We start from the raw sequence: 288,358 nt of genomic DNA, 5'->3' as shown, positions 1-288,358 counted from the left end.
GGCACGGATCAGAGGAGTACCCACATTCTCCCGAGGCTCCCAGGACCTATCCTCAGGACCATACCCTGCCCAGTCCACCAGGAAGAACTGTCGACCCCGTACGGTTTTCATGGCCACGATATCCCTTACCGCATAGATGTCGTCATCGGCAATGGGAGGAGGAGCCGAACTGGCAGCAGCGGAGAAGGGACCAAGGATAACCGGCTTGAGCAGGGAGACGTGGAAGGAGTTGGGTATCCTCATCGTGGCCGGGAGCTGCAGCTTGTAGGAGACCTCATTGATCTTGCTGAGGACTTTAAACGGCCCGATGTAGCGAGGTCCCAGCTTGTAGGATGATAGCTTCAATCGGACGTACTTGGAGGCAAGCCAGACGAGATCTCCTGGAGAGAAACACGGAGGGTCCAGATGCCTCTTGTCTGCGTGTCTCTTCATCCGCAGGGACGCACGTCCAAGGGACGCCTTGACAGAGTCCCAAATGGTTGCAAAGTCACGGGCTACAGCATCAGCAGCAGGGACATCCGAGGAAGAGGATACAGGCAATGGGACGGAAGGCTGAAGTCCGTAAACGACATGGAAGGGAGAGCTGGAGGAGGACTCACTGACGTGGTGGTTATGGGAGAATTCAGCCCAAGGAAGAAGCGTGGACCAGTCGTCATGATGGGCGTTGACGTAGTGACGTAAGAAGGAGGTCAAGATCTGATTGACTCGTTCCACTTGGCCGTTCGACTGAGGATGGTAGGCTGAAGAAAAGTCCAGAGTCACTCCCAGATGTTTGCAGAGAGCCCTCCAGAAGCGGGAGGTGAACTGAGTTCCTCTGTCGGACACAATGTGTGATGGAAAGCCATGCAAGCGGAAGATGTGTTGTATATAGGCGTCAGCGAGTTCCTGGGCAGAGGGCAGTCCAGCCATAGGGACGAAATGAGCCATTTTAGAGAACCGATCCACCACAACCCATATGACTGTGTGTCCGGAGGACAATGGCAAGTCCGTAATAAAGTCCATCGCAATGTGTTGCCACGGTACTGAGGGTATAGGCAGAGGCAGAAGACGGCCATATGGCAGATGTTTGGGCGTCTTGTTCCTGGCACAAGAGGAGCAGGCTGAGACAAAAGAAGCGACGTCCGTGCGAAGGGATGGCCACCAGTAATGACGTACAATCGTACTCCAAGTTCTCTTCTGACCAGCATGACCGGCTATTTTCGAGGCATGGCCCCAGTGTAACACTTTTTGCCTGTCAGTCTCAGAGACATAGGTCTTCCCGGGCGGTATCTGGGCCAGGGTGACAGGAGTCACCGGAATGATCTTACTAGGGCAGATGATGGGCTGGGATGTCTCCTCCTCCTGCTCCATGGGCATGAAAAAATGGTGGACCTGTGGAAGCCCAATTTGGGCGAAACAGTTGTCGTCCATTCTTGAGGAGCCAGCTCACAGTGTGTCTCCAGCCCTCCACTCTGCACGTGTTTGAATAAAGAAATCCTTCACAGCGGATTGAGTGCGGTCTCTTTCTACTCTCACGCTTCATCAATGGACTTTGTCTTATGACCAGCACCCCGTTTTTGGATTGTCGGACCCTCCAGGCTCTCCACCCGAGCACAGGCACAGGCGGTACCGCAAGCGATATTGCAGGTAATCTGCGGTGGTGCAGGACTTTGCTTCTCTCCTGCTCCATGGGCATGAAAGACCTGGACAAGGCATCTGCGCGTACATTCTTGTCCGTGGGTCGGAAATGGAGCTGGAAATCGAATCTGGCAAAGAACAAGGACCACCTGGCTTGCCGTGGGTTCAGTCGCTGGGCAGACCGCAGGTATTCCAGGTTCTTGTGGTCCGTGTAAATAATAACGGGGTACACTGCTCCTTCCAGAAGGTAGCGCCATTCCTCCAGAGCCAGTTTGACTGCCAATAGCTCTCGGTCACCGATGGTGTAGTTGCGTTCAGGCGCTGAGAAGCTCTTGGAGAAGAAACCACAAGTCACCATCTTCCCGGAGGAGGACTTCTGCATGAGCACTGCTCCGGCTCCCGAGGAGGAGGCATCCACCTCCAAGGTGAACTGTCGGTTTAACTCTGGACGGTGGAGGACAGGAGAGGAGGCAAATGCCCGCTTCAGAGAGCCAAACGCGGCGTCGGCCGCAGGTGACCAGTCCTTTGGATTAGCCCCCTTCTTGGTCAAGGCGGAGAGAGGAGCAGTCAGAGCAGAGAAGTGAGGGATGAACTGGCGGTAATAGTTGGCGAATCCTAGAAAGCGTTGGATTGCCTTTAGTCCAGAAGGAGGAGGCCAGTTGAGAATGGAAGAGACCTTCTTCGGATCCATCTGCAGTCCGGTATCGGAGATGACGTAACCCAGGAAGGGAAGAGAAGACTGCTCGAAGACACATTTCTCGTACTTGGCGTACAGACGATTCTCCCTCAGTCGTCGTAGTACCAGCTGCACGTTCTCTCTGTGGGTCTGGAGGTCCGGAGAAAAGACCAGGATGTCATCAAGATACACCACCACACAGACGTAAAGAAGGTCCCGGAACACGTCGTTCACCAATTCCTGAAAGACTGCTGGTGCGTTACACAGGCCGAAGGGCATCACACAGTATTCATAGTGCCCATCGCGAGTGTTGAATGCGGTCTTCCATTCGTCCCCAGAGCGGATGCGGACCAGGTTGTAGGCACCCCGAAGATCCAACTTGGTGAACACACGAGCTCCTCTAAGCCGATCAAACAATTCGGGGATGAGCGGCAGGGGGTACTTGTTTTTCACGGTGATTTGGTTTAATCCCCGGTAGTCTATGCATGGGCGTAGGTCGCCTTCTTTCTTCTTAACGAAGAAGAAGCCTGCTCCAGCAGGAGAGGAGGATCTCCGAATGAATCCCCTTGCCAGGCTCTCTGTGATGTAAGTAGACATGGCCCTTGTTTCGGCTGGAGACAGCGGATATATCCGTCCTCGAGGTAGTTCCCGGGAGCAGGTCGATGGCACAATCGTAAGGACGATGTGGCGGAAGTACCTCTGATTCCTTTTTGTCGAAGACATCCGCGAAGGACCAATAGGCCGAAGGCAGTCCCGGTAGGGACTCTGGAACCGGAGGTCGTCGGATGGGTTGTATGGTCTTCAGACAGTTCTCATGGCAAGAAGAGCCCCATCGGGTGATTTCACCAGTGCCCCAGCTGACTGATGGTTCATGTGTCCGTAACCAGGGAAGTCCCAGCAGAATTTGATGGGACATGTGTGGAAGGACGTAGAGAGCGATGTTCTCGGTGTGCAGGGCACCGATACGCAGTTCGACCGGCCTGGTGATCCAGGAGATGGTGTCAGAGAGGGGTCTCCCATCTACTGAGGCAATCACGAGGGGTTTGTCGAGTGGAGTAACAGGCACCTGGTACTTGTCCACCGTGGCCTGCTGGATGAAATTGCCTGCTGCCCCGGAATCGAGGTACGCCTCAGCCGTGAACCGCGTCTCTCCCGTTGTCACTTGAACTGTCCACATAACCGGGTCTGAGAGAGTCCCAGCACCTAGGGTGGCCTCTCCTACCAACCCTAGGCTTTGGAGTTTCCCGGCCTCTCTGGACAGGAGCGTAGCAGGTGTGTGCCCTCTCCGCAGTAGAAGCAGAGGCCCTTGGCGAGCCGCTCTGCTCGGCGTTGTTCAGACTGCCGCACACGGTCGATCTGCATGGGCTCGTGGACGGAGACACCAGATGCCGTTGACTGAAGTACGGCGGGCTTCTGCGGAGGAGAGGAATGCCGTACCGGACGTCTCTCATGGGACACCTCTTTGGATCGCTCCTGAAAGCGAATGTCCACTCGAGTCGCTAGGGTGATCAGGGCGTCCAGGGTGGACGGTACGTCACGACCAGCCAGCTCATCTTTAATTCGACCCGAGAGTCCTTCCCAGAAGGCGGCGGTTAGAGCCTGGTTGTTCCACCCGAGTTCCGAAGCCAAGGTGCGAAAACGGATGGCGTATTGACCCACCGTCAGAGTCCCCTGACGTAACCGGAGAAGAGATGAGGCAGACGCGGCGGCGCGTCCGGGCTCGTCAAAGGTGCCACGAAATGCCTACAGGAACTCCTGGATGTTCATGGTCACAGGATCCTCCTTTTCCCACAAGGGGTTCATCCACGCCAGTGCCTCACCCTCTAGATGGGACATGATGAACGCGACCTTGGCTTGGTCGGAGGCAAACAAATGCGGCAGCTGCGTGAAATGTAGGGAGCATTGGTTTATGAATCCCCTGCAGGTCTTGGGATCTCCGGCGTACCGGGGTGGTGAGGCCAAACGAAGTCTGGAAGCATCCGAAGAGGCTGCCATGGGAGCTGGAGCCGTGGATTGTCTAGTGGAAGCCCGAGATGCTGAAGATGTAACTGACGCTTGTAGCGTGTTCAGGCGGGCGTCCACAGAAGACATGAATTGTAGCATACGGGTCTGAGTCTCACGCTGGCGTGTGAGCTCCTCCTGCAAGGCTGCTAGTGCTTCAGCGGGATCCATGGCCTGTTCTTACTGTTAGGGCCAGGTGGACGGGCAGACCCAGGAGGTGGATCCACTGGGCCGAACTCCTTGATGATGGTAAGGGGTCCGGTAGCCGGAGCACTACGGGTAGCAGGACAGTCCGTGTACAAGAGTAGAATGGTGAAGTCCCTGGGACCACGGAGTCACTGATGGTAGTCCGGGTGACGGAGCTCAGGTTCGGAAGCCGAGATGTTGTCAGGCGGAGTCCGGAACCGATGGAGCGAGAGGACGGGTCACCACAGGGATCAGAGATGGAACGGACTGTCAGGATGGCAGATAGGCAGCGTTCGGGGTTCGGGATTCGGCAGGACCGGATGGCGAGGCAGGATCGGCTCTAGAAGAGAGAGAGGTGAGTATCTCACAGAAACACAAGGAGACCTGACTCCTAGCTTGGGAAACACGAAGAACAGGCCCCGCCCACTTGGACACTAAACCCCTTTATACCCTGTACCTGTGTGCTTCATTTCCTGTCAGTGGACGCTGGCCCTTTAAGAAAGGTTCAATGACCGCGCGCGCGCCCTAATGCGCATGCCCGGGTGCCAGAAGCCAGGGCAGGGAGTGGTGAGGAAGAAGCAGGAGAGCCGGGCTGGCGCTGTGTAGCCGACGGGCGCCGGGAGCGGGGACCGGGATGCCTGGGGACCGCGGGCAATGGAGGCTGGAGACCGGGGAGAGGAGCAGAGAAGCCGGGGAGCGTGGCAGGTGAGCCGGGGAGCAGGGCAGGGGACCCGGGGAGCGTGACACCTGGTCTACCATACCGATGATAGCTTTATATGATCCTGGTCCTTGTGCTTTGCTATCCAGTTGCTGGTGAACCTCTGTGTGCAATTTGGTGTGTTGTGGAAATACTCTTGTTGACTGATTATTTCCTCCCTTCCTTTAGTTTCCTTCTGATTAATTATTGTCTATACTTCTGTGAGTGATTGCTGTGAGTGTGAGTTTTGGGTTCCCCTAGCTTGAGGGCCAGTTTAGGCTCCCCTGTTCCTAGTGATCCAGTCACACCCCGTGACAATCAGGCAGAGAAACACTTGTGATGACTTGTGAAACTACTGCTTATAATAATCAGTAATTAGTAGTAGTTTAGCATTCGCACAGACTGATTGCTGTATTGCTTGTCAGTCTGTCCACTGATGGACTAATAGAGAAAAACTTTATACTAGTGCTAAGTGTGGCCTTAGCGTTAGACTCAGCAGTGCTGAAATTAGCACTAAACTACTACTGACTATTGTACTGATTAGGAATACTTATAGGCAGAGCAGATATTAGTGTTAGAAGAAAATGAGGATAAGTGGTGGGTGGCATTAGGACTAGAGATGAGCGAACCGGTTGTGGTTCGGCTCGAGTTCGGTTCGCTGAACGGAGGTCTCGTTCGAGTTCGGTTCGGCGAACCGGTTCGGCGAACCACTCGAACCGCATAGGAAACAATGGGAGGCAATCACAAACACATAAAAACACCTAGAAAACACCCTCAAAGGTGCCCAAAAGGTGACAAACAACTCACAACACAACACAAACACATGGGAAAGTGACAAGAACAAATTCTCATGCGAAAACAAAACAGCGTTACGAGGAAAAAGAGGAGGAGACACAGATATATGAGTATATGCAAGGGAACATCGATGCCATTACTGTGCAACTTGAGCCTTGCTCATTTTAGGCTTCCAATCTGGATAAATTGCCTGAGCTCGCCACGTACGCCTTGGGGATCTTGTCGTGTCCTGCAGCCAGCGTTCTCTCGGAACCTGTCTTCAGTGCTGCTGGGGGTCTGTTGACAGATAAGCACACGCGTCTGTCCACTGACAATGTGGACAGGGCTCTCAGAGGACTTTTCTTCCCCTGGGTCATCCAGGGGAGGCGAAAGGCACGCGTATTTTTGAGAGTGCTTCATGCAAAGCATCTTTTTCATTTTGAAAAGGGGGGTCAACTGATAACAGTCAAGTGGGGTGTGTGTGGCCCAATTAGTGGCAATGAGGGAGACTGTGGTTGGAGTCCCCTCGCTGTGTTTCTAAAAGAACCAAGATGAACAAGTCATGGCTCTCAGAGGACTTTTCTTCCCCTGGGTCAGCCAGGGGAGGCAAAAGGCACGCGTATTTTTGAGAGTGCTTCATGCAAAGCATCTTTTTCATTTTGAAAAGGGGGGTCAACTGATGACAGTCAAGTGGGGTGTGTGTGGCCCAATTAGTGGCAATGACGGAGACTGTGGTTGGAGTCCCCTCGCTGTGTTTCTAAAAGAACCAAGATGAACAAGTCATGGCTCTCAGAATACTTTTCTTCCCCTGGGTCAGCCAGGGGAGGCGAAAGGCACGCGTATTTTTGAGAGTGCTTTATGCAAAGCATCTTTTTCATTTTGAAAAGGGGGGTCAACTGATGACAGTCAAGTGGGGTGTGTGTGGCCCAAGTAGTGGCAACGAGGGAGACTGTGGTTGGAGTCCCCTCGCTTTTTTTTTACATGATTTTCAAAGTGCATGACATGCCTAAGAGGTTTAGTTTCAGCATCTCAAACTTGTTGGCTACAGAAAGGCTGCCTTTACACCCTTTTGTCACCGAGGATTTTCGAGACCTTATGTCCATTGCAGTGCCCCAAGAGCCGATGGCCATTTGCCACTCCTTCTCCAAGAAAGGGGTGCCCGCACTAACACAGCAGGTCGCACACAACATCACTGCTTCCTTGAGAAACTCTGTGTGTGACAGGGTGCATTTCACCACAGATACTTGGAACAGTAAGCATGGACAGGAGCATTACATGTCGCTGACTGTGCACTGGGTAACTATGGTGATAGATTGAGAAGTGTCTGCTGTACAAGTCTTTCCGTCCCCACGAGTTTTGTGTTTAAATCCTTCCTCTGTATGTACAAGTTCCTCCACTGCTTCTGCCTCATCAACCTCGTGTTGTTCCTGCACCTCAGCCCAAACCCTGTGTGGTCAGGCCACCCTTCCTTGTAACTGCGCCCAAGGCATCCCACACACCTCCTTACTATGCTGGCAGCAGAGCTCAAGGCCATCAGGCGGTCAAATGTTTACTTTGAAATGTAGATGAAATGTGAGACAGCGCTGAGGAGTTGTGGACGGTTAGCTCTGTAGAGTGAGACCGAGTTTCATCAATGGTTGTCCCCACTCAACCAGCAGCCAGGGAATGCCGGGTGCGACAATGATGCTAAACAGTCTGCGGCCATTCTTCAGGACAATGTGACACACGTGCCTTGTATGGCTCACGTGTTGAATCCGAATCTCCAGCAATTTTTAAAGCACTATCCTGGCCTACATGTCCTTCTGTCGAGGGCACGGTGTAACGCCTGCCTGGATCGACACACTCAGACGGGCTGTAAAGGATAGGCTAGCGGGAACCCACTCACCAAGCTGGACCCCCAGAACCCTGAAACCCTTTAACCCCTATACAGTGATTTTGAATGACACAGGGCCCAAGTTGATCAATACCTGTGGAAGGCTGCATTTCCAGACAATAGTAGTCTTGCAGGGTCAAAACATTAATTGAGGAAGAGGAACAGAATGGGAGGGACAGGACTTTAATCAGAAAACAAGCAGAGGTGAAATGCAAATCGGCCAACGAGGTACCTAATCAGCAAGCAGGAAAAATAGTCAGGTATAAGCACACAAATTCATAAAACTAAACTGGGGGTAACAGTAACCAGAGGTTCATAGCTATGTCTGGCAGTGGTCTTCAGACAGGAGGGGCCTAAAAAAGGGTGTTGTGTCTTCCCATTGGTTGTAGCTGAATGATGGTACTTCATCTGTGAGATACCCACCACCTGCATTCAGCCATTGGTTCTGCATATGTCAAGGTAACTCAGCCCAGTGGGTGAGCATAACCTGCGTCCACTTGCGCCGCTGGCGTCGACTCCTCTCCCATAATCAGCACTATGCACGAAAGGAACACGTTGTCACCTTGCGACAGGAGTACAAATTGACGTAGCGGACTACGGTGGTGACTTAACAGCCGTGTGCGGCAATGATGCAAACATGGCAGCGTGCCTTCGTCAGGCCAATGTGACACACGTGACTTGTATGGCTCACGTGTTTAATCTGATTCTCCAGCAATTTTTAAAACAACATCCCGGCCTACATGGCCTTGTACAGTGGGCACGCTCGCTATGTGCTCACTTCCATCGTTCGCACCCAGTAGCTCAACAACTTTCATTGCTCCTGAAGTCTTAAGGTCTGGCGGTTAAACGTCTGAAATGCGATGTTCCGACACGCAGGAATTTGAATCTGCACATGTTGCAGCGTGTGTGGCAGCACCGCAGAGCCCTGCTGAAATACGGTATGACATATACCCTGGGCTAACTTGATCCAGAGGTGGTTCAGATCACGCTGCTGGAGTGGTGTCAGATCAAGGACATATGCACCATTCTACACAGTTTACAAATGTCGACGCAGATGTTTAACAATGGCGATGACATTCTCAGCGTGACAATTTTGGTCATCTATATGATGGAGCACACTGTAAGCATTATTCGGAGTCAGGTGTTGGTCCAAGAGGAAGGGAGGAAGTACTGGAGGAGTCATATGCGGAAGGGATAACAAGATCTACAAAGTTCAGACGGTCAGTGGCACCTTGGCGGCAGTCATGGTACTGTGGGGGAGAGGGATTATCAAGGGCGCATAGTATCTGCAAAACAGTTGAGGAAGGAGCAGGAGCCCAGGAAGAAATGGAGGATGAAATGGCGATGGGCATGGAAGACTCAGCAGATTAGTGAGAGCTTGCTCACATTTCGGTTGTGCGAGGTTGTGGGGAGAGGGCAGAGGAAGGAGGCACGATTCTCACCTCTCCGACACCAACACACGAAGGACTTGGTCCTCCTTGATGCTCAAGACACATGAGTGCCTTCTTGCTGCACTACCTACAACATGACCCTCGGATTGTACGAATTCCAAGTCATGCTGACTACTGGGTTGCCACACTGTTAGATCCCCGGTACAACACAAAATTTTGCGAAATAACTAATGCCATAGAAAGGGACGCACGTATGCAGGAGTATCAGCAGAAGGTGTTACGCAATCTTACATTTGCTTTTCCACTAAACATCAGTGGTGCACAGAGTGAATCTCAATACTTTTTCATCGATAGGAGGAAATGGTCTTACTTGTCCACATCTGAGGGACCGAGGGCTGGCTGCTGTGCTGAGACGGCGTTGAGTACGGTGTCTCTGCAGAGTTGCATTTTTGGTCATATACAAACTGAGTTGAAAAAGGACAGATGCTGGTGGAAAGGGGAACAGGTGTGTTGGAAAGGGTAAAAAAGTTTGTGTCCGTGGGTTTGGTGGCTAAGCAACATTAACATTTGCTGAAGAAATATCATCTGGTATGGTGGGACTGGCAGATTTGGATAAGGTGGTATATACTATGTTACTGCTATATAAAAAATATTAAGAAGAAAAAAAAGAGAAAGGTAGATATCAAAATCGCCATTCGGTGACCACTGTGCTCACAGATGGAAAAGGAAAGGTTGGCAACTGGAAGGTTAGGTGGAGGATACAGAGCAGGTTGACTCTCAAACAAATAGTAGCCTGAACCAAGTTAGACGCCACTCGGATCTGGAGACTGGGAGCCCTCTTAGCGTGACAGGGTCCACACGACCACCCAGCCCCAGAACTCCCTGTTAACAACACAGGGGCCATTGGTTACGCTGCTCGTGTGCGTAGTGGACACACCTGTGGACAGCAGGCGCATCAGCAGCACCAGGCCTGTTTATGCCACTGGGCTGCACTAGCAGGACTGGTAGGACAAGAGCTGTTCTTAAACGTTCTGCGTTACCAACGGTGGTGGCGGCCTGCATCGATGACCTATCCCTGCCTACCTCTGGCCTAAAGCCGCAATGGGTTCATCACATGGAGGTGTGCTCTTTCGGAGCATAATAGAAGACTGGGCACCTTCTTGTTGACTCCCGCCCCTTTTATAACCTGGGTCCGCCCCAAACCAGGGTGGACCACAATGCACCTCCTGGAGACAAAAGAAGAGTGAAACGTCATGAGTGGCATAACTAGCGTCCTATTTTGAACCGCCACTTGAATGATGACCTCATGGCTGCCACAACCAAAACACCTCAACAGTCATCGTCTGACCAACAACATTGAGGTGGCAAGTCATAGGGGCGGCCCTCTGCAAGCCTGTTGGGAGTGGCCTGGCCAAATTGTCAGGACACCTGATGCCCTGTGGTCTATATGGGCCCCCCACATCAGGGGCAGGGCCAAAGAATTCATTACCCGACCTAGCCTCTGATGCAGTAAGTGCCTGAGCATTCTCAGTAGCATGAAATACAGTTTGTGAAAAAAAGACTATCCGCTTCAGTATGCTGTCTAGGCACAACACAGGACTTAGACCCGGCACGGAGTGCAAGTACCTGTGCAAAGAGGCTTTTCTCAGTCAGTGTGAAGTCCCACAGGTGTTGTGTTGGTGCATTACCTTCAGGGACTCCACGTGGAGGAAGAGTCTGGTCACACTTAGGTTGCTTCTTTATATGTATTTTTGTGACGCCACTCTCGGTATTGCAGTCAGTGGGGACCGCCACTACAGTGTAAGGGGACACCTGGGGCTGATGTTGGGTGCAGTTAGTTTTAGTGGCCTCCCGAGAGTGAGTCAAGTCCCCGGGCCCTGTGTAAGTGTGTTGAGCCGCAGGTCGCAGAATGACTAAGGCACAGTCCAAACGAGCATGCACTGTAGCCCAAAATTAAGACTTTGCCTCAGGAATGACACAGTCAGGCAGAGCATACTCAGTTGGCGAAACACTAGAGTTAGGCTGCGGCTGGGGTAAATTGGCACACAGAAAGGAGCAACCGCAGAAACACTTTGTTCAATTGTGAGGGGAGTCATTTTGGAGTTTGGTGAGGAGTACCGTAACGCCAGTGACCAGCACCCTGTGCCACAGACCAACATTCTTCCGGTGCTGTCTATACTGTTAACCATGATAGGAGCGTAAAGTCTGTATTTATGGCAACTGGACATCACAGTACCCGGGTACGGTAGGCTGTGCCCAGACAGTAATGCGTGCACGCAACACTTTGTTTTATTATGAAAACACATATCTGTTCTGGGTAGGACAACTATATAGACAATTACACTTGCTGCCTCTGCACTGTCAAATTGTCACGTACAGTTTAAATCATAGAGGGACAGTGACACATGTTTGCATTGAATGTTGCTTTTCAAGATTTACATGACTGTGTTGCAGAGCTGTGTGGTTTGCATTCACACTGTTATCATCTGCCTTATCTGTGAGGCTTCAGCTAACAAGGGTATTCAGGGTGGGTGATGTGTTTTGTCTATGTTTAGGTAGATAACTGGGAAGCTCTTGTGATGCGCCATTAGTAAGTTGTCTTCGCACACACACACACACACACACACACACACACACACACAATTACTGCTGCTACGCAGAGGGCTTAGCAAGCAGTAGGCAACTGAATAGATTGTTCTATTATTTCAATTTAATGCATGGTTCTTATTGTTTGTTTTGGGAAAGTGAAACAATCATTTATGAACCCAACTGCAAACAGTGCTTTTCATGTTGCGTGGTTTTGCTGCATACTGTGTATCCCACCAAATACAAGACTTAAAATGAAGCATAAGTCGCAAAGGGAATTTCACTGTGCTATAATGCGGACTAGCGGGGCTGTGCAACCACCGCCTGCCCCATCACGTGCATCTGCGTGCTCTTCATCCTCTGTGTCTCTGGGGACAGCAGTCACACATGCTTTTTCACACTGAACTTCCACCCCGTTACCCATAAGCGGGAGTGTGATTGGCAGGTCGTCACTTGTTTTTTAGGTGCAAACAGATGGTATTGTTGAGCTGTCAGACATCGAGAGAACCACCATTGGATGAAGGAAACATATCCACGCCTGCACCTTCGTGAAAGATTGGCTGAACTACCTGCAGTTAATTATTGCGTTCCACAAATGGAAAGGAGTGTAGAATGCACATGTGTTGCACCTTGCTTGGTAGCAAAGGAACAATAACTTAGTATTCCAGACAATTTTAGGATGGCAGAAAAAGTGTCAACTCTTTGGGCAAATTAAATAGCGTGGCAAAAGTGGGCAGGTGGGTACAGTGGCCGTGTTCTGTGTGTACCAGGACAGTAAAGGAAGCCTCACTTTCTATCCCTCCTAATGAGGAAATTCAGCAAGGAATTCCCTGAGTTTGCTATAAAAATAGCGTAGCAAAATGTGCATGAGGGTGTAATGCAGAGGTGCTAGAAATAGCTTGGCACCAGTGGGGCACAAATGGAGTACAACAGCCACTTTTTGGATGCCACTAAGTTGCAGCATTTTTTGCTATTATTATAGCTTATTAAAAACAGACCAGGAGGGTGTAATGCAGAGGTGCTAGAAATAGCTTGGCACCAGTGGGACACAAATGGACTACAACAGCCACTTTTTGGATGCCACTAACTGGCAGCATTTTTTGCTATTATTATAGCTTATTAAAAACAGAGCAGGAGGGTGTAATGCAGAGGTGCTAGAAATAGCTTGGCACCAGTGGGGCACAAATGGAGTACAACAGCCACTTTTTGGATGCCACTAACTGGCAGCATTTTTTGCTATTATTATAGCTTATTAAAAACAGAGCAGGAGGGTGTAATGCAGAGGTGCTAGAAATAGCTTGGCACCAGTGGGGCACAAATGGAGTACAACAGCCACTTTTTGGATGCCACTAAGTTGCAGCATTTTTTGCTATTATTATAGCTTATTAAAAACAGACCAGGAGGGTGTAATGCAGAGGTGCTAGAAATAGCTTAGCACCAGTGGGACACAAATGGACTACAACAGCCACTTTTTGGATGCCACTAACTGGCAGCATTTTTTGCTATTATTATAGCTTATTAAAAACAGCAGGAGGGTGTAATACAGAGGTGCTAGAAATAGCTGGGCACCAGTGGGGCACAAATGACGTACAACAGCCTCTTTTAGGATGCCACTAAGTTTCCTAGTGTTTACTAGTATAATGGCTTAGTAACAATGAGCTTGATTGTGCAATGCAGTGGTGCTGCAAATAGATTTGCACTTGTGGGACACTAAAGCTGGGTTCACACTAAGCGACAGCGACAACGACGTCGCTGTTACGTCACCATTTTCTGTGACGTAACAGCGACCTTGTAAGTCGCTGTTATGATCGCTGCTTAGCTGTCAAACACAGCGACGCAGCAGCGATCATAACGTCGCTGTGCTACATGTGCAGAGAGCAGGGAGCCGCGCTTAGCGCTGGCTCCTTGCTCTCCTAGGTACAGTACACATCGGGTTAATTAACCCGATGTGTACTGCAGCTACATGTCACAGTGCAGAGAGCAGGGAGCCGCGCACACTGCTTAGCGCTGGCTCCTTGCTCTCCTTGCTACAGTATACATCGGGTTAATTACCCGATGTGTACTGCAGCCACATGTGCACAGAGCAGGAGCCGGCACTGGCAGCAAGGGCGGAGGCTGGTAACGAAGGTAAATATCGGGTAACCAGGGAAAGGTCTTCCCTTGGTTACCCGATGTTTACGCTGGTTACAGCTTACCGCAGCTGCCAGACGCCGGCTCCTGCTCCCTGCTCGCTTCATTTCGTCGCTCTCTCGCTGTCACACACAGCGATGTGTGTGTTCCAGCGGGAGAGTGACGACCAAAAAATGAAGCTGGACATTCAGCAACGACCGGCGACCTCACAGCAGGGGCCAGGTCGTTGCTGGATGTCACACGCAGCGACAGCGACGGGACGTCGCTGCAACCTCACAGAAAATGGTGACGTAGCAGCGACATCGTTGTTGCTGTGTGTGACACCAGCTTAATGGAAGTCCAACAGCCACTTTTAGGATGCCACTAAGTTTCCTCAGTGTTTGCTAGTATAATGGCTTAGTAACAATGAGCTTGAGTGTGCAATGCAGAGGTGCTGCAAATAGATTTGCACTAGTGGGACACTAATGGAAGTCCAACAGCCACTTTTAGGATGCCACTAAGTTTCCTGAGTGTTTGCTAGTATAATGGCGTAGTAACAATGAGCTTGAGTGTGCAATGCAAAGGCGCTGCAAATAGATTTGCACTAGTGGGACACTAATGGAAGTCCAACAGCCACTTTTAGGATGCCACTAAGTTTCCTCAGTGTTTGCTAGTATAATGGCTTAGTAACAATGAGCTTGAGTGTGCAAAGGGCAGGAGGGTACAGTGGCCGGGTTGTGGGTCAGTGTAGAAGCCTCACTTTCTATCCCTCCTAATGGTGAAATGCAGCAAGGAACTCCCTGACCTTAGCTACACAGACGCTCTCATCTGTAGCTGTTAAAACCTCTTTCCACGGACCTGACTGTCACCTATGGCTTGAGCCTGTTGTTATTAGCCCTTACAAGGGCTGAAAGAAACTTCTATCCCTATTCTGTATAGCGTTGTGTGTAGAGCGTACACAGCAGTATCGGAGACAGGAGCTGCACCAGCGGTGACTGACACCCAGACGCAGAAGGTAGATAATGGCTTTCAGACGGGCAGATGCCCGTATTTATAATGCAGGGACATGTGACATGGACATCCTATCACACATGCCGTTGCTTCTCTGGCTAAAAGTCCACTTAGCTGTGTGTGTGTCTGGGATTGGCTGACATGCTGGCCTGCCCCACTACACGCGCGCTTAGGGAGGGAAGGAAGAACAGAAAAAAAATTCTAATAATAATATAATATATATAATATAATGCCATTATCCCAGCAGCAGTGATCTGAACGCGCTGTTCCCGCAGACTATATGCTGAAATTTCATAATAGTGTAAGTCACAGAGTGACTTACAGTATTACAGCGGAAAGCCAGCTAGTAATTAGCTTGTCTTTTTGCTGCTAGAACCGTTCTCGAATGTAATTAGAACTATCGAGCTTTAGCAAAAAGCTCGAGTTCTAGTTCGATCTAGAACAGCCCCCAAAATCACTCGAACCACGAACTGGAGAACCACGAACCACGAACCGCGCTCAACTCTAATTAGGACTCAGCGATTCCTACTGCAATGGATAAGCAGCAATGGGCACCCTTTATACAAAGTATTAGGCAGTCCTGAGTTCTAACTCCTGACTATTAATGAGAAGTAGTGAGCAGCATCAGGACTTTGCTCTGCTCTATAATAATTTAATTCTATTTGATAATACTAATTATTATATTATTATTTAATAATGTGCCAGATTCTATCTTGTGGCATATTTACGGTAATTAAATCCTTGATCTGAGCATCCCTGTCATAATATACTATAATAATCATAGTCTCCCCAGAAGTCTCCCCATAGTCTCCCTTCTTTCCTCTGGGATCATACACAAATGAGCAACTAAACACTTACATAGTATAATAATTACAAACCCTCCACCTCCCCTCATCACATATTCCCTTGCAACTATTCCTGCTATCCCCATGGAATTATTATTTCATACCCAATAACAATCAGTAACCCACCAAGATTTTAACTCACCCCATGCAATAATTATTTCACTGCCCCTGGGATTATCATTACAACCCGCCAAGTTTATAATAGCACATATAGAATTATACCAAAATCAAGCATACCTATGATTATCCTCTAACCCAAAAAATCCAGAGTGCTGCTGCTAGTGTGACATAACCAGATGCCCACTAACAGTAGTGTTCAACAACCATACTCTGATGGATCTGTCTTCTAACATGGCTCTTACATCTCAGGAAGCATGGCTCAAGGATAGGGCTGGGCGGACCCGAACTAAAAAATTCCAGATCCACACAGTTTCAATGTTTCCAGGGTGCCGGTCCTGGGCACAGGATTACGTGTGTTTGATCCTAATCCGGCACTTGAGAAAATAAAAAAAAAATAAGACTGAAGCAGCCCAGCTGTACGCTGCTCCCACGCAGCTGTGCGCTGCTCCTGTGGCCTCCCTGGGACGCTCATTTTTTATGCACGTCTTTCCCCGCCCACCAGCCCGCCTGGCGTCTGTTATTGGTGGCAGTCAGACACGTCCCCAGGCTGTGTGACGTGTCTCTCTGCATCCAGTCACCGATCATCGCGGCTCATTCATTCTGCACTCACAGCGGGTAACCATGCTGCTCTATGGCTGCTCGCTGTGATATTCAGATGTAGCAGAGCTGAATTGTTGTGGGACCTCGTGGGGATTACTTCAGACCTGCAGGGTGTGTTGGGGTTAATAAAGTGGTGAAAGATGGTGTGTTTTTGTATTTTATTTCAAATAAAGGATTTTTTCGGTGTTTGTATTTGTTTACTATCATTTACAGATTAATGATGTGGGTGTCATAGATGTCAGTGACATCATTAATCTAGGGTTTAGTAGCAGCTGTGCTCTGTATTACTCCGATTGCCACCACATAAGGGCATTTGGGAAGAGCCGGTAAAACACGAACCGCTCTTAGGCATACTTGAGAGGGACTGGCACAAGTCTCGCATCGCATCAACCAGCACGGCTGCACACTCTCCTGACAGGAGCCGGTCCGGCTGCATGTAGTTCTATGCAGGTGCTAATGTAACCTGCAACTGGTTAATAGAGGACCAAACCAAGGGCATATTCCTTTCTGTCTACCTACCGGCTCAGCCCACACCCCTGCCGATAGAGGGATGGAAAGACTGATTATTATTTTTTATGTTTAGGCTGTACTGTGCTAGTTCAAACTGACTCACAAAGTTTAGTGCACATTATACGATAAGTAGTGTTTAATTAAAACTAGTCTGACCACTTATGGTGTAAGAAATGTCTAAGGTAAGTAGAGGCAAATATACTACTTAATGATCAATAGATACAGGCCAGCTGGAAAACATGCCATTGACTGGATAGCATAAGAAAGCAACATAATGGATATTGTCCTTTGTATTTTTTCTTGGCCATTGGCTAAGGGCATTCATGGATACTGGCAGCTATTTAATAGGTTGTGAGGCCACTAGGATTACATCAGTTAATAAAAACAGATGTTTTTCGAACATCTACTTAAAGCTTCCCATAAGTGGTCCCTTTCCTCAATCCTTTTTCTCCAATAAACATGACATTTTACTCATCTGTCCAATTAAAACAAACAATATTTCATCACGATTACTTCCCTCGGACTTCTGACATGGTGATTATAGTTGTCAACCTTTCATCGGCGCTGATGGTGAAGCCCTTTTAACCTGCGAGTGTGAATTAATTGGGGATTAGTAATGTCTGGTTTACCCTTAAGCGTCCACAGACTTCATTTTAAATTTTTCTCTATGTATATTCATATTCTTCATACATCTGACTTGAGTGTTATGTTAAGAGTAGGTGTGGTCTTAACCCATTTCTTCATTTATCAAAACATTGTTAATTGGAGGCAGAGTATGAAATACGGCATTATCAGATTATCCGACACAAGACATTTCTCTGCTCCAGATGTGCTTTATCCCAAGCTTTGTTTTACATATTACCATTGTATGGGAAAACTGTGGTTGGGATAAGTTAATATTTACTAATTAATTTTGACACTGAGATAACAAAGCTATCTTTCTTCATCTTAGCATTACAAATTTCGTCAATTTGATTCTTAACATTATTTAGCTGAAGTGTCAATTGTGTTTGACTTTTCTGGGGCAAAACTAAATAAATGTAATTCTGGCTATAAATGCCTGAGGTTTAAGTCATCTGTTTTTAAGAAACATTTTAACTTCACTAGTTTAATATATCTAAGTGGACTTTACGTATCTGTAATATGTCAAGCCCTATGACATTCTTAAATGGGCTTCTGCTACGAGGCTTTCTCTATCAGTATTAATTATTAAAGTCAACGTATATGAGAAGCAACTATGAAGACTGATCACCAGGTTCCTGTGTACACTATATGTCTTTATATAATCATAACTTTCCTTTTTTCAAACAGCATCTTTGTTTCATGGTCTGTTTCATGATTAAATTGTAGTAATCCGATTTACATTCAAAAGAAACTTTCCAAATGATTTTGCGAACAAAAGAAATTTGTCTCAGGTAGATTCCTTTGATTCTTCTGGCAGATTCGCTTTGGTCCAAATACTATGGGTCCAAATTGAAGGAGCCCAAACTGTCCTGAAAAAAATGTTTAATATGCACTTTCCAGATCCCAATGCATAACAGAGAGGATAGATTAAAAATTAAAATACTCACCTATCTTAGGTTCTTACCTGTCCTTAACCTTCCGTGTCTTCAGTTCTGGCCTCACCATTTGATGCTGGGGACAGTATTTGGCCGCACATAGTCCTATGAGTGAGAGATGTACGTTGTTGATGTCAATGGCATTAAGGAAAGTTGAAGGCCTTAGACAAGGGAGTACCATACAACAGCATGTAAATGTTTTGGCACCACTGTTATTGTAAACAGTTAAGCAGGTTTAACATGAACATCTCTAAAATGCACAAAGCTAAAGATGACACATTTACGGCTATGTGCACACTAGAAAAGTGATTTTTCTCAAGAAAATTTCTTGAGAAACTTCTGGGAGTTGAAGATTACCGCACCTGCGGTAAAAAAACGCGGGAAAAACACATGCGTTTTTCCCGCGGTTTTGCCGCGGTTTTACCGCGGTTTTGCTGTGGTTTTTCCGTAGGTTGGTCCCTGCGGGTTTTTTATGCTGTAACTGCAATAAATAATATAGATAATAGATAGATAATCGATAGACAGATAATGGATAGAGGGAAAGATGGATAGATGAATAGATAGATAGATAGATAGAGGGATAGATGGATAGATGAATAGATAGATAGATAGATAGATAGATAGATAGATGAGAAAGACCTATATAATGTCCCACCTCCCTGCATTTTCTAAGCTGGCACCCTTTAGTGACTTTCCAGCTAGGGTAAAGCAGATGGCTGCAACCTGCAAACCACAGCTGGCAGCTTCACCTTGGCTGGTAATCCAAAACAGAGGGCACCCCACGCTGTTATTTAACATTAAATAAATAATTTAAAACAAAAAACGTGGGGTCCTCCCCAAATTGGATCACCAGCCAAGGTAAAGCGGACAGCTGTGGTCTGGTATTTTTAGACTAGGGAAGTCTACTGTTATTGGACACTCCCCAGCCTAAAAATAGCAGGCCGCAGCCACCCCAGAAGTGGCGCATACATTAGACGTGCCAATCCTGGCGCTTCGCCCCAACTCATCTCGTTGCCCTGGTGGCAAACGAGGTAATATATGGGGTTGATGCCAGATGTGTAATGTCACCTGGCATCAAGCCCTGGGGTTCGTGATGTCACGCGTCTATCAGATACCCGACATCACGGACCCAGTCTGTAAGAAATAAAAAATAGACAACAAAAAAAATTTTATTTGAAAAAACACTGCCCCAAACATTCCCTCTTTCACCAATTTATTGAAAAGAACAATCAATTCCACGTTCGGCGTAATTCAGTAAGGGGGGGGTTCTCACAGTGATCCATGCCATAGTCACTGTCCCATTCATTGAAGAACAGAATGTTCCCCATTGGCTGGGAGAGCAATGTAGTGACCTGAGCTAACATCAATAGCCCAGGTCACTGCAGTGGATGATGAGCGCTGCTGTCAGGAGGATAGATGAGATCATTACCTGCTGTGATCATCTCCTGTACTGCTGACGTCAGCGCTGTCACTGACTTCTATGCCCGCTGCGTTGTCAGCAGTATCGCGAGAGCCCGTGACGTCACCGCTAGTGACAGTCTCGGGCCACTCGTGAGACGGGCATAGACAGCAGTGACTGCGGTGGCGTCAGGAGGCAGGAGATCGTCACTGCAGGTAATGATCTCATCTCACCTCCTGACAGCAGCGCTCAGCATCCCCGCGGCTGCACGCACTGCTGTCTGTCAGTGTCTGCCTGCGCTGCAGCGTGACAAGCTGCTGATACTGTGGGCAGACACTGACACAAATCTGTGCTGGCAGCGGCGGGGCTGGAGCGGTGCACAGACTGCACGGGCACCTGGAGGGCACACAGAAGTGCTTCTGTGCGGCGTCCAGGGAGTGTGACGTGTGTGTTTACTCTGCTCCGCTTCCTCTTCTGTCATAATGACATTACTTCCTGCAAAACCGCAGGCAGCGATGAGCATTACCGCAGGTAAATCGCGGCTATACCGGGGGTATACCGCACATCATTTGCTACCTGCGGTATACCCCCGGTATTTCGCGATTACATTACAGTGAATGGAGTGAAATACCGGGGGTATTCCGCAGGTACCTGCGGAAAAAAAGTGACATGCACATTTTCTCAATAAATTTTCTCAAGAAAATCTTCAGAAAGAATTTTCTTGAGAAAAAAACGCAGTGTGCGCACAGCTATTTTTTTCCCATAGGTTTTGCTGGGAAATGTCTGCAGAAAGATTTCAAACATTTCTCAAGAAATTTCCACAGCAAAACCAAGGGTAAATCCGCGGGTAAAAATGGCTAATGCGCACAGGGCCTTAAGTTGCATTTTAGGGCCCCAAAAAAATATTTTAAATTTTTACATTTTAAAATTAGCAAACAAGACAAATGGGCCAATGCAAATGTTTGGGCACACTGCATGGTTAGTACCTATAGCACCCCCTGGTAAGTATCACAGCTGGTAAATGCTGTTTGTAGCCAGCTAAGAGTCTTTCAATTGTTGTTTGAGGGATTTTCATCCATTTTTCCTTGGTAAACTCTTCCAGTTATGTGAGATTCCAGGGTCATCTTGCATGCACTGCTTTTTCGAGGTCTAGTGTCATGGGGTGACAGGTGATAACATAAGACCGGGGCTCCCAAACTGGCCCTCAGGTTAGGGCGGCTCAAGCTGTCCCTGATCTCAGAGATACATCTGAAGGTGACAATGTCTGGGCCACCTTCCTACCCCTGCTCCTAACTAGGCCTTGACTAGTACTCCCTTCTTCCCTACCCCGGGTAAAAGAGGGTGGCGGGACAGGAACTTGTAAACACCAATAGTGATAGACAAACAGGGAAAACCAAAACTCTATGAAATGCACACTCACACAGAGTAGTCATACAACACGTGATAAGGAGGAAAACTAAAGCAGGGAGAAAAAAACTAGATGACAGGAGGTAATCCACAGCAAGCCAAGCAACATGCAGTAATTCACCAGAATGGAAAACAACAACATATGGCCCAGTGTGGAAGAAAGCTACCATCGGCATAGAAAGACAAATTCCTTCAGGATAAAACACCTTGCATGTGGACACACATGGGGAGAAGTCCCAACACGTGTTTCGTGTGACTTCCTCAGGGGACCTGAGGACCTGAGGAAGTCACACGAAACACGTGTTGGGACTTGTCCCCATGTGTGTACACATGCAAGGTGTTTTTTCCTGGTAAGCTCCCTCACTTTAAGTGTAGTGCTGTGGTGATACTCATGCTTTACTGTTTTGCAGCTTGCAGCCCTCTGACATTGTTCAGTGTATGTAGTAAGGTGCTTTGCTGCAAACGGCTTTCTTACCTGTATATGTAATTTTCTCACTCAGCACTTTATTAGGGAGCAAGTATATACGTTGTCTTGACATGTGGCCCCACATGGGGTGTTTTTCACCTTTTTGTGTCATTTTTCTGGTTATGATATACTTATCTGTACTTTTATATCCCATGTACTTTATGTTCCAATAAATTTCTATGTTCATCATAGAGCTTTTTTCTTGTTTATCTTTTGATCATGGGATGTATGGATATATTTAGGCAAATTTAAAGACTTCTGTCTTTTCTTATATATTTACACTAATTGAAGTTGTTGCCTGTGTACTTTCAATGAAATCCACTCTTGCTGCTCAAACTTTTTCTTATATGATTCAATAGGTAACCAGCGAGCTAGCAGAAATTAACTCCTGCTACTCCGATCACTAATGATCACACATCTGGTCGACGCTTGAGCCTGACAGAGCAACTTAGAAGCACCAGAGAAGTATAGTGAGCAGTGTCTGAGGTCTGGATAGCGTCTGTTACGGTTCCCGATTCTGGGGATCTGCCTGTCTCCTTATCCTTTGCTGTGGTCTGGCTATGCTATATCTTGGTCCCAGGTCTGTGTGGCGCTGGAGACTATGTTCTGATTCCATGCTACTGAGCATGTGCGAGCGCTGGAGACTAAAGGCCGCTTTACACGCTGCGATATCGGTACCGATATCACTAGCGTGGGTACTCGCCCCCATCTGTTGTGCGACACGGGCAAATCGCTGCCCGTGCCGCACAACATCGCCCAGACCTGTCACACATACTTACCTGTCCGGCGACGTCGCTGTGACCAGCGAACCGCCTCCTTTCTAAGGGGGCGGTTCATTCAGAGTCACAGCGACGTCACAGCGACGTCACAGCTGCGTCACTGAACCGCCGCCCAATAGAAGCGGAGGGGCGGAGATGAGCGGGACGTAACATCCCACCTCCTTCCTTCGCATTGCGGCCGGGAGGCAGGTAAAGTGAGGTTCCTCGTTCCTGCGGCGTCACACGTAGCGATGTGTGCTGCCGCAGGAACGAGGAACAACTTCGTAAACTGCTGCAGTAAAGAATTTTGAGAATGGACCTCCATGTCCCCGATGAGCAATTTTGCACGTTTTTGCGACGATGCAAAAACGCTCATAGGTGTTACACGCAACAGCATCGCTAATGCGGCCGGATGTGCTTCACCAATTCCATGACCCCAGGTCTGTGTGGCGCTGGAGACTATGTTCTGATTCCATGCTACTGAGCATGTGCGAGCGCTGGAGACTAAAGGCCGCTTTACACGCTGCGATATCGGTACCGATATCACTAGCGTGGGTACTCGCCCCCATCTGTTGTGCGACACGGGCAAATCGCTGCCCGTGCCGCACAACATCGCCCAGACCTGTCACACATACTTACCTGTCCGGCGACGTCGCTGTGACCAGCGAACCGCCTCCTTTCTAAGGGGGCGGTTCATTCAGAGTCACAGCGACGTCACAGCGACGTCACAGCTGCGTCACTGAACCGCCGCCCAATAGAAGCGGAGGGGCGGAGATGAGCGGGACGTAACATCCCACCTCCTTCCTTCGCATTGCGGCCGGGAGGCAGGTAAAGTGAGGTTCCTCGTTCCTGCGGCGTCACACGTAGCGATGTGTGCTGCCGCAGGAACGAGGAACAACTTCGTAAACTGCTGCAGTAAAGAATTTTGAGAATGGACCTCCATGTCCCCGATGAGCAATTTTGCACGTTTTTGCGACGATGCAAAAACGCTCATAGGTGTTACACGCAACAGCATCGCTAATGCGGCCGGATGTGCTTCACCAATTCCATGACCCCAACGAGTTCGCATTAGCGATGTTGCAGCGTGTAAAGCCCCCTTAAGTCCTATCTTGGAGCCACTGCACATGTGCGGGTGACATCATCGCTGACACGAGGTCACATGTCTCTGACACATTCTAAGCCGAATGGCCGCTGGTCATGTGCTTATGACGCTTTGCTCTGTGATAGGCCAGCGTGACGTCATTGCTGACGATTCTCGCAGCAGATTGGCTGGTGTCCTCCATCTTGGATGAGGCACAGAGTCTATATAAGACCCTGACGCACGCTGCTCGGCGCTCAGTTCTCTTGGTTCCTGCATAGGAGTAGGCACTCTGTGCATATCCCTTGCGGCACCTATTGTCTATCTAGGTGAACGTTATCGATAGGGTAACGCTCTTGTACCTTGCAGCTTATGCTGTGGTCCATATCCTCGCACCTTAGTGGAGCAGGCATAGGCAGGTGCTTGCTGCACATGGTCTGACTGGGCCTTGTGGTTCTACTCTGAGGTGAGCGCTATCGGTAGGGTAGCGCTCCTGTACCTTTCAGCCGTACTGTTGTCCATGTACTCGCACCTTAGTGGAGCGGACATAGGTAGGTCAGGTGGTCGCTGCCTTCTAGGGTAACGCTCCACTACGCTGCCCCCTGCAGCAGTCCGTATCCTCGCACACTAGGGGAGCGGTCATAGGCAGGAGTTTCAAGCTAGCAGCATTGCTGCTGTCCGTATCCTTTCACCACAAGTGGAGCGGACATAGGTAGGTGCCATATTGCCCACACTACACTTAAGGCCACTTTACACACAGAGATAAATCTTTGGCAGATCTGTGGTTGCAGTGAAATCATGTGTGACGCCCTGGGCAAGCCAGGGGTCACAGGTCATGACACCACCACACCCTACACCCCAGATAGGTACATCAAAGCTACACAAAAATCCTTGTTGCCTTCCTCCAGGGGCTGATGTCCACACCAGGGGGTGGGCCAGGCGGTTGGCTCTGCCCACCGAGGAGTTCACAGCCCTGGAGGCGGGAGAACCAGGCAGATGAGTTTGGAGTTCAAGGTGAGAGGAGCAAGTGAGAGTAGTGACAGAAAAAGTGACAGTTGAAAGCCTGAAGTTGGTCCGGGTGTGTGCCCCGGACTGAGACAGCAAGGTCAGCAGACGGCGGTGACTGTCTGCAGGAGAGGCTGCTTGGAGGTTGCCGAAAGGACCGTGGACGGGTGGTGGCCCGGCGGTACCGGAGCGGTATACGAAGAGCAGTCAGCACCATTGGCAGGGGCCTTTCGGATCCCGGCAAGGCTAGGAGTCACCGTGAATTTGCCAAATCCGTCAGTGAAGGGGACCTCTGGGTCTCCCAACAACCAAGTCCCGATTGAAGGCAACAGTCCAACCGTTAGAGAGAGACACCGCCACCGCCAAGGCACCAGTTTCTCAGGGCCAGCGCCTGCGGGCAAAGTAGGGCTCCTCCGGCCCATATCCAAGTCGGGGAGCGGGTTACCGGTGGGAACCCATCGCTACCATCATCATCCTAGGTGCAGGAAAAGGGACCGTCACCATCAACTACTGGGGAAAAGCAACTGCAGCCGTCCGTGGGAACCGTCTTTCCAGCCGTGTGTTTTACCGAGAACTGTGTCCCCGTCTCAGGCTGAGTGAGTACCACAGTGCCGTGAGGCACAGCGCTGCCCCCGCGTCCCTGCACCCCACCAGGCCCTGCACCGGCCCCGCCATCCCTCATCACCCACCTCATCACTGGGCCCCGGGACAACCACCCCCTACCCACGGAGGGGAGAACTAACAACTTTGCTGCTCCCTGTCACCGCTCCCGGGATCCCCATACAGAGCAGCGGTGGTGTCCATACAATCATCACAACCGTGGGTGGCGTCACGGACAATAAACTATCCCATAAACCAACCCCTTTTCACTCACGGGTGAGGAGCGCCGCTCGAGTCCCCGGGATCCGGCCCATCGCTCGAGCCACCGAGCAGCAGCAGGATGCAGCAGCCGCGGCAGCCGGACCCGAGCAGTGGGAGAGCGCGGCGTCCCCTCCTCCGCCCGCGACACATGGACATATTGTTCCATTTGTACACAGCCACAAACCTGGCACTGATCGTCCACAATTTCACTGCAACCACAGATCTACCACAGATCTACCACAGATCTACCACAGATCTACCACACATCTACCACACATCTACCACACATCTATCTCTGTGTGTAAAGTGGCCTTTAGTCTCTGTGACTGTTAACTGAGACAGGTGCTTTCACGCTCACAGATTGAGAGACTTCTATGCACTTTTATGTTGTATTCCTCACTCTTTTGCATTTCCACTACTATGTTATAATATTCCCCACATAGCTTTCTCATGAGCCAGATCAGACACCCCCATACTTTGCACTGACAAGGGGCAAGCACCCCGAAACACCGTGTCTGCAAATTGGGATTCTGATCTGGCTTATATATCCTGAGTCATATTGCAAAGGATTGTTGAAAATCCACTTGTGACTTTTAGGATCGCTACTTCCAATAGGTGGCGCTGTGCTAGAGTTTGTCTCCTTTACTGGAGAGACAATTTGAATATTTCTTAGAGGGGCGTGGCAGCTATAAGTCCCCTTACCTGGCAGCCAGACTGGCTTGCAAAGTCTCCTTAAGGAGAATAGTGTTCCCCCGTGGTCCCCACATAGCTTTCTCATGAGCCAGATCAGACACCCCCATACTTTGCACTGACGAGGGCCAAGCACCCCGAAACACCGTGTCTGCAAATTGGGATTCTGATCTGGCTTATATATCCTGAGTCATGTTGCAAAGGATTGTTGAAAATCCACTTGTGACTTTTAGGATCGCTACTTCCAATAGGTGGCGCTGTGCTAGAGTTTGTCTCCTTTACTGGAGAGACAATTTGAATATTTCTTAGAGGGGCGTGGCAGCTATAAGTCCCCTTACCTGGCAGCCAGACTGGCTTGCAAAGTCTCCTTAAGGAGAATAGTGTTCCCCCGTGGTCCCCACATAGCTTTCTCATGAGCCAGATCAGACACCCCCATACTTTGCACTGACGAGGGGCAAGCACCCCGAAACACCGTGTCTGCAAATTGGTATTCTGATCTGGCTTATATATCCTGAGTCATATTGCAAAGGATTGTTGAAAATCCACTTGTGACTTTTAGGATCGCTACTTCCAACAGGTGGCGCTGTGCTAGAGTTTGTCTCCTTTACTGGAGAGACAATTTGAATATTTCTTAGAGGGGCGTGGCAGCTATAAGTCCCCTTACCTGGCAGCCAGACTGGCTTGCAAAGTCTCCTTAAGGAGAATAGTGTTCCCCCGTGGTCCCCACATAGCTTTCTCATGAGCCAGATCAGACACCCCCATACTTTGCACTGACAAGGGGCAAGCACCCCGAAACACCGTGTCTGCAAATTGGGATTCTGATCTGGCTTATATATCCTGAGTCATGTTGCAAAGGATTGTTGAAAATCCAATTGTGACTTTTAGGATCGCTACTTCCAATAGGTGGCGCTGTGCTAGAGTTTGTCTCCTTTACTGGAGAGACAATTTGAATATTTCTTAGAGGGGCGTGGCAGCTATAAGTCCCCTTACCTGGCAGCCAGACTGGCTTGCAAAGTCTCCTTAAGGAGAATAGTGTTCCCCCGTGGTCCCCACATAGCTTTCTCATGAGCCAGATCAGACACCCCCATACTTTGCACTGACAAGGGGCAAGCACCCCGAAACACCGTGTCTGCAAATTGGGATTCTGATCTGGCTTATATATCCTGAGTCATGTTGCAAAGGATTGTTGAAAATCCACTTGTGACTTTTAGGATTGCTACTTCCAATAGGTGGCGCTGTGCTAGAGTTTGTCTCCTTTACTGGAGAGACAATTTGAATATTTCTTAGAGGGGCGTGGCAGCTATAAGTCCCCTTACCTGGCAGCCAGACTGGCTTGCAAAGTCTCCTTAAGGAGAATAGTGTTCCCCCGTGGTCCCCACATAGCTTTCTCATGAGCCAGATCAGACACCCCCATACTTTGCACTGACGAGGGCCAAGCACCCCGAAACACCGTGTCTGCAAATTGGGATTCTGATCTGGCTTATATATCCTGAGTCATGTTGCAAAGGATTGATGAAAATCCACTTGTGACTTTTAGGATCGCTACTTCCAATAGGTGGCGCTGTGCTAGAGTTTGTCTCCTTTACTGGAGAGACAATTTGAATATTTCTTAGAGGGGCGTGGCAGCTATAAGTCCCCTTACCTGGCAGCCAGACTGGCTTGCAAAGTCTCCTTAAGGAGAATAGTGTTCCCCCGTGGTCCCCACATAGCTTTCTCATGAGCCAGATCAGACACCCCCATACTTTGCACTGACAAGGGGCAAGCACCCCGAAACACCGTGTCTGCAAATTGGTATTCTGATCTGGCTTATATATCCTGAGTCATATTGCAAAGGATTGTTGAAAATCCACTTGTGACTTTTAGGATCGCTACTTCCAACAGGTGGCGCTGTGCTAGAGTTTGTCTCCTTTACTGGAGAGACAATTTGAATATTTCTTAGAGGGGCGTGGCAGCTATAAGTCCCCTTACCTGGCAGCCAGACTGGCTTGCAAAGTCTCCTTAAGGAGAATAGTGTTCCCCCGTGGTCCCCACATAGCTTTCTCATGAGCCAGCTCAGACACCCCCATACTTTGCACTGACGAGGGGCAAGCACCCCGAAACACCGTGTCTGCAGATTGGGATTCTGATCTGGCTTATATATCCTGAGTCATGTTGCAAGGGATTGTTGAAAATCCACTTGTGACTTTTAGGATCGCTACTTCCAATAGGTGGCGCTGTGCTAGAGTTTGTCTTCTTTACTGGAGAGACAATTTGAATATTTCTTAGAGGGGCGTGGCAGCTATAAGTCCCGTTACCTGGCAGCCAGACTGGCTTGCAAAGTCTCCTTAAGGAGAATAGTGTTCCCCCGTGGTCCCCACATAGCTTTCTCATGAGCCAGATCAGACACCCCCATACTTTGCACTGACGAGGGGCAAGCACCCCGAAACACCGTGTCTGCAAATTGGGATTCTGGTCTGGCTTATATATCCTGAGTCATGTTGCAAAGGATTGTTGAAAATCCACTTGTGACTTTTAGGATCGCTACTTCCAATAGGTGGCGCTGTGCTAGAGTTTGTCGCCTTTACTGGAGAGACAATTTGAATATGTTATAATAATAATAATAAGTTTTATTATAGACTATGTTATGCTAAGAGGTAGTCGCTGTGACTTAAACAGTATACGCCGCTATTGGCCTTGGTGACACTGTGACGTAACAGTGTCAGTACCGCTTTGGTGGTACAGGTTTCCCCTATCCTCTGCCCTACTCTGCAGCAGAGCTCTGCCATGTGAACCCTGACTGTTGGATAGCCTTCCATTCCCTTATTATCCGACAGCCGCCGTAACAGCGTCTGATGCAGCAATGACACTCAGCGACTTTAAAGTAACACATCGTGTGACATCTAGCCACAGATTTGCCATTATATTCAGATCAGGGGACTGTGAGTGCCATTGTAAAAACCTTTAGCTTGCGTCTTTTGAGGTAGTCTATTGTGGATTTTGATGTGTGTTTAGGATCATTATCCATTTGTAGAATCCATCCTCTTTTCAATTTCAGCTTTTTCACAGATGGTGTTATGTTTGCATTAAGAATTTGTTGACATTTCATTGAATCCATTGTTCTCTTTACTCGTGAAATATTCTCAATGCCATTGGCTGCAACACAACCCCAAAGCATGATTGATCCTACCCCCCCATCTTCATGGTTGATGAGATGTTCTTTTCCTTAAATTCTGTGCCTTTTTTTTCCCCACACGTACTACCTTTGATCATTATAACCAAAGAGTTCTATTTTGACCTCATTGGTCCATAAGATTTGTTTCCAAAATGTATCAGGCTTCTTTAGATGTTCTTTTGCATCCTTCTGATACTACATTTTAGGCCCCCTTCACATGTCAGTGATTCTGGTACGTATGTGCTTTTTTTTTGTACGTACCTGTCACGCTTCCCGGATCCTGGCGCTACCTGTGACTCACTGCTCCGGTCCCCGGTCCTCCTGCCCACGGCTGCCCCTCTCACTCCCCCTCCTGTGTGTCCTCCGTGCCTCCCGTCCACCGGTCTCCCATCCTGCGACCCAGGACTCTGTGCCTGGCTCCCCTTCATCTCCTTCACCTTAGTCTCTGCTTCCTGCACTGGTCTCCGGCACTCGGGCCTCGCACATGCGCATTAGGGCGCGGGCACGCTCACTCACCTCTTCTTAAAAGGCCAGCGTCCCGAGAAAAGGATATGGCTTATTACAGGTACAGGGTATATAAGACTTCCTTTTCCATGTGGGCGGTGCCTGTTCAACGTGTTTCTGTAGCTAGGTGGTCAGGTCCCTCTGTGCCTTGTACCCAGATTAACCCTGTCTCTTCTGCAGAGCCTGTCTGCTGTCCTGATTGTGTCCAGCTTGCCGATTTCCCAGGAAGAGTTCCGGTGACTGTATGCTGTCGATCCCGCCATCTTCCATCAGCCTGAACCCGTCACCGATCCTGGATTTCATCTGGATACTTCAGCCTGCACGTCCCGCTGGATCCAGACCCTGTCTGCTATTACTACTCGGCACCTGTACCCGGTTCAAGTCATCTATCCTGCCTACAGTTCCTGTTGGAATAATAGTCATCTCCCATGCTGACTTCTGAAGGACCCGTACTCCATACCACTAGTGTTCCGGCTACCGTGCATCTAGGCCCTCTTGTGGGGTGATTGGACAGTCCCTGTATAGGGGTTAGCTCCGGCTTACCTCTCTGGGGGAGTCCGGTGTACGGTCCCGTGGATCCACCTCCAGGACGTTACAGTTTGAACAGGCCATGGATTCCGCCGGAGCACAAGCGTCCCAGCTGGCCGGATTACAACAAGAACTGGTACGACAACGCGAGACCCAATCTTGCACGCTGGTCTATATGTCGTCAGTGGACACCCGTCTGAATAATCTCCAAGCAATAGCCACATCCCTGTCGGATCAGAACATGGCAGCAGCTTCCGTAGTGGCTTCCTCTTCAACCTCGAGACTCCGCCTAGCTTCTCCGCCTCGGTACGCCGGGGACCCCAAGACCTGTTGAGGTTTTCTAAATCAATGCTCGCTGCATTTCAAGTTGCTTCCACACCTCTTTGCTTCTGATCAAGCAAAGCTGCCCTTTCTGATGTCCCATGTGGAGGGTGAAGCATTGGCCTGGATAAATCCCTTGTGGGAGAAGGAAGATCCGGTATCTACCAACATCCGGGGATTCCTTGAGGTTTTCCGTAACACCTTTGATGAACCGGGACGCACCACCACAGCCGCCTCTTCACGCCAAGGAACCCTAACGGTTGGCCAGTACGCCATCCGGTTCCGTACGCTTGCCTCTGAGTTAGGATGGAACAATAAGGCATTAACAGCAGCCTTCTGGGAGGGTCTCTGCGGCCGCATCAAGGACGAGTTGGCCAGTCGTGATATTCCTCCTACCTTGGATGGTCTTGTCTCTCTAGCAACCCGGATTGATCTCCGTTTCCAGGAACGGTCCAAGGAAGTATCCCGGGAGAGGCGACCGACACGTCACAGTCACTGGCTCACTCACTCCTGCTGGGCCTACCCTGGTTACGACTACATGAACCTGTCGTCAGTTGGCGCTCTGGAGAGATTACTCGTTGGGGCCAGTCTTTTCACGAGAACTGTCTGCAGGCCCGTCCATCAGTCTCCAGCACCGGAATCCCTACCGGGACTGCCTTCCGCGTATTGGTCTTTTGTGGATGTTTTCGACAAGAAGGAGGCAGAGGTATTACTGCCATATCGACCTGCCGGGGACTACTCCTCCCCGTGGACGGATCTATCCCTTATCCCCTGCCGAGACTCAGGCCATGTCGGACTACATAGCGGATAACCTGGCAAGCGGGTTCATCAGGAGATCCTCGTCTCCTGCAGGAGCTGGGTTTTTCTTTGTCAAGAAGAAAGAAGGTGACTTACGTCCTTGCATCGACTATCGGGGCTTGAACCAGATCACAGTAAAAAATAAATATCCCCTTCCTCTCATCCCGAAGCTATTCGATCGGCTCAGGGGGGCCTGTATCTTCACCAAACTTCACCTTCGCGGAGCTTACAACCTGGTTCGTATTCGCCCGGGAGATGAATGGAAGACGGCATTCAACACCCGTGACGGGCACTACGAATACTGTGTGATGCCCTTCGGTCTCTGTAATGCCCCGGCTGTCTTCCAGGAACTGGTGAATGATGTTTTTAGAGATCTTCTCTATGTCTGTGTGGTCGTGTATCTGGACGATATCCTGGTCTATTCACCGGACTTGCCGACCCACAGGAAAAACGTACGACTCGTTCTGCATAGACTTAGGGAGAACTGTCTGTACGCCAAGTAGGAAAAATGTGTGTTTGAACGGTCGTCCCTTCCCTTTCTTGGCTATGTGATTACCGACACGGGCCTGCAGATGGATCCCGAGAAGGTGTCTTATATTCTCAAGTGGCCTCCTCCCTCTGGACTGAAAGCCATCCAATGCTTCCTAGGCTTCACCAATTATTATCGCCAGTTCATCCCCCACTTCTCTGCTCTGACGGCGCCTCTCTCCGCCTTGACCAAGAAGGGGGCCAATCCGAAAGACAGGTCACTTGAGGCCGACGCCGCTTTCTGTTCCTTGAAACGGGCGTTTGCCTCCTCTCCCGTTCTCCACAGAACAGAGTTGAACCGACAATTCCCCTTGGAGGTGGACGCCTCCTCCTCAGGAGCCGGGGCCGTGCTCATGCAGAAGTCGTCCACCGGGAAGTTGGTTACCTGCGGCTTCTTCTCCAAAATCTTCTCGGCACCGGAACGCAACTATACCGTTGGTGATCGGGAGCTCCTGGCTGTCAAGCTGGCTCTGGAGGAATGGCATTACCTGTTGTAGGGTGCGGTATACCCAGTTATCATCTACACTGACCATAAAAACCTGGAGTATCTGCGATCCGCTCGAAGACTTAATCCACGACAAGCCTGTTGGTCCCTGTTCCTTGCTCGGTTTGACTTCCAACTACATTTCCGGCCCGCAGACAAGAACGTGCGGGCTGATGCCTTGTCCCGGTCCTTTGTTCCGGTAGAGCAAGAGGAATAGATGAACCAGTCCATCATCTGTCCCAGTAAGGTCATCCCAGTGGCTCCCGTCACCCTGACACAGACACCCCCTGGGAAGGCCTTTGTCACGGAGACCGACAGACTAAAGGTCCTTCAATGGGGGCATTCTTCGAAAGTGGCCGGACATGCCGGTCAGAAGAAAATGTGGAGCTCTATTGTCCGTCACTATTGGTGGCTGTCTCTCCGTAAGAATGTCGTCACCTTTGTCTCCGCTTGTCCATCCTGTGCCCGGAACAAGATCCCAACTACCTGCCCTATGGCCGTCTCCTGCCTCTGCCAATTCCCTCCGTTCCATCGCAACACATTGCCATGGATTTTATCACGGACTTGCCTTTATCTTCTGGATATACGGTCATTTGGGTTGTGGTGGACCGGTTCTCGAAGATGGCTCATTTCATCCCCATGGTCGGCCTACCCTCTGCCCCGGAACTCGCTGATGCCTTCATTCAGCATATCTTCCGGCTGCACGGCTTTCCCTTGCATATAGGGCACTCTGTAAACATCTGGGAGTGTCTCTGGACTTTTACTCAGCCTACCATCCCGAGTATAATGGCCAAGTCGAACGTGTCAACCAGGTCCTGACCTTCTTCCTTCGACATCACGACGACTGGTCCACGCTACTCCCTTGGGCTGAGTTCTCCCATAATCATCACGTCAGTGAGTCCTCCTCCAGCTCTCCCTTCCATATTGTCTACGGTCTTCAACCTTCCGTCCCATTACCGGTATCCTCTACTTCTAATGTTCCCGCTGCAGATGCCCTGTCCAGAGACTTCTCTAATATATGGAGTACTGTTAAAACCTCCCTTGAACATGCTTTCGCCAAGATGAAGAAACATGCGGACAAAAGACGCCTTGATCCTCCTCGCTTCTCTCCTGGGTATTTGGTGTGGCTTTCCTCCAAATACGTCCGGTTGAAGATGACATCTTACAAGTTGGGTCCATGGTACATCAGTCCTTTCAAGGTCATCACCCGGATCAACGAGGTCTCCTACAAACTGCGGCTCCAAGCCACGATGCGGATCCTTAGCTCCTTCCACGTGTCCTTACTCAAGCCAGTCATTCTTGGTCCCTTCTCCTCTGATACCAGTACTATCCCCCCTCCCATCGCTGACGACAATCTGTGTGCGGTAAGAGACATAGTGGCCATGAAGAGAGTGCGGGGTAAGCAGTTCTTTCTTGTTGATTGGGAGGGATACGGTCCCGAAGACCAGTCCTGGGAATCCCGGGAGAACATTGCTGCTCCTCTGCTATCTGACTTCTTGTCCCGGTTGCAAGGATGGGGGCATGAGGGAGGGGTACTGTCACGCTTCCCGGATCCCGGCGCCACCTGTAACTCATCGCTCCAGTCACCGATCCTCCGGCTGCCCCTCTCACTCCCCCTCCTGTGCGTCCTCCGTGCCTCCCGTCCGCCGGTCTTGGCATCCGGCTGCGACCCAGGACTCTGTGCCTGACTCCCCTGCATCTCCTTCACCTTCCTCTCTGTTTCCTGCACTGGTCTCCGGTACTCGGGCCTCGCGCATGCGCATTAGGGCGCGGGCGCGCTCACTGACCTCTTCTTGCATCTAGGTCCTCTGGTGGGGGGATCGGACAGTCCCTGTATAGGGGTTAGCTCCGGGTTGCCTCTCTGGTGGAGTCCGGTGCACGGTCCCGTCGATCCACCTTCAAGATGTTACAGTAGCAGAATCACTGACATACGCAGACACATTATAATCAATGGGTCTGCTCACACATCAGTGATTTTTCACTGAACGTGTCTCCGTGCAGCGTACACGCGTGTCCGTGATTCTGCACAGAGTCCGTTTTTTTCTGGCATCACTGATGACCCACGGACCACACTATGGTGTGATCCGTGTGTGATCCGTGAAACACGTACCAGAAAAACTCTGACATATTAAATAATAAACATTTTCAACTAACCTTTCCAGCGATTCGCTGTGCAGCCTCCGCTCTCTGCAGCTCCTGAATATTCATGAAAGCAGGAACAGCTGACCCGGAAGTAGCTGCAAAGAGCGGTGGGCGGACGCTGCAGAGCCGAGGAGTTCAGCACCATGTACAGCAGGAGCGAAGGCAGGTGAATAATGTCCATTTGCAATCACGGATCACGGATTGCACATGGACAACTCACGTGTGCCGTGAATCACGGAACACGGAGGGACATGTGCATGTTTTACACGTCAGTGTTTTTCACTGACGTGTGAAGGGGGCCTTATGGTGAGGATGCAGGAGAAATTTTCTTCTGATGACTTCTCCATGAAGACCATATTTGTGCAGGTGTCTCTCAACAGTAGAACAGTGTAAGATAACTCGAGAGTCTAGGGAGCTGCTTAGAAGAACCCATGGCTATTGTTTTTGGCACAAGGTTAAAGGAGGCTAGGTTTTTATAAAGCTGTGAAATTTTCATTACGTGGCCTTTCCTAATGCTAAAAGTGAATAAGCCATATCTCTGTCAGGCAAATTATGGTCTGAAACCTTGGTCAAAATTATCTGAGCACGCAAATCTCCAAGGGTGTCCAAACATTTGCAATGGCCCATTTTTCTTTTTGTAATTTTTCAAATGTAAAAGATGACAATATTTTTTTTTGCCTAAAATACAAAGAAAATGTGTAATCTTTAACTTTATGCCTTTTAGAGAACATTTCATCTTCAATTTTCTTAACTGTTCACAATAACAGCACTTCTGACCAGGGGTGCCCAGCTTTTTCATGCCACTGTATATTATAATAGTTTAACTCCGTCTTAGTTTTCAAAATAAACCAAATAGTTGTTGCCTAATGATCATTTGGTATATTCATGCTAAAGAAATCCCAAAAATCTTAAGACTGAAAAGCCTCCAATTGCTCAGGAAATATGTCTATAACACTTGTGAGGTAGCGTGGTCGGCTGCGCAGCAGAAGACACAGGATCCAGGCACCAAGGGTCACAGCACACGGTTTAATATCCAAACAAAAGTCCACAACAGTACACATGTGCCTCTCCGGCAGAGAACTCAGGGAGTTGTGTTCACTCCCTCACACCCGGCACACCCGCCCTTGTTCCTGTTTCATTTTAACCCTTCCTTCAGCCTGTAGGGAAACAGCATTAACCCTGGAGTGGAGTTGCTTTCTATCATGGAGTGAGCACAACCGGGGCGAGACATACCGGCCGTCATAGACAACCCCGGTCACAGTCTCACATACCCCCCCCTCAGTTCAAGCGTGTGGGGTTGAACTCCCGCCATCAAACACGGGCCGCGGGACAAGGCATCGGCGTTGCCCTGCAACCTACCGGCCCGGTGTTCAACCGTAAACCGGAAGTTCTGCAGAGAAAGGAACCACCGGGTAACCCGGGCATTCCGTTCCTTGGCGGACCTCATCCAGACCAGCGGAGAGTGATCCGTCACCAAGCGAAACTGCCATCCCAGCAGGTAATAGCGTAGGGACTCCAAGGCCCACTTGATCGCCAGGCACTCCTTCTCCACTACGCTATAATTCCGCTCGGGAGGGGTGAGCTTCCTACTTAAGAAGGTGACGGGGTGTTCCTCCCCCTGAACTACCTGAGACAGCACTGCACCCAGGCCGACCTCCGAGGCGTCAGTCTGTACTATGAACTCCTTCCGGAAATCAGGGTTGACAAGAACGGGCTGTCCGCACAGGACCCCCTTCAAGGCCCGGAAGGAGTCCTCGGCCTGCGGAGTCCAGCGCACCATGACGGACTTCTTGCCTTTGAGAAGGTCCGTCAAGGGGGCTGATAGTGCCGCAAAATCTTTTACAAACCTCCTGTAATACCCCACGATACCCAGGAAGGCCCTAACCTGCTTCGTGGTCAGGGGTCTAGGCCACTTCTGGATCGCCTCAACTTTGTTAACTTGAGGCTAAATCACTCCTTGGCCTATTACGTAGCCCAAGTAGCGGGCTTCCGTGAGCCCCAATGCACATTTCTTGGGATTGGCTGTCAATCCGGCTGTTAGGAGCGCGTTCACCACCGCTTGTACCTGTTCCAAGTGGGTCTGCCACTCAGAGCTGTAAATAATGATGTCATCAAGGTACGCTGATGCATACGCCTGGTGGGGTTCCAGCACCAAGTCCATCAACCTCTGGAACGTGGCCGGAGCGCCATGTAACCCAAAAGGCAAGACAACATAGTGGAAGAGACCCTCCGGCGTAACAAAAGCGGTTTTCTCCTTGGTGGACTCCGTCAGTGGCACCTGCCAGTACCCCTTGGTCAGGTCGAGCGTGGTGAAATATCGCGCCTGTCCCAGCCTATCAATCAGCTCATCCACCCGGGGCATGGGGTAGAGATCGAACTTGGATATTTCGTTCAATCTCCTGAAGTCATTGCAGAACCTTAAGGAGCCATCGGGTTTTGGTATTAGGACAATGGGACTAGCCCATTCACTCCGGGATTTTTCGATGACCCCCAGGCGTAGCATTATCTTCACTTCCTCTGATATGGCTTGTCTTCGAGCCTCCGGCACCCGGTATGACTTCAGGCATACCTTCAGGTGAGGCTCGGTGACAATGTCATGTCGTATCAGACTGGTCCTACCAGGCAGCTCGGAGAAGACATCGGGGTTCTGCTGAACCAGCCGTCTGGCCTCTCGCCTCTGTTGCTTGGTGAGGGCTTCTCCAATCCTTACTTCCGGTTCATCCTCTCCGGAGGTCGTTGGAGCTGGATGTGAACGACCCGAAGAGGAGGGAGATGGGGAGAAAACAACCATCAGGCTTTCCCGTTCCTGCCAAGGTTTTAATAGGTTGATATGGTATATTTGTTCGGGTTTCCGCCTACCGGGCTGCAATACTTTATAGTTGACCACCCCGACTCTTTCCTTTATCTCGTAGGGGCCGTGCCACTGAGCCAGGAATTTACTCTCCGCCGTGGGGATTAAAACCAACACACGATCCCCGGGTTTAAAGGTCCGCACGGTGGCGTGTCTATTGTAGTGGCCGCTTTGCGCGGCCTGAGCCTCCTGTAAATGCTCCTTCACAATTGGCATGACCGCGCTTATGCGGTTCTGCATTCCTAAAATGTGTTCAATCACACTTTTATGGGCGGTGGGCTCTTGCTCCCATGTTTCCTTTGCCAGGTCCAACAATCCCCGGGGATGTCGCCCGTATAACAACTCAAAAGGCGAAAACCCCGTGGATGCCTGTGGCACCTCTCGTATGGCAAACATCAAATAGGGAAGCATCATATCCCAGTCTTTCCCGTCTTTGGAGATCACCCTTTTGAGCATGGTTTTCAGGGTTTTATTGAATCGTTCTACTAACCCATCCGTCTGAGGATGATACACAGACGTACGCAACTGCTTGATCTGGAGTAGCCGGCATAGCTCTTTGGTTACTTTAGACATGAATGGGGTCCCCTGATCCGTAAGGATCTCCTTGGGCAACCCCACCCAGCAGAACACAGCAAACAACTCCCGAGCTATGAGCTTCGCCGCAGTATGTCTGAGAGGTATCGCCTCTGGATACCGGGTGGCATAGTCAACGATCACTAGGATGTGTTGCTGCCCTCGAGCGGACTTTACGAGGGGCCCCAACAGATCCATCCCTATCCGTTCAAAAGGGACTTCTATAATGGGTAACGGCACCAACGGACTGCGAAAGTGGGTCAGGGGTGCGGTAAGCTGACACTCCGGGCAGGTTTCGCAGAACCGTTTTACCTCCCCAAAGACCCCGGGCCAATAGAACATTTGTAATATTCGCTCCTGCGTTTTCTTGACCCCTAGGTGGCCACTCAGCAGGTGTTTATGAGCCAAGTCGAGGACCCGCCGGCGATACGGCTGGGGCACCACCAACTGCTCTACCCCCACGCCCCGTATTTCGTCTACCCGGTAGAGTAAACCCTGCTTAAGAGCGAAATGGGGGTACCTTACCTGGGCACCGGGCAGCTGTGCCACCCCGTCAACTACTGTCACCCGACTCCGGGCATGTATTAATGAAGGGTCCTGGAGTTGGGCTGTCCCAAACGTATCCGGGGACGCCTCCAACTCCGGGATGGGCTCGACCGTCTCAGCCTCTCCTGCCAATACCTCTAGGGGCGACCTATCGGGTTCACATTCTGTCCCTATCATGGGGACCCCTACGGCAGGTGTCCCGGATTCAGGATTGTAGGGCTCAGGTCCCGGACTGACCAATATCTGAGGGGACTTAGGAGGCCCTTCCATAAAGTCCAAAAATAGGGCGGATCCCTTCCTAGGATCACGTCATAGGGAAGAGTGTTAATAAGTGCCACCTCATGTTGCACCTGACCGCAAGGTGCTGTGATGGTGACAATCCCCGTGGGATAGTCTCTACAAACAGGAGCTGTGGAAATTAAGCGCAATAGGGTCTTACCCTTATAGGTACAGGGCACGGGTAGGGGGAGCAATATTACTCACCATGTGTAGTTGTGACAGTCACAACTACTATATTCGCATGTAACAATGGATCCCGGCCGCGGCAACCCAAGCGGCTGATAACAGAGAGAGATTGTAGAAATCGGGTTTCTAAAGCCGCGCCAGTGATCACACCAGGACATCAGATTATGTGACTTTATTGCAGCATCGGTCTACGCGTTTCATGAGCTCTGCTCACTTCCTCAGGACCATATAAAAGACACCATCAAATCTGCAGATTCTGTGCTCATTGCAGACTGCAATGAGCACAGGATCTGCAGATTTGATGGTGTCTTTTATATGGTCCTGAGGAAGTGAGCAGAGCTCATGAAACGCGTAGACCGATGCTGCAATAAAGTCACATAATCTGATGTCCTGGTGTGATCACTGGCGCGGCTTTAGAAACCCGATTTCTACAATCTCTCTCTGTCGTGGGATAGTCTCGGCGGTCCCCATGTATGCAAACCACCCCCACGGTACGTCCTGTGGCCTTTACTTTAGCCCTCAAGGTTGATCGCACAAGGGTCACTAAGCTTCCGGAATCCAACAAGCCGGTAACCGGACATCCATTCACCTGTATTTGGCACAAGTGGGGCTCAGTCTCTGGGGAGACCAGGTCAGCGGTACACACCACCTGAGCATACATAGAACCCCGCCGGGTAACCCCACAATCCATGGGCTCCGTGGTGAGTGGACACTGGGCTTCCATATGTCCCACCCGCTGGCACCGCCAACATCTAGGAGGGAAGGAAACCCCCTTGACGAGTTGTCGTTTAGGGTATATAGCCTTCCGGACCTCAGGGACGGAGGGCGCGGCCTCAGACGGGACGGTAGCGGACTCCTGCCCCGGTGTCAGCGGTGGGTCCTTGGCCCTAGGCTTGGAGGGGCCGGACCGACGAGCGGTACGCAAAGTCTCAGTGTCCCGTATCAAGTCCTGCGTAGCCACATGCCGCTCCACCAGGCACACTAATTGGTCCAGGGTACTTGGGTCGCCCTGTCCTACCCACTGTTGAATGGTGACGGGTAAAGTGCGCACAAAACGATCAACTACTACCCTTTCCACCATTTGCGCCGGGCTCAGAGTGTCAGGCTGCAACCACTTCTTTACGAGATGCAACAAGTCATAGGCCTGGGAGCGTACGGGTTTGGCTTCCTTATAGAACCACTGATTTACCCGCTGAGCCCGTACATAGGTATTCACCCCCATCCAAGCAAGTATTTCGGCTTTCAGGGTCGCATATTCTAAGGCGTCCTCGGTACAGAGGTCCAGGTATGCTTTTTGGGACTCCCCCGTCAGATAGGGCGACAATACCTCAGCCCACTGGGGGTCGGCAGTTTTTCCCGCTCGGCCACCCGCTCAAACACCGCCAGGAACGCTTCCACATCATCCCCCGGGGTCATCTTTTGCAACGCTTGTCTCACCGCTTTCCGGACGCTGCCGTCGTCACCCGGTCCCGGGGTTGTTGCTGCCGGTCCGGCACGGATCGACTTGGCCAGGAGAACCATCTGTTCTTGGTGCCTTTGTTCCTGCAATTTCAAAGAGTGCTGCTGATGTTCCAACGACCGGAGCAGGTGTGCATTGATCTGTTGCTGCTGCTTTAGTATTTCCTCCATGGCGTCGCAGGGTTTGGGCTGTAGTACAGCCGCTTGAATCCAGGACATGTGCTACTGGGTCACCAGAAATGGAAGCTATACCTCACCGGGCTGGCATGCCCGCCGATTCTCCACCATATGTGAGGTAGCGTGGTCGGCTGCGCAGCAGAAGACACAGGATCCAGGCACCAAGGGTCACAGCACACGGTTTAATATCCAAACAAAAGTCCACAACAGTACACATGTGCCTCTCCGGCAGAGAACTCAGGGAGTTGTGTTCACTCCCTCACACCCGGCACACCCGCCCTTGTTCCTGTTTCCTTTTAACCCTTCCTTCAGCCTGTAGGGAAACAGCATTAACCCTGGAGTGGAGTTGCTTTCTATCATGGAGTGAGCACAACCGGGGCGAGACATACCGGCCGTCATAGACAACCCCGGTCACAGTCTCACACACTCTAAAGTCTCTTAGAAATATATTGCATCACTTCACAGCTTTTTTAGGATAGGGGAGTATTAAACCCTTTTAGGCTATGTGCCCACGGGAAATTAAAACTGCGGATTTATCTGTGGAAAATCTGCGGATTTTCTGGATTTTCCTGATAGATCCGCAGGTTCAGCATGTACAGACACTCCCCATGTTATCCTATGGGACATGGGGAGTGCTGTGTCCATGCTGCGGACACGTGCGGCTGCGGAACATGCTGTGGATGTCCTGCAGCCGCACGTAATTGCATGTCAATTACGGTATTTCTGCGGAATTACCTGTGGAAATTCTGGCCCACCACTATGGAGATAGAAGCTGGGACTTCCGCAGGCAAGTTGCACAAATGCCCGCAGGTTTACCGCAGCTATTTCACTGTAATACCGCAGCTAAAAATAGCTGCAGATTCCGGCAAGCAGCTGCGGGAAACCTGCGGATGTATCCGCAGGTACAAACTCCCGTGGTCACATAGCCTTAGTATTTAGAATGATAAAAAAAAAATCTACCAAAGGGAATTTGTTAGGTCTGATAATGGAATTAGTCTGTAGATCTAGAGTTAGTTTTCCAGTTAATAGAATTCTGAAGGTGCCCAGTCACTGTACTGAAAGTGTGGCCCCCAGAAGAAAATAAACTTCATATCTCCTAAGAGTCACCAACTTTCAGTCGGGCAGCGTGCTCAGAGCAATTACAGTCACCGCTGGCTTCACGTTCCCTTACTTCAGACAAATAAAATACATCTGGAGGACGCAAGAGTTGCTGCTTATCGATGGATGAACCTGAAGTGTAAAGTTTGGGGTCCATATCAGATACCTAGTGTCCATGCATGGACCCCGAAGATGGACTTCTCAGGGAAGTTCGTGTTACTGATCTGGTTCGGCCAACCGAATAATGATAGAAATGTAAAAAAAAGGAAAAAAAGAAAATAAGGATTAAAGCATGACCTTTACACTTACCGACTATCCCCGCAGCTGTAACACTACTTCCGGATAGACCCATTAACTTTCATTCATGTTCACTGCTTCCCCTCCAACCATCAGTCCTGGCTCCTGTTATTGGTTTCAGTCAGACTGTACCCCCACCCTGTGAGACAGCGTCTGTGATTGGTTGGAATCACACATGCTGTCTGCACCCCAATGGTACTGTAAAATTAAATAAATAAAAAAATTGGCATAGGGCACCCCATATTGTGATACCCAGCACAGAAAGCAGATGGCTACAGGCTGCAGCCCCCAGCTGTGTGCTTATCTTTGCTACATATCAAAATAAAAGGGACCACATGTGGCTTTTTTAAAAAAAAATTAAATAAATAATTTTAAAAAACTGCTTGCAGTCCCCTCCAATTTTGATACTAGCCACGATAAAGCCAACAACTAAGCGTTTGTATTCTTAGCCTGGGGAGGTCCATGTTTTTTGGACCCACAGGCTAAAAATATCAGCCTGAAGCTGCCCAAAATTGTCACATCCATTAGATGTGACTGTGCCACCCCTGTGTCAGCAGCTTGGCTGCTTGAATCCGGATCCACGGTGGCTCGAGGGGTCTCCGGACCCAGGGGTCGTGCGACCACTCAAATGAAGGGGGTATTTACAGGGGATTGTATTAGAGTTCGTGATGCCACCCTTGGTATGTGGTACTTTGGAGTACCACCGCTGCGGTTGGGAGTACCCGGGGGTGATGGAATGGGGCAGCCAAGTGTTAGAGCCCTCCACGCGTAGGGGGGAATGCCCCGCGACTCAGTGATGGGGTTCGGGGAGTGCCGTGGGGAGTGAAGGGGGTCACTTCTGTACTCACTCAGTCCATTAAGCTGACACCGACAACTGGATAAACCAAAGTTCTGGATACCGCTGCCGCTGATGGGAGCTAGTTCAGGTCCCATCCCCAATCATGCTGCCTGGGGATCCGTGACCTGCCTCCTAGAACTAAGTTTACTTCTCTGTTGGTCCCGGTAATATGGAACTTGCCGGGTCCCACTCCCCACTATGGCTAAGTGTGGGAGCTTGCTCTCAGGGTTGATGCTTGGGATTTCCTGGACCGTTTTAGTGGAAAGTCCTATCCCCTTCGTTGTGCTAGTACCCCGATTTTGGAGCGGGTGGAGAGCGGATCTTGAAGGCTCCGTTCTCATTGGATCAATTGTCAGGTTGCCTGAAGCTACACCCTGACCTAGGGTCCACGTACCCCGTCGTGCCCTGGTCCCAGCCCGGTGATGGTGCAAGGCCGCCGGCTGTCCTCCTTAACAGTTCCGTGCCCCTAGCCACGATCCCCTGCGACCGGGGGTCCAGCTCATCTAGGCTCAGACCACCGTCTGCTACCTAGACAGTTCCTAGGATCCCTGCTCCTGACCTCCTCTCTCCTTCATTTCCAACACACTTCTCTTCTACTCTTGACACTCCTGACCTCCCCTAACCAACCGCCCAAGTGGGCGACCCTATTCCACTCAGGCCGTCCACTGGTGTGTCTGGTGGGTGTGGTGCAGAGTGTACCTAGGATTTAATTAGCTGATGTAGGCAACACCATGTAGTTGGGGACGCGTAACCAAGAAGGTGGCAGATATTGCACGAGACGGCAGATTGTGCACTACCCTGTGATGAATTGATATTCCAGGGGCGTCACATGACCAATCCTGCACTTTACCCAGCTCATCCCAATTGCCCTGGTGCAATGGCCATCGAGGTAATATAAGGGGTTAATTACAGCTCACAGCTGCCACTAAGCCCTAGGTTACTAATCCTGTAAAGGAAAAGAAAGAAACACAAACACTGAAAAAATCCTTTATTTGAAATAAAATACAGGCTTATGTTCAGGTTCAAGCCAGGTCCCAAATCTGACTTTTATTGAAAGTCCACCAGACCCACTGCATCTGAACATCTGCGGGATCGCCCATCTCTTCTGCTTTTCTCTCACTTTCTCCAAATTTATGTGATACATCAGAAAGTGGGGAGAGTGAAGTGGCTGCTGAGTGGCTTTAGGGATCGCTTGACAAAATAATGTCATGCAAGCCCAGGAAGTGGCAGTCTGGAACGGCACCATCACTGGAGGTGAGTTAATGTTTTCTTATTTTTCAAGCAGTAAACATAGGATGGAGAAGGGGTTGCCCTAGTAGTGGAAAAACCTTTTAAGTCCCATGGTGTGCATACATCCGCCATCACTCACGGGAAAAATAAAGTTGATGTTCTGCCAAGTGCCGCACTTTCAGAACTGTAGCTGGCCAACTTCTTTTAGCGATTAACCTGCAGATTAACCCTCTCTCTGTAGTTTAATAGCATTATTAGACCTAACAGGCTCTCTTTAAGGTACTATATGACATTATATCACAGATCAATTGATTCGGTCACTCTGACTCTGCGGCATCATCATACTACCACTCCCTTTTTAAGGCATTTTGCAGTATTGTAGTGATTCAACTTTATATGATCTGTAATGATGAGCTGTGCATTCTGATCTCCTGTCCTTAGGCTGTAAAATCCTAAAATGGCAACTAGCTTCCTTGCCCTGATCATTTATAGTCCTTGTGATAGTCCCCCTGATGTGATAGGACAGCCACAAGCCATTATTCGTAATGCATGCGAGAATGCTTGATATCATGAGCCCACTTTCTTTTTGTATTTTAAAATTCTTTTTTGTTTTTTGTAATCCTTGCAAAGCAAATCACAAATTGTTCAGTAATTTTCGGGAGATTCAACTTGAAGTCGTTACACAGCTAATCGATATGCTCAGTTCTAATTCACATACATTAGTTGCATTTGGATCAGTTTTTTGAGCCTCAACTGATCGTAATTGATCTCATAACTGATTCACTCTTTTCAGTGGAAAAGTTTCCATCCAACATACCTGGTAAGCAGACAAAACATTGCATCAAACTTGGGAACTGGCCCCTGTTTCTGCCTTGACCCGTGTGGGTGCAACAATTGGTCAACAAGCTGAATAACAAACCTATTGAGGACAAGAGAGCTGTTTTTCCATCAGTTTCTGTCCATTGTTTTAGTAAAACGCTGCATTAAAAAATTCTGTGGTAGCTATGTGTGCAGGAGGCTAAATATAATTATTTGAAGAATTTTATGGAGCTTTTCAAGTTTGTTTCTAAAATGGCTTTAAAAAAACGGCAGTAAAAAATAGTTAAAAAATTAAAAATATTAGCATTTTTTAATTTTCAGGCTGCCTTCAAATCAATAGGAGGCGTATGTGCAGTACCCAAGCGCGGAAACTATCAGACAATGGGGAAGCCCTGAAACTGAGCTGGTCGGGTGTCGGACCTAAGGATAGGCCATCAATATTAAAGTTGTGGACAACCTTTTTAAGTGTCTTTCAATTAAACACTCGCTTTCCTCCTAAAAGTTTACCATTTATGTTTATGTCTTTTTATCAATCTGCTGAACATATTGGTGTAATGTGCATAAATTATGCATGTAAATGCCATCACATAAAAGGCTAGAGAAAGTGTTGGACTTTGTCAATTACAGACATCTCCTGCTGCTTCTCAATTTCATGTAATTGGACTTGTTTTTTCTAAATTGAGGCTAATAAAGATAAAAGACCATTGGTGAATGCTGCCTTCTTTTCTCCTGAATTTCAATAATTGATTTGTCTATGTTTACATAGAGCACTACAATAGCCAATACATTGCTGTTACACCACACAGGTGCTAGAGTTTCTTTAAGAAATAGTAAAAATAGTAGATAGAGTCCAGCACCAATTAGGATACCATCCAAAAATTATGAAAAAAATAGAAAATTCTTTATTGGACCTTCATGTTAAAAATATGAACACACAATTTAAAAATCCATAAATAACACGTGACGTGTTTCGGATCTAAAGATAAGATCCTTACTCAAAGGTGCAAGGATTTTATCTTTAGATCCGAAACGTGTCAAGTTTTATTTATGGACTTTTAAGTTGTGTGTTCATATTTTTAACATGAAGATCCAATAAAGAATTTTCTATTTTTTACATAATTTTTCGATGGTATCCTAATTGGTGCTGTAATCTATCTACTATTTTTGCTGTTGCTCTATCCTGGGAAACCCAATCCTGGTGTTATCCGTGCATCACAATTGAATCCATATCACAGGCATTACGGTATGCTGAAAACTTTTTTTTTCCTTTTTTCTATTTAAGAGATAGTACCAATCTTTCAAACCTACAAGAAACTGCGTCATTTTGTTTTGTCAACTCCTAAACCCTAAGTATGTTGTATATTAAACACATTATGTGCTCACATTGAATTTAAAAAATATTGTTTCTGATTGAAGAACTAAGCTTTTTTCCAAATTCTGGAGAGCATTTTGTAATAAGATTAATATTGAATTGTCCTTTTCATCTGCTTACCACCAAGAGACCTATGGTCAAACTATCTGTGCCAATCATATAACGACCGGAGAATAGGGATTATTTGTGTAGGATAAATTTATTAAATCAAACACATAAATATTTAAAATTACTTAAAACTGGACAAAATGACGAATAAATATACAGCCAAAGAGAGAGGTATTGATACATAGCTGACAATATAGTGGTGGCTATTAACAAAGTTAGATTAAACCATAGGGGTGCATCACTCCTTTGAAAAATATATCTCACATAAAGTGAATGTGCGTGTACTGAGAGTTCCTAAATAATCAAATACACGCTCACAGAAACATGGTTTTCAGGTTATCAAAAAGCCATTAAATCTAAATCTTACCCATGTCTAGCAGGTGAATAACACCAACTCCTTAGCTGCCAGAGTTAAGGGTGTATTTGATTAATTGGGAACTCTCAGTATACGCACATGCACTTTATGTGAGATATATTTTTCAAAAGAGTGATACACCCCCATGGTTTAATCAACCTTTGTTAAATAACCACCGCTATAGTCAGCTACAGTCAGGGCCAGAAATATTTGGACAGTGACACAAGTTTTGTTATTTTAGCTGTTTACAAAAACATGTTCAGAAATACAATTATATATATATATATATAATATGGGCTGAAAGTGCACACTCCCAGCTGCAATATGAGAGTTTTCACATCCAAATCGGAGAAAGGGTTTAGGAATCATAGCTCTGTAATGCATAGCCTCCTCTTTTTCAAGGGACCAAAAGTAATTGGACAAGGGACTCTAAGGGCTGCAATTAACTCTGAAGGCGTCTCCCTCGTTAACTTGTAATCAATGAAGTAGTTAAAAGGTCTGGGGTTGATTACAGGTGTGTGGTTTTGCATTTGGAAGCTGTTGCTGTGACCAGACAACATGCGGTCTAAGGAACTCTCAATTGAGGTGAAGCAGAACATCCTGAGGCTGAAAAAAAAGAAAAAATCCATCAGAGAGATAGCAGACATGCTTGGAGTAGCAAAATCAACAGTCGGGTACATTCTGAGAAAAAAGGAATTGACTAGTGAGCTTGGGAACTCAAAAAGGCTTGGGCATCCACGGATGACAACAGTGGTGGATGATCGCTGCATACTTTCTTTGGTGAAGAAGAACCCGTTCACAACATCAACTGAAGTCCAGAACACTCTCAGTGAAGTAGGTGTATCTGTCTCTAAGTCAACAGTAAAGAGAAGACTCCATGAAAGTAAATACAAAGGGTTCACATCTAGATGCAAACCATTCATCAATTCCAAAAATAGACAGGCCAGAGTTAAATTTGCTGAAAAACACCTCATGAAGCCAGCTCAGTTCTGGAAAAGTATTCTATGGACAGATGAGACAAAGATCAACCTGTACCAGAATGATGGGAAGAAAAAAGTTTGGAGAAGAAAGGGAACGGCACATGATCCAAGGCACACCACATCCTCTGTAAAACATGGTGGAGGCAACGTGATGGCATGGCATGCATGGCTTTCAATGGCACTGGGTCACTTGTGTTTATTGATGACATAACAGCAGACAAGAGTAGCCGGATGAATTCTGAAGTGTACCGGGATATACTTTCAGCCCAGATTCAGCCAAATGCCGCAAAGTTGATCGGACGGCGCTTCATAGTACAGATGGACAATGACCCCAAGCATACAGACAAAGCTACCCAGGAGTTCATGAGTGCAAAAAAGTGGAACATTCTGCAATGGCCAAGTCAATCACCAGATCTTAACCCAATTGAGCATGCATTTCACTTGCTCAAATCCAGACTTAAGACGGAAAGACCCACAAACAAGCAAGACCTGAAGGCTGCGGCTGTAAAGACCTGGCAAAGCATTAAGAAGGAGGAAACCCAGCGTTTGGTGATGTCCATGGGTTCCAGACTTAAGGCAGTGATTGCCTCCAAAGGATTCGCAACAAAATATTGAAAATAACAATATTTTGTTTGGGTTTGGTTTATTTGTCCAATTACTTTTGACCTCCTAAAATGTGGAGTGTTTGTAAAGAAATGTGTACAATTCCTACAATTTCTATCAGATATTTTTGTTCAAACCTTCAAATTAAACGTTACAATCTGCACTTGAATTCTGTTGTAGAGATTTCATTTCAAATCCAATGTGGTGGCATGCAGAGCCCAACTCGCGAAAATTGTGTCACTGTCCAAATATTTCTGGACCTAACTGTATGTATCAATACCTCTCTCCTTTTCTGTATATTTATTCACTTTGTCCATTTTTAAGTCATTTTTAAAATTTCTGTGTTGATTTATTGATATGGAGCTTTTATAAAATCTGTGGCATACTTAGTTGTGTTGCCATCGGCAATGATTAAAATGGTGAGTTTGGATTTTTGGTTTCTTATTAACCCTGCCAACCAGACACTCAAGCAATATCTTCAATGTTACATCACTGATCAGCAGTATGATAGAGTGGAATATCTGCCTGAATTTGCCACTAGGATCAAGAATCCTTAAATATCTCTTGGTTCTTCTGTAATCGTGGGTTTTACCCTCTTTTGGTTTATTTTTCAGCCTCCAAATTTGATACTCAGGAGGCCCATAAATCCATAGGCAAGTTAAAGCTTATCTAGTCTGAGGTCAGAAAAAAATTGAGTATGGCACAGGGAAGACAGGCCAGTACACTGTGCAAGTAATCCTCCTCCGTCTGGGTTAGTTAGATGCAGCCTGAAATATGAGGTACAAATAAAATTGATGATTCTAGACTTAGACGGTTCTGGCAATATCTGGCAATATTTTGTACTTTGGGAGAGTTTGTGCCAGACAAAAGAGCCAAGGGGCTCAGTGTAAAGGGACACAGTCCTTGGGGACAGGGCACAGTCCATGGGGCACAAGTGACAGTGCATGGGGGTGCGCAACAGGCACAACACAAGCTGAGATGGGGGAAAATCAACAAATAAACTTTGGCTATTGTTAGGTCACCTCACAGCACTCCTCTGCTACTGCCCTCAGGAACACAGAGCAACTTCTCTTCTCCAGGTGCAACAGAAACCACAAGTGCTTAGCGTTTCTGATTCTAGCTTTTCCACTGTGTTTCCCACTGCAGCCACTCTTACATACACCATGGCTGTCAGTGCCTCCGGGCCTGAATCCGGAACTTGACAGGGGACCTCCAACTCCATCAGGCCTCCTGGCCGCAGTACCTCTTCTTGCAGCTGCAGCTATTTCTTCCTGGCCACATTTGCATATACTTATTGTGTCGGCATGTTATCCCGAGGGATTATCTATTGTTTGGACTGTGCCCTTCAGGTTGGAGCCTTTTCTAGCTGGACCACATATTAACTCCAGACCTCCGTCTGTTCTTTCTTGTTCCATGCTAATGGGTGGGTATTTTTCTCAAGCTGACATTGGCGTAGAGAACCTGCAGCGCCGCCTCTCAGGGAACAACTGTATTACCGTCTATTAGACGCCAGTACAATTGAAGCTCTGACCAGGCGACATCAGCAGTGTAATCACACTGCTGACGTCACTCCTCGGCACCGCAGAGGTGCACACAAATCTGGTGTAAAGTGCTCCAATTGAGCTGAAGACACCAAAGATTAATTATAATTAGGGGACAGGGAAAGGGGGAAGGGAGTGTGTATTTGGAGCTGGGGCCATTTGAGAACCCAGAATGGGGAGCAAGGGCGTGATAATTGGAGATACAGTATGGGGACTAAATGGAGGGGGAGTATGGGGATCCATGGTTTAAATTTAAAGACACTGTATGGGGAGCATGAGGGTGAGGAGTGAGGGGGATGGTGGCAGATACAGTATGAGGAGTGAGGGGGATGGGTGCAGACACAGTATGAGAAGTGTGGGGGATAGGTGCAGACACAGTATGTGTAGTGAGGGGGATGGGTGCAGACACAGTATGGGAAGTGAGGGGAGATGGGTACAGATACAGTATGAGGGGGAATGGGTGCAGACACAGTATAAGGAGGGGAGATCGGTGGGGAGCAAGAGGGTGATGACTACAGAAGTCATTATGGGACCATATTGGATGGGAAAAATGTGAGTTGGCTCATAATAAACACTGAGTAGGGTGGGGGCGGGATGGATGCAGACACAACTGGGTAGTGAGGGTGGGGGGTATGTAAAAGGGGCTTCATTCTGGGATAGTGTGAGGCCACAGCAAGGAGGGGACAATATAGCAAAGAGGGGGAAGGTAATGAGAGGGAACAATATAGAGACTGGGCAGTATAGGGGGACACAGTGAAGAGGACTGTGTGAAGAGAGGCTCCAGTATGGAAAGGAGAGGGCAGTGTGGAGGGCATGTACCATAATAGGGACTGTGTGTGCCATATTTTGTGCAGGGAATACAGTGAGGGGCAATTATTTATTCAAGATCGCAGTTTAGGGCGGATATGTTTATTCAGGGATATTATAATGTCACACTTAATTTTTTAAGGCATTATGTTGGGATGTGCTGCAGAAAACGCAGAAGATGGAAGTCTGCAGATATGAGCTGCGACCATGCAAAGTCATCATGGCATTTGGATAAAATAAAGAAAAGAAAAAGAACAACTCCGATCAGAGACAATGTCATCTATAAGGTACCTGGATGTAAATGTTTATTTGTGATACTGACTAATTTTCATCAGTACTGTGGTTCCTGGATGGTCTGAAAATGACTGATAATAACTACAACTCCCAGTATCTTCTTACTATTGTTAAAGACATACTGGAGGTTCTAGGTTCATGCGATAAATATATATACAGGGATGACCTGACATTACAATTGATGTACCATGTACTGATTCTTGTGATTAATTGCTGTACTGAGGGTTTTGATGCTGTTTCTTTACTGATAGGAATTATATGGATGTATCTCTGAACTGCTGGTGGTTCTCATGATGAATTTCTGTACTAATCAGCATTTTGATGCTTTGTTTCTGTACCTATGGTGGTTTTGGCGATGTATTTCTGTACTGATAAGGGTTTTGATGCTCTAGTGATGTATTTCTGTACCTCTGGTGGATCTCAGTTGATGTATTCCTGTGCTGTTATAAGTCCTGATCCTGTACAAATATAACAGTTCAGATCTTGTAAGATTAATTTATACAGGGCTATGTTAATAAAGTATTGTGCTGTCTGCCAATTTAAGTGTTACTAATGTATGTTTTTTTAATGTTCGGAGCATTAAAGGGTTTATCTCAAGTTTGTGATGAGTCTGTAGTCACTCTGTGTCACTCTCTGTGACTGCAGACTTCTGAGTTCTCAAAGCACACACAATACATGCTGTCAGTATTCTCTGATGACGGCGGTGAGAGTGAGAGGTCACAAAACCACAAGTATGGTATGTACATACATGCAGTCACATGCTGACTAGACGTGTGGCTTTAATCAATTAAAATGAACTGAGTGAAACCAGACACGTCTAGTCAGAATGTGGCCAGAAATATACAAATGGCATACTTCTGCTCATACGAACGTCCACACTCACGATTGGCACTAGAGAATCATAAAAGTGTGCAGTGCAAGGGCTGTAAGAATTCAGAAACTTGCAATCACCTAAAGTGACTTCAGATATTCATCTCAAAGTGGACAAGCCATTTAATTATAATATTAAGCCCTGTAGCATGCCCAGTCCAAACAATGTGTAGTATACTCACTGTCAGGATTTGGCTCTGCTTGCTGGTTTTAGCAGTCATCATATGGCCACTCCACTCATATGCAATTTTCACACTTACAATTAGCTTTTCTTGTTGCTGTTCTGTTTTTCACTGAACATTTAAAGTAATTAGGAAGAGCAGTTTGTCATCACATGACTCTAAGGGGTACTTTGCACGCTGCGACATCGCTAGCCGATTGTAGCGATGCCGAGCGCGATAGTCCCCGCCCCCATCACAGCTGCTATATCTTGTGATAGCTGCCGTAGCGAACATTATCACTTCAACAGCTTCACACGCACTTACCTGCCCTGCGACGTCGCTCTGGCCGGCGACCTGCCTCCTTCCTAAGGGGGCAGGTCGTGCGGTGTCACAGCGACGTTACACGGCAGGCGGCCAATAGAAGCGGAGGGGCGGAGATGAGCGGGACATAAACATCCCGCCCACCTCCGTCCTTCCGCATAGCCGGCGTGAGCCGTGGTGACGCACGTAAGCTGATGTTCCTCGCTCCTGCGGCTTCTCACACAGCGATGTGTGCTGCCACAGGAATGAGGAACAACATCGTACCGTAGCTGCCGCGAAATTATGAAAATGTCGGACACTACACCATTGATACGATTACGACGCTTTTGCGCTCGTTAATCGTATCAAAAAGGATTTACACACTACGATATTGACAGCGACGCCGGATGTGCGTCACTTTCGATTTGACCCCACCGACATCGCAGCTGCGATATCATAGTGTGCAAAGTACCCCTTAGTATGAAAATCGCATATGAATGATTGATCATATGACGACTACTCAGACCACTTTGGGGGAGGGAGTAGAGTGCAGAACTGGACAGTGGGACTGTGGAAGGTTTGAGAGGTGGAGGAGGAGCTGGGTGGAGTCTCATGGGGACCCAAAAATGTTGCCAGTATGGGGCCCTGAAAGTCTTGGTGGCAGCCCTTCATGCTGTTGTAAGTGGCTTATGCGGGTTGATTCTACTGACGTTTCTTTTAATTGTAAAATTTTAAAAAATGAACCAGTACAGGGATAATCAACAGAAGTCTAAACTTACGCTTTGAAATCTGAGCCTGACTGACTGTAACTGAACTGAACTCAGACACTTGATCATAAAAAGTGATAAATACCGAAAACTTTTCTCTCACAAAACCATGTTAGTGATACACATTACATCACTAACAAGACACTGGGGGCAGTTTAATATCAAAAAAGGACCTGACAGGTTCCCTTTAAAGTACACCTATCTTAACTAGACCTTCTTATGTAACTGTGCCGCCCCCATGCCAGCAGCCGGCGCTGCTCGGATCCTGGCCTTCAGGGGTGGTGGCTCGAGGGACTCCAGACCCGGGGGTCTCGCGGACATGCCGAAGAAATGGGGGGACGTAGATGTACGGGCTAGGCCGTAGTAAGTTTGTGACGCCTCCCACGGTGTGTGGTGAGTTGGGACACCACCGCTGCTGTTATGGGGCACCCGGGGGAGATGTTGTGCAGCAAGTTGTTAACCCTTCCGTGGCCAGGGATGGTGGCCCCGGGACCCCGTGGCTTGGTGCAGGGGATAGCGACCGCAGGGAGTGTTGGTGTACTCACTGTTAATAAACCACACAAGTCTCTGGTAAACCAAGGTGATGGTGGCCAGTGCCGTGGCCGGTTGCATTCGGGTCCCCCACCCGACTGGTGGTTTCTATCCTTTTCCTCTGCACTGTTTGTGTAAGGTGGACTTTCCTAGTGTGAAACTCAGGAGTCCGCTCCCAGCTGGATGTGGCCTAAGGAGCCGTGCCCGCAGACGCTGGCCCGTGGGATCTATGGGCCCTGGCAGTGACCTCTTATCCCTATCGGTGGGCTGTTGTCTTCTATGAGGGGCTTTGAATGGGACAGGACCTCTAGTCTTGGCTTCAATCGGTGAATTAACCAGTCCGCTTGGTTCCGGGTTCTGGCTTCAAGGTCCGAGTACCCCCCTTTGTGCTACGGTTTCCGGGTTGGTTCCCCGTGTCGGTACTGGCAGGCTACAACCCTGTCCTGGTCCACCTCGGTTCCGCCGAGCCGTCTTCCCATCTCCTGCTGACGGAGACCACTGTCTGCCTCCTAGCCAGTGGCACCATGGCTCCAACCCTGGTACCGTTCAACTTGAACTTTCCTGCTGGAGCTACACTTAACTCCAGTCCACACTCCTCTCCAAACTGAACTTCAGACTAATCTGCTTTACTTTCCCGCCCCGGGCTGTCTGGACCCCTGGGTGGGCGTGTCCCAAAGGCCTGGTCACGCTCACTGGTGTGTCTATCTTTCCCTAAGGGGGGGTGACTAGGGTTGTTGGTTGGCTGTATGTTTCCTAGTGAGGGAACGGTGTAATGCGGGGGCCTATTTGTGACTACCTGCTTTTGCCAGGGTGTCACATAACTATCAGTCTCAGTTCAATATTGAAATGTAACTGGCAGAAACTTTACCAATACTGTTGGGTTACCATTAGGCCATGTGCGCACATTGCATTTTTTAAAGCAGATTTGGTGCAGATTGTGTCCCAAATCTGCATGTTTATTTTCAAGCCAGCTATGCAAGCAAAGTCAATGAGAATTCTGAAGTGCTGTGCGCACATTGCTTATTATTTACTTGCAGATTTGGTGCAGAAATTAATCTGCAGTATTTCAATTGTTGATGCCTTTTTTCTGTGTTTTTTTTAGCCCTTCCACCCATTGACTTCATAAAAAATGCATGCCACAAAAACGCAACAAAACACATTTGTTTTTTGGTGTATTTTTCTGCCAGAAGGTGCAGATTTTATGCAGAAAATTTCTGCACCAAATCTGCAGCGTGCGCACGTATCCTGAAGCTTGTGCCTTTACATTGCAGACTTTAACTGCTACAATTGCATGTCTCATTTAGCGTAAAGCTGTTGACGTACACTGCTGTGTCTGTTTTCGTCATTGCTACTTTCTTGATCACAGTGCTCTGCCTGGTATCAAAAGATTGTCAAACAATGAATTACCAAAAGATACCAAAGTGTCCCCAGATCAAGGTTCAATAAAGAGGTTCATCTACATTAGAGCTCATTAATAGAACTAATACCACTAATCAAAATTATATATTTATTGTCTTTTTTTTTAAAAGTATATTTTTACTACTGTTCCCTTTATGTGAATGAACCCAAATTATTACCCTGTGAATCCATATACACTGTTATATTGCTTAAAGGGGTTTTCCCACAAACAAAGTTTTAAAGCTAATTTTAATCACTAGATCTTGGAATAATAACAAGTTGTGCAACTGGATGTGTTTTTTTAAAAAATGTGTACTTAGAATAGAAGGGGGGGAAACAAGGGAAACAGGAGGAATAGTTAATTGCCAATAACCTGTTAATGGACATGGTGAATCCATACTTGCGATACTGTTTAACAAGGTGTAATGCATATGAAAATTTGGAATAAAATTTGGTGTTTAAAAAAAAAAAAGTGTACTGTGATAATCTTATAAATGTTCATCTGCTATGTACTGTGTAATGGATGTGTTTGACCGTACAGGGACATGGTCTGATCATGCCACAGCTTTTGGCCAGGAGTGGAAGCAAAATATTATAAATACGTTACAGCACAGGATCATAGCTATTTCTTTTTGTGAGGTAAAACATTTCCCTGCCTGTTTTTAAAACAGTTTTTCTTCAAAAAAAGAATTATTTGTGATCTGTCCTGTCTTTACATTTTTTAACTTCCTCCCCACTCCAGGGTATCTGGTATGATCACACCATGTTCATGCACGGTCAGACAATAGGATAGGAACATTTTTTTAAAAGAGTCAAATGTGGAACTTATTATTATTCCAAGATTCATCGATAAAAATGAACTTTGTTTGTGGGGAAAACCACTTTAAAGAACTATTCCCAAGAAAAACGTTATCCCCTATCCATAAAAAGTCACAAATTCAGGGTCACGAGGAATCCAAGTGATCAGATCCCCAACGATCAGCAAGTTATTCCCTTTCTAATATTTTGCTGTTCTCTTTTTGTTCCCTTGCAGGGTCCTACTTCCTTCGCTCTTTATTGTGGTACACGCTGGATTGTACAATTTGCCTGATGAAGACCAGTGACATCATCAACCAAGGCCTTTTAAGGCCCGCTCTGACATCCATGTGTATCTATGTATTAGGTAAGCTATCTGTTCTTTTTCATGGAATTTGTTTTGGCAGTTCTCTCAACTGGCAATCATTGTAGCAAACCGTTGATTTTTTTCTACAATCTGCATTTACTTGATAGTTCAGACCTGCAACTAACCCTTCATCTGCTGAAAGCATAAGAAATTAATCTTTGGACTTGTTCACACTACAAATGCTGCTGCATCAGCGTAAATATTCTCAACAAACAAGTTTGCCTGTGCCTCATTGTTGACATCAGCTTTTCATTTGTCAGCTGATTAAACCTTCACCTGCTGTAAGCATTACAATCTGTTCTCTGGACTTGTTTATAGAAATGCTGTTGAAAGTCCTGAAATGATTATACATGTTCAGTTCTTGTGTCACTGATAGGTTTGTGTCCTCTAGGTGCTTCCTGCTCCATTTGTTTCCCTGCTGTCTTGGCCTTCACCATCCATTCGGCATCCTAATCTTCTTGAAATATACAGTGCCTTGCGAAAGTATTCGGCCCCCTTGAATTATTCAACCTTTTCTCACATTTCAGGCTTCAAAAATAAAGATAAAAATTTTAATGTTATGGTGACGAATCAACAACAAGTGGGACACAATTGTGAAGTTGAACGAAATTTATGGCTTATTTTAAACTGTTGTAAAAAATAAAAAACTGAAAATTGGGGCATGTAATATTATTCGGCCCCTTTACTTTCAGTGCAGCATATTCACTCCAGAAATTCATTGAGGATCTCTAAATGATCCAGCATTGTCCTAAATGACCGATGATGATAAATACAGTTAGGTCCAGAAATATTTGGACAGTGACACAATTTTCGCGAGTTGGGCTCTGCATGCCACCACATTGGATTTGAAATGAAACCTCTACAACAGAATTCAAGTGCAGATTGTAACGTTTAATTTGAAGGTTTGAACAAAAATATCTGATAGAAATTGTAGGAATTGTACACATTTCTTTACAAACACTCCACATTTTAGGAGGTCATAAGTAATTGGACAAATAAACCAAACCCAAACAAAATATTGTTATTTTCAATATTTTGTTGCGAATCCTTTGGAGGCAATCACTGCCTTAAGTCTGGAACCCATGGACATCACCAAACGCTGGGTTTCCTCCTTCTTAATGCTTTGCCAGGCCTTTACAGCCGCAGCCTTCAGGTCTTGCTTGTTTGTGGGTCTTTCCGTCTTAAGTCTGGATTTGAGCAAGTGAAATGCATGCTCAATTGGGTTAAGATCTGGTGATTGACTTGGCCATTGCAGAATGTTCCACTTTTTTGCACTCATGAACTCCTGGGTAGCTTTGGCTGTATGCTTGGGGTCATTGTCCATCTGTACTATGAAGCGTCGTCCGATCAACTTTGTGGCATTTGGCTGAATCTGGGCTGAAAGTATATCCCGGTACACTTCAGAATTCATCCGGCTACTCTTGTCTGCTGTTATGTCATCAATAAACACAAGTGACCCAGTGCCATTGAAAGCCATGCATGCCCATGCCATCACGTTGCCTCCACCATGTTTTACAGAGGATGTGGTGTGCCTTGGATCATGTGCTGTTCCCTTTCTTCTCCAAACTTTTTTCTTCCCATCATTCTGGTACAGGTTGATCTTTGTCTCATCTGTCCATAGAATACTTTTCCAGAACTGAGCTGGCTTCAGGAGGTGTTTTTCAGCAAATTTAACTCTGGCCTGTCTATTTTTGGAATTGATGAATGGTTTGCATCTAGATGTGAACCCTTTGTATTTACTTTCATGGAGTCTTCTCTTTACTGTTGACTTAGAGACAGATACACCTACTTCACTGAGAGTGTTCTGGACTTCAGTTGATGTTGTGAACGGGTTCTTATTCACCAAAGAAAGTATGCGGCGATCATCCACCACTGTTGTCATCCGTGGACGCCCAGGCCTTTTTGAGTTCCCAAGCTCACCAGTCAATTCCTTTTTTCTCAGAATGTACCCGACTGTTGATTTTGCTACTCCAAGCATGTCTGCTATCTCTCTGATGGATTTTTTCTTTTTTTTTCAGCCTCAGGATGTTCTGCTTCACCTCAATTGAGAGTTCCTTAGACCGCATGTTGTCTGGTCACAGCAACAGCTTCCAAATGCAAAACCACACACCTGTAATCAACCCCAGACCTTTTAACTACTTCATTGATTACAGGTTAACGAGGGAGACGCCTTCAGAGTTAATTGCAGCCCTTAGAGTCCCTTGTTCAATTACTTTTGGTCCCTTTAAAAAGAGGAGGCTATGCATTACAGAGCTATGATTCCTAAACCCTTTCTCCGATTTGGATGTGAAAACTCTCATATTGCAGCTGGGAGTGTGCACTTTCAGCCCATATTATATATATAATTGTATTTCTGAACATGTTTTTGTAAACAGCTAAAATAACAAAACTTGTGTCACTGTCCAAATATTTCTGGACCTAACTGTATAAGCCACCTGTGTGTAATCAAGTCTCTGTATAAATGCACCTGCTCTGTGATAGTCTCAGTGTTCTGTTTAAAGCACAGAGAGCATTATGAAGACCAAGGAACACAACAGGCAGGTCCGTCATACTGTTGTGGAAAGGTTTAAAGCCGGATTTGGTTACAAAAAGATTTCCACAACTTTAAACATTCCAAGAAGCACTGTGCAAACAATCATATTGAAATGGAAGGAGTATCATAACACTGCAAATCTACCAAGACCCGGCTGTCCCTCAAACATTTCACCTGAAACAAGGAGAAGACTGATCAGAGATGCAGCCAAGAGGCCAATGATCACTCTGGATGAACTGCAGAGATCTACAGCTGAGGTGGGAGACTCTGTCCATAGGACAACAATCAATCGTACATGTCACAAATATGGCCTTTATGGAAGAGTGGCAAGGAGAAAGCCATTTCTCAAAGATATCCATAAAAAGTGTCCTTTAAAGTTTGCCACAAGCCACCTGGGAGACACACCAAACATGTGGTAGAAGGTGCTCTGGTCACATGAAACCAAAATTGAACTTTTTGGGCACAATTTCAAATGATATGTTTGGCGTTAAAGCAACACAGCTCATCACTCTGAACACACCATCCCCACTGTCAAACATGGTGGTGGCAGCATCATGGTTTGGAGCTGGTTTTCTTCAGCAGGGACAGGGAAGATGGTTAAAATTGATGGGAAGATGGATGGAGCCAAATACAGGACCATTCTTGAAGAAAACCTGTTGGAGTCTGCAAAAGACCTGAGACTGGGACGGAGATTTGTCTTCCAACAAGACAATGATTCAAAACATAAAGCAAAATCTACAATGGAATGGTTCACAAATAAACGTATCTAGGTGTTAGAATGGCCAAGTCAAAGTCCAGACCTGAATCCAATCTAGAATCTGTGGAAAGAGCTGAAAACTGCTGTTCACAAACGCTCTCCATCCAACCTCACCCAGCTCGAGCTTTTTTTAAAGGAAGAATGGGCAAGAATTTCAGTCTTTTGATGTGCAAAACTGATAGACACATACCCCAAGCCACTTGCAGCTGTAATTGGCGCTACAAAGTACTAACTTAAAGGGGCCAAATAATATCACACGCCCCAATTTTCAGTTTATTATTTTTTATAGAAGTTTAAAATAAGCAATATATTTCGTTTAACTTCCCAAATGTGTCCCACTTGTTGTTGATTCTTCACCATAATATTAAAATTTTTATCTTTATGTTTGAAGCCTGAAATGTGGGAAAAGGTTGAAAAATTCAAAGGGGCCGAATACTTTTGCAAGGCACTGTAGCAAACCCCACTAACTTTGCCATCGTCTTCTGTCTATGTTGTTCACTCTGATCAGCAAGACAGAGAAACCACCTTACTCAGCCCATAACACAAGAAATAGTTGACAACATTTTTATGTATTTTATTATACAAATTGTGTGCACTAAAAAAATATTTCCCCACTAATGTAAATGAATTATCACCTAGCTTAAAACTGCACAATAGTTGCCTATAATTCTAGTCTAATTTACAGTAGTTCCTTTGCACTAATAATTGATAAATGCAATCAATGAACATGCTTTTAAGTACTTCCTTTTAACACATTAAAAAACAGTGGAAGAGGTAATAAAATGTGAAGACATCTCCACCGCCAAAAGTCAATGAATAAGAAACTTAGCTAATTACCTGTGTCTAATCACGAGGCATATACTGTACGTACAGTATGTTAGTAGATCAAAACTATTTTACTTAACACTAGAACTACTGGACTCGTGACACCTATATAGAAATACATGGTGCGAAGTAGTCAAAATGACTACCTCAGTAGTTCTAGTGTTAAGTAACAGTACCAATTTTGATAAAAATTAGATAAGGTAAGGTAAGCAAGATAAGATAAGGCATGGATACTGTACAATCCACTGAAAACAGGCACAATGCAGTGGCGTAATTTGAAGCTCATTTGCCCCAGTGCAAAAGCTCCAATGGGGTGCCTAATTATTACAAGATCTTAATAGTATTTGCATTTTTTTATAGGCTAAAGAGACTTTTTTGGCCCCTTAGGCTCCAGGGCCCAGATGCGATTGCAAACCCTGCTCCTACTGTACTTACGCCTGTGGTTCAACGTAATTGTACCGCCCCTGCAGCAGTCAAACTGCTCGGATCCGGGGTTGCTGTGGCTCGAGGGTCTCTGGACCCGGGGGCTTGTGGCCACTTCGAAATGTAAAGGGGGAATATTTACGAGGGAGAGTTCGAGATCCCACTTGTGGTTCACGGGAAGGGGAGTACCGCCACTGCCGATGGGAGAACCCAGGGGAGATGGAGCGGGGCAGCCAGATGGTGTCACCTTCACGGGTAGGGGAGACCTCGGGACTCTGGAGGATAGGTGAAGGATGGCGTCGTGCGGGCTGTGTGGGCAGACAGGACGCAGGGAGAGCAGTATACTCACTCAGACTGTGTCGATGTTGGTGCAACCATTAAGCAGACTCTGACACCAAAGTAAACCAAGTCTCTCGGTGCCGCTGCCACTCTAGGGAGCTCGTCCGGGAATCCGTTCCCGCTGGTATTGTTAGTGATCTGGAGCCTGCCTCCATGTACAATTGTAGAAGTTCCTAAGTAACCCTTCGGCCTGAAGCTGTCAGGGTCCCGCTCCATATCTTAGAATAGGGGAGCTATGCTCTCGATGGCTGACACTTGGGATTTCTGTAGGCTGCATAAGCTGGAAAGCCCTATCCCCCTCATTGGGTTGGTGCCTTCGATCTCTGAGCTCTTGGGGAAAGTTCATAAAGAGACTATCCTCCACAGGTGAATTACCAAGTGTCATGAAGCTACTCCCTGATCTAGGGTCCTGTACCCTGCCATGCTCGGTACCAGTCTGGTTACTGGACTTTCCGGTTCTGACCGTTCTCCAAAATTAAGTCTGGGCACCCTTCTCCAATACCCTGCGACCGGGTCTCCGACTCCTCTGGTCCCGGACCACCGCCTGTGCCCAAGCCAAAGTCTCCCATGGAGCTACAACTCCCTCCAGCTCCTCACTCTCTGAGGGCTACTACTCAACTGACTATGTCCCTCCAACCAGTCTGCCTGACCCCTAGGCGGGTGGCCCTTTTTCCAGCTAGACCACCCACTGGTGTGCCTGACAGGGTGTGATGTGAGGTGGGGTTAGGATTTGAGTGCTGATTGCAACAATACCAGAGTTAGGATTCCAGAACCATGGAGGATGAGTTCTGCACCATAAGAGAAAGGAGTACAGTTCCCTGTGACACCCTGATAAGGTCAGGGGTGTCACATTCCCCCTTGGTTAAACATAGCTAGTCACCGAGCTACAGGACACCCAGAGCATTTATTTTTGTTTTAAGTGAAAAAGAATAACATAATATTCATCCCACATAGGGGAGGCAATACCCTTAAATGTTACCAAACTCTCAGAGTTCATTTAATAGAACAACGGGGAACACTACCAGGTGTAGCGGTAGTTGGTGGCTCAGCCTACTCTGCTGCTGCCCCTTCCTGCGACAGTCCATTCCCATTGTCCCTCTCCTTTCAAAACGCCACCCAAACAACATGGATCCTTGATACCACCTCTAATCCTGGTGGATACTCCTTTTCCAGGCACACTGACAGTCCCTGGTGGCAGTGTTGAAGTCCTGGAGGTGTAAAAGACGACTCTGGTAGGCGCACGAGGCGCAACTATATACAAGAGGCACAAGTTCGTGCTGGCTGCTGCCAGTTCTGCAGCCATGGTCCATGTTTGATAATAAAGTATAACTAGGAAACAGGTTAAGTTTACGGGTCATTGGTGGGCATGTAAATCAGCATTTTTCAACATTTGCATATTATTATTATTACAATGGCAACAATGTAAACTCCACTTTAAACATTAGAGTAGCCGGGTTCCGCTACCATTACTCTCTGTGGTAGTCAGGTGCAGTGGTGGGAGCTGGCATGACCCTGTTGCCCACCATCACATGCTTCCTAACCTCTAGGGCGTACCAGCCCCACTCCCTGCAATGCCGGCAATAGGAAACGAAGTCACCTGGTTCCAAGTTCCTGTTGGGGTGCCCCTAGGAAGGTGCTCTGCCACATCCCTCCTTGAGACAAATACCCCAGCAGTAAGGCCCAGCTCCACAATGAACCTCCACCCCTTAATGGGGTCAAAGCGCTGCACTTGGCCACAGTACCGCAGACCTCTGACCCGGAAAGTGGCATTCCTTAAATGATCCTTCTCTCTGTTGGTGCGGGCGGCGATCTCCCGCCGGCGCCGCTCTCTAGTGGCAATTTCAGTGTGTAGCCATTGCTACTGTCTTTCCCAATAGGGGGCGCTGGCGTCAGGCTCCGCCTCCTCTATAGGAAGTGGCTGTAGATAGACACCTGTGCTTCCGGCGGCTACCGGGAGGCCGCATGGCAGTGGGACAGGCATCTCAACAGGCTCCTCCTCCGCCATAGTAGGTAAGAGAACCGGCTGTTCCAAAGCCGGTATAGCAGAGTCCGGGTGCTCCGTACCAAGGTACGGGCCCGGTGATGCAGCCGGGTCTGATCGGGCCGATGATGGGACTGGAAGTGTTGCAGCCTGATCTGGTCTGGCCGGTGGTGAGGCCAGAGGCGTGGTGCCCTGCTTGTTTTCCACAGGGGCTGGAGGTTCAGCTGCCGGTGTTGGGGGTAGCGGCTCGGCGTCCACCGAGGGCGAGAGTGGTGGTGGCTGGGCAATCGCGGTGGACGGGGTCAGACTGGATCGTGCGGCTGGGTAGGCCGTTTAAACCAGGACTGGGTAGCTGCTCACCTATTCCATGCGCAGGGCCTCCATCTCACAGGCCCGTACTGCCTCAGCCAGGCTCCTCATTTCCACTCCACAGTGGTCCAGCATGTAGAGGAATTGTATCCGCATCCTCCTGCAGAGCTGCTCGGTTTCCTCCTCGATCCAGGTTGCGGTCCCGGGAGCAGCACGCTCCGGTAACCATACCCTTGCTGCCGACATCTTGTCTCTGCGGGTTCCAGGAACTTTATGGGAATAGTCTTGGCGTCCCTGCACCACTTCTGCTTTTACATCCCGTTACGCCCATTTGGTTTTCGGCAGCCAGCTCTCCAGCTTCCGGATGCGCTCTCTAGATGAAGGGCGGAGTTTCAGTTTCATGCTCTTTTGCCGAGGAAGATGGCGTAGTTGTCTTTTTTAGGCGCTAAAATGGCGAAAAATGGTGGGGACAGACTTTCAGCACCGCAGTTGGTATTTTCGATCTCTGAGCTCTTGGGGAAAGTTCATAAAGAGATTATCCTCCACGGGTGAATTACCAGGTTGCGTGAAGCTACTCCCTGATCTAGGGTCCTGTAACCTGCCGTGCTTGGTACCAGTCCGGTTACTGGACTTTCCAGTTCCTACCGTTCTCCAAAACTAAGTCTGGGCACCCTTCTCCAATGCCCTGCGACCGGGACTCCGACTCCTCCGGTCCCAGACCACCGTCTGCGAGCTAGCCAAAGTCTCCCAGGGAGCTACAACTCCCTCCAGCTCCTCATTCTCTGAGGGCTACTACTCAACTGACTATGTCCCTCCAACCAGTCTGCCTGACCCCTAGGCGGGTGGCCCTTTTTCCAGCTAGACCACCCACTGGTGTGCCTGACAGGGTGTGATGTGAGGTGGGGTTAGGATTTGAGTGCTGATTGCAACAATACCAGAGTTAGGATTCCAGAACCATGGAGGATGAGTTCTGCACCATAAGAGAAAGGAGTACAGTTCCCTGTGACACCCTGATAAGGTCAGGGGTGTCACATTCCCCCTTGGTTAAACATAGCTAGTCACCGAGCTACAGGACACCCAGAGCATTTATTTTTGTTTTAAGTGAAAAAGAATAACATAATATTCATCCCACATAGGGGAGGCAATACCCTTAAATGTTACCAAACTCTCAGAGTTCATTTAATAGAACAACGGGGAACACTACCAGGTGTAGCGGTAGTTGGTGGCTCAGCCTACTCTGCTGCTGCCCCTTCCTGCGACAGTCCATTCCCATTGTCCCTCTCCTTTCAAAACGCCACCCAAACAACATGGATCCTTGATACCACCTCTAATCCTGGTGGATACTCCTTTTCCAGGCACACTGACAGTCCCTGGTGGCAGTGTTGAAGTCCTGGAGGTGTAAAAGACGACTCTGGTAGGCGCACGAGGCGCAACTATATACAAGAGGCACAAGTTCGTGCTGGCTGCTGCCAGTTCTGCAGCCATGGTCCATGTTTGATAATAAAGTATAACTAGGAAACAGGTTAAGTTTACGGGTCATTGGTGGGCATGTAAATCAGCATTTTTCAACATTTGCATATTATTATTATTACAATGGCAACAATGTAAACTCCACTTTAAACATTAGAGTAGCCGGGTTCCGCTACCATTACTCTCTGTGGTAGTCAGGTGCAGTGGTGGGAGCTGGCATGACCCTGTTGCCCACCATCACATGCTTCCTAACCTCTAGGGCGTACCAGCCCCACTCCCTGCAATGCCGGCAATAGGAAACGAAGTCACCTGGTTCCAAGTTCCTGTTGGGGTGCCCCTAGGAAGGTGCTCTGCCACATCCCTCCTTGAGACAAATACCCCAGCAGTAAGGCCCAGCTCCACAATGAACCTCCACCCCTTAATGGGGTCAAAGCGCTGCACTTGGCCACAGTACCGCAGACCTCTGACCCGGAAAGTGGCATTCCTTAAATGATCCTTCTCTCTGTTGGTGCGGGCGGCGATCTCCCGCCGGCGCCGCTCTCTAGTGGCAATTTCAGTGTGTAGCCATTGCTACTGTCTTTCCCAATAGGGGGCGCTGGCGTCAGGCTCCGCCTCCTCTATAGGAAGTGGCTGTAGATAGACACCTGTGCTTCCGGCGGCTACCGGGAGGCCGCATGGCAGTGGGACAGGCATCTCAACAGGCTCCTCCTCCGCCATAGTAGGTAAGAGAACCGGCTGTTCCAAAGCCGGTATAGCAGAGTCCGGGTGCTCCGTACCAAGGTACGGGCCCGGTGATGCAGCCGGGTCTGATCGGGCCGATGATGGGACTGGAAGTGTTGCAGCCTGATCTGGTCTGGCCGGTGGTGAGGCCAGAGGCGTGGTGCCCTGCTTGTTTTCCACAGGGGCTGGAGGTTCAGCTGCCGGTGTTGGGGGTAGCGGCTCGGCGTCCACCGAGGGCGAGAGTGGTGGTGGCTGGGCAATCGCGGTGGACGGGGTCAGACTGGATCGTGCGGCTGGGTAGGCCGTTTAAACCAGGACTGGGTAGCTGCTCACCTATTCCATGCGCAGGGCCTCCATCTCACAGGCCCGTACTGCCTCAGCCAGGCTCCTCATTTCCACTCCACAGTGGTCCAGCATGTAGAGGAATTGTATCCGCATCCTCCTGCAGAGCTGCTCGGTTTCCTCCTCGATCCAGGTTGCGGTCCCGGGAGCAGCACGCTCCGGTAACCATACCCTTGCTGCCGACATCTTGTCTCTGCGGGTTCCAGGAACTTTATGGGAATAGTCTTGGCGTCCCTGCACCACTTCTGCTTTTACATCCCGTTACGCCCATTTGGTTTTCGGCAGCCAGCTCTCCAGCTTCCGGATGCGCTCTCTAGATGAAGGGCGGAGTTTCAGTTTCATGCTCTTTTGCCGAGGAAGATGGCGTAGTTGTCTTTTTTAGGCGCTAAAATGGCGAAAAATGGTGGGGACAGACTTTCAGCACCGCAGTTGGTATTTTCGATCTCTGAGCTCTTGGGGAAAGTTCATAAAGAGATTATCCTCCACGGGTGAATTACCAGGTTGCGTGAAGCTACTCCCTGATCTAGGGTCCTGTAACCTGCCGTGCTTGGTACCAGTCCGGTTACTGGACTTTCCAGTTCCTACCGTTCTCCAAAACTAAGTCTGGGCACCCTTCTCCAATGCCCTGCGACCGGGACTCCGACTCCTCCGGTCCCAGACCACCGTCTGCGAGCTAGCCAAAGTCTCCCAGGGAGCTACAACTCCCTCCAGCTCCTCATTCTCTGAGGGCTACTACTCAACTGACTATGTCCCTCCCACCAGTCTGCCTGACCCCTAGGCGGGTGGCCCTTTTTCCAGCTAGACCACCCACTGGTGTGCCTGACAGGGTGTGATGTGAGTTGTGGTTAGGATTTGAGTGCTGATTGCAACAATACCAGATTTAGGATTCCACAACCATGGAGGATGAGTTCTGCACCATAAGAGAAAGGAGTGCAGTTCCCTGTGACACCCTGATAAGGTCAGGGGCGTCACATAAACATCATTGGAAAGATTTGTATTACTAGTTTTAAGGTTATAGAAGTAGTGAATCCTTACCTACATTAGTCTTTATAGATACAGCAGAGCCTTTTTCATCCTTATGTGAGTTAGAGTTGAAAACTAAACAACAGTCTTGTATATTACCAGTCTTGTGCAGGTGACCAATTTTGCGCTGGGATCTAAAACTCAATTTCTGAAAAAATTAAAAAAATCAGAGATGATAAATAAAATTGTGGTCATAGAAGCCCAATAATTTTTGAGGAACTATTTGCCTTATGCTCCCAGACCTGCAAAGGGGCCCAATCCTATACTAGGTCCTTCTAGGGAAATTCACAAAATTCAGTACAATCCAAGGGGTATGAAATCAATTGTACTGAACTAGGACTTGCAAGAGTTAAGTTTCCAATGAAACTCATGACTAGACAAACATTTCTTGGGCACATATATGGCTAATTGATGATGCAATAGAGGAGGATGAGTATGGAAAGCAGTAGGATACAATGATAATGATGACAAAGAATAAGCACTATTTAAGAATCTTGCCTGCCTAGGAAAAAGAAGATAACGAGGAGACGACAATCTTGAGTTTTACAATATAAAACTATTACCATATTGCTGGTCAATTTGTTTCTCACACGTGAGCAGGTAATGTGTTCATGTACTGATGGAGAGCCATATTTATTAGTTTGAACCTAGACATCCATAAATTATTTTCTACTACTGCAGAGCCTGCAGATTACAATAGATTGGTCCTCCGGCAACATAGTAAAGTAGAAAATAAATCCTACACCAGAAAATCCAACACAAAGCACATACCATCGTAAGTTCAACCAGAGCTTTTAGGTGCTGTTGAATGTCCTTTAACACCAGCAATCATATGGCTTCAACTACTCCACAGCTAACTGGAAGATAAGTTGATCTGCCCCTGGAAGATCTTTGGGCTGGACAACAGCTAAGCTCTTTACGGCCAACGCCACCACCTTTCTGTTCTGATACTTCCTCCACTGATGACATCAACTCTTCCTCATATGATTCTCAGGTTTTGTTCACAAAGCAATCATCATTGTCATCATTATCCCTGACTCTACTGATAGTTGACTCAGTCTGCAAAATGTCCTGAGCTCCTGCCCCATGATTCATTTCCACCTCTAGATTGTCCCTGACTCAGAGCGCTACTACCACCTTTGCTTCCACTTCCAGTGCCTCTAACACCACGACTGATAAAATCACCATTACAGCTAGGCAACTGAATCATGTACTGTAACTTCTTCAGCCCCATGTCATCTGAGCACAAAGGCTAAGTTTCCATCAAATCCAGTAAATAAACTGAAAGACTTAGTTTTTGTGAAATATCTTTATTATCTCTTGTAGTGTTGTGTCTTAAGCTGGCTTTACACGCTACGATATATCAAACAATATGTCGTCGGGGTCACGTCGTAAATGACGCACATCCGGCGCCGTTTGACATATCGTAGAGTGTGACAGCTATGAGCGACTTTGAACATTCAAAAATACTCACCTCATTGTTCCTCGTTTACACGTCGCTCATTTTCTAAAAATCGCACGTCCTTCTCTGTGCCGGTTGTTCATCATTCCCGGGGCAGCACACATCGCTACGTGTAACAACCCGGGAACGATGAACTGCAGCTTACCTGCAACCACCGGCAATGCGGAAGGAAGGAGGTGGGCGGGATGTTACGTCGCGCTCATCTCCGCCCCTCTGCTTCTATTGGCCAGCCTCTGTCTGACGTCGCGGTGACGCTGAACGTCCCTCCCCCTTCAGGAAGAGGATGTTCGCCATCCACAGTGAGGTCGTTTGGAAGGTAAGTACATGTGACGGGTGTTACTGACTTTGTGCGAGACAGGCAACAAATTGCCTATATACAAACGATGGGGGCGGGTGAGATCGCAAATCCGATTGCAAGAGAAATTGAAGCATGTAAAGCAGCTTTTAGGGAATTAAGGAGCAATATTGAAAGTCCACAATGTGGATTGTTTGTGTTTCCCTCTGCATACCTGATCTCCGGGCTTCCGACTCAGTTCTGTTTTCTGACTTGATTTTGATGCTCCCTTTTCAGTGACTTGACTTTCCTGGCTTGACCCTGATTGTTTGACTACTCTATTGTCCTCTGGTGGTTTGCCTGTGATCTGCCCGCTGAAGTTACTTTGCTGTACTCCAGCCTCCTTTCTGTTACATTGTTACTTTGAATCTCCTTCACTACTCTGCTGCCACCTAGTGGGGAATACGCTGCACTATCTCTTACCAGCCCTTGGTATAGCGTGACAACATATATATATATATATATATATATATATATATATATATATACTAGAAGGTGGCCCGATTCTACGCATCGGGTATTCTAGAATTTAATGTGTAGTTAATATATGATTTTTGTTTTATATATATATATATATATATATATATAGAGAGAGATGTTGTTGTGTGTAGTTACCAAGTGTTTGGGTCGGGCGCTGTACATGTTCTGGGTGTTGTCTGTGTGTGAGGGGGGGTGAGAGCGGTGTTGTATGTGTGTTGCGTGTGTTGCGTGTTTGTGGAGCGTTGTGTGTGTGTTGCGCGGTTTGTGTGGGTGTGTGTGTGTGTTTTGGGGGGAGGTATGTTTTGTGCAATGTGTGTGTTGTGCGGTATGTGCGTATATTTATGTATGCCGCGGTGTTCGTGTGTTGGGTGTTGTGTGTGTGTAGCGTTGTCTGTGTGTGTGGGTGTCTGTGTATGGCGGTGTTTGTGGTTCCCAGTGTGTGTGTGGTGTGTTGTGTGTGTGTGTGTGTGTGTTGGGGGGAGGTGTGCACCTCCCATCGGGCTCCATCTCCCATGCTGCGCACCCCCCATCATGCCCCATCCCCCATGCTGCGCACCCCCCATTGTGCCCCATCCCCCATTGTGCCCCATCCCCCATGCTGCGCACTCCCCATCGTGCTACATCCCCCATGCTGCGCACCCCCCATCGTGCTACATCCCCCATGCTGCGCACCCCCCATCGTGCTACATCCCCCATCGTGCTACATCCCCGCATCGTGCTCCATCCGCCATGCTGCGCACTCCCCATCGTGCTCCATCCGCCATGCTGCGCACCCGCCATCGTGCTCCATCCGCCATGCTGCGCACTCCCCATCGTGCTACATCCCCCATGCTGCGCACTCCCCATCGTGCTACATCCCCCATGCTGCGCACCCCCCATCGTGCTCCATCTGCCATGCTGCGCACTCCCCATCGTGCTACATCCCCCATGCTGCGCACTCTCCATCGTGCTACATCCCCCATGCTGCGCACTCCCCATCGTGCTACATCCCCCATGCTGCGCACTCCCCATCGTGCTACATCCCCCATGCTGCGCACTCCCCATCGTGCTACATCCCCCATGCTGCGTACTCCCCATCGTGCTACATCCCCCATGCTGCGCACTCCCCATCGTGCTACATCCCCCATGCTGCGCACTCCCCATCGTGCTACATCCCCCATGCTGCGCACTCCCCATCGTGCTACATCCCCCATGCTGCGCACCCCCCATCGTGCTACATCTCCCATGCTATAATAGTTCTCCTATTATACTCAGAGAGGAGTATAATAGGAGGACTGTAATAGGAGGAGTAGTCCTGGGGGGAGAGGAGTATAATGCCGGCTCCCTGCACATGTGTACCGGGAGCCGGTGTACACTGGTAACTATGATACACATCGGGTAACTAAGGGACCTTAGTTACCCGATGTGTATAATGGTTACCAGCGTTCACGGTCTCCGTCAAGATCCAAGCATCGCAAGTTTATGTCTGGCGAGGCGTGCGGAGGGCCGGGGCGAGCAGCCAATCCATGCGGAGGGCGGGGCCAGGCCGAGGCGAGCGACCAATCCGTGGGGGGCGGAGCCAAGGTGAGGCGAGCAGCCAATCCGTGCGGGGGGGGCGGGGCCATGGCGAGCCCAGCGGCCAATCAGCTTTGTGTCACCGTAAGGACACAATTTTGGAGCAAGACAGACAGACAGACTCCTTCGTCCCAGCCTCCCCCAGCATCAGCCTCCCCCTCCCAGCCTCCCCCAGCATCAGCCTCTCTCCTCCCAGCATCAGCCTCTCTCATCCCAGCATCAGCCTCTCTCCTCCCAGCATCAGCCTCTCCTCTCTGTCCCCAACATCAGCCTCTCTCCTCCCAGCCTTCCCCAGCATCAGCCTCTCTCCTCCCAGCCTTCCCCAGCATCAGCGTCTCTCCTCCCAGCCTATCTCCTCCCAGCCTCCCCCAGCATCAGCCTCCCCCAGCATCAGCCTCTCTCCTTCCAGCCTCCCCCAGCATCAGCCTCCCCCAGCATCAGCCTCTCTCCTTCCAGCCTACCCCATCATCAGCCTCTCTCCTTCCAGCCTCCCTCAGCATCAGCCTCCCTATTCCAGCCTTCCCCAGGATCAGCCTCTCTCCTCCCAGCCTCCGTCCTCCCAGCCTTCCCCAGCATCAGCTTTCCCCTCCCAGCCTCCCTCAGCATCAGCCTTCCCCAGCATCAGCCTCTCTCCTCCCAGCCTCAGCCTCTCTCCTTCCAGCCTCCCCCAGCATCAGCCTCTCTCATTCCAGCCTCCCTCAGCATCAGCCTCCTCCCAGCCTCCCTCAGCATCAGCCTTCCCCAGCATCAGCCTCTCTCCTCCCAGCCTCAGCCTCTCTCCTTCCAGCCTCCCCCAGCATCAGCCTCTCTCCTTCCAGCCTCCCTCAGCATCAGCCTCCACTTCCAAGCCTTCCCCAGGATCAGCCTCTCTCCTCCCAGCCTCCTTCCTCCCAGCCTCCCCCTCTCAGCCTCCCTCAGCATCAGCCTTCCCCTCTCAGTCTCCCCCAGCATCAGCGTCACCTCCCAGCCTTCCCCAAGATCAGCCTCTTTGCTCCATGCCTCCTCCAGCACGCCGTGCTCCTCTGCCGACACTCACACACCCGATCCCGACACTCACACACACCCGACCGATCGCATACACTCACACACACCCGACCGATCGCATACACTCACACACACCCGGCCGATCGCATACACTCACACACACTCGATCGCATACACTCACACACACAGACACTGACGATATCGCACACACGCGCTCACAGTCACAACATCCGGAGATATCACATGCTTCTGGCCATGTGATCCTCCGTCAGGTCCTGGAAGGTCACAACAGCACAGTATCGAGGCCGAGAAGCAAGCGATATCCCAGGATGTTGTGAGTATGTGGATGCGATGTGATGTGTGTGTGAGGTGTGTGTGAGAGTGAGTGTGATCTGATGTGTGTGTCTGTGTGTGCTGTTATGTGTGTGCGTGTGTGTATTTTCCGCCGCTGCAGGACCTTGATGTGTGGATGCGATGTGATGTGTGTGTGAGGTGTGTGTGAGAGTGAGTGTGAGCCGGTGTACACTGGTAACTATGATACACATCGGGTAACCAAGGGACCTTAGTTACCCGATGTGTATAATGGTTACCAGCGTTCACGGCCTCCGTTAAGATCCCAGCATCGCAAGGTTATGTCTGGCGCTGGTGAGATCCTGACGGAGCCGGTGTAGAAGCAAGCGATATCCCAGGATGTTGTGAGTGTGTGGATGTGATGTGTGAGGTGTGTGTGAGAGTGAGTGTGATCTGATGTGTGTGTGTGTACTCACCTGGGAGTCGCAGCTCCGTGTCAGTTGGGCCAGAGCGAGCATGCATTGCGTCAGGGGGGCGGGGCCTGCAGAGAGCCGGGGCGAGAGGCCAATCCGTGTGGGGGGGCGGGGCCATGGCGAGCCCAGCGGCCAATCAGCTTTGTGTCACCGTAAGGACACAATTTCGGAGCATGACAGACAGACAGACAGACAGATAGACAGACAGACAGACAGACAGACAGACAGACAGACAGAATAAGGCAATTATATATATAGATATATATATATATCTATATATATATATATAAAATGTCTTATGCTTCCTCCACACTAAAATGCAGTCATTTAGATACATTTCTACATTTTTAAATAAACACTTTTTTTATTTTAACAAATTCAACACCTTTGTCAAAAATAAAGTAATGATCAAAGCTGGGTAGGTAAATGTCCATAAAGCTAGTGCCGTGGGGCAGTGTATTTGCATGGTATGTAGAGATGTAAAGTTTAATTAGTAAAACAGAAATGTGAAAACAAATGTTTGCAGCTCGCACACTTTATGAGGTAGACAGTTGTAGTGTTAAATGACAGGATTTTCGAGATTTTTCCTTTGTATTTAAAAATAAGCAGATATTTTCAGCTATATTATATCAAAGATCAATCAGAATTAGTCAGGCACTGCTGTTGGCACATCTCCTAACTAGAGTTGAGCGCGGTTCGTGGTTCGTGGTTCTCCAGTTCGCGGCTCGAGTGATTTTGGGGCATGTTCTAGATCGAACTAGAACTCGAGCTTTTTGCAAAAGCTCGGTAGTTCTAGAAACGTTCGAGAACGGTTCTAGCAGCCAAAAAACAGCTAAATCATAGCTTGGTTTCTGCTGTAATAGTGTAAGTCACTCTGTGAATCAAACTATTATCACATTTCAGTGTATAGTGTGCGTGAACAGCGCCTTCAGATCACTGCTGTTTCTATAATGGCGATCGCCATTTTTTTTTTTTTTTTTTCTTGTCTTCCTTCCCTAAGCGCGCGCGTCTTGTGGGGCGGGCCAGCATGTCAGCCAATCCCAGACACACACACAGCTAAGTGGACTTTGAGCCAGAGAAGCAACGGCATGTGTGATAGGATCTGCATGTCACATGTCCCTGCATTATAAAACCGGACATTTTCTTCACGGACGCCATTATCTGCCTTCTGCGTCTTTGGTGTCAGACATCACTGTCGCAGCTCCGTCTTCCTGAGTCCTATAGCCGATACAGCTGTATGCGCTGCATACACAGCGTTAGACAGCTTAGGGAGAGCACTTTATAGCAGTCCTTTTAAGGGCTCCAACCGGCAGGGTCAGAGAGCCATAGGTGACAGGTCCTGCAAACAGCAACAGCGTCTGTGTAGCCCAGGTCAGGGATTTCCTACCTGCATTTCACCATTAGGAGGGAATAGAAAGGCAGGCTTCCATTCCTCTACCCAGAGCACCACAATCCTGCCACTGTACCCTCTTGTCCTCTGCACACTCCAACTGATAACTAAGCCATTATACTAGCAAACACTCAGTGTACCTAGTGGCATCCTATACGTGGCTATTGGACTTTGCTATAGTCCCACTAGTGCAAAGACATTTGCAGAGCGCGTCTGCCTGCATTGCACACTACAACTCATTCTAACCAAGCCATTATACTAGCAAACACTCAGTGTACCTAGTGGCATCCTATACGTGGCTATTGGACTTTGCTATAGTCCCACTAGTGCAAAGACATTTGCAGAGCGCGTCTGCCTGCATTGCACACTACAACTCATTCTAACCAAGCCATTATACTAGCAAACACTCAGTGTACCTAGTGGCATCCTATACGTGGCTATTGGACTTTGCTATAGTCCCACTAGTGCAAAGACATTTGCAGAGCGCGTCTGCCTGCATTGCACACTCCAACTCATTAAAACCAAGCCATTATACTAGCAAACACTCAGTGTACCTAGTGGCATCCTATACGTGGCTATTGGACTTTGCTATAGTCCCACTAGTGCAAAGACATTTGCATAGCGCGTCTGCCGGCATTGCACACTCAAACTCATTTTAACTAAGCCATTATACTAGCAAACACTCAGTGTACCTAGTGGCATCCTATACGTGGCTATTGGACTTTGCTATAGTCCCACTAGTGCAAAGACATTAGCAGAGCACATCTGCCTGCATTGCACACTACAACTCATTCTAACCAAGCCATTATACTAGCAAACACTCAGTGTACCTAGTGGCATCCTATACGTGGCTATTGGACTTTGCTATAGTCCCACTAGTGCAAAGACATTTGCATAGCGCGTCTGCCTGCATTGCACACTCAAACTCATTTTAACTAAGCCATTATACTAGCAAACACTCAGTGTACCTAGTGGCATCCTATACGTGGCTATTGGACTTTGCTATAGTCCCACTAGTGCAAAGACATTAGCAGAGCACATCTGCCTGCATTGCACACTACAACTCATTCTAACCAAGCCATTATACTAGCAAACACTCAGTGTACCTAGTGGCATCCTATACGTGGCTATTGGACTTTGCTATAGTCCCACTAGTGCAAAGACATTTGCAGAGCGCGTCTGCCTGCATTGCACACTCCAACTCATTAAAACCAAGCCATTATACTAGCAAACACTCAGTGTACCTAGTGGCATCCTATACGTGGCTATTGGACTTTGCTATAGTCCCACTAGTGCAAAGACATTTGCATAGCGCGTCTGCCTGCATTGCACACTCAAACTCATTTTAACTAAGCCATTATACTAGCAAACACTCAGTGTACCTAGTGGCATCCTATACGTGGCTATTGGACTTTGCTATAGTCCCACTAGTGCAAAGATATTAGCAGAGCACATCTGCCTGCATTGCACACTCCAACTTTTTTAAACTAAGCAATTTTACTAGCAAACACTCAGTGTACCTAGTGGCATCCTAAACGTGGCTATTGGACTTTGCTATAGTCCCACTAGTGCAAAGACATTTGCAGAGCACGTCTGCCTGCATTGCACACTACAACTCATTGTTACTAAGCCATTATACTAGCAAACACTCAGTGTACCTAGTTGTATCCTAAACGTGGCTATTGTACTTTTGTCTATTCACAGTATTGGAACGATATTTGCAGCACGTCTGCCTGCATTGCACACTCTAACTTTTTTAAACTCAGCCATTTATAGTAGCAAACACTCAGTGTACCTAGTTGTATCCTAAACGTGGCTATTGTACTTTTGTCAATTCACAGTATTGGAACGTTATTTGCAGCACGTCTGCCTGCATTGCACACTCAAACTTTTTTAAACTCAGCCATTTATAGTAGCAAACACTCAGTGTACCTAGTTGTATCCTAAACGTGGCTATTGTACTTTTGTCTATTCACAGTATTGGAACGATATTTGCAGCACGTCTGCCTGCATTGCACACTCTAACTTTTTTAAACTCAGCCATTATACTAGCAAACACTCAGTGTACCTAGTTGTATCCTAAACGTGGCTATTGTACTTTTGTCAATTCACAGTATTGGAACGTTATTTGCAGCACGTCTGCCTGCATTGCACACTCAAACTTTTTTAAACTCAGCCATTTATAGTAGCAAACACTCAGTGTACCTAGTTGTATCCTAAACGTGGCTATTGTACTTTTGTCAATTCACAGTATTGGAACGTTATTTGCAGCACGTCTGCCTGCATTGCACACTCAAACTTTTTTAAACTCAGCCATTTATAGTAGCAAACACTCAGTGTACCTAGTTGTATCCTAAACGTGGCTATTGTACTTTTGTCTATTCACAGTATTGGAACGTTATTTGCAGCACGTCTGCCTGCATTGCACACTCTAACTTTTTTAAACTCAGCCATTATACTAGCAAACACTCAGTGTACCTAGTTGTATCCTAAACGTGGCTATTTTACTTTTGTCTATTCACAGTATTGGAACGATATTTGCAGCACGTCTGCCTGCATTGCACACTCTAACTTTTTTAAACTCAGCCATTATACTAGCAAACACTCACTGTACCTAGTTGTATCCTAAACGTGGCTATTGTACTTTTGTCAATTCACAGTATTGGAACGTTATTTGCAGCACGTCTGCCTGCATTGCACACTCAAACTTTTTTAAACTCAGCCATTATACTAGCAAACACTCACTGTACCTAGTTGTATCCTAAACGTGGCTATTGTACTTTTGTCAATTCACAGTATTGGAACGTTATTTGCAGCACGTCTGCCTGCATTGCACACTCAAACTTTTTTAAACTCAGCCATTATACTAGCAAACACTCACTGTACCTAGTTGTATCCTAAACGTGGCTATTGTACTTTTGTCAATTCACAGTATTGGAACGTTATTTGCAGCACGTCTGCCTGCATTGCACACTCAAACTTTTTTAAACTCAGCCATTTATAGTAGCAAACACTCAGTGTACCTAGTTGTATCCTAAACGTGGCTATTGTACTTTTGTCTATTCACAGTATTGGAACGTTATTTGCAGCACGTCTGCCTGCATTGCACACTCTAACTTTTTTAAACTCAGCCATTATACTAGCAAACACTCAGTGTACCTAGTTGTATCCTAAACGTGGCTATTTTACTTTTGTCTATTCACAGTATTGGAACGATATTTGCAGCACGTCTGCCTGCATTGCACACTCTAACTTTTTTAAACTCAGCCATTATACTAGCAAACACTCACTGTACCTAGTTGTATCCTAAACGTGGCTATTGTACTTTTGTCAATTCACAGTATTGGAACGTTATTTGCAGCACGTCTGCCTGCATTGCACACTCAAACTTTTTTAAACTCAGCCATTTATAGTAGCAAACACTCAGTGTACCTAGTTGTATCCTAAACGTGGCTATTGTACTTTTGTCAATTCACAGTATTGGAACGTTATTTGCAGCACGTCTGCCTGCATTGCACACTCAAACTTTTTTAAACTCAGCCATTTATAGTAGCAAACACTCAGTGTACCTAGTTGTATCCTAAACGTGGCTATTGTACTTTTGTCTATTCACAGTATTGGAACGTTATTTGCAGCACGTCTGCCTGCATTGCACACTCTAACTTTTTTAAACTCAGCCATTATACTAGCAAACACTCACTGTACCTAGTTGTATCCTAAACGTGGCTATTGTACTTTTGTCAATTCACAGTATTGGAACGTTATTTGCAGCACGTCTGCCTGCATTGCACACTCAAACTTTTTTAAACTCAGCCATTATACTAGCAAACACTCACTGTACCTAGTTGTATCCTAAACGTGGCTATTGTACTTTTGTCAATTCACAGTATTGGAACGTTATTTGCAGCACGTCTGCCTGCATTGCACACTCAAACTTTTTTAAACTCAGCCATTATACTAGCAAACACTCACTGTACCTAGTTGTATCCTAAACGTGGCTATTGTACTTTTGTCAATTCACAGTATTGGAACGTTATTTGCAGCACGTCTGCCTGCATTGCACACTCAAACTTTTTTAAACTCAGCCATTATACTAGCAAACACTCACTGTACCTAGTTGTATCCTAAACGTGGCTATTGTACTTTTGTCTATTCACACTACTGCAAATCTATGTGCAGCACCTCTGCATGACAACCTCGTGCTCTGTTTTTAATAAGCTATAATGATAGCACAAAATACTGCCATTTTGTGGCATCATAGAACTGGCTGTTGTATTCCATTAGTGCCCCACTGGTGACAAGCTATTTCTAGCACCTCTACATCACACCCTCATGCACATTTAGCTACGCTAATGTTATAGCAAACTCATGGAATTCATTGCTGCATTTCATAATTCGGAGGGATAGAAAGTCAGGCTTCCTTTAGCTTTTCCTTCTGTTCATAGACAGCATCTCCAAGACAAATTTCCCCTCCACGTCTAAGTGTGGAGAGGCAGCTAGTGCGCATGCGTGTGCCGATGTACCCCAGCTGCAGCATAATTACAGTGTTTCGCCTAGTGAGTATGCTCAGCCTGACTGTGCCATTCCTGACGCTAAGTCTTCATTTCGGGATACAGCGCATGCTCCCACACTAAGTGTGAAAAGCCTCTTTGCACAGGTGCTTGCATTCTGTGCCGGGTCTAAGTCCTGTTTTGTGCCTAGACACCATGCTAAAGCTGATAGTCTTTTTTCAGAGACTGTATTTCATGCTACTGAGCATGCTCAGGCACTTCCTGCATCAGAGACTAGGTCCGGTAATGAACTCTTTGGCCCTGGCCCTGATGTGGGGGTCCCATATAGACCACAGGGCATCAGGTGTCCTCCCAAATGGCTTGCAGAGGCCCACACCTATGACTTGTCACCGCATTATTGATGGTCAGACGATGACTGGTGAGGTGTTTGGGTCATGGCAGCCATGAGGTCATCATTGAAGTTGCGTTTCCAAATAGGACGCTAGTTATGCCACTCATGACGTGTCACTCTGCTTTTGTCTCCAGGAGGTGCATTGTGGTTCACCCTGGTTTGGGGCGGACCCAGGTTATAAAAGGGGCTGGAGCCAACAAGGAGGTGCGCAGTCTTCTATTATGCTCCGAAAGAGCACACCTCCATGTGTTGAACCCATTGCGGCTTTAGGCCAGAGGTAGGCAGGGATAGGGTGGTGGATGCAGGCCACCACCACAGTTGGTAACGCAGAATGGTTAAGACCAGCTCCTGTCCTAACAGTCCTGCTTGTGCAGCCCAGTGGCATTAACAGGCCTGCTGCTGCTGATGCGCCTGCTGTCCACAGGTGTGGCCCCTACGCACACGGTCAGCGTACTCAATGGCCCCTGTGTTGTTAACAGGGAGTTCCTGGGCTGGGTGGGCATGTGGACCCTGTGACGCTAACAGGGCTCACAGTCTCCAGATCCGAATGGCGTCTAACTCGGTTCAGGCTACTATTAGTTTCATAGCCACACAGCTCTGTATCCTCCACCAAACCTTCAAGTTGCCAACCTCTCCTTTTCCAACTGGGAGCACGGTGGACACTGACTGCTGAAGGTGATATATACCTTTCTCTTTCTTTTCTTATTAATTTTTGTTATATAGCGGTCACAGATTATATACCACTTTATCCAAATCTGCCAGTCCCACTGTAACAGATGTTGTTTCTTCAGCAAATGTTACAGTTGTTTAACCACCAAATCCACGGACCAAAATTTTTTTCCCCTTTCCAACACACCTGTTCCCCTTTCCAACAGCATCTGTCCTTTTTCAACTCATTTTGGGATATGACCAAAAGTGCAACTGTGCAGGGACACCGTACTCAACGCCATCTCAGCACAGCAGCCATCCCTCGGTCCCTCCGATGTGGACAAGTAAAAGACCATTTCCTCCTATCCATGACAAAGCGTTGAGATCCACTCTGTGCAGCACTGGTGTTTACTGGAAAAACAGATCTAAGAATCCGTACCACCTTCTGCAGATACTCCTGCATACGTGCGTCCCTTTCTATGGCCGGAGTTATTTCGTAAAATTTTGTGTTGTACCGGGGATCTAACAGTGTGGCAACCCAGTAGTCAGCATTAATTCGAATTCGTACAATCCGAGGGTTATGTTGTAGGTAGTGCAGCAAGAAGGCGCTCATGTGTCTTGTGCATCCAGGAGGACCAAGTCCTTGCTGTGTTGGTGGCGGAGAGGTGAAAATCGTGCCTCCTTCCTCTGCCCTCTCCCCCCAACCTCGCACAACCGAAATGTGAGCAAGCTCTCACTCATCTGCTGAGTCTTCCATGCCCATCGCCAGTTCGTCCTCCATTTCTTCATGGGCTCCTGCACTTTCATCAACACTTTTTGCTGATACTATGCGCCCTTGTTAATCCCTCTCCCTCACCATGACTGCCGCATAGGTGCCGCTGACCATCTGGACCTCGTAGATCTTGTTATCCCTTCCGCATATGACTCCTCCTGTACTTCCTCCCCTTCCTCTTGTCCCAACACCTGACTCCGAATAATAATTACAGTGTGCTCCATCATGTAGATGACCAGAATTGTCACGCTGAGAATGACATTGCCAGTGCTAAACATCTTCGTCGACATTTCAAAACTGTGTAGCAGGGTGCATAGGTCCTTGATCTGACACCACTCCAGCAGCGTGATCTGCACCACCTCTGGATCAACTTATCCCAGGCTATATGTCTTACCGTATTTCAGCAGGGCTCTGCGGTGCTGCCACACACGCTGCAACATGTGCAGATTCCAATTCCTGCGTGTCGGAACATCGCATTTCCGGCGTTTAACTGCCAGACCCTAAGACTTCCGGAGTGATGAAAGTTGTTGAGCTGCTGTGTGCGCACGATGGAAGTGAGCACATAGCGAGCGTGCCCGCTGCACAAGGCCATGTAGGCCGTGATGGTGTTTTAAAAATTGCTGGAGAATTCGGATCAACACGTGAGCCATAAAAGGCACGTGTGTCACATTGCCCTGAGGATGGCCCGCAGCCAGGTTTGCATCATTGCCGCACACGGCTGTTAAGTCACCAACGGAGTCCGCTCCGTCAATTTGTACTCCGGTCGCCAGGTGACAACGTGTTCCTTTCATGAATAGTGCTGATGATGGGAGAGTAGTCGATGCCAGCGGCGCAGGTGGACGCAGGTTATGCTCACCCACTGGGCTGCATTACCTTGACAGATGCAGAATCTCTGGCTGAATGTAGCTGGTGGGTATCTCACAGATGAAATACCATCATTCAGCTACAACCAATGGGAAGACACCACACCCTTTTTTATGCCCATCCTGTCTGCAGACCACTGCCAGACATAGCTATGAACCTCTGGTTAATTTTACCCCCAGTTCAGTTTTATGATTTTGTGTGCTTGTTACCTGACTACTTTTCCTGCTTGCTGTTTATGTACCTTGTTGGCCGATACGCATTTCACCTCTGCTTGTTTTCTGATTAAGTCCTGGCCGTCCCATTCTGTTCCTGTTCCTCAATTAATGTTTTGACCCTGCCTGACTACTATTCTCTGTAATAGCGGTGTGACTCACATTTCCCATACATTTCAAAGTAAAACTTTGACCGCCTGATGGCATTGAGCTCTGCTGCCAGCATAGTAAGGAGGTGTGTGGTAGTCCTTGTGCGCAGTTGCAAGGAAGGGTGGCCTGACCACACAGGGTTTGCGCAAAGGTAGAGGACCCACACGAGGTTGAAGAGGCAGAAGCAGTGTATTAACTTCTACATACAGAACAAGGATTGAAACAACTCGTGGGGACGGCAAGACTTGTACAGCAGACCCTTCTCCATCTCTCACCATAGTTTGCCAGTGCCCAGTCAGTGACATGTAATGACCCTGTCTATGCTTACTGGTCCAAGTATCTGTGTTGAAATGCACCCTGTCGCACACAGATTTTCTCAAGGAAGTGGTGATGTTGTGTGCGACATGCCGGTGTAGCGCGGGCATGCTTTTCTTGGAGAAGCAGTGGTGATTGGGCATCTGGTACTGGGGCACAGCGACAGACATAAGGTCTGTAAAATCCTGTGTGTCCACTACGTGTAAAGGCAGCATTTCGGTAGCCAACAGCTTACAGAGGGATAGAGTCAACCACTTAGCTTTGTCATGGGTCGCAGTAAGTGGCCTTTTATTTGACCACATCTGAGGGACAGAGATCTGGCTGCTGTCTGTAGACGGTGTTGAGTAGGGTGTCCCTGGAAAAATGCAGGTTTGTGAGAAAAGTGCAGGCGGAGACATGATGTTGGCTTCATCTTGCCTTCAGATCTGTTCATCTTGTATCATTTTTAAAAAACACAGCAAGCAAGGGTTACTCCAAGCGGAGTCTCCCTTTTTTTCCAAAAATTGGGCCCCACACAGACACCTTATCAGTGGCAGCACTTGTGCCCTAGTTGCAAACAGGATGTTTTGATTTGCATCAAGCACATTCCAAATCCACAAGCATTTACTCTCCCCAGGATGACACAGGGGTAGTAAATTCCTTCTGGATCCATGACTTGTTCATTTTGATGAACGTCAGTCTGTCCACATTGTCACTGGACAGACGCGTGCGCTTATCTGTCAGCACACACCCAGCAGCACTGAAGACACGTTCAGAGACAACGCTGGCAGCTGGACACGACAAAATCTTCGAGGCGTAACTGGAGAGCTCTTGACATTTTTCTAGATTTGAAGCACAAAAGGAGCAAGGCTCCATTTGCAAAGTCATTGCATCGATGTTCATTTGGAGATACTCCTGTATCATCCTCTCCATCCGTTGACTATGTGTCAGACTTGTTGTCTCTGGTGGCCTTGCAAAGGAGGGTCTAAAAAAATTATGAAAAGATTCCATAAAATTGCTGTTACCAGCACCAGATACGGTCCTACTGGTACGGGTAGACTGTTGAAGATGACGAGGCCGTCCCATGTTTGTCAAGTTACAACTGGGAGAATCACTCCCTTCACCTGCACGGTTGTTTGGTGGAAAAGCCGAGCTAAGATCGAGTAACAGCTTCTGCTGATACTCCTGCATACGTGCGTCCCTTTCTATGGGTGGAATTATGTCACAAAATTTGGACTTGTCCCGGGGATCTAATAGTGTGGCAAGCCAGTAGTCATCATCACTTCTAATTTTGACAATACGAGGGTCATGTTGGAGGTAGTGCAACAAGAAGGCACTCATGTGTCTTGCGCAGCCATGCGCACCAAGTCCACGCTGTGTTTGTGGCATAGAGGTGCTAACCGTTCTTTCTTCCTCTGTCATCTCCCCCCAACCTCTTTCAACTGAAATTTGACCAAGGTCCCCCTCATCTGCTGAGTCTTCCATGTCCATGGACAGTTCGTCCTCCATATCTTCATGTCCTCCTGCACCTTCCTCAACATCTCACCTGCTACCATGCGCCCTTGTTGATCCCTGTCCCCCATGGTCCCATGCCTGCCGCGTTGGTGATGATGAACGTCTGGACCTTGGTGATGTTGTTGTGTCTTGCGCATATGAATCCTCCTGTAGTTCCTCCCCTTCCTGTTGTCCCACCCCCTGACTACGAATAGTGTTTAGCGTGTGCTCCAGCATGTAAATGACTGTAATCGTCATGCTGATAATGGCATTGTCAGCGCTAAACATATTCGTCGCCATGTCGAAACTGTGCAGAAGGGTGCATAGGTCCTTGATCTGAGATCACTCCATCAGGGTGATCTGCCCCACTTCTGCATCTCGTTGGCCCAGGCTATACATCATGACGTATTGCACCAGGGCTCGCCGGTGCTGCCACAGTCGCTGTAACATGTGGAGAGTTGAATTCCAGCGTGTCGCCACATCGCATTTCAGGCGATGAACCGGCAGGCCGAAAGACTTCTGGAGCGATGCAAGTCGCTCAGGTGCGGCGGTTGAACGGCGGAAGTGAGCACTGCAGACAGTTTCCGTGCCCTGGTCAGAAGGCCATCTAGGCCGGGATAGTGTGTTAAAAATTGCTGGACAACAAGGTTAAACACGTGAGCCATACAAGGCACGTGTGTCACCTTGCCCAGGCGAAGGGCCGCACCCAGGTTTGCAGCATTGTCGCACACGGCCTTACCAGGCTGCAGGTTGAGTGGAGACAACCATTTATCAAAATCAGTCTCCAGAGCTGCCCACAACTCAGTCGCTGTGTGACTCCTATTTCAAAGACATGTCAAGCTAAAGACCGCCTGATGCCGTTGCGCTCTGCTACCAGCATAGTAATGAGGGGTGCGTGATTCCTTCTGCGCAGTGAGAACGCTGGTGGCCTGACCAGGCAGGCTTGGGGCGGAGGTGGAGGACCCAGATGAGGTGGAGGATGCAGAAGCAGTGGCGGAACTTGGACAGACAGAGGATTGACACACAAGTCGTGGGGACGGCAAGACTTGTGCAGCAGACCCTTCACCATCTATCACCATAGTTACCCAGTGGCCAGTCAGCGACATGTAACGTCCCTGTCCATGCTTACTGGTCCAAGTATCGGTGGTGAAATGCACCCGTTCACACACAGAGTTTCTCAAGGAAGCGGTGATGTTGTGTGCGACATGCTGGTGTAGCGCGGGCACACCTTTCTTAGAGAAGTAGTGGCGACTAGGCATCTGGTACTGGGGCACAGCGACAGACATAAGGTCTCTAAAATCCTGTGTGTCCACTAGGCGGAAAGGCAGCATTTCTGTAGTCAACAGCTTACAGAGGGATAGAGTCAACCTCTTCGCTTTGTCATGGGTCGCAGGAAGTGGCCTTTTATTTGACCACATCTGAGGGACAGAGATCTGGCTGCTGTGTGTAGACGGTGTTGAGTCGGGTGTCCCTGGAAAAATGCAGCTTTGTGAGGAAAGTGCAGGCGGAGACATGATGTTGCCTTCATCCAAAGTTGGTGCTATCGATGTCTGAGAGAGCTGTACACACTCACTTGTTTCCCCTTCCAAACCAACTGACGACCTACCAAGCAAACTGCCTGTTGCGGTTACAGTGGTGGAAGTTGTGGGTGGAAAAACAGGTGTGACAGCTGTCCCCACAGTCCTAGAAGATGACGAGCGCGCGGATGCACTGGAAGGGGCAGGCGGTGGATGGTTCGCTCCGCTAGGCCGCATTGCAGCACGGTGAGCTTCCCATCGGGCCATATGATATTTATTCATGTGACGATTCATGGAAGAAGTTGTCAAACTGCTGAGGTTTTGACCTCTACTAAGAGAACCATGACAAATTTTACAGATCACATAATTTGGGCGATCTTTTTCTATGTCAAAAAAGGACCTGGCTAGGCAAGGCTTAGAGGCCATGCGACCTGTTGATCCACCCCGAATAATGCTCAGAGGCAGAGTGGTGGCTGAGGATGCAGTTGTAGACGTGCTACCAGTGCTCCGACTGTGTCCAGGAAGGCGCCAGGTTACTTCGACGTCGGTTGCATCCTCCTCCACCGCCTCTGTTGACCTCCTCGAGTGTCTGACTGTGGGTTGACAGTAGGTGTGATCTAGAACTTAATCATCAATTGTTGTGTTTGCACTCCCCTACCCCTCAGACCGAGTTTCTTCTTGCCCTGACCGAATATTTAAGTTGTCATCCCAATCGGGTATCTGCGTCTCATCTTCATCAGTATGTTCCTCATTGCCTATAACCACAGTTGTTGGAAAGGCAGCATTTTGGTAGCCAACAGTTTGCATATGATGAAAGTCAACCTCCAAGCCATTTCATGCCCTTCTAAAAGCATGTAAAACACAGCGAGGGGACTCCAACCACAGTCTCCCTCGTTGCCACTAACTGGGCCACACACACCCCACTTGACTGGCATCGGTTGAGCCCCCTTTTGAAAAAGAAAAAGATGCTTTGCATGAAGCACTCTCAAAAATACGCGTGCCTTTCCCGTCCCCTGGCTGACCCAGGGGAAGAAAAGTCCTCTGAGAGCCATGACTTGTTCATCTTGGTTCTTTTAGAGACACAGCGAGGGGACTCCAACCACAGTCTCCCTCGTTGCCACTAACTGGGCCACACACACCCCACTTGACTGGCATCGGTTGACCCCCCCTTTTGACAAAGAAAAAGATGCTTTGCATGAAGCACTCTCAAAAATACGCGTGCCTTTCCCGTCCCCTGGCTGACCCAGGGGAAGAAAAGTCCTCTGAGAGCCATGACTTGTTCATCTTGGTTCTTTTAGAGACACAGCGAGGGGACTCCAACCACAGTCTCCCTCGTTGCCACTAACTGGGCCACACACACCCCACTTGACTGGCATCGGTTGACCCCCCCTTTTGACAAAGAAAAAGATGCTTTTCATGAAGCACTCTCAAAAATACGCGTGCCTTTCCCGTCCCCTGGCTGACCCAGGGGAAGAAAAGTCCTCTGAGAGCCATGACTTGTTCATCTTGGTTCTTTTAGAGACACAGCGAGGGGACTCCAACCACAGTCTCCCTCGTTGCCACTAACTGGGCCACACACACCCCACTTGACTGGCATCGGTTGAGCCCCCTTTTGAAAAAGAAAAAGATGCTTTGCATGAAGCACTCTCAAAAATACGCGTGCCTTTCCCGTCCCCTGGCTGACCCAGGGGAAGAAAAGTCCTCTGAGAGCCATGACTTGTTCATCTTGGTTCTTTTAGAGACACAGCGAGGGGACTCCAACCACAGTCTCCCTCGTTGCCACTAACTGGGCCACACACACCCCACTTGACTGGCATCGGTTGAGCCCCCTTTTGAAAAAGAAAAAGATGCTTTGCATGAAGCACTCTCAAAAATACGCGTGCCTTTCCCGTCCCCTGGCTGACCCAGGGGAAGAAAAGTCCTCTGAGAGCCATGACTTGTTCATCTTGGTTCTTTTAGAGACACAGCGAGGGGACTCCAACCACAGTCTCCCTCGTTGCCACTAACTGGGCCACACACACCCCACTTGACTGGCATCGGTTGACCCCCCTTTTGACAAAGAAAAAGATGCTTTTCATGAAGCACTCTCAAAAATACGCGTGCCTTTCCCGTCCCCTGGCTGACCCAGGGGAAGAAAAGTCCTCTGAGAGCCATGACTTGTTCATCTTGGTTCTTTTAGAGACACAGCGAGGGGACTCCAACCACAGTCTCCCTCGTTGCCACTAACTGGGCCACACACACCCCACTTGACTGGCATCGGTTGAGCCCCCTTTTGAAAAAGAAAAAGATGCTTTGCATGAAGCACTCTCAAAAATACGCGTGCCTTTCCCGTCCCCTGGCTGACCCAGGGGAAGAAAAGTCCTCTGAGAGCCATGACTTGTTCATCTTGGTTCTTTTAGAGACACAGCGAGGGGACTCCAACCACAGTCTCCCTCGTTGCCACTAACTGGGCCACACACACCCCACTTGACTGGCATCGGTTGACCCCCCCTTTTGACAAAGAAAAAGATGCTTTGCATGAAGCACTCTCAAAAATACGCGTGCCTTTCGCCTCCCCTGGCTGACCCAGGGGAAGAAAAGTCCTCTGAGAGCCATGACTTGTTCATCTTGGTTCTTTTAGAGACACAGCGAGGGGACTCCAACCACAGTCTCCCTCGTTGCCACTAACTGGGCCACACACACCCCACTTGACTGGCATCGGTTGACCCCCCCTTTTGACAAAGAAAAAGATGCTTTTCATGAAGCACTCTCAAAAATACGCGTGCCTTTCCCGTCCCCTGGCTGACCCAGGGGAAGAAAAGTCCTCTGAGAGCCATGACTTGTTCATCTTGGTTCTTTTAGAGACACAGCGAGGGGACTCCAACCACAGTCTCCCTCGTTGCCACTAACTGGGCCACACACACCCCACTTGACTGGCATCGGTTGAGCCCCCTTTTGAAAAAGAAAAAGATGCTTTGCATGAAGCACTCTCAAAAATACGCGTGCCTTTCCCGTCCCCTGGCTGACCCAGGGGAAGAAAAGTCCTCTGAGAGCCATGACTTGTTCATCTTGGTTCTTTTAGAGACACAGCGAGGGGACTCCAACCACAGTCTCCCTCGTTGCCACTAACTGGGCCACACACACCCCACTTGACTGGCATCGGTTGAGCCCCCTTTTGAAAAAGAAAAAGATGCTTTGCATGAAGCACTCTCAAAAATACGCGTGCCTTTCCCGTCCCCTGGCTGACCCAGGGGAAGAAAAGTCCTCTGAGAGCCATGACTTGTTCATCTTGGTTCTTTTAGAGACACAGCGAGGGGACTCCAACCACAGTCTCCCTCGTTGCCACTAACTGGGCCACACACACCCCACTTGACTGGCATCGGTTGAGCCCCCCTTTTGACAAAGAAAAAGATGCTTTGCATGAAGCACTCTCAAAAATACGCGTGCCTTTCGCCTCCCCTGGCTGACCCAGGGGAAGAAAAGTCCTCTGAGAGCCAGGTCCACATTGTCAGTGGACAGACACGTGTGCTTATCTGCCAGCAGACCCCCAGCAGCACTGAAGACAGGTTCCGAGAGAACGCTGGCTGCAGGACACGACAAGATCCTCAAGGCGTACGTGGCGAGCTCAGGCAATTTATCCAGATTGGAAGCCTAAAATGAGCAGGGCTCAAGTTGCACAATAATGGAATCGATGTTTCTTTGCATATACTCATATATCTGTGTGTCTCCCTCTTTTTCCTTGTCCAGCTGTTTTGTTTTCACATGAGTATATGTCCTTGTCACTTTCCCATGTGTTTGTGTTATGTTGTGAGTTGTTTGTCACCTTTTGGACACCTTTCAGGGTGTTTTCTAGGTGTTTTACTGTGTTTGTGATTGCCTGCCATTGTTTCCTATGGGCTCGAGTTCGGTTCGTCGAACGTTCGACGAGCCGAACTCGAGCCAGACCCCCCGTTCGGCGAACCGCCTCGAGCCGAACCGGGACCGGTTCGCTCATCTCTACTCCTAACACTGAAGAAAAAGAGGTATGGGGTAGAGGGAATGGCTCACCAGTCCTAATTCCACCTGTTCTGCATGGAAATGGAGTGCACGAAGACAACCAGGTCAAGGCCTCAATGAAGCAAAAGAGAAAAAAATCCAAACCTCCAGCATCCAGAAACCATGATCATTTAAGTTTATTTATAAGTGCAAGAGACACATGCCACTAGACTAACTACTGCTGTGCAGAAAAAAAAACGCGTTTTGACTTAGAAAGGACATATGTCAACATAAAATTCCAACGTTAACGTTTTGGCTCAACTTGAGCCTTATTCATGGAATATTATCTACACAAAAGGAAAATATGGCAAATAAGAAACGTTGTACATATATTATAGACACAAGTACATAAATGAGGAACATGAGTTTTATTGCTTATTCTAACTTTTACTCCTGAGCACCACCTGAGTAGTTGAACAGGGACTCATTGTCTTGATTGACTTAGAAATTCTTATTCATGGTATCTCCTAAGGGGTACTTTGCACACTACGACATCGCAGGTGCGATGTCGGTGGGGTCATGTCGAAAGTGACGCACTTCCGGCATCGCTCTCGACATCGTAGTGTGTAAAGCCTAGATGATACGATTAATGAGCGCAAAAGCGTCGTAATCGTATCCTTGGTGTAGCATCGGCGAAAACCATAATTACCTTGCTGCGACAGTCCGATGTTGTTCCTCATTTCTGCGGCAGCACACATCGCTGTGTGTGAAGTCGCAGGAGCGAGGAACATCTCCTACCTCCTTCACCACGGCTCCTGACGGCTATGCGGAAGGAAGGAGGGGGGCGGGATGTTTACGTCCCGTTCATCTCCGCCCCTCCGCTTTTATTGGCCACCTGCCGTGTGACGTCGCTATGACGCTGCACGGCCCGCCCCCTTATTAAGGAGGAGGGTCACCGGCCAGAGCGACGTCGCAGGGCAAGGTGAGTGCATGTGAAGGTGGCGTAGCGATAATTTTCGCTACGCCAGCTATCAACACATATCGCAGCTGCGACAAGGGTGGGGACTATTGCACTCGGCATCGCAGCATCGGCTTGCGATGTCGTAGTGTGCAAAGTACCCCTTACTCTCTCCTATCAATTATATTATTCGCAGACTACCAAATTTATCTTATTCATTGCTGCAGTTGTACAACACCTGATTATCTGGAATATTTGTCCAATATTTTAGGGCTTTCTCTTTCTATCTTTAAGGCCTCTTTCACACTTCAGTGATTCTGGTATGTATGTGCTAGTTTTTATACATACCAGAATCACAGACATACACAGACCCATTAAAATCTATGGGTCTGCGCACACATGAGTGATTTTTCACTGACTGTGTCTCTATGCGGCGTACACACTTGTCCATGATTTCAGCACGGAGACATGTTTGTTTTTTTCTGGCATAACTGATGTCCCACGGACCACATTATGGTGTGAACTGTGAAACATGTACTAGAAAAACACGTACATTGAAACTAAAAAGCATTTTATACTCACCTTCTCTAGCGACGCTGTCTCCGGCTGCTGCTCTCTCCTGCTTCCAGGCCGGTTGATTATGCTCATGCATATGCATTTATACATGGCAACGCAACCCGGAAGTAGCTGCAGCGGGGGTCAGTGGCAGCCATAAACACAGCAGAGCCGGAGTTCAGCACCACGGACAGCAGGAGCGGGGACAGGTGAGTTTATCTCTATGTGCTATCACGGATGACGGATCACAGATAGCACATGAGTAACCCATGTGTGCCATGAATCACGGCACAGAGAGAGACATATATGTTTTTAACACGTCAGTGAAAAACGTCTGTGTTTTTCACTGACGTTTAAAACAGGCCGAATTCTGACCTGTGAGCTCTAAAACTTATCTTAAAATAGGTAGTGCATTCCTTGTCTTGGAATCTACACAGACTTAGATAGTCGCTTCTTATTGGCGGTGATAAACCATATGATGTGATCGCAGTAAGGCATTCTGGAAAGCCCCTGCGGATCGACTGAGGTCATGTCAGCTTTCTGAAATCTTCTGCAATGTGTAAAAACAACAGCTGACCTTTAAAGGCTCTGATCACACTTGAAAAAGGATTTTTCTGAAGAAATTTCTTGAGAGTCTGAAAGATTAGCGCATTTGCAGTCAAAAACCGCACCAATAACTCACCGAAAACCGCATGCGTTTTTACCGCCTTTTTGTTGCGGTTTTGGTGCGTTTTTTTCCGCAGGTTGGTCCCTGCATTTTCTTACTATTATCTATGGCAAAAAACTCAGGTACCATCAGAAAAGAAGTGACATGCACATTCTTTTTCTCAAGAAATTCTGCAGATAGAATGTTCTTGAGAAAAAAACGCAGTGTGCGCACAGCTAATTTTTTTTTCCATAGGTTTTGCTGGGGACTGTCTACAGAAAGGTTACAACCATTTTCTCAAGAAATTTCTGAAGCAAAAACGCAAAAAAACCCGCAGGTAAAAACGCAGTGTGCGCACATGGCCTTATAGTGATTTCAATAAATCGAATCCCAAGTCATTCAAATCTTGCCAGCACCTGAGAATTTAATACAATTCAACATTATTCAATTGGTATAAAATCTAGTCTCTTTCATAGATTTTTACATAGGATCTCAACAATGCCATACAAATGCGTCTACAAAATAAAATAAAAACATGCTAAAAAAAAATTATATCTCTTAAAAGTCATTAAAAAAATCTTGAAATTTATGGTGTTTTTCCCTATGGGTTTCAAAATGCTTAAAATGTTGTGTGAAAAAACTGTAAGCCAGAGTAACGAGTCACTGTAAAGAATTCAGTTGTCATTGTATAACATTACATTTTACAAGAGAAATTGGTTCACTAGCACCTGCCAGGAGACTTCAGCACGCATAGAACCAGCATTCAGGCAGATGTCAAACAAAAGGAGATGTCCAAATGGTGTTATATCTATATATATCTTTATGTATGTATATAAATATATATATATATATATATATATATATATATATATATATATATATATATATATATATATATATATATTATATATATATATATAAAGCTCAGTGTATGTACTGTATAAGTGTATGTGTGTATGTTTGCTAAAGGAATCCGCATTTACAATCCCGAAATTTTGCACGGACAGCTCATGTGACCCAGGGAACGTCATAGACTATAGGTCACTTTACACGCTGCGATCTTGCTAGCGAGATCGCTAGCGTGCGTACCCGCCCCCACCGACTGTGCGTCACAGGAAAATTGCTGCCCGTGGTGCACAACATCGCTCGGACCCGTCACACTACATACCTGCCTAGCGACGTCGCTGTGACCGGCAAACCGCCTCCTTTCTAAGGGGGCGGTTTGTTCGGCGTCACATCGACGTTACTAAGTGGCCGCCTACTAGAAGCGGAGGGGCGTAGATGAGCGGGACGTAAGATCCCGCCCACCTCCTTCCTTCCTCATTGCCTGTGGCCGCAGGTAAGGTGAGTTTCCTCGTTCCTGTGGTGTCACACATAACGATGTGTGCTGCCGCAGGAACGAAGAACAACATTGTACCTGTAGCAGCAGCGATATTTGGGAACTGGACAGAGTGTCAACGAGCAATGATAAGGTGAGTATTTTTGCTCGTTAGCGGTCACTCGTACGTGTCACACGCAACGACTTCGCTAACAAGGCCGGATGTGCGTCACGAATTCCGTGACCCCAACGACATTGCGTTAGCGATGTCGTTGCGTGTAAAGCGGCCTTATGTTTTGACAAGAAAATTTAACCCCCGCGCTTTACAGTTAATCTCCAAAATCCTGCTTCCATTAAAATAAATGGAGGTGGGAGCTATAGGCTATTAATAGCAACTATCAGTGGTTGCTATAGGAACAAAATAAACTGTTAGTATAAGAAGCTTATGTGTGAGGTAATATGATGTTGGTGGGGAGATGGATAGAGAGAGACAGAAAGAGACAGACAGACAGAGACAGATAGAGACAGACGTGGAAAGAGACAGACAGAGACAGACGGGCAAAGAGACAGCCGGGCAAAGAGACAGCCGGGCAAAGAGACAGATGGGCAAAGAGACAGCCCTGGAAAGAGACAGCCCTGGAAAGAGACAGCCCTGGAAAAAGACAGACGGGCAAAGAGGCAGACAGACAAAGAGACAGATGGGCAAAGAGTCAGACAGGCAAAGAGACATCTGGGCAAAGAGACAGCCCTGGAAAGAAACAGATGGGCAAAGAGACAGACCTGGAAAAAGACAGACCTGGAAAGAGACAGACCGGGAAAGAGACAGACTGGGAAGGAGACAGACCGGGAAAGAGACAGCTGGGCAAAGAGACAGCAGTGGAAAGAGACAGCTGGACAAAGACAGACCGGTAAAGAGACAGCCCTGGAAAGAGACAGCCCTGGAAAGAGACAGACGGGTAAAGAGACAGCCCTGGAAAGAGACAGACCTGGAAAGAGACAGATGGACAAAGAGACAGATGGGCAAAGAGACAGACAAAGACAGATGGAGAAAGCAACAGACAGGTTAAGAGAGAGACAGACAGACACACATATAGAGACAGACACAGAGATAGAGACAGATAGACTGATACAAATACAGACAGAGAGATAGAAACAGACAGACAGAGACATAGACACAGACAGACAAAGAAAGACACAGACAGAGAGACAGACAGACACACACACACACACACACACACACACAAAGAGACTGCGAGAGAGACAGAGAGACAGTTACTATCCCGGGCAATGCCCGGGTACTACAGCTAGTCAAGGACTCAGTATGGTGAGAAGGGATCAGTATGGAGAGGGGTTGCAGAATTGGGAGTTCATTATGGGGAAGGGGCAGCATTGGGGTTCAATATGGAGAGGGGCAGTGTGAGAACTCATAATGGAAATGGGGCAGCGTGGGTGGGATCAGTATAGAGTGGAGCAATGTAGGGAACTCAGTATGAAAAGTGATGTAGTGTGAGCGGCTCAGCATTAGGCGTGAGGTAGTGTGGTAGTCTCAGTATGATGAGTGGGGCAGCATGGAGGTCTCATCAATATGGAAAAGGTGGAGGCAGCATTGGGAGCTCATTAAGGGGAAGTATGGAAGGTTCAGTATGGAGAGGGGCAGTGTGAGGACTTCACATGGAGAGGGGCAGCATGAATGGGACATTGTGAGGACAGTGTGCAGATCATAGTTCATAATTTAGGAAGATGTGGTGGGTATAGTTTATAAGGGAGGCGGTGATAGTATATAAAGGAGGACAGTCTGGCGGTGATAGTATATAAGGGAGGAGAATGTAGCGGTGATAGTATATAAGGGAAGACAGTATGGCCTGCATAGTATATATGGGGGTGTGTGGCCTGCATAGTATATATGGGGGTGTGTGGCCTGCATAGTATATATGGGGGTGGTGTGCCCTGCATAGTATATATGGGGGGACGGTGTGGCCTGTATATTATACTAGCTGAAGTAACCCGGCATTGCCCGGGATAGTATCTGTCTCTCTTCAAGTTTCTGTCTGTCTTTGTGTGTCTGTCTCTGTCTGTATCAGTTTCTCTGTATCAGTTTCATTCTATCAGTCTCTATGTCTGTCTCTCTCTATCTCTGTGTCTCTCTCTTTCTCTGTGTCTGTCTGTCTCTCTCCATCTTTCTCTTTTCCCGTCTGTCTCTTTCCCCATCTGTGTCTTTCCCCATCTGTCTCTTTCCCCGTCTATCTCTTTGCCCATCTGTCTCTTTGCCCGTCTGTCTCTTTCTATCGCTGTCTCTTTCCATTGCTGTCTCTTTCCATCGCTGTCTCTTTGCCCGTCTGCCTCTTTGCCCGTCTGTCTCTTTCTAGGGCTGTCTTTTTCCAGGGCTGTCTCTTTCCAGGGCTGTCTCTTTGCCCGTCTGTCTCTTTGCCCGTCTGTCTCTTTGCCCGTCTGTCTCTTTCCATTGCTGTCTCTTTGCCCGTCTGTCTCTTTCCATTGCTGTCTCTTTCCATCGCTGTTTTCTTTCCATCGCTGTCTCTTTGCCCGTCTGTTTCTTTGCCCGTCTGTCTCTTTCCAGGGCTGTTTCTTTGCCCGTCTGTCTCTTTCCATCGCTGTCTCTTTCCATCGCTGTTTTCTTTCCATCACTGTCTCTTTGCCCATCTGTTTCTTTGCCCGTCTGTCTCTTTCTAGGGCTATCTCTTTCCAGGGCTGTCTCTTTCCAGGGCTGTCTCTTTCCAGGGCTGTCTCTTTCCCCGTCTGTCTTTTTCCCCGTCTGTCTCTTTGCCCATCTATCTCTTTGCCCATCTGTCTCTTTGCCCGTCTGTCTCTTTGCCTATCTGTCCCTTTCCATCACTGTCTCTTTGCCAGTCTGTCTCTTTCCATTGCTGTCTCTTTCCATCGCTGTCTCTTTGCCCGTCTGTCTCTTTGCCCGTCTGTCTCTTTCCAGGGCTGTCTCTTTCCAGGGCTGTCTCTTTCCAGGGATGTCTCTTTGCCCAGCTGTCTCTTTCCAGGTCTGTCTCTTTCCCCGATCTGTCTCTTTCCACAGTCTGTCTCTTTCCCCGGCTGTCTCTTTCCTCGGCTGTCTCTTTCCCCGGCTGTTTCTTTCCCCAGCTGTCTCTTTCAAGGGCTGTCTCTTTCCAGGGCTGTCTCTTTTCCCATCTGTCTCTTTTAGGGCTGTCTCTTTCCAGAGCTGTCTCCTTGCCCGGCTGTCTCTTTGCCCGGCTGCCTCTTTCCAGGGCTGTCTCTTTCCAGGGCTGTCTCTTTCCCCGTCTGTCTCTGTCTGTCTCTTTCCCCTCTGTCTCTGTCTGTGTCTCTGTCTGTCTCTCTTTTTCTGTCTCTCTATCTGTCTCACCACCGACATCTTATTACTTCACACATAAGCTTCTTATACTAACAGATTATTTTGTCCCTATATCAACCATTGACAGTTGCCATTAATAGCCAGTAGCTCCCACCTCCATTCAGTATAATGGAAGCAGGATTTTGAAGACTAACTGTAAAGTGCGAGGTTAAATTTTCCCATCAAAACATAGTTTATGGCGTTCCCTGGGTCACATGGGGCGCCTGTGCAAAATATCGTGATTGTATATGCGATGGTGCAAATTCCTTTAGCGGACATACATACATACACACAGACATACATACACTGAGCTTTATATATTACAGTAGATATGGTGGGGCGGTATGGCCTGCATAGTATATATGGGGGGGGCGATGTGGCCTGCATAGTATATATGGGGGGGGGGCGGTGTGGCCTGCATAGTATATATGGGGTATGGTGTGGCCTACATAGTATATATGGGGAGGGCGGTGAGGCCTGCATAGTATATATGGGGGTGGCGATGTGGCCTGCATAGTATATATGGTGGGGGTGTGTGGCCTGTATAGTATACATGGGGGGCAGTGTGGCCTGCATAGTATATATAGGTGGGGCGGTGGGGCCTGCATAGTATATATATAGGGGGGGGCGGTGTGGCCTGCATAGTATATATATGAGGGGGCAGTGTGGCCTGCATAGTATATATATGAGGGGGCGGAGTGGCCTGCACAGTATATATGGGGAGGTGCATCGGTGCTTTGGTGCATCGTTGGTGTGGTCTTTGCTTTGGTGCACCGTTGGTATGGTCTTTGCTTTGATGCACCGTTGGTGTGGTCTTTGCTTTGGTGCACTGTTGGTGTGGTCTTTACTTTGGTGCACCATTGGTGTGGTCTTTGCTTTGGTGCACCGTTGGCGTGGTCACTCACTGTGCACTATGAGGATTCTCCAGTGTCTGCGCCGGGAATAGCGGTCAAGTATACGATATGCAGGCTCCCAGCTAGAACTCGTCTAGAGGGTGTTGCTTCATTCAATACAAGTGCATTAAGCGAGGCTGTACTCACTAGACAAGTTCTGACCGGGAGTCTGCATATCGCATACTTGACCGCCGTGAGTGTGCTGGGAGGATTCACAAGTCTGCAGTCATAGAATAACTAAAGAATGTATGTTTGGAACACCAATGGTGTGAACATGGTGCAAGACTCAAAAACCATAACTATACAATAGGATAAAGAGTTGCACACAAGTCACAATGTATAGGGGAATAATGAAAAGCAGAACTGCTATGGGAATACTAGACTGCAAAAATACAATGGACTATCTGAAAAAGTGAAAAAACATGAAAATGTTATATGCATAACTGCTATGAATAATAGGAATATAACAGATGTTTAGCCATTGTATTGATCAATGCAAAAGAGCCCCAAAACCAACGCCAAGGTAATCTCTATTTTTGGGGTCCCTAGCCTATATGTAACCTCACCTGCAGTTAAAAAACTTGCTCTGTATAGGAAGCAAAAGACCAAGCTATATATGTGAAGGGAAACAAATGGCTGTGGGTGGGGCAGGGTTTTCATACAAAAAGTGCATACTAACTAAAGAATGTATGTCTGGAACACCAATGGTGTGAACATGGGGCAAGACTCAAAAAACATAACTATACAATAGGATAAAGAGTTGCATTGCACACAAGTCACAATGTATATGGGAATGATGAAAAGCAAAACTGCTATGGGAATACTAGATTGAAAAATACAAGGAACTATCTGAAAAAGTGAAAAAACATGAAAATGGAATATGTATAACTGGTATGAATAACAGGAATATAAGAGATGTTTAGCCATTGTATTGATCAATGCAAAAGAGCCCCAGGTGCAGGTGAGGATATAAATAGGCTAGGGACCCCAAAAATAGACATTACCTTGGCGTTGGTTTTGGGTTCTTTTGCATTGATCAATACAATGGCTAAACATCTCTTATATTCCTATTATTCATAGCAGTTATGCATATTCCATTTTCATAGGAACCAGAACCTTTCTATCTCCGGCCAACTGTAGTCTGTGTACGAGCGCCATGACTACTATATAAAGGGTATGTGAACCGTTAGTGTTGTGAATACATTTGAATTAGATTCCAGTTTGGGGCTCCCTCTTGTTTTCAGTGATGGTAATGCAGTTGACTTGCTGAGTGGGAACTGGACAGCTGAGTAGGATTTGCAATCAGGCCATTTGGTTTGGGCCTATATAACTATGTAGCTTCCTTTTGTTCCTTGCTGGTGCTCAATTATATGTCCTGTGTTCTAAGGACTTCCTGAAACCAGCCCTATTCTCTGTGTCTACCAGAACTCCTCTCAGATAAGTTGGTCTTGTGTTATGATACGATGTTCAACAACTACCATGGAGCAGTTTACCCGAGCCGTAGGGCCCTAATGCTGACTGCAGCTCTGAACCTAACGCCAACTAGCAGCAGCCGGATGGCACGCCTAATGCTCCCTATGTACCTCAAACCCAGCCAGAGAACTACAAAAACCTAAAGGCAGAAAGTGGAAAAGCTATCTTGCCTCGGAGCAGATTTTCCACAAAGAAGATAGAAAGACCACCACATATAATAACGGTTAGCAAGATGAAAGGACACACACAGTCAGAGCTAGATTGAGCAAAGTGAGGCCATGTGCTAATCTCTAGGATACAAAAAGGACAGGATAGTGAACTCTGAAGTCCGCATAAAAATCCTAATATCCTACACTGAGTATGCAAAAGGAGCAAGTAACCTAGTACTCATATGCACGTACTCCGTACAATGCTCTGGTAACACTGCAGAAAAAGTACTAACAAAAAACCCTGCAACTAAGATCTCCAACATTAAATACCAGGGAGAAAATTCCTCCTTTCTGAAGATACAAACAATTCTAGGAAAAAACACAAATACCTTCAGAAATAAAATGCAAACGCAAGAATCACATAACATACAAAATGTATGAAACAAAACTTATGGCCCTATCTTAGTAGAAGGCAGGAGAGCAGAACCACTCTGGCCTAAGGCAATCAGACGACTGGTAACAGCATGAAGTCCAAACACACCTATATTCAGATCAAGCCTGCACTGAAAATCAGGTGTGCAACAATCCAGTCACAGACCTCAATGCACCAACACCAGCGACCACTGGAGGGAGCACAAGAGCGGAACCTATCCAGACAGCATTCACAACAGTCTTGTACCTTTGCTTATGGTTTTTCACTTTCATGTGATTTTGCCTGTGAGGAGTTCCTGGTGGAATTGGATTATTCCCTGCTGGGAGTAGCTGTGTACCTTGCTCCATATGCTGTTATGTATTGTGATTTGTCATGCTTGGTACAATATTCAGTCCCCTCTCTATATCAATGTTTTTCTTGGATCCCAGTAACACCAGAGTACTGATATAGCGGGGGAGAGCCTGTCCAGGCTCAGTATTTTTCCATGTCAGGCGTGCTGGTATTTATTAAGGTTTTTACTTCTGCTCCAGTCTTACGGCAACCTGATGTGTCTCTTTCATTCCAGGTGGAGATCGATGCGTTAGAGATCGGAGAAGGGCCTGTCTCAAAGAGACCCTGTGACTTCTAAACTTAGACCCTGTGCTTTCTTTTCCCAGAAATTTTCTCCACCAGAACGAAATTATGATGTAGGGAATCGGGAATTGTTGGCTATGAAGTGGGCCATTGAGGATTGGCGACATTGGCTGGAGGGGGAGAGACATCAAATTGTTGTACTCACTGATCATAAGAATTTGATCTATGTTGAGTCTGCCAGGAGGTTGAATCCCAGGCAGGCTAGATGGGCCTTGTTTTTCACGCACTTTAATTTTGTGGTCTCTTATATTCCGGGCACTAAGAATATTAAGGCGGATGCCCTTTCTAGGAGTTTCTTTGCTGATTCTCTGGTTGTGACCGAGCCTGCTACCATCATGCATGAGGGAGTGATTCTCTTCGCAATTTCCCCTGATTTGAGACTTGCTCTTGAGGAATTTCAGGAGAACAAACCTCAAAGATGTCCTGTGGGGAAATTGTATGTTCCTGACCAATGGAGGAGTAAAGTGATGTCTGAAATTCATTGTTCCATGTTGGCTGCTCATCCAGGGATTTTTGGCACCAGGGATTTGGAGAGTAGGTCGTTTTGGTGGCCTTCTCTATCTCATGATGTGAGGAGTTTTGTGCAATCCTGGGGTATCTGTTCAAGATCCACGCCTTGTTGTTCTCATTCTAGTGGACTGCTATTGCCATTGCCGGTGCCCAAGAGACCATGGACACACATCTCAATGGATTTTATTTCTGATCTCCCTGTTTCTCAGGGGATGTCAGTTGTTTGGGTAATCTGTGATAAATTTTCCAAAATGATTAATTTGGTGCCACTGCCTAAGTTGCCATCAGCTTCAGAGTTGGTGCCTTGATTTCTTCGTCAAGTAGTTCGTTTGCATGGTATTCCTGAGAACATTGTGTCCAACAGGGAAGTCCAGTTTGTGTCTAGATTTTGGAGACCTTTTTGTTCAAGGCTCGGAATTGAGTTGTCCTTCTCTTCCGCGTTTCATCCTTAGACCAATGAACAAACTGAGAGGATAAATCAGACTTTGGAAACCTATTTGAGATGTTTTGTGTCGGCTGATCAGGATGACTGGGTTTCTTTTTTGTCTTTGGCTGAGTTTGCTCTTAATAATAGAGCTAGTTCGGCCACTTTGATGTCATCTTTCTTTTGCAATTTCGGGTTTCATCCTTGGTTTTGTTCGGGGCAGATGGAGGCTTCAGCCTGCCCGGGTGTTGATTCTGCAGTAGAGAAAGTGCAGCGAATTTGGGATCAGGTGGTGGATAAATTGTCCCACTCCCAGGAAAATGCCCAACGGTTTGCCAACCGGTGTAAGACTGCGGGTCCCCGGTTTAAGATAGGGGACTTAGTCTGGTTGTCTTCCAGACATGTTCCTATGAAAGTTTCTTCTACGAAATTTAAGCCAAGGTTTATTGGACCTTATAAAATTTTGGAGATTATTAATTCTGTTGCTTTCCGTTTGGCTCTCCCAGAGACTTTCAAGATTCACAATGTATTTCATAAGTCTTTGTTGAAAAAGTATGTTCAACCGGTAGTGCCCATGGCTGCGTCTCCTGATCCTGTGTTAGTCGAGGGGGACCTGGAATATGCAGTGGAGAAGATTTTGGATTCCCCTATTTCCAGACAGAAGCACCAGTACCTGGTCAAGGGAAAAGGTTATGGTCAGGAGGATAATTCTTGGGTGGTTGCTTCTGACATACATGCTGATTGCTTGATTTGTGCTTATGATCGAGCCCATCCTGACAAACCCGGGGGTTCTGGTGAGGGTTCGGTGACCCCTCCTCAAGAGGGGGTACTGTTGTGAATACATTTATCAGTAACATCAGAGTACTGATATAGTGGGGGAGAGCCTGTTCAAGCTCAGTATTTTTCCATGTCAGGCGTGCTGGTATTTATTAGGGTTTTTACAGCTGCAGTCAGTACTCTTTCCTATGCTTTCCTATGTAAATAGTTTTGGGCCTATTTGCTGAATCTGTTCTCTAGCTACGTATTGTGTTTTCCTATATCACCGTAATCTTTACATGTGGGGGCTATCTATATCTTTGAGGACTACTCTGAGGCAGATTAGCTTTTCTACATGTCTCTCTGTTAGAGTATTTAGTTCTCCGGCTGTGTCGAAGTGACGTAGGCTCGTCCCATGGCTACTTCTAGTTGTGTGTCAGTATTAAGTCTGCAGTCCGTTAAGGTTCCAGCTACTCTAGTTATTTTCTGGGTTTCTGAGTTATTGGTCTTTTTCTGATCCTCCTCAGTCACTGGATCATAACAGGTTAGAGTATGTGCAGACCATGGCCTTTACACATCTGCAAATCCTTTGAGTTTCTCAGGCAGAGGATAGGTTAGGAAACGCTGCCATTTTTTTAAAATTTTATTTGAAATTGAAATTGGATTTTGTACTAGTCAGCTACTTCCTGGTGGGAGCAGCCCAAAAAATAGTTTGGTTACCTATTTTAACCTCTTAGTGTCTTTTAAAATCTGAAGCTGTTGAAAAAAACTGAACTTATGTGCAGGAAGTGCAGATGTTCATTCTTTTAGCGTTCAGCACTTTTTCAAGTGGGTTACAGAGGAGATCTGCCTGAAATAGGTGTCATGTGCACATACTCATAGTGTGAGTGGTCAGTAAGGGGCGTGACCACTTAAACTGCCTAGGGCAGCGTGAAGGCCAAATACGGCCCTGCCTGCAGTGCTGCATGGTCCTTAAATGGAAGACTTGGTGCTATGTGCAGCAGTGTGTGAACTTTACTCACCATGCTGCTCTGCCTCCCTTATCCCCAGGCCATCCCGTCTGCAAGCTGTGAGGTGACTAACATGAAATCTGAGCTGACAGCCACCAACAGGAGCCTGGATGAGCTGAACACTGTAAATGGAGTGTGATGGAGGGCATGGGGCATGCAGTATTTGTAGTCGTGTGTGCAAGGGGACAGGTCACAGCACAGCCTGTCATTAACCCCTCACCTCCCTGTTGCTGCACCACACACAGGAGGACTCCGTATCCGTTTCAGGCAACACCACATTCACATTCTCAGGAAATAAAGTCCAGTCAAAGTTTCTTGTCTCAAAACAAGCCAACTTTATTTTCTGTTATCTTCCACATCATCTTGGTCCACACTTCGCCAGCACAGGTATTCTTCCATAGGGGTTCCTTACATCTTTTCCTCTCATACATAATTTAGCAGTGTAAGAAAGCAGGTTAATATACCGCGCCACACCACAGAAGCCAAAGGTTGTTAAAAGTAAATCCCTTGTTCTTTATTTTCACAGGTCTACGCGTTTCAGGGACATATCCGTCCCCTTCCTCAGGACAATGTACAGAAAATACTATAACAAGAGGCAGGTTGTGAGCTCTCATATATACATCTGGAAAAAAAGAGCCACGTAATCATTCAGTGCGTCAAGATACTCTGACTCATAGGTGCACGAGGTGGAGGATAAAGCTGTGAACATTGACAAAAGAAAAAAAGGAGAGAAAAAGGGAGGAAAAAAAGGGAGAAAAAAAAGGAAGAGAAAAAAAAAGGGAGAGAAGAGAAAAGAAAAAAGAAAAAAGAAAAGAAAAAAAAAAAAAAGGGGGCGAAAAAAGAAGAAAAGAGAAAAAGAAAATAAGAAGAAAGAGCTATAAACAGAGAAAAATGAAAAAAAGAAAGAGAAGAAAAACGCAGTGAACATATTATTAATATTAAAATATGGAAGGATTTCGAGACCTTCAAATATCCTTCCCCCCCTTCCAGGTATTACATTTAGGAAGGCCTCCAGCATTAAGAATGTTTTAGCCCCCAGTCGGCTTAAACCTGCCCCTCTCAAGAACCATATTAGTAATTCCATTTCTGCTGCCCCCCCAGGATCTTACCGATGTGGCTCTAAGAATTGCCTTTGTTGTAGAACTATCAGGCATAAACGGACATCCTTCAGCTCCTCGAAGGGAGCAGAGGAATTTACCATCAAGAATCATTTAAACTGTTTGTCTAATTTTGTTATTTACCTTATAGACTGCAATTGTGGCAAACAGTATATAGGCAGGACTTGTCAAGCCCTGCTTAACCGACTAAATGCGCATAGGCATAACATTAAGATCGGTTATATGCTACATGGATTGTCCAAGCATTGTACACTATTCCATAATAAAACTATGGCCTTTACTATCACCCCTATTGAGCAAATACCTCCGAATTGTCCCAATAGAATGGATAGTCTAAATAAAAAAGAATCATATTGGATACATAAACTGGGCACTCTGAAACCCATGGGACTGAATTTAGTAACTGATTTGTCTTTTTAATAAGTAATTATAACCCTTTTATTCTATATATTTTTTAATTAATAAAATTTTTATATATTTTTTTATATATCCCTTGAGGTCCTATATGATATTTATTGAATTTATTTATAGCTTTTGTCTTTTAATATTCTTCAATTGTATTTATTTATTTCATCATTATTTAATAGGTGCATCACTTCAATTCCATATATTTACCTCATGTATATACTTATGTTGTAGATATATTTATAATTTCTCTGTATGGTTCATGATATACCTCTCACTATCTTTTCTTCTTTAATTTCTTGTATTTCTTTTTCGGAATTATGAACATTCATCTCTATATGGTATATTCCTTAATGGGGTATACATAATATGATATATTTTGTTAGTTCATTCTATTTTATCCTGAGATTTTTATACCTTTTAAATAGGTATCATCAAGCCCCCCCCTTTTTTATAGAGATTTGATAAGAAATGATTTTTATTTTTAGATTATTTCCCATGGCCTCACTTTTGAACATTTTCGGCTTTTTGGGTCCTTTATTATTCTGGACCCTAAAAAACCACATCTAGCTCCATTGGGAGCTCCTTTTCTATGTATTTGTTCATTTCCCTTTTTATATATTTATTTTTTATTATTTTTATTATTTTTTTATTCTTATTTTTTCCATTTTTTTATTCCTATCCTTTGAAGGTTTGCTTTAATATGTCTATATATATTTTTTTACCACCACGCCTAGCTTTCCACCTTTCTAGTGATACCCCCCCTTTTTTTTGCTATTCACGATCCAGCTGCTGATAATGTTAACTTTCTTACTGCCCGGTTTTAGTATATTTCCTCACACGTCGGCACACTTTTCTCTTTTCCTGCTCTGAACATTTAACTCATCTTTTTCCCTTGCACTATCCTGATATGATCACATAGCCGCTGATACGGCTATCACTTGTGCAGCTTGGATATAGTATTATCCCTGCATTGCAAGGCACTTTAACATTGTTTCACGGTATTAACTTCGGGTCACCCCTTGCGCAGGCGCCTTTTACTGTTCCTTAAACTCAATTCACCTTTCGCGCAAGCGTGTTTAGTTTTTTTCCCACGCTGTCACCCTGCAATTATCTTCCCTACGGGCTCCTCCTGCTCCTGCTTAGCTTTCGATTATTTTCCCATCGCTGGTATAATTCTCCCTTCAGTTTCACCTAATTGATTAGTTCTCTGTATCTATGTTGTGAATCTGTCCACATTTGGGGGTATTTCCTTCCATTTTTATATATACAAGTTTTTTCCCTTTTTCACTTATGGGCTAAATTAACAATCTTACAGTTCAGGTTTATTTTTATTTTTATTTTAATTTTTCTCAAATTTTTATTTATTATTCATATTTTTACAATAGTTATACATATACACATTTTTACATATATATATATTTTCGTATATATTTTCATGGTTTTTGTATCCATTTGAAGGTCTCGAAATCCTTCCATATTTTAATATTAATAATATGTTCACTGCGTTTTTCTTCTCTCTTTCTTTTTTTCATTTTTCTCTGTTTATAGCTCTTTCTTCTTATTTTCTTTTTCTCTTTTCTTCTTTTTTCGCCCCCTTTTTTTTTTTCTTTTCTTTTTTCTTTTTTCTTTTCTCTTCTCTCCCTTTTTTTTCTCTTCCTTTTTTTTCTCCCTTTTTTTCCTCCCTTTTTCTCTCCTTTTTTTCTTTTGTCAATGTTCACAGCTTTATCCTCCACCTCGTGCACCTATGAGTCAGAGTATCATGACGCACTGAATGATTACGTGGCTCTTTTTTTCCAGATGTATATATGAGAGCTCACAACCTGCCTCTTGTTATAGTATTTTCTGTACATTGTCCTGAGGAAGGGGACGGATATGTCCCTGAAACGCGTAGACCTGTGAAAATAAAGAACAAGGGATTTACTTTTAACAACCTTTGGCTTCTGTGGTGTGGCGCGGTATATTAACCTGCTTTCTTACACTTCTTGAATTTTCTCATCACCGCGGGACCGCTGCCTCCCACACCTCCACATCGTGATTTACATGCTTTGAAAGGGGTTGTGACTGGCACAACCGAACCAGGTGAGTTGACCTGCCAGTATTCACTTCCACGTGTATACCGGGTAAGACCCTATTTGCGCCTTATCTTTCCACAGTTATCTTATATACATAATTTAGCAGCAGTCCATATCTCTGGCACCTGGGTACTCTCTGTCACATCTAGGCCTCTCAATCCATCACTACACTTCACACTGGCATGAACCGGGTCATGAAGTTCGTTGAGCCACTTCACCCCACCCACAGGTGACACTAACACATAAGGACCGCAACTGACAGGGCTCTCCCATCCATGCACAGGCCATCCAGCCATACCCTTCTACCTGAGGGCACACTGACCTTTCAGTGAGTGAGGAATTCGTTGAGTATTAGCAGCCAGAAGAAACAGACACCAGACCCCTGAAAGTAGGACTCAACCTCTCTTCTTGGGGGACACGGTTGATCAAGATGGACCAGATCCCACATGTCACGGCCGCAGGGGCGACCCATAGGATCAGAATCTTCATGGTGGGGCTTTTACTCGTACATCTTCCAGGGACTCTCCTATCCCCTCCCCATTGTTGCTCTGTTATATACCCCTATTCTCCTCCTACTACTACTGCCTACCCAGGTGCCAGGACAACGGTGCTGCAACACTGCCATCTGGTGGCAATATTATACAAGGCATTTACATTTTTGTTTCACAGGACATCAGTGTGCGGGTTACACATGCAGGGATGGACCTAACCCTAACCTCCCTTACAGGAGCATAAAAAGCACAGCACAATACCCAAGGTCTGTAATATAAAGCTGAGCAGATCTGTAATGATAATGCAAGACAAATACACTAATGGTTTGCTGCTAAGCGAGGGGGTGTCACAGCTACAGAATTTACATACACTTGACTAGCTCACATGCAAATATAAATTATCAAGGGCTTACAGTAACACAATGGGGCAACATACAGGAACTAAAGTTACATATCCTGAAAGAGCTGCCCAAGCCTTATTTCAGGATACTGTTAGTATGGTACACAAAAATGACCTGACAGATTCCCTTTAATATTAGGTTGCATACCATTTGGAATAAATAACTGCAATCAAGTTTCTTACACATGATGATCTTTACCAAAAAGCTCGATTTTGGTCTCATCTATCCACAAGATGCTTTCCCAGAAGGATTTTGGCATACTCATGTATATTTTGGTAAGCTGCAGTTATCTTTTTTATGTCTTTGTGTCAGAAGTGGGGTCCTCCTGGGTTTCCTGCCATAGTGTTTCATTTCATTCAAATGCCGACAAATAGTTCATGTTGGCACTAATGCACCATGAGAAGTTTACATTTCTTTGGAACTTCATTGGGGCTTCTTATCCACATTTTGGACTGTCCTTGTTTGGGGGCGCTAAGCTGGCCCTAAAACTGTGGGCCCTTCGCTCATCCTGGCCCTGGAGGTACCCTTGATGGTAGGGAGGTCCTGGTCACGACCCTGGCCCTGTCTCCTGTCCAGCCCTTGCCTAATACCTCTCCCCGGACCACAAACCCTGGCATGGGCAGGACACAAAGTGACAACCTCCCAAAGACACAGACAAGAGGATCAAACTGATACACACTCACACAGCAAATAACCACAGAGGAGGGACAAAATGACACTGGAGTGAATAAACCAAAAGGGGTAGGAGTAATTCCCACTAGGGAACTCTCAAACAGATCAAACAACAAATAGCTGGTCACCAAATAAAGGAATGTCTCGGACGCAGGGATTTTGCAACTGTAAGCAAAAACTATGTTCGGTGATGGTACACAAAATTCCCAGACTTAAGTAGGAGGAGATCAGGTGGAAATGGTGATTAGCAAACCTAGTTCACTGAGAAATCAGCCACTGCTCCAGGAGGCATTAACTCCTACAGTGCCAGAAGCAGTTATGAATAAAACAATTGATGCCCTACAGAACAGCGCTACTTACAGCAATCAGGCTGCTTGTTGGAAGTGTGTTTAGACTCCAAACAAGTAGTGATTAATAAATGTGGATCCGCACCGTGCATGACAGGCCTGTGTTGCAACCTTTCATCAATTTTTTTCTGCTGTTCACATTCAGGGAGATAAACTACATTGCCATGGGTTGTAAACGTCTAGATTATGTTGCTCATCGTGGACGAAGGAACTTCATCATCATCGGAGATGGACTGTAACCTTGAGAATGTTCATATTTTTCAACAATATTGGCTCTCAGGTCCTCCAACAGTTCTCTTCTCTTTCTATTCTTCATGCTTAGTGTGGCACACACAGACACACAATTCAAAGATTGAATCAACCTCTCTTTTTCAGGTGTGTTTTTCATATTGCTGACACCTGTTAGTTGGCACTGGTGAGTTTAAACAAGCCTCACATGCTGGAATCAAAGTATTTACCCATAATTTTGGAAAGATGTTTACAATTTTGTCTGGCCTATTTTTGGGGTTTTGTGTGAAACTATGTTCAGTTTGACTCTTTTTCTCAGTTGTTTTTTTTTTGTTTTGTTAAAATACACCCAAAAGAAATAAACATGTTTATAGCAAAACAGGTGTATCATCAATAATGTTGTGGGAGAAATACTTCATTTTATGGAACAATTTCAAGGGTGCCAACACTTTTGGCCATTAGAGTTTATATGACTCTAAAAATGCAAAATAGATTGCTGCAACTCTATGAGAGAAATAAACACTACAATTACAATGCTCTTTGAATAGTTTTCTCACACACAGCCACTGTGTCTATGTGGTTTTTCCACTGTTCCCTTGCACAATCACTTAAAGGGGTTTTTCACTTTCAGGAAAGTGAACTCCAAATGCTCTAAAATATCTAAAAAATCAAACAGAGCAGGAACTCACTTTCCTTAGGTCTACCGCTTGCTTCCTGACGCTGCTTGTGAGTTTGTTGTTTTGGCTTCAATGCTGATGTCAAGTTGACTGTGCACATCATTGCTGTTAGCCAACCATTAAGCTTAGCAGATGTTCAGAGGTATATAGTATAAGTGATTGACTATAGCGCGATGCAAACTGTCAACATGAATTTAGGGTAGCATGGTACGGACACTGGGTCGTGGGGGTTCCGAATTCCTTCGCCAGAGAGAGTCAATGTGTGTATAACTTTTGTGGGGGGGGGCATTCATTATTTTCTTCAGGTCGGTGTTCATCACCCCACAGCCGGATCTTGTCAAAGACACAGTAGAGAAACACGTCATACTGGAGTACTCTTGGCAAACCAAAACTTGAACAGTATATTCTTTCCACACAATGACATACCTGATGGTTCTGCAGTTACTGTTTCTTTGGGGTACTCAGACTCCACCTATCCCCGTTATCTTGGAACTAGTTCGCAAATTGCCGGGCACCTAGGTCTCCAATACCCCACTCTTCTTTCAACCGCTATCCAGTTATGGGCCTTGATGGCTGTCTAGTTGTATGACTTCACTGAGCCCACTGGGGTGAACCGTAGGCTCCGAACCTTTAAGAGTTTACCTCAGAGTTCTCTTACTGGCTCCTGGCACCGTGACATCTCTTTACTCCTTGAACCTTTCTGCAGAACTGCCTCTCACAGGTCCGTCTCTCTAACCAACCCACTGGCCATCTGAGACTCCTCCCTTATTTTATCTAACATCTAATCCTCATCTGCTCTTGTATGACCACTGGGTGATGTCAGCTGTTACACGGTCCCGACTCTGCTCCATTGGGAAAGCACACTTCACTAGCAGCAGTGGTCATTTTCATCACACACATTACGGTATGTTTGGTACCTAAAACACATTATATTCATAACACAGTTGTGGGGGGCAGGGGGCAGGCAGTGGTAGTCGTGTGTGCAGGGGTTGCCAGGCCGCAGCGCAGCCACTCAGAAACTGCATGCCGCTTCACTGCAGGAAAGTCCTTTCGTTCTCAATAAGGCGGACACTGGTGTAGTTCCTTCTAACAACCGATCTTTACTGAACTTCAATACAGGGACATTTTCCATTCGCATAACAAGGGCACCACTTCTGGTCCCAATGGGTTCCCTCCAGACTCCACTTCCACATAAAATTTATTGGCCAACTGCTCTCCTTGCATCTGGGCTCTATTGAACACCACTAGACCGCTTATTCTTCCATCTGACGTCATGCTGCACGAACCAATTCAAATAGTTCTTAAGCCTATCTGTCCCACCCACGGGGATTAGCTTGCACTTTGGAAGGGCTATGTACGACAGCACTCCTCTATTCATGCTTTTAGCCAGGACCTACCCTTTCCTGTTGAGGGCCCATTGACCTTCGGTCTCGTAGAGGATTTCTTTGGGTTTTCTTATCCAAGAATGGATGCCACCCCGACAGATTGGACTAAACCCCATTTCTGGGGACACAGTTGCACAGTCCTCTCAAGAGTAGGACCCAGCATGTCTGGGATCAAAGGACTGACCCTTAGGATCGTTAATCAGTACAATAGTATGGCCTCTTCTTTCTATCTCATCCTGAGGACTCGCCTACCCTTCTTATCCTCTATATTCTGTTCTATTTATACCGTATCCTCCTCCTCTCTCTTAACTCTTGTTCTGCCTAACCAGGTGCCAGGGCAGCCGTCACTATTCCACGCGGCCACCTGGTGGCCATTTACAAAATACACAATACATTTTATTACATTCAATAGAACCTTCTATGTGCCGGCTACTTCTGCAGGGGGGTGGCTTGGCCATGAGCCCTCCCTACACAGACAAATAGCACAGACACAGACTGAACCAAGAGGCAGTGAGTATCTGCTCTATTTGTTGTTTTAGGTATTTTAGAGTATTTGGGGTCCATTTTCCCAATTTTTGAAAACCCTTTGAATTTTGATGCAAACATGTTTCACCTGCAAAACCATGGGGGTGGTCATAATGTCTCCTCTCTTTTGCAGGTGAACAGTTTTTCCCTGCAAAAATAATGGCTCATGCAGACATCTATACAAATCTCGGACTTTCTGCGCCTTTCCCGACCCTAGCGTCACAGCCTGATAGAAATGTATGAAGCTGTCATGTTCCAGTCAGGGTAACTGCAGCAAGTTGGTGCAAAACAAAGATGTCTGCATGAACCCTAATTTATAGTGCAGGGAAACAGTAACCATGTGCGCACACTCTGATTATTTGGTTGCAGAAATTTCTGCACCAAATATGCATCTCCTGGCATGAAATGAGTTCTTGAGGTGCATTTTTGCCGCTTTTCCAGTGTGTTTTTATGTGTTTTTTTCCATGTGTTTTTCATGCATTTGGGCTGGAAAAATGCTGGCAAAATTGCTGAAAGAAGGGAAAAAAAGCAATGTGCAAAAAACTTTAGGATTCTCATTCCTAAGGACAAGCATGCAGATTGTGACAAAACTGCACCAAATAAAGCATCAAAAAATGTATCAAAAATACAATGGGTGTGTACCACCCCGTGCTCGGCCGCAGCCGAGCCGCTCGGATACGGGCTCATTGGTGGGTGGCTCGAGCGCCTCCGGACTCGGGGTCACTTTGCTCTGAAAGGGGTGCTGGTGCTTTTGGAGGGGGGTAGGTAGGTGCACGGCCGGAACCGTGTTTAAGTTCGTGACGCCACCCACGGGTTGTGATGAAGTTGGACACCACCACTGCGATTACTGGGCACCCGGGGGAGATGGTAGTGCAGCAAGATGTTAACCCCTCCGTGGGTAGGGATGATGGCCTCAGGACCCGTTGGGGATACCTGGGTGGTGCAGGGCGGTGCGCGGCCAGATGGCACTGTTGTATTCACAGTTATTAACACACACAAGTCTCTGGTAAACCAAGTTGATGGTGGTCGGTGCCCGCAACTGGCTGCGTCTGGTCCCCCACCCGGTTCCGTGTTCTTGGCCTTTCTCCTGCACCGTGTTGTGTACTTGGGCTGTCTGCGCTTCAGCTTCAGGAGTCCGCTACCCGGCTTGGTAGATGTTGGGAGAGCCCTTTTGCCCGCAGACGCTGGCCCGTGGGATTTCTCTGCCTGTGCGGTGGCTTTCTATCCCCCTTGGTGGGCTGTTGTCTTCAGTCGGGACTTGGGTGGGAAAGGATCTATAGTCCAGATCGCAATCAGTTAATTAACTCAGTCCAGTGGGTTCTGGACCTCATTTCAGGGTGGGAATACCCCCCTTTGTGCTCTGGTTTCTGAGCCAGTTCCCCGGGTCGGTACCGGCGGGCCACTACCCTGTCCCGGTCCACCACGGTTCCACAGAGCCGTCTTCCCGGCTCCTGCAGGCTAAGGCCACCGTTTGCCTCCTAGACAACGTACCAGGGCTCCGACCCCGGTACCCGTAAGAATCCTTCTCTCCACTCCTCTCTACTCAACTCTCCAACTACTACTACTACTTGTTTTCCCGCCTCCGGCTCTCTGAACTCCTCGGTGGGCATGGCCAACCACCTGGCTTCGCCCCTGGTGTGCCCCTCAAGTCCTGAGGGGGGTAACTAGGGTTTAAAGTTTGGCTGATGACACCTTATTGGGGGACAGGTGTTGTGCATGGCGCTATCTGTGACTACCTGGCTAGTCCAGGGCGTCACAGGTGCATGCAGCGTCAAAAGCCAGCAGCAGTGCATGGCTTCAGTGTGAGTGCTGTATTTCATGAAAAACAAAAACAAAAAATAAATAAATAAATAAAAAATACTTATCAGCCACTCCACAACCATCTGCAATTCCTGGTATAGAGAAGGGGATGCACGGATCAGAGTTCAGCTGGTCACCAGAAGAAGCAATCCAAAAAAGCCCATGAAAAATCCAGCAATCCCAAACGATAAAAAATTCCAAAACTTTATATCACATTTTAAAATTCCATGGTTAGGACTCCATTAAAAGGGAAACAGATGCGCGTTTCGGATCCAACAGATCCTTAATCATATATTTGGAATTTTTATCATTTGGGATTGCTGCATGTCATGGTCTTTCCAGTCCTTGGCCAGGTAGTCTTAGGGTATGTGTGCACGTTGCATTCAGCCGTGGCAAACATTCCGCAGCGTTTTGTCACTGTATGTGCGTTTCAAAATGCTGCGTTTTGGATGCATTTTGAATGCAGAATGGATGCATTTTTGATAGTGCATTCCCACTCAACTCTTCTACATTCCCATAGAGCCGAGTGGGAATGCACTGTCTGTCTAGCTGGTTGCTAGACAGAGCCATGCGATCAGAATGAACTCGGATGAACTTCACCCGACTTCATAGTCATTGCGCGGCTCTGTCTGTCTGCTGCGGCCTGATTTGCAGTCACCGGGGAAGGAGTGACTGAAGTGAAGCATGCGATCTGCTGTGCCGTCACTTAGCTTACTCGCGGCCAGCTGGAGTCCTCCGCCTGATCACCGCAAATCACCTGAGTGAGGGCACCGCTGATCGCGGGTCTCACTTCAGTCACTCGGGCGACTTGCTGTCACAGTTGTAGGACTCCAGCTATGGCCGCCCACGGGTCACCTGACTGAAGTGAGGCGTGCGATCAGCGGTGCCATCACTCAGGTTACCCGCGGCCACAGCTGTAGTCCTCCACCTGGCCACGGGTAACCTAAGTGACGTCATTGCTGACAGCGCGACTGACTTCAGTTGCTGTGTGGAGCTGACAGAGAGTGGTCGTGCTCTACAGCCGATCCTGTCAGCTGTCGATGTAGCATAGCTGGATGCGTCGTGGGACCTCATGTGGATTACGTCAGATCTGGAGGGGTATTTGGGGATTTTAATAAAGTGGTGAAAGAGGGTGATTTTTTTTGTCTGTTATTCCAAATAAAGGATTTTTTCTAGTGTATGTGTTTATTTTCTTTAACTTACAGGTTAATCATGGGGGGTATCTTGTAGACACCTGCCATGATTAACCTAGGACTTAGTGGCAGCTATGGGCTGCTATTAACTCCTTATTACCCCAATTGCCACCGCACCAGGGAAATTCGGGATGAGCCGGGTAGAGTCCCGGGACTGTCACATCTAATGGATGCGGCAATTCCAGGTGGCAGCTGGCTGATATTTTAATTCTGGGGAGCTCCCCATAACGTGGAGCTGCCCATCCTGAGAATACCAGCCTTCAGCCGTGTGGCTTTACCCTGGATAGTATCAAAATTGGGGTGAACCACACGTCATTTTTTTTTAAATTATTTATTTATTTATTTTACTGCACGATATAGACACGCCCACCAGCGGCTATGATTGGATGCAGTGAGACAGCTATCACTCAGAGTGGGAGCTCGTCTGAATGCAACCAATCATAGGCGCCGGTGGGCGGGGGAAGCAGGGAATACGAGATGGAATAATGAGCGCCCGGCATTTTCAAAATCAGGAGAAGCCGCCAGACCAGTGTGACATCTGTCAGAGCCACGCTGGTGATCGGTGAGTGTGAAAGAGAGAGGGAGAGACCGACAAACCGACAGAGAGAGAGAGACATCGATGTCAATGGGTGGAAAATGAATCCAAAACACACAAGAGAAGTGACATGTTGCTTTTTAGAACGCAGCGTTTTGGCAAAATATTTCAGCAGCCGAAACGCTGAGTTCTAAAACGCAATGTGCGAATGGAATTTGCACAATCTTCATAGATTGTGCTGGGGACGCAGGACACATGTGTTTATGCTGCAGTGCAAAACGCAGCGTAAACGCATGAAAAAAACGCAACATGTGCACACAGCCTTAACCATCTTTTAAATCTGGTTTTAAAGTCTGTCCTAAAATATCCATGCACTTTTTGATATCTTATTCTGCTTTTATTTAATAAGACAATACCTAGAGTATAAAACCTTTGCCAACCTTTGGAGCATATGTCAGGAGCAGCATAAATAACACGTCCCTTAGAAGTAATACCATAATAACATGCAGGGCTGTGTTATTGCAGTCTGCCTTTATTGATATGTAATATGAGAATGAATATAAGCTTGAAATTTCCCCAAGGTCAATTGTAAGAAACACATCTCACGGCTAATATTCTGTTACTTTTTTATGATACATAATATGTCAGTGTACATAATACACACAGGTTATAACCTAATAATGCTGAGATAACATGATAGCTTTTCATATACTGGTTATTAAGGCTGCAGGAAACATATTTACTTAAGTATTTGAAAAATTCTGCTTTCACTGCTTAAATGACAGATTGATTTTTCGGAGAGAAGAGGATTCTTTCCTCTCAGGTTTCTTAAGGATGAGTCCAGTGTGATTTGTCATCAATCATTCATCGTGGTCCTTCACATGGCTCACAATCTGCTCTGAGAGGCTGCACCTCATTCGTTCTGCACATTACAGAGAGGATCAGACCTGGGATGGAGCTACACAGATGAATGAGCGAGAAATGATGGCACAGTGGTGATATACAGGTACAGACAATGCATTGCACAAGTACTTCTGATTTCAGCTGCTGCAGAACCTCTTGCATAACACAGTGCTTTGACTTCATATACAATATATCATTCTATATGCATGCATATTGTTAGAAGAAGCTAAACAATGACTGACAGATGTCTGACTAAAACAAGTAATTAATAAGAACATCACAATCAGTAGACAGCACTTAATAGGATGTCACTGTATCAGCTTGGCCTATTGATCGTCAGGTATACTAATGGTGAACAGCGCCCTCCCCTGGGGATCTACAGGAAACCACCACTCCTGTTGTGGATTTTGAATTCGACCACATTTTCTTTCTGGTGAGATGGAAGACATCTGTGTCCAGCTGGGATCCCCCTCCATGTGATCTATGGAGTTTCTTCAATCCCCCAGGGGTGGCACTGTACCCACCACAGTTCTGCTAACAGATCCAACTTGAAGGAGACTTCTTACTTCTTAGGAGACCACTACCAGGAGAACATGACAGCAGCATTGCCTTCCTGATCTGCTGTGAGCTGCAGGCATCCTTGCAGTGAGATCACCAGTGTTATAAATATCTCTAGCAGTGCCAGTGCTCAGGTTAGCAGCCAGCCATACCTACCATCTCCACACTCCAACTCCAGGCTACAGCCACTGACTACCACCCTGGCAGCTGCTGCAGGAGCCACTGGGGCAGCAAGATGTACTTGGGCTATTCCCTATTGAAAGAATGAGATTACCTTCACTGTGCTCTGTCACATTATTTCTCCTCTCCACATCCCACCTCTGGACAGAAGTGTTAGCAGCCCCCAAGCAGAAAAAAGCCAAGGGGCAGCTCCTGAAGGGCTCCAGTAACCATATCACAAGTGCCATTGCTTCCTCTGCTGCCCTACCATCTCTAGGGGCAGAGACCAGCGGGTCCCAGTGGAGCACAGCCGGGCGCAGGACTGGCAGTCTGTACTGCAGGGTGGGCATTGGCTTCCATCTCCAGATTCACCCGGATGGCAAAGTCAATGGCTCACATGAGGCTAATCATCTAAGTAAGTTCCTTATGTCTGTTATATGTCATATAGAAACTAAATGTATCTGCTGGCAGAGGAAAGCTACAGCTATACCATGCTGTTCTGGGTAACTCCACTGCACTGGCACCTTGCATCAAGGGAATCATTCTTGCCTTCATCCATGACACTTCATGTACTGGATACATTACAACTCTCTCTCTCTCTCTGTATATATATGTATATATATATATATATATATATATATATATATATATATATATATATATATATATATATATATATATATATATATATATATATATATATATAGCAATGTGTGTGGCAATGTCTGCAAATCTGGTTAATTTTTGTGTGTATATATATGTGTATATATATATATATATATATATATAATTTTACTTTTTTCTACTCCCAAACACACCCCTACTTCATGTAATTTATCCAACCTAATTACTTATTGCATATAATTCTACTATATTCATTACAGTTATAAATATGTAGCAATGTGTATGGCAATGTCCAATGTCTGCACATCAGGCTGATCTGCGTATATATATGTGTGTGTGTGTATATATATACATATATATATATATATATATATATATATATATATATATATATATATATATGTATGTTTAGATATATATATATATATATATATACATATATATATATATATATATATATATATATATATATATATATATATATATATATATTTCCTTTATTTACAATTTTTACTCCCAAGCATATTCCTACTCCTACTTCATTTACTGGAGCCAAGCTAATAACTTATTACATATACTACATGTAATATACATATACATATACATATATATATATGTACATACACACACACACACACACACACACACATTTATTTCATTTTTTTTGTTTTTTTCTTTAAGTTTTTTTTTTACTATCCAAATATACTCCTACTTCAGTTATCAGAGCCAAGCTAATGGTCTACTTTATATATATTTTTTTATTATTATTATTTTTTTTTCTTTATTTAACTTTGTTTGCTACTCAAACATCCTCCTACTTCATTTAAAGCACCAAGCTAATGATTTACTTATATAGTTCAACACAAGAGGATGTATTGGGCTAAATATCTTTTTTGGTAATGTTAACAATATGTAATTTGGAATTTTATAATCACAATGGTATTAGTATATGGTTATTTATTTATTTTTTTAGCTGTATATAAGCATATTATTTTGTACTTCATTTAATGGACCGAGCTAATAACTTAATACATATAATTCAACACAAGGGGATGTATTAGGTTAAGTATCTTATTTGGTAACAGTGAAAATATGTAATTTTATAATCACAATGTTAGCAGTATATGGGTAATTTATCAGTATATGAGCAGATTTTATACTATTAATTTCTTATTATGCATATATTTTTAAAATATTATTATTATTATTATTATTATTTTTGTAAAATAAAAAAGTCATAAAAGTTATTAAGAGAAATATTCAGAGAAATCTTGAAGCATTCCATAAGATCTTGCTGTATAGTCTATAGCAGGCATAAAGTTTAAAAGCCTCTTATTAATTATTAAAGCCTGGTTTCCTTACAAACATAATCATCTAACACAGCAGACAATGCACATTATTTCCTTCATTGCACTTGTGAGGTCCTTAAGAGACTGACCTGAGCTATCACAATTCTTATGTATAGTATATTCTCTCTCTCCTATATTTCTTCATTTCTTCTTACTGTTCCCTTCTTTCTCATTTATCTGATTAAGCGTAAATTGGGATCTATGGAGTGTAAACTCCCTATTTGCAATACCTCTTGATGTTTACTCCGGATCCTAGACCAGTAAGCTAACTATACTGCATATCAATTATTATTTTACATGAACACTAGAGACTTTATCAGATTCATATAATCTTTCCACACTTCAGTAAGTAGCTCAGCATGATGGATTCCGCCTTGTGAGACGGAAATGCGAGGCTTTCGGAATGGATTATAAGCCTTTGAAACTTATGTTTTATTCAGTCCAAATAAAAAGGACTTATCCACTTGTCAGGACAATCTAAAATGAGTTTTACTGAAGAACTTACAGGTAGAAAGTATTTAGAAGTATTCAAATCTGTGAAGCAAACGCAAATGCTGTAAAGTATAATTCTACATTTTGTGAGGTAGGTGGGGAATCTAATTTATTAACCATATATTGTTGTTTAATGGTTACATTTATCTTATTTTTCATGGATGTATATTTTTTATATATGAATAAATTAAATAATAAAATGGTTTAATTGTGTAGAAATTCGAAATCCACTAGTTTATAGTCTTTAGTATGGTTCTAGAGTATTCGTATTGCAAAAGTACACTGAAAAATACACAAATTAATACTACAAAACTCTATATTTCAACTAAAGAGGATGCGAATAATCTTCACTTGCTTAAGACAATGAGGAAACTTCAATAAGTTACTAGAAAGCTGCAACAGTATTTTTAACTATAAGTTGTTTATATTATTTTTTAATATTTCATATATATATATATATATATATATAGCGTGATTCATATATTTCCATCAGCATAATATACAAATCTCCATACCGATACATATGACGTTATACGTCCTGCGTTGTAAACTGAATTGGGAACTTTTCGTAGGGAAAGTAGTGTGTTTTTTGCAATTTTTTTCTATCATGACCGATTATTCGTCACCTTCAATTCACTTCTATGGGATAAACTTCGGCCAAACTGCATCGGTTTGCAGTGATCAACTCTAACTGTAGAGTTAAAAGTAAAAAGTTAGAAAAAAAATGAAAGTTCATTAAAAGTTTACAAAGTAGTATATGTCCCCAGATTGTGACTTATATTATACAAAGACAAACAGAAGATACTATATACAAGGCATATGATAGTAATTTGCCATTAAAGTACACACTGGAAAATTTTTCTTTTGGATTATTTTCTTGTTTTTTTATAACTGATCTAAACAGACTGATATGTGAAAGTATACACTGTAGTTTGACCACATTAGTATTTTGGGTTCTTTCCCATATAAATTTTAAGGAGATTTTTCTAAAGATCATTTTAAATAATAAAAAAAAATAAGTCAAACTTCAGTTTTCTGGCATCAGTTTACATCCCATAAAAATTAATACGATTCGTCAAAGGACCATGCAGGTGATATAAGAAGCTAAACCAGTATGACTCCAGCATTATAGGAGCAATTTGAAACAACTATGTCAGTTTATAGCTCGTTTAATGAGTGGCTTTGTGGTTTCATGAATACTAATACTATGCTGCCTAGAAGATTTCAATTTTAACTAAGTAACAAGATGGAGTTTGAATGTTTTCCCTCCAATATCCCTGGCTTATATTTGGACACTACAAGTTCATCCACAAACATGCTGGCAGATTAGGTGGCCTTTAGTGATGAGCGAGCACTAATCTGATCAGGTGATCAGTACTCAAATCGAGCAGATGGGCTCAACTCGAGTAATGAGCATAATGGGGGATGCAAGCATTTTTCCAGATGCCGTGAACAGGAGGACCAGGGATGAGATCTCTCTCTCCCTCTCTCTCTCTCTCCTGTTTAGGAGCTTCCACAAAAATGAGAGAGAGTATGCTGGCCGTGCAATCGAGCTTCTTGAGCACCCTGATATTCGACTGCATACTGAGCATTTCAAGCACCCTGATACTTGATGGAGTATTGAGCATCTCAAGCCCCCAATACTTGATCGAGAACCGAGCTTCCCAAGCACCATGATACTTGATGGAATGCTGAGTGTCTCGAGCACCCTGAACCTCGATTGAATACCTAGCATCTTGAGCACACTGATACTCAATCGACTACTGAGTGTCTCAAGAACCGTGAAACTCGATAGAGAACCGAGTGTCTCAATCATCCTTATACCTGGAGTACTGAGCATCTTGAACACCTTGATACTTGATCAAGAACCGACCATCTCGAGTACCCTAATACTTAATCGAGGATCGTGCACTGCCGAGCACGCTCGCTCATCACTAGTGGCTTACTGTGAAATTGACCTCATTGCGGATACAAAACATGGTGAATGTGGGACAGTTCCCAGTAAATGAGAAGATATATGAGGTCTGAGCTCATCCACTAGCATTTACATACATACTGCATATATAACTGATCCTTTGATTGAGTTGTACGTTACGTTCTCTGATACGGCAAGCTACAGCCTCATTTATCTAGTAAAGTAAAACTTTTATGGTCGAGTCTGACTGGGGGCAGCGTTATTTTGATTTTAAGCTGGATTGAAATGTTTGACAAGCCACTGAAACATGGAGACTTGTGTTTATGTCAGTGAAACAATGCTGGGAATTTAGGACCCCTACTTAACAGGTGCATTTAACAAAATTACATTTACTGCATGGATACAGGGCCACACGGTGAGTTATGCCTTAGGAGAATAATCTGTGCTCAGACAAGAACACACAGGGAGAGAGTATAGCCGTAGTGTATAGTGAACAATACATGATTGTACAAAATTACATCCATTTATAGCATTGGTGTCAATTTATTAATAATGTAAAACCAGATATTTTTTTTCAGATTTTTTTTGTTTCAACAGTCTTTAATTGAGTCAATCGAAGTTATAACATTCAAATCAATAAAACATAGTAATACATTTCTTGATACAATTACATTGCTCGTGAATCACCTTGCCTCTCGCAGAAGGACATAATTAATACAGGTATCAATTAGTTCTCAAATATTGATATTAAACTTAATTTCTCAATTATCCAAGTGACTCATAACAAGAATGTTAAAAGAACAGGGGTCAACAGGGAGTGGGGGGAGGAAGATTCCTACCACAGACCAAGGATTAAGAGTAATCAATACATCTGACTAACCAAAAGGACTACTGCCCAAATAAACTCGTATAGGTTTTAGACTTTATATAGAGAGAGATATAGTGTTCTCGAGAGTATTGGAGTGTTGAGATTGTATCCAGGTATCCCATATTGCACAGAAAGATTCAAGAGAGCCATTTCTGATGGCTTCTATCTTTTCATAAAGCATTATTGTGTTTACCCGCTATAGGACCATGTTTAGATTTTTTTTATCCTTTAATTAAGTAAAAAAAATATTAGTTTGCAGCAAAGCCTAACTACAATGCAAATATTTGTTCTTATATGTGATCAAATAAGTCTTTTATAAAACAATGAAAATGCTAAAAAAGTGTTTTATTATTCTAATTAGACACAAATCACATTGGCAGAATTTTTCATTCTGCTAGGGTGACAATAATCATGTAGTGTGTAGCGCTATGCTTACTGTCAAAAATACGGAAACACCAATAGAAATCTACCAGATTTCATCATATTGTAAGACAGTGCTAATTGTCAAGATTTATTGGGGTTCATTTAGAATAGAAATAGGTGATAACTGTCCCGGCTTTGTAGTGAGCAAAATTCTTGACACTAGTCTGAAAAGGGCTATATCAATGTCTCCTACGTGGGAATAACAGATACTAAGTACTGATACTAAGTTACAGGCAATAATAGCAACCTTTACAAAAACTATCTCAAAGTACTACTTACTTTTTATTAGTTTTACTATTATATTTATATACCAGGAAGCTAACAATAAACCAAGTTAAGGCTCTGTTCCCACGATGAGTTTTTGATGCTGCATATGTTCGCTGCATCAAAAATGCAGCATCTTCCAGTTCCATAAAATGGATGGGGTTTATAGAAATTTCATGCCCACTGGGCTTCTTTTTTACTCAGAGTAAGCTGATCTGTTGTGTGCTTCAAATCCGCAACGTCAATTGCAGGTATGCTGAGTTTTATGCAGTAGTTTTTCATATAGACTTGCATTAGCTGTGGAAACACATACAAAATGCATGTAGTACGCACCTAAGTATATCAATAAAATTTTGTCAAAGCCAAATACTAGGAAATATCAAAAACATAGCAGCTTTATCTAAAACATGACTGACACACCAAAAGAGACAAAAAAAAGTCAGCTTCAAACACGTAATAAAAATACGTGTAAAAACAGCAAGTAACCTAATTTCCATAATAGGTGCAGAAATTCTGCAACATCAAAAATTCACCAAAAGCTCATCATGGAGAACGTAGCCTAAGGGTATGACCGCACTTTGCGTTTTCACCTGCGTTTCAGCAGCGTTTTGAGCAGCAGCGTTTTCATGCCAAAAGGCATTCGTTTTGATTTTCCATGATAGTCTATGGAAAATGGGGATTTCCTGACCGCACTTTGCGTTTTAAAACGCTGCGTTTAATTTGCATAAATTGTGGCAAAAACCATGCGTTCAAAGAAGCAGCATGTCAATTGTTTTTGCCATTTCTGCAGCGTTTTGATAACATTGAAGTCAATGAGAAGTGTCAAAAAGCAACAAACATCAAAATTCCAGCGTTTTACCTGCTTTTTAGGTGCAGAAACACTGCGTTTTTTACTTAAAAAACGCATGCTTTTCTGACATTAAAATAATGGAATAATATGTCCCTTTACACACACATAGTCCGACAATTAAAGAAAATTATGATTTTATTGCTATTTTAGCAGTAAATATTATAAAACCGCTATATTTTCAGGAAATATAACTATTTTCTTCATTAATCCAAAAATTGTTTTCTTTTTTTTCTCTTTTTTAATTCTGTTTGACTATTTAATCTTTATTTAGCAGTGTCTTGATGTTCAAAACGCATCTGTCAAAACGCAGGTGAAAAAGCAGGTAAAAAGCGCTGAAAACGCATCCAAAATGCGGTAAATACGCATGCTTTTTTAGCGCTAAATTTCTGGAAAAGGCAACTTTGGCTAAATCAATTAAGGCCAAAATGTGCGTTTATAAATGCAAGTAGGACGATGCAAAGTGCGGTCATAGCCTAAAGGTTTCTTCCAGATATGGAAGCACTCCACAGGAAAAAAAAAATTGAAGGGAACCTATCATTTTGAAAATGTAATACTTGCATTTAACATTTTATAGGACAGGAGGAGCTGAGAAAATTGATATAGATATTTGTGGTAGAAGGTTCCATATACTTGGTAAATTATTCATTTAAATTTCTCTTTATTCTGAGGAGTCCAGTGAGCGGTCCTACAGACTTCCTTGTCTGAGGTTGGACATATAGTCCTAGAGGAACTATGTAAATGTATAATTAACGCTGCCACTTTACCTATTTTTTTTATAAACTGACATTCTAAGTTGTAGAGTAACATAATTTGTTTCAGTTCTTTTTGACACTAAGGTCTACTAAGGTTTTTGATACTAAGGTTTTGATAATAAGGTTTTGTTTTTTGTATTTTATTTTTGTATTTATTTGTATTTCAAAGAGGATTCTGCTCAAAGACATTTAAAATATTATTTTAACAAGCTTCCATCCAATCCATTGGGAAAACATAAGTATGAAAAAGAAGTAATTTGTCAATGTTTTAGGGGTTTATGCCTGAAATACAAAAACACTCTAAATTTGACAACTTATCAATCAAAGATGTTCAAATACATTCCAAACTATTGTTTACTTTTATGTGGATTTGCACCAAAAAATTCATTTAAAAGAACACTGTGTAAACGTATTTTTAAGCCTCATTCAGATGTCCATGTAACAGGGTTCATATATGGACCTTGATGCCTGGAGTGGCCATGGGTTGCCTCACCTAAACTTGAAAGGCCTCATATATTCATATGAAGCTGTCATTTTCAGGTCGGGAGACCAACACTCTGTATACAAACCATGTTGACGTCTAAGGGCTCATGCGCACGTAACTGCAGAATATTCTGCAGTGATTTGACAGCACATGTGCGCTTCAAATCGCTGCAGAAACACTGTATAATGGATGCAGTATTTTTGTTAAAAAAAAGCAGATTTCATGTGCTCTGGCTGCTGCCCCCACCATAGACAGAGTGGGAGCTGCATCCAGAAAGCACAAATAATTGATATGCTGCTTTTATGAACGCACGGATTTGGGTCAAAATTTTAGCTCCCAAATCGCTGCGTTCATAAAAGCAACGTGCGCACGTCTCGTGCACAATCTACATAGATTGTGCAGGGGATACAGGACGCATGCATTTACGCTGTAGTACAATACGCAGCGTAAATGCATGCTATTACGCAACGTGCGCATGAGCCCTTAATGAGGATTGAGGGTGTGCTCACATTAGTTCTTTTTGCTAAGTTTTTGATGTGCAAACTGAACAAAGGCTCTCAACAATCCTCCTCAAAAGATCAAAACTCCCCATAAACTTGGAGTTTCTGCTTAGTTTCCACTTCAAAAAAGTAGCAAAAAATTCCTCTGATCTGGCATATATCCTAAGTCATATGAAAATGCCAATTTTGACTTTTAGGCTATGTGCGCACGTTGCGTAATTGCATGCAGTTACGCTGCGATCTGCACCGCAGCGTAACTGCTTGCGTCCTGCGTCCCCTGCACAATTTCTGGAGATTGTGCAGGAGACGTGCGCACGTGGCGTATTAGAGCGCAGTGCTTTGGCTGCTGCCCGAAGCGCACGTTCTAAGAAGTGACATGTCACTTCTTTCGTGCGCTCTGCCTGCAGCCCCCGCTCTATCTATGGCAGGGGCTGGGAGGGGCTACATGCAGAGCACATGAAATCGGCTTTTGTTTCTGAAGCGATTTGAAGCGCACATGTGATGTTCAAATCGCTGCAGAAATGTCTGCACAGCCAGTACGCAACGTGCGCACATAGCCTTAGGATTGCTACTTCCAATAGGTGATGCTAGAGTTTGTCTTCTTTCCTGGAGAGACAATTTCAGTGTAAATACACACTGATGTTATTTTAAGCATAGAACTTGAAGTAGATTTTGGAGCAGATTCTCCTCCAAAACAGTTCAAATACTCTATGAAAATGCTATCTATTAAACTTCTATATACAACACAGTTTTTTTTTCCATGTTTTTCCGCAAGGAACAAGAAGCAACGTGTCAATTTTATAGTCAATTCTGCTATTAAAACACTTATAATTTGACTCTTGAACCAACTGAAGCTGAAATAAATCTGCACAAAAAAACACTCTCAAAAATCCATGTATAAAAACTCTGTAAGAACATACTCATTTATAATACTATGATACACAAATGCTAACCCCCCCCCCCACAAAGTTGGTATAAACATTGCTCCCTTTTGAACATTAATGTGTTCAACGGGCTCATACCTTTCAATTATGCCTAATTAAAGGGGTTGATATTTTCGTGCCATATCTGTTAGGCTAGGGTCACACGACTGTATAAAAAACTCGCTCAGATTCTCATCCAGAAAAGTAGGGTGATTTTTTTTCTCACTTGTCATCCATGTACAATAGTTTTCTGTTACAGAATTGAAATGTATCTGTAAAAATCGGATATTATACTGTGGCCTCCAATTTTTTTCTTGCACCCATACAATTCAATGGATAAGTCTCATCCAGTTTTAGATTCAAATCACAGTATGTGGCGATTTCTTTCACAGATTCTGTCATTAGCACTGCCCCATTGAAAAATCAGATAGCCCTCGTCCGATTTATCCGGCCCTTATACTGATGCTGTCAGGAGTTGTGGGAAGGTGCAGTTTTTTTTCATTATTGCTGTGTGCATACACATTCATTGTTGAAACACATGATAAATTATTCCTGGGACACACTGCAGAGCTAAGAATATGTGATCCTGTTCTGCATCGTCTTTTGTCTAGTAAACACAAATAAAACAAGTTCCCATGGTGCCTTTTGGCTGCGAATGAGCATTTAATATAGTGTGTGCGCAGCTAATACCTCCACTTGGCTTCCATACTGAATTGTCAGCCGCACTACACGCTCTTCCAAAGCTGGCTTCATCTATTCCACAGCTTTACTCATCTGGACTCTGGAGGAACAGTACATAGTGCAAGATAAAATCATGTCTCCTGGGTGACAGGGGTGAAAGGCTTCAACTTATTACAAGGATTACTATGTGGTCATTAAATATGAATAACATACTAATAAGAATAAATGTAATACCAAAAATATACAAAGGAACCAGTAACTCTGATGGATTGCAGTGTTAGTAAAAAAAAAAAAAAAAGGCTAAAGTAATTAAAAATTATTCACACTCTAAAATAATGTAATGATTATCCCTGAACACACAAGATAAAATCCTTTACATCTGAACTGATATTGATAGATAGCTATATAGACAGATATAGATAGATTAATGGATAGATAATAGATAGATTTATAGATAGATAGATAGATAGATATAGATAATATATAGGTAGATAGATAGATAGATAGATAGATAGATATATGATATACAGATAGGTGAGAGATGGATAGATAAATATATGATAGACAGATAGGTGAGAGATAGATAGATAGACAGATAGATAATAGATAAATAGATGATAGATAAATAATATATAGATGAGATAGATAGATAAATACATAGATAAATAGACAATAGATATCGTATTTTTCGTTTTGGAAAACACACTTTTTTCCCCCAAAACTGGGGGGAAAATGGGGGTGCGTCCTACAAAATGGATATGGCGTACTGGGTCGGTGGTGGTGGAGCGGGGTCATAGGAGGTAGGGTCACAGGATGCGCTCTGAGGTGTCGCGGCGGGCAGCATTGATAGGCGGGCAGATGGCTTACCAGGACAACAGTGGTCGAGCAGAGGAATGATCCCAGGACACGTTCGGGGGTGTCGCAGTTGGCACCATTGATCTGCAGGCAGCAGAGGTGTCACAGGACACAGAGTGCATTGAGCTGACTGCCAGCTCAATTGAATTACCCGCCATTGATGCAATGAACTTCAAGAAAATGGCCACAGAAGCGGCACGTGCGCAGATTGACACAATGTACTTCAACAAATTGGCCGCGGAGTCCTATCTGCGCACTCGACGCCTTTGCGGCCATTTTCTTGAAGTCCATCTCGGCATCTGTGGGCGACTCAATGGAGACGGCAGTCAGCTCAATGCACCTCCTGTTGACACACTGCGTCCTGTGACACCTTCACCACCCGCAGATTAATGGCACCCACTGCAACACCGCCAAGCACGTCCTGTGACCCTGCCTTCTATGACACTACTCAAACACCGTTGCTCTGGTAAGCAGCCCGCCTGCCCGCCGATCAATGTCGCCTGCCGATCAATGCCACCTGCCGCGACACTTCCAAGTGCGTCCTGTGACCCTGTCTCCTATGACCTTGCTCCACTACCGTTACCCTGGTAAGCCATATCCGGGGGATTCAATGGTGTCCGCTGCTACACCTCGGCCCTTATGAGCTGCAACACCCTGTCCTCCAAGCCCCCAGCATTGCCAAAGCGGCCTCCTACGACCTTCCTGAACCACTTCACCACCACCACTCCCCCTGGTGCACATTAGGATTAAGACGCACCAGGGTAAAAGTTGGACCCTCATTTTAACATTAAAAATTATTTTTTCCTATTTATCTCTTCTAAATTTGGGGTGCGTCTTATAATCCAGTGCGTCTCATAAAAGAAAAAATACGGTAGATAGACGATAGATAAATAGATAGACAGATAGATAGCATGAATGAGATAAATAGATACACCGAGTGCAGAATTATTAGGCAAGTTGTATTTTAGAGGATTTGTTTTATTATTGATCAACAACTATGTTCTTAATCAACTCAAAAGACTCAAATATCAAAGCTTAATATTTTTGGAAATTGTAGTGGTTTTTTTTAGATTTGGCTATCTTAGGAGGATATCTGTTTGTGCAGGTAACTATTAATGTGCAGAATTATTAAGCAACTTAATAAAAAACAAATATTTTCCTATCTCACTTGTTTATTTTCACCAGGTAAACCAATATAACTGCACAAAATTTAGAAATAAACATTTCAGACATGCAAAAGCAAAACCCCAAAAAATTAGTGACCAATATAGCCACCTTTCTTTATGATGACACTCAACAGCCTACCATCCATAGATTCTGTCAGTTGCTTGATCTGTTTACGATCAACATTGCATGCAACAGCCACCATAGCCTGCCAGACATCCGAGAGGTGTACTGTTTGCCCTCCCTGTAGATCTCACATTTTATGAGGGACCACAGGTTCTCTATGGGGTTCAGATCAAGTGAACAAGAGTGCCATGTCATTATTTTTTCATCTTTTAAGACCTTTACTGGCCAGCCACGCTGTGGAGTCGTTGGATGTATGTGATGGAGCATTGTCCTGCATGAAAATCATGTTTTTCTTGAACGATACCGACTTGAAGAAGTTGTCTTCCACAAACTGGCAGTAGGTCTGGGAGTTGAGCTTCACTCCATCCTCAACCCGAAAAGGTCCCGCAAGTTCATCTTTGATGATACCAGCCCATACAAGTAGCCCACCTCCACCTTGCTGGTGTCTGAGTCGGAGTGAAGCTCTCTGCCCTTTACTGATCCAGCCTCTGGCCCATCCATCTGGCCCATCAAGAGTCACTCTCATTTCATCAGTCCATAAAATCTTTGAAAAATCAATCTTAAAATATTTCTTGGCCCAGTTTTGATGTTTTATCTTATGTTTCTTGTTCAAAGGTGGTCATTTTTCAGCCTTCCTTACCTTGGTCATGTCCCTGAGTAAGGCACACCTTGTACTTTTTGATACTCCAGTAACGTTGCAGCTCTGAAATATGGCCAAACTGGTGGCAAATGGCATCTTGGCAGCTTCACGCTTGATTTTTCTCAATTCATGGACAGTTTTTTTGCACCTTTTTTGCCCAACACACTTCTTGTGACCCTGTTGGCTATTTGCCATGAAACACTTGATTGGTCTGTGATCACGCTTCAAAAGTTTGGCAATTTCAAGGCTCCTGCATCCATCTGCAAGACATTTCACAATTTTGGACCTTTCAGAGCCCGTCAAATCTTTCTTCTGACCCATTTTGCCAAAGGAAAGGAAGTTGCCTAATAATTAAGCACACCTTATATAGGGTGTTGATGTCATTACACCACACCCCTCCTCATTACAGAGATGCACATCACCTGATTTACTTAATTGGTAGTTGGCTCTCAAGCCTATACAGCTTGGAGTAGGACATGTATAAAAAAGTATCATGTGATCAAAATACTCATTTGCTTAATAATTCTGCACACAGTGTAGATAGAGATAGATAGATGGACAGATAATATGAATGAGATAGATAGATGATAGATAGATACTGTACATAGATAGATAGTATGAATTAGTTAGATAATGGGTAGATAGATAATGGATAGATAGATAAATAGATGATAGATAGTATGAATTAGATAGATAGATAGATAGATAGATAGGTAGATGATAGATAGTATGAATTAGATAGATACAGTGCCTTGTGAAAGTATTCGGCCCCCTTGAATTTTTCAACCTTTTTTCCACATTTCGGGTTTCAAACATAAAGATAAAAATGTTAATGTTATGGTGAAGAATCAACAAGTGGGATACAATTGTGAAGTTGAACGAAATTTATTGCTTATTTTAAACTTTAATAAAAAAAATAAACTGAAAATTGGGGCGTGCAATATTATTTGGCCCCTTTAAGTTAATACTTTGTAGCGCCACATTTTGCTGCGATGACGGCTGCAATTCGCTTGGGGTATGTCTCTATCAGTTTTGCACATCGAGCGACTGAAATTCTTGCCCATTCTTCCTTTGCAAACAGCTCCAGCTGAGTGAGGTTGGATGGAGAGAGTAAACAGCAGTTTTCAGCTCTTTCCACAGATTCTCAATTGGACTCAGGTCTGGACTTTGACTTGGCCATTCTAACACCTAGATATGTTTATTTGTGAACCATTCCATTGTAGATTTTGCTATATGTTTTGAATCATTGTCTTGTTGGAAGACAAATCTCCGTCCCAGTCTCAGGTCTTTTGCAGACTCCAACAGGTTTTCTTCAAGAATGGTAGTGTCTTTGGCTCCATCCATCTTCCCATCAATTTTAATCATCTTCCCTGTCCTTGCTGAAGAAAAGCAGGCCCAAACCATGATGCTGCCACCACCATGTTTGACAGTGAGGATGGTGTGTTTAGGGTGATGAGCTGTGTTGCTTTTACGCCAAACATATCGTTTGGCATTGTGCCCAAAAAGTTCGATTTTGGTTTCATCTGAGCAGAGCACCTTCTTCCACATGTTTAGTGTGTTTCCCAGGTGGCTTGTGGCAAACTTTAAACAACACTTTTTATGGATATCTTTCAGAAATGGCTTTCTCCTTGTCACCCTTCCATAAAGGCCAGATTTGTGCAGTGTACGACTGATTGTTGTCCTATAGACAGACTCTCCCACCTCAGCTGTAGATCTCTGTAGTTCATCCAGAGTGATTATGGGCCTCTTGGCTGCATCGCTGATCAGTCTTCTCCTTGTTTGAGATGAAATTTTTGAGGGACGGACGGGCCTTGGTAGATTTGCAGTGGTATGATACTCCTTCCATTTTAATATGATTGCTTGCACAGTGCTTCTTGGGATGTTTAAAGTTGTGGAAATCGTTTTCACCAAATCCGGCTTTACATTTCTCCACAACAGTATTACGGACCTGCCTGTTGTGTTCCTTGGTCTTCATGATGCTATCTGTGCTTTAAACAGAACACTAGACTATCACAGAGCAGGTGCATTTATACGGAGACTTGATTACACACAGGTGGCTGATATTTATCATCATCAGTTCAGTTATTTAGGACAACATTGGATCATTCACAGATCGTCAATGAACTTCTGGAGTGAGTTTGCTGCACTGAAAGTAAAGGGGCCGAATAATATTGCACGCCCCAATTTTCAGTTTATTCTTTTTTACAAAATTTTAAAATATGCCAAAAAATTGGTTAAAAGAACTGAAGTCCTCAGTGGTTGATACCTTTTAATGGCTAATGAAAAGATGGTAATAATAGCAAGCTTTCGAGACTACTCAGGTCTCTTCATCAGGCCTGATGAAGAGACCTGAGTAGTCTCGAAAGCTTGCTATTATTACCATCTTTTCAGTTAGCCATTAAAAGGTATCAACCACTGAGGACTTCAGTTCTTTTAACCAATTTTTTATCTCTACTGGCTAACACGGTACAAAGATATATTTTACCTGTAAAATAAGCCATAAATTTTCGTTCAACTTCACAATTGTGTCCCACTTATTGTTGATTCTTCACCACAACATTAAAATTTTTATCTTTATGTTTGGAGCCTGAAATGTGGGAAAAGATTGAAAAATTCAAGGGGGTGGAATACTTCCGCAAGGCACTGTAGATAGATAGATAGACAGACAGTATGAATGAGATAGATAGATAGATAGATAGATAGAAGGATATATAGATATTATGAATTAGATAGCTAGATGGATAGATAGATATATAGATAGTATGAATTAGATAGATAGATAGACAGATAGATCACAAGCACAAAAGAAGAATCTTTCTACAAAATGTGTGACAAAATGACTTCAGTGGGAAGAGAGGAGTAGTTCCCAGCGTAGCTTACAGAACCCCATGTAAATTACAGGTTGTGATTCTGAGGTAAAAATCTGATCATTACATTATGTATAATATAATTTGCAAAAAGATTTCCATTCCTATGTATTATATAATTGTAAGATTAGATTTATTAGTGAGCAGATAATTCTCTCATGGTATTCTAAAAACCTCAAGAGAGATATTGCCTTTAACTTTACCCTCTTTATTGTTTCAATTATGGTGAGACATTTTATCCGTTCTTTGTCCAGGTTCAGAATTTGATAGTACAGAATAATACTGTAACCAGCCTAGAATATAATACTCTCTATGGAAAGACAGCAGGTATGAAACTACATTATACTGTATGACTTTATATCACAATCCAAGAATTGTCTGTAGCTTGTTTGATAGGAAATTCTGATTTGTACCATTTATATACATATATACATAAAGCACGGAGAGTATAGAAAAGATATAACTTTGGTAATGATATACATTTTAATGTAATTGCATATATATTTACACATCTATCTGTCTCATACCTAGTTGTTTTTTTATCTATTATATATCATACAGCAGAAGGAAGGATTGAGTGGGAAAAGATGATATCCAAAGAGATTTGTGACATTAGATGTTTTTTTTACTTTTCTTTGTTTGGCACTTTTTTACATTGTTATGGTGAGCTTTGTGGGACATGATTTAAAATGTTAGTTTTTATTTTGTTTGTCAAATAATTGTAAATAGAAATTACAATAAATTTCAAAGTGTAGAAGCGTTATGTTTTAGGTGCAATTTGTCTCCATAGACTTGTATTAGATACTGAGAAAATACTGGTGAAATATACATGTGTGTTTTTAATGCATTTCCACTGCTGAAATGCATCATAAAAGGTATGTAATGGACATAAGTATATCAATAAAGTTTTGTCAAAGCCAAATAGCAGGAAGTATCAAAAACAAAGTAGCTTTATTTAAAACATAACATAGAAAATAAGAGACATAAACATGATAAAAACACGTAAAGAAAAATGCAAGTACGGCTATGTGCCCACGTTGCGTTTTTACATGCGCTTCTGCAGCGTTTTCAACTGCAGCGTTTTAATACCAAAATGCATGCGTTTTGATTTCCAAGCAAAGTCTATGAGAAATAGGGATTTCTTGTGCACACCATGCTGTTCAAAACGCTGCTTTTAATTTGCATATTTCTTGGCAAAAACTCAACGTTTAACCCCATAGCGACGGCCTAACGTCTCAAGACGTCGGAAAAACAGGGTACTTATTCTGTTCCGACGTCTTGAGACGTCAGGCCGGAAAAAGCTTGTAGCGCCCCCCAGTGACGAAAAATCTCGGGGGTTTCAGCTACCGGAGGTAGCTGAGACCCCCAAGATTATGAATCGGGGTGTTTTTTTTGGACCCCGTTAATGCGATCGCCGGTATACACCGTATACCGGCGACAACATTAAAAAAAAAAAAATGGCCGGTAAAATTGATTTATTTCTCATCTGACGTGATCAAACATGTCAGATGAGAAATAAATATAATCCTCTAGTGCCCCCAAAGCCCCCGGTACCGGAGAGTCCCCCCCCACCCCTACCCCCCCTCCGGAAAATCCAAGATGGCGCCGACGCGCGCTGAAAACTGCCGCCGCCGCCGGCTCTGCATTCATTTCCCTCCGATCTGAAATGATCAAACATTTCAGATCGGAGGGAAATGTCCTCCCCCTGACCCCTCCTCCGGTACACCGGAGATCTCTGGTCCCCGGAGCCCCCTCCGGTTCTCCAGAGCCGCCTCCCCCCTCCCCCCTCCCCCCTCCGGAGCGTGGAAAATGGCGGCCGCATTCATCCTACTCTTTCTGCCGCATGTGACACGTCACATGCGGCAGAAAGTTGTCCCCAGGTCCCCCCCGTCACCCTCCGTCACCCCCCCCAGCCCCCGGTCATACGTTACCTGTCTGCTGGTGCTCCGGCCCCGCGATCACGCCGCCTCCTTCTCTTGAATGCTGGCGGCGCATGCGCAGACAGCGGCTGTCAGCTGGATCCCTGCACAGGGATCCTGCTGACGTCGCTGATGCACAGGCTCCACTGTGGACCGGGGGAGGGTGAGTGCAGTGATCTGCAGCCACACTCCTCACATGGAGAGGCTGCTGTTCCAGAAAATGGGGGGTACGTTCTGTGAGCGTGCCCCTCATATTCTGGAATGAGGTTACTGCAGGTCACTCTGCCCTAGGTTGGACCGGGGCAGTGTGAGTGCAGTATTCTCAGATTACTGCACCCACACTGCTCATGGAGAGCTTGCTCTTCCAGAAAATGGGGGATACGTTCCCTGAACGTGCCCCCCATATTCTAGAAGATCCAGAGACGGCGTGGGACCTCAAAAATGGATTACAGCGACCGAAATTTATTTATTTACAATAAATTGGTAAAAGAGGAATGTTTCGGGGAGTTTTTTTTCAAATAAATTTTTTTTTTGTCTTTATTTTTTTCTATTTCTTGACTGGGTTAGTGATGTCGGGTATCTGTTCAGATGCCGTGACATCACTAACCCCAGGGCTTGATGCCAGGTGACATTACAGCTGGTATCAACCCCATATATTACCCCGTCTGCCACCGCACCAGGGCGCGGGATGAGCTGGAGCGAAGCGCCAGGATTGGCGCATCTAATGGATGCGCCACTTCTGGGGCGGCTGCGGCCTGCTATTTTTAGGCTGGGAAGAGTCCAATAACCATGGCTCTTCCCACCCTGAGAATACCAGACCCCAGCTGTCTGCTTCACCTTGGCTGGTGATCTAATTTGGGGGGACCCCACGTTTTTTTTTTTTTTTTAAAAACCGCCTGGGGAGCCCTCCAAATTGATCACCAGCCAAGGTGAAGCTGTCAGCTGTGGTTTGCAGGCTACAGCTGTCTGCTTTACCCTAGCTGGCTATCAAAAATAGGGGGGACCCCACGTCGTTTATTTTAATTAATTTTTTGGGGGGCTAAATACAAGGCTAGGCACCCTTTAGTGCCACATGAAAGGCACTAAAGGGCGCCAGCTTAGAATATGCAGGGGGTGGGACGTTATATTTGTTTGACATCTATCCATTCATCCATTGTAGCATTTTAGGCTGTGCGCCCACAATCGGGATTTGCAGCGTTTTGGGCGCAGAGTGTTTTCCCTGCGTCCATAACGCTGCGTTGTGCAGTAGAAGCACAGTGGAAGGATTTTTAGAAATCCCATGCCCAATGTACTTCTCTTCTCCGCAGCATAAACCGACCTGTGGCGCAGCTTCCCGAGCCTCAGCATGTCAATTTATGCTGCGGAGATGAGTGTTCTCTGCAGGTAGCATAGAGCTCCACAGCGGCCTGAACCCAAATCGTGGGCATGGGCAGCTGCGTACTCCCGTGGACAACACTCACATCTCTGCAGGAGGCTGACACTGTGTACTAGACGCCGTGTCGCTGGATCATGGCCACATAGCCTAAAAGTGAGACATTTGTTGCTACAGCAACATTTTTGTGAAGTACCTGTGGATTCAAAATGCTACTATACTCCTGAATAAAATCCAGTTTCCAAAATGGGGTCACTTGTGGGGGGTTTCTAATGTATAGGTACCCAAGGGGCCCTGCAAATGTGACATGGTGCCCGCAATTTATCTCAACTTTTCCAGAATTCAAATGGTGCTCCTTCCATTCCAAGCCCTCCCATTTATCCAAACAGAGGTTTTTGGCCACATGTGGGGTATCCCTGTGCTCATAAGACATTGGATAACAACCTGTGGGGTCCACGGTTTGTTGTTGTCTCTTGAAAAAGTGAGAAATTTGATGCTGAAGCAACATTTTTGTGAAAAAAATGAAAATTTTCAATATGGCAACCTAAGCTTATCAAAATCTGTGAAGTATTCGTGGATTCAAACTGCTCACTATACACCTAGATAAAAGCCTTGAGGTGTCTTGTTTCCAGAATGGAGTCACTTGTGGGGGACAGCCACTGTTTAGGCACCTCAGGGGCTCTCCAAATGCAACCTGGCGTCCGCTATTGATTCCAGCCAATTTTGCAGTCAAATGGCACTCCTTCCCTTCCGAGCCCTGCTGTGCACCCAAACAGTTGATTTCCACCACATATAAGGTATCGCCAAACTCAGGAGAAATTGCACAATAAATGTTATGCTGAATATTTTCCTTTTACTCTTGTAAAAAAAAAAGCTACCTGGTTGAAATAACAATTTTGTGGTAAAATTTTATTTTTTTTTTTTCATGGCTCAACGTTATAAAATTCTGTGAAGCACCTGGGGGTTCAGGGTACTCACCAAACATCTAGATAAATTCCTTGAGGGGCCTAGTTTCCAAAATGGGGTCACTTGTGCGGGGTTTCTGCTGTTTAGGTACCTTAGGGGTCCTCCAAATGTGACATGGTGCCCGCAATCTTTTTCAGCCAAATTTCCTTTCCAAAATTCAAATATTGCCCCTTTCGTTCCAAGCCCTCCCATTTGTCCAAACAAAGGTTTCAGACCACATGTGAGGTATCACCGCGCTCATAAAAAAGTGGTTAACAAACCTTGAGGTCAAATTTTTGGAATTACCTCTTGAAAAAGTGAGAAAAGTGATGCTAAAGCAACATTTTTGAGAAAATTATTAAAATTTTCAATATGACAACGTAACGTTAACAAAATCTGTGAAGTACCTGTGGATCTAAAATGCTCACTATACCCCTAGATAGAAGCCTTGAGGGGTCTAGTTTCCAAAATGGTGTCACTTGTGAGGGATTTCTTCTGTTTAGGTACCTTAGCGGACCTGTAAATGCAACATGGTGCCCGCAATCTATTTCAGCCAAATTTGCTTTCCAAAATTCAAATATTGCTCCTTCTGTTCCGAGCCCTCCCATTTGTCCAAACAGAGGTTTCTGATCACATGTGGGGTATTGGCGCGTTCATAAGAAAGTGGGGAACAAGTTTTGGGGTCCATTTTGTTGTGTTATTTCTTCTAAAAGTGAATAAATTTGGGTTAGAGCAACATTTTTAGGTAAAATTTAATTTTTGCTTTTTTTTCATTCCACATTGCTTTTGTTCATGTGAAGCACCTGAAGGGTTAATAAACTTCTTGAACGTGGTTTTGAGTACTTTGAGGGGTGCAGGTTTTAGAATGGTGTCACTTTTGGGTATTTTCTATCATCTAGGCCTCTCAAAGTCACTTCAAATGTGATGTGGTCCCTAAAAAAATGGTTTTGTAAATTTTGATGTAAAAATGAGAAATCGCTGATAAACTTTGAACCCCTCTAACTTCCTAACAAAAAAAAATTTTGTTTCCAAAATTGGTCTGATGTAAAGTAGATAAGTGGGAAATGTTATTTATTAACTATTTTGTGTCACAGAAATCTCTGGTTTAACGGTATAAAAATTCAAAAGTTGAAAATTGCAAAATTTTCAAAATTTTTGCCAATATTCAATTTTTTTCATAAATAAACGCAAAAAATATTGTCCTAAATTTGGTACTAACACGAAGTCCAATATGTGACGAAAAAACAGTCTCAGAATCACCGGGATCCGTTGAAGCGTTCTAGAGTTATAACCTCATAAAGTGACACTGGTCAGAATTGCAAAATTTGGTCTGGTCATTAAGGTGAAAATTAGCTCCGTCACTAAGGGGTTAAAGAAGCAACATGTCAATTGTTTTTACCATTTGAGCTGCGTTTTGATAACATTAGAGACAATGAGAAGATGCAAAACGCAAGCAACATCAAAATTCCAGAGTTTTACATGCTTTTTGGATGCAGAAAACAAGCGTTTTTGACAATTTAATTGCCTGCGTTTTTGACATTATATTAACCCCTTCATGACCTTGGACGGATCTATCCGTCCAGGATCGTGTCCCGTTAAGCCCCGCCCCCTGCCGCGGGCAGGCGGCGTGGATCGGCACACATATCAGCTGTTTTCAACAGCTGACATGTGTGCCTCCTAGCCGCGGGTGGAATCGCTTCCACCCGCGGCCATTAACCCCTTAAATCTTGCTGCCAAAGTCTGGCAGCAAGATTTAAATGCGCGCGGCCATGTTTGTTACTTACCGCCGCCCCCACCGGAAGTCACGTGTGTTATCACGTGACTATCGGTGGTTGCCATCGTAGTACAGGGTCATGTGATGACGCCTGCTGCTACGATGTTTCACTTTCGTTTTCCCTCGGCCGAGAGCAGAGGGAAAACCAAAGTGACCGAATCTGCTGATTACAGCTGGATTGCTGTGATCAGCAGATAGCGATCAGCGATCGGATTGCTGATTGCTATAGCCCCCTAGGGGGACTAGTAAAATAAAAAAAAAAGTAAAAAAAAAAGTTTTAAAAAAATAAAAAAAAAAAAAAAAATCTAAAAGTTCAAATCACCCCCCTTTCCCCCCATTGAAAATTAAAGGGTTAAAAAATAAATAAATATACACATATTTGGTATCGCCGCGTTCAGAAATGCCCGATCTATCAAAATATAAAATCAATTAATCTGATTGGTAAACGGCATAGTGGCAAAAAAATTCCAAACGCCAAAATTACGTTTTTTGGTCGCCGCAAGTTTTACGCAAAATGCAATAACAGGCGATCAAAACGTAGCATCTGTGCAAAAATGGTACCATTATAAACGTCAGCTCGAGATGCAAAAAATAAGCCATCACTGAGCCATAGATCCTTAAAAATAAGAACGTTACGTGTTTCGGAAAATGGCGCAAAACGTGCGCCACTTTTATTGGACAACCTTGTGAATTTTTTTTAACCCCTTAGATACAAGTAAACCTATACATGTTTGGTGTCTACAAACTCGCACCGACCTGAGGCATCACATAGATACATCAGTTTGATCATATAGTGAACACGGTGAATAAAACATCCCAAAAACTATTGTGCGATGACACTTTTTTTGCAGTTTTTCCACACTTGGAGTTTTTTTGCTGTTTTCCAGTACAATATATGGTAAAACCTATGGTTTCATTTAAAAGTACAACTCGTCCCGCAAAAAACAAGCCCTCATATGGCAAGATTGACAGAATAATAAAAAAGTTACGGCTCTCGGAAGGAAGGAACAAAAAACAAAAACGCAAAAATGGAAAGTGCCCGGGGGCTGAAGGGGTTAAAGGCATGATATGTCCCTTTACACACACACATAGTCCGACAATTAAAATTAAGAAAAACATTAATTTAACATTATTTTATACAGAAATATTAACAAACATTATTTTAATAAAATCAGCTATTTTGTTTATGATTATAATCTTGATATTTGTTATCATTTTTTTTCCATTTTTTCATAGTGTTTGAATGTTAAAACTTTATTTAGCAGTGTATTTGTCATAAAAACGCATCTGACTTTAAGCAATGAAAAAGCATGTAAATCAGTAAAAACGCGGCCAAAACGCGGTAAAAATGCAAGCGTATTTATAGCGTTTTTGTGGTCAAAATCAACTTTGGCAAATACCATTTCTGCCAAAGGGTGCGTTTAGAACTGCAACTACCGCGATGCAACGTGGACACATAGCCTATCATATTTTACATAATAGGTGGAGAAATTTTGCACCATCAAAAACTCATTGTGGGAACATAGCCTTAGGATAAGTTCCTATGTTGATTTTCTGCTCTAAATTTGGCACTGTGTATTTTCGCAGCCCTAAAAAAGCAGCCTCTTAGGCCCCATGCACATATTGAGTATTTGGTGAGGTTTTTTTACCTCAGGATTTGTAGCCAAAATAAGGAGTTGAATAATCAAAGGAGAAGTATATTAGAAACACATAACCACTTCTGTATTTTATACCCACTCCTGGGTTTGGTTTAAAAATACTGAGGTAAAAAGACTCATCAAATACTCAGAGTGTTCATGTGGCCTTACGGTTCCAGAAACGTTTATGGAATATACAGAAATTATTCGTAAAACCGACCTGCAACTTGCAACATGTCAATCTATAGCGATAAATATGTGTTTTATCTCAGGATTTTCCCCATAATCTCAAATAAGATGAGGTAAATCTGTAGGTAAATTGCACATGCATTTTTTTTGTCTGTTTCCATACCATAAACACACTATAAATGTCTGTAATACGCACATTACTTCCTCAAGCATTTCATCCATCATAGCTAAGTAACAAAAAGAGACAAATTTAGCTAATTCATTCAGAAGTGCTGTGGATCTGCAACATCAAAACTTACCAACAGCTTATCTAGGGAACATAGCCTAAGGCCATGTTGGTTAGATATTTACCTCAGGATTTGTAATCCAAAACCAGGAGTGGAACGATCAGAGGAAGAGTATAATAGAAACATGTCGCATCTTCTGTATTTTGTACCCACTCCTGGTTTTGACTTACACATACTGAGGTAAAACCTCACCAAAAGCTCATCTAGGGAACATAGCCTAAGGCCACATGCACACACTGAGTATTTGGTGCACTTTTTACCTCAGCATTTGTAGCCAAAATCAAGAGTGGAACAGTCAGAGGATAATTATAATAGAAACATGTCACCACTTCTGTAGCTTTTCCTACTCCTGGTTTTGGCTTACAAACACTGAGGTAAAAAGTAACCAAATACTCAATGTGTGCACGGGGCCTTAGGCTAGGTTTCCAAGATGAGTGTTTGGTGAAGTTTTACCTCAGTATTTGTAAGCGAAAACCAGGAGTGGGTATAAAATACAGAAGTGGTGCTCCTGTTTTTATACGTTTCCTCTGACTGTTCCTCTCATGGTTTTGGCTTACACATACTGAGGTAAACAAAACTCACCAAATACTAATAATGTGCAGGTGGCCTTATGACATGTCACCCACACATATCATAAAAGTATGAATTGACATACACAACATATTAGAGGTTATCCAGCTTATCTATGATCTGCTATATACACTTTACACAGGAGTTTTTTTCTTTTATGTTTTATCATATGTAATAAGTGTTATCCAAACTAAAATGGTATAAGTAGATATTTCAGAGAATATCAGATTTAAGTTTAAGAAAAAAAGTGGAACATAAGAAAGTTTTATCAAGAGAATTACAGATGCAGACAGACTAACAAACATGCAAGACCCACTTGAGTGCCAAAGCCATATAACCTAGTAGGCATGTACAAATGATTTTTTTAGATGAGACATCTTTAAAACTTACATTTTTGATCATCAGAAGTGAATACAATTTTATGCATGCTGCAATAGTGAACAAAATCCATAGGTGCTTCTATCCATCCTTACACTGGGAGTAATGTGAGAAAGGATATATAGTATTGTAAGCATAGCTATCTGTATAAATTTAATTTCCACACTATTGAATGAATATTTAGCATACTTAAATGGATCCTGTCAAGTGAAAAAAGCTATTAAACTTGAAATATGGGGTTAATGTGCAAGGCAATGGCATTAGGAAGCTACCCAGGCACCGCACTAAGAGCCCAACTGCCAGGAGGAAATGAGTTTTATTCCTCCTGGCAGCCTCAATCATAGGGCCAGCATGGCTTCAATCACCACTTAGTACATAGTGAGCGGCGCCTATAAGAAGACCTCGGCAATAACTGGTAGCCATCTATAATGTGCAGCCATGGAGGCCCACACCCATGACTGAAAGCCAGAGGCTGCCAGGAGCATATAAAGTTCAGTTCCTCCCAGCAGCGTTACTCTCAGACCCCATGCCTGACATATTCAGAACACTATTAACCTACAGACTAACCCATTAACGACAGTAGGCAGTAAAATTACGTCATATCGGTAATAGTGTTAATCTCCCCTGGCTGCTTCCGGCAGCTGGGAAAGATCAGCGCACATCTCAGCTGATTTGTATAGCTGACATGTGTGCCTGCTAGGCACAAGCAGAATCGCTATCCGCCCGTGCTTTTTAACTCCTTAAATGACACTGTCAATATGTGACAGCTCCATTATAATAGCGATCGCTCTATAACGTTACTCACAGGCCGATATTGGAAGTCACATGACGTGATCACATGGATCCAGTGGTTGTCATGGTAGCACAGGGTCATGTGATGACTCTTGTGCTCACAAGACTCAGATCCTGTAAGAAACAGCTGAGTGCTGCTTGTTGTAAGAGATGATCATTTCTCCCAGTCTGAGCGGTGCTGCTCTGATCGAGAGAAATGAATAAGCGATTAAACAGCTGATCGTTATAGCACCCCAGGGGGAATAGTAAAATAAAAAAAAAAGTTTTAAAACAATTTTTAAAAATTAAAAAAAAAACAAAAAACCTAAAAGTTCAAATCACTCCCCATTCACCCCATTGAAAATTAAAGGATTAAAAAGATAAAAAAATATACACACATTTGCTATTGCCGCATTAAAAAATGCCCAAGCTATCAAAATGTAAAATTAATTAATCTGATTGGTAAACGGCGTATCGGCAAAAAAATTCCAAACGCCAAAATTGCGCTTTTTGGTTGCCACAAATTTTGCATAAAATGCAATAACAGGTGATCCAAACGTAGCATCTGTGCAAAAATGGTACAGTTAAAAAGTCAGCTCGAGATGCAAAACATTAAGCCATCACTGAACCATAGATCCCAAAAAATGAGAACACTACGGGTCGCGGAAAATGGTGCATAAGGTACTCCACTTTTTTCAGACAAACTTCAGATTTTTTTTAACCCCTTAGATAAAAGTAAACCTATTCATGTTTGGTGTCTACGAACTCGCACCAGCCTGAGACATCACAGTGATACATGCGTTTTACCATATAGTGAACAATGTGAATAAAATATCTCAAAAACAATAGTGCAATCACACTTTTTTTGCAATTATTCTGTTTTTGGATTTTTTTTGCCATTTTCCATTACACTATATGGTAAAACTCATGGTTTACTTTAAAAGTACAACTCGTTCCGCAAAAAAAGAGCCTCAAGTGACCACATTAAATGAAAAATAAAAAGTTACGTCTCTCAGAAGAAGAATGTCGAAAAAAAATGAAAAGTGCAAAATCGGCTGCTCATGAAGGGGGTTAATCCTTTTGTCTATATTCAGACAAATAGCTTTTGGTGAGTTTTTGATGTTTCCAGAATGTCAGCACCATTGCTGCACCTATTATTTAAATAAAGTTGCTTGCATTTTTTCATTGTTTTTCTGTGCTTTTTATTAATGTGCGTTTTCATCACATTTTTTGTCTGTTACATCATGCTTTAAATAAAGCTGTTTTGTTTTATATACTTCCGGGTATTTGGCTTTGACAAAACGTTATTGAAACACTTAGGTTTACATGTGTTTTTGATGCACTTCCGACGTGGAAATACATTAAAAACGTATGTGCATTTTTTACCTCCAGATTTTCCACACCTAATGCAAGTCTATGGGGAAAATCTGCACAGAAAACTCATCGTGTACATAAGAGAAATTGGCATGCTGCAGATTTGAAATATGCCCTGAAGATCAGTTTTAGTTGACTAAAGAATAAGCACATTGGCATCTTGAGATTTCTATAAATCCCATCCACTTTGCTGGATCTGTAAAACGCTGCGTTTTTCACTTAGTGAAAATACGCAGTGTCAATAACTCATCACAAGGGTGGGAACGTAGCCTTAATTCCATATTTTATTTGACAGGTTTCAATTAATGATATTAAAAGAAGAAAATATTACAATTTTGTATTTAATGATACTCATATGTGTTCTTATCACGGATGAAAACAATATTATGCTACATAAGGATATGGACAAGTTGAAGGATTTGGAGAATGATAAGGTTAAATAAATATAAAGTAAGGGACTTAATAACCAAAATTCACCATTGCAAGCAATAAAAATAAACTATAGCAACTGCCATAATGCAGCTGCTACAAACGCAAATAAGATCACTGGGTATAGATGACATAATAACAATATGTAGTTTTACCTCTGAACAAATCACTAGTTAAATGATATGGGAGACATATATACCACCACGCAGCACAAAAAATACCCTCTAGCAGCACCACAAATCATACACAGTACAGCACAAAATTCCACCTTGAAGGTGCCAAAAAATGCGCCAGTAGAGCACAAAATACCTACTCAGAGTCGTCAAAGAAATGACACAGTGCAAAACAAAATACCTACCCAGAGTTGTCAAAGAAATAACAAAGTACACAATAAATGACTTCCGAACAGTTCAAACAAATACTATTCTGAATTCTGCAGTTGTTACCGGTATGTCAATGGCTTACTTCCACAGGTGAGCCAAACACCACAGTGCAGCACAAAATACCTCCCTTGAAGCTCAAAGCATGAAATACAAACCCAAATACATCAGATACCAGAGTTCACCACAAGATACATGCCAAAAATATATGTCAAGAATGCAAAACAAATACCTGAGTGCAGCATAACATGCCTCCTGAAAAGCATGATATACCACAGTGGAGCACCAAATGGGGGTAAGCATTTTAAACTTTATTTTATCCCTCAGCCTAAGTGATATAAAAAAAGCAAAATTATTTTTACCTACCCTTCCTGAGTCTAAAGCTATGTCCGCACTTTGCGTTTTCACCTGCGTTTCCGCAGCGTTTTGAGCTGCAGCGTTTTAATGCCAAAAGGCATGCGTTTTGATTTCCCATAATAGTCTATGGAAAAGGAAGATTTCCTGCCCGCACTTTGCGTTTTAAAACGCTGCGTTTAATTTGCATATTTTGTGTCAAAAACCATGCATGTCAGTTGTTTTTGCCATTTCTGCAGCGTTTTGCTAACATTGAAGTCAATGAGAAGTATCAAAAAGCAACCAACATCAAAATTCCAGCGTTTTACCTGCTTTTTAGCTGCAGAAACAATGCGTTTTGGAATTCCAAAACGCATGCTTTTCTGACATTAAAATAATGGCATAATATGTCCCTTTACAAACACACATAGTCCGACAATTAAAATAATGAAAAATATAAATTTATTGCTACTTTAACGCTAAATAGTATAAAACCGCTATAATTATATGAAATATAACTATTTTCTTTATTATTTCAATAATTATATATGTGTTCATTTTTTCCCCCTTTTTTCATTGTGTTTGACTGTTTAAACTTTATTTAGCAGTGTCTTTATGTTCAAAACGCATCTTTCAAAACGCAATGGAAAAGCATGTAAAAAAGCGCTAAAAACGTGGCTAAAACGCAGTAAATACGCATGCGTTTTTAGCGCTTTTTTGTGGTCAAAATCAACTTTGTCAAAATTAATTACTGCCAGAGGGTGTGTTTTCAACTGCAAGTAGAACGACGCAAAGTGCGGACATAGCCTAATGCTGCTTTTTTTTGCTGTTGCTGCAGAGGTAACATCACATTGACAGTATTGCAGACAATCATATGAAAGGCTTGTTCACTACTTGGACAACCTGTTCTGAATCCTTATGTTTCATCTATGCTCACCTCCTGCTCCAGCAGTGTCAGCACTGCTTCTCCTGGGGATTGCGTAACATTGTTATGTTAGCGGCTCTGGCTCCTCTCTTACTTCCTACGGATGTCTTGATTTGTCTAAAGAAGGAGAGAATGAAGTGGGCGCCGATTGGCCACAAGGATTACGTTACATAATAATGCCACGCGAACCCCAGGAGAGGCAATGCCAACATAGCAGGTATGGTGGTAGGTACTATTATTTCACTGGGGGGGAAGTTGTAGACAACCCCTTCAATTCAGCAGCTCGTACTGTCTACATTAGCTGAGCTGCTGAGCTCAGAGATTTGCTGCAGCCCTGTTAAAGTAATGTTACCACTGTAGCCGATCACCAAGACCGGAGTAAAGGCATCTCTGAGCCGTGGGCTAAAAATAGTTAAAAGGGGACAACTTTTTTAACAGCGCTCCAGAAGTGCCAGACAATTACCATATAGCATTGTTAAAGTACCACTCCAGTATTTTTTCTTATTTCAACTCTGGAGTGGTGCTTTAAATGTAAGTCTTCATCTTTTTCCAGCTTCCCTCCCGTTGGTCTCTGACAATTTTTGACCTGCCAGCAGATCCATTATTTCATGGAGTACTCTGGAGGTCAAAAATCAATGCAACTCTATGACAGCCTCTTTCTGGCTCTCATAGAGTTACATTGAGTGCTTGTGACTGAACATTTGACTTGTGGCCTGTCAGAAGTTATGGGCACAAGATTGCACCACAGGACCTGAGCTGTGGTCAAAAAGGATGAGGATGGCGGCAGGTGAGCATAATATGGGGAAAAGGGGCTTACATTTAAAGAGCCACTCCAGTGCTGAAAAAATAAATGCTGGAGTTAAACACCCACTGAAGGTCACCAAATACTCTGTGCAGCAAGAGAAGCATCCCAAGAAACAATAAACACTACAGTACAAGTTTCCCCAAAATAGATACAATAAAAACAGAAGATAACTAGTCATTATTTGACTTTAGCTGGGTTCACACATAGCGACAGCGACATCGCTGTTACGTCACCATTTTCTGTGACGTAACAGCGACCTTGTAAGTCGCTGTTATGATCGCTGCTTAGCTGTCAAACACAGCGACGCAGCAGCGATCATAACGTCGCTGTGCTACATGTGTAGAGAGCAGGGAGCCGCGCACACTGCTTAGCGCTGGCTCCTTGCTCTCCTAGCTACAGTACACATCGGGTTAATTAACCCGATGTGTACTGCAGCTACATGTCACAGTGCAGAGAGCAGGGAGCCGCGCACACTGCTTAGCGCTGGCTCCTTGCTCTCCTAGCTACAGTACACATAGGGTTAATTACCCGATGCGTACTGCAGCTACATGTGCACACAGAGCAGGAGCCGGCACTAGCAGCAAGAGCGGCGGAGGCTGGTAACGAAGGTAAATATCGGGTAACCAGGGAAAGGTCTTCCCTTGGTTACCCGATGTTTACAGTGGTTACAGCTTTCCGCAGCTGCCAGACGTCGGCTCCTGCTCCCTGCTCGCATCATTTCATTGCTCTCTCGCTGTCATACACTGCGATGTGTGCTTCACAGCGGGAGAGCGATGACGAAAAAATGAAGCAGGACATTCAGCAACGAGCAACGAGCTCACAGCAGGGGCCATCTCTTTGCTGGATGTCACACAGCAACAGTGACGGGACGTCGCTGCAACGTCACAGAAAATGGTGACGTAGCAGCGACGTCGTTGTCGTCGTCGCTGTGTGTGACACCACCTTTTGGCTGAAAAGCTGTAATCTATATATGAGTATAATGGATTATTATAAACATTTTGTGATCGTTGGTTGTCCACGATATTTGCGTAAATGAAGATTCCCATTTCCCCCTGTCTGCACTGAAGAACACAATGACACTTCCGGAGAGGAGTGCTTCCTCGGTGTGGCAGCTCTTGGAGCATTCATGCTTTGGTGCCGAGCTGAATCTTTGGAAGTACAACTTGACTTTTGGTCTGACCAGAACACAATAGCCTCTGCGGCAGATGAGGACCCAACTATTTGGATTTTCTTGTTGAGGTAATACGGTACTTGGACATGGAATTGCTCACCTCAATAAGCAATGCGATACATAGAGCTGGCAGGAAAATCCTCAGCGTTATTAATTAGCAGTACTGTTCTCTTACATTGAGTGAATTCGCTGCACTGGTGCTTGAGTTGAAAAGACTAAATTCATATTTTAACCTTTTTTAAACTATTACAATGTAATCGAATATAGCAGTAATGGATTTTTTAGAATTTAATTTGAGAAGGCAGTAATCTGATGCTAAATGTTCATTACAATATGATTTTCTTTTCTGACATATTTACTGTTTGCTCAAGAAAATATTAAAAATTGAAATCAGTAGATAAGACACAATTCAAATTTGTATGTTTTTTTATAGCAGAAAATTTGATTTGCAGGAAAGTTTTTCTTTGTTAATTTAATGTGCCTAATTATGCTCTGGGTTTTCTCCAGACCTCAGAGCATAAGAATAATATGTAATAAAAAATATAAAAAATCTTTATACTTAACTCATCACTAAACTCTCTGGCCTCTCTGCTTTTCTCTGCCACTTGTCCAGTCCCTGTTGCATCTTTGGATTGGCGGTAGCAGCTCTGAAATCACCGGGTCGGAGCTTCCAAATTTGCGAAGCCCAAAAGGGTCAAGGCAAATGTTGTGATATCCTGGACAGTGACTTTTGCAATCACATGCAAAGAACCTTCTCAGGCTTAGCCCTGGTATCCTTGGTATAGCGACCAAGGGACCCCAGGGATTTCAGTGCTGATCCAAAAATACAATGAGGACTGAACGAGTGGCAATGAGGAACGGATGGGCTTGAGAGGTGAAGAAAAAGGGTTTTTTAAATTTCTAACAGTTTGATGGCCTCTTATGGTTCCTAAAAATGGTGGCTATTTTGCTGTGTCCAAGTGGAAGCAAATTACGAAAGATCCACATTTTGACAAATTCAAATTTTTCCAAAATTTGAGCAGCATTACATTCCACTCTAATTTATTTTCTCATCCCTAATTAAAAGCATTTAAATGCATTCTGTAATGGAAAAAAAGATCAATTTACTATTATATTTATATTTACTTACAATAAATTTAAATTATAAATCTTTCCAAAATAAAGAGTAGGTCTATTGATTGTGGGATGCAAACACATATTAAAGTACGAAAGATTCATTCTCCCTTCAGATATTGTGCAAGTAAATCATTCTGAAGCCCTAAGATTTAACACCCCTACACTCATTAAGAGGATGGCAGCATTCCAAGAGAAACAGATATCCCAAATATTAGCGTAACTGAGAAACCTGGTTGCAAAACATGAAATTAGGTGTTAAGACTTAACAATATGGTAAACCTAAGAGGGTTGTCAAGCAGATAGAAACATTTATAAAAGTACTCAGACGTGTATCAAAAAAGAAAACTATTGATATTTGCGCTCAACAATCCTCATAGCCCCCATTGTACTGTGTTAACATTATTTACATTTTCAGTAAAATAAACACTGTAAAAAAGCATTCTGGGTATGATATGTACAGTGTATAATACTTTCTATGCATTTAATTCTGGTCCATGTCACATGGACGGCACACAGATGTCACATGGCTGTCATCCGTGTGCTCTACAGGCTTTTCCTGGAACCATAGACTTCATTTGATCCTTTTATCTGTGCTGATGGTAAAAAATAGTCATATATTGGTCTGTGAGAAAATCAAATGCTATTTTAATGAGTATGTGAGTAAACGTGTCTCCAGTATCTGTGAATACAGACAGCACATATACTGGAAACATGGACGTGTGAAGAGGGCCCTAGATCAACTCTCCCTGAACTTCTTCCAGAGGAGAATTTACCAAGCATTGCGTCACTGTGTCTCATATAAGACCCGAAAAAGTGATGCAGCCGGCTAATCACAGTAATGCCAGTAGTCAACATGGCTATGGCATTACCATGTATGGCAGGCAATCCCCGCATGTTGATTAGCTATCTAACCCTCAAAACATGCGGATCAGGTACTCAAGCATGGCGCTCGAGCACCTGCGGTACTCAATTGAGTAACAAATGTACCCAAGCACCCCGATGCTCTATTCAGTATCAAGCAGTGGCCGGAATGCTTGCTTTTCTCCAATGCCAACATGTACTGTGAGACACTGAGAGCATGATCCCCTCCCTTCAGAAACTGGGCCCAAGGGCAGTATTCCAACATGATAACTACTTAAAGTACACTTCCAAGATGACCACTGCCTTGTGAAAGATACTGAGGGTAAAGGTGCTGAACTGGCCAAGCATGTCTTAAACCTAAACCCCGATAAAGTGTCTATGGGGCATCCTGAAATGGAAAATGGAGGAGTGCAACGTCTCTAACATGTAGCAGCTCAATGATGTTGTCATGGAGGAGTGAAAGAGTATTCCTGTGGCTCCGGTGAAGTGTTAGTGAACTCCATGCCCAAGAGAGTTAAGGCAGTGCTTAAAAATAATGGTGGCCACAAAAAATATTGACACTTTGGGCACAATTTAGCCATTTTCACCTAGGGATGTACTCAATTTTGTTGCCAGTGGTTTTGACAGTAATCGCAGTGCGTTGAGTTATTTAACCCCTTCAGCCCCGGGGTAATTTCCGTTTTTGCGTTTTTGTTTTTTGCTCCCCTTCTTCCGAGAGCCGTAACTTTTTTATTTTTCTGTCAATCTTGCCTTATGAGGGCTTGTTTTTTGCGGGACAAGTTGTACTTTTAAATGAAACCATAAGTTTTACCATATGGTGTACTGAAAAACAGCAAAAAAATTCCAAATGCGGAAAAATTGCAAAAAAAGTGTGATGGCACAATAGTTTTTGGGATGTTTTATTCACGGTGTTCACTATATGGTAAAACTGATGTGTGGGAATGATGCCTGAGGTCGGTGCGAGTTTGTAGACAGCAAACATGTATAGGTTTACTTGTATCTAAGGGGTTAAAAGAATTTCACAAGCTTGTCCAATAAAAGTGGCGCACGTTTTGCGCCATTTTCCGAAACACATAGCGTTCTTATTTTTTGGGATCTATGGCTCAGTGATGGCTTATTTTTTGCATCTCGAGCTGACGTTTCTAATGGTACCATTTTTGCGCAGATGCTACGTTTTGATCGCCTGTAATTGCATTTTGTGTAAAACTTGCAGCGACCAAAAAACGTAATTTTGGCGTTTGGAATTTTTTTGCCACTACGCCGTTTACCAATCAGATTAATTGATTTTATATTTTGATAGATCGGGCATTTCTGAACGCGGTGATACCAAATATGTGAATATTTATTTATTTTTTTAACCCTTTAATTTTCAATGGGGGAAAAGGGGGGTGATTTGAACTTTTAGGTTTTGTTTTTTTTTTTTTATTTTTTAAAACTTCTTTTTTTACTTTTTTTTTTATTTTACTAGTCCCCCTAGGGGGCTATAGCGATCAGCAATCCGATCGCTATTATCTATCTGCTGATCACAGCTATACAGCTGTAAACAGCAGATACAGTCACTTTCTTTTTCCCTCTGCTCTCGGCCGAGGGTAAACGAAAATGAAACTTCGTAGCTACAGGCATCATCACATGACCCTGTGCTACGATGGCAACCACCGATAGTCACGTGATCACGCACGTGACTTCCGGTGGGGGCGGCGGTAAATAAAAAACATGGCCGCGCGCATTTAGATCTTGCTGCCAGTATAATATCCATGAATGAATAAAATCCAAAGTTACCACATATCACATATATGTATCATACCACATGCACATACAAGTGCATGTGTGCTCATATATAGATGTAAATATGCACACATGTATGAAAATCAGGATGCACAAAGGAACATAAAGATAATGGCAGAATAGAAAATGGCAGGACATAACCATAAAAAAGTGCAAAAATCCAAATTACAAGATGGCACATATATGTACATCAATACCCACAATAAAGGTATATGTCCTCACGTATGGATATATGTACAAATAAGGATGTTAGCCATAATGGTTTTTCACCAAAAAACATGCACCTGCATATGCATATGTGAGAAAGAATTATTACTCATGTATCCGCTTGTATTATTGCTTATGCGTATCTTGCCTTATGAGGGCTTGTTTTTTGCGGGACAAGTTGTACTTTTAAATGAAACCATAAGTTTTACCATATGGTGTACTGAAAAACAGCAAAAAAATTCCAAATGCGGAAAAATTGCAAAAAAAGTGTGATGGCACAATAGTTTTTGGGATGTTTTATTCACGGTGTTCACTATATGGTAAAACTGATGTGTGGGAATGATGCCTGAGGTCGGTGCGAGTTTGTAGACAGCAAACATGTATAGGTTTACTTGTATCTAAGGGGTTAAAAGAATTTCACAAGCTTGTCCAATAAAAGTGGCGCACGTTTTGCGCCATTTTCCGAAACACATAGCGTTCTTATTTTTTGGGATCTATGGCTCAGTGATGGCTTATTTTTTGCATCTCGAGCTGACGTTTCTAATGGTACCATTTTTGCGCAGATGCTACGTTTTGATCGCCTGTAATTGCATTTTGTGTAAAACTTGCAGCGACCAAAAAACGTAATTTTGGCGTTTGGAATTTTTTTGCCACTACGCCGTTTACCAATCAGATTAATTGATTTTATATTTTGATAGATCGGGCATTTCTGAACGCGGTGATACCAAATATGTGAATATTTATTTATTTTTTTAACCCTTTAATTTTCAATGGGGGAAAAGGGGGGTGATTTGAACTTTTAGGTTTTGTTTTTTTTTTTTTTATTTTTTAAAACTTCTTTTTTTACTTTTTTTTTTATTTTACTAGTCCCCCTAGGGGGCTATAGCGATCAGCAATCCGATCGCTATTATCTATCTGCTGATCACAGCTATACAGCTGTAAACAGCAGATACAGTCACTTTCTTTTTCCCTCTGCTCTCGGCCGAGGGTAAACAAAAATGAAACTTCGTAGCTACAGGCATCATCACATGACCCTGTGCTACGATGGCAACCACCGATAGTCACGTGATCACGCACGTGACTTCCGGTGGGGGCGGCGGTAAATAAAAAACATGGCCGCGCGCATTTAGATCTTGCTGCCAGTATAATATCCATGAATGAATAAAATCCAAAGTTACCACATATCACATATATGTATCATACCACATGCACATACAAGTGCATGTGTGCTCATATATAGATGTAAATATGCACACATGTATGAAAATCAGGATGCACAAAGGAACATAAAGATAATGGCAGAATAGAAAATGGCAGGACATAACCATAAAAAAGTGCAAAAATCCAAATTACAAGATGGCACATATATGTACATCAATACCCACAATAAAGGTATATGTCCTCACGTATGGATATATGTACAAATAAGGATGTTAGCCATAATGGTTTTTCACCAAAAAACATGCACCTGCATATGCATATGTGAGAAAGAATTATTACTCATGTATCCGCTTGTATTATTGCTTATGCGTATCATTTGCGTCAAAAATACAATGACTCTATGCTCATGAATCACTGTGCTACTGTGTGACAATATTAGAAATAAAAGGTTGGGGAAGGGGGTAAGGAGGAGGGGAGAGTAGTACGATATATGTATCAATAGGTGCCGAATATCGGTATAAGTGAGGATGCAGGAGAGGGGACAGGATGGGGGGGAGATGTAACGGAAAGAGAGGGTATAGGCATAAAGTATATATATAGCAATGATGATCATATTCCCATTCCACAAAAAACAAAAACAAAAACAACAACAAAAAAAAACACATTATGTGGATGCACATATATATATGTGGATTACCCACTATAGGGGGGGGAGGGTTCAGAAAGAGGGGGCATAGGCATGGAGTTGTATCTATAATAATAATGGTCATATGGGTCCAGAAACGACCCGTAATTAAGCAACCTCCTCTAATATGACATTATAAAAAATATATATGTGTACACCCACCTCCAATAGAAAAATATTACTGAAAGAAAAAATAATAAATAAATAAATATATATACACTCATGTACATTTATACCATCAATTGGGGAGGGGGGGTGAGGGGGAGTGGAGGGGGGGTAGGAGGGGTGTGTAGAATATGTTATGTTATATGCATGCATACATGCAGATGTATGCTGGTTAGATTATGTAACTCAGATCTGAACGGAAGTTAAGACCCGTCGGATATCTGGAATCCAGTTTTAAGATCCATTTGGCTTCGGCTTGTAATAGTGCAGTGAAACGATCCCCTCCCCTAGCAAACTTAGGAATATGTTCAATGCCTGTGACCGTTAAAGTGGAAAAATTTCCCCCGTGTGACTCGAGAAAATGCCGAGTAAGAGCCGAGAGTGAGCGTTTCTTCCTGGGTTCTACAGGTGAGGTGGTTAAGAGTGAGGATGTGGTTCTAGTGTTTTCCGACATGCGTACCCTCATGGGCCTAGATGTGCAACCTATGTAATTTTTAATACAAGACTGACATGTGGCTTTGTATACAATGTAGGTTGAGGCACAGTTTATAAAAGAGGTAATCTTGTGAATTTTTCTCTCAGCGTCCTCGAATTGTTTGATGTTACAGACATATTTACAAAGACCGCATCTATTTGATCCACACCGGTGGGAGCCAGTGGTACTGAGCCAAGTTTGTTTATTGTTTATCGGAGTATAGAAGCTAGGGGAGACCACATTCACGATGCTTCTAGCCCGTTTGGCCACCACATTGACTCCTCTGGAGAGGATCATGTCAACATCCTTGTCCTGTTGGAGAAGGGGAAGGAATTTCAATATCACCCTTGTAATAGCCGGAAAGTCTGTACTATATGGGGTTGAAAAGGTTATACGCTCTAAATGATCTTGTGATTTTGGCTTATCCCCCAGTAAGTCAGATTGTGTTCTGCTATTAGCTATGTTCCGTGCTCTCCTTAGGGAGGGATCCGAGTATCCCCTCCTTTTTAACCTTCCTGTGACATGCTCGGCTTCCATCGCATAGGAAGCCTCGGAGGAACATAGCCTCCTAGCCCTCAAAAACTCCCCCACAGGCAGATTTCGTATGGTATGTGAGACATGGCAACTATCGGCTCGCAAGATGGTATTCCCACTGATAGGTTTACGGTATGATATCCAAAAAGGGTGCAGAGTTTTTGAAGGAATTGCTAGAAAAGGACAGATTGAGATTATTTCGTTATGTCTGATTGTTCAGTGTCATCCTCTGTCTGACAGATAAAAATCTGGTCATCAATATATCTCGCCTACCACCGGATACATTTAAGGAGGGGATTATTGTCCACATAGATGTAATTTTCCTCCCAGAAGGACATGTATAAATTGGCCAGAGCACATGAAAAGCTAGCCCTCATGGGGCATCCAGATGTTTGGAGATAAAATTTATTACTGAACTGAAAAAAAATGTGTTTTAAAAGAAAATCAGTAACTATGAGAATGTATTCCTTTTTTATATCCTCTAGGGAACTATACTTCTCCAAATGGAAGGTTAAAGCTTGTAAGGCTAAATCATGGGGTATGCAAGGGTAGAGTGAGTTGACATCACTCATAACCCAAAATGAGTGCTCTGTCCATTTAATATCCCGGAGTAACCGGTGGTACGCTTGACTAGGGGCTGGAGGATGTTATCAAGCCAAGCTGACAAATGGCCAGACAGTGAGCCTATGCTGGCTACGATGGGGCGTAGTGGAGGAGGAAAAACGTTTTTGTGTACTTTCGGGAGACCCTGGAATATAGGGCAGATAGGATAGGATTTTTTTGGCACACAGTCTTAGGCCACATTCATACGTACAGTATTTGGTCATTATTTCACTTCAGTATTTGTAAGCCAAGACCCAAAAACTGATCAAATACTCCAGATGTGCACGTAGCCTATACTCCAGATGTGCACGTAGCCTTAGAAATATTGAGGTAAAATGATCACCAAATACTCAACATGTGCACGTAGCCTTACAAATACTGAGGTAAAATGATCACCACATACCCAACATGTGCACGGGGCCTTACAAATACTGAGGTAAAATATTGACCAAATACTGAATGTGTGAACATGGCCTGAATAAGAGAAATCTATAGGTAGTGCAAAAGGGGATTTTCACAGAATTCACAGAATGAAGCACTAGTCCTCTAGACTAGTGCTTCATTCTGTGAATTGGTTATTGGTGAGCAGCAACAATGAAACCTTCCCACATAAATCTATGATATATCAGAATAAAGGCCACTTTACACACAGAGATAAATCTGCGGCAGATCTGTGGTTGCAGTGAAATTGCGGACAATCAGTGCCAGGTTTGTGGCTGTGTACAAATGGAACAATATGTCCATGATTTCACTGCAACCACAGATCTGCCAAAGATTTATCTGTGTGTGTAAAGTGGCCTTTATTATAGCAGATATTGCCCTTTAAAGGAATCTGTCAGCAGGTTTTTTTCTATGTAAGTTGACGACAGCATGCTGCAAGGGTTAAGACAGAAAATTCTTTGATACCTGTCTTGTCAAGATATGATCTGTTGTTTATCTCATATATTGTGTAACCAGCAGGACTTCTCATTGCTCGGACTATAAAGTCACAAACACGGCAGTCCGGCACACCCGTTCCTGTGATTGACACCTCACTATTAATGTACAATCTCTATTGAGAACTTATTATGGGCAGGACAGCTCTCTCAACCTTTTTTCATTTATAATGCTTAACCCAACATTTCTAATACAGAAGTAAACTACGATCTATAATGCTGAGAAAGAAAACAGCAGCATGGATTTTTTGAAGGGTGCCATTACAGTTTCGTAGGACTGTATTCTGGGAGTTCTGGACTTGATCCACTTGGTTTGGGCATTTCAACAAATGGCAACAGCTTAGAAGTCACAGTTGATGCCTCAGAGAAAGCTCCCAGGCATATCCCCAGACATCTGAGCAGTCTTCAGTTTCAAGTGAGTGCTAATAAAATGGGTGATGGATTTACACAGGCTTCATGAAAGATAGATACACACAGCTATTGAAAATGAGAGTTGTTATTCTTTTCCATTCCTGTCTTTCCAAGAGCCATGAGCGGTGCTTTATTTTGGGATTTCTGTCATTCTAGGTATTTTGGAAATATTTGCTGTGTCTCAAGGGATTGTGGGAATAAGAGGAGTTTTCAGCAACTCATTTCTAGCCATGTCAAAAAAGGGAAAACTTCATGCAACTGTAAGTAACAATATACTCGGTGAAAATGTACGCTTATTTGTATAAGGTGTTGGAAAAAGCGTAACTCATGGAAATATTTATATTGATTGATCGATTTAAAACTACTGTTATTGTCATTTTCAACGCAATTCTCTAGATACTGGTTTCCTAATATAAATATATATCTGTGGGAAAAAATTATCAAGCCTTACGGTATATGTAAAATTTGAGAAACACTATAAAAAGAAAGTGTTTATGATTTTTTGTATATTATGGAAATTCAAATGAAATAAGCATAAAAGGGCCGAGAAGGGAAAACAGTGTTAATGCAGCTCCATAGTTCTCCATTATTTTGGAAAAGTGATATGCCATTACCTTACAAAATGAGAAAATTTCCGTTCGTGGTCAGTGTAGTGAATATGCATGAGCATAGTGAGCGGGACAAAGAAGCAACAGCAGCACCGGAGACAGCAGCGCCAGAGAGAGGTAAATTTAAAAATTCTTCATTTTTTAAAGAACAGGTGTTTTCTCCGGTACTTGTCACTCTGATGTCACACGGATCATATCACTGTGCGGTTCGTGTGACACCAATGCTGCTGGAAGAAAATGGACATGTCACAGTGTGGCGCACGAACGTGTGCGCAAACTCATTGAATTTAATTGGTCTATGTGTGTCCATGTCTCCGGTATTTTTGGAAACGGACACCACACGCATCGGAAACACGGACATGAAAAGGAGACCTAAGGCTGAGGTGAGACAAGCATATAGCATCTGAAGCGAGAGAATCGGATGTGATATTCTAATGATACTCGGCTCATACTCTGCTGCAAGAAAGAGCTGAGTGTCATTGTGCTCTGATTCTCTCACATGGGAGAATTGAAGTACAGGTGAGGAAAATGAGAGGTTAATTTCTCCATCCAGTCCATTGTCTGTCTCTGCGTATATCGCACTGCACTCAGATGGCATCAGTACAGTCTGATTTTTCACATGCACCCATAGACTTGTATGAGTGCATGTGACCCAAAACTCGCTTGCAATCGCCATATGCAGCAATTTTTTCCTCAGTCCGATTAGAGCTGTGAAAAAACTCACAGATCTGAGCTGCATCATTGACTAATATTGGGCCGAGTGCAATGTGAGATTTTATTGCACTGCACTCGTCAGATTTAAATGCTAATGTGAGCTCTAAGAAAGTAACAAAAAATATTGCACACCCTGCAGATTCTGTGGATCTGTCAGTACATGCTGGTGGTTGTAGCTTCCCATGAAAGCTTAGGTTATGGCTACATAAAGACTTTGGCTATGACATAGGTTGTGCATCACTGTATGCTGCTGGCATATTGTGACCTGCAAGTCATACAATAACAAAGGACTAAGGCTATGTCCGCACTTTGCGTCGTTGTAGTTGCAGTTCTAAACGCATCCTTTGGCAGAAATTGCTTTTGCCAAAGTTGCTTTTGACCACAAAATCACTGTAAATACGCGTGCGTTTTTACCGCGTTTTAGCGCTTTTTACCTGTGTTTCCATTGCTTAAAGTCAGATGTGTTTTGATTACAAAGACACTACTAAATAAAGTTTTGACATACAAACACTATGAAAAAGTGTAAAAAAAGTGAAAAAAAAAATATAATTATTTAAATCATAACGAAAATAGTTATATTTAATATAATTGTAGCTGTTTTATACTATTTATCACTATAATTCAATAAATTAATATTTCTCATTAATTTAATTGTAGCGTTTTAATGCCAAAATGGATGTGTTCTGCTTTTCAAGCAAAGTCTATGGGAATTTGGGTTTCTTGTCCGCACTATGCTGTTCAAAACGCTACGTTTTTCTTGTAGAAATTTGGGCAAAAACTCTGCTTTTTAAAGAAGCAACATATCAATTGTTTTTTCCATTTGCGTTTTGAGCTGCAAGTACCTCGACGCAAAGTGCGCACATAGCCTAAAAGCAGAGTTTTTGCCCAAATTTCTGCCACAAAAACGCAGCGTTTTGAACAGCATTGTGCGCACAAGAACTCCCAAATTCCCATAGACTTTGCTTGAAAACGCATGCATTTTGGCATTAAAACGCTGCAGTTGAAAAAGCAGCGAAAAAGCAGGTAAAAAAGCAAAGTGCGCACATAGCCTAAAGGGACATATCACTCCATTATTTTTATGTCAGAAAACACATGCGTTTATGTAGTTCAAAACGCATGTTTTTGTCGCGGGCGGGGAGGAGGGTGTCAGCACACTTCACTCACCCCTTCTGCTCGGGTCCGGTGGCTGCTGCTCAGTGGTGGCTCGAGCTGTGGGCCGGATCCCGGGGGTTCTCGAGCGGCGCTCCTCGCCCGTGAGTGAAAGGGGATAGTTGGGTGTGGGAATTGTTTATTGTCCGTGACGCCACCCACGGTTGTGGTGATTTCACCACCGCTGCTCAATATGGGGATCCCGGGGATGGTGATGCGGAGCAGCCAGTTGTTGTGTTGCCCCTCCGTGGGTAGGGGTTGGTGATCCCGGGGCCCGGTGATGGTGAGGGAGGTGCAGGGCCTGGTGGGCGCAGGGACGCGGGGGCAGCGCTGTGCCTTGCGGCACTGTGGTACTCACTCAGCCTGAGACGTTGACACAGTTTTACGGTAAACCACACGGCTGGAAAGACGGTTCCCACGGACGGCTGCACTTGCTCTCCCAGTAGGTGACGGTGATGTCCCTTTTCCTTGTACCTTTGTTTCTGTGTTGGTAGCGATGGATTCCCACCGGTAACCCGCTCCCCGACTTCAAGCTGGGCCGGAGGAGCTCTACTCTTTGCCCGCAGGCGCTGGCCCTGAGAGACTGGTGCCTTGGCGGTGGCGGTGTCTCTCCTACTCTGGTTGGGCTGTTGCCTTCAATCGGGACTTGGTTGTTGGGGGATCTACGTCCCCTTCACTGACGGATTTGGCAAATTATGGCGACTCCTAGCCTTGCCGGGGTCCGAGAGGCCCCTGCCCTGGTGCTGACTGTCCTTCGGTACACTGCTCCAGACCGCCGGGCCACTACCCGTCCACGGTCCTTCCAGGAACTTCCACACGGTCCCCCTCCAGACAGTCACCGCCGTTGCTGACCTTGCTGACCTGTCCTGCACACAGCTGGATTACTTCAGGCTTTCTTTCTGTCACCACTCTTGCTTTCCTCCTTTACCACTTTACTTCTTTCTACTTTCACTACTTATTTACTCCTTTCACTTCCTCCTCCTAAACTGAACTCCTCACTCAAGCCCTGCCTGGGCTAATCTGCCTGGTTCTTCCCGCCTCCAGAGCTGTGAACTCCTCGTTGGGCAGAGCCAACCGCCTGGCCCACCCCCTGGTGTGAATCATCAGCCTCTGGAGGAAGGCAACAAGGATTTTTGGTTAGCTTTGGTGTTCCTAACTGGGATGTAGGGTGTGGTGGTGTGTGACCTGTGTCCCCTGGCTTGCCCAGGGCGACACATTCCCCCTTAGCAAAATGCAGACCGTCCGCGGGCTGCCGTCCAACACCGGTTTTATTTTTCTGTAAAAGATAACATGGTAAAATAACATATTTACATTTTTAATGAATCTTCCCATAGCGGGAGGCACATTTCTTTAACGTTGCAAACGGTTTACGGTTACGGTTTCCGCTCTCTCCCACCCAAGCAACCTGGCCCTGATGCTGCCCCTAAAACCCAGGCAGCACCCCTTGACCCACAGTCCAGCACAAGTTACCCGAGCGGGATCTGTCCTTCCCCTCCAGAGGGTAGCCACCGGTTCCTTTGGTGGCTGGGCCCCAGCCTGCTCCGCTGAGAGCTCTCCCTCCAACCTGCCTCTCCGGAGGCGGCATTGCGGAAACGGTAACGGCAAACAACTTATTTACAAGCCACTTAACGTTTGTGGTTGCCCTGCAAGTTCACGGGCTTGTCCATGGATAGTCCTCCATGCAAAACAACTTTTTAAACGGTCCCCACGGGGACAACGGTGCCGGCTCCGGCCGGTTGCAAATCACGCAGATAATCAGGTGAGGTACTCGGTATCATTTTTATCATTAGTAGAACTTTCAAACAAACTTTTCAACTTCAAACAAACTGGTGGTCCCAACGGGGACTGGACAACGGTGCTCCGCTGCCCTACTCCAGGCCTTCAACTTCATCCGAGGGAGGGGGTGCCGGACCCACTCGGCTTTCCTGGCTGCCCCGTAACTTCACATCCAGGGCAAACCACCCCCTCTCTCCGCAGTGTCGGGTATACTGAACGAGGTCTCCCGGCATGAGGTTGCGGCCGGGATGCTCCTCAGGCAAGTGGGCATTCACATCCCGCCGGGCTACAAACACTTCGGCCTCCAGGCCCGGTTCATAGATAAACCCGTAGCCCCGGCGGACATCAAACCGCCTCACCTGCCCCACGTACAGCGGTCCCCGGACATGGAATGTTGCTTGCCGGAGGTTCTCCTTCTCCCTTATCGCTCTGGCCACCAGCTCGGCCTTCCTCCGTTCCCTCTCAGCGATCTCCAGGCCCAGTGGTACCGGCTCCCTATCCCAATACGGCGCTGCTGCCAGCGCCGGCGCACGGGTCGGGCCCCGCGGGACATCCTGGACGTTGCCCACTGTCAGGAATCTGGGCGGCATGTCCCGCGGTGTCTTGGCCTTGGGAGCTGCCTTACAGCAACAACCCGGCGCTACCTCAGCCGAGATGTGGGGGATGGGCATAGGGGCTTTCCGCTGCTGGGCCTTCAGCTCGGAGCGGGTCATCGGCTCCGGCTCGGGGGATTTTTCAGGGGATGCCTCCAGTTCAACCTTCGGAATCTTCCACGGTAACACCTCCGGTTTACTGCGGGCTCCGGCTACAGGTCGGTCCGCCTGGGCGGGGACGCTGGGTATTGCTACCGGTTGCGGTGGTAGCAGGCCTAGTGGCGGGGTCACGGCCTCCGAGACGGGTGGCGAGGGAGGCAACGGGGGGAGAGGGCTTGGACTGAGCCCCGCAGCCGTGATGACCGGCCCTTCCAGGGCATCGGGACGTGGGTCACTCACCCTCCCTTTCTCTGCTTCCTCCTCGCGTCTCCGCACGGTGGCTATAACGTCCGCCATGTCGGTCTCCCACTCCTCCATGAGGAGCTGCATCCTGACCTGCAGCCGTTGGTAGAGCTGCGCGGTCCGGATTTCTACCCACGCCGAGGATCCAGGCGCGGGGGCTACGGTGTCGCGGGACGGCATCCACATGGTGACTTCTTCTTCCAGGAACGGTATGTCTGCAGAGTCCTGGCGTCCCTGCTTTTATAGCTGCAGCTACATGCAGCCAGCCGCCATCGCGTCCCCCTTAGCTCTTTCCGGCCCCTCCTCTCTCGGGGCGGGGTTTCGGCCTTCGCGCCTCTGCTACTCGAGAAGACGCTCGAGCGGGAACTTTTCGCGCCAAAGATGGCGGCTTCTGAAATTTTCCTGCCGGATATCTCCGGCGGTAACAAGGCGCACCTCTACCAAACGGCAGAGCGGTAAGATCCTGTTCGTGACGCCAAGTTGTCGCGGGCGGGGAGGAGGGTGTCAGCACACTTCGCTCACCCCTTCTGCTCGGGTCCGGAGGCTGCTGCTCAGTGGTGGCTCGAGCTGTGGGCCGGATCCCGGGGGTTCTCGAGCGGCGCTCCTCGCCCGTGAGTGAAAGGGGATAGTTGGGTGTGGGAATTGTTTATTGTCCGTGACGCCACCCACGGTTGTGGTGATTTCACCACCGCTGCTCAATATGGGGATCCCGGGGATGGTGATGCGGAGCAGCCAGGTGTTGTGTTGCCCCTCCGTGGGTAGGGGTTGGTGATCCCGGGGCCCGGTGATGGTGAGGGAGGTGCAGGGCCTGGTGGGCGCAGGGACGCCTTGCGGCACTGTGGTACTCACTCAGCCTGAGACGTTGACACAGTTTTACGGTAAACCACACGGCTGGAAAGACGGTTCCCACGGACGGCTGCACTTGCTCTCCCAGTAGGTGACGGTGATGTCCCTTTTCCTTGCACCTTTGTTTCTGTGTTGGTAGCGATGGATTCCCACCGGTAACCCGCTCCCCGACTTCAAGCTGGGCCGGAGGAGCTCTACTCTTTGCCCGCAGGCGCTGGCCCTGAGAGACTGGTGCCTTGGCGGTGGCGGTGTCTCTCCTACTCTGGTTGGGCTGTTGCCTTCAATCGGGACTTGGTTGTTGGGGGATCTACGTCCCCTTCACTGACGGATTTGGCAAATTATGGCGACTCCAAGCCTTGCCGGGGTCCGAGAGGCCCCTGCCCTGGTGCTGACTGTCCTTCGGTACACTGCTCCAGACCGCCGGGCCACTACCCGTCCGCGGTCCTTTCAGGAACTTCCACACGGTCCCCCTCCAGACAGTCACCGCCGTTGCTGACCTTGCTGACCTGTCCTGCACACAGCTGGACTACTTCAGGCTTTCTTTCTGTCACCACTCTTGCTTTCCTCCTTTACCACTTTACTTCTTTCTACTTTCACTACTTGTTTACTCCTTTCACTTCCTCCTCCTAAACTGAACTCCTCACTCAAGCCCTGCCTGGGCTAATCTGCCTGGTTCTTCCCGCCTCCAGAGCTGTGAACTCCTCGGTGGGCGGAGCCAACCGCCTGGCCCACGCCCTGGTGTGAATCATCAGCCTCTGGAGGAAGGCAACAAGGATTTTTGGTTAGCTTTGGTGTTCCTAACTGGGATGTAGGGTGTGGTGGTGTGTGACCTGTGTCCCCTGGCTTGCCCAGGGCGACACATTTTCAGCGGCTAAAAAGCATGTAAAACGCTGGAATTTTGATGTTTGTTGCTTTTTACAACTTCTCATTGACTTCAATGTTAGCAAAACGCAGCCCAAATGGCAAAAACAATTGACATGCTGCTTCTTTTGAGGCTATGTGCGCACGTGTGCGCTCTGCACCGCACCTAAAAGGTGCGCTTCAGAGCGCAGCTGAAAAGCTCCGTTCTGAAGTGCATGGTGCCGGCAGAGAACGTGCGCTCTGCATGCTGCCTCTCCCTATAGACAGCATGCAAACCGCATGGAAGAAGTGACATGTCACTTCTTAGAACGCAGCGATTCGGGCAGCAGCCGAATCGCTGCGTTCTAATATGCCACGTGCACACGGCTCCTGCACAATCTCCATAGACTGTGCAGGGGACGCAGGACGCATGCAGTTACGCTGCGGTGCAGAACGCAGCATAACTGCATGCAATACACACACATGCGCACATAGCCTAACGCAGAGCTTTTGCCCAAAATTATGCAAATTAAACGCAAAGTGCGCACAAGAAATCCACTTTTCCCATAGACTTTGCTGGAAAATCAAAACGCATGCATTTTGGCATGAAAACGCTGCAGTTCAAAACGCTGCAGAAAAGCAGGTGAAAATGCAATGTGCAGACACAGCCTTAGACTTTTTGCAAACCATATGGGTTTAAAAAAAAGAAAACCTATTCTTTTGCACTATGCTTTGACATACTTTGGCCATGCAACCTGTTATTTGACCAAAATCACTGTGTAGCCCAAGTTTAACCCCTTCACAACCTTGCGATTTTCTGTTTTTTGCGATTTTGTTTTTCTCTCCTTTTTTCCAAGAGCCATAACTATTTTATATTTCCGTCTCCGTAGCGGTATGAGGGCTTGTTTTTGCAGAATGAATTGTACTTTTGAATGGCACCATTCTTTTTATCATGTGGTGCACTGGAAAGTGGAAAAAAAAAATTATCATGTTCAAATTTATCATGTTCAATATATGGTAAAACTGAATGGGCAATATAAATCTGCTATGAATGCTAGCTCACAGCCGTCGTTCACAGTATGGTTGTAATGACAAACGCAGGGGTCATCAGCTAAGTAGTCGCACTAGTAATTTCAAAATGATAAATGATAGATGGTAAGGTCACACAATGAGGTGGCCTGGGGACTTGAGAAGGAAAGGAGAATATTTGTCCAAATGTAGAAGGCTGTATATTACACCTGCAGCCGGGGAGAAAGAAGAGAGCATTCCACTCTAGACACTCGCCAATGTGGCATTTGTCAGAGTTGCCAAAAATAGTCAGTTCCAAAAGAAAACCTAAACTTCTAATTGAGTTTTCAGATCAGTTTTGGGTCTAACAAAAATGTATGTGGAATACTTGCAAAGATCATTTTCAGTTTTCTTTTCCTTTGTATTTTTATAATTATTATTATTATTATTAGGATATGCACACTAAAGTAAAGGTTTTTAAAGAACATTTTGAGACAACCTAATATCTAGACTTTTATAACTAAATATACCAGTTCACATGATAACTACTACACACTATTGACACTGAAATTGCCAAACTAAGAAGGAAAGTTATGAAATTATTGGAATTTACAGATTCAATAGACATGATAATGATTAGCAAACAATAAAGAAAGAAACAAAATTCTCAAACATCTCGATTTATTCAGTATTTGATATGAGCTCAATAGACAGAACAATTTAAATGTTTTGAAAATTTTGTTTCTGTTTTAAAAATGTACATATCAGTAACATGTCTATAGCTCATGTGATTTCCATAATTTCACAACTTTTCCTTCTTGATGTAGGAATTTCAGTAGTGAGGAGTATATATGCATAGGGTCGGGTAAAGAAGAAAATTGGATCAATTGTGCTAATAAGGCCCTGAATAGAGTTTGATCAGAGTGTGATCCAACTTTCTTAGATGTGGAGAAGATAAGAGAAGTTTTTTTTCTATTTTTTTCAGCTGTCAGTCGCTGAAAATTGGAACACACTCATATGTCATCTTAGTACAGTCTAATTTTTTATACGGCCCCTTTGACTTGAATGATCAAGTGCAATCTGATTTAGGCCATGTGAGCACACTGCTGATTTACCCGCGGAATTGCCACGGATTTCACTGCAGAAATGCTGCAGAAAATGTTTATAACATTTCTGCAGTCCTTCTCCAGCAAAATCTATGGGGATTAAAAAAAAGCTGTGCGCACACTGCGTTCTTTGTCCCTGCGGATTGACCCGCGGAATTTCCGCTTCGGAATTAATGTGCATGTCACTTCTTTTCTGCAGGTCCTTGTGGTTTTCCCATTATTTAATGGTAAAAAAACACAGAGACCAACTTGAGGCAAAACCGCAGAAATTTCACACCAAAACCACACCAAAACGTGACAAAACCACATGCGGATTTCGTTGCGGTTTTGGTGTGTTTTTTTACCGCAAGTGCGGGATTCTTTCACAGGGTCAGTTTTTGCATTCAGAAAAAGTTTTTTTCTAGTGTGCGCATAGCCTTAAAGAGGCAGCTCGGCTTCCTGTGATTTTTCCTCGAACAGACTCGAAAAAAATTGGACTTGTGCATGGCCCTAAAGAATAACATTGATGCGAATCATTACAAAAGCACATCCAGTGCCATTCAATATTATAAGGATACATTGGCATTGCATTATTGCTATACGAATATTGGAGAAAGGAGAAAAATACATAGCTAATGTGAACAATGAGTAAAACAGCATAGGCATTGCATTACTGCTTTGCTAATCTTGACATAAAGAGATTCTTAGCTAGTCAGCTCCGATCGATTGTCGGAACTTACTCGGACCAGAAGTACGGTCATATGAACCTGCCCTAAAGCTGTATAATACTAGACTTTTTATGGCTTGAATACTAACCCACATATGGGTTGATAAATGTGAGATACAAGACTAAACTGTGCAGTCATACTCTATGTAATGTAATAAACAGTTTGGACTTTGTATGATAAATGGTCACCAGTCACCAGATGCACAGATTAATGGGTTGCTACATAAAAATGCAAAAGTTCAAACAATCTTAATAACTTTCATTTTCTTTCTGCTATTGAGTTTAATCATAAGGAATTGTTCGTGGGGATGTGCTCATCTAACAAAAGAATATTACCATAGTGTAGAATCTCATATGAACTCCTGGGTACTGTTGTACCAAAACAGCCATCTCGGTTGAGTGTTTCTGAGTGTTTAGAAAGTATAAAGTAGGGAATGTGCAACATTTACTCATTTACCTACATAGTGCCATTTAGAGATGTCCATACGCAGGTGGCACTTCACGAATGCAGTTGTAGTTTGCCCTGTTTGCTTTTAATTCCTTATGGAACAAAGTACTAAAGCATATACATTCAGATATATCCAGTTTGTGAAAAAAAATCCTCTGGGTGCAGCCACAAAAAAATAAAGATACAATGAATACAGTCTATGCCTGGCATATTTTTAATCTAGGCAACATGGATCACGAGCAGAGCCCTGTACTATTATATATTGGAAGCAAACACCTAAATATTAATTATAGAAATAACTATATACCTTTATATCTTTTATATCTTTGCACAAGATTTGGCCAAATGTTTTGAGACTGATATGAAGTTTGCTGCTTTGTGAATAAATCTTTGAATTTTTAGGTCCATGGTGAGGAAAATAACCAGATTTCAATCCCATTGAGAAACTGTGATAGGCGATAATGGATTGTCATCAGTCATTTTTTGGCCCAGAACCTGATATCAGCATGGCATGGCAAATTGAATGTCTTGAAAAACAACGGTCAACACTAAGTATTGAATCTTTGTATACACTTGATATATTTGTCAATAAAAACTTATGAAATGCTGATAATTGTACTTCAGAAACCTTGAAAGTTGTGACAAAAGGTAGGAAACTTTGGGAAAAACAAAATTTGTGGCAGTCTCAAAACTTTTGGCCATGACTTTAATTAAATACAAATATATGGCCAGAAGTTGGCCTTCATAGATTTGTGGCCAGAAGGCCATTCCTTCAACTTGAAGACAAGCGAGTGTCAAGCATCACAACTATGCAAAAAAAAATAAATAGGAACTGGAGTGAAGAAAGTAGCAGGTGAGACCAACTTTGAAATATTTGGCTACAACAGAAGACATTTTGCTGATAGGCTGGATAGTGTTACAATATTGTGTATCTACAGGCAACCGTGAAGCATGGTGGAGGTTTCTTGTAAGATGAGGCTGCATTTCAGCAAATGGAGTTGAGTATATGGTGACGATTGTGTTCTCAATGCTGATAAATACAGACAGATAGTTATCCATCATGCAATATCATCAAGGAGGCATCTGACTAGCTCCAAATTTATTTTGAAACAGGACAACAACCCCATACTTAAAGTGCTTAAAGTGGAAGATGAAAATGTCTTCTAATAACTATGTCCACATAAACTATAAAGATGAGATCCAAAGTGCTGTTTCTCAACCCTCACAGTACCTGTAATTCAGTGTAACGCTGGAGTTACTGCTTGGTCCTCTGCCTGCCTTCTGGGACATTACATCAGACATTTCCTGCTCCATGCTGTTTTTAACAGCCATCCCCCTAATTATATCTGCTTCCCTGCAGTCGGAGAACAGAGAGCATGGCATTAGAATAATTATTATCTCCCTGTTGTACCCCTTTAAAGCCAATGTAAGAACTATATTTAGCATAAAGAAGATCTAGTCATGAAATAGATGATATGTCCCCTACAGAGTCCTGATTTGAACAGCATCAAGTCTATGTAGAATTACATAACAAGACAGAAGGTTTTACACAATGTAAACTTGGCACTCAAAATCGATGAATGTGAAAAACTTTTAATAAAGAGTAGCAATCCAATTGATGCACAAACATGGCGTCATCTCCTGCTAACTGCGGTGGACAACACAGCACAATAGAGCGCTGCCCATCTGACAATGGATTCCCTTTAGCAATCTGCACACTGAGGATGTTCCACTTGCGACCGAAATGTTTGTGCCTCATTTGGATTGCTACTCTTTATTAAAGTTATTTCACATTCATTGATTTTGAGTGCCAAGTTTGCTTAAATGACGTTCATCGGGATTGGATCTTACTTGGGAACCGTATTACCAGAAATACCGTGGTACTCTTCTAGAAGAATTTATGCAAGCCTACATCCACAGAAGATTTGTTGTTAGTTGTGCAAGATGTTTGGAACAACCTCACTGCTGAGTTCCTTCAAAAACCTTGTGCAAGTGTCCCTAGAAGAATTGATGCTATATGGAAGATGAGTGGTCACACCAAACATTCATTAGATTTAGGCTATGTGCGCACTTTGCGTCGATGTAGTTGCAGTTCAAAAAGCATCCTCTGGCAGAAAGTACAATGCTTTTGGCTTTAAAAATGCATGTAAAACGCAAAGAAAGTAGCCTATGCGCACCTTGCGGTTTTCATGAGTTTTTAGGCCTTTTCCGGTGCTTTTAGAAACGCTGCAGTTTTGTATTAAATTGAATGGATGGGAAACGCAGCCAAAATGGCAAAAACAATTGACATGCCAGTTCTTTAAACGCTGAGTTTTTGCCCAAATTTATGCAAATTAAACGCAGCGTTTTGAACAGCAAAGTGCGCACAAGAAAGCTCAATGTCCCATTGACTTTGCTTGAAAAGCATAACGCAAGCATTTTGGCATGAAAACGCTGCAGTTGAAAAAGCAGTGGAAAAGCAGGTAAAAAAGCAAAGTGCGCACATAGCCTTATATTTGTCTTTTATTCATTTACTTGTAATTTATTAATTGATAAAAATAAACAATTAACACTTCTATTGTTCAACGCATTCTTACTTTGCAGTCGTTTTTGCAAACAGGCCTAAAACTATTGCACACTATTGTATATGAGAGTTTGCAGCATAATTTTCAAAAATAAATAAACTAACTAATACTACATATCATCATAGTAAAGCATTCAGTGAGTGCAATGTGGCAAAAATAATACTGGCACCACAAGGATCTGTAGCATCAATCTATGTTTCTTAGTTAGAACTGTATCTCTTTGTAGTAATGATGTCATGTCCAATTAATTAGACATAGCGTTACAGTTTGCACTGTGATCAAAGAATAATTAAAAGGCTCATATCACATGTTATGTCTTCCAGTGCCTTCATTTTACAACATAAGGCAGGCAGTAAATATTGCTTCTTCTCATCATTCTACTGTGAATGTGTAATCCTCATGGGTAGGATTAGTAATGGACAGGTGGCTGCAGAAGGAAACTTGCTGCATGACAGTTGCCTTAAGAAAACAAATATATGATTTATAGTGACAAAAATGATACAGAATATATGAGGGATTTAACTACTATAAAATCTGCAAATATAAATGTTTTTCCTGCTGTTAATAGAGTACTCTGCAAAATTGTTGATCCTATTGTAAACATCGCTTAGCATTGCTTAATTTCGTCATAAATCTACAGTTTCATATAAGCCGCCAGGAATCCCAAGTAACCTTATGTATTTACATTTTCCTCATAAAGTATAACAGTATTTGTATTTGAAAGTAAAATATTTTAGTATATTAAGAGTACATGTTCCTAATAAACAGAGCTAATGAAATTACATTCATTTCTTAAAAGGAAGTGATCAATCATGATCAGCCGTTTTTGCAAAGATATACACAAAAATGCGGTGGACATATTTCAATGCCAATTATCAGTAAATAATGGCATACTGAGAGAGATTAACAGCTTACTCATATTAGGGCATAAAATAACAGAATCATACAGAGAGCAAGTAATAGTACCAAACTATATTACAGTAACAGGTCATGCAGAGTTAAAATGCCAAAGACCATGATTAGTCAACACAGGAGGAGATACTGTGGAGAAAATAGCGCAAATCGGGTCTTATCCGGTCATAAATAGTAGATAAGTGCAACTGAATACACTCACCTGGCAGGGTTGTGAGTGTCACAACACCTGTATCAGCATAGGAAAGGTAATGGCAGCAGCCCCGGAATATTCCGATTGAAGAAAAAAGATGAATCAAGTTTTTTTGCCAAGCTATCACCAGGAAGGGATGTTGCTTAATTATTCTCTTTATTCATGTACAGGTCAAGCTAACGCGTTTCTGAGGTCGCAGCCTCCTTCATCAGGACAACGGGGAAAATCAACAATACAAAGGCATCAAAAGAGCCCCTATATATATATATCTATGCCGGTCTGTAACCGTCAGAGGACAGCCCGCCAGATTTTGAAAAAAATGGCGGGATCCCCAACAATTGAAATGTCACATGAAGATAAAGCAAACAAAAGCTTGACAATCAAAGGTCTTGAATGAGGTCACTGGATAAAAATTAAACAAGGGAGCGCATGTGAAGGTTCTGGGAGATAGCGGTGAGGAGAAGAAAAGGAATCTGCTCACCTGATGTGGTTGTGCAGCCCTCGCACAACTACGGTATAAGGCAGGAGTGTGGAGTCAGTGATCTTCTGACCTGTTAGCCCACGATGTCCATCCAGGGAAGCAAATTCCTGAGGAGCTGGTCACATGACAGATCACTGGGCGTCTCTGGTAATCTGACCTCCGTATCAAGCAGCTCTTGCCGTGAACCCACAGGGGGGAAGATCAGCAATAAAGTATAGAAGCACGGTCTGATAGAGCGCTAAGGAGGCCACAGTATTAGATTAATTTTTTTTAGAATTTATTGTTTTCTATCAGCCACTAGTGGCTGATAGAAAACAATAAATTCTAAAAAAAATTAATCTAATACTGTGGCCTCCTTAGCACTCTATCAGACCGTGCTTCTATACTTTATTGAATGAGGTCACTGACCTTTTCTATTGAGTCAATTGTACCTTTTATATATTAATTTTAATTGTTATGCACCTTCACATCATGTTTTTACTGATGCACCGGGTTATGTATTCAGGTCAGTTTTATTTTTAAGTATAGCCACATATATATATATTTATTACAATTTTTTTTATTGACTTATGAATTCATTTTCCCTACTGCGTAATCGACTATCTGTCTTTTTCTCCTGAGGCAATACATTTATGATAAATTTCATATTATTTTTATTTATTTTTTTATATTTCATATATTTATATTTAATTGTAATTATATAATATGTATTTTAGTTCTAATCACATGTTCACGCATAAGCCCAATGCTCTCTATTTTTCCCCATGCGGAAAAACCTTGATCTCGCCTTGACTGGGCTTTGAATTTATACTTGGAGCATGCGCTTTTCTCTTTTTTCCCGCGCTTTTGGACTTTAGTTACCCCTGAGCGCAGGCGCACGAGATGATTCTCTAGTACTGGCCACCTAAGGCAACCCAATGTTCCATTTACACTATTGCTCAGCCTTTCAACCTCAGCGACGCATGTGCATTTGAATTGGTTCCCATGATCTTGTACTGTGGTGAACTCTGGTTGGCGCATGCCCGCTCGGGTCTTCCTCTGGCTCTCGCTTCTTTTGTAGCCTATACACATTATAGTCCTCAATTTAGCCATCTAATGCAGGCGCAATAATTTGGTTCCCACGGTCTTACACTTTGGTGACCTCCTTGCGCGGATATGGTGTTTGTTCCTGTGTTTTCATTGTATATAATTAATTTTTGGTCCATGATCACATCTGGCTCAATATTCACGCACAGATTTCAAGCCCTTGGAAGACTTATTTCCCCACGGGATTTCTGCACCCATCTGTCTCACGGTCCATTTATCTACACTCGTTTGTTCACCTCACCGAGTGGACTATAGCAATGAGGACGTACACCTTAGATCTCAGTTAACCTCTTACACATCTCTTGGGTTTCTAATTGAAATCACTCATCAGACATTTATTTATTTATTTATTTTCTATTTTTTCTTTTTTCCACACAGTTACACACAAGATTTTTTCCTTTATACATAGTATTACAAACTGAACACATAGATCTGTTTCACCTCATGCCCCTGAAAATTCTTATGCCATTACTCCCTCTTTTATGACAATCTCACACTCACATGGGAGTTATGCAAGGTTTTTATAGATTAGTGGATACGGTACACAACTCGGTTACCACTATTTCATGCTAAAACTCAGAGTTCTAGCCCATTTTCACGTTTTCTTTTTTCCTCCTTTTTCTTTTTTTTCTCCCTCTTTTTTACCTTGGATATTTTTCTGATATATGTTGTCATTTTATCAAGTGTTTTTAAATGTATTCATCAGGACCTTTGGTTGCCAAGCTTTTGATTGCTTTATTTGCGTGTGACATTTCGGTTGTTGGGGATCCCACCGTTTTTTCAAAAGCTGGCGGGCTGTCCTCTGATGGTTTACATAACCAAGCATTGTTGACCTTAGGGAGATCAACATATCCACTGCGGAGACACCATCACGTGTTTCTCAACGCAGTGATTCTAGAGCAAAGCCCCCTGGGAAGTATGCAAATGAGAAAGCCACGGAGACACCATCACGTGTTTCTCAACGCTGCCAGGAAACTAGCCAGGTCTTTCACCGGGAAGGAACAACCACGGGAAGGGCAGTCTCCAGTCAAGGAGACCACCTATGCCAAAACATGGTATCCATCCACAGACAGCCGTTTCGGGATATTTGCCCCTCATCAGTGTGGAGTAGGAATCTGGCTAGTGGGGGCAATGCCTAGTAAAAGACTACTTAAGCAAGCATTGTTGACCTTAGGGAGATCAACATATCCACTGCGGAGACACCATCACGTGTTTCTCAACACAGTGATTCTAGAGCAAAGCCCCCTGGGAAGTATGCAAATGAGAAAGCCTCTGATGGTTTACAGACCGGCATAGACATGTATAGAGGCTTTTTTGATGCCTTTGTATTGTTGATTGTCTTTACTGTCCTGATGAAGGAGGCTGTGACCTCAGAACTGCATTGACTTAATAATAATGTCATATCTGCACTTTCTAGGCTTAGGAAAGGCCAATATGGCCAAAACGTTGCCTCAATCTATGTGATGTATTTTTGATGTTTAGAAATAAAGATCAAAGGTTCATGAGGATCATTTGAGAGAGCCTCAGATTACTTTGGATTTCTACAGTTGTTGCACCTGGTCGGAGTCCCTGCCGAGTAAGCACAATATCAATGGTGCATGGGAATATATTAGACTGAGTATGTCGCCAAATGCCATAAAGCAGAAAATTCAGGTTAATACAGTCATGATGTCAAGATGCATTAATGAAAGTGCAGATACTGGGAGAAAACTAGCTTTATTAGAGTTAGGTTTATTTATGCAGCAGCCAGGGTCACCTATCTGTTTAAACGTTACTCGGATGCTTCTGCTCTGTGCTAGTTATTGCACTGGCTGGCCATACATTATAGGATCGAATTCAAATTGCTTGTTCTCACCCACAAAGCTCTCCACACTGTGGCACCCTCTACATCTCCACCATCACCTCTATCACCAAACCCGTTCTCTATGCTCTGCAAACAACATTCGACTAACATTCACACTATTCCAAGCCTCCCACTCCTGGATCCAAGACTTCTACCGAGCTGCACCAATCCTCTAGAATGTTCTACTCCAAGAAGCCAAGAAGCTAGGACGAATCACAACTTACTCGGCTTCAGGTGGTCCCTAAAAATACATCTTTTAGGGTGGCCTATCACACTCCCTAGCCAAACTAAATTCACATAGTCCCCTCCACAACTTCTCAGAACATAACTCCCCGTCACACTCTACCTCACCCAAAAGCATCTCAAAGTTTTGGCTGACTGGTTCAGGCAGCCTTTATTTATCCCCATTTCCTTGAGATGGCTGGATTGTCATTGTAAATAAGCACTTGTACCTTGTACCCCAACGCCCCTCACCTCATTGTAGATTGTAAGCTCTCACGAGCAGGGTTGTCTCTTTTTTCTCTAATTATTGTATTTTCTATAACTGTTATTTGTTTGTATATGAACCTCCCGTATTATAAAGTGCTGTGGAATATGTTGGCACTATAGAAATAGAGATTTATTATTATTATTATTATTGTTATTATTCCTCTTGGCAACCACCAGCTTTCAGTTACGGGGTGTGCATCGCACAGGTTCCGTTATCACTCACAGCTCTTTGACTGTAAGCACTCTAAACATCCCCCGAATATGAGATCAAATAATTTTTAGGTATCCAAAACACTTTTCTTCACTGAGATATCCTTGTTCTTTTTTTACCTATATTCTTTTAACCATGAGTACACCTGTATGTTCCCTTTATCAAAGTAATTAGAGATGAGTGTATCGATCGATTTCGAGTTGAATTTCCTGAATATCTCAGCTGCATGTAAATTCCAACAATCTGTGACTTGATTTGCAAGGCTTGGCAAAAAAAAAAATCCTTGTGCCATTTCACACATTGATAATGAGTAAGTGAGCATGCTAATGGCATCAGTTGTGGCTGAATGACCTTTTACATAATGCTCTGTAGCAATCAGTTTACATGATCTAACCCAGCCAATCAGTCGGGCCATCACAGTTATTATAAAAGAGAGGGGACGGTCAAAGAACACCATTTTATGCCTGTACTGTGTAGGGATAGGCGCTCAGAGCACAGAGGATAGGGATAGAAAAAGTCCTAATGCGGTTGTGTAATACTTCAGTGCTGGTATGCCAGATTAAAAATGGGAGTGAGTGTCTCAGTCTGTGAATACTGATCCAAATATTGAAGTGAAATATAGGGAACTGCTATAACTGTATAGTCACTCAGTGTGACTGTTAATTAATACAACTGAGATTTACTGCAGTACCAGCACCTTAATAGTTGTTATTATTATTCTTATTATTTTTATTTATTATTATAGCGCCATTTATTCCATGGCGCTTTATAAGTGAAAGAGGGTATACGTACAACAATCATTAACAGTACAAAACAAACTGGTATAGGAGGAGAGAGGACCCTGCCTGCGAGGGCTCACAGTCTACAGTTGCCTTTTTGTTTTATATAGGGCAAACAAGGATGATCATTTTTCATTGCTATTTTTGGAACCCACACCAAAATCTGAATTCATAGCTGGTTGGATGACACTGAAACTGCGATTCTTGTATTTTAAGATGCACAAACCAAATTTTTTTAAAGAGAATCCATCAGCAGGTTTTTGCTATGTAATCTGAACACAACATGCTTTAGAGGTTAACACAGAGATTCCAGCAATGATTCTCTTTTCAGACTATGCAGTTTACCTGGAATGTTTGTTTTGACTTCAGAAGATTATAATTGCCCAACTAGATCAGTTAGGGTTAGCTAGTGTGGCACACCACCAGCTGGGACTAGCACCTCTCACTCTATAGAAATTTACATACAGAACCAAGTGTGGGCGGAGGGAGCTTTCTCAGCTCTGCTGCATTGTTAAAACTAAAATCTTTGATTATGTCAGAACCACTGCACCCAGAAAACAAAGTAATATATTGTTGGATTCAAGGTCTCTTTGCCTACATCATACTACTCTCAGATGAGGTAGCAGACACTTGTTGACAAATTCTCTTTAAGGCCTAAAACACACTTCCCCATAAAAAACGTACGTGTCTCACGTTCCGTTTTTCGAGTCCGTGTCCTGTTTTTTATGGGCGTTTCTCCGGTGCGTATGACATCCGTGTGATGGTGTATGCTAACCGTGTGTGCGTGTGGAATGGCTGTGTATGCGTACGTGTAATGTCCATGTGAAATGATCCGTGTGTGATGCTCAATGTCGTTGATACATGTCGGCTGACAGCCGACAGAGTTGCGCGATGAGACTGAACTCGGGTGAACTTCACTTGACTTCATTGTCATCCCGCGGCTTTGTCTGTGTTGAGTACTGATTAGTGGTCACCCATGAAGGACTCACTGGTGACCGCTAATCCCCTGAGTGACTGAAGTGAGCAGCGCGATTTGCGCTGCTGTCACTCAGGCTATCAGGCTACCCGCGGCCACAGCTGGAGTCCTGCCCCCGAGACCACAACTCACCTGTAACTTCATCGCTGTCACTTGTGAGACTTGCTTTCACAATTGGAGGATCCAGCGGTGGCCGCGAGTTACCTGAGTGACATCATCGCTGATCACGCTACTCACCTCAGTTGCTGCGTGAAGCTGACAGGTGTGGCGGTGTTCTTCTGCAGCTCCTGTCACCTTCATGTAGCAGAGCTGGAAGCGACGCGGGACCTCCATGGATTATGCCGGACATGGATGGGTTTTTGGGGCTTAATAAATTGGGGAACGATGGTATTTGTTAGTGTTTATTATTGCAAATAAAGGATTTTTTGTTGTGTGTGCTTATTAACTTTAAATTACAGGTTAATCATTGGGGATGTCTCATAGACGCCTGCAATGATTAATCTAGGACTTAGTGGCAGCTATGGGTTGCTGCCATTAACTCCTTATTACCCCGATTGCCAACGCACCAGGGCAAATCGGGAAGAGCCGGGTAGAGTTCCAGAACTATCACATCTAATGGATGCGGCAATTCTGGGCAGCTGCTGGCTGATATTGTTAGGCTGGGGGGCTCCCCATAACGTGGAGCTCCCCATCCTGAGAATACCAGCCTTCAGCCATATGGCTTTACCCTGGCTGGTATCAAAATTGGGGGGGACCGCACATTGTTTTTTTTAAATTAATTAATTATTTATTTTACTGCACAGTATATACCCGCCCACCGGCGGCTGTGATTGGTTGCAGTGAGACAGCTGTCACTCAGCGTGTGGGCGTGTCTAACTGCAACCAATCATAGGCGCCTGTGGGCGGAGGAAGCAGAGAATAGTAGATTGATTAATGAGCGGCCGGCATTTTCAACTTAATTGAAGACGCTTATCTTTGGAATAGCTGTTCTTCGCCACGCTGATGATCGAGGATCGGTGAGTATGTGACAGGGGAAGATACAGACCAAGCGCCAAAGGGATGATGACTGAGAACAGCAGAAAAAAAGGTAAGTAGACTGACATTTAACAAAAAAAAAAAAAACCCCGACATCGTTCGTTTAATAACGCACACGGACGGTACGTGCTGAACACGGACATGCTACGTGTGCTGTCCGTGCAGTCACGGACCCATAGACTTTAGCGGGTCCATGCCTGCATGCTGACCGCCAAAAACGGACATGTCGACCGTGTGGAAAAACGCACACACGTACTAACCACACGGACACACAATCCGTGTGATTTTACGTGTGTGTGCCATCTACCATAGGGTAACATTGGTCAACGTGTCTCCGGTACATGCAATAACGTACCAAACACGTACCGGAGGCATGGATGTGTGTTGCAGGCCTAAGAGAAATCTGCATAATCCTGATATGTAAACACAAGTGTTTACCTACCACAGTATGCCAATTGGTTGAAATATATATTTTTTATACCACTTCATTGCTGTATTGGTCTATTAATAGATATGCATACAGTAGCCAATTGCAGGTGCTTGTATGTGGGATGTAATTTGACCTAGATTTAAATTCCAATCCTATTTTGTAAAGGTTCATGACCATGTTTTATTTTCATTTTTAATATGAAAGGTCTGTTTTTATTTTATTTTTTTTAATTGTCTACTTTAAATCCCATGACCTTACTGCCTGATTTGTTTCCGGTCGTGAACGTACATGTAGCAACTTCACAGCCTAGCATTTTTTAGTTGTGACGGTGTCCTTCTCCCATATCACACAATCAACAGAGCGAGAGATAAGTGAGCAATCCAAGAATATTTATTCCAAGCAAATGAAACGGTCCATAAAATAATCCACCATACAGAGGGTAAAAAATAGTCCAGAAACACGAATATAGTCCAGTAAGCGATAAATGTCCAGGTCTCTCTGAGGAGCCACACCTTCAGCCCAGAGGCTCAATCTTCGTCCATCTCTCTTCAAGTTCTCAAACACTTCTGCTGTCTTCTCCTGCTCAGCCAGACTCAATCCCTAATCCCTCAGGTAAGCAGAGAGTTTAGGTGGATTCCAGGCCCACACCTAGGGACAGAAGCACTTCAAGGAGTTATAACCCTGCAGACAGGATAAACAATACATTGAATAGGCAGACCACTACATCCAAAACATGAAACCACACAAAATGGTACATGACACAAAAAATATCCCACAATCACAGATTCCTAAGGCCCCTTTCACACGTCAGTGATTCTGGTACGTTTGTGCTTTTTTTTTAAACGTACCAGAATCACTGACATACGCAGACTCATTATAATGAATGGGTCTACTCACACATCAGTGATTTTTCACTACACGTGTCTCCGTGTGGCGTACCCGCATGTCCGTGATTGCCGCACGGATACATGTCCATTTTTTTCTGGCATCACTGATGTCCCACGGACCACGCAGTAAAAACGTGCTTTTAAAATAAAAATCATTTTTACTCACCCGGCTCCAGCGATGTCCTCTGCAGCCCGTGCAGCTTGCTACTTCTGAGCCGGCTCATTACTGTTGCACATATTCATGATGCATGACACAGCCAACCCGGAAGCAGCTGATGCGGGGCTCAGTGCCGGCTGGATGCTGCACCGCGGGAGCGATCAGCACCATGGAGAGCGGGACCGTACACAGGTGAGTTAATCTCTAAGTACAATCACGGGCCACGGAGAACGGAGCCCGGATTGCACTTAGACAACCCACGTGTGCCGTGATTCACGGCACACAGAGGGACATGTGCGTGTTTTACACGCCAGTGAAAAACGTCAGTCTGTTTCACTAACGTGTGAAACGGGCCTTAGAGTATGTTTCAGTTTGGTTGAAGTAGGAGGATAGTCAATATTTAAAATACATAGATAAAAAAAATCTAAAGTAAAAAAAAAACTTAAAAAAAAAAAGCAATAAAAGGTTATTTTTTTCACTGTCTGACAATTTGCATTTAGCAGTCATAAGCTCCAGAACAATACTGCTGGCTGTTGCCACAAATCACTTTCCATGTGTGTACCTATGTTGCAAACTTTTTATTTAAGGTTAAATATTTTTTGTTAAGGGTGGAAGAATTGAAATCAAAATACACCACCACCCAAAAAAATGAAGACCTAAAAGCAGTTAACCCGTTTTTCTTCTTGTATACCTATTTAAATATTCTATTTTGGCAATAAAATACCAAATAATTATACTGTAGTTTGTTGTAGCATTTTTAAGCATGGAACCTGCCTCCTGGCATTAGTTTTTATATAGTTCTTTTTAGCAAGTGGGAATTTATGTGAATTCCTCCAAAATATATAAATAAATAACTACAGTAAATCGGAACATTTAGCTATACAGGTCTGTTTTGCCACAATTGTCAAATTTGAGATACATGCCCACCACACTGATAATAGGACAGGATATTGTTGAATTATACATGTTGTCCATCATATCAACCATGTCCGTCATAGCATTTCTGGTTGATGTCAGATTTTTTCGCAATTGGTTATTTGTTAAGAAAGTTTGGAAATGAATGAAACATTATCCCTGTATCCAAAATGTATGCTAAACCCAAACATGGCATGCACAACAAACATTGTAGTATAGATAGAATAGAATAAAAAACTTCTATCATGATGAACAAAAATGTGTCAGTTATTTGCAGCATATGTGGGAAATTGTTGATGCTGAAGGGTAAACATGGAGAACATGATTTTAATACCAAGCTGTATTGCTAGGTCTGTGCATCATGATGGTAGGGGTTCTGACATTGGTAGTATCCTTCTGAGGTGAAAATCAGGAAGAGAGGAAAGAAGCTTAGGTCATTTCCCACACTGACAGGCACCTGTCAGCCAAATCATGGATGACAATGAAAAAGATAATGACTCTGTGGTGGACAATACTTGACTCTGGGGTATAAATGAGCATGGTATGTGTATACGTGAGCTGTGTCACACAAGGCGCCCTTTCCGATACATTAACATTTTATTGTGCACCTTATATCTGACGAGCAAGAAAATATCTAATAACACATAACAATGAGATTGATGTAACCAGTGCTTCGTGCTGTAAAAAGTCTACATCCCTTAGAGCCCTAGACTTTGCTCTAACTCCATTGTCCATTAGTCTTTAGTTTGCAGCCAGCTCCTCACATGTTACATAATTTTTCGGTACAATGTACAACAATCTCACCTTCTTTCCAAATGAGTGTGAAATTCAATTTTATTGTGACAGCATCTGGATTGAATTTTCCCGGTAGCATTCTGATCAGGATTGTGGGAAAGTGCAAAATTGATTAAAATGATTAAACTTAAATTCTTTGAATGCCTCAAGTGAAATTTAAGGATTTTTTTAGGTGAGAGAATTGGTGTAATATCAGGAAAATCTGTGTTTTCTAATCAGCGAAGCTTTTGGACAGGAGACATTGCCAAACACATGTATGACCAGTTGACCAATTATTCGAACCCTATAGAGTCAACAATTTCCCACAGGCGGGCCTCATATGCAGAGCATCGGAAAGAGAAAAATTGTCAAAAAGGGATACATAATTTAAAATTACCAAATGAAGAATATTTTACTTCCATGAGTGAAATTTTCTTTCTCAAAATTAACAACTTTACAAATATCCAAGGCAGCAACAGCCCTAATTACAATATATATGATTTGATGGACCAGAAGGATGGTTTATCTGCTGGTGAAACAAACTGATGCATATGAGCAAACAGAGTTGCATTGCCTAAACCAGTAGTTTTAGCCTAAGGGTGCGCTCACAAGACCGTATGACCCACACGATTATCAGATCGCATCACCTGACACGGCTGCACACTCTTCGGACAGGAGCATGTCAGCTGCATGTATTTCTATGCAGCTGACATGCTCCTGTCCGAAGAGTGTGCAGCCGTGCCAGGTGATGCGATCCGATAATCGTGATGGTCATACGGTCATGTGAGTGCACCCTTAACTGGAGGGTGTTTTTTTTTCCATTGATTTAGATCCAATTCCATAAACTTATGGTTCTACAGATTGGACCATTGGTAAGAACTGTCCCAGTTTCCTGTGGGTGCACTTTTTTGTCCAGCCTCCAATGTATTGTAAATACAGTTCAGCCAGTGGCTTGGTCTCACTCAACTGGAGCAGATTATCCTCCATAAGCATAAAAAACTTAACATTTGTCAAAATAAATTAAGAATGGTTCACTGCCGACTTTCTATCACAGCTGATGTCAATGATTAAATGGGCCATACCACCTGCTTGCCTGACTGTCCCTTGTCTATCTGTTCCATTGTTCTACTGGTGCCAGTGCTGAAGGGCCACTTTCGGCTACATATCTACTCCCTGTCTAATACGTCTTCTATATTATACTCATAGTACTGCTGGGGATACAGTTGGTGGCCCTAAACTGACACACATCTTTACCTGCCATGTCTAAGATATCCTTTATGCTGCTCCTGCAACAGCCTCTGAACTGCTGCACCAAACATACAATTCCTGGTTGCAAATTGTGTTTCAGCACTACTGTTGCTGGAAACTATACTCTCTTGAGGATGCCCATGCATGAAACAGATCAGAAAATACGGCTAATTTTTTAACCTTTTCCTATCCTGAGTCCCCCCGGGCTGGGGGGGGGGCATTCAAAATAATCCATTAACTCCTTTGTCCCCTGGCAGGGGACATCAATATTTTATATGCATTTTATTGTCATCTTCTGCCAATGGGTTTGAGCAGATTCCGTTTTCACTAACGAACGCTGGAATAAATATAACTGATGACGACCTATAATAGGTTTTCAATAGCAACTATTCGGGCTTCCCATAGACTTACATTGCGCATTGAATATTCACATAGCGGCGACCTATTTGTCGAATATTCGCGAAGCCGAATATTGCCGAATATTTGCGATATTCGATCATCCCTAGTTAAAAGGCTTGGTGACAACAAGCTATAGATTCTTCAATTTGAAAACAGTACTAATTTGGCTCTCTATAAAGGGGATCATTTTTTGACAGGTTGAGAAAAAGCCTTTGTAATTGTCTAATCATTTTGCAAGTAGCAGACCAGTTGTGGACCCCGCCAAAATTGAGAATTTTTCAATCATAGTTGAGAAACGATTATTTCACATTGAAAACATTACACCTGTTTTGTCCCCCAAATTAGAAGGATTATTTTTGGACTACGTGTGCAAAAATCCTCTGTTTGCACTGCCTGTTTATAAACAACGTCAAGGCATGCATCCGCCCTCCAAAATGGCATAATTTTGAGACCGTTTATACAATGTAAGTAGTCTACAAACTCTGAAACTGAGGTGAGCAGTTAAATAGGCTTACCATTACTTTTATCCTAGTCAGATAGGTTGAAGTCACAATGACATTAAAAAGGTTTTGTTTGCATTTTAGAGCTCAAAATGGTTTCAGTAGACTCTAAGGGAAATTTATTGTGCTATTGATAAATTTTAGGCAATTAGAGGCTTCTTAGTTATTCGATTTGCCATACATTTATTTGCTACAAATGAATTTTTTTGTGAAATTTCAGCAAAACCTTCAAATTATAATTTCAAAAGAACTGCTCATCTCTAAGAGTTATTACAGAAAAGTTATCTATTATTATCTATTTTGTTTCCAGCTCAGACTTCATGTCAAAATATATGTTCTAATTGTTGGCAGTTTTATAGTTCCATCTAGTGAAGTTGCGCAGCTATAGTATATTGATTATTCTGGCTGATGCTTTTTGAAGCTGAACGCAATTTACTGGAATATTACATAATATGCTATATCTGCTTCTTTAGATGTTGTGTACCATGTTTAGATAGTGAAAATCAATCCTGATTTAACGTCTCATGTCACACATTCCAGACTTACTGGAAGGAAGCAAATACCACATTGGATATAAGCAGGACATTCCTATTTTGTAACCTAACAAACTATTTAGAATGATATCACTATTACACTTTGTTACATTATTGCAAACCTATCACTGAATTTGCAGATGTGTACATTTAGGCACACAATATGATCAATATTTTTGGTGCAGCGTTTCATTGTGTAATATACAATTGTCCTCTTAAATTAAAGTTATCTTTATTTTTTAACCCCTTCATGACCTTGGACGTATCGGTATGTGGTTTTTTGGTGATGTTTTTCTAACCTTGTTAAAAAAAAAAGGTTTTGGTACCATGTTAGCCAGTTGAAAAATGATTGATTGCTCTCAGCGAGAAACAAAATTTAAAATTTTGTAGTTGTGATACCTTTTAATGGCTAAATAAAATAAAATATGATGATGTTATAAAGCAAGCTTTCGAGACATCTCAGGTCTCTTCCTCAGGCATGGTATGACAAAATATCTGAAGAAACACAAATATATACATAAAACAGGGCAAAGGGATGTATAGTAAAAGGACATTTATATAAACAAACACTGAGCTTAGAAAGTGAATCCTTAATTAGCTTTGATTAGTGGTGTGAAAGTTTTATTGTCCCAATATCCATGTAGGATCAGAGGCCTGTGCCCTCTGTCTCTGGAGCAGACTCCTCAGATTTTGTAATGGTCATAAATCCTCCTGACAGGTTCAGTCCTGTGTCCACAGAGTTAAACATTGTGATGAATTTGTATTCCTAGACCCTGCGATGGCTCTGTGATCTGAAGTTGCCTTTTAATATGACAGCTTTCATGTGGTTAATGCTGCGAAAGTACAGAAATGTTTGGCCACAGGTAAATGAGTTTTTTTGTCTGTTATTGTGTGGTGGTGAGATTTCATTCTTGCTCTTAGTCTCTGTCCTGTTTCTCCAACATAGACACTGACAGAAGCCTCTCAGGACAGAGTGTTGTGAATGTCAGTTATGCTTTGGCTGCTGGGAGGCTCCCTCTTGTGGCCAGGAATGGTTTGGACATAGACCAGGTGTGTTGAGCAATGGTCGTTTCCAGAGCAGAATGAAGCAGGCTGGTAAACAAAGAACAACTGACATCCAGCATAGCCTGCTATCAGATCAGGATTTAAATAAGCAGAGAGTTAGCAATGGAAACGCCCATTGCTCAACGCACCTGGTCTATGTCCAAACCATTCCTGGCCACAAGAGGGAGCCTCCCAGCAGCCAAAGCATAACTGAAATTCACAACAACAGAGACTAATATAAACCAGCCAGAACACGTGAGGTTCTGAGCGTGCGAGGTACTGCAACAAAGTGCAGGGATTGCAGATAAGTGTGGCATAGTTTAAACACAATTTCATAGTGGTGATAACTGTAATTGTTTACTTTCATTAGGGAATTGTGTGTCTGTGTTTGTCTGTGATACTGTGAAAAAGCAAAAAAAAAAAAAAAGTTGTCTTGTGATTTAATTAGTAGTATTAGCCACACTTGTTTCTAGAAGCTTCTGGCAGCTTCTGGTAGTCCTTGTAGTACTATATAAACCAGCCAGAACAAGCGAGGTACTGCAGCAAAGTACGGGGATTGCAGAGAAGTGTGGCATAGTTTAAACACAATTTCATAGTTTGACACAAGAACATAGTTTGAATTTATCCTTATACGTTTCCCATTGTTTTTTTTTCTTTCTTTGTTTTTCTACTTTACTGTTTATGCCCATTTAATAGGTGCTCCATGGACAATGCTACCAGGTGTGTATCTTGTCAGATGTATGCATTCCTTGAGCAGCAGTTCGAGGGTGAATACGTCTGCACTCGATGCAAGCATGTTGCATATTTGGAAGTCAAGGTAATTGATATAAATAAGCAGCTTGCAACACTCAGGGGCATTGCAAACCTGGAGATGAGTTTACAGCTCACTGAGCTTTCTCTGGCTGGGGCCAGTGATATGGATGAGGGTGGAGGTGGGGAAGATCAGGACCCAGAGGGAGGTCGCTGGGAAACGGTTAGAAGAAGAGGTAGGGGGAATAGTGTCAGGGAACCTAGTCCTGACCTGGCACAACCTAGTAAATATGCCTGTTTGGCTGATATTAGGAATGAAGGGCCGAGACTAGGGTAACTACAGCAGGACGTTGCTCCTAGCAATCTGGAAAATGACTGCGGTAGGAAGGAGGGAAATAGGAGTGCAGCAAAGCCCAGACAGATGTTGGTTGTAGGGGACTCTATAATTAGGCAGACAGACAGGGTCATCTGTTTCCGAGACTGTGAATGCCGAACAGTGTGTTGTCTGCCGGGTTCTTGGGTTCGGCATATTGTGGATCGGATAGACAGTTTGCTGGGTGGGGCTGGGAAAAACCCAGCGGTCATGGTGCACATTGGTACTAATGACAAAGTTAGAGGCAGGTGGAAGGTCCTTAAAAATGATTACAGGGAACTAGGAGAGAAGCTGAAATCCAGGACCTCCAAGGTGGTGTTTTCAGAAATACTACCGGAGCCACGAGCGTCACTAGAAAGACAGCGGGAGCTTAGGGAGATAAATACGTGGCTTTGAAATTGTTGCAAAAAGGAAGGGTTCAGGTCCATGGAGAACTGGACTGACTTCTCAGTCGGCTACAGGCTCTACGGTAGGGACGGGCTGCACCTCAATGGGGAAGGTGCAGATGTGCTGGGGGAGAATATAGTCAGATGGATGGAGGAGCTTTTAAATTAGGATCTGGGGGGAGGGAGGGTAGTGGAGCAAAAAAAAAGGGGATAGAGCAGATAGAGACAGTCAGAGGGTAGGGGTCAATGAAGGATTAGGGGGGGATGGGACATGCAAGGAACGTAGGGAGGCTAGGAGTTTAAAGGTGTTAATAGTATTAAATGTCTACTGGCAAATGCAAGAAGTCTTTCAAACAAAATGAATTAATTGGAGACTCTTATGTCAAGCATGGTTTATGATGTGGTGGGCATTACGGAAACCTGGCTGGATGAAAGCCATGACTGGGTGACAAACATACAGGGTTATAGTACATTTAGGAGGGACAGGAAAGACAAAAAAGGTGGGGGGGTGTATATTTATCAAATCTAATCTAAAACCTGTGTTGAATGATGACATTGGAGGGAACTGCAACAATGTAGAGTCAGTATGGGTAAATGAACATGAGGAGGGGAATAATGGAAAAATGCTAATTGGAGTTTGCTATAAGCCTGCTAACATGCCTAAACAAATAGAGGGTGAAATGCTGGAACAAATTGAACAGGCAGCTAATAATAATAATCGGGTTTTTATTATGGGGGATTTCAACTATCCAAACATACAGTGGGACATAGAATCTTCTGGTTGTGCTAAAAGCTGTAAAGTCTTATCTACTATTCAAGACAATTCCCTCTCTCAGATGGTAGATGAACCGACGAGGGGAGAAAACTTGCTAGATCTGGTCCTGTCAAATAGACCGGATACAATTTCAGATCTACAGGTCCGGGAGCACTTAGGCACCAGCGATTATAATATGGTAAGCTTCAAAGTAAAATTCAATAGAACATTTCAAAGGGGAAATGCTAAAACCTGGAATTTTAGGAAAGCTGATTTCAACAAATTAAGGGAAGAGCTTAAATGTGTAGATTGGGACAAAGTCATGGTAACTGGGGATACTGAACATAAATGGGGAAAGTTTAAGGATATACTGCTAGAGTCCTGTAAAAAACTTATACCCTCTGGTAATAAAATGTCCAGGAATAAAAAGAAACCACTATGGATAAATAAGACTGTACAAAGTATAATAAAACAAAAACAAATGGTGTTTAAAATCTTAAAGGCTGAGAATACAGAAAGAGCATTTCAGAAGTATAAAGATATCAATAGGAAATGCAAAAAAGAAATCAAACAAGCAAAACTAGCTACTAAAACAAAAATTACCAATGACATTAAAAGAAATACCAAAATCTTTCTATAAATACATTAATGCCAAAATGAAAACAAAGGATAGTATTGGCCCCTTAAAATATAAGTTAGTTATAGAGGACAAACAAAAGACTGAGGTATTAAATACGCATTTCTCATGTGTTCACCAAGGAACTGACTGTACCAGAGATCATTCAACAAGTGAAAAATCAAAGTTCACCACCCGATATAATTAATTTAACACAAGAAGAAGTACGCCTATGTCTGAGTAAATTAAACATTGACAAATCCCCAGGGCCAGTTGGCATTCATCCACGAATATTGAGGGAATTGAGCTCCGTAATCGACAGACCGCTGTATCTCATCTTTTTAGACTCACTTGTAACAGGGTTGGTGCCTCAGGATTGGAGGATTGCTGATGTGGTACCGATATTTAAGAAAGGTAAGAGGGTAGATCCAGGCACCTACCATCCAGTAAGCCTGACATCAGTAGAATGCAAAGTTGTTGAGGGCATTTTAAGAGATGACATGCAAAAATATATTGCAGAAAATAATATAATAACTGACAGACAGCATGGATTCATCAAAGATAAGTCGTGTCTAACCAACCTGTTGGGGTTCTATGAGGGGGTAAGTGCAAACCTGGATATTGGTAATACAGCTAATGTGATTTATTTGGACTTTGCAAAGGCATTTGATACTGTACCACATAACAGCCTTATACTAAAGCTCCAGAAGCAAGGACTATGGGAAACTATATGCAACTGGGTAAGGAATTGGCTAAAAGATAAAAAAGAGTAGTCATAAATGGTACATTCTCTAAATGGGCTATAGTCAGCAGTGGGGTGCCGCAGGGATCTGTTCTAGGACCAATTTTTTTCCATCTCTTTATTAATGACCTTGTGGATGGGATTGATAGTAAAGTGTCAGTCTTTGCTGATGACACCAAACTATGTAGGATATTAAAAACTGACCTTGATAGTACAATATTACAAAAAGATCAGGATAAGATGTCAGAATGGGCAGATACTTGGCAAATGAGATTTAATGTTGATAAATGTAAAGTAATGCACCTAGGACGGAGTAATCCTATAGCTGCGTATACATTAAATGGAAGTAAACTCGGGACTATAGAACAGGAGAAGGACTTGGGTATTCTCATTACAAATAAGCTGAGCAGCAGCACTCAATGTCAAGCAGCAGCTGCAAAAGCAAACAAACTTTTAGGGTGTATAAAAAGAGAGATTAGATCCCGTGATCCCAACGTATTGTTACCCCTCTATAAATCACTTGTAAGGCCACATCTGGAATATGGGATCCAGTTTTGGGCTCCACATTTTAAAAAGGATATTCAGAAGTTAGAGTCAGTTCAAAGGCGGGCAACTAGACTACTACAAGGAATGGAAGGCTTCCCATATGATGACAGGTTGAAAAAGTTAGATATGTTTAGCTTAGAAAAAAGACGTCTCAGAGGAGATCTCATTTATATGTATAAATACATGTGTGGTCAATATAAAGGACTGACACATGACTTATTTCTTCCTAAGACAATACTAAGGACCAGGGGGCACTCACTGAAAGTGAAAGAAAAGCGATTCCGACATCCAAATAGGAAAGGGTTCTTTACAGTTAGAGCAGTCAGACTGTGGAATGCCCTACCACAAGAGGTAGTAATGGCAAATACTCTAACAGCTTTTAAAAAAGGGCTGGATGATTTCCTCAGTACACAAAACATTGTTGGTTATACATGGTTTAGTGACAAAATATATAATTGGTGGAGGAAGGTTGAACTAGATGGACCTAGGTCTTTTTTCAACCTAAGTAACTATGTAACTATAAAAATGGGAAGCCCAAAACTGAATTCCATATTCTAGATGTGGCATTATAAGTGATTTATAGAGGGGTAACAATACGTTGGGATCACGGGATCTAATCTCTCTTTTTATACACCCTAAAATTGTGTTTGCTTTTGCAGCTGCTGCTTGACATTGAGTGCTGCTGCTCAGCTTACATGTAACCAGTTTAACCCCTTCACGACCATGGACGGATCTTTCCGTCATGGATCGTGTCCCGGTAAGCCCCGCCCCCTGCCGCGGGCAGGTGGCGTGGATCGGCACACATATCAGCTGTTTTCAACAGCTGACATGTGTGCCTACATGTTCCGAGTGGAATCGCATTCCACCCGGAACATTAACCCCTTAGATCTCGCTGCCAAAGTCTGGCAGCGAGATCTATATGCGCGCGGCCATGTTTTCTACTTACCGCCACCCCCATCGGAAGTCACGTGAGTGATCACGTGACGTTCGGTGGTTGCCATCGTAGCACAGGGTCATGTGATGACGCCTGCTGCTATGAAGTTTCACTTTCCTTTTTCCTCGGCACGGAGCAGAGGAAAAAAGAAAGTGACTATTTCTGCTGTTTACAGAGGTATAGCTGTGATCAGCAGATAGCGATCAGCGATCGGATTGCTGATCGCTATAGCCCCCTAGGGGGACTAGTAAAATAAAATAAAAAAAGTAAAAAAAAAGTTTTAAACAATTAAAAAAAAAAAAAAAAACCTAAAAGTTCAAATCTCCCCCTTTCCCCCCATTGAAAATTAAAGGGTTAAAAAATAAATAAATATACAAATATTTGGTATCGCCGCGTTCAGAAATGCCCGATCTATCAAAATTTAAAGTCAATTAATCTGATTGGTAAACGGCGTAGTAGCAAAAAAATTCCAAACGCCAAAATTACGTTTTTTGGTCGCCGCAAGTTTTACGCAAAATGTAATAACAGGCGATCAAAACGTAGCATCTGCGCAAAAATGCTACCATTAGAAACATCAGCTTGAGACGTAAAAAATAAGCCGTCACTGAGCCATAGATCCCAAAAAATGATAACTCTATGGGTTTCGGAAAATGGCGCAAAACGTACGCCACTTTTATTGGACAAGCTTGTGAATTTTGTTAACCCCTTAGATACAAGTAAACCTATACATGTTTGGTGTCTACAAACTCGCACCAACCTCAGGCATCATACCCACACATCAGGTTTACCATATAGTGAACACCGTGAATAAAAGATCCCAAAAACTATTGTGCCATCACACTTTTTTTGCAATTTTTCCACACTTGGAATTTTTTTGCTGATTTCCAGTACACCATATGGTAAAACTTATGGTTTCATTTAAAAGTACAACTTGTCCCGCAAAAAACAAGCCCTCATATGGCAAGATTGACGGAAAAATAAAAAAGTTACGGCTCTCGGAGAAAGGGGAGCAAAAAACAAAAACGCAAAAACGGAAAGTGCCCCGGGGCTGAAGGGGTTAACCAAGTGTTTCACCTGTTCTGTAGTCCCGAGTTTACTCCCATTTATTGTATATACAGCAATAGGATTACTCTGTCCTAGGTGCATTACTCTACATTTATCAACATTGAATTTTATTTGCCAAGTGTTTGCCCATTCAGAGATTTTATCCAGATCGTTTTGTAATATTGTACTATCAAGGTCCGTTATTAATATTCTACATAGTTTGGTGTCATCAGCAAAGACTGACACTTTACACTCAATCCCATCCACAAGGTCAATAATAAAGAGAGTAAAAGATTTGGTCCCAGCACATATTCCTGCAGTACTCCACTGCTGACTATAGCCCAATTAGATAATGTACCAAATATGACTACTCTTTCAATAACTTGTCCTGCAAAAAACAAGCCCTCATATGGCTATGTGCGCAAAAAATAAAAAAAAGTTGTGGCTTGAGGAAAAAACAAAAAAAACCTCCATAAAATGGTTAAATTAAACTAATTTAACAAGTGAGTAAAAAAAAATCAGGTATGTGATATGTACACTAGCAGTCACAGACTTAAGGCCGCTTTACACGCTGCTATATCGCTATCAATATGGCAAGCGTGCATACCCGCCCCCATTGGTTGTGCGTCACGGGCAAAATCGCTGCCCGTGGTGCACAACATCGGTCGGACCCATCACACTTCTTACCTGCCTAGCGACGTCGCTGTGACCGGCGAACCATCTCTTTTCTAAGAGGGTGGTTTGTTCGGCGTCACAGCGACGTCACTAAGTGGCCGCCCAATCGAAGCGGAGGGGCGGAGATGAGCGGGACGAACATCCCGCCCACCTCCTTCCTTCCTCATTGCCAGCGGCCGCAGGTAAGGTGAGCTTCCTTGTTCCTGCGGTGTCACACATAGCGATGTGTGCTGCCGCAGGAACAACGAACAACCTGCATCCTGCAACAGCAACGATATTTGGGAATGGAGCACGGTGTCAACGAGCAATGATAAGGTGAGTATTTTTGCTCGTTAGCCGTCGCTCGTACGTTTCACACGTAACGACGTCGCTAACGAGGCCGGATGTGCGTCACGAATTACGTGACCCCAACGACATCGCTTTTGCGATGTCGCTACATGTAAAGTGGCCTTTAGGTTATTTGGTTGCAGAAATTCTTGCACTGTTTTTGCATCTTATGGCAGGAAAAACGCAGCGCAAAAACGTGCTTTTTATATGTGTTTTTGCATGCGTTTTTCAAATTGAAATGAATGAGTGAAAAAGCTGCAAAAAAATGTTGAAATAATTGACATACTGCAGATTATTATCTGCACCAAGTCTGCAAGGACATACTCGATGTGTCCACTACACCTCAGGATTCTCATTTACTTTGCTGGCATCAGGATTTGCTTGCAGTTTTGTGACAAAACTGCACTCAGAAACACATCAAAATACGCGATAATGCATTGTGTGTACACAGCCTTAAATGTTTCTTTCTTTCAGCGATATTAATGGACTACTAATGCATGAGTGCAAAAAAGTGCATTTGTAATGCAATAGCAGAAGATCAGACTGGTGAAACAGAGGAATCCCCGGTGGGCCTCAAATCAATACTACATAAGCATTGTTTGGCATCATACATTTAATGTAAAATGGACAGAATCTCATCATTCATTTAACAAACTAGTCTATTAACAATTCAGTCTATTAATCTATAGAAACATAGACAAAGTTGTGAACAAAGTTCAAGTGATACAGCATGCAGTTGAACAGTAGTGCCCCAGAATCAATGTTAATGTCACTGGTGGGCCCTTGTCAACCTAGTCCGACACTGAGCAGCATCATAACAACTGTGACCAAGAATTGCCAGGTCTCCTCTCTTTCCCTATCAGTTGAATCTGTATTACTCTCTTTCCTTCACTTATTCTTCTTTGTTGCTGTGTTAATAACACACTATCTGTAGAATTTGTTCACTATTTTATGGTTCTTAGAGCTGATCATATCTTTGCAAATTCAAATTCATAGGGTTCAACTATAATAGAAATAAAAATTGATTAGCAGCAAATTGACTTGCCGTGAATCTCAATAATGCAAAGTCTCTAATTGCCTAGAAAAGACGGGTGACTCTTTGAGGTCTTCTAATACTGTATTGAGCCTATTTTGAGTTATTTAATGCAAATATAACCTTTGAAACGTCCAAGTGACCTCAGCATATTTGGCTATGTGTGATGCTTTGTAATGGAAGTAACCATTAGTGTGTTTAGTAACACACAGCACTAATAGGATTTTCTTGTGTGACATTTGCCAATGTATGTAAAGTGCTGTGGAATTAATAGCGCTATATAAATGAATAAAATTATAATTATTATTATTTGATTCATTATTCTATGAAGAGACCTGAGAATAGCCATTTAAAGGTAACACAACTACAAGATTATATTTTTGTTTCTCTCACTGAGAGCAATCAATCATTTTTCAACTGGCTAACACGGTACCAAAACCTTTTTCTTTTAACATTCATTATTCTGTAATGTTGTTGGGGCCAGGGAGATGTCTATTAAGGAGGATATGCTAGAAGTGTGTACGTGTTGCATGGTATTGAGGTATTACCTCAAAAATGCTAATAAATGAGCCCCCTTACGATCGTGCATTGCCACCATACAATACATTGACTCTTTGGGCCATAAAATACATGTAAAATCCCTGTCTGTATCTGCTGCTGCAGATGGGGGGAGTGCAATTTATAACACAATATCAATTCCATAGAGCAGACCAAAGTCTCTGGCACTTGAAAGTATAAATAGGCAATGGATTTATTCAATAAATAACATTCACTAGGCATTTTCCATTGAGCTTGAACACATGCCAGCTTTTTTTGCAAAATGTAGTACAATCAAGGTGATTAGGCATCAATTGTAGTGAACTTGGACAAGGTAGTTTGGTTTCCACACAAAGGGAAAGCTGAACACATATTTCTTGAGCGCAAAAAAATCGTACTGACAATGCAATAAAGAAAGTGAAGGAAGAGTATGGCAAGTAGATGAGAATGATTATGGTGATGATGCAAATTACCAGGCACTACTTATGGATGCATACTGGTTACCCAAAAGATGATTACAAAACAAGAAGCTGGACAACTTGAGCCTTGATCATCTTGCAAGTCAGTTACTTTTTCCCACAATAGTCGGTGATGCTGTTTCATGTAGTGACATAGTTTATAGTCGCTATGTGCCATAGAGTACTGTATATGGCTTATCTTAAAATAGCATACCCTGCACACTGGAAAAACTAGACTTCAAGAAATGTGGAAAATACATCCCTCATAAAACTTGCCCCCACCACAACACCACCAGTGTACTCTGACACAATTGAGTCTCCTGTACCATCATCAGTTGTGACACCAACTACTCCCAGGCTGACAGTGGAAGAAACAAATTATGCCCCCAAAGATCTGCTGGTTGGACTTCAATTCTGCTCTTTAATGTACATGACAACATCTTCTGGCTCCACCACATGATTCACACAATTGCTTTAGTGTGAGAAATATCTTGAGCTCCCTGCATTATGCTTGATATGTACCTCTAGATTTTTCCTGACTTAAAGTGCCAATGTCACTGCTAGTGCAAACACCATCACAGCTGACTGAGGCATGTCCTCGGAGTACAAAGGCTGACTGTCCATGTAATAAAATAAATCAACTGAACATTGTTCTTCTGAAATATTTTCCTAAGAACCCAGTGTAGTGTAGGCTAGGCACCTAAGGCATTCAGCGGATAGCGATGTCATTGGCAGAATTGAATGTCTGCTATGAAAAAGATTAGATTTTTTGGTGCAGAAAGAGAATGGACTGAGACTGTGAAAAACATTGACTGAAACTGACAGTGTCGCTGTCAAAGGTAATATCTTGCTGACACTGAGATGAGTGATGTGTCATGCATTCCATTATGCCCTCTACTTCCTACTGATATGCTTGCTGAAATCAAAGGAGGGCATTTGGGATCTGTGTTTGTTACTACTACTGCTGACATGTGAATTTAAGCTATTGTTTGGGTTTTTTTGTCTTAACCAACTTTGGTCATTGCCAGTGCTACTTTTTAATTTACTATATATTCTAGACACAATTATGAAGTTTTCAAAAAAGTTAAACAACACTTATGCAGACCTGTACAAATATGGAGTCAATCATAAATGGTAGGGTGCAAATGACCATTAGAAGACTAATGCAATAATGTGTATGCTTTTTTACATTTATAATTACTTTTTAAACTATATTCTACCAACTTCCTCAACACAAAGCTATAACCAAGAATGCTTATGTGATAGGTAGATAGATAGATACTGTACATGCATGGAAAGGAGTGGTGCATGGTTGCTAAATTGGACTACTAAAACAGGTATGCAAAAAGTAAAATGTGTCCTTTATTTTAAAAGTCATACAAAAAAATATATAATACACTCTTCCCATAAAAAAGTGACAAGGAAAGCTAGGTAATGTTGTTTTTGGGAAACTTACATAGCTTTACCAAAGCACCTGGGAAATGGCCAGTATATTTGAGTAGCGTGTCTGCGTTTAATATTGTAACAATACAAGCGTGCCCAAAAATTTTAAGTATTTTTAAATTATGAACGCTTTGTGAGGTAAACAGTTATATCTACATTTCTGAAATAATAGCAATTTTCTTTTGACTTTAAAAAATAAATTAAAAATAACCTCTTTACAAATATAATGCAAAAAGTTGTTGTTTACAGCTTGTCCATCTCACAAGCCAGGAAGCAAATGATCTGATAAAGACTAGCCTTGGTTTCAATATTTTTCTTTAGTAGGAAAATTAGGAGTGATGGAACTTTAACTGCCCTCCCTGTTTGTAATGTTTCAAAAATGGGGAAAAAAATGTGTTAATATGTGCTTTACTGGCTGTACTGCAATATATCATTGATCAATCAATTCAGCCACACAGACTTTGCAGGTCCAGTACCTCCCTATCACTGGAATATGAATATTACTATTCAAGCAGCTGTCCATCTCATTTTCTATCTTCTTTTATCGAGTCAGTAGTATACCACACTTTGATTTAAACTTTTTATTTCCTAGCTATAATGATAAGCTAAGCACCATAACCTCCTATCCCTAGGTTGTGCATTTAACTAAAACTGCCATAACTTTTCCTGCCCTCATCATCTATAGTGCCTGTTGTAGTCCCTTCTGATTGCCTGCTCTTGCCTATGTAAAGTGATCGCTTGAAGGCAGCATGGGAAAGCCAGTGCAGTCATTGCTTTAATCATTTGAGCAACCTTTCTGGCAATCTTCACCAGTGTCTGAAATGGTGCAGGCATTTTTATCTATGGCGAGCTATATAAATTGAATTGCCAACTGTTCAAATTGGCCCCACTACCTGCAAATTTCATGAAGTTTGAATTGTAGTCAATGAGCAGCAGTTGTTTGATTTGACCATCTCTACTATGGCTAAGCTGAGAGGTGTGACGTCCCCTCACTATCCAGATTCACCACAAAATGGCAGCTCCATTTTCTCCTTTTGCATTTATACAGATATTTCCTTCGGATTCTTTACAATATACCATGTGATGTGATATCTGCAAGGTATTATGGGGGCCACCCATAAAGTCAAGTGAGGCTTTTGTGGCTGATGCAATTTTCCGCAATGTGTAAAATGACAGCATGAAGTGAATCACAAATTGTTCAAACTTGCAGATAAATTTTTAAAAATTCAACACAAATTCAATTTACATGGTGTAGATTTGCTCATCTCAAGTCCAAACAAGTAGCAGCTGCCCGTTCCTGTCTCACATGCTGTTTAGTCTGTTAAATGTAGGAAGTTACAATGTAAGTAGCCACCAAAACCATGCAGCTTCCTGATTTTGAACTGATTTTTATGAACATGGAGCCAATATCAATTTACTCTGTTTTCAGCAAAATAGTTCTACTACTATTGCTGATCAAGTAGAATAACATTTTAGTTTATTACTTGTAGACTTGTGAACTAGCTGGAAAACTGAGAATTGACAGGGCTGTCTTATCCCATGCTTAGGTCCATAGGCTTTGGCATGATGTCATTCCTGCTGCTGGTGTGCTAGTTGTCCGCTTTAATCAATATAAATGTACACGTTTTGCTATGTTATTGAGTGCAAAGTGCCTTTAGCCATTAGAGTACTAAGAATACCTCTGCAACAAAAAAATAACATCTAACAATGTATTGATGGGCCAGAGTCAACATCCAGTGGCAAGTGGAGATTAAGAGCCAAGGAGTGGACAATTAACAGAATCAGTAAAGAACACAGGGAAGTCAGAACCAACATCCTTAGAAACGGACAACTCTTCTAAATATACACTGATGAGCAAAAGGGTAATAATGTTTTGAGCTTTTGACTTTCAGGCTCCATATCTCACCATCAACTACAGGTTTGAGTGTGAGAAATTTATTTTTTTTACGCTCTATGACAAATTTTAACCTGTGTATTATTAGGTTGATTCAAAAGCAAAAGGTCACTGGTTCAATTTGAGGAGCAACCATGTAGAAGATCTCCCAGGAAAAGAGAAACAGAGAAACAGAATTATCCAGCTCATCAATAGAGGGCTCTTGGCCAAGAAAATTGACAAACCACATCATCTGAGTACCATGAAAGTTGGAAAAATACAAAATTAAGTCCGTTCATCCATTCAAAAGCCACAAGGTGGACGTCCAGGCAAAATATTGGAATCAACAATCTGGTTTATGACAAGGTCTATCAATTCTGGAGCGACAATCACAGCAGTGGAGGTGGCTTATATGCTTCCTAATAGTAATATCTCAGACGTCCATGCAAATATCATGCAATGCATGTTACGCAAATCTGGAATTGTGGTCCACAAAAAGGTGAAGAAGCTGCGACTTCAATATTATCATAAGTAGTATCAGCTTGAGTTAGCAAAAAAGTACAAACATGGGTAGTAGAAGATTCAAAATGGGTGATTTGGAGCAATGAGAAGAAAGTCAGTAGACTAGGCTCTGATGTGTGCAAATAGATCTTGAAGAAATAAGGGAAAAAGGTGCTAAAGGATTGAGCAATTAAAGTATGTGTAACGTTCAGTGGAGGAAGCCTGATAATGTGGAGTGGTTTCCCAGTTAAAGGCATTGGTACTTGACCAGGATCGATGGTGCTCTCAATGCTGAGATATACGTGAGTATCCTACAAGATGAGTTACTTCATACACTCGAGTACTATGTGTATGAAAAGGATGACATAGTATTCCAGCAGGACAACGACTCAAAGCATACTTCGAAATTAGCATAGAAATTGTTCAATGACAGTGAAGTACAAATGCTGGATTGGCCCCACAGTCCCCAAACCAATTGAACACTTGTGGATAGAGTTGAAAATGAAGAAAAACCTGTATACATACCCAATTGAATCTACCAATATGCACCAAAATTGGGAATATGCACAAGAGACCTGGGATCAGATTTCAGTTGAGGAAATGCTTGAATCTGATTGTGAGCATGCCAGGAGGACTCAGGCAGTGTTCAAAGCCAAACGTGGATTTACAAGCTACTCACAAAATAATAAAACTGTACATTTTTACAAACTATCTATAAAATTTAGATAGTCTCATACCCAGATCTGTAGTGGATGGTGAGATATGGAGCCTGAAAGTCAAAAGTTCAAAACATTGTTACCCTTTTGCTTGTCAGTGTACACATAGTAACTAAGAGAGAGGATTGCTTTCTATGTAGATAAAAGAAGAAAAAGAGGGTGGAGCTCTGATTTTAGCTCCTCCCATTGTTATGGAATCTCTTAAGTAACTGTCTCTCTCCTATCTCCATAATGGGAAAGTCTTCACTGAATACAGATTTTACCTCAGAATTGAGAATTCTGATAATGACTGATCAATTCTGGAAGAGAAAGAATCACATTTCTCTGATAAGATATAATGTGTACAATTGATTTATGAAATAAAAATTACAACAATCTTTACGCTTTAACTAGGGTGTTGTGCTTTCCAGTTGACTGGAGGAGAAGGCTGATAACTCCAACTGGACAGCACACATACCCATACTGTCAGATTGAACAGCACTGCAGGTCCCATTCACCCCAAATCCTAATGGCTGGACACAGCCCGTGCTGTCCAGAGCTTCTTGTTCCAACATCTCTTTCATCATCAGACCACTCGCAGAATGAATATGGCAAAGCCTAGCGACAGAAGCAGATGTTGCAGGAGCAGTTCCTTGTGGAGCTGGGACACAGATGCAGATTACAGGAGACTGATATCACATGCCGTACATCTAATACAACTAGTACTTGCCATGAATTCCACCAGATCTTTTAATTTTGTTATAGGTCTATTGGTAACCTCCTAGAATAACTCTCTTCTCTTTTCATCTATTTTTAAGGGACATCAAGCTCTAGGTAATGTCAGTGTTACGTCAGATTTAAGCCACTCGTTCATGATCATCTCCACTGTGTTCCCTGGTATATCTAATGCCTACATTTCTACACTTCTCCTCACTGATCATTTTCTACAAACAGATCCCTTTACTGTGTTGTACGCTGTTTACAAACTATCGCTTTGCTGTAAAATGCAGCTGAGGAAATATCAGGAAAATCCTACCAGAATAACTAAACTTTATGTGGGGTTAATTAAAATCATTTTAAATGATAACAGCTGCGTGCATGTGTTTATATACAGTGCCCACAAGTAGTATTCAACCCCCTGCAGATTTAGCAGGTTTGATAAGATGCAAATAAGTTAGAGCCTGCAAACTTCAAACAAGAGCAGGATTTATTAACAGATGCATAAATCTTACAAACCAACAAGTTATGTTGCTCAGTTAAATTTTAATAAATTTTCAACATAAAAGTGTGGGTCAATTATTATTCAACCCCTAGGTTTAATATTTTGTGCAATAACCCTTGTTTGCAATTACAGCTAATAATCGTCTTTTATAAGACCTGATCAGGCCGGCACAGGTCTCTGGAGTTATCTTGGCCCACTCCTCCATGCAGATCTTCTCCAAGTTATCTAGGTTCTTTGGGTGTCTCATGTGGACTTTAATCTTGAGCTCCTTCCACAAATTTTCAATTGGGTTAAGGTCAGGAGACTGACTAGGCCCCTGCAACACCTTGATTGTTTCCCTCTTGAACCAGGCCTTGGTTTTCTTGGCTTTGTGCTTTGGGTCGTTGTCTTGTTGGAAGATGAAATGACGACCCATCTTAAGATCCTTGATGGAGGAGCGCAGTTTCTTGGCCAAAATCTCCAAGTAGGCCGTACTATCCATCTTCCCATGGATGCGGACCAGATGGTCAGGCCCCTTGGCTGAGAATCAGCCCCACAGCATTCTTGGGGTCGTATGCAGTGCCATCCAGTCTCCAAACGTCACGTGTGTGGTTGGCACCAAAGATCTCGATCTTGGTCTCATCAGACCAGAGAACCTTGAACCAGTCTGTCTCTGAGTCCTCCAAGTGATCATGAGCAAACTGTAGACGAGCCTTGACATGACGCTTTGAAAGTAAAGGTATTTTACGGGCTCGTCTGGAACAGAGACCATTGTGGTGGAGTACGTTACTTATGGTATTGACTGAAACCAATGTCCCCACTGCCATGAGATCTTCCCGGAGCTCCTTCCTTGTTGTCCTTGGGTTAGCCATGACTCTTCGGACAAGCCTGGCCTCGGCATGGGTGGGAACTTTCAAAGGCTGTCCAGGCCGTGGAAGGCTAACAGTAGTTCCATAAGCCTTCCACTTCCGGATGATGCTCCCAACAGTGGAGACAGGTAGGCCCAACTCCTTGGAAAGGGTTTTGTACCCTTTGCCAGCCTTGTGACCCTCCACGATCTTGTCTCTGATGGCCTTGGAATGCTCCTTTTGTCTTTCCCATGTTGACCAAGTATGAGTGCTGTTCACAAGTTTGGGGAGGGTCTTAATTAGTCAGAAAAGAAAAAGAGATAATTAATCCAAACATGTGAATCTCATTGTTCTTTGTGCCTGAAATACTTCTTAATACTTTAGGGGAACCAAACAGAATTCTTGTGGTTTGAGGGGTTGAATAATAAATGACCCTCTGAATAAACTTTTCACAATTTAAAAAAAAAATAAAAAAATAAATAACATTCTTTTTTGCTGCAGTGCATTTCACACTTCCAGGCTGATCTACAGTCCAAATGTCACAATGCCAAGTTAATTCCGAATGTGTAAACCAGCTAAATCTGCAGGAGGTTGAATACTACTTGTAGGCACTGTATGTTTAACAAATTCTGTACCACATTTTTGGGCAGAAATCAGCCCATCTAAATACAGTTTATGGGGTTGTCCACTACTTGGACAACCCCTGCTCATTCTCCTTGTTCCCCACCTTAAAAATAAATAAGCCTATACTCACCTCCGCTGCGGCCATGGTTCCAGTTATGTCTAAATCCACGTTCCAGGGGCTCATGTGACATTGTTACCAGGTACTTTTGAACCCGCATGGATGAGGACTTTTACAGTCCAGGCCCATCCCTAGCCATGAACTAGCCTCACATAAAATGAACTATTTTTATTCTCCTCTGAAAAGCCTACAATGTAATTTCTGTGAATATATATATATTCGAGTATCTGGTTATCCTGTGATCTGAGTGTAATTTTACTGTTTCTATACAGACAATGCTGTTCTGAAATGTAGACAGAGAATTTTGTCTTAAACAAATTTTTCCTTGGAGCTAAATCTTTACACATTGCCTTTTAGAAGAAGAGAGCTGTGCATTATACTAACAAATGATACCTTGCTAATTTGCTAGTGAACTACAGTGGGTCCATTTACAGACTTAATTATTCCTTTTGCAGAATGATTTATGTCAAGGACACTAAGTAAAATTAAATTAAACCATCCACCTTCTGGTTAATTATCACAGAGAGCAGAATGCTGTAAGTGGATTCCAATTAGACAGGTTACACTCCAAGGTTAAGAAGTTCAATTCCTGAGCTCATCAGAAACAACACAAATAATAGGGAAACTTGACCCAAATGTTAATGATTGTAGGTCTAAACAATAAGATAAAGCAAAAATGACATCTGTTCTTTATTTTGGTTTGGCAGCAAGTTATTTCATGGTCTAATTATTTCTAAACAGCTAAGTGCTTTATAAAAGCACATAGCAGGAGTTTTGCTCAGCCGTGCGGTGATCCTAAGATTTAACAGTAAAATATGAACTCTATACATAAACAAGGTTCATAGCATTCCAGTAGCAGAGTTATGATCGAATAAACTAGAACATTTTCCATAAAAAGATATAAAAAGGAGATGTTTTGTTGAATGTCATACTGTGATCTTCTTTACAAAACGCCTGTCATCTCCCAACATGTATGTTTTAGTAAACACTTTTATTCATCAAGAAATAACTATTTGGCTGCACTTAGAACTCTGTGTGGTGCTGTTCCTCTGTTATAGCTCTTAAAAATGTATGAAAAAGTTAATAATGGGGTGTTATTAGATAGAGGTGCATCCCTACATAGTCTTACATTGTCCAATCATTACTGATAGTGTCACTGTGTAGTAACCAGGCCGGACTGGATATCTGCTTAAGTGGGCAAATGTCTAATGGGCTGCAGCACTAAACTGCTAAATAGTTAGCAAGTTCCATTTTTTGACTGCTGAACCTTTAAGTACAGGCAGTGTGCATGCTTATAGGCACTCACGACACCACCGTGGTGCACACAGGGACATTGCTACATCTGAAGCTGGCCAATACCAGCATCCAGTATTGTAACTAGAGTCTGATGAGCCACAATGCATAGTTTAAGCCTGACCCCTATGTTGGTCAGATGTTTGGGCCATTGTAGCATTCTAAATCAAATAAAGACAGACGAGTTTCCCCCCCTTCACTCTGTACTAATTACCCCCATCTTGGGCCACTTCCTGGTAAATATGTCCCCCATCAGGATAAATAGGTCTCTAATCCTCCTTGTATATGTCCCCTTCATGGCCCATCGTGGTATATATTCCCAACATGGTTCATCCTTGTAAATATGGCCCCCATCCTGGTATATGCCCCCATCATAGCCCCATCCTAGAATTTATGTCCCTATTAGTATCATTATTATTTATTATTATTATAGCACCATTTATTCCATGGCGCTTTAAATTTGAAAAGGTGTATACATAGTATGGACAGTACAATAATCATAAACAAAACAAGGCACAGACTGGTACAGGAGGAGAGAGGACCTACCCGCGATGGTCCACAGTCTACAAGGGATGGGTGAGGATACAGTAGGCGAGGGTAGAGATGGTCGTACAGTGCTATAGCGGACTGAGCCTTAGTATATCCCCATCTTGGTATATGTTTTCATCCTGGTATATGTAACAATCATAGCTCCGTCCTGGTATATATTCTATGTCACCATGATCCATCATAGCCCCATCCTGGCATATGTCTCCATCCTGGCATATGTCTCTATTCTGGCCTCATCATAGTACATATGATACCTAATCACTAGAGATGAGCCACCCCCCTAGAGTTCGAGTTCGGTTCGGTTCGTCGAACGGAGGACAAGTTCGACAAACCAATTCGAACCCCATTGAAAACAATGGCAGGCAAACACAAACACATAAAAACACATTATACATATACACATACAGTTAATAAACATTGCCATTACACTTACAGGTCCCCGTGACACGTCCTGCACTCGGTCTCCCGCCGCTTTTCCTTCCGATAATTGCTGCCTCCTCCCGGTAACCAGCACTGATGATAGGACCTTCCGTGATGTCAAAATAGCATGTGACCAGTCATGTATCTATTATCTCATTGGCTACAGACTGCTCACATGGCTAGACGTCATACTAGTCATGGCATCTCTCCGGTACGCGGTGCTCTTTCCAGCATCTCCATGTACGGGCAAAAAGCTCTGGAACATGGTCGGCTTTCCCATTCCTGCATGTGGGCGCTCTTTACAGAGTCAGCCCACATGCAAGGACTGGCTGCCAGAGCCGGTAAATAGCGGCACCGGGAATCACATGATCGGAGATGGCTGTTTCTATAGTAACGGTGGCAGCGGTGACGTCACAGCTTACAGCACGCAGCCTCTGCTCACTCACTGAGTGATTACACTGCACAGAGAAGCAGCGTCTTCCTCTAATGCAGTGCTGTCTGATATAGCAGAGCTGCATGGGTTGAAGGAGAAAGAAGAAAGAAGACCAGGATCGTGGAGGGCTGACAGGGAGTAATAAACATGGAGTCTCTAAGTGTGTCTGTTTATTTATTTCTATTAAAGTAATTTTTCTCTGTGTGGTGTCTTTTTTTAACCCTTTATTGGAGATTCTTAATGGCTGGGTCAAACTTGCCTGACATTAAAAATCTCTGGCTTAATACTAGCTAGTAAAACAAAGCTAGTATTAACTCACTATAGTCACCCGGCTTCAGGGCTGCTGGAAGAGTTGGATACAGCACCAGATGATGGCGCTTCTATGAAAGCGCCATTTTCTGGGGTGGCTGCGGACTGCAATTCACAGCAGAGGGGCCCAGAAAGCTCGGGCCAACCTGTGCTGCGGATTCCAATCCCCAGCTGCCTAGTTGTACCTGGCGGAACACAAAAATGGGGCGAAGCCCATGTCGATTTTTTTTTTTTAATTATTTTATGAAATTCATGAAATAATTTAAAAAAAGGGCTTCCCTATTTTTTTTAGTTCCCAGCCAGGTACAAATAGGCAGCTGGGGGTTGAGGGCAGCCGTACCTGCCTGCTGTACCTGGCTAGCATACAAAAATATGGCGAAGCCCACGTCATTTTTTTGGGGGGCAAAAAACTCCTGCATACAGTTCTGGATGGAGTATGCTGAGCCTTGTAGTTCTGCAGCTGCTGTCTGCTCTCCTGCATACACTAGTGAATGGAGCATGCTGAGCCTTGTAGTTCTGCAGCTGCTATATGCCTCCATACAGACAGACAGCAGCTGCAGAACTACAAGGCTCAGCATACTCCATCCAGGACTGCAGCAAAAAGAAAAAAATATCCAGCAGCAGCGTCTTCATGGGGAAAATATTTTTCTTAAAATTCCATTTTATTGAAAACTAATTAAAAAACATAGTGCAGCAAGTTATAAACACACGGTTGGCGCGTTTTAGAAGTTAGATTCCTTAATCATAACCATTGTTGTTATGGTTATGATTAAGGAAGTCTAACTTCTGAAATGCGTCAACCGCGTGCTTATAACTTGCTGCACTATGTTTTTTAATTAGTTTTCAATAAAATGGAATGTTAAGAAAAATATTTAATATCATATGGTGAGCTGTATTTTCTCTTTTTTTACTTGTGTCCCTCCAGGACTGTATGCAGGAGATTTTTGCCGCCCAAAAATATTACGTGGGCTTTGCCATGTTTTTGTATGCTAGCCAAGTACAGCAGGCAGCTATGGGCTGCCCCCAACCCCCAGCTGCCTATCTGTACCCGGCTGGGAACCAAAAATATAGGGAAGCCCTTTTTTTTTTTTTTTTTTTTTTTTTTAATTATTTCATTAATTTCATGAAATAATTAAAAAAAATGATGTGGCCCAATTTTTTGTGTCTGGCCAGGTACAACTAGGCAGCTGGGGATTGGAATCTGCAGCGCCGGGTGCCCAAGCTTTCTGGGCACCCCTGTTGCGAATTGCAGTCTGCAGCCACCCCAGAAAATGGCGCTTTCATAGAAGCGCCATCTTCTGGCACTGTATCCAACTCTTTCAGCAGCCCTGGTGACAGGTGGCTCGCTGGGTAATAATGGGGTTAGGGCTAGCTGTATATTATCAACTGGCCCTAAGCCCGAAATTCATGGTGTCACGCAGGGCTGTATTTTGCCTTCATGCTGCCCTAGGCACTTTAAGTGGTCGCGCCCCTTAGTGACAACGTAAAACTGAGTTTTCGCACACGACATCTGTTTAAGGCAGATCTACTCTGTAGCACACTTTAAAAAGTATCAATGAGAAACGAACCCCCCCCCAATGGGAATCACCACAGGCACATCAAAACATAGCATGAGTATAAAATATTCCCACCACACCGTCCCCACTTATATACTGTGACTGTGACACTGCCCCTAATAAACTAAAACACCACACTGCCCTCCCTTATAAACTACTGTATATGCACCACACCTTCCTCGATTATGAAATATGATCTGTACACTGTGAGGAGGGAGCAGCATGATGTGAGGACAATGTCCCATGCATGCTGCCCCCTCCTCACAATGTCCCATGCATGCTGCCCCCTCCTCACAATGTCCCATGCATGCTGCTCCCTCCTCACAATGTCCCATGCATGCTGCCCCCTCTTCACAATGTCCCATGCATGCTGCTCCCTCGTCACAATGTCCCATGCATGCTGCTCCCTCGTCACAATGTCCCATGCATGCTGCCCCCTCTTCACAATGTCCCATGCATGCTGCTCCCTCCTCACAATGTCCCCTGCATGCTGCCCCCTCCTCACAATGTCCCATGCATGCTGCTCTCTCTTCACAATGTCCCATGCATGCTGCGCCCTCTTCACAATGTCCCATGCATGCTGCTCCCTCCTCACAATGTCCCATGCATGCTGCTCCCTCCTCACAATGTCCCTTGCATGCTGCCCCCTCCTCACAATGTCCCATGCATGCTGCTCTCTCTTCACAATGTCCCATGCATGCTGCGCCCTCTTCACAATGTCCCATGCATGCTGCTCCCTCCTCACAATGTCCCATGCATGCTGCCCCCTCCTCACAATGTCCCATGCATGCTGCCCCCTCCTCACAATGTCCCATGCATGCTGCCCCCTCCTCACAATGTCCCATGCATGCTGCTCCCTCCTCACAATGTCCCATGCATGCTGCCCCTCCTCACAATGTCCCATGCATGCTGCTCCCTCCTCACAATATCCCATGAATGCTGCTCCCTCCTCACAATGTCTCATGCATGCTGCTCCCTCCTCACAATGTCTCATGTATGCTGCTCCCGCCTCACAATGTCCCATGCATGCTGCTCCCTCAGCACAATGTCTCATGCTTGATGCTCCCTCTTCACAGTGCCCCATGCATGCTGCTCTCTTCTTACAATGTCCCATGCATGCTGCTCCCTCCTCACAATGTCCCATGCATGCTGCGCCCTCTTCACAATGTCCCATGCATGCTGCTCCCTCCTCACAATGTCCCATGCATGCTGCCCCCTCCTCACAATGTCCCATGCATGCTGCCCCCTCCTCACAATGTCCCATGCATGCTGCTCTCTTCTCACAATGTCCCATGCATGCTGCCCCCTCTTCACAATGTCCCATGCATGCTGCTCCCTCCTCACAATGTCCCATGCATGCTGCCCCTCCTCACAATGTCCCATGCATGCTGCTCCCTCCTCACAATATCCCATGAATGCTGCTCCCTCCTCACAATGTTTCATGCATGCTGCTCCCTCCTCACAATGTCTCATGTATGCTGCTCCCGCCTCACAATGTCCCATGCATGCTGCTCCCTCAGCACAATGTCTCATGCTTGATGCTCCCTCCTCACAGTGTCCCATGCATGCTGCTCCCTCCTCACAATGTCCCATGCATGCTGCCCCCTCCTCACAATGTCTCATGCATGCTGCCCCCTCCTCAGTGTCCCATGCATGCTGCCCCCTCCTCACAATGTCCCATGCATGCTGCCCCCTCCTCACAATATCCCATGCATGCTGCCCCCTCCTCACAATGTCCCATGCATGCTGCTCTCTTCTCACAATGTCCCATGCATGTTGCCCCCTCTTCACAATGTCCCATGCATGCTGCTCCCTCCTCACAATGTCCCATGCATGCTGCCCCTCCTCACAATGTCCCATGCATGCTGCTCCCTCCTCACAATATCCCATGAATGCTGCTCCCTCCTCACAATGTCTCATGCATGCTGCTCCCTCCTCACAATGTCTCATGTATGCTGCTCCCGCCTCACAATGTCCCATGCATGCTGCTCCCTCAGCACAATGTCTCATGCTTGATGCTCCCTCCTCACAGTGTCCCATGCATGCTGCTCTCTTCTCACAATGTCCCATGCATGCTGCTCCCTCCTCACAATGTCCCATGCATGCTGCGCCCTCTTCACAATGTCCCATGCATGCTGCCCCCTCTTCACAATGTCCCATGCATGCTGCTCCCTCCTCACAATGTCCCATGCATGCTGCCCCTCCTCACAATGTCCCATGCATGCTGCTCCCTCCTCACAATATCCCATGAATGCTGCTCCCTCCTCACAATGTCTCATGCATGCTGCTCCCTCCTCACAATGTCTCATGTATGCTGCTCCCGCCTCACAATGTCCCATGCATGCTGCCCCTCCACACAATGTCCCATGCATGCTGCTCCCTCCTCACAATATCCCATGAATGCTGCTCCCTCCTCACAATGTCTCATGCATGCTGCTCCCTCCTCACAATGTCTCATGTATGCTGCTCCCTCCTCACAATGTCCCATGCATGCTGCTCCCTCAGCACAATGTCTCATGCTTGATGCTCCCTCCTCAGTGTCCCATGCATGCTGCCCCCTCCTCACAATGTCTCATGCATGCTGCCCCCTCCTCAGTGTCCCATGCATGCTGCCCCCTTCTCACAATGTCCCATGCATGCTGCCCCCTCCTCACAATGTCTCATGCATGCTGCCCCCTCCTCAGTGTCCCATGCATGCTGCCCCCTTCTCACAATGTCCCATGCATGCTGACCCTCTCCATGAGCTCCTAATGCTGCCTTCCTCTTTTCCATAATGAGACCTTCATGTTGCCCCACTCATGCTAAGACCACCACACTAACGCTTATGCTGAGACCCCCCCACACACACACTACCCCACTCTTGATATTGACTCCCCTACATTGCTCCACTCCATACTGATCCCACACATGCTGCCCCTTCTTCACAATGAGCTCCCAATGCTGCCCCCTCTTATTCTGAGTCCTTACACTCCCCCCACCCAATCGATTTTGTCATTGCCCTATCCCTCATCCCTTGTCCTCTGTCTCTAGCATTAGCCCCTCTCTCCCACTCCCCCAGCATCAGCCTCTCTCCCCCAGCATCAGCCTCTATCTTCCCTCAGCATCAGCCTCTCTCCCCCAGTCTCAGCCTTTGCCTCCCTCCAGCCTCAGCCTGCCCCAGTCTCCGCCTCAGCCTCCCTCCAACCTCCCTCCAGTCTCAGCCTCAGCCTCCCTCAAGTCTCAGCCTCCCTCCAGTCTCAGCCTCAGCCTCCCTCCAGCCTCCCCCCAGTCTCAGCCTCAGCCTCCCCCCAGTCTCAGCCTCAGCCTCCCTCCAGTCTCAGCCTCAGCCTCCCTCCAGCCTCCCCCCAGTCTCAGCCTCAGTCTCCCTCCAGCCTCCCCCCAGTCTCAGCCTCCCTCCAGTCTCAGCTTCTGCCTCCCTCCAGCCTCCCCCCAGTCTCAGCCTCCCTCCAGCCTCCCCCCAGTCTCAGCCTCCCTCCAGCCTCCCTCCAGTCTCAGCCTCCCTCCAGCCTCACCCCAGTCTCAGCCTCCCTCCAGCCTCACCCCAGTCTCAGCCTCCTTCCAGCCTCCCCCCAGTCCCAGCCTCTGCCTCCCTCCAGCCTCCCCCAAGTCTCAGCCTCTGCCTCCCTCCAGACTCCCCCCAGTCTCTGCCTCTGCCTCCCTCCAGACTCCCCCCAGTCTCTGCCTCTGCCTCCCTCCAGCCTCCCCCCAGTCTCTGCCTCTGCCTCCCTCCAGCCTCCCCCCAGTCTCTGCCTCACTCCAGCCTCCCCCCAGTCTCTGCCTCACTCCAGCCTCCCCCCAGTCTCTGCCTCTGCCTCCCTCCAGCCTCCCCCCAGTCTCTGCCTCTGCCTCCCTCCAGCCTCCCCCCAGTCTCAGCCTCTGCCTCCCTCCAGCCTCCCCCCAGTCTCTGCCTCTGCCTCCCTCCAGCCTCCCCCCAGTCTCTGCCTCTGCCTCCCTCCAGCCTCCCCACAGTCTCTGCCTCTGCCTCCCTCCAGCCACCCCCGTCTCTGCCTCCCTCCAGCCTCCCCCCAGTCTCAGCCTCTGCCTCTCTCCAGCCTCCCCCCAGTCTCTGCCTCTGCCTCCCTCCAGCCTCCCCCCAGTCTCAGCCTCTGCCTCCCTCCAGCCTCCCTCCAGTCTCTGCCTCTGCCTCCCTCCAGCCTCCCCACAGTCTCTGCCTCCCTCCAGCCTCCCCACAGTCTCTGCCTCTGCCTCCCTCCAGCCACCCCCCAGTCTCTGCCTCTGCCTCCCTCCAGCCTCCCCCCAGTCTCAGCCTCTGCCTCTCTCCAGCCTCCCCCCAGTCTCTGCCTCTGCCTCCCTCCAGCCTCCCCCCAGTGTCTGCCTCTGCCTCCCTCCAGCCTCTCCCCAGTCTCTGCCTCTGCCTCCCTCCAGCCTCCCCCAGTCTCTGCCTCTGTCTCCCTCCAGCCTCCCCCCAGTCTCAGCCTCTGCCTCCCTCAAGCCTCCCCCCAGTCTCAGCCTCTGCCTCCCTCCAGCCTCCCCCCAGTCTCTGCCTCTGCCTCCCTCCAGCCTCCCCCCAGTCTCTGCCTCTGCCTCCCTCCAGTCTCTGCCTCTGCCTCCCTCCATTCTCCCCCCAGTCTCTGCCTCTGCCTCCCTCCAGCCTCCCCCCAGTCTCTGCCTCTGCCTCCCTCCAGCCTCCCCCCAGTCTCTGCCTCTGCCTCCCTCCAGCCTCCCCCCAGTCTCAGCCTCTGCCTCCCTCCAGCCTCCCCCCAGTCTCAGCCTCTGCCTCCCTCCAGCCTCCCCCCAGTCTCTTCCTCTGCCTCCCTCCAGCCTCCCCCCAGTCTCTGCCTCTGCCTCCCTCCAGCCTCCCCCAGTCTCAGCCTCTGCCTCCCTCCAGCCTCCCCACAGTCTCAGCCTCTGCCTCCCTCCAGTCTCAGCCTCTGCCTCCCTCCAACCTCCCCCCAGTCTCAGCCTCTGCCTCTCTCCAGTCTCAGCCTCTGCCTCCCTACAGCCTCCCCCCAGTCTCAGCCTCTGCCTCCCTCCAGTCTCTGCCTCTGCCTCCCTCCAGCCTCCCCCCAGTCTCTGCCTCTGCCTCCCTCCAGCCTCCCCCCAGTCTCAGCCTCTGCCTCCCTCCAGCCTCCCCCCAGTCTCTGCCTCTGCCTCCCTCCAGCCTCCCCCCAGTCTCTGCCTCTGCCTCCCTCCAGCCTCCCCACAGTCTCTGCCTCTGCCTCCCTCCAGCCTCCCCCCAGTCTCAGCCTCTGCCTCCCTCCAGCCTCCCCCAGTCTCTGCCTCTGCCTCCCTCCAGCCTCCCCCCAGTCTCAGCCTCTGCCTCCCTCCAGCCTCCCCCCAGTCTCAGCCTCTGCCTCTCTCCAGCCTCCCCCCAGTCTCAGCCTCTGCCTCCCTCCAGCCTCCCCCCAGTCTCTGCCTCTGCCTCCCTCCAGCCTCCCCCCAGTCTCTGCCTCTGCCTCCCTCCAGCCTCCCCCAGTCTCAGCCTCTGCCTTCCTCCAGCCTCCCCACAGTCTCAGCCTCTGCCTCCCTCCAGTCTCAGCCTCTGCCTCCCTCCAGCCTCCCCCCAGTCTCAGCCTCTGCCTCTCTCCAGTCTCAGCCTCTGCCTCCCTCCAGCCTCCCCCCAGTCTCAGCCTCTGCCTCCCTCCAGTCTCAGCCTCTGCCTCCCTCCAGCCTCCCCCCAGTCTCAGCCTCTGCCTCCCTCCAGCCTCCCCCCAGTCTCAGCTTCTGCTCCCTCCAGCCTCCCCCCAGTCTCAGCCTCTGCCTCCCTCCAGTATCTGCCTTTGCCGCCTCCCCCCCCCGCATGCGCAGATCTCCGGTCTGCATTAGAGACACTCCCACGCTCCTTATGAATCCACTTACCTGCTCCAGTGCCCGCCGCCATCTTCCTGGCTCACGTGAGTATCCTCTTCTGACACCGGATTCCATCACGGCGTCCTCCGCGGCGTCCTGCTGTGAGCTCTGCATGTGACGTCCACACAGCAGTGGACGCAGCACAGAGGAAGGAGCTGATTGGCGCGCGCCTGTGACCCCGGAAGTGCAGGCGCCGGCAGTTCCGGGGTCAATCAGCTCCCTGTGCTCGGCGGCCACAAAAAAAAAAATGTAAAAAAAAAAAAAAAATTTTTTTTTTTTTTTTTTTTTTTTGCTGCCAGAAGGTGCCGCCCCTCACAATCTGCCGCCCTAGGCACCGGACCACGGGTGCCTAATGGTAAATACGGCCCTGGTGTCACTGTCACGCCAATATTAGACATGGCCACCATGAATTTCTAGTACAGATAAAAAAAACACAACACACAGAAAAATATTTTTATTAGAAATAAAACACAACACAATTAGTGACTACATCTTTATTGAAATAAAGAACCCCCCTCCGCAGTAATCCTGGGTCAAGGGTCCTGCGCCGTCCAATCCGGATCCAATATCATCTGATCGGTTTGCTGGAAGGCAAAGCGATAAGATGATGTGTCAGGTTCAAGGGCCTGAATCACATGACACAGCAGCTGATTGTATAAACGGCTTTTATACAATCAGCTGATGCATCAGTGCAAAAAAAACAAACAAACTACACACTTCTGTGCAGACTCCTGTCTGACAGCATCAGCTGATAATTTAGCCGGCCGGGCGGTACAAAGCCGGCCTCACCGCTCGACTTTTAGTGTCAGCTGATGCCGTCAGGTGACCGCATCAGCTGATCATCGCCTGGTCTGAGAAAGAGAAAAGAGAGAAAAGAGAGAGAAAAGAGAGAGAGAAGAGAGAGAACAAGAGAGAAAAGGGAGAAAAGAGAAGAGAAGAGAGGAAGAGAGAGAGAGAAGAGGAGAGAAGAGGAGAGAAGAGGATAGAAGAGGAGAGAAGAGAGAGGAGAGAGGAGGGAGAGGGAGAGAGAGAAGAGAGAGAAGATATAGAGGAGAGAGTGAAAGAGAGAAAAAGAAAGAGAGAAAGAGAGAGAAAGAGAGAGAGAAAGAGAGAGAGAGAACAAGAGATGGAGAGAAAAGAGAGAGAAAAGAGAAGAGAGAGAGAAGAGAGAAGAGAGAGAGAAGAGGAGAGAAGAGAGAGAGAAGAAAAGAGAGGAGGAGAGAAGAGGAGAGAAGTGAGAGAGGAGAGATAAAGAGAGAAAAAAAGAGAAAAAGAGAGAGAAAGAGAGAGGAGAGAGAGGAGAGAGCAATTCAGCCTCATTCCGTGAACTGCTCCGATTTTAGAGGTGTGCCCCGCGGCTCACAGCTTATGCCTGGCTCCTCCAGTGCATAATTAAATTAAATTAAATTATAATTATAAATAAACAATAACTATAATTTAAAATTAAATTCTTTACCGGGGCGGCCGGGACTTGAACTAATGCTTTTTAGGCGGTAGCTCTAGCCATCGAGCCACTGGCTCTAATGAGAAACATAGGAAGATTTGGTTATCTTGACGTCTGCATTGCAGAGGGAAGTCTCCAGTTACAGCGCAGCTCACTTCAGGTGCTGCGTGGAGAAGGACACAGAGCGCTCGTGTTCTACGGGGCTCCCTGTCATGTTCATGTAGCAGATATGACAGTGTCGTGTGGATTACTTTGGACCTGCATTGTTGTTTGGGGATTAATAAAGAGGTAAATGGGGGGTTTTTTTGTCTTTTATTCCAAATAAAGGATTTTTCGCTGTGTGTGTTTCTTTACTTTCACTTACAGGTTAATCATGGAAGGTGTCTCAGGGAGACGCTTGTCATGATTAACCCCGTTATTACCTCGATTGCCACCGCACCAGGGCAATTCGGGATGAGCTAGGTAGAGTCTCGGGACTGCCGCATCTAACGGATGCAGCAATTCCAGGCAGCTACTGGGTGATATTGTTAGGGTGGTGGGCTCCCCATAACGTGGCGCTCTCCATCCTGACAATACCAGCCTCCAGCTGTGTGGCTTTATCCTGGCTGGTATCAAAATTGGGGGGAACTGCATTTTTTTTTTTTAATTATTAATTTATTTATTTTACTGCACGATATAGACCTGCCCGCCGGCAGTTGTGATTGGTTGCAGTGAGACAGCTGTCACTCATCATGGGGGCCTGTCTGACTGTAACCAATCAAGGGCGCCAGTGGGCGGGGAAGGCACGAAATAACTGATTGAATAATGAAGCAGCAGCTATTTCCAAAAGAGGAAAAGCCGCCGGAGATTTTTGACAGCCGTGCAGCGAGGCGCCCCTGATCGGTGAGTAGGAAAGAGAGAGGGATTGTGCTGGGGATGCAGGACGCATGCAGATACGCAATGTGTGCACATACTTACTGTGAAAAGCCACGCTTTTGGTGGTCGAACCGTTCTCGAACGTAACTCGAACTGCCGAACTTTTAGCAAATTGTTCGAGTTCGTCGAACGACTCGAACACCCCCCAAAATCACTCAAACATGAAATTGGTGAACTGTTCGACTCGAACATCGCTCATCTCTACTGATCACGCCACACACACTAAAAAAAAATAAAATGATTATACTCACCTTCCCTCCACTCCCCTGTTGTCCTTTGCAATGCTGCCAACTGACCTCACCGTGTAAGCGGTGCAGCGCATGACGTCACTGTCATGCACAACCACTTACACAGCCATCAGCTGTCAGCATAATCACTGCTCCACAATAACTGCAAACATAACCGCCCAGCCACTGCAGAAAGCCGGCAACTGGGCGATCATGTGTGCTGCTGTTAAAGAACAGGAATATTCACTTCTCCCCATACCCATAATCTCTCCTACCTCCCATTCACTTGCATTACGTTTGTTATTTGATACGAACAAATCCGAGCCTGAATATTTGACAATTCACCCATCTGTAGTAGTCAGCAGTTGTCAGTTTATTTATGTATTTATAAAAGAAATAACAGAGTAACAGCACAATGCAGAATTGTCGGAAAAGGTTCTCTGACTATTTCCTGAAACATGTAAATACTTACTAAAACAGACATTTCAGGAAAGGTGGCAGGTTATCTTTTAAAAGTTCAAATGGTGATAATGTGACATTCTGGCCTATCAGGTCATCACAGGGTATTGTGCAATCTGCCCTTCTCTGCAATATCCACCTCCTCCTTGGTTACGGGTCCCTAACCAAATGGTGTTGCCAAAGACCAGCTAATCAAAATCTTAGGAACACTCTGCACCACACCCACCAGACACACAAGTGGACGGCATGAGTGGAATAGGGTCGCCCACTTGGGGGGTTGGTTAAGGGGAGGTCAGGAGTGTTATGAGTAGTTCAGTTGAAGTTGGAGGTGAAAATTAGAGGAGGTCAGGAGCTTGGCTCCTTGAAGTTACTAGGTAGCAGACATTGGTCTGGGCCTGGTAGGAGCTGGACCCCTGGTTGCAGGGGATCATGACAAGGGGCACGGCATTGTCGTGGAGGACAGACGGTGGCCTTGTACCATCACCGGGCTGAGACCAGGACACAACGGGGTACGTGGACCCTAGGTCAGGGAGTAGCTTCAGGCAACCTGACAATTTACCCGACGAGAACGGAGCCTTCAAGATCCGCTCTCCACCTGCTCCAAAATTGGGGTACTAGCGCAACGAGAGGGATAGGACTTTCCACAAATACAGTCCAAGAAATTCCAAGCGTGACCCCTGACAGCAAGCTCCCTCAGTTAGCCATACTGGGGAGCGGGACCTGACTAGTTTCAGGCTACAGGGACCAACAAGTGAGAAACAAGGTCACAGATCAATAAGCAACACCAATGGCAACTGGACCCAGGCGTGCTCCCCCTCAGCGGCAGCGGTGTCCAGTACTTTTGTTTAGTACAGTTGTCGGTGTCAGCGTTATTGGACTGAGTGAGTAAGCAAGTGACCCTTACCTCCCTAACGGCGCCTCCCTGTCACCATCACCGAGTCCCGGGGCATCCCCCCTACCCGTGGAGGGGTTAAATACCAGGCTGCCACTCCATCACCACCGGATACTCCCAGCTGTAGCGGTGGTACTTCACCTTACCACACACCACATCATGAACTATTCCATATAAAAAACCATCCCCTGTAAATACCCCCCTCCCCATCATTCGAGTGGCCGTGAGACCCCCCGGGTCTGGACGCCCCTCAAGCCACCGCGGATCCGGATCTGAGCAGCCCGGCTGCTGACACGGGGGCAGTACAATAACACTCTAAAGGCCGCTTTACACGCTGCGATATCGGTACCGATATCGCTAGCGTGGGTACCCGCCCCAATCTGTTTTGCGACTGTTTTGCGACACGGGCAAATCGCTGCCCATGCCGCACAACATCGCCCAGACCCGTCACACTACTTACCTGCCCGGCGACGTCGCTGTGACCGGCGAACCGCCTCCTTTCTAAGGGGGTGGTTCGTTCAGCATCACAGCGACGTCACAGCTGCGTCACTGAACTGCCGCCCAATAGAAGCGGAGGGGCGGAGATGAGCAAGACATAACATCCCGCCCACCTCCTTCCTTCCACATTGCGGGCGGCGGCAGGTAAGGAGAGCTTCCTCGTTCCTGCGGTGCCACACGGAGCGATGTGTGCTGCCGCAGGAACGAGGAACAACTTCGTTACTGCTGCAGTAATGATTTTTGAGAATGGACCCCCATGTCACCGATGAGCGATTTTGCACGTTTTTGCAACAATGCAAAATCGCTCATAGGTGTCACACGAAATGGCATCGCTAATGCGGCCGGATGTGCATCACCAATTCCGTGACCCCAACGAGTTTGCATTAGTGATGTCGTAGCGTGTAAAGCCCCCTTAACACTGCTTTACTCTTCTCCACAACTTTATCATTGGCTTGTCTGATGTGTTCCTTGGTTTTCATGATGCTGCTTGATCCTTAATGTTCTCAAACAAACCTATGAGGCCTTCGCAGAACAGCTGTAGTTATACTGACAAGAAATTACACACATTTGGACTCAATCTAATAATTAACTTCTGGAGGCAATTGGTCACTCAGGATTTTATTTAGGGATATTAAACTACAAGGCGCTGAATACAAATGCACATCCCAATTTTCAAATTTATAATTTAAAATATTTAGAAAACCATGAATCATTTCCTTTATATGTCCCAAATATTTACTAATTAGTGTTATTATATCACATAAAAGCCCAATAAAATACATTTACGTTTGTGGGTGTAATGGGAAAATGTGTTAAGATTCTTGGGGTATGAATATTTTTTCGATGCACTGTATGCACTTATTTTTCCCCTATTGGAGCCCCTTAGAGCTTTCACCTCCTTGATTGGTCCCCATAGAGTTCCCCACACTTATACGGAGACCAGTTGCCAGCATGATGGCACCAGATGAGAACTCCGTGATAGTGGAGGGAAAAGGAGTATAACTGATTATTTTTTTTTTACTGTTTGCAGCATTTTGGGTGATCATATGTACCAGGGTTCGACCAGGATGGGTACATATGCCAGGACGGGGCCATTATGGAGACATATATTAGGATGGGGCTAAGATAGGGACAATACATACCAGGATGGTACCATGAGGGGGACATATACCAAGATGTGGCTATGATGGGGACATATACCTGGATGTGGCCAGGATATTGACACACATACCAGGATGGGGCCATGATGGGGACATATACACCAGGATGGGGCCATATATACCAGGATATAGCCATGATGGGGGTCATATACCAGGATAGAGACATATACCAGGATTGGACCCAGATGGGGACATATATACCAGGATGGGGCCATGATTGGGACATATACTGTATATACCAAGATTGAGCTATATATACCAAGATATAGCCATGAGGGGGTCATACACCAGGATATGGCCATGATGGGGATATATACTAGGATTGCACCACGATGGGGACATATACACCAGGATGGTGCCATGATATATATCCATGATTTGATCTGTTGATCAATTGATCATATCACGGGGTTGATTTAATATAGACTAATTTAGTCAAGTGTACCCAGTTTCAAACAGTGCATGCTTGAAGTAGGAGGTACACCCTCAAAACGTTCAGGAGTGCTGTTCCTGGTTTTACCATTCTGTGCAGCATCTGATGGGTTACCAATAACAGTGAATGTTTACAGCATATCATGTGGTGACTCGTAATAGACGAGCATGTTTGCCATTGCTCGATAATTGATTGAGCATAGGGTTGCTCTGGTACGTTGGTTATTCGATCGAGTATCATGAGTGTTCGAGTGCCATGATCAAGTCCTTGCCTTGCATGTTTCGTGGCTCTTAGACAGTCAATCAACATGTGGGGATTACTTGCCATAAGCAGTAATTCCATAGCCATCTACTGGAGACACGTTTACAGACATATTCATTAAAATAGGTGTTAATCTTCAAACGTCTGTGATCCACATGGAGACATGTCCTTTTTCTACCATCAGAACAGATGAATAGGGTCAATAGAAGTGTATGGGCACACAGTTAACATCCGTGTGACATCCTTATCCTGTCTGCCTGTTAATTAAATGCATTCAAAGAATTATTGACTTCTAAGTGTTAAAGATGTGCAAAGTTGATAGATAGATTTATTTTACAGCCATTAACCAAATAAATATAAAAGAAAAAAAATACATAGAGTTCCCCCATTTTTTATAGCAAGCCAAGTTAAAGTACACAGCTGCGGGCTGATATTATCAGGCTCCTAAGGCCTATGGTTGTTGGACCCTTCTCAGCCTAAAAATAGAAGGCTGCAGCCACCCCAAACGTGGTGCATCACTAAAGATACACCAATTTTGGCACCACCTTGGCTCTTCTCAATTGCCCTGGTGTTGTGGGAATTAGGATATTTGTTCATGGGGTTTATGTTAGCTTTGTAGTGTTAGCTGGCATCAGGCCCTGGTGTTAATAATGGAGAGGTGTCTATCAGACACCCCCATTACTAATCCAATAATAAAAAAAGACAAAAAATAGATACAAAAGCAAAGCTCAAAACCATCAAAACCATGAAATGTCTAAACAAGATCTTTCACCCAGAAACACTGCAAATTTACAAAAGAGACATAGAAAAGTGAATTGACTAGTTGTTAAAGCAAATTAACTGAAGTGTAAATTTTATTATCTCAAGAATTTTTCAAAAATGTAATTTTGAGTTGAGGATGGTAAGAAAGTATGAATTGCTATTTGAACATGTTTTCTTTTTCTATATTATAATTATACTATACATGTTCTATTGTTTTTCATTATCTTTTACATTTGTCAGAAAAGTGTTTGTCCTCCCATAAGGGCAAATAAGGCAAAATAGAATGTATAGGTCCACAAACTACTAAAATCCCTACTCACTAAAATATAGACTTTGAATCCCGGTACATGTTTCACCAAGCCTGGATAAGATAAACTACAACTTATTGTTTGTGTTTTACATTTATGGGTCTTTTCCTAACAATGGTACTACCTCAGAAATCTGTACAGTTTCTGAGGTCCACTGTACATGTTCTAAATAGCGATAGATGATGTAATAAAGTAATTGAAGATACATCCTCTTTTATGATAGTTGATATTACCGGTTTTATCTGCGTTCCACCATCTATTGCGTGATTATTGAAATTGATAATGTATATTCATTCATGCACAGATCACTTCTATATATATTTAGATATTTTCATTTTCATCACTCCCTTCCTGACATCGCCATTATATGTAGGAAGGAAGTTGGAAGAAGTGTTGAGTGGGCTCTGGAGCTCAGCTAATGTATATGCAATGGATGTAATCCATATTTACATTTTACATGTGCGTGCAATTTTCATGATTAGAGAACTCTGATCCTGGCAGTTTAACCTCTTAGCTGCCATGGTAAATAATTGATAAAGAAAATAACCAGTATAGTTAGGAGCGAAAAACTGGGACAAAAATTTAGTAAGCTCCCCCCTCCTATACACAGTTTACTTTGTGTGAGTAATCGTCATGTAACTACTTATATGCAATTTGTATACTTAGAGCCATGTGCCAGCTAGTTTCTCTTCCTAATTTTTTATATGTTCAGTTCAAAACTACTCGTATAGTTTCATTGAGAGAAGCAGGAAAAGAAGCTATTTAGAACGTGACTATAAGGCCTACGACACACAGCATGAAAATTGGAACGAGTGGAATGTGATAAAACTCTGACCAATATTACTCTATGGGACAGCACCCATGACCGATTATTTTCTCAGCCCTAGTCGGACAAGGAAAACAGTCGCAGCATGCTGCAGGTGCAATGCAATTCTCTTTCTCTTGCACCCATTCAAGTCTATGTGGTGACAGAAACATCGCACTGCACTCGCACTACACTGGTGTAATGCGAGTGCAGAGCGAGAATGGCAATAGCCAGCAATGGGGGAGAGAGGGAAATAAGTCCCTCCCCTCCTCAGTGCCGGCCCTCCCCTCCTTAGCGCTAGCCCGCCCCTCCTCAGACGATCGGATTGTAATGACACTTGCATGACACTCGGCTCCCGCTGTGCTGCCAGCATGAGCAGAGTGTCATGCGAGGATCGCAGTAGTCCCCATGTGGCCCCGGCCTAGGTATGAAAATTGTATATAAGTGGTCATATGATGACCACTGGAATTGACAAGCAGAACTCAATCCTAACAGTGAGTACATTACACACTATTAGGATTTGACATGCTACAGTGTTCAATCTTAGAATTCATAATCCTAAAATAATTTCAATAATAGTAATCCTTAAAGGGAATCTGTCAGCAGGTTTTACTATGTAATAATGTAAGAAGAGAGACCCTTATTACATCAATGTTTCACTTACTGACCTGTATATTACTGTTTCAACACAACCAGTGTTTTATCAGCAGAATATTCTCCTTACAAGACAACTTGGCACATGCAGAGTAGTCCAACCCTGCCCCCAGCACTGATTAGCAGCTATCTGTTACTATACAATTTACACAGAAAGCTGTGGTGTGGGAGGGGTTATGCACAGCTCAACAGTTGAGCTCTGCTCATTCTGCAACACAACTGGGACTCTATCTTAACTGCTGCACCCAGTACACTAAGTGATACATCACTGGAATCGGGATCTCTGTCCCTACCTCACACACTATTCTACTTCCATACTTTCCCCTAAAGGGGGCTTTACACGCAACAACATCGCTAACGAGATGTTGTTGGGGGTCACGGAATTCGTGACACACATCCAGCCTTGTTAGCGATGTTGTTGCGTGTGAAACGTACAAACGACCGCTAATGATCAAAATTACTCACATAATCGTTGAACACTTTACCTGTGTCCTCTGGCAACGAGGTGGGCATCACTTTCTTTCGGCTGCTATCCGCCCCTCCGCTTCCATTGGATGGCTGCCGTGTGACGTTTCTATGATGCCACATGAACCGCCCCTTTAGAAAAGAGGCGGTTCGCCGGCCACAGCGACATCACTAGGCAGGTAAGTCCGTGTGATAGGTCCTAGCGATGTTGTGCGCCACGGGCAGCAATTTGCCTGTGAAGCACAACCAACGGGGGCAGGTGCTTTCACCAGCGACATCGCTAGCGATGTCGCTGCGTGTAAAGCAGCCTTTCACACAATTCCCCTCACATTGTCCCTTCACAGTTTTTCCCCCTTACTGTTCCTTACATATTGCTCCATCATAATGTTTCCTCACACTATGAGGAGGGGTGTTAGAGAAGAAGAGAGTGAGAGAAAGGAAAGAAGCAAGGAAGGATAAAAAGCGTGATCACTCTGTTTCTTTGTTTTATGTATAAGCGACATTGTTGCAACTGGTGTCTTCCTACTAGTTCAGAGATCAGAAAATTAGAGATGGAGTCTGCAGAGGGGAAAACTAGGGAAAAATACAGCACACAAGACATGTTAAGGCCAGAAAAAAATGTTTTTAGTAAACAGATGGCAATATAGTCATAACGACCATAAATATGCAAGCTAGGTGACACAAATTAAGAATTCTTACATTGTATGCATTGCACACTCTAACAATTTGGCAGACTGGAAAAATCTCTAATCAGTGGAACCATAAAACCATTATTGGTGACAGAATATGGTACCCCAAACCAAAGATTTTTACTTTGTAAAAGGAGTACCTAATTCAAAACTAATAATATAAACTTGGTGTAATGTAATTAAAAAAAAATAACCACCTGCACAATAACATTAACATTTTCAATTTTCTTATATAATAAATGGCATAAAACTAATACCCCTCCCTCAACTCCTCCACCACCTCAAATAAAAATTGATTAATTGAAGTTTTTTCTTTCTCACCATACATCAGATAAGCACTCAATTGGCTTTTGTTCATGAGAGAAAAAGCATGGTTAGGTCCTGTGGACACGCTGCAGTTTTTAATGCAGTTTTTCAGAAATCTGCATCAAAATCTGCATGCCTTTCCTGAACTCAGCAAAGACTATGGGATTTTAGATTTGCTGTGCACATGGTGCAATTTTTTTTCCATGCAGTTTTGGTGCAGATTTTGATGCATAAAAAATCAGCAGCATGTCAATTGGTCATGTTTAGCAGTGTTTTTTTCACTCATTGACTTCAATTCATTGACTTTCTTGATGGTCCAGAAAACTGCATCAACACCGCATCAAAACCATATCAAAACAGCATCAAAACAGCGTGAAAACCGCACTGCACCAAATTTGCAGCGTGTGCACATAGCCCTAGTCTTTTATTGAAATCCAACCAATGCTAAAATGTGCATGAAGAAAAACATTAGGACAGGGACTTTGTCAGTGATGACAATTTCTGTGAAGCGCTATGGAATATATTTGTTCTATATATCAACAGACTGCTGATTATATCACTATTTCAACCATACGGTTGGCACTATACAGTATATATATACATATATATATATATATATATATATATATATATATATATATACACAGTGGAACCTTGGATTACGAGCATAATTGGTTCCAGGAGTGTGCTGTTAAGCCAAATTACTCTTACATCAAAGCAAATTTTCCCATAGGAAATAATTGAAACACAGACAATTCGTTCCACAACCCAAAATATTTGCTGTATTTATACAAACTTATTACAGTATTAAAATTATTAAGGTACATTAATACAAAATACTGTGCAATACAGTGAAAAACATTATTAACAAATTAAACTGCACTTTAGCTTATAATAGAATTGTTGGTGTGCGGGAGGTACAGTGTAAGCAATGTGCTGTACTGGTTAGCAGAAAGAAAGTACTATATCCACAAATACAAATTGCTAGACATGCTGTATAGTATATATTGTACTGTGCAATGGTATACTGTCAACAGTATACAATACATATGTACAAAAAGCTACCTCCAGAACGGGTCAGAGTGTGGTGAGAGGACAGAACTGGAAGCGTGCACTGTGAGTATTTGCTCTTCCTGCAAAGCATTGCTCTTAAACCAAGTTACTCTTAATCCAAAGTTCCACTGTGTATATATATACATATATATATATATATATATATATATATATATATATATATATATATAAATATATATAAATATCATACTGTCATGTCAAGTTATGGGTTGAAAATAATATTCTATGAAAAGCAGTGTTGTCAAAATTTTGAAATTTGATGACTAATTCCTATAATTCATAGCTGAGTGCTGCAACACATAGTGTATAGTTAACACTGATGATGCATAAGATATTTTACAGATTGCACATTATTTTTGTGATGAGGAACAGATATATTGTGTTGCATTGACTTCCGCATGCCCATGGAAAACAATTATCAAACATAAAAATCTATTTTTTGGGGAATGTTTGATGTAATCTTTATTCAGCACAAGGATCAGAACAGCAATGCCGTGCTAAACCCTACTGCAAAACAAATTGGTTCATTCTTTTGATCATTGAAGTCTCTATCGTCTCAAGCAACATTCTATTTTTCATATTCAAAGGATCTTTCCTGTTTTGAATGATCAGGTTACAGAACATCCTAATGCCTAATCCAGACAAGTATTCTGGTATTTGATGACTATTTGATGCTTTCTGTCTATTAAGCGGAAGTTTATGGACTATAAAATAATTTCACCACTGCTAATCCTATAATCTACTGCTGCTACAGTGGAAAAGATGACTTTAGACAGGTGTGAGCTTATTTTAGGCTTCCATTTATCTAGTGTGGTTGTCACCTAAAGGCTGTGGAACAATAACTAGGACCTTATTAATAGGGTCACATAATATTGATGTATGTGCAGTATGCTAGTAAACGGACACAATGAGGTCTTCTGACGAAATTGTAATAATTGAGTCTAGTTAAAACTAGGGACATTTAGGATATGTTAGTTGTGTTCTATATAGCATATGCCTACAGTTCATTCATAAAGAAAATAGGACAGGTTTACTAATAGACTCCTAAATTTAGAGCACATAGAATTAGAATAGATGCATCTAATTTATCATAGTGGCTCGAGCTGTATGATAAATTTGACACACTGTTGGACATTTTTCTCTAACCTTGTTTTTCCTCATTGTTGGCTTATTTTAAGCTATTTTTGTGGCAAACTTTAAAGGCAAAATAGCACAAAATGGCAAATCTGAAAATGAAGCTAACAGCTGTTACATTTTACCAAACCATGGTCAGTATGTATTAGACATTGCCTTTATCCTTTCAGCTAGATATGCTTTACTTTACATTTAAAAGCCAGTTGGGGACTATGACACCTGATGAAGCAACAGAGCGAAACGCACATTGGAGTGTTTGAGGGCCCCCAGGCCATGCACATGCTATTAATTTGAGATATTGAATTATTTAACTTCAGCTTAAATTGCATTACTTTACTTTGAATACCAATAGATCTGTGCTGTGGTACATGTCACTTTGTATTATTATTTTTTAATGGTTTAGTATTATTTATTTATTTTATTTTTTTTTGCTTTCTTGGTAATATTAAATTATTATTTATTACTAAGTCTTACATTATGCATGTATTGATGGACAATGGATCATAATAATGCTATCATATTAATTATTAGTATTTTTTAATTAAATTACTTCCATAGCAATAATCGTGTTATATGGTATATATATATATATATATATATATATATATATATATATATATATATATATATTTTAGGCCTGCATACCCCTCCAATTGTTTGAAACTTTATACTTTTGTGTTACATGTTTAGTAAGTGTACTACTGCAGTGCTGAAGCACATTGAAAATGGAAGTGGTAGGCTGTAAATAAGTGTGTGAATAATATACCAAAGTTTCAACTGATGCAGGGAGGTGCTGTACCTGTAAGTGTGAATTTATTGGGTTGTGACTGTGGGCAGAATTATTAGATAAGTGAGTATTTTAACCATATCATCATTTTTGTTCAGATATTCTAACACTAAGCAGTATTAACTTCAATGCTTATTAGATGAAGCAAATCAGATGTTTCCCTATCGTGCCCAATGCACCTCTTTGAAGCCAGGATGCGTACACGCTGCTGAAATGAGCCGTGCGCATGCACTAGATTTCAAGGGTGGCAATGATCCTGGCTTATGGAAGTAATGTAAAGAAGAGGGGAGCCAGCAATGCTCATGAATGGCATGCAACAATGAAAAAATAAAAAGTGTACAATTCACAAATTCATTCCTACTGTAACAATTCGATGAGATTTTTTGCAAATTATTGATCAATGATTTGCGCCCCCCTGCCCCGTCACGGCAAATCTCTATAGGGGGTCCCTACACTATGTTATAAATTAATATCGTACCATAAGGTCTCAAATAATGACTTGAACAGGACTATATAAGAACACCACTTACCCGGGGAATGTCAGAACCGCTCCCATGCTGCAAGGACTGACAACTGCGAATAAAGGCAGCCCAGGTGCCAGTGTGTGTAGCAGAACCACACACACCAGCACAATGTCAGAACTGGCCCTCACAGTGCCAGACCAGCACTGTGAGGGCCAGTTCTGACATTGTGCTGGTGTGTGGTTCTGACACACACACTGGCACCTGGGCTGCCTTTATTCGCAGTTGTCAGTCCTTGCAGCATGGGAGCGGTTCTGACATTCCCCGGGTAAGTGGTGTTCTTATATGGTCCTGTTCAAGTCATTGTATGAGACCTTATGATACGATATTAATTTATAAAATAGTGTAGGGACCCCCCTATGGAGATTTGCCGTGACGGGGCAGGGGGGCTCAAATCATTGATCAATAATTTGCAAAAAATCTCATTGAATTGTTACAGTAGGAATGAATTTGTGAATTTTACACTTTTTATTTTTTCATTGTTGCATGCCATTCATGAGCAGTGCTGGCTCCCCTCTTCTTTATGGAAGTAATTTGGCATGATAACATGGAAAGAGGGCCGACTTCTCTGGGAAAACATCTCCACTTCAACTAGTCAAGACTAGGGATGATCGAATATCACAAATATTCGGCAATATTCGGCTTCACGGATATCCGACGAATAGGTCGCCGCTATGCGAATATTTGATGCGCAATGTAAGTCTATGGGAAGCCTGAATAGTTGCTATTTGGCAACTATTCGGGTTTCCCATAGACTTACATTGTGCATCGAATATTCGCAAATAGTCGAATAGCGGCGACCTATTTGGCAAATATGGGGGTTACCGAATATTTGAGGTATTCAATCATCCCTAGTCAAGACCCTAATTTGTATACAAAAAAATGGAGGTAATAAATGCTTTTTTTACATATTGATTTTATAGAATGATGTTATATAGGGCTGGTTAGAGAGGGAATTTTGATGTGAATGCTGCTGGCTTGGATGGCAAAAGGGACCTGACAGGCTCCTTTTAATTCCCCTCTGTTTGCTGGTAAAAAAAAATCCTAAAACCAAAGATTTTGTGTCATAGAAAATGTGCTTCCTGCATTGTGAGATGGCAAGGCAGCACTTTTTCCTTGTTTAAAGACAAAAGAAATATCTCTACATTTCACAAAATATCAGCAAATTGTCTACCTCACAAAATGTGCATTTGTAAAAATAAAACGTATGTTTTGCACACTTCCTTGTAATAATTGTCCGATATTAAGGCTCACTCACACCACCATATAACATGGACGCGTAGTATCTGATGTGTTATCGGATAGCCCTCGGACTAATGTTATACTATGGAGCAATGCCGATCAGCATACATACAAGTCCATGGGTGCATGTGAAACATCGGACTGCACTGATGTCATTGGCATGCAGTTCGAGATATGCAGACATAGGCAATGGAGAAGATGGAGAGATTAATCTCTTCCTTTTTTCCTCACCTGTGATCTGATCCTCACATGCTACGAAACTGGAGCACAGTAAAATCACACTCAGCTTACGCTCACAGCAGACCTTGACCCAAGTGTGAGCATATAGCAACCGATTTTCTCTCATCAGATGCTATACGCCAATGTGACCCCTGCCTAGACTTATAAAGGCCATCCAAATACCGTGACTAGAGATGAACAGATCAGGAAAAATGTTATTTTGCCTGTTTGTGTGACTTTCCCAGGAAATACAATTTGCAGAGTTTTTTTTTCCATGGAATAACTGTCCTTTATTATGTTCTGGAGTCTCAATTGACCCCAGAGCACAATACACATGATATATACAGTATATAGAAAAGAAAAAGTTCCTTACACTTACCTTACCTTCACCTGTTTGACCTGTCTACTTCTCACCACCACCCATACAGCCCTCATTGCATCTTCTGAGATCATACTGGAATCCCTGGGCTACTCATACTCAGTCTGAACTTTTTGCTTTTATTGGGCCTGGTAGGGTTTTGTGCAGGTGAGTGGAAGGCTACAGCATGATTATGTCATGACTTGTGTGTTGCCCTTCCGCACTTATGCGCAGAACCTTTGAGGATTTCATGAAATCTGGACGTCATGACTCAGCGTCAGAGGTTGGGTGATTCCAGAAGGTATGGCAAAAACTCAATGGGTAGTGGTGAGTAGCAGAAAGGCAAGAGAGATGAGCAGTAAAAAGAATATACGGATATTTTATTTTTTAAACATTTGTATGGCCTTTTATGATTCAGAAAAATGGCTGGCATTTTGCCCAATCCATGTGGAAGGGAGTTACAAAAACCAGCACTTTGGTAAGTGTAGATTTTTGTAACGTTCAAGTAGAATTCAATTCCACTTTAATTTATTTGTTCATCTCTTAACAGCCAGCTATAGTAGATGCATGCTCTGGGGACTTGAATCTTCCTAGCATCACTACTTCTTAAAAAGCCATGGCTTCTTCTCTGTGCACTCCATCAGGAAGGCATCTACCTTCAAAATAGGATATTTTGACTGTTTTTACAATGTGAGCAGTCCTGATACTTCAGTGCGTTTTTAAATAACCTGTAGGTTAAAACTAATTACTATACATTTTTTTTACCTAAGGGGCACTTTGCACACTGCGACATCGCAGGTGCGATGTCGGTGGGGTCAAATTGAAAGTGACGCACATCCGGCATCGCATGCGACATCGCAGTGTGTAAAGCCTGGATGATACGATTAACGAGCGCAAAAGCGTCGTAATCGTATCATCGGTACAGCATCGGCGTAATCCATAATTACGCTGACGCAATGGTCCGATGTTGTTCCTCGCTCCTGCGGCAGCACACATCGCTGTGTGTGAAGTCGCAGGAGCGAGGAACATCTCCTACCGGCCTCACTGCGGCTTCCGTAGGATATGCGGAAGGAAGGAGGTGGGCAGGATGTTTACATCCTGCTCATCTCCGCCCCTCCGCTCTGATTGGCCGCCTACCGTGTGACGTCGCAGTGACGCCGCACGACCCGCCCCCTTAACAAGGAGGCGGGTCGCCGGCCACAGGGACGTCGCACGGCAGGTGAGTGTGTGTGTGAAGCTGGCGTAGCGATAACTTTCGCTACGCCAGCTATCACCACATATCGCTGCTGCGACGGGGGCGGGGACTATCGCACTCGACATCGCAGCATCGGCCTGCGATGTCGTAGTGTGCAAAGCCCGCCTAAGTCAAAGTAGTTGAGCACAATTAGAAATTAACTCCTTAACGAAGGGGCCAATTACCGTTTTTCCATTTTTTAATTTTCCCTCCCCCCATTTTTGCATAGATATTACATAATGATCACATGTTACTGCAGCAAATAAAAACGTGCAATTTTAATGTTCTTGATTATTTTTGTTTACAATGTTTACTAATCAAGATAATTATTTTTATATTTTGATGGACTGAACTTCTCTGAACCTGGTGATACAACATACAGTGACGAGCAAAAGGATAACAATGTTTTGAACTTTTGATTTTCAGGCTCTATATCTCCTCATCGACTACATCTTTGGGCATAAGACAACCTTCATTTTATAGATAATCATTTTGCACATTTCAGACATAAATTTGACTTGCAACTATTTAGCTTATGAATAGTTATGCAGATTCTTGTCATGTTACTGCATTATTAATGTTTTGCCTCTGGTGTTTACATTTTTTTCTTCCTGTATACTACAAATTACAACCTGTTCTCACATTCCTTAATAGCTTAGTGTGTTATTAGGTTGATTCCCAAGTGAAAGGTCCCTGGTTCGAATCGAGGTGCAGTAGTGAAGATTTCCCAAGAAAAGAGAAACAGCATCATCCAGCTCATCAATACTGGGATCTAGGCCAAGAAAATTTAAAAACTACATCATGTGAGGGCCATGACAGTTGGAATTATATGAAATTAAGTCCATACATCCATACAAAAGCCAAGAGGTGGACTTCCAGGCGAAATATCAGAATCAACACTTTGGCTCATCCTAATCTCTATCTGTTCTGGTGGAAAAAACATGGCAGTGGAGGCGGCTCGTATTTTGTAATAGTGCGATCACAGACATCCATGCAAGTACCATGTGATGCAAATAACACAAATCAGGAATGGAAGCCTGAAAAAAGTTGAAGAAGCCTCGACTCGACTCGAGTTAGCAAAAAGGTACGAAAAGTGAACGGTTGAAGATTGGAAACAGGGGATTTGTAGCAATGAAAACAAAGGCAGCAGTTAGGATCTGATGTGTACAAATAGATCTTGAAGAAACAAGGGAAATAGAAGCTAAGGAATTGAGAAATTAAAGGAATTGTCAAGTTCATTGGAGGAAGCTTTGTGATAGGGGGTGGTTTCACAGCAAAAGGCATTGGATACTTGACCAGGATTGATGACAGTCTCAATGCTGTGCTAAATGTGAGTATTGTACAAGACAAGTTACTTTATACACTCAAGTACTATGGGTATGAAAAGGATGATATAGTGTTCGACCAGAACAATGACACGAAGCATTTGTCGAAATTGGCAAAGAAATGGTTCAATGACAATGAAGGGGAGGTGCTGGATTGACCCCCTCAGTCCCCAAAACCTCAACCCCATCGAACACTTGTGGGTAGAGTTGAAGAAAAAGCTTTTAACACAACCAAGTGAGTCGACCACTATGCAGCAACAACATTGGGAACGTGTAAAAGAGAGTTGTTATTAGATTTCAGTTGAGACATGCTTGAATTGTGATCAAGAGCATACCCAGATGGATTCAGGTTGTATGCTAAAATAATAAAAAATCAATTTAGATTTTCAGGAGCAAAACAGTAACAATGTAGTGACTTGATAAGAATCTGCATAACTAATCATATGCTAATAGATAGCTAAGATGTTTATATATAACATAAAAAGTAGTCAATGCTCAAAGCTGTAGTGGATGGTGAGATTTGGAGCCTGAAATTCAAAACTCCAAAACATTGTTACCTTTTGCCTGTCAGTGTATGTGTATTTTTTTAATCTTTATTTTTAATGGTGCAAAAGAGAGTTGATTTGAACTTTTCTGGGGTTTTTTCATGTTTTACATTTTTTTTACTTTTTACTGTTTTTAATAGTCTCCTTAGGGAACTAAAAACTGTGATTGTCTGATCGCTTGTGCTATATATAACAGTGCCATACCATTGGTGAATATAGTGAAAATCACAGTCTCCTTTGAGGCACAGGCAGATTTTCAAATTAGCTCTGTTATGACTAGAGTTGAGCGAAGTTCGAGTTCACCAATTTCATGTTCGAGTGATTTTGGGGGGTGCTCAAGATCGAATTCAAACTTGAGCTTTTTGCTAAAAGCTCGACAGCTCGAGTTACATTCGAGAATGGTTCGATCAAAAGCAGGTCTTTTTACAGCTACAGTGTGCAAGGATCCATCACTGGCAGCCTGCGGTAAGCTGGTAACCAATGTAAATATCGGGTATCCAAGCAAAGCGCTTTGCTTGGTAACCCGATATTTACCCTGGTTACGTGTGCAGGGAGCCGACACTTCCCCGCTCGGCTCCGCCCCCTCCTGCACTCGGCATGTACACACACACACACACACACTCACACTCACCTATCCCCAGCCATGCAGTCCCCGACACTGACGTCCTCAGTGCCACATGGCCCCGCTAGGCTCCACCTACTTCGCACTTCGCCGCCTGCACACATGGCCCCACTTGGCTCCACCCACCTCGCACTCCGCACACATTACCCCGCTTGGCGCCACCCACCTCGCACTCCACACACATGGCCCCGCTCGGCTCCACCCACCTCGCATTCCGCACACATTACCCCGCTTGGCTCCACCCACCTCGCACTCCGCACACATTACCCCGCTCGGCTTACCTGCAGTGATGAAGTCCTGCCTTCCCGACCTCAGCGCTGTCACTGTCCTCCATGGCCGCCGCTTGTCACATCTCCTCCTCTTGCTGCCGACCCGAGACTGTGACTAGCGGTGACATCACAGTTTCCCGCAATAGTTGGCTGTGAAGGCGGCGGTCATTGAAGTCAGTGACAGCTCTGCTATCAGCAGTGCAGGAGATAGTCACTGCAGGTAATGTACCTCGCTCCTTTACAGCAGCACTTGTCATCCCCTGCAGTGACCTGGGCTGACCTATTGATGTTAGCTCAGGTCACTGCATTGCTCTCCCAGTCAATGGGGAACATTCTGTTCTTCATTGACTGGGACAGTGACTATGGTATGGATCGTCATGGGAACCCCTTGGATTACAGCAGACCTGGATTTGTTTTTCTTTCTAATAAATTGGTGAAAGAGGAAATGAGTTGAGGAGTGTTTTTTCAAATAAAAATGTGTTTGTCATCTATTTTTTTTTATTACTAACTGGGTTGGTGATGTCGGGTATCTGATAGATGCCTGACCTCACGAACCCCAGGGCTTGATGCCAGGTGACATTACATATATGGTATTAACCCCATATATTAACCCGTTTGCCACCGCACCAGGATTGGCGCATCTAATGGATGCGCCACTTTTGGGGCGGCTGTGGCCTGCTATTTTTAGGCTGGGGAGAGTCCAATAACCAAGGACCTCCCTAGTCTGAGAATATCAGACCCTAGCTGTCCGCTTTACCTTGGCTGGTGATCCAATTTTGGGGGGACCCTCACGTATTTTTTTTTTTAATTATTTATTTAATTTAACAGTGTGGGGTGCCCTCAGTTTTGGATTACCAGCCAAGGTGAAGCTGCCAGCTGTGCTCTGCAGGCTGCAGCCGTCTGCTTTACCGTAGCTTGCTATCAAAAATAGGGGGAACTGTACGTCATTTTTTTTTATATTCATTTTTTTTTCTAAATACAAGACTAAGCACCCCTTAGTGCCACATGAAAGGCACCAAAGGGTGCAAAATTACAAAATGCAGGAGAGTGGGACATGATGTGTCTTTCTGCCATTATAATGACAGAAAAGACTGATATGAAGTGTACAAGCACAAGAAAATCACCAGAGCGCTCTACGCTGTGAGAAGCAGTAGAAAATGGCACTGGAGTGAACATGTGACCACCTCATGTATATTGAAGCTATGGATCCTGGGTAAATTTATGTATTTTCCCTCCTTCAGTTTTTTGTAGTACGCAAAAAAAACGGAAGGCACACGGATGACAAACAGATGACATACTGACCGTATACGGAACGGAAATTGATGCCACACGGATGCACCCGTGAAAAAAATGGACCGTTTTTTTGCGGACCGCAAAAACGGATCGGTCGTGTGAATGTAGCCTTATCTGCCGTTTATAAACAGCAGGCAGAAATAAGTGAATAGCGCCCCCCAGCGTCAGAAAATCTCCGGAGTTTCAGGGGTAGCTGAGACCCTGGAGATCATGATTCAGGACGTTTTTTCCGGTCCCCGCTCACGTGATCACCGGTATGACCACGTTACAGTAAATGACAGCGCCGGTAAAAAATTATTTATCTCCCATCTGGCATGAACAAACATGTCAGATGGGAGATATATCTCCTCCCCAGTCCCCTCCGGTCCCTCGGTGTTGCCAAAGTGCCCCCCCCGACCCCCTCCAGGAAATTCAAGATGGCCGCGCGCACAGCAGTGCGTCGGCCGCATTCACCCTACTCCTCTGATTTCTGTCGCATATGCCATGACACATGTGACAGAAAACTCCTCCCCAGGCCCTGCCAGGTCACCCCCTATAACTACACCAGTGTTCCCTGGTGTCCCACGGTACCTGTGCAGCATTGATCCCCCGCGGCCCACTTCTTCACAATAGACGCTGCCACATGCACCGGCTGTCAGCTCAGCTTACTGTGTTCAGATACAGTGAGTGGCGGTAACCATGCATCTGTAAGCTACTGCAATGCCCTGCTCATGAGGTAAGGAACATAGTTGATCAGGAGCGCTATACTACATTTCCAAATGGAGGTATTTGATTTTATAGTTGCCCTGCTGAACGACTACCAAACATGAGAGTCCGTTATACGCCACAAGAAAACATGTCTAAAGAGCGAGCTCTGTTGTTTAGTATTCATTCAACTGGATAACTGGACTTAAAGGGGTATTCCATCTCCAAGATCCTATCCCCAATATATAGTAGGTGGAATAGCAATATTATCAGTAAATACCAATATTTGGAAATGTAGAATAGTTCTCCTGATTAGGCATGCCCTTACCTCATGAGCAGGGCATTGCAGCTTTGGTAGCAACAGTTACGACATGGACTCTGCTGCTGTGGACCTGGGGAGAGTGGGTGCAGATCCATTGCACCCACACTCCTCATGGAGGGTCTGCACTCCTAGAAAATGGGGGATATGTTCCCTGAGCGTGTCCCCCCATATTCTAGATGGTCCAGAGTCATCGTTGGACCCCCTTATTTTTTTCCCTTACAATAAATTGGTGAAAGAGGGAATGTTTTGGGGAGTGTTTTTCAAATACATTTTTTTTGTCTATTTTTTTTGTTAGTACTGACAGTTTGTGATGTCAGGTATCTGATAGACACCATGACATCACAAACTGCTGGGCTTGATGTCAGGTGACCTTACAGCTAGTATCAACCCCATTTATTACCCGTTTGCCACCGCACCAGGGCACAGGATGAGCTGGGGTGAAGCGCCAGGATCGGCGCATCTAGTGGATGCACCACTTCTGGGGTGCCTGCGGCCTGCTATTTTTAGGCTGTGAAGGGCCAATAACTATGGACCTTCCCACCCTGAGAATACCAGACCACAGCTGTCAGCTTTACCTTGGCTGGTGATCCAATTTAGGGGCGACCCTACTTTTTTTTGTAATTATTAATATTTATAAAATAATTATAAAAAAAGAGCCTGGGGTGACCTCCACATTGGATCCTCAACCACGGTAAAGCTGCCAGCTGTGGTTTTCAGGCTATAAGCCTTCTGCTTTACCCTAGCTTGCTATCAAAAATGGGGGGACCCAACGTCATTTTTTTTTTAACTACAGTCATATGAAAAAGTTTGGGCACCCCTATTAATGTTAACCTTTTTTCTTTATAACAATTTGGGTTTTGCAACAGCTATTTCAGTTTCATATATCTAATAACTGATGGACTGAGTAATATTTCTGGATTGAAATGAGGTTTATTGTACTAACAGAAAATGTGCAAGCCGCATTTAAACAAAATTTGACAGGTGCAAAAGTATGGGCACCTCAACATAAATGTTACATTAAGATTTGGTAGATCCTCCTTTTGCAAAAATAACAGCCTCTAGTCGCTTCCTGTAGCTTTTAATGAGTTCCTGGATCCTGGATGAAGGTATATTTGACCATTCTTGTTTACAAAACAATTCCAGTTCATTTAAGTGTGATGGTCGCCGAGCATGGACAGCATGCTTCAAATCATCCCACAGATTTTCAATGATATTCAGGTCTGGTGACTGGGATGGCCATTCCAGAACATTGTAATTGTTCCTCTGCATGAATGCCTGAATAGATTTGGAGCGGTGTTTTGGATCATTGTCTTGCTGAAATATCCATCCCCTGCGTAACTTCAACTTCGTCACTGATTCTTGCACATTATTGTCAAGAATCTGCTGATACTGAGTTGAATTCATGTGACCCTCAACTTTAACAAGATTCCCGGTGCCGGCATTGGCCACACAGCCCCAAAGCATGATGGAACCTCCACCAAATTTTACTGTGGGTAGCAAGTGCTTTCCTTGGAATGCCGTGTTTTTTTGCCTCCATGCATAACGCCTTTTGTATGACCAAACAACTCAATCTTTGTTTCATCATTCCACAGGACCTTTTTCCAAAATGTAACTGGCTTGTCCAAATGTGCTTTTACATACCTCAGGCGACTCTGTTTGTGGCGTGCTTGCAGAAATGGCTTCTTTCGCATCACTCTCCCATACAGCTTCTCCTTGTGCAACGTGTGCTGTATTGTTGATCGATGCACATTGACACCTCTGCAGCAAGATGATGCTGCAGGTCTTTGGAGGTGGTCTGTGGATTGTCCTTGACTGTTCTCACCATTCTTCTTCTCTGCCTTTCTGATATTTTTCTTGGCCTGCCACTTCTGGGCTTAACAAGAACTGTTCCTGTGTTTTTCCATTTCCTTACTATGTTCCTCACAGTGGTAATTCACAGTTTAAATCTTTGAGACAACTTTTTGTATCCTTCCCCTGAACAACTATGTTGAATAATCTTTGTTTTCAGATCATTTGAGAGTTGTTTTGAGGAGCCCATGATGCCACTCTTCATAGGAGATTCAAATAGGAGAACAACTTGCAAGTGGCCACCTTAAATACCTTTTCTCATGATTGGATACACCTGCCTATGACGTTCAAAGCTCAATGAGGTTACAAAACCAATTTAGTTCTTTAGTAAGTCAGTAAAAAGTAGTTAGGAGTGTTCAAATCAAGAAATTGATAAGGGCGCCCATACTTTTGCACCGGTCAAATTTTGTTTAAATGCGGATTGCACATTTTTTGTTAGTACAATAAACCTCATTTCAATCCAGAAATATTACTCAGTTCATCAGTTATTAGATATATGAAACTGAAATAGCTGTTGCAAAAACCCAAATTGTTATAAAGAAAAAAGGTTAACATTAATAGGGGTGTCCAAACTTTTTCATATGACTGTATTTTTTTAAATGACAATAATTAATGGGCTTCCCTGTATTTTGATTGCCAGCCAAGGTAACGCCAGGCAGATGGGGGTGGCAACCCGTAGCTGTCTGCTTTATCTGCGCTTAGAATCAAAAATACCGTGAAGCGCTTCGTCATTTTTTTTAAAAATTTATTTTTATAGCACTGTGATGTCAGGCAATCAAAATACAGGGAAGCCCTTTTTGTTTTTAGTTATTTAAATAAATAATGTATTTTTTGTATTGCTAGCTAAGGCTAATCCAAGCAGCTACTGGCTGCTAACCCCCACTGCTTGGTATTACCTTCACTGGCAATGGAAAATCCAGGAAAGCATTTTTTATTTTTTTTGCCAAAAAACTACAAAAAAAATGACGTGAGCTTTGCCATATTTTTGTATGCTAGCCAGGTACAGCAGGCAGGTACGGGCTGCCCCCAACCCCCAGCTGCCTATTTGTACCCGGCTGGGAACTAAAAATATAAGGAAGCCCTTTTTTTAATTATTTCATGAATTTCATGAAATAATTTAAAAGAAAAAACGACGTAGGCTTCGCTCAATTTTTGTGTCCAGCCGGGTACAACTAGGCAGCTGGGGATTGGATCCACAGCACAGGTTAGCCCGAGCTTTCTGGGCCCCTCTGCTGTGAATTGCAGTCCACAGCCGCCCCAGAAAATGGCGCTCTCATAGAAGCGCCATCTTCTGGCACTGTATCCAACTTCTCCAGCTGCCCTGATGCCGGTGGCTTGCTGGGTAATAATGAGTTAATACTAGCTTTGTTTTACTAGCTAGTATTAAGTCAGAGATTCTTAATGTCAGGCAAGTTTTACCCAGCCATTAATAATCTCCAATAAAGGGTTAAAAAAAAAGACACCACACAGAGTAAAAATACTTTAATTATAATAAATACACAGACACATTAAGGACTCCATGTTTATTACTCTCGCTTATCCCTCCATGATCCATGGTCTTCTGTCTTCTTTCTCCTTCAGCCCATGCAGCTCTGCTCCATCAGCAGCACTGCATGGGAGAAAGACGATGCTGCTCCCCCTGCAGGCTTTCACTCCGTGAGTGATCAATGCTGCTGGCTGTTAGCGGTAATGTCACCGCTGATAGACAGGTTACCATAGCAACGGTGCTCCGATCACGTGATTCCTGATGCTGCTGCGGCTGTAAGCGGTGACGTCACCGCTAACAGGCGCGTTGCTATGGCAACGGTGATCTCCATTATTGACCGGCTGTGTCAGCCGGTCAATAACGGAACAGGGAAGCAGAACGGGGAGTCGACCGTGTGCCAGAGCATGTCGCCGGTACACGGCGATACACAAACATCGTGTACCGGAGAGTGAAATGACAGGACCTAGCATGACGTCAAAGCCATGTGACCAGTCTGTAGCCAATGAGATAATAGACACATGACTAGTCACATGGCTATTTTGACATCATGATAGGTCCTGTTATCACTGCTGGTTACCGGGAGGATGCAGCGATTGTTTTTAATGGGGTTCGAGAGGTTCGTCGAACGGCTTGTCGAATGGCTCGTCGAACGGGGCACCGTTCCACGAACCGAACCGAACTCGAACTCTAGGGGGGTGGCTCATCTCTAGTTATGACAATCACAGATGTCTTTAACAGATCACCAGTTGTCATAACAAGCAATTGGTGACCCATGATAAAGTCACGAGGGTATCGATGAGCACTTAAAATGAAGCTCCCTCATGCAGGCGCATGTTAGATCCTGCTGTCAGAGTTTGACAGAGGGATTAAACAGGTTAACAATTGCAGGTGGAGCTATGCTCCACCAGCAATTGTTAAAGGCAGGTACTGACTGTAACACACAGCCATTACCTGCCTGTATATGGAGTGAGCTCACCCTTTGAATCCGCTCTATAAACCTCTTCCAACTTTCATGGTTCATGTACAGTGCATGTCGTGAAGGGGTTAATAAGATGGGGTTTGCGTTAAAGAGCTCAAAGGTGCTTCAAACACCTCAAAGTATTGTAGATATCCTTCATAGTTAATTAGAAACATTGCATCATCCAGATTTGAGGCAAAAATTGAATTTTGGGGAAAAATTAATCAAAACTTTATAATTCAAATTACAAAATCTCATCTCACATCTTCATAGCAAAAAACAAAGCAGATGTATTATATACATTAGGTGCATAATATATTTACTTATGTGCTGGAAGGATGAAATGGATATGTGCGAGGTCACTTCTATTTACGTGACTTGGCTTGCACCTGTCTAGACAGTTTAACATCATTATTCCTTAGACCATATGGTAACTGGATGCAAACAGAGCTACTTAAGTTGTTTGTTTTACAGTTTAGATAGGGTTAACATTTTACAAATGTAAGTGAAAATGTCATTTCAAATAATTTTATTATAAAGCATTTAACAAATACTTTACATCCTTTTTTTACTTCCAGTGCATACTATAGCAGCTGATTTACCTACGGTACTTTTGATTGTCTTTAGCTTTTAAATTAGATTTGACACACTTATTAATGATAGAAGAAGAAATGCAATGTATTTATTTTTTAAAAAAAGTTTCATATCTGCAGGGTTTGATCCCTCACTAGGCATTCAAGGCAAATGCAAGCAGAGATATAAGAAAATAACCTATATTTGTCTGAAAAGTATTAGGGAATTTAGTTTATGAACCCCAATGGGACAATGATGGCAGTGTCTGTGAAATGCTAAGAAATATGTTCGTGTCAGCAAAGAAAGTATAATAAATGATTAGTAACTTTTGACACCTTTATAGAATTGAACATGTCTGTTGTGCCAGGTTTTTACATCAATAAGTCACAAAATTTGTACACCTTGTGTTTGTGCAAAATATTTTATGTCGCATTCTTCTCTAAGCCAGATTTATGAATCACATCAGAACTGGCATCAAAGTGGGCAACAAGACCATTTTCACAGATTTGAATAAATAAGAAATGTTTTTAAGAGGTTAAATGACTTTGATCAAACTTAGATCACTCTAGCCTGGCCCAAATGGGTTCTGGGCATTAGAATTGGCATCAAAATGTACAAATATCCAATTTTCAAAGATTTGAATAAGTAAAATGTGTTTTTAAGGGGTAAAATGACTTTGGGCCACTGATCTCACATCAAAACATCACTATGTATGTAATGGTGGTGTAAGACAAGTGGCCCAAAGTAATTTAACCCATTAAAAGCACCCATTACTTATTCACATCTGTTAAAATTGGTTATTTGAAAAAAGTGAAAACAGGGAGCGCATGTGAAGAGTCTTAGGGCAGGAGTAACGGTGAGACCGGTAATTAAAACTGCTCACCTGGAGTGGTTGTGCAGCCCTCGCACAACCACGGTATTAGACGGGAGTATAATGTTCCGCTGTGAGGAGGATTATCCATAAGATCCTTCCAGGGAGACTGATTCCTGTATGCTTGATCCAGCCGCGGGTTAGTGGAGGGAATAGGTGTCCAAAAGGTCCTGGTTTTGATGAAGCCTCCGTTTAAGCAGCTCTTGCCATGGACCCCCGAAGGGGGAAATAGGTATCAATAAAAGTGAATCATGGTCTAATAGAGCGCTATGGAGGCCACAAAATCGTTTCGTAAGTTTTATTTGTTTTACCAAAGCTACAACGCGTTTCGATATACACAATATCTTCATCAGGTGGATATAAAAAACAAAGTGTGGAGAGTATCATTTAAAGGGGCAGGTGTAACACCATTGGCCAGTGACATTCCAAACCATTAACCCTTGGTGTGTCACACTGAAAACTCTATCATTTGTGTTATTGAAACAGTTTAAAAGTTATATAGAATGAGAACAAGATTAAAAATAAACCGTCAATATTGGCATTAAAATAGTCATAAATATATACTCATATTAAAATTATATATATCTACCTTCCTATCTTAAATTTTAAAACAACCTTTTTTTTTTTTTAGCATACAGAAACATAAGAACAAGAGATTAATAAAGATTCACACTGGAAGAGATATATAAAAGGATAAAATTAAAACCGGTATATATGGAGTAGGGGTATATTCAGAGAAAAATCAGTATATGTGAAATAGGAGTATATTCAGAGGAAAAATTGAAATCCATTTAATTTCGATAATACCTAATGGTGAATTCCCACACATTAAAAACCGAATAGACTGGTCAGCACAATAGGTGCTGTGATTCCCTTGGAAAAAATGAAAAAAAAAAAAATCTAACAATGTTTAGCCACATTTTCAATTGTCAAATTAAGGCCCTCTGGGTGTAGGGTTCCCAATTTAAAAATCCAGTAGCTTTCACGTTTGATAAGTTTCTCAAACCGATCGGACCCGGAATTCTCTATATGATCAATGATTATCAGTCTCAGTTGTTTAGGGTCCTTATGGTGTGTGGTGAGAAAATGTCGAGATAGACTGTGTTGCTGAAAACCATTTTTGATATTCGCCCTGTGTTTATTAAGCCTAGCGTGCATTGTTTAAACTGTATGGCCTACATATTGCAGACCACATGTGCACTCGAGTAAATAGATTACATAGGTGCTTTGACAGTCTAAGTCTAAGTGGAATTGAATGGGGAAGAGAGCATTCGTGGTCCGGGATATAAAACAAGTGATTTTGTCTCCAATAACTCCACAGCACATACATCTGGGCGTGTTGCACCGGAAGTTACCATTTTTATTAAAATTAGTGGTGGTTTTATATGGTAAAGCTGTGAGGGTGGGATTACTAGGTGCTACCAGATTTTTCAAATTTATATTCCTCCGGTAAATGATGGAGGGCTTGGGGGGAATCTGATCTTGGAATACCGGGTCCCCTTTGAGGATGAACCAGTACTTCTCAAGGAGTTTATGAATTTGGGTTCTAGATTTACAGAACGTGGTAATTAGGCTCCATTTTCGAGGGTTCGATTTGTCATTTTCACTAATTAGCTAAAATTAGTGAAAATGATAAATCAAACCCTCGAAAATGAAGCCTAATTACCACGTTCTGTAAATCTAGAACCCAAATTCATAAATAGAGATGAGCGAACCGGTCGCGGTTCGGCTCGAGGTCGGTTCGCCGAACGGAGCTCCCGTTCGAGTTCGGTTCGTCGAACGTTCGACGAATCGAACTCGAACTGCATAGGAAACAATGGCAGGCAATCACAAACACATAAAAACACCTAGAAAACACCCTCAAAGATGTCCAAAAGGTGATAAACAACTCACAACACAACACAAACACATGGGAAAGTGACAAGGACATATACTCATGCGAAAGCAAAACAGCTGGACAAGGAAAAAGAGGAGGAGACACAGATATATGAGTATATGCAAGGAAACATCGATGCCATTACTGTGCAACTTGAGCCCTGCTCATTTTAGGCTTCCAATCTGGATAAATTGCCTGAGCTCGCCACGTACGCCTTGGGGATCTTGTCGTGTCCTGCAGCCAGCGTTCTCTCGGAACCTGTCTTCAGTGCTGCTGGGGGTCTGTTGGCAGATAAGCACACGTGTCTGTCCACTGACAATGTGGACATGGCTCTCAGAGGACTTTTCTTCCCCTGGGTCAGCCAGGGGAGGCGAAAGGCACGCGTATTTTTGAGAGTGCTTCATGCAAAGCATCTTTTTTATTTTGAATAGGGGGGTCAAGTGATGCCAGTCAAGTGGGGTGTGTGTGGCCCAATTAGTGGCAACGAGGAAGACTGTGGTTGGAGTCCCCTCGCTGTGTTTCTAAAACAACCAAGATGAACAAGTCATGGCTCTCAGAGGACTTTTCTTCCCCTGGGTCAGCCAGGGGACGGGAAAGGCAAGCGTATTTTTGAGAGTGCTTCATGCAAAGCATCTTTTTCTTTTTCAAAAGGGGGGTCAACTGATGCCAGTCAAGTGGGGTGTGTGTGGCCCAATTAGTGGCAACGAGGGAGACTGTGGTTGGAGTCCCCTCGCTGTGTTTCTAAAAGAACCAAGATGAACAAGTCATGGCTCTCAGAGGACTTTTCTTCCCCTGGGTCAGCCAGGGAACGGGAAAGGCACGCGTATTTTTGAGAGTGCTTCATGCAAAGCATCTTTTTCTTTTTCAAAAGGGGGGTCAACTGATGCCAGTCAAGTGGGGTGTGTGTGGCCCAATTAGTGGCAACGAGGGAGACTGTGGTTGGAGTCCCCTCGCTTTTGAAAAAAGAACCAAGATGAACAAGTCATGGCTCTCAGAGGACTTTTCTTCCCCTGGGTCAACCAGGGGACGGGAAAGGCACGCGTATTTTTGAGAGTGCTTCATGCAAAGCATCTTTTTCTTTTTCAAAAGGGGGGTCAACTGATGCCAGTTAAGTGGGGTGTGTGTGGCCCAATTAGTGGCAACTAGGGAGACTGTGGTTGGAGTCCCCTCGCTGTGTTTCTAAAAGAACCAAGATGAACAAGTCATGGCTCTCAGAGGACTTTTCTTCCCCTGGGTCAGCCAGGGGACGGGAAAAGCACGCGTATTTTTGAGAGTGCTTCATGCAAAGCATCTTTTTCTTTTTCAAAAGGGGGGTCAACTGATGCCAGTCAAGTGGGGTGTGTGTGGCCCAATTAGTGGCAACGAGGGAGACTGTGGTTGGAGTCCCCTCGCTTTTGAAAAAAGAACCAAGATGAACAAGTCATGGCTCTCATTCTTCCCCTGGGTCAGCCAGGGGACGGGAAAGGCGCGCGTATTTTTGAGAGTGCTTCATGCAAAGCATCTTTTTCTTTTTCAAAAGGGGGGTCAACTGATGCCAGTCAAGTGGGGTGTGTGTGGCCCAATTAGTGGCAACGAGGGAGACTGTGGTTGGAGTCCCCTCGCTGTGTTTCTAAAAGAACCAAGATGAACAAGTCATGGCTCTCAGAGGACTTTTCTTCCCCTGGGTCAGCCAGGGGACAGGAAAGGCACGCGTATTTTTGAGAGTGCTTCATGCAAAGCATCTTTTTCTTTTTCAAAAGGGGGGTCAACTGATGCCATTTAAGTGGGGTGTGTGTGGCCCAATTAGTGTCAACGAGGGAGACTGTGGTTGGAGTCCCCTCGCTGTGTTTCTAAAAGAACCGAGATGAACAAGTCATGGCTCTCAGAGGACTTTTCTTCCCCTGGGTCAGCCAGGGGACGGGAAAGGCGCGCGTATTTTTGAGAGTGCTTCATGCAAAGCATCTTTGTCTTTTTCAAAAGGGGGGTCAACTGATGCCAGTCAAGTGGGGTGTGTGTGGCCCAATTAGTGGCAACGAGGGAGACTGTGGTTGGAGTCCCCTCGCTTTTGAAAAAAGAACCAAGATGAACAAGTCATGGCTCTCAGAGGACTTTTCTTCCCCTGGGTCAGCCAGGGGACGGGAAAGGCGCGCGTATTTTTGAGAGTGCTTCATGCAAAGCATCTTTTTCTTTTTCAAAAGGGGGGTCAACTGATGCCAGTCAAGTGGGGTGTGTGTGGCCCAATTAGTGGCAACGAGGGAGACTGTGGTTGGAGTCCCCTCGCTGTGTTTCTAAAAGAACCAAGATGAACAAGTCATGGCTCTCAGAGGACTTTTCTTCCCCTGGGTCAGCCAGGGGACAGGAAAGGCACGCGTATTTTTGAGAGTGCTTCATGCAAAGCATCTTTTTCTTTTTCAAAAGGGGGGTCAACTGATGCCATTTAAGTGGGGTGTGTGTGGCCCAATTAGTGGCAACGGAGGAGACTGTGGTTGGAGTCCCCTCGCTGTGTTTCTAAAAGAACCGAGATGAACAAGTCATGGCTCTCAGAGGACTTTTCTTCCCCTGGGTCAGCCAGGGGACGGGAAAGGCACGCGTATTTTTGAGAGTGCTTCATGCAAAGCATCTTTTTCTTTTTCAAAAGGGGGGTCAACTGATGCCAGTCAAGTGGGGTGTGTGTGGCCCAATTAGTGGCAACGAGGGAGACTGTGGTTGGAGTCCCCTCGCTTTTGAAAAAAGAACCAAGATGAACAAGTCATGGCTCTCAGAGGACTTTTCTTCCCCTGGGTCAGCCAGGGGACAGGAAAGGCGCTCGTATTTTTGAGAGTGCTTCATGCAAAGCATCTTTTTCTTTTTCAAAAGGGGGGTCAACTGATGCCAGTCAAGTGGGGTGTGTGTGGCCCAATTAGTGGCAACGAGGGAGACTGTGGTTGGAGTCCCCTCGCTGTGTTTCTAAAAGAACCAAGATGAACAAGTCATGGCTCTCAGAGGACTTTTCTTCCCCTGGGTCAGCCAGGGGACGGGAAAGGCATGCGTATTTTTGAGAGTGCTTCATGCAAAGCATCTTTTTCTTTTTCAAAAGGGGGGTCAACTGATGCCATTTAAGTGGGGTGTGTGTGGCCCAATTAGTGGCAACGAGGGAGACTGTGGTTGGAGTCCCCTCGCTGTGTTTCTAAAAGAACCGAGATGAACAAGTCATGGCTCTCAGAGGACTTTTCTTCCCCTGGGTCAGCCAGGGGACGGGAAAGTCGCGCGTAATTTTGAGAGTGCTTCATGCAAAGCATCTTTTTCTTTTTCAAAAGGGGGGTCAACTGATGCCATTTAAGTGGGGTGTGTGTGGCCCAATTAGTGTCAACGAGGGAGACTGTGGTTGGAGTCCCCTCGCTGTGTTTCTAAAAGAACCGAGATGAACAAGTCATGGCTCTCAGAGGACTTTTCTTCCCCTGGGTCAGCCAGGGGACGGGAAAGGCGCGCGTATTTTTGAGAGTGCTTCATGCAAAGCATCTTTTTCTTTTTCAAAAGGGGGGTCAACTGATGCCAGTCAAGTGGGGTGTGTGTGGCCCAATTAGTGGCAACGAGGGAGACTGTGGTTGGAGTCCCCTCGCTTTTGAAAAAAGAACCAAGATGAACAAGTCATGGCTCTCAGAGGACTTTTCTTCCCCTGGGTCAACCAGGGGACGGGAAAGGCACGCGTATTTTTGAGAGTGCTTCATGCAAAGCATCTTTTTCTTTTTCAAAAGGGGGGTCAACTGATGCCAGTTAAGTGGGGTGTGTGTGGCCCAATTAGTGGCAACGAGGGAGACTGTGGTTGGAGTCCCCTCGCTGTGTTTCTAAAAGAACCAAGATGAACAAGTCATGGCTCTCAGAGGACTTTTCTTCCCCTGGGTCAGCCAGGGGACGGGAAAGGCACGCGTATTTTTGAGAGTGCTTCATGCAAAGCATCTTTTTCTTTTTCAAAAGGGGGGTCAACTGATGCCAGTCAAGTGGGGTGTGTGTGGCCCAATTAGTGGCAACGAGGGAGACTGTGGTTGGAGTCCCCTCGCTTTTGAAAAAAGAACCAAGATGAACAAGTCATGGCTCTCAGAGGACTTTTCTTCCCCTGGGTCAGCCAGGGGACAGGAAAGGCGCTCGTATTTTTGAGAGTGCTTCATGCAAAGCATCTTTTTCTTTTTCAAAAGGGGGGTCAACTGATGCCAGTCAAGTGGGGTGTGTGTGGCCCAATTAGTGGCAACGAGGGAGACTGTGGTTGGAGTCCCCTCGCTGTGTTTCTAAAAGAACCAAGATGAACAAGTCATGGCTCTCAGAGGACTTTTCTTCCCCTGGGTCAGCCAGGGGACGGGAAAGGCATGCGTATTTTTGAGAGTGCTTCATGCAAAGCATCTTTTTCTTTTTCAAAAGGGGGGTCAACTGATGCCATTTAAGTGGGGTGTGTGTGGCCCAATTAGTGGCAACGAGGGAGACTGTGGTTGGAGTCCCCTCGCTGTGTTTCTAAAAGAACCGAGATGAACAAGTCATGGCTCTCAGAGGACTTTTCTTCCCCTGGGTCAGCCAGGGGACGGGAAAGTCGCGCGTAATTTTGAGAGTGCTTCATGCAAAGCATCTTTTTCTTTTTCAAAAGGGGGGTCAACTGATGCCAGTCAAGTGGGGTGTGTGTGGCCCAATTAGTGGCAACGAGGGAGACTGTGGTTGGAGTCCCCTCGCTGTGTTTCTAAAAGAACCAAGATGAACAAGTCATGGCTCTCAGAGGACTTTTCTTCCCCTGGGTCAGCCAGGGGACGGGAAAGGCACGCGTATTTTTGAGAGTGCTTCATGCAAAGCATCTTTTTCTTTTTCAAAAGGGGGGTCAACTGATGCCATTTAAGTGGGGTGTGTGTGGCCCAATTAGTGGCAACGAGGGAGACTGTGGTTGGAGTCCCCTCGCTGTGTTTCTAAAAGAACCGAGATGAACAAGTCATGGCTCTCAGAGGACTTTTCTTCCCCTGGGTCAGCCAGGGGACGGGAAAGGCGCGCGTATTTTTGAGAGTGCTTCATGCAAAGCATCTTTTTCTTTTTCAAAAGGGGGGTCAACTGATGCCAGTCAAGTGGGGTGTGTGTGGCCCAATTAGTGGCAACGAGGGAGACTGTGGTTGGAGTCCCCTCGCTGTGTTTCTAAAAGAACCAAGATGAACAAGTCATGGCTCTCAGAGGACTTTTCTTCCCCTGGTTCAGCCAGGGGACGGGAAAGGCACGCGTATTTTTGAGAGTGCTTCATGCAAAGCATCTTTTTCTTTTTCAAAAGGGGGGTCAACTGATGCCAGTTAAGTGGGCTGTGTGTGGCCCAATTAGTGGCAACGAGGGAGACTGTGGTTGTAGTCCCCTCGCTTTTGAAAAAAGAACCAAGATGAACAAGTCATGGCTCTCAGAGGACTTTTCTTCCCCTGGGTCAGCCAGGGGACGGGAAAGGCACGCGTATTTTTGAGACAACGAGGGAGATTGTGGTTGGAGTCCCCTCGCTTTTGAAAAAAGAACCAAGATGAACAAGTCATGGCTCTCAGAGGACTTTTCTTCCCGTGGGTCAGCCAGGGGACGGGAAAGGCACGCGTATTTTTGAAAGTGCTTCATGCAAAGCATCTTTTTCTTTTTCAAAAGGGGGGTCATCTGATGCCAGTCAAGTGGGGTGTGTGTGGCCCAATTAGTGGCAACGAGGGAGACTGTGGTTGGAGTCCCCTCGCTGTGTTTTACATGATTTTCGAAGGGCATGACATGCCTAAGAGGTTGAGTTTCATCAGCTGCAACTTGTTGGCAACAGAAAGGCTGCCTTTACACCCTTTTGAGATCGAGGATTTTCGAGACCTTATGCCCATTGCAGTGCCCCAATAGCCGATGGCCAGTCGTCACTCCTTCTCCAAGAAAGGCGTGCCCGCGCTACCACAGCAGGTCGCACACAACCTCACCGATTCCTTGAGAAGCTCTGTGTGTGACAGGGAGCATTTCACCACACATACTTGGACCAGTAAGCATGGACAGTAGAGGTACATGTTGCTGACTAGGCACTGGGTAACTATGGTGAGAGATGGAGAAGGGTTTGCTGTACAAGTCTTGCCGTCCACACGACTTGTGTGTCAATCCTTCATCTGTATGTACAAGTTCCTCCACTGCTTCTGCCTCCTCAACCTCGTGTGGGTCCTCCACCTCGGCCCAAACCCTGTGTGGTCAGGGCACCCGCATTGTAACTGCGCCCAAGGAATCCCACACACCTCCTTACTATGCTGGCAGCAGAGCTCAAGGCCATCAGGCGGTCAAATGTTTACTTTGAAATGTAGTGGAAATGTGAGACACTGCTGAGGAATTGTGGACGGTTAGCTCTGGAGAGTGAGACCGAGTTTCATCAATGGTTGTCTCCACTCAACCAGCAGCCAGGGAAGGTCGGGTGCGACAATGATGCAAACCAGTCTGCGACCCTTCTTCAGGGCAATGTGGCACACGTGCCTTGTATGGCTCACGTGTTGAAACTGGTTGTCCAGAAATTTTTAAAACACTATCCCGGCCTACATGGCCTTCTGCAGAGGGCACGGTGTAACGCCTGCCTGGATCGACACACTCAGATGGGCTGTAAAGGATAGGCTAGAGGCAAGCCACTCACCAAGCTGGACACCCAGAACCCTGAAACCCTTTAACCCCTATACAGTGATTTGGAATTACACAGGGCCCAAGTTAATCAATACCTGTGGAAGGCTGCAGTTCCAGAGAATAGTAGTCATGCAGGGTAAAAAACATTAATTGAGGAAGAGGAACAGTATGGGATGGCCAGGACTTAATCAGAAAACAAGCAGAGGTGAAATGCGGATCGGCAAACAAGGTACATAAACAGCAAGCAGGAAAAGTAGTCAGGTAACAAGCACACAAACTCATAAAACTGAACTGGGGGGTAACAGTAACAAGAGGTTCATAGCTTTGTCTGGCAGTGGTCTGCAGACAGGAGGGGCCAAAAAAAGGGTGTGGTGTCTTCCCATTGGTTGTAGCTGAATGATGGTACTTCATCTGTGAGATACCCACCACCTACATTCAGCCTGTGGTTCTGTATCTGTCAAGGTAACGCAACCCAGTGGGTGACCATAACCTGCGTCCACCTGCGCCGCAGGCATCGACTCCTTTCCCATCATCAGCACTATGCACGAAAGGAACACGTTGTCACCTGGCGACCGGAGTACAAATTGATTGAGTGGACTACGTTGGTGACTTAACAGCCGTGTGCGGCAATGATGCAAACCTGTCTGCGGCCCTTCGTCAGGGCAATGTGACACACGTGCCTTGTATGGCTCATGTGTTGAATCTGATTCTCCAGCAATTTTTAAAATACCATCCCGGCCTACATGGCCTTGTGCAGCGGGCACGCTGCTATGTGCTCACTTTCATCCTTCGCACCCAGCAGCTCAACATTTTTCATCGCTCTTGAAGTCTTAGGGTCTGGCGGTTAAACGCCGGAAATGCGATGTTCCGACACGCAGGAATTGGAATCTGCACATGTTGCAACGTCTGTGGCAGCACCGCAGAGCCCTGCTGAAATACGGTATGATGTATACCCTGGGCTATCTTGATCCAGAGGTGGTGCAGATCACGCTGCTGGAGTGGTGTCAGATCAAGGACCTATGCACCCTTCTACACAGTTTACAAATGTCGACGAAGATGTTTAGCACTAGCGATGCCATTCTCAGCGTGACAATTCTGGTCATCTACAAGATAGAGCACACTGTAAGCATTATTCGGAGTCAGGTGTTGGTCCAAGAGGAAGGGGAGGAATTACAGGAGGAGCCATATGCAGAAGGGATAATAAGATGTACAAGGTCCATACGTTGAGCGGCACCTAGGCGGCAGTCATGGTGGGGGATAGGGATTAACAAGGGCGCATAGTATCAGGAAAAATTGTTGAGGAAGGTGCAGGAGCCCATGAAGAAATGGAGGACGAACTTGCGATGGGCATGGAAGACTCAGCAGATGAGTGAGAGCTTGCTCACATTTCGGTTGTGCGAGGTTGGGGGGAGAGGGCAGAGGAAGGAGGCACGATTCTCACCTCTCTGCCACCAACAAACCAAGGAATTGGTCCTCCTGGATGCACAAGACACATGAGCGCCTTCTTGCTGCACTACCTACAACATGACCCTCGGATTGTACGAATTCGAAGTAATGCTAACTACTGGGTTGCCACACTGTTAGATCCCTGGTACAAGACAAAATTTGGCGAAATAATTCCAGCCATAGAAAGGGACGCACGTATACAGGAGTATCTGCAGAAGGTGGTACGGATTCTTAGATCTGCTTTTCCAGTAAACACCAGTGCTGCACAGAGTGAATCTCAACGCTTTGTCATGGATAGGAGGAAATGGGCTTTTACTTGTCCACATCTGAGGGACCGAGGGCTGGCTGCTGGGCTGAGATGGCATTGAGTACGGTGTCCCTGCAGAGTTGCACTTTTGGTCATATACCAAATGAGTTGAAAAAGGACAAATGCTGGTGGAAAGGGGAACAGGTGTGTTGGAAAGGGGAAAAAAGTTTTTGTCCGTGGGTTTGGTGGTTAAGCAAAAGTTACATTTGATGAAGAAACACCATCTGTTACGGTGGGACTGGCAGATTTGGATAAGGTGGTATATACTATGTTACCGGTATATAACGAAAATTAATAAGAAAAGAAAGAGAAAGGTATATATCCCCATCAGCAGTCAATGTCCACCGTGCTCCCAGATGGAAAAGGAGAGGTTGGCAACTGGAAGGTTAGGTGGAGGATACAGAGCTGTGTGGCTATGAAACTAATAGTTGCCTGAACCGAGTTAGACGCCAATCGGATCTTGAGTCTGGGAGCCCTGTTAGCGTCACAGGGTCCACACGCCCAGCCATTCCAGGAACTCCCTGTTAACCTCACAGGGGCCATTCAGTATGCTGACCGTGTGCATTGGGGCCACACCTGTGGACAGCAGGCGCATCAGCAGCAGCAGGCCTGTTAATGCCACTGGGCTGCACAAGCAGGACTTGTAGGACAGGAGCTGGTCTTAACCGTTCTGCGTTACCAACGGTGGTGGCGGCCTGCATCGACGCCCTATCCCTGCCTACCTCTGGCCTAAAGCCGCAATGGGTTCAACACATGGAGGTGTGCTCTTTCGGAGCATAATAGAAGACTGCGCACCTCCTTGTTGGCTCCAGCCCGTTTTATAACCTGGGTCCGCCCCAAACCAGGGTGGACCACAATGCACCTCCTGGAGACAAAAGCAGAGTGACACGTCATGAGTGGCATAACTAGCGTCCTATTTGGACGCTTCAATAGCTTCAATAATGACCTCATGGCTGCCACGACACAAACACCTCACCAGTCATCGTCTGACCATCAATAATGAGGTGGCAAGTCATAGGGGCGGGCCTCTGCAAGCCATTTGGGAGTGTCCTGGCCACATTGTCAGGACACCTGATGCCCTGTGGTCTATATGGGCCCCCCCACATCAGGGGCAGGGCCAAAGAGTTCATTACCGGACCTAGTTTCTGATGTAGTAAGTGCCTGAGCATGGTCAGTTGCATGAAATAGAGTCTCTGAAAAAAGACTATCAGCTTTAGCAGCTTTAGCATGGTGTCTCGGCACAAAACAGGACTTAGACCCGGCACAGAATGCAAGTACCTGTGCAAAGAGGCTTTTCACACTAAGTGTGGGAGCATGCGCTGTATCCCGAAATGATGACTTAGCATCAGGAATGGCACAGTCAGGCTGAGCATACTCACTAGGCGAAACACTGTAGTTAGGCTGCAGCTGGGGTAAATCGGCACGCGCATGCGCACTAGCTGCCTCTCCACACTTACACGTGGAGGAGAAATTGCTCTTCGGGTGTGGACTTGGAGATGCTGTCTATGAACAGAAGGAAAAGCTAAAGGAAGCCTCACTTTCTATCCCTCCGAATTATCAAATGCAGCAATGAATTCCCTGAGTTTGCTATAACATTAGCGTAGCAAAATGTGCATGAGGGTGTCCTGCACAGGTGCTAGAAATAGCTTGGCACCAGTGGGACAATAATGAAATACAACATCCAGTTCTATGATGCCACTAAATGGCAGTATTTTTTGCTATCATTATAGCTTATTAAAAACAGAGCAGGAGGGTGTCCTGCACAGGTGCTGCACATAGATTTGCACCAGTGGGGCACTAATGGAGTACAACAGCCACTTCTTGTATGCCACTAAGTTTACTCAATTTTTGGTATTATAATGTCTTAGTAAGTAACAATGAGTTTGAGTGTGCAATGCAGGCAGAGGTGCTGCAAATATCTTTGCACTAGTGGGACTATACAGAAGTCCAATAGCCACGTTTAGGATGCCACTAAGTTCACTCAGTGTTTGCTAGTATAATGGCTTAGTTATAATGAGTTTGAGTGTGCAATGCAGGCATACGTGCTGCAAATATCTGTGCACTACTGGAACTATACAGAAGTCCAATAGCCACGTTTAGGATGCCACTAGGTTCACTCAGTGTTTGCTAGTATAATGGCTTAGTAACAATGAGTTTGAGTGTGCAATGCAGGCAGACGTGCTGCAAATATCTTTGCACTAGTGGGACTATACAGAAGTCCAATAGCCACGTTTAGGATGCCACTAGGTTCACTCAGTGTTTGCTAGTATAATGGCTTAGTTATAATGAGTTTGAGTGTGCAATGCAGGCAGACGTGCTGCAAATATCTTTGCACTAGTGGGACTATACAGAAGTCCAAAAGCCACGTTTAGGATGCCACTAGGTTCACTCATTGTTTGCTAGTATAATGGCTTAGCTACAATGAGTTTGAGTGTGCAATGCAGGCAGACGTGCTGCAAATATCTTTGCACTAGTGGGACTATACAGAAGTCCAACAGCCACGTTTAGGATGCCACTAAGTTTCCTCATTGTTTGCTAGTATAATGGCTTAGTAACTATGAGTTTGAGTGTGCAATGCAGGCAGACGTGCTGCAAATATCTTTGCACTAGTGGGACTATACAGAAGTCCAATAGCCACGTTTAGGATGCCACTAGGTTCACTCAGTGCTTGCTAGTATAATGGCTTAGCTACAATGAGTTTGAGTGTGCAATGCAGGCAGACGTGCTGCAAATATCTTTTCACTAGTGGGACTATACAGAAGTCCAATAGCCACGTTTAGGATGCCACTAGGTTCACTCAGTGTTTGCTAGTATAATGGCTTAGTAACAATGAGTTGGAGTGTGCAATGCAGGCAGACGTGCTGCAAATATCTGTGCACTACTGGGACTATACAGAAGTCCAATAGCCACGTTTAGGATGCCACTAAGTTCACTCAGTGTTTGCTAGTATAATGGCTTAGTTATAATGAGTTTGAGTGTGCAATGCAGGCAGACGTGCTGCAAATATCTGTGCACTACTGGGACTATACAGAAGTCCAATAGCTACGTTTAGGATGCCATTAAGTTCACTCAGTGTTTGCTAGTATAATGGCTTAGTTATAATGAGTTTGAGTGTGCAATGCAGCCAGACGTGCTGCAAATATCTTTGCACTACTGGGACTATACAGAAGTCCAATAGCCACGTTTAGGATGCCACTAAGTTCATTCAGTGTTTGCTAGTATAATGGCTTAGTAACAATGAGTTTGAGTGTGCAATGCAGGCAGACTTGCTACAAATATCTTTGCACTAGTGGGACTATACAGAAGTCCAATAGCCACGTTTAGGATGCCACTAGGTTCACTCAGTGTTTGCTAGTATAATGGCTTAGCTACAATGAGTTTGAGTGTGCAATGCAGGCAGACGTGCTGCAAATATCTTTGCACTAGTGGGACTATACAGAAGTCCAACAGCCACGTTTAGGATGCCACTAAGTTTCCTCAGTGTTTGCTAGTATAATGGTTTAGTAACTATCAGTTTGAGTGTGCAATGCAGGCAGACGTGCTGCAAATATCTTTGCACTAGTGGGACTATACAGAAGTCCAATAGCCACGTTTAGGATGCCACTAGGTTCACTCAGTGTTTGCTAGTATAATGGCTTAGCTACAATGAGTTTGAGTGTGCAATGCAGGCAGACGTGCTGCAAATATCTTTGCACTAGTGGGACTATACAGAAGTCCAACAGCCACGTTTAGGATGCCACTAAGTTTCCTCAGTGTTTGCTAGTATAATGGCTTAGTAACTATGAGTTTGAGTGTGCAATGCAGGCAGACATGCTGCAAATATCTTTGCACTAGTGGGACTATACAGAAGTCCAATAGCCACGTTTAGGATGCCACTAGGTTCACTCAGTGTTTGCTAGTATAATGGCTTAGTAACAATGAGTTTGAGTGTGCAATGCAGGCAGACGTTCTGCAAATATCTTTGCACTAGTGGGACTATACAGAAGTCCAATAGCCACGTTTATGATGCCACTAAGTTCACTCAGTGTTTGCTAGTATAATGGCTTAGTAACAATGAGTTTGAGTGTGCAATGCAGGCAGACGTGCTGCAAATATCTGTGCACTACTGGGACTATACAGAAGTCCAATAGCCACGTTTAGGATGCCACTAAGTTCACTCAGTGTTTGCTAGTATAATGGCTTAGTAACAATGAGTTGGAGTGTGCAAAGGGCAGGAGGGTACAGTGGCAGGGTTGTGGGTCTCTGGGTTGAGGAAAGGAAGCCTGCCTTTCTATCCCTCCTAATGGGGAAATGCAGCGAGGAAATCCCTGACCTTAGCTACACAGACGCTGTCATCTTGTGTAGCTGTTAAACTCTGTTTTCAGGACCTGTCACCTATGGCTCTGACCCTGCCGGTATGAGCCCTTAAAAGGACTGATAGAAAGTGCTATCCATATGCTTTCCAGCGCTGTGTATGGAGCGTATACAGCTGAATCGGCGATAGGAGCTGCGCCAGTGATGTCTGACACCAAGGACGCAGAAGAGATAATGGCGTCCGGACGGGCAGATACTCGTTTTTATAATGCAGGGACATGTGACATGGACATCCTATCACACATGCCGTTGCTTCTCTGGCTAAAAGTCCACTTAGCTGTGTGTGTGTCTGGGATTGGCTGACATGCTGGCCCTCCCCACTACACGCGCGCGCTTAGGGAAGGAAGACAAGGAAAAAAAAAAAAAAATGGCGATCGCCATTATCCAAACAGCAGTGATCTGAAGGCGCTGTTCCCGCACACTATACACTGAAATGTCATAATAGTGTGAGTCACAGAGTGACTTACACTATTACAGCGGAAAGCCAGCTAGGAATTAGCTGGGTTTTTTGCTGCTAGAACCATTCTCGAACGTATCTAGAACTATCGAGCTTTTGCAAAAAAGCTCGAGTTCTAGTTCGATCTAGAACAGCCCCCAAAATCACTCGAGCCGCGAACTGGAGAACCTCGAACCGCGAACCGCGCTCAACTCTATTCATAAACTCCTTGAGAAGTACTGGTTCATCCTCAAAGGGGACCCGGTATTCCAAGATCAGATTCCCCCCAAGCCCTCCAACATTTACCGGAGGAATATAAATTTGAAAAATCTGGTAGCACCTAGTAATCCCACCCTCACAGCTTTACCATATAAAACCACCACTAATTTTAATAAAAATGGTAACTTTCGGTGCAACACGCCCAGATGTATGTGCCGTGGAGTTATTGGAGACAAAATCACTTGTTTTATATCCCGGACCACGAATGCTCTCTTCCCCATTCAATTCCACTTAGACTGTCAAAGCACCTATGTAATCTATTTACTCGAGTGCACATGCGGTCTGCAATATGTAGGCCGTACAGTGCAAACAATGCACGCTAGGCTTAATAAACACAGGGCGAATATCAAAAATGGTTTTCAGCAACACAGTCTATCTCGACATTTTCTCACCACACACCATTAGGACCCTAAACAACTGAGACTGATAATCATTGATCATATAGAGAATTCTGGGTCCGATCGGTTTGAGAAACTTATCAGATGTGAAAGCTACTGGATTTTCAAATTGGGAACCCTACACCCAGAGGGCCTTAATTTGACAATTGAAAATGTGGCTAAATATTGATAGATTTTTTTTTTTTTCATTTTTTCCAAGGGAATCACAGCACCTATTGTGCTGACCAGTCTATTCGGTTTTTAATGTGTGGGTATTCACCATTAGGTATTATCGAAATTAAATGGATTTCAATTTTTCCTCTGAATATACTGCTATTTCACATATACTGATTTTTCTCTGAATATACCCCTACTCCATATATACCGGTTTTAATTTTATCCTTTTATATATCTCTTCCAGTGTGAATCTTTATTTATCTCTTGTTCTTATGTTTCTGTATGCTAAAAAAAAAAATGTTTTAAATTTTAAGATAAGAAGGTAGATATATATAATTTTAACATGAGTATAAATTTATGACTATTTTAATGCCAATATTGACGGTTTATCTTTTAATCTTGTTCTCATTATATATAACTTTTAAACTGTTTCAATAACACAAATGATAGATTTTTTCAGTGTGACACACCAAGGGTTAATGGTTTGGAATGTCACTGGCCAATGGTGTTACACCTGCCCCTTTAAATGATACTCTCCACACTTTGTTTTTTATATCCACCCGACGAAGATATTGTTTATATCGAAACGCGTTGTGGGTTTGATAAAACAAATAAAACTTACTAAACGATTTTGTGGCCTCCATAGCGCTCCATTAGACCATGATTCACTTTTATTGAAAATTGGTTATTTGACAGGGTTGATGCCAGTATTGTTGCCCAGAACCCATTTGGGTCAGGATGGAGTGACCTAAGTTTGAAGCGTGCCTCACTATTTGTGTAATAGTGGTCTTAGATCAGTAGTCCAAATTCATTTAACCCCTTAAAAATAAGAGGTACTTATTCAAATCTTTGAAAAATGGCTATTTGCCCCCTTTGATACCAGTTCTGATGCCCAGAACCAGGTTATAGTGACCTGAATTAGATGTGCGGCATCACTATCTGTGTGTTTCCATTATCATATTAGTGGACAAGGTAATTTAACCTGTTCAATAACATACTTTGGTGAATATTTTGAAGGCTATTTTTGTGCCATTTTCATAAGTTTTGTAGCTGCTTTTAAAGGGAACCTGTCGTGTTCTTTTTCTATATTAAACTGCCCTCAATGTATTTTAGGTGCAATCTGCTTTTTTCAAATGAGAGTTCCCTGTATTTATCATAAACACTTTTCATGCTGATGTAGATGTATTACATATCTTTTGTTTCAGTTAGAGTGGTGTTTGTCTTCATTTCAGTCACGGTCAGTCAGGTTCAGTGCATCAAAACCACATCGCGTTTTGATATGGTTATTTGCCAGAAGATGCAGTATTGGTGCAGAAATTTGGTGTACAAATTCCAGCACCAAATCAGCATCTCGTGGTAAAAAATAAATATTATTTTCTGCCATGAGATGCAGGTCTCGTTAAACTCAATGAGTTCACCTGAGGTTAGGTCACTAAGTTCAATGAGTTCACCTTAGGTGAGTTTACCTGCGGTCACAGGTGGGAACCTCCAGCTGTGACTGCAGGTAAACTCAGTAAGACGTCACCACTCAGTGTCTGCCTGAAGCCGCATTGGGCGGTCATGTTCTCTAATGTGCACGCAAGCTGTGACTTCAGTATGTAGAAGAGCCAGAATCGCCGTGGGATGTCATGGGGTTAATTACGTCAGATCTGGTCAGACCTGTGTTTTGGGGGTTAATAAACTGGAGAAAGAGGCTGCTTTTTGTTTGTTTTTCATTTTAGAAAAGGGTTTTTGTTTGTGTTTTTTTTCTTACTTAGGCAGCGCTTACATCAGCGGTATTTTGCCGCAAAACCAGATCCGTTACAAATGCATTTCATTTCAATTCATTTCCAATGGAATAGCGTCAAGATGCAGACACATGCGGTTGCGTGCGTCATACACAACCGCATGTGACCGAATCTTACCGCGATTCCATTGGAAATGAATTGAAATGAAACACATTTGTAACAGATTATTATTATTATTATTTATTTTTATAGCGCCATTTATTCCATGGCACTTTACAGTGAAAGAGGGTATACGTACAACAATCATTAACAGTACATAACAGACTGGTATAGGAGGAGAGAGGACCCTGCCCGCGAGGGCTCACAGTCTATAGGGAATGGGTGATGGTACAATAGGTAAGGACAGAGCTGGTTGCGCAGTGGTGTACTGGACTGAGGGTTATTGTAGGTTGTAGGCTTGTTGGAAGAGGTGGGTCTTGAGTTTCCTCTTGAAGCTTTCCACGGTAGGGGAGAGTCTGATATGCTGTGGTAGAGCGCTCCAGAGTATGGGGGAGGCACGGGAGAAATCTTGTACGCGATTGTGGGAAGAGGAGATAAGAGAGGAGTAGAGAAGGAGATCTTGTGAGGATCTGAGGTTGCGTGCGGGTAGGTACTGGGAGACTAGGTCACAGATCCGGTTTTGCTGCAAAATACCGCTGATGTGAGCGCTGCCTTACAGAATTAGTAATGGGAGGATCTCAAAGATCCCTCCCCATTACTAGTCCAGGGCATTTAATAGATATAGCAATTCTGGGTGGCTGCAGGCTGCTATTTTAAGTCTGGGGCCAAATAACCATGGGACTGCACAGCCTGAGAATAATCACCACCAGCTGTGGGCTTTATCTTGGCTGGGTATCAAAATTGGGAGGATCGGATGTCGTTGTTTAAAATTATTTATTTAAATAATTATAAAAAAGCCGTATGGGGTCCCTTGTATTTTGATACACAGCCAAGATAATGCACACGGCTGGGGGGCTGCGACCTGTAACCCTCTGCTTTGTCTTTGCTGGGTATCTATATACAACTCTATTAGAGAACCCAGACAGCTACTGTGAGTGCAGCCAATCAGATGCCAGCTTGCCGGCAGTCTGACTGCAGGTAATCACAGACGCTGTCAGAGAGTGTGGGTGGGGAAAGCAGTGAATATGTATGATATGTAATGAGCAGACCCGTAAGTAGTGTGACAGCAGTGGGGAATCTCAGTAAGTATAATTCTCCTGCTTTTAATCCACGTAATACTCTGACAACATTATTGCAAGAAACCAAACGTGAGTCAGAAATGCATCTTCCCCATGCTGTTCCCATTCAGTTTCAACAGTTTTCCATCCAATTCCACATTTTTACAGCCCTCCCAGACCGACTTCCAAGGTCCTCCTGAAAATTATTCAAGCTTCCCATTGACATGTATTGGGTTCATTATTCGGGACAAATACATGAATAATAGAAATGATTCTGCTTGAATGATCCGAACCCAAATATTTCACTATTTGCCCATCACTAGTAAAGATACAAAATTAAATAAAGTATTTTTTATTGTCATTATTTAGACTTTCATTGGATGTTAAGGCTAAAGGCCCTGTCACACACAGAGATAAATCTGCGGCAGATCTGTGGTTGCAGTGAAATTGTGGACAATCAGTTCCAGGTTTGTGGTTGTGTACAAATGGAACACTATGTCCATGATTTCACTGCAACCACAGATCTGCCAAAGATTTATCTCTGTGTGTGACGGGGCCTTAAGGCGGGCTTTGCACACTATGACATCGCAGTTGCGATGTCGGTGGAGTCAAATTTAAAATGACGTACTTCCGGCATCGCATGCGACATCGTAGTGTGTAAAGGCTCGATGATACGATTAATGAGCGCAAAAGCGTCGTAATCGTATCATTGGTGCAGCGTCGGCGTAATCCAAAATTACGCTGACGCGACGGTCCGGTGTTGTTCCTCGCTCCTGCGGCAGCACACATCGCTGTGTGAAGCCGCTGGAGCGAGGAACATCTCCTACCGGCGTTACCGCGGCTTCCGTAGAATATGCGGAAGGAAGGAGGTGGGCGGGATGTTTACATCCCACTCATCTCCGCCCCTCCGCTCCGAATGGCCGCCTGCCGTTTGACGTCGCAGTGACGCCACACGACCCGCCCCCTTATTAAGGAGGCGGGTCGCCGGCCAGAGCGACGATCGCAGGGCAGGTGAGTGCATGTGAAGCTGGCGTAGCGATAATTTTCGCTACGCCAGCTTTCACAAGATATTGTACCTGCGACGGGGACTATCGCGTGCGACATCGCAGCATCGGCTTGCGATGTCGCAACGTGCAAAGCCCGCCTAAAAGTATATAGCCTAGATAACAGTATTGACGATGTGTGAGGACTGCTAGCCCAATTCTATGTTAGTAATTGCATTAATTCCTAGGTCATGTCTGATGTTACTTTAGAGTGCCTGTACTTCCAGGCTTCTAAATATCGTGCTCCCTGACATCGTAATGTCTCTTAATTTCTGGACCATATCCTTTGTATCTCTCACATGCAAAGGTAATGACTCCACGAACGGGGAAAGCAGTTCATCCGAATACCGACTTGCTACCCCAGTGAATTATTTCCCAATACTATTGGTTTTCCTTGGATTGGAAGTACATTCTTATGCAACTTTGGTAGTGCATAGAAGGTTACTATCGTGGGATGTGAATTATACATGAATTTCAATTCATCTCAGATATTAGCTTCTCTTGTAAAAGCCTCCTTCAGAAGAATGTGTAACTTTCAGATAAACTTTAGTATTGTCACCTTTAACAGTTTCATAAGTATTTTTGTCACTTAAAGTGTGAATGCTTCTGATAATGATGTCACTCGCTGTTAAAATGCACATCTTGGTGCTCACACTTACCTGGAAGTAATTGGTGATTGGCTGGAACATTTCTTTTGTTTTTGTCATGGTGAGGGCTTGTACTCAATCCTTTGTCACATAGGTTACACTTTTGAGTAACTGGTGGTTGAGAAGCAGATGATACTATTATTATTATTATTGCTTCATTTATTACAAGCACTTTTCATGTGAAAAAGAGGTACACATAATAGGGACAAGTTCAATAATCATAAAACAATACACAGACAGGTACAGGAGGAGAGAGGTCCCTGCTCGTTAGGGCTCAAAGTCTACAAGGGATGGGCAAGGATACAGTAGGTGAGGGTGGAGATGGTCGTGCAGTACTATAGCGGACTGGGTGTTACTGCAGGTTGTAGGCTTGTCGGAAGAGGTGGTTTTTCAGGTTCCTGTTGAAGCTTTTCAAGCAAGGTGAGACTCTGAAATGTTGTGACAGAGCATTCCAGAGTATGGGTGATGCACAACTGAAATCTTGGATGCGATTGTGGGAAGAGGAGATGCGAGGGAATTAGAGAAGGAGATCTTGTGTGGATTGGAGGTTACGTGCAGGTAAGTATAAGGAGAATAGATTACAGATGTATGATTGAGATGGGTTGTGGATGGCTTTGTATGTCATGGTTAGGGTTTTGAACTGGAGTTGTTGGGCAATGAGAAGCCAGTGAAGAGATTGGCAGAAAGGAGAAGTTGGAGAGTAGTGAGGGGAAAGATGGATTAGTGAGTTAACATAGTTTAGAATAGATTATACGGGTGCGAGACTGTTAGGCTATGTGCCCACGCTGCGGATTTACCGCGGATTTTGCCGCGGATTTGCCGCGGATTTACCGCGGATTTCCCGAAAATCTGCAGCAGCGGCACTTCCAAGCCATTTCAATGGCATTTTGGAAATGCTGTGTCCATGCTGCGGATTTTTCCGCTGCGGATTTGCCGCAGATTTTGATGCGGAAAAATCTGCAGCATGTCAATTATTTGTTGCGGATTTTGGTGCGAATTTGGGTATAGAATGGTTATTAAAGTAGCTGGACCAATCACTAAGTCAAAAAAGGAGTTCAGACCTAAAACGTAACTTTTACTAATCCATATAAAATGAACAATAGTTCATAAACAAGTTAAAACCACGGTTCGCAATCGTCTCAAAAATTGGACGATCAACCGGACCAAAGTATGGAACTACTGAGATCCTAAGCAGCACACAAAGCCTCAGCTGGTTTGCACATCAGTGTACAGATCTACCAGCACAGCCAGTTTACACACAGATATATAGTTGTGCTAGCATACGTACTATAACCACCTGAGGTGTATACACAGATTAGTTGTCATATTGGAACCCCCATCAGGGGAACTCTCACTGTGTATATTAATCGGCAGATTTTTATAGAGGAATTTAAAAATAGATATATATATATTCCTCTCTAATTAGGAATGGTCTTACCAAGTTCCAGATTTTATGGCAGGCATTAATTGTCGGTTACCAACTCAAAAACGGGGGGCTGTTTCTCAGCACATCAGGTCCCATATAGTTGGATAACCGCAGTCAGGCAATTTAAAGGTTCCCACTCCCAACGTTTCAATATGGATCATCAGGGGAGTCCAGGTGGGATATCAGCAGTGGACGTCACTAAGCATCGCTTTTTTCATGACCCTCCACAGATGCCCGATTCACGCATCCAGGCGCGTGTAAAACCTGATTCAAGCTTAATATATATATTAGAGAGGAATATATATATCTATTTTTAAATTCCTCTATAAAAATCTGCCGATTAATATACACAGTGAGAGTTCCCCTGATGGGGGTTCCAATATGACAACTAATCTGTGTATACACCTCAGGTGGTTATAGTACGTATGCTAGCACAACTATATATCTGTGTGTAAACTGGCTGTGCTGGTAGATCTGTACACTGATGTGCAAACCAGCTGAGGCTTTGTGTGCTGCTTAGGATCTCAGTAGTTCCATACTTTGGTCCGGTTGATCGTCCAATTTTTGAGACGATTGCGAACCGTGGTTTTAACTTGTTTATGAACTATTGTTCATTTTATATGGATTAGTAAAAGTTACGTTTTGGGTATAGAATGGGGAAAAAAAAAATAAAAAATCCGCATCAAAATCCGCGGCAAATCCGCGGAAAATCCGCGGTAAATCCGCGGCAAATCCGCAGGTGCGGATTTGCCGCGAAAGTCGCGGATTTTCATGCAGAAAAATCCGCAGGTACATTCTACCGTGGACACATAGCCTTAGAAGGGAGGCCACAGAGCAGGGGGTTGCAATAGTCCAGGCAGGAGATAATAAGGGCATGCATAAGTGTTTTTGCAGCTTCTTGGAAAAGGAATGTATGAATCACGGAAATATTTTTGAGTTGTAGGCAGCAGGAGGTGAAGAGGGCTTGGATGTGTGGCTTGAAGGATAGAGCAGAGTCTAGAATTACCCCCAGGCAGCAAGCACGTGGGACTGGGGAGAATGAGCAGCCATTGATTTTGATGGATAGGTCAGTTGATACCAATAGAATCCTTTTTTTTAGTATGACAAATGTGTTATATCTATTGTTAAATAATGATTAATGATGTTAACCAATGATTATAGATTCAGTAGGACAAACAGTTTTTATTATTACATCATTGATTGAGTGACCTAATAGTGATGTGAGAACCACACCATTAAGAAGTTTGGCTGTCAAAATCGGCTCCTTATTAGAGTTGAGCGCGGTTCGTGGTTCTCCAGTTCGCGGTTCGAGTGATTTTGGGGGGTGTTCTAGATCGAACTAGAACTCGAGCTTTTTGCTAAAAGTTCGTTAGCTCGAGTTACGTTCGATAACGGTTCTATCAGCCAAAAGCCAAGCTAATTACTAGCTGGCTTTTCGCTGTAATAGTGTAAGTCACTCTGTGATTCACACTATTATGAAATTTCAGCGTATAGTGTGCGGGAACAGCGCATTCAGATCACTGCTGCTGGGATAATGGCGATCGCCATTTTTTTTTTTTTCTTTTCTTCCTTCCCTAAGCGCACGTTTAGTGGGGCGGGCCAGCATGTCAGCCAATCCCAGACACACACACAGCTAAGTGGACTTTTTGCCAGAGAAGCAACGGCATGTGTCATAGGCTGTCCATGTCACATGTTCTTGCATTGTAAAAACGGACATTTCGTTCCAGCACGGCATTATCTGCCTTCTGCGTCTGGGTGTCAGTCACCGTTGACGCAGCTCCTGCCGCCGATCCTGCTGTGTACGCTATACACACAGCATTCTACAGACTAGGGATAGAAGTTTCTTTCAGCCCTTGTAAGGGCTAATTACAGCTGGCTCAGAGCCATAGATGACAGTCAGGTCCGTGGAAACAGTTTTTAACAGCTACAGATAACAGCGTCTATGTAGCTAAGCTCAGGAACTTCCTTGCTGCATTTCAACATTAGAAGGGATAGAAAGTGAGACTTCCTTTCCTCTACACTGACCCACAACCCGGCCACTGTACCCTCCTGCCCTTTTTAGCAAAGCCATTTTAATTACAGAGTGCTGCCAGTTAGTGGCATCCTAAAAGTGGCTGTTGGACTTCATTAGTGTCCCACTGGTGCCAAGCTATTTCCAGCACCTCTGCATTGCACCCTCAAGCTCATTTTTACTAAGCCATTATAATAGCAAACACTGACTAAACTTAGTGGCATCCTAAAAGTGTCTGTTGGACATCATTAGTGTCCCACTGGTGCCAAGCTATTTCCAGCAGCTCTGCATTGCACCCTCAAGCTCATTTTTACTAAAGCCATTATAATAGCAAACACTGAGCAAACTTAGTGGCATCCTAAAAGTGGCTGTTGGACATCATTAGTGTCCCACTGGTGCCAAGCTATTTCCAGCAGCTCTGCATTGCACCCTCAAGCTCATTTTTACTAAAGCCATTATAATAGCAAACACTGAGGAAATTTAGTGGCATCCTAAAAGTGGCTGTTGGACTTCATTAGTGTCCCACTGTTGCCAAGCTATTTCCAGCACCTCTACATTGCACCCTCAAGCTCATTTTTACTAAACCATTATGATAGCAAACACTGAGCAAACTTAGTGGCATCCTAAAAGTGTCTGTTGGATATCATTAGTGTCCCACTGGTGCCAAGCTATTTCCAGCACCTCTGCATTGCACCCTCAAGCTCATTTTTACTAAGCCATTATAACAGCAAACACTGAGCAAACTTAGTGGCATCCTAAAAGTGGCTCTTGGACTTCATTAGTGTCCCACTGTTGCCAAGCTATTTCCAGCACCTCTGCACTGCACTCTCAAGCTCATTTTTACTAAGCCTTTATAATAGCAAACACTGAGGAAACTTAGTGGCATCCTAAAAGTGGCTGTTGGACATCATTAGTGTCCCACTGGTGCCAAGCTATTTCCAGCACCTCTGCATTGCACCCTCAAGCTCATTTTTACTAAGCCATTATAATAGCAAACACTGAGGAAACTTAGTGGCATCCTAAAAGTGGCTGTTGGACATCATTAGTGTCCCACTGGTGCCAAGCTATTTCCAGCACCTCTGCATTGCACCCTCAAGCTCATTTTTACTAAGCCATTATAACAGCAAACACTGAGCAAACTTAGTGGCATCCTAAAAGTGGCTGTTGGACATCATTAGTGTCCCACTGGTGCCAAGCTATTTCCAGCACCTCTGCATTGCACCCTCAAGCTCATTTTTACTAAGCCATTATAATAGCAAACACTGAGGAAACTTAGTGGCATCCTAAAAGTGGCTGTTGGACTTCATTAATATCCCATTGTTCCCAAGCTATTTCCAGCACCTTTGCATTGCACCCTCAAGCTCATTTTTACTAAGCCTTTATAATAGCAAACACTGAGGAAACTTAGTGGCATCCTAAAAGTGGCTGTTGGACATCATTAGTGTCCCACTGGTGCCAAGCTATTTCCAGCACCTCTGCATTGCACCCTCAAGCTCCTTTTTACTAAGCCATTATAATTGCAAACTGTGCTGCTAGTTTAAGGGCCATAGTTGCATAGTTGTTGTTTCTTCTGCTGCCAATAAAGCTAGACCACCTCTGCAATCTACACCACCTCTCAATTTATACTACCACATTTTAAGTGGACAATCTTGTCGCAATCAAAATGAGTAGCAAAATAACAGATGCTGGTGGGAAGGGGAACAAGCGTGTTGGAAAAGGAAAAAAAGATTCTGTCCGTGGGGAAGGTGCCAAAGCTCCATTAACATCTGCTAAACATAGGCCATCTTCCAGCAAAATTAAGATGTCTACTACTTTCCATGGACAATCAGATGTGCTCCCTTTTTTACGGAACAAAACAACTGTAACAAAGGTAGATGATGCCCAAAAAAAAGAACATGCTGGAATGGATCTCAAGTGCTCCAACAAGTGCTCTCTCCTCCACCTCATCCAAAAAAAAACAGTCCTCTGAGTTGTCATCCCAATCACATTTGCTTTCTCCCAGCTCTCAAGCCTCCACCCGCCCTGCACAGTATGGTAGAACAGAGATGGCTGAGTCTGCAGAGCTGTTCAGTCACACTATAGCCTGGGAATCAGAGGTCTGCTCCCAAGCTACAGTGAGTACAGACCAGGAAATGGTCTGCAGTGATGCCCAGAACCTTTGTGACTCAGATTCTGGCCGAGAGGACCAAGTTTCTGAGCATAATGTTGACCCTTATTCACAAACTGTAACACCTGTTGGTAGAGACAATGAGGAACATACTGATGACGATGAGACGCAGATACCAGATTGGGATGACAACTTATATATTCGGTCAGGGCAGAAACAGGCTTGGTCTGAGGGTGAGGGTAGTGCAAACACAACGCTTGATGAGGAAGTTCTAGATCCCACCTACTGTCAACCCACAGTCAGGCACTTGAGGAGGTCAACAGAGGCGGTGGAGGAGGATGCAACTGACGACGAAGTTACCTTGCACCTTCCTGGACAGAGGAGGAGTACTGGTAGCACGTCTACAACTGCATCCTCAGCCACCACTCTGCCTCTGAGCACAAGTCGAGGTGGCTTTGCAGCTCGCATGGTCTCTAAGCCTTGCATAGCCTGGTCCTTTTTTGACCTTGAAAAGGATCGCCCAAATCATGTGATCTGTAAAATTTGTCGAGAATCTGTTAGTAGAGGAAAAAACCTCAGCAGTTTGACAACTTCTTCCATGAATCGTCACATGAATAAATATCATATGTCCCAGTGGGAAGCTCACCGTGCTGCAATGCAGCCTAGCGGAGCGGACCATCCATCGCCTGCCCCTTCCAGTGCATCCGCGCGCTCTTCATCTTCTAGGACTGTGGGGACAGCTGTCACACCTGGTTTTCCACGCACAACTTCCACCACTGTAACTGCAACAGGCAGTTTGTTTGGTAGGTCGTCAGTTGGTTTGGAAGCGGAAACAAGTGCGTGTGTACAGCTCTCTCAGATATCGATAGCACCAACGTTGGATGAAGGCAGCATCATGTCTACGCCTGCACTTTCCTCACAAACCTGCATTTTTCCAGGGACACCCTACTCACCACCGTCTACGCACAGCAGCCAGATCTCTGTCCCTCAGATGTGGATAAATAAAAGGCCATTTCCTGTGACCCATGACAAAGCTAAGAGGTTGACTTTATCCCTCTGTAAGCTCTTGGCTACCAAAATGCTGCCTTTCTGCCTGGTGCACACACAGGATTTTAGAGACCTTATGTCTGTCGCTGTGCCCCAGTACCAGATGCCCAGTTGCCACTACTTCTCTAAGAAAGGTGTGCCTGCGCTACACCAGCATGTCGCACACAACATCACCGCTTCCTTGAGAAACTCTGTATGGGAACGGGTGCATTTCACCACCGATACTTGGACCAGTAAGCATGGACAGGGACGTTACATGTCGCTGACTGGGCAGAAGCTCTGTGTGTGACAGGGTGCATTTCACCACACATACTTGGACCAGTAAGCATGGACAGTAGATGTACATGTTGCTGACTAGGCACTGGGTAACTATGGTGATAGATGGTTAAGGGTCTGCTGCACAAGTCTTGCCGTCCCCACGACTTGTGTGTCAATCCTCTGTCTGTCCAAGTTCCGCCACTGCTTCTGCCTCCTCAACCTCATCTGGCTCCTCCACCTCCACCCCAAGCCTGCCTGCTCAGGCCACCAGCGTTGTAACTGCGCAGAAGGAATCACGCACCCCTCATTACTATGTTGGCAGCAGAGTGCAACGGCATCAGGCGGTCTTTATCTTGAAATGTCTTGGAACTAGAGTCACACAGCGGCTGAGTTGTGGGCAGCTCTGGAGACTGAGTTTGGTAAATGGTTGTCTCCACTCAACCTGCAGCCTGGTAAGGCCGTGTGCGACAATGCTGCAAACCTGGGTGCGGCCCTTTGCCTGGGCAAGGTTACACACGTGCCTTGTATGGCTCACGTGTTGAACCTTGTTGTCCAGCAATTTTTAACACACTATCCTGGCCTAGATGGCCTTCTGAACAGGGCACGAAAACTGTCTGCTCACTTCCACCGTTCAACCACCGCTGCTGAGCGACTTGCATCGCTCCAGAAGTCTTTCGGCCTGCCGGTTAATCGCCTGAAATGCGATGTGCCGACACGCTGGAATTCGACTCTCCAGATGTTACACCGACTGTGGCAGCACCACCGAGCCCTGGTGCAATACGTCATGACGTATAGCCTGGGCCAACGAGATGCAGAAGTGGGGCAGATCACCCCGATGGAGTGGTCTCAGATCAAGGACCTATGCACCCTTCTGCACAGTTTCGACATGGCGACAAATATGTTTAGCGCTGACTATGCCATTATCAGCATGACAATTCCAGTCATTTACATGCTGGAATACACGCTAAACACTATTCGGAGTCAGGGGATGGGACAACAGGAAGGGGAGGAACTACAGGAGGATTCATATGCGCAAGGGACAACAACATCACCAAGGTCCAGACGTTCATCATCACCAAGGCGGCAGGCATGGGACCATAGGGGACAGGAATCAACAAGGGCACATAGTAGCAGGCAAAATGTTGAGGAAGGTACAGGAGAACATGAAGAAAAGGAGGATGAACTGTCCATGGACATGGAAGACTCAGCGGATGAGGGAGACCTTGGTCAAATTTCAGTTGAAAGAGGTTGGGGGGAGATGTCAGAGGAAGAAAGAACGGTTAGCACCTCTATGCCACAAACACAGCGTGGACTTGGTCCGCATGGCTGCGCAAGACACATGAGCGCCTTCTTGCTGCACTACCTCCAACATGACCCTCGTATTGTCAAAATTAGAAGTGATGATGACTACTGGCTTGCCACACTATTAGATCCCCGGTACAAGTCCAAATTTTGTGACATAATTCCAGCCATAGAAAAGGACGCACGTATGCAGGAGTATCAGCAAAAGCTGTTACTCGATCTTAGCTCTGCTTTTCCACCAAAAAACCGTGGTGCACGGAGTGAATCTCCCAGTTGTAACTTCACAAACTTGGGACGGTCTTGTCATCTTCAACAGTCTACCCATACCAGCAGCACCGTATCTGGTGCTGGTAACAGCAATTTTATTGAATCTTTTCATAATTTTTTTAGACCATCCTTTGCAAGGCCACCAGAGACAACAAGTCTGACACATAGTCAACGGCTGGAGAGGATGATACAGGAGTATCTCCAAATGAACATCGATGCCATGACTTTGCAAATGGAGCCTTGCTCATTTTGGGCTTCAAATCTTGAAAAATGGCCAGAGGTCTCCACTTACGCCTTGGAGATCTTGTCGTGTCCAGCTGCCAGCATTGTCTCTGAACGTGTCTTCAGTGCTGCTGGGTGTGTGCTGACAGATAAGCGCACACGTCTGTCCACTGACAATGTGGACAGACTAACGTTCATCAAAATGAACAAGTCATGGATCCACAAGGAATTTAAAACCCCAGTGTCATCCTGGGGAGAGTAAATGTTTGTGTATTTTGAATGTGCTTGATGCAAATGTACCTGTGAAGTGTACAACTGGGGCACAAGTGCTGCCACTGAAGGGGTGTCTGTGTGGCCCCATTTTTGGAAAAGAGGGAGACTCCGCTTGGAGTAACCCTTGCTTGAAGTGTTTTTAAAAAGGAGCCAAGATGAACAAGTCATGGTTCAGCAAAGACTTAGCTACCTACCCCGGTGTCATCCTGGGGTTGGTTAAGGATGGCGTATTTTTTAATGTGCTTGATGCAAATCTACCTGGGAAGTGTACAACTGGGGTACAAGTGCTGCCACTGAAGGGGTGTCTGTGTGGCCGAATTTTTGGAAAAGAGGGAGACTCCGCTTGGAGTCACCTTGCGGTGTTTTACATCATTTTAGAAGGGCCTGCCATGCCTATATCTGTGTCTCGTCCTCTTTTTCCTCGTAACGCTGTTTTTTTTTCGCATGAGAATTTGTTCTTGTCACTTTCCCATGTGTTTGTGTTGTGTTGTGCTTGTTTGTCACCTTTTGGACACCTTTGAGGGTGTTTTCTAGGTGTTTTTATGTGTTTGTGATTGCCTTCCATTGATTTCTATGGGTTTGAGTGGTTCGCCGAACCGGTTCTCCGAACCGAACTCGAACTAGACCTTCGTTCGACGAACCAAGCTCGAGCCAAACCGCGACCGGTTCGCTCATCTCTACTCCTTTATAGCTTCAGTCGCCTGATGAAGCCAGTCATGGTGAAACATGTTGGGAAGGTTAGTAGCTTTTTAATAAGCTGATGCAGGGTTCGAACAAGTGAAATATGAGAGTGAATCAGGAATAATTTGTCCGTTGCCATTTCGGAATTGCATTCAAATCTCTGTGAGACACCCCATATTATAATTCTAATTACTATAAGACTATAATATACATCCCTGCTACTTGTGCTTTTAACTACAAGTTTTTGGTTTATTTCATAATTAGAATAAAAGTTTAATTTTGTTAAAGGTCTTTAGTCAGGGTACCTCTTGTTGCCTTTGACAAAATGTGATTATAGAATGTACCATGGAATACAAGAATGTGGCTGAGTCTCTCGATAGCACCTTGAAAAATCTGCAGGGATCCAATCACTTAAAGGGTGGAATTGTACTTTTTGCAGTTTCTACAGATTGCATTATTGTCTTAATTTCCTTCCCGGAACACTTTTGAAAAATGACATCCCCAGTACTGGAGATTATTCGCCACATTCTACCTTATAATTCTAACAATTTTAATAATAATCTGTGGCTTTGTGAATGCACAATCCTAGCACCTAAAAAGGATATTGTCAGCTCCATAAATCTATAAATACAGGGGAGACTGGCAGGTCCAGTGACCACATACATGTCCATTGATTCAGTCATGGATAGTGAACAAGCCATTATGAACCAGTTGGAGTTCATGAATTCTTGGGAGCCTTCTGGAATGCTACGACATGGGCTCACTTTAACAATAGGAGCCCGATAATTTTGCCTAGGAACCTTGGCCCAGCAAAATTGTGTAATGGCACAAGGCTGTGTCTCATGCCCAACGTTATCAAAGCCACTATTCTTATGGGAAACTCTAAAGGAGAAAATGTTTACGTTCCACGTATCTCCTTGCTTACAAGCAACACGCCCTTACATTTTAAGCGTCTCACAATTCGACTTGCATTTGAATGACTATAAACAAGGCACAAGGTCAATCACTTAAAGCAGTCAGCATTAATTTGGAGAGCTTGTGTTTTTCACATGGTCAACTCTACATTGCTTGTTTTAGGGTGGGTGACAAATGTTAACGCAAAAGTAAAAAAGAAGAAGAGATGTAAAAACAAATTGTAAACCCTGAAGATGTCAACTTCAGGGTGAAACTGAAAATGTAACCTTTGCAAGCGTAACCAAAAATTTAATGTATAATTATCTTTATAATTATCTTTATAATTTATCATTTATAATTATCCACGAGCAAAGCCACGAGTATTTTACTAATACAATAGAAAATGCACAAATTTAAAAAATACATTTTTGCCTAGTTAACATCATGGGATCAGTCTTTACATGCTGTACCATAGCTTTTTAAAAAAATATTATACACTACCCACAAATATCAGGTAAATGTTTAAGAAAGGTGATTGCTTAAACACATTAATAATATTGTTAAAAAACTCGAGGGTAGATGTCTTTTGGCCATAAGCCACAGAATGCACAAAGTCGCAACATGATACAGATAAGTCTGCAGAGCGCACTATATTTTCTCTAATGATTACAAATTAGGGAAAGTATCCCCTTACACTTCTGAGAATGTTTGAGCCTCAGTATTTTCAATAAAAACAACCTAATGCTAGTGTGAATATCTGTGCAATTAACACCACATAATTGTATGGCAGGAATATCTTATTAGACAGCAACATTTTCAATATGGCATTTTTTGGCAAACTGATGTATCTTAGTGTTCAAATGTGAATTAAATGAACTGAAACTAGGCTATATACTAAAAAGTCAGAAACTGGTATTGCCATTCCTGTATTATCAGTGCAATTACTGATTTTTCAGAGGTTAGAAAAGTAGAAGGACCTTTAGTAACATCATGGTCTTATGTCCATATTTTTTTCATTCTGCTAATATCTGGAGGAATTGAAAAGCAGTAGAGAGACTGGTAAACCCTCTATATTATCACTGTTTATATAGTAATGCCTTTGACTGTAGCAAAGATTGTGATAGCAGAAATAACGTGTACAGGTGCATCTCAATAAATTAGAATATAATCAAAAATTTAAATTTATTTAAGTAATTCAATACAAAAAGGGAAATGCATATATTATATAGAGTCATTACAAACACAGTGATCTATTTCAAGTGTTTATTTCTGTTAATGTTGATGGCCAACAACCAATGAAAACCCAAAAGTCATTAGCTCATAAAGTTAGAATATTATATAAGACCAACTGAAAAAAGGAACACAAGCAACAATTTTTTTTTGATGCATTTGAATTTCCAAGTTTGTTTTCACCATATATATATATGCTCTTTTGCTATCATTATAATCATTCTGATCTGAAGATCCATCCTGCTAGCTCACTTTTTAAGCCCAATGATCAATAGAAACACATTACCCTAAATTAATTGCAGAGTTATATCTGATAGAGAAAAAGAGTTCAATCTCCATTTTATGTATAAAAATATATTACTTTATTAAAAAAATTTATGAAAAAATGGAATAGAATAAAACAGCCAGTTATGCAGAGTATACAAAAATGACATGCTACGTTCCGCGTAGGGCTTTCTCATGGCCCCCCCGAGGAAACCTTACGTGAAACGCACATTGGGGTCAGTGACTCACTGACCAGTACAGGAAACACTATGGGTGAGCATGTAATTTTTGTATACTCTGCATAACTGGCAGTTTTACTCTATTCTAAAGTAAAAAGAGATCAATTGAGCTCTTGTGGCCATAGTAAGATCAATTTATGGGTAGCAGCATATTAAATTATATTCAATAGATATAGACCGGCTCTGAGAGGCCATCTGCTTACCATTTCCCATTATATATTTTTGTATCTGTGTCATGTGATTCATCTTTTGTGTACCACACCTGTACCTCCATATGTATGGTTATGTCACTTTTTAAGCATTTTTCATTAAATTATTTAATAAAGTAATATATTTTTATACATAAAATGGAGTTTGAACTCTTTCTCTATCGGATATATTATAGTTTGAGTTCTCCAGTAGCTAGTTACCCCCTTGATTGATATTAGTGATGGCGCAGATTTCTTCATCTGATACTGACTATATTAATTACAGAGTTGTATTATTTTGCAGTTCATTGACTTGGATTTTTTTTTTACCATTTTTCAGTACATCACATAGTAAGATGCATTGAGTCATGCAAAAGTCCAACTCATCCTGTGCAAAAAACCTCATATGGCTATGTCAACAAAATATATAACAAATTATGGCTCTTGAAAGAAGGGGTGGAAAAAAAAACAGCAAAAAAACAACAAAAATGGAAAATCTCCATGTTGGGAAGGGGTTAAGGCTTATTTTGACCTGTTGGGGTTTATTGTAAAAGTTGCAGATGCATTTTTATTTACCGTATTTTTTGGCCTATAAGACACATTTTTTTCCCAAAAATTTTTTGGGGAAAGTGGGGGGGGTGTCTTATAGTCCGATGGCTGCGATGAAGGGGGGGTGCGGTGGTGGTGGAGCAGGTCATCAGAGGCAGGAGCAGGCTGTAGCAGTGCCTATCGTGACCACATGGGCCCGCTCATTAGCCTCATTTCATATGCACTGCATCCCGATGCCGATCATCTCTCAGCCCTGAAGCCGGCACTGAGAGGTGGGCAGGATGGTGGATGGGGGGTGTGCGCATACTAAACAGCTGGCCCTTGTGATCATCCCTGGCTCCTATAGCCTCGAGTGAACATGTGTAACTATATTCACTTCCCCCCGAGTATCATCATCTGCGCAGGGGTCAGTGAATAAGTATACTCACTAGTCACCGTTCTCTGCAGCATCGCGATGACCTCCTGTCTGCCGACCCGCTGATCTGTGTGGAGAGCGATGCGCACAGTGATGATGTCATTGCTGTGCACACAGGTCAGCGTTGCTGCTTCTGGTACAGACAGGAAGATGAGCGATGATGTGTGGAGTGAGGAAAGGTGAGTATAAATGTTTATGTTTTTATGTGTGTTACAGGATGCGGGCCATATACCAGGATGAGTGCATATTCCAGGATGGGAGCACATCCCAGCATGGGGGTATTTATCAGGATGGGGATATTTATCAGGATGGGGGTATTTATCAGGATAGGGGTATTTATCAGGGGGACATATATACAAGGATGGGGACCATATACAAGGCAGGAGGATCATTACCAGGATGGGGTACCTTAGTAGAGAATTTTGGGACATTACCCCCATAACAGTGTCAGCAGCAGATCCACATGGCCACATTTTTTGCTTAAAATGTTATTTTCCTATTTTCCTCCACTAAAACCAGGGTATATGTCTTATGGTCCGGTGCGTCTTATAGTCCAAAAAATATGGTACATGCACTTTGTAAAAATATGATCAATTTTTGTTAACTATATTTAAATGTAAAACTTTTCTTTTTTTTTTTTTTGCAGCCTAAATTCTCGGAAGATTGCAAATTTATGGAAAGATATCAGGAAAACAGCTATAACACTTATGCCTCAGCTACTTACAGAACTGAAAGGACAGGCAGAAGATGGTATGTGGCGTTGAATAAAAGAGGAAAAGCCAAAAAAGGTTCCAGCCCTCGAGTGAAACCACAGCACATATCAACGCACTTCCTTCCTAGGATCAAACATGTAGAGCCACCTGATTTCTCATTCACAGTTACAGTACCTGAAAAGAAAAAAAAGACTACTAATGCTCCTGTCAAACCCAAGCCTGTGGCACCCCCTCCAAAGAAGAAAACCAGTCCTGTACGATATAGGCTGAAATTTAGATTTGGATAAATTGGGATACTCTCAGAATAGAGAGGAGATATCGTACTAGACAACACAGCACAAGATGAGGGTTGCGTTCTGCACTACATTCCTCTAACCAGTGAGAAGGTCCAATTTCAACTGCTGATATCAAAGGTGGCTACGTTATAATAATGCAAATGAGCATTCAGTGCGGCGGTAGTGCACTGTGGTTTTGTAAGGCTTAAGCCTATCTATTAGATAATTTAAGAAAATATTTATCGCAGAAATGCAAAAGGACTACTTCGACTATGACAGTCCTTATAAACAGCTACAAATAGAGTTAATGCCCTAAGCACATATTTGCTTTATTCGCAGTGCACTTGAAAATAAAGACAATGAAAAGAGTTAATTATACATTTGCAACTGTAATTTCTTTTTTAACTTTTTATGCGTGTGTATGTGTTAATTTGTCAGAAAGGTCAAAGAGCAAACATAGTTCTAGGACACAACCTATGATGGTACCGTGATACATAGTTTGCCATAAGACTACTGGTAAGTCTTGGAGAATTGTAAAAAAAAATATTCTAGATATAAAGTTTTATCAAAAGATTAGTCTTAAAGGGGTTTCCCACAAAGTTAAATTTAAAGTTAATTTTAACCAATAGATTTTGGCATAATAAGAAGTTCCCCATTTGGTTGTTTTAAAAAAAATGTTCCTGTGCTGAGATAATCTTATATATGTGCCCCTGCTATGTACTTTCTAATGGCCGTGTCTGACTGTGCAGGAACATGGTCTGATCATATCACATTCTCCTAGACCATGAGGAAGTAATAAAGTAATTCTTTTTGTGAAGTACATTTCCCTACCTGTTTTTAACAATTGTTTTTCTTCAAAGAAAGAATTATTTGTGACCCCATGCTGTAATATCTGTATACTTTTTTTCTTGCTCCCCAACCCAGGAGATGTGGTATAGTCAAACCAAACCCCCGTATGGTCAGACACGGCCATTATACAGTACACAGCAAGGACAAATATATATAAGACTAGAAGGTGGCCCGATTCTACGCATCGGGTATTCTAGAATTTACGTATTGTGTAGTTCATGTATGATTTTTGTTATATATATAGATGTTGTTGTGTGTAGTTACCAAGTGTTTGTGTAGGGCGCTGTACATGTTCTGAGTGTCGCGGGGGGTGAGAGCGGTGTTGTATGTGTGTTGCGTGTGTTGCGTTGTTTGTGGAGCGCTGTGTGTCTGTAGCGTTGTGTGTGTGTGTGTGTTGTGCGGTTTGTGTGTGTGTGGTGTGTTTTGGGGGGAGGTATGTTTTGAGCAATGTGTGTGTTGTGCAGTATGTGCGTATATTTGTGTGTGCAGCGTTGTCTGTGTGTGTGGGTGTCTGTGTAGGGCGTTGTTTGTGATTCCTAGTGTGTGTGTGTTGTGCAGTGCGCGTGTGTGTGTGTGTTGGGGGGAGGTGTGCACCTCCCATCGTGCTCCATCCCCCATGCTGCGCACCCCCCATCGTGCTGCATCCCCCATGCTGCGCACTCCCAAACGTGCTCCATCCGCCATGCTGCGCACTCCCAAACGTGGTCCATCCGCCATGCTGCGCACTCCCAAACGTGCTCCATCCGCCATACTGCGCACTCCCCATCGTGCTGCATCCCCCATGCTGCGCACTCCCAAACGTGCTCCATCCGCCATGCTGCGCACTCCCCATCGTGCTCTATCCGCCATGCTGCACACTCCCAAACGTGCTCCATCCGCCATGCTGCGCACTCCCAAACGTGCTCCATCCGCCATGCTGCGCACCCCCTATCATGCTCCATCCGCCATGCTGCGCACTCCCAAACGTGCTCCACCCGCCATGCTGCGCACTCCCAAACGTGCTCCATCCGCCATGCTGCGCACTCCCAAACGTGCTCCATCCGCCATGCTGCGCACTCCCAAACGTGGTCCATCCGCCATGCTGCGCACTCCCAAACGTGCTCCATCCGCCATGCTGCGCACTCCCAAACGTGCTCCATCCGCCATACTGCGCACTCCCCATCGTGCACCATCCGGCATGCTGCGCACTCCCAAACGTGCTCCATCCGCCATGCTGCGCACTCCCAAACGTGCTCCATCCGCCATGCTGCGCACTCCGAAACGTGCTCCATCCGCCATGCTGCGCACTCCCAAACGTGCTCCATCCGCCATGCTGCGCGCTCCCAAACGTGGTCCATCCGCCATGCTGCGCACTCCCAAACGTGCTCCATCCGCCATGCTGCGCACTCCCAAACGTGCTCCATCCGCCATACTGCGCACTCCCCATCGTGCACCATCCGGCATGCTGCGCACTCCCAAACATGCTCCATCCGTCATGCTGCGCACTCCCAAACGTGCTCCATCCGTCATGCTGCGCACTCCCAAACGTGCTCCATCCGCCATGCTGCGCACTCCCAAACGTGCTCCATCCGCCATGCTGCGCACCCCCCATCATGCTCCATCCGCTTAGGAGTGCGCAGCATGCCGGATGGTGCACGATGGGGAGTGCGCAGTATGGCGGATGGAGCACGTTTGGGAGTGCGCAGCATGGCGGATGGAGCACATTTGGGAGTGCGCAGCATGGCGGATGGACCACGTTTGGGAGTGCGCAGCATGGCGGATGGACCACGTTTGGGAGTGCGCAGCATGGCGGATGGACCACGTTTGGGAGTGCGCAGCATGGGGGATGCAGCACGATGGGGAGTGCGCAGTATGGCGGATGGAGCACGTTTGCTCAGCCTCTCTCCTTCCAGCCTCCCTCAGCATCAGCCCCCCCCTCCCAGCCTTCCCCAAGATCAGCCTCTCTGCTCCCAGCCTCCTCCAGCACGCCGTGCTCCTCTGCCGACACTCACCCACACCCGATCGCATCCACTCACCCACACAACCGATCGCATCCACTCACCCACACAACCGATCGCATCCACTCACACACACAACCGATCGCATCCACTCACACACACAACCGATCGCATCCACTCACACACACACCCGATCGCATACACTCACACACACACCCGATCGCATACACTCACACACACACCCGATCGCATACACTCACACACACCCGATCGCATACACTCACACACACAGACACTGACGATATTGCACATACGCGCTGATACTCACAACATCCGGGGATATCACATGCTTCTGGCCATGTGATCCTCCCGCAGGTCCTGGAAGATCACAGCACAATATCGCCGCCGAGAAGCAAGCGATATCCCAGGATGTTGTGAGTATGTGGATGCGATGTGATGTGTGTATGTGAGTGAGTGTGATCTGATTTGTGTGTGTATGTGTGTGTGTGTATGTGTGTGTGTGTGTGCTGTTATGTGTCTGTATGTTCTGCAGCTGCAGGACCTTGATGTGTGGATGCGATGTGATGTGTGTGTGAGTGTGGGCCGGTGTACACTGGTAACTATGATACACATCGGGTAACTAAGGGACCTTAGTTACCCGATGTGTATAATGGTTACCAGCTTTCACGGCCTCCGTTATGATCCCAGCATCGCAAGGTTATGTGTGGCGCTGCCGGGATCCTGACGGAGCCGGTGTAGAAGCAAGCGATATCCCAGGATGTTGTGAGTGTGTGGATGTGATGTGTGAGAGTGAGTGTGATGTGTGTGTGTACTCACCTGGGAATCGGAGCCCCGTGTCAGTTGGGCCACAGCGAGCGTGCATTGCGTGAGGGGGCGGGGCCTGCAGAGAGCCGGGGCGAGAGGCCAATCCGTGTGGGGGGGCGGGGCCATGGCGAGCCCAGCGGCCAATCAGCTTTGTGTCACCGTAAGGACACAATTTCGGAGCATGACAGACAGACAGACAGACAGACAGATAGACAGACAGACAGACAGAATAAGGCAATTATATATATAGATTATTTCAGCACAGTAACATTTTTTTTAAACACATCCAAATGTGGAGCTTACTATTATTCCAAGATCTATTGAATAAGATTCATTTTGTTTGTGAGAACACCTCGTTAATCTGCAGCCAAAAATGAACTTTACCTTTATCTATAAAATCCCATGAAGCACTACATTTCCTCAGTTTACCATTCAGAGTTTAGCATTCCAAAGATTACAGAAACACTCCAAGGTATATTTATGAGTCTCTATCGTAACACATAGTGATGGGCGAACCCAAACTGTAAAGTTCGGGGTCTGTACCGGACACCTAGTGTCCATGCAAGGACCCCAAGCACAAACTTCTTAGGGAAGTTTGCGTTATTGTTTGGGTTTGATCTCCCAGATAATGATAGAAATTTAAAAAAAGGAAAAAGAAAGAAAATAAGGCATAAAGCTGTGGCAACAGCAGCAAGCCCTGGTGCACTATGCCATGACGCATAACCTTGGACAACGCAGTACGGATGTGGGGCAAATCACGATTGCGAAGTGGCCACAGGTGAAGGACATCTGCACCCCCCTGCACAGTTTCAAAATGGTTACAAAAGATGGTTAGTGTGGAGACATGGGGGTCAGTGGGTGCTCTCGTCCGCTGGCCTGGCTGCCTTTAGAAAGACAGCATGGCCCAGGGCTCATCCCAACTGAACGCCCGACCTCCTAAACCGTGGGCGAAACACTACTCAGACAACACAGGGTGAGGGAATCACAATATTAAAACTTTATTGGATCCCCAAACAATTAACAGCACATAGCACATAACCAGCAAAACACACAAATATAACAGGCAACAGTTTATCACCCTTCCGCTGGCTCACCAGGGATTAGAATGTCCATGCCTCAGAGCTTCCAGGGCTCCTTACTCCTATCCAGCAGCACACCGCTTTCGGCGAGCACCCACCGAGCATGGAATAACGCCAGATTTAGGAAGCTGGCTGAGGTCTGCAAAGTCTGTAGTCAGATGACTGGATTGTCCCAAGCTGGATTCCTTCCTTAAATAGTCCTTGATATCAAAGCCGAATTCTTGCATTTGATGCTGAAGTCCATAAAGTATTATAATCCAGGTTTGGTTATGGCTTGCCAATCGGATCCGCAGGTCCTAGATTGGTAGTATGTAGCAAGAGTCTCCTCTAGTTGGAGACAAAGTCCCTAGACCGAGTCCACAAGGCATCCTGGTTTAGGTATGGTTTGCCAATCGGATTTGCAGATCCTAGATTGGTAGCATGTAGCAAGAGTCTCTCTGGGCAATGGACAGTCTTCCTTCTTATACCCCTGAGCACTCCATTCAGACCATTGGGGTTTTCACGATTGGTGGATAAGACTGGGCTCTTATTGGCTAGATTTCAAGCCACATTCAAATATCCAGAAACAGGATAGACAGGTAAGTTACATCACATCTAGCAATTCACTAAGGGTATCGTCACACTTTAGCAACGCTCCAGCGATCCCACCAGCGATCTGACCTGGTCAGGATCACTGGTGCGTCACTACATGGTCGCTGTTGAGCTGTCAATCAGGCAGATCTCACCAGCGACCAGTGACCAGCCCCCAGCCAGTAGCGACGCGTGGAAGTGATGCTGCACTTGGTAACTAAGGTAAATATCGGGTAACCAAGCGCTTGGTTACCTGATATTTACCTTGGTTAAAAGCACACACCGCTTAGCGCTGGCTCCCTGCACTCCTAGCCAGAGTACATATCGGGTTAATAAGCAAACCGCTTTGCTTATTTACCCGATGTGTACTCCGGCTACTTGTACAGGGAGCAGGGAGCCGGCACTGGCAGCCTGAGAGCGGCGGATGCTAGTAACCAAGGTAAATATCAGATAACCAAGCAAAGGGCTTCGCTTGGTTAGCCGTTTATTTACCTTGGTTACAGCTTACTGCAGACTGCCAGACGCCGGCTCCCTGCTCCCTGCACATTCAGATTGTTGCTCTCTCGCTGTCAAACACAGTGATGTGTGCTTCACAGCAGGAAAGCAACGTCCAAAAAATGAACCAGCACTATGTGTAACGAGCAGCGATCTCACAGCAGGGGCCAGATCGCTGCTCAGTGTCACACACAGCGAGATCGCTAATGAGGTCACTGGTATGTCACAAATACTGTGACTCAGCAGCGATCTCGCTAGCGATCTCGCTATGTGAGAAGTACCCCTTAGTAATACAATGGGAAGTTCGCATAATTTAGTTATCTGGGTGTCTGGCCTTCAGTAGGCAAAACAATTACATGAGTCAACAAAAACTTCAATACTTAACTCCCAAGAGTCTTGTAGAACAATGAGGGATTATCCCCCATCTATAAACAAACTGTCTTCATGTCTGGCTGAATGTTAAGAAAGTTAACCCATGCTAAGCACTGAGAGTCCATGTCCTCACAGTTAGCACTGACGATGTCGTCATCAGTATCACTATTCCGCTCATCTACATATTGGAGCACACTTTGAATAGTCTGTGGGAGGAGGTGGGGGTCACAGAGAAAGAGGATCAAGAAGAGGATGATGAGGAAAGGACACCATTTCATGTAAGGTTCAGACAGTCATCACACAGGAGGGTGTCACGGGAGGGAGAGTCCATCGTTCGAGGAGGGCTCATGGTAACAAAGTGGTAGTGAAGGTGCAAGAGCTGAGGATCAAATTGAGGAGGAAGAGGTGATGGGCGCAGAAAATTCCAGACATGAAGAAGATATTGATACCGTCATTTTTGTCCATGGCTGGTGAAAGGGGGTGGAGGAGGCAAGCTTAAGGGTTACCCCACAACCTACAGAACATTGACTTGGACCACATGGAAGCGCCTGACACATGAGAGCCTTCTTGCTTCATTATTTGCAACATGATGTCCGTATTGTTAGGATTAGAAATAGTGCTGACTACTGGGTTGCCACTCTGTTAGATCCACGCTACAAGAGTCAATTTAACAAGGAAGGTAAGAAACAGTGAACAGATATACATTATATATAATTATAGAATTCTATTCATCAAAACGGACTACGTGTGAGGGCAAATCGCATGAAAAAGTGAAAAAAGAGAAGAGGAAGGCGATCATAAAAGCCCAGACACAATATAGCATATAAATCAATTTTTATTTATTATCAAATAGAATTAATTATTAGTGCAGGCAATGGTAGGGATTAGGGAACAACAAAATATGCATGGTATACATTAAACTCAAGACAGGGTCAAGTCATAATATAGTGTATTTCATAGAAAATCATAAAAATCTGCAAACACTCTCATAGTTTCAATCACTCCCACTAATCTTTAGTCCAGAATATAGCATAATTTAGCAAGACAACTATCATCAATACCGCCACTAAGAATTTATTACTTATGGCTGATTCAAGCCAGTAAGTACGGACTGGCGATCAATTTGGATATAAACCGCAATTTAAAGATGGTTGTATATCACTAGAAGGTGGCCCGATTCTACGCATCGGGTATTCTAGAATTTACGTATTGTGTAGTTAATGTATGATTTTTGTTATATATATATATATATATATATATATATATATATATATACAGTTAGGTCCAGAAATATTTGGACAGTGACACAAGTTTTGTTATTTTAGCTGTTTACAAAAACATGTTCAGAAATACAATTATATATATAATATGGGCTGAAAGTGCACACTCCCAGCTGCAATATGAGAGTTTTCACATCCAAATCGGAGAAAGGGTTTAGGAATCATAGCTCTGTAATGCATAGCCTCCTCTTTTTGGAGGGACCAAAAGTAATTGGACAAGGGACTCTAAGGCCTGCAATTAACTCTGAAGGTGTCTCCCTCGTTAACCTGTAATCAATGAAGTAGTTAAAAGGTCTGGGGTTGATTACAGGTGTGTGGTTTTGCATTTGGAAGCTGTTGCTGTGACCAGACAACATGCGGTCTAAGGAACTCTCAATTGAGATGAAGCAGAACATCCTGAGGCTGAAAAAAAAGAAAAAATCCATCAGAGAGATAGCAGACATGCTTGGAGTAGCAAAATCAACAGTCGGGTACATTCTGAGAAAAAAGGAATTGACTGGTGAGCTTGGGAACTCAAAAAGGCCTGGGCGTCCACGGATGACAACAGTGGTGGATGATCGCCGCATACTTTCTTTGGTGAAGAAGAACCCGCTGACAACATCAACTGAAGTCCAGAACACTCTCAGTGACGTAGGTGTATCTGTCTCTAAGTCAACAGTAAAGAGAAGACTCCTTGAAAGTAAATACAAAGGGTTCACATCTAGATGCAAACCATTCATCAATTCCAAAAATAGACAGGCCAGAGTTAAATTTGCTGAAAAACACCTCATGAAGCCAGCTCAGTTCTGGAAAAGCATTCTATGGACAGATGAGACAAAGATCAACCTGTACCAGAATGATGGGAAGAAAAAAGTTTGGAGAAGAAAGGGAACGGCACATGATCCAAGGCACACCACATCCTCTGTAAAACATGGTGGAGGCAACGTGATGGCATGGGCATGCATGGCTTTCAATGGCACTGGGTCACTTGTGTTTATTGATGACATAACAGCAGACAAGAGTAGCCGGATGAATTCTGAAGTGTACCGGGATATACTTTCAGCCCAGATTCAGCCAAATGCCGCAAAGTTGATCGGACGGCGCTTCATAGTACAGATGGACAATGACCCCAAGCATACAGCCAAAGCTACCCAGGAGTTCATGAGTGCAAAAAAGTGGAACATTCTGCAATGGCCAAGTCAATCACCAGATCTTAACCCAATTGAGCATGCATTTCACTTGCTCAAATCCAGACTTAAGACGGAAAGACCCACAAACAAGCAAGACCTGAAGGCTGCGGCTGTAAAGGCCTGGCAAAGCATTAAGAAGGAGGAAACCCAGCGTTTGGTGATGTCCATGGGTTCCAGACTTAAGGCAGTGATTGCCTCCAAAGAATTTGCAACAAAATATTGAAAATAAAAATATTTTGTTTGGGTTTGGTTTATTTGTCCAATTACTTTTGACCTCCTAAAATGTGGAGTGTTTGTAAAGAAATGTGTACAATTCCTACAATTTCTATCAGATATTTTTTTTCAAACCTTCAAATTAAACGTTACAATCTGCACTTGAATTCTGTTGTAGAGGTTTCATTTCAAATCCAATGTGGTAGCATGCAGAGCCCAACTCGCGAAAATTGTGTCACTGTCCAAATATTTCTGGACCTAACTGTATATATATATATATATATATATATATATATATATATATATATAGATGTTGTTGTCTGTAGTTAGCAAGTGTTTGTGTAGGGGCTGTACATGTTCTGTGTGTTGTCTGGGTGTGGCGGGGGGTGAGAGCGGTGTTGTTTGTGTGTTGCGTTGTATGTAGAGCGATGTGTGTCTGTATCATTGTGTATGTGTGTTGCGCGGTTTGTGTGGGGGTGTGTGTGTTTTGGGGGGAGGTATGTTTTGTGCAATGTGTGTGTTGCGCGGTATGTGCGTATATTTGTGTGTGCCGCGGTGTTTGTGTGTTGGGTGTTGTGTGTGTGCGGCGTTGTGTGTGTGGGTGTCTGTGTAGGGCAGTGTTTGTGGTTCCCAGTGTGTGTGTGGTGTGTTGTGCAGTGCGTGTGTGGCAGTGTGTGTGTGTGTTTTGGGGGGAGATGTGCACCCCCCATCGTGCTCCATCCCCCATGCTGCGCACCCCCCCATCATGCTCCATCCCCCATGCTGCGCACCCCCCATCGTGCTCCATCCCCACTCCCCATTGTGCTCCATCCCCCATGCTGCGCATTCCCCATCGTGCTCCATCCCCCATGCTGCGCATTCCCCATCGTGCTCCATCCCCCATGCTGCGCATTCCCCATCGTGCTCCATCCCCCATGCTGCGCATTCCCCATCGTGCTCCATCCCCCATGCTGCACACCCCCCATCGTGCTCTATCCCCCATGCTGCGCACTCCCCATCGTGCTCCATCCCCATGCTGCGCACTCCCCATCGTGCTCCATCCCCCATGCTGCGCACCCCCCATCGTGCTCCATCCCCCATGCTGCGCACTCCCCATCGTGCTCCATCCCCATGCTGCGCACTCCCCATCGTGCTCCATCCCCCATGCTGCGCACCTTCCATCATGCTCCATCCCCCATGCTGCGCACTCCACATCGTGCTCCATCCCCCATGCTGTGCACTCCCCATCGTGCTCCATCACCCATGCTGCGCACCCCCCATCGTGCAACATCCCCCATGCTGCGCACTCCCCATCGTGCTCCATCCCCCATGCTGCGCACCCCTCATCGTGCTCCATCCCCCATGCTGCACACTCCCCATCGTGCTCCATCCCCTATGCTGTGCACTCCCAAACGTGCTCCATCTCCCATGCTGCGCACTCCCCATCGTGCTCCATCCCCCATGCTGCGCACCCCCCATCGTGCTTCATCCCCCATGCTGCGCACCCCCCATCGTGCTCCATCCCCCATGCTGCGCACCCCCATCGTGCTCCATCCCCCATGCTGCGCACTCCCCATCGTGCTCCATCCCCCATGCTGCGCACTCCCCATCGTGCTCCATCCCCCATGCTGCGCACCCCCCATCGTGCTCCATCTCCCATGCTGCGCATTCCCCATCGTGCTCCATCCCCCATGCTGCACACCCCCCATCGTGCTCCATCCCCCATGCTGCGCACCCCCCATCGTGCTCCATCCCCCATGCTGCGCACCCCCCATCGTGCTCCATCCCCCATGCTGCACATTCCCAAACGTGCTCCATCTCCCATGCTGCGCACTCCCCATCGTGCTCCATCCCCCATGCTGCGCACTCCCCATCGTGCTCCATCCCCCATGCTGCGCACTCCCCATCGTGCTCCACAGTCACACATCAGACACTAAACACGCACACATCTGATTGCATACACTCACACACACACCCCACTTCTCCCTGTGCCCACCGGTGGCCGGTCCCAGCAGCTGTGCTGCATGCCGTGATCCTCTGCCGACACTCACAGATCCGATCGCATACACTCACACACACATCCGATCGCATACACTCACACACACACAGATCCGATCGCATACACTCACACACACAGATCCGATCGCATACACTCACACACATCCGATCGCATACACGCGCTGACACAATCACAACATCCGGAGATATCACATGCTTCCGGCCATGTGATCCTCCGGCAGGTCCTGAAAGATCACTGCACAGTATCGCCGCCGAGAAGCAAGCGATATCACGGGATGTTGTGAGTATGTGGATGCGATTGTGTGTGTGTGTGTGTGTGTGCGTGCGTGCGTGTTCCACCCCTGCAGGACCTTGATGCGCTCAGCTTGTGTGGGGGGCGGAGCCTGGGCGATCGGCCAATCTGTGCGAGGGGGTGGAGCCTGGGCGAGGAGAGCAGCCAATCCGTGCGGGGGGAGGAGCCGAGGCGAGCAGCCAATCCGTGCGGGGGGGGCGGGGCCATGGCGAATCCGTGAAGCCGAGCGGCCAATCCGTGCGGGGGGGTGGGGCCATGGCGAATCCGTGAAGCTGAGCGGCCAATCCATGGGGGGGGCGGGGCCATAGCGAGCCCAGCGGCCAATCCGCTGTTTGTCACCGTAAGGACATGGCCAATCCGTGTGAGGGGGGGCGGACCCGAGGCGAGGCAAGCGGCCAATCCGTGCGGGGGGAGGAGCCGAGGTGAGGCGAGCGGCCAATCCGTGCAGGGGGGCGGGGCCATGGCGAGGCCAGCAGCCAATCCGCTGTTTGTCACCGTAAGGACATGTCCCGGGACACAATTTTGGAGCAAGACAGACAGACAGACAGAATAAGGCAATTATATATATAGATGGTTGAATATGTCAATACATATGTAAGCACAACAACAATACAATTATGACTAATTATATCACAATATATGTATATCATCTCTAGTATAGATGAAAAAACATTCTACCAGATCCAGGCTTACAAACCATGTAAATTTGCGGTAAGATAATAATCGTCCGCATTACTGGCTTCCCCACTGGAGGTCACTATATTGTGGATATATTACCACATTACTCGCCTAGAATTGACGTATTGCCACCTGGATGTGTCAGTAGTTATCCTATGCCTGAAGCCTGGATGGCTTCTAGGCGAGTAATGTGGTAATATATCCACAATATAGTGACCTCCAGTGGGGAAAGCCAGTAATGCGGACGATTATTATCTTACCGCAAATTTACATGGTTTGTAAGCCTGGATCTGGTAGAATGTTTTTTCATCTATACTAGAGATGATATACATATATTGTGATATAATTAGTCATAATTGTATTGTTGTTGTGCTTACATATGTATTGACATATTCAACCATGATATACAACCATCTTTAAATTGCGGTTTATATCCAATTTGATCGCCAGTCCGTACTTACTGGCTTGAATCAGCCATAAGTAATAAATTCTTTGTGGCGGTATTGATGATAGTTGTCTTGCTAAATTATGCTATATTCTGGACTAAAGATTAGTGGGAGTGATTGAAACTATGAGAGTGTTTGCAGATTTTTATGATTTTCTATGAAATACACTATATTATGACTTGGCCCTGTCTTGAGTTTAATGTATACCATGCATAATTTGTTGTTCCCTACCATTGCCTGCACTAATAATTAATTATATTTGATAATAAATAAAAATTGATTTATATGCTATATTGTGTCTGGGCTTTTATGATCGCCTTCCTCTTCTCTTTTTTCAAGAGTCAATTTAGCATGATGCTTCAACCCCTGGAAAGGGATGCATAGCTTCTGGATTATCAAAACAAACTTGTAAAACCATCTAATCAGTAGTTTACCACAAGACAGAAGTGAGGCACACTGCATGCATCTCAGTTCTAGAATTCCAACCACGGAAACGTCGCATTCGTCAACGCAGAAACATTAGCAGCAGCAGTTTAAGTGCCAGAAGCAATTTCTGTGATTTGTGGCACACATTTTTTACACCATTGCATGCACCAGCAGAAGAGTGTAGAAGTCTGACACATAGTGAATAGTGATGAGCGAGTACTAAAAAGCTCGGGTGCTCGAGGCTCGGGCCGAGCATCCCAAGATACTCGTGTACTCGGCCCGAGCACCGAGCCCAATGTTATCCTATGGGAGACCCGAGTATTTTTGTGAAATGACCCCCGGCAGCATGTAGAAACCCTAAAAATGGCACAAAAGTCTCAGAAGAGTGCTCAAATGACATGGCAACAGCATGGGGAAGACCCCTTGAAGCATTTATCACTCAAAAGTCACAGCTGTGAACAATTTTGTCCGCGTTTTACGCCATTTCTACGGACTCACCAGAAAACCTTCAAAAATGACACCAAAATGAATTTTCATGGCGGAAATGTTAAGGGCACATACCCAATAGTGAGATAGAACTAATGTATGTTACTTTTTGAGATTAATGCATGAAAGATTTTACGTAAAACATTGTGTGGCACTCCGATGTCCCTGAGAAGAGACGTACATAAAGGCCTCTGAGTCTAATGTGCCCATTTTGAGGAAGTGAGTCTTTGTAGTATTTTCCTTTGCCAGGGCAGTCCAAAATTGTGAGGTTCACCAATGCCCCTGCATACAGACGTGCATGAGGGCCTGTAAACCTGAAGTGCCCATTGTAAGGAAATGGGTCTATTGTAGTATAGCCCTTAGGCAGGGCAGCCAAAAATTGGGAGGCTCCACGTTGTCCCTGGATAGAGACGTGCATGAGGGCCTGTAAACCTGAAGTGCCTATTGTAAGGAAGTGGGTCTATTGTAGTATAGCCCTTTGGCAGGGCAGCCAAAAATTAGGAGGCTCCACGTTGTCCCTGGATAGAGACGTGCATGAGGGCCTGTAAACCTGAAGTGCCTATTGTAAGGAAGTGGGTCTATTGTAGTATAGCCCTTTGGCAGGGCAGCCAAAAATTGGGAGGCTCCACGTTGTCCCTGGATAGAGACGTGCATGAGGGCGTCAAAACATTAAGTGTCCATTGTCAGGAAGTGGGTGTATTATAGTATAGCCCTTAGGCAGGGCAGCCAAAAATTGGGAGGCTCCACGTTGTCCCTGGATAGAGACGTGCATGAGGGCCTCAAAACATTAAGTGTCCATTGTCAGGAAGTGGGTGTATTATAGTATAGCCCTTAGGCAGGGCAGCCAAAAATTGGGAGGCTCCACGTTGTCCCTGGATAGAGACGTGCATGAGGGCCTGTAAACCTGAAGTGCCTATTGTAAGGAAGTGGGTCTATTGTAGTATAGCCCTTTGGCAGGGCAGCCAAAAATTGGGAGGCTCCACGTTGTCCCTGGATAGAGACGTGCATGAGGGCCTCAAAACATTGTTCCCATTGCAAAGGAGCGGGTCTCCTGTCGTTGTAATGTCCATTCTGCAAAGAATGGGCGAAAAAATTTACCACTGGGGGTATACCTGAAACAAAGGCCTAACTATTGTAACGGTCATCATGGTGGCGCATGAGGAGAAGGAGGAGCAGTCCAGCGATTATCCAAAGTCCAGAAGTGTGTACCCATGGGTGAGTGGAGGTACATGGCAAATTCCCGTTACAAACTTTAAATTCCGCTCTCATTTGCTGGTGGTGTGGTGAAGTCTGGCCCAATCCAACCCTTGTTCATCTTGATCAGAGTCAGCTTGTCAGCATTTTCAGTTGACAGGCGGGTGCGTTTATCTGTAATGATTCCACCTGCGGCACTAAAAACACGCTCTGACAAAACGCTAGCGGCAGAGCAGGCCAGGACTTCCAAGGCGTAGAGAGCCAATTCATGCCATGTGTCCACCTTGGATACCCAATAATTGTAAGGCACAGAGGAATGTCGGAGTACAGTTGTTCGATCTGCAAGGTACTCCTTGAGCATCTGGGCAAACTTAGGATTTCTTGTGGCACTACCCCGCACCTCAGGGGCTGTGGTACGTGAGGGGCTGAGAAAACTGTCCCACATCTTAAAGACTGTTCCCCTACCTCTGGCGGATTATACTTGTGCCTCTCTCGGCTGTACGCCTTGGTTGTCCACTGATTCCTGACCTATGCCGCTAGCGTTTTGTGAGGGGAATGCTTTGCCTACTTCCGTGACTATGGCCTTCCACAACTGCTGCATTTTGGTTGACCTCTCCGCCTCGGGAATAAGAGACATAAAGTTTTCCTTGTAGCGTGGGTCTAACAGTGTTACCAACCAGTAATGATTGTCGGCCAAGATGTTCTTAACGCGAGGGTCACGAGACAGGCAGCTTACCATAAAGTCAGCCATGTGCGCCAGACTCTTAACAGCCAGGACTTCAGTAGCCTGACCAACACGATGACTGAACATGCTGTCCTCCTCCTCCTCATCTACCCTGTCCTCTGGCCAGCCACGCTGAACCGAGGATATGACTGGTGTGCATGTCATATCCTCAATTTGGCCGGAGAGTTGCTCCATGTCTTCATCCTCCTCCTCGTCATAGTCCTCCACTGCACGTTGTGATGAGACGAGGCTGGGCTGTGTGTTATCACCCACACCCACTACTGTTTCTTGCTGCAACTCATCGCGCTCCGCCTGCAATGCATCATGTTTGTTTTTGAGCAGAGACCGTTTTAGAAGGCAGAGTAGCGGTATGGTGACGCTAATAATGGCGTCATCACCACTCACCATCTTGGTGGAGTCCTCAAAGTTTTGGAGGATGGTACATAGGTCGGACATCCATCTCCACTCCTCAGGTGTTATGTGTGGAGTTTGGCCCATTTCCCGACGGCTTAGGTGATGCAGGTACTCAACAACTGCCCTCTTCTGCTCACATATCCTGACCAACATGTGCAGAGTTGAATTCCAACGCGTGGGGACATCACACACCAGTCTGTGAGCCGGAAGATGCAAACGGCGCTGAAAGCCGGCAAGGCCGGCTGAAGCAGTAGGTGACTTTCGAAAATGTGCAGACAGGCGGCGAACTTTTACCAGCAGATCAGACAGCTCTGGGTATGACTTTAGAAACCGCTGAACCACGAGGTTGACCACATGGGCCACGCATGGAACATGTGTCAGCTGGCCTCGCCTCAAAGCCGCCACCAGGTTCCGGCCATTGTCACACACGACCTTTCCTGGCTTTAGGTTCAGAGGTGTGAGCCAGTGATCTGCCTGCTGTTTCAGAGCTGTCCACACCTCTTCTGCATTTTGGGGTTTGTCACCTATGCAGATTAGCTTCAGCACAGCCTGTTGCCGCTTCGCCGAGGCAGTGCTGAAGTGCTTCCAGCTTGGGACTGGTGTGGAGGGTAAAGTGGATGAGGAT

At 44.8% G+C, this 288,358-nt stretch overlaps 1 protein-coding gene across 1 annotated transcript; it reads left to right on the top strand.

Moving 5' to 3' along the window:
• The first annotated feature begins 114,738 nt into the window (after nt 1-114,738).
• Nucleotides 114,739-272,649, top strand: FGF5 (fibroblast growth factor 5). Its single transcript, XM_075337784.1, has 3 exons — nt 114,739-115,755; nt 155,471-155,574; nt 271,945-272,649. Exons 1-3 carry the CDS (start codon nt 115,446-115,448, stop codon nt 272,296-272,298), a joined length of 768 nt encoding a protein of 255 aa, XP_075193899.1. The 5' UTR covers nt 114,739-115,445; the 3' UTR covers nt 272,299-272,649.
• Nucleotides 272,650-288,358: the final 15,709 nt, after the last annotated feature.

The sequence above is a fragment of the Anomaloglossus baeobatrachus genome, chromosome 1 (assembly GCF_048569485.1).
Source record: "Anomaloglossus baeobatrachus isolate aAnoBae1 chromosome 1, aAnoBae1.hap1, whole genome shotgun sequence".
In the NCBI taxonomy this organism is placed as follows: domain Eukaryota; kingdom Metazoa; phylum Chordata; class Amphibia; order Anura; family Aromobatidae; genus Anomaloglossus; species Anomaloglossus baeobatrachus.
Note: the sequence above shows the minus strand (reverse complement) of the source record. Positions and strands in the feature narration are given on the sequence as shown.

Excerpts from the sequence above, each read along its gene's own strand:
- FGF5 (XM_075337784.1), top strand. The coding sequence starts at position 115,446 with ATGAGATTACCTTCACTGTGCTCTGTCACATTATTTCTCCTCTCCACA. Across the intron at positions 115,756-155,470 it reads ACATGAGGCTAATCATCTAA|GTATTTTGGAAATATTTGCT; the intron begins GTAAGTTCCTTA and ends CTGTCATTCTAG. Across the intron at positions 155,575-271,944 it reads AGGGAAAACTTCATGCAACT|CCTAAATTCTCGGAAGATTG; the intron begins GTAAGTAACAAT and ends TTTTTTTTGCAG.